This window comes from Ornithorhynchus anatinus, chromosome 12, assembly GCF_004115215.2.
Source record: "Ornithorhynchus anatinus isolate Pmale09 chromosome 12, mOrnAna1.pri.v4, whole genome shotgun sequence".
Classification (NCBI taxonomy): domain Eukaryota; kingdom Metazoa; phylum Chordata; class Mammalia; order Monotremata; family Ornithorhynchidae; genus Ornithorhynchus; species Ornithorhynchus anatinus.
The window spans coordinates 16,730,909-17,001,770 of NC_041739.1; the positions used below are offsets into that span (position 1 = coordinate 16,730,909).

At 42.3% G+C, this 270,862-nt stretch overlaps 5 protein-coding genes, 1 long non-coding RNA gene and 1 other non-coding gene across 11 annotated transcripts; 2 read left to right on the plus strand and 5 right to left on the minus strand.

The window, feature by feature from the left end:
• The first annotated feature begins 6,760 nt into the window (after window positions 1–6,760).
• On the plus strand, window positions 6,761–20,636 carry PPID (peptidylprolyl isomerase D). The gene is made up of 10 exons (XM_029077143.2): window positions 6,761–6,958; window positions 11,302–11,442; window positions 12,209–12,315; window positions 12,801–12,989; window positions 15,348–15,470; window positions 16,051–16,157; window positions 19,000–19,135; window positions 19,794–19,880; window positions 19,966–20,008; window positions 20,372–20,636. Exons 1-10 carry the CDS (start codon window positions 6,874–6,876, stop codon window positions 20,458–20,460), a joined length of 1,107 nt encoding a protein of 368 aa, XP_028932976.1. The 5' UTR covers window positions 6,761–6,873; the 3' UTR covers window positions 20,461–20,636.
• Window positions 19,882–46,763, minus strand: ETFDH (electron transfer flavoprotein dehydrogenase). The gene is made up of 13 exons (XM_029077142.2): window positions 46,562–46,763; window positions 38,182–38,328; window positions 37,399–37,628; window positions 35,949–36,030; window positions 35,491–35,609; window positions 35,235–35,312; window positions 32,141–32,287; window positions 31,173–31,313; window positions 30,157–30,300; window positions 28,555–28,723; window positions 24,435–24,617; window positions 22,368–22,589; window positions 19,882–21,610 (listed from the first exon to the last, which is right to left on the minus strand). Exons 1-13 carry the CDS (start codon window positions 46,593–46,595, stop codon window positions 21,447–21,449), a joined length of 1,860 nt encoding a protein of 619 aa, XP_028932975.1. The 5' UTR covers window positions 46,596–46,763; the 3' UTR covers window positions 19,882–21,446.
• Window positions 46,764–49,736: 2,973 nt separating this feature from the next.
• Window positions 49,737–53,522, plus strand: C12H4orf46 (chromosome 12 C4orf46 homolog). Its single transcript, XM_029077095.1, has 3 exons — window positions 49,737–49,745; window positions 49,842–49,961; window positions 52,145–53,522. The coding sequence occupies exons 1-3, from the start codon at window positions 49,737–49,739 to the stop codon at window positions 52,298–52,300; spliced, it is 285 nt and encodes a 94-aa protein (XP_028932928.1). The 3' UTR covers window positions 52,301–53,522.
• A 1,916-nt stretch (window positions 53,523–55,438) lies between these two features.
• RXFP1 (relaxin family peptide receptor 1) lies at window positions 55,439–128,251 on the minus strand. Of its 2 annotated transcripts, XM_029076347.2 has the most exons (18): window positions 127,847–128,251; window positions 107,031–107,168; window positions 83,420–83,518; window positions 80,787–80,892; window positions 77,820–77,891; window positions 76,107–76,178; window positions 75,709–75,780; window positions 75,550–75,621; window positions 71,958–72,032; window positions 69,580–69,651; window positions 68,878–68,949; window positions 67,133–67,204; window positions 65,269–65,340; window positions 62,943–63,014; window positions 61,271–61,500; window positions 60,170–60,580; window positions 57,745–57,963; window positions 55,439–56,544 (listed from the first exon to the last, which is right to left on the minus strand). In XM_029076347.2, the coding sequence occupies exons 1-18, from the start codon at window positions 127,893–127,895 to the stop codon at window positions 56,243–56,245; spliced, it is 2,277 nt and encodes a 758-aa protein (XP_028932180.1). In that variant the 5' UTR covers window positions 127,896–128,251; the 3' UTR covers window positions 55,439–56,242. The 2 variants fall into 2 exon arrangements, with proteins under 2 accessions (XP_028932180.1, XP_028932182.1); XM_029076349.1 differs by lacking the exons at window positions 107,031–107,168; window positions 127,847–128,251 and adding an exon at window positions 102,666–102,744.
• LOC114815857 lies at window positions 104,825–104,962 on the minus strand. The gene has a single exon (XR_003763659.1). It is a non-coding gene; the product is annotated as a small nucleolar RNA SNORA7 (small nucleolar RNA).
• Window positions 128,252–186,089: 57,838 nt separating the features above from the next.
• Window positions 186,090–218,298, minus strand: LOC114815417. The gene is made up of 3 exons (XR_003763177.2): window positions 218,124–218,298; window positions 200,666–200,797; window positions 186,090–186,432 (listed from the first exon to the last, which is right to left on the minus strand). It is a non-coding gene; the product is annotated as an uncharacterized LOC114815417 (long non-coding RNA).
• A 10,109-nt stretch (window positions 218,299–228,407) lies between these two features.
• On the minus strand, window positions 228,408–264,080 carry TMEM144 (transmembrane protein 144). Of its 4 annotated transcripts, none has more exons than XM_029077138.2 (12): window positions 263,635–264,080; window positions 258,819–258,968; window positions 256,369–256,491; window positions 252,472–252,571; window positions 251,836–251,916; window positions 249,516–249,597; window positions 246,571–246,647; window positions 245,093–245,211; window positions 240,722–240,766; window positions 239,769–239,866; window positions 234,908–234,961; window positions 228,408–229,440 (listed from the first exon to the last, which is right to left on the minus strand). In XM_029077138.2, the coding sequence occupies exons 2-12, from the start codon at window positions 258,958–258,960 to the stop codon at window positions 229,357–229,359; spliced, it is 1,005 nt and encodes a 334-aa protein (XP_028932971.1). In that variant the 5' UTR covers window positions 258,961–258,968; window positions 263,635–264,080; the 3' UTR covers window positions 228,408–229,356. The 4 variants fall into 4 exon arrangements, with proteins under 4 accessions (XP_028932971.1, XP_007671243.2, XP_028932970.1 ...); XM_007673053.4 differs by having other exon boundaries at window positions 240,722–240,841; XM_029077137.2 differs by lacking the exon at window positions 263,635–264,080 and adding an exon at window positions 261,293–261,311 and having other exon boundaries at window positions 240,722–240,841.
• Between the last annotated feature and the right edge of the window lie 6,782 nt (window positions 264,081–270,862).

Sequence of the window (270,862 nt, forward strand, 5' to 3'; positions counted from 1 at the left end):
CAACAAGAGTTAGCAGACATGTTACCTGCCCATAACATTAACAGTATATTTATAGTAATGCTAATAATAGTATTTGTTAAGCGTTTACTATATGCAAGCGCTGTACTAAGCTCTGGAGTAAATACGAGTTAATCAGGTCCCACAAGGGTTGATAGCCTAAGTAGGAGGGAGAGCAGGTATTGAACCTCCATTTTGCAAATGAGGGAATTGAGGCACAGAGAAGTTAAGTGGCTTGCTCCAGGTTGAGAAGCAGCGTGGCTCAGTGGAAAGAGTCTGGTCTTAGGAGTCAGAGGTCATGTCTTCTAATCCCGGCCCTGCCACCTGTCAGCTGTGTGACTTAGGGCAAGTCACTTGACTTCTCGGTACCTCAGTTACCTCATCTGTAAAATGGGTATTAAGACCATGAGCTTCACATGGGACAACCTGATTCCCCTGTATCTACCCCAACGCTTAGAACGGTGCTCAGCACATAGTAAGTGCTTAACAAATACCAACTTTATTATTATTATTAAATACGCAAAAGAGCTGGAATTAGAACCCAAGAGCTCTAACTCCCAGGCCTGTACTCTTTCCACTAGGCCACTCTGTTTTCTAATGTAAAATAGATGTGTCTCTTGCTTGCCTCATTTTTTGCTTTTACCAATCAATCATTGGTATTTATTGAACACTGACTGCGTGGATACAGCATAGGCCTAGGAGTCAGAGAAACTTGGATTCTAGTCTCAGCTCTGCCACTTGTCTACCGTACGACCTTGGGCAAATCACTTCACTTCCCTCTGCCTCAGAGCCTGTTCTCACTCTGAACAGGGGACAGGATCATCACCATTATCTCCTGACCCGAAAAGCAGCAAGGTCAATTGCTGCCTAAAACTCTACGCCAAACTTCCAAAGATGGAGACTTAGTTTCATCAGAGTTTTAGGCCTGAAATGTTTAAAACACTGAAATTATGCTTTCAGTTGACCAATATTTTGGGGAAGCAGTGTGTCCTAAAGGAAAGGGCACGGACCTGGGATCTAATCCAGGCTCCGTCACTTGTCTACTGTGTGATCTTGGGCAAGTTACTTAACTTCTCCGTGCCTCCGTTACCTCATCTGTAAAATGGGGATTAAGACAGTGAATCCCATGTGGGTCATGGACTGTGTCACACCTTATATGTACCCCAGTGTTTAGTACAATGCCTGGTATATAGTAAGCGTTAACAAATACCATTAAAAAAAGAGAGAAGAAAATTCACAACCAGGAATCAAATTCAACGCTGGTGAATAGCTTCTAGCCAAATATTCAGGCCTTCCAAAGCTTTCTCTGCTTCTTATCTAACTGTCTCTCTTGAACCTCTGGAATTTAGTGTTGTTTGTTTTCTCACCTTCATTTGTGCTCCATAAACAAACACATTCCTGCTTCGACTGAGCCCAGAGATCAGAGTAGGGGATGTGATGGGAGACTCCTAATCTTAGTCACACCATCTAAGAGGATAGTGTTTCCAGGACTTTTAGTTTTAAAAAAGTCAGTCAATCAATCAATCAAATGTATTGAGCACTGTATTAAGCTTTTGGGAGCATATAGAGTTGGTAGAGGCCTTCCCTGCCCACAAGAAGCTGCCAGTTTAGAGGGGGCTACCCACATTAATATAAATATAATGGATTTGTACATAAAGGCTGTGGGGCTGAGGGAGGGGTGAGTAAGGGGTACAAAATCCAAGTGCAAGGATGGTATACAGAAGGCAGAGGAAGTAGGGGAAATGAGGGCTTAGGTGAAATGAAGGCCTCTTGGAGATGTGCTTTCAATAAGGCTTTGAAGGTGGGGATAGTGGTGGTCGGTCAGATATGAAGGGGGAGGGAGTTCCAGACCAGAGGGAGGTCGCGGAGAAGAGGGCAACGATGAGACGGATGAGACTGAGGTAGGGTGAGGAGGTTGGCATTAGAGGAACAAAGTGAGCAGGCTGGGTTGTAGTAGGAAATCAGCGAGGAAAGACAGGACAGGGAAAGCTGAGTGAGAGCTTTTAAAGCCCATGTAAGGATACTTAAGAAAGCATACGCCTACTCTGGAAATTAATTGGGTAAAGGGTCTATTGCTGATATGTTGTAATTCCTAGTTCTCCCAGTCTGGAAAATATGTAGTTTTTGGTGGCTTTAGGGCCATGTGAAGGACTGCTCCAACTAGCAAATCGGCTCTGATATACCATCACATAATAATCCTGTCACCACCAACCGCTTAACAATGGTATTTTTTGTGAACTAAGCCAAGACTGTAAGATCCTGGAGAGCAGGCTTTTTTGTTTTTGTTTTTTGTTCAGTGCTATGTGTCTAGCACTGCTAAATGCAGGGGTAGATACAAACAAGATAATCAGGTCCGATAAAATCCCTGTCCCAGCGGGCTCTAGGTCGAAGTCGGAAGGTGAACAAGTATTAAATGTTCATTTTGCAGATGAGGGTACTGAAGTAATTTACCCGAGGTCACTCACATGAATGAATGAACAAATGAATGAATGAATGAACATTTGTTGAGCCCAGGAAATGACCTCCCCAAATTACCAGAAGTCTATACATTCGTTCGGTCGTATTTACCGTGAGTCGTGGGTTTAATCCCCTCCGCCACTGGTCGGCTGTGTGACCTTGGGCAAGTCGCTTTACATCTCTGGGCCTCTGTTCTCTCATCTGTAAAATAGGAATTGATAATAATAATGTTAATGTTGGTATTTGTTAAGTGCTATGTGCCAATGGGGCTCACGGTCTTCATCCCCATTTTACAGATGAGGTAACTGAGGCACAGAGAAGTGAAGTGACTTGTCCATGGTCACACAGCTGACAAGCAGTGGAGTCGGGATTAGAGCCCATGACCTCTGGCTCCCAAGCCCGAGCTTTTTCCACTAAGCCACGCTGATTAAGAATGTGAGCCCAATGAAGGACAGGGACTGTTTCCAAACTAAATATCTTGTGTCAGCTCCATTGCTTAGAACAGTGCCTGGCACAGAGTAAGTGCTTAACAAATGCCATTATTATTATTATTATTATTATTATTATTAATAATAATAATAAAAAGCAAGAAATTGGTCTCCGAGCAGTTGGTTCACAGCTGCTTCTTAGTAACTTTGGCCTTGATGCCTGTCTACTTGTTTTGTTGTCTGTCTCCCCCTTCTAGACTGCGAGCCCGTTGTTGGGTAGGGAGAGAATCAGCGTGGCTGTGGGGATGGGAAGGGAGAGGTGGAGGAGCAGAGGGAAAAGGGGAAAATGAGGCTTTAGCTGCGGAGAGGTAAAGGGGGGATGGCAGAGGGAGTAGAGGGGGAAGAGGAGCTCAGTCTGGGAAGGCCTCTTGGAGGAGGTGATTTTTAAGTAAGGTTTTGAAGAGGGAAAGAGAATCAGTTTGGCGGAGGTGAGGAGGGAGGGCGTTCCAGGACCGCGGGAGGACGTGACCCGGGGGTCGACGGCGGGATAGGCGAGACCGAGGGACGGCGAGGAGGTGGGCGGCAGAGGAGCGGAGCGTGCGGGGTGGGCGGTAGAAAGAGAGAAGGGAGGAGAGGTAGGAAGGGGCAAGGTGATGGAGAGCCTTGAAGCCTAGAGTGAGGAGTTTTTGTTTGGAGCGGAGGTCGATAGGCAACCACTGGAGTTGTTTAAGAAGGGGAGTGACATGCCCAGATCGTTTCTGCGGGAAGATGAGCCGGGCAGCGCAGTGAAGAATAGACCGGAGCGGGGCGAGAGAGGAGGAAGGGAGGTCAGAGAGAAGGCTGACACAGTAGTCTAGCCGGGATATAACGAGAGCCCGCAATAGTAAGGTAGCCGTTTGGGTGGAGAGGAAAGGGCGGATCTTGGCGATATTGTAGAGGTGAAACCGGCAGGTCTCGGTAACGGATAGGATGTGTGGGGTGAACGAGAGGGACGAGTCAAGGATGACACCGAGATTGCGGGCCTGCGGGACGGGAAGGATGGTCGTGCCATCCACGGTGATGGAGAAGTCTGGGAGCGGACCGGGCTTGGGAGGGAAGATGAGGAGCTCAGTCTTGCTCATGTTGAGTTTTAGGTGGCGGGCCGACATCCAGGTGGAGACGTCCCGGAGGCAGGAGGAGATGCGAGCCTGAAGGGAGGGGGAGAGGACAGGGGCGGAGATGTAGATCTGCGTGTCATCTGCGTAGAGATGGTAGTCAAAGTTGTGAGAGCGGATGAGTTCACCGAGGGAGTGAGTGTAAATGGAGAACAGAAGAGGGCCAAGAACTGACCCTTGAGGAACTCCAACAGTTAAAGGATGGAAGGGGGAGGAGGCTCCAGCGTAGGAGACCGAGAATGATCGGCCAGAGAGGTAAGAGGAGAACCAGGAGAGGACAGAGTCCGTGAAGCCAAGGTGAGATAAGGTATGGAGGAGGAGGGGATGGTCGACAGTGTCAAAGGCAGCAGAGAGGTCAAGGAGGATCAGAATGGAGTAGGAGCCATTGGATTTGGCAAGAAGGAGGTCATGGGTGACCTTAGAGAGAGCAGTCTCGGTAGAGTGGAGGGGACGGAAGCCAGATTGGAGGGGGTCTAGGAGAGAATGGGAGTTAAGGAATTCTAGGCATCGATTGTAGACGACTCGTTCTAGGATTTTGGAAAGGAAGGGTAGTAGGGAGATAGGACGATAACTGGAGGGGGAAGTGGGGTCAAGAGCGGGTTTTTTTAGGATGGGGGAGACGTGGGCGTGTTTGAAGGCAGAGGGGAAGGAGCCCTTGGAGATCGAGTGGTTAAAAATAGAAGTTAAGGAAGGGAGGAGGGCAGGGGCGATGGTTTTAAGAAGGTGAGAGGGAATGGGGTCCGAGGCGCAGGTGGAGGGGGTGGCACTTGCGAGGAGGGAGGAGATCTCCTCTGAGGATACTGCAAGGAAGGATGGGAAAGTAGGGGAGGGGGTTGTTGGGGGGGAGGGGAGAGGCGGAGGGGTGACTTTGGGGAGCTCAGACCTGATCGTGTTGATTTTCGTGAGGAAATAGGTGGCCAGATCATTAGGGGTGAGAGATGGGGGAGGGGGAGGAACAGGGGGCCTAAGGAGAGAGTTAAAGGTCCGGAACAATCGGCGGGGGTGACGGGCATGGGTGTCGATGAGGGAGGAGAAGAAGCTTTGCCTGGCGGAGGAGAGGGCAGAGTTAAGGCAGGAAAGGATAAATTTGAAGTGTGTGAGGTCGGCTTGGTGCTTGGACTTTCGCCAGCAGCGCTCAGCAGCTCGAGCATAGGAGCGTAGGAGGCGGACGGAGGAGGTGATCCAGGGCTGTGGGTTAGTGGCGCGAGAGCGGCGGAGGGAAAGGGGGGCGAGAGAGTCGAGATGAGTAGAGAGGGTGGAGTTGAGAGCGGAGACCTGATCGTCGAGAGTGGGAAGAGAGGACAGGGCGGCAAGGTGAGGCGAGATGCTATTGGAAAGACGGATGGGATCGAGAGAGCGGAGGTCTCTGTGGGGCAGTAGCGAAGATTTGCAGGGGGAGGGAGTGTGAGAGATGAGGCAGGTGAGAAGGTTATGGTCAGAGAGAGGGATTTCAGAGTTGGTGAGGGAGGAGATAGTGCAGCGGTAGGAGATGATGAGATCGAAGGTGTGACCGAGTCGGTGAGTGGGCGCGGTATGGTGGAGGAGGAGGTCGGCAGAGTCGAGGAGGGATAGCAGGCGGGCGGCAGAGGAGTTGTCGGGTACCACAGTCACACAGCTGACAAGTGGCAGAGGGGGGATTTGAACCCATGACCTCTGACTCCTAAGCCAGCCCTCTTTCCACTGAGCCACGCTGCTTCTCTTAGTCCAGTGCTCTGCACATAGTAAGCGCTCAGTAAGTACTACTGAATGAATGAATGAATGCATGCATGAATGAATGAATGAATGAATGAACGAACTAACTTGCTTGAAGACTCCGACGCGTCCACCAGGGGGAGCTCGTGGGCCCTGCAGCCGAAGTGGTTATACGGGCGGCCCCGCCCCCTGGCAGGGCGGGGCCTAACGGCTCGGGGGCGGGGCCTGGGGTCTCGGGGGGCGGGGCCTGGGGTCTAGGGGGGTGGGGCCTAGGGGATCGGAGTTGAGTGATTAGGGGACGGGGCCTGGGGGGTCAGGGGGCATGGCCTAGTAGATGGGATCTGATTGGTCAGAGGGCGTGGCTCAGGAGATCGGAGGCGAGGCCTGGGAGACCGGGGGCGGGGCCTGGAGGTCAGAGGGCGGGGCCTAGGATATGGGAGCTGATTGGTCAGGGGCGTGGCTTGGGAGATCGGAGTTGAGAGACCAGGGGGTGTGGTCTGGGGCCAGGAGGCGTGGCCTTGGAGGTGGGAGCCGATTGGTCAAGGGGCGTGGCTTAGGCAAATCGGGGGCGGGACCTAGGACACCGAGCTGATGGTCAGGGGCGTGGCTTAAGAGAGCGGAGTTGAGTGACTAGGGGGCGTGGCCTAGGAGGTGGTATCTGATTGGACGAGGGGCGTGGTTTAGGAGGTCGGGGGCGGGGCCTAGGGAATCAGAGCTGATGGTCAGGGGCGTGTCTTAAGGGAGAGGAGGCGTGGCCTGTCTGGCCGGGGGCGGGGCCTACGAGATGGGAGCCGATTGGCCAGGGGGCGTGGCTTAGGAGAGCGAAGTTGAGTGACCGGGGGCGTGGCCTAGTAGGTGGGAGCTGATAGGATGAGGGGCGTGGCTTAGGAGGTCAGGGGCGGGGCCTAGGGAATCAGAGCTGATGGTCAGGGGCGTGGCTTAAGGGAGAGGAGGCGTGGCCTGTCTGGTCGGGGGCGGGGCCTACGAGACGGGAGCCGATTGGTCAGGGGCGTGGCTTAGGGGTCGGGGGCGGGGCCTGCGCGGGAGCCGCCTCCGCCGCAGGCCGTCGTCGTGCGCTGTCCGAGAGGCCGTCGGTGCCGCGGCGCTCCCGTCTCCTCCTGTCTCGTCTCGTCCCGTGGACCGCCATGTCGCAGCCGTCCCCTCGCGCCAAGCCCTCCAACCCCAGCAACCCCAGGGTCTTCTTCGATGTGGACGTCGGCGGGGAGCGAGGTAGGTGAGCCCGAGGCCGGCGGGGGGCGGGGGGACCGGACCGGACCGGACCGGACCGGGGCGGCCCGGGGACCGGCTGTGCACGCAGCTCGGGGCGGGCCGCGGAGCGGGCCCGTTTCTGCACGGTCCACCCATCCCGGCCGCTTGTGCGCTGGAGCTCCCATCCGGTCCGGTTGTGCCCGGAGCTCCGATCGGGTGGCGGTTGTGCCCGGAGGTCGGGTCGGGTCCGGTCCGGTTGTGCCCGGAGCTCCCATCCTGTCCGGTTGTGCACCGGAGCTCGGATCGGGTGCAGGTCGTGGCCGTTTCTCGGGCCTAACCGTCGGTGCGGGCCCCGCTCCCCGCCCGCCGCCCGGACGTTGCAGCCGCGGCCCGACGAAGTTTCTGGCAATTTCTGGCTTGTTCCCCGGGCTGGGCTCGGCGAGCCGCCTCCTCCCCCCCGCCCCCGACCTCCCCACCAGGCGGGGCGGGCGCCACAGGACCATAAGGACCATTAATGACAATAATAATAATAGTAATGATCACGTTGAGATCTGGTAAGCGTTTACTAGGTGCCGAGCACTGTTCTAAGCGCTGGGGGGGGAGATAGAAGGGAATGAGGTTGTCCCACGTGGGGCCCCCAATCTTCATCCCCATTTTAATCATCATCATGATAATGATAATAATGTTGGTATTTGTTAAGCGCTTACTAGGTGCCGAGCGCTCTTCTAAGCGCTGGGGGGGAGATACAAGGGAATGAGGTTGTCCCACGTGGGGCCCACAGTCTTCATCCTCATTTTAATAATAATCATCATAATAATGTTGATATTAAGCACTTACTAGGTGCCGAGCACAATTCTAAGAGCTGGGGGAGATACAAGGGAATGAGGTTGTCCCACGTGGGGCCCCCAGTCTTCATCCCCACTTTAATACTAATGATAATAGTAATAATGATAATAATGTTGATATTTGTTAAACGCTTACTAGGTGCCGAGCACAGTTCTAAGCGCAGGGGGAGATAGAAGGGAATGAGGTTGTCCCACGTGGGGCCCACAGTCTTCATCCCCATTTTAATAATAATAATATTGGTATTTGTAAGCACTTACAATGTGCAGAGCACTGTTCTAAGCGCTGGGGAAGATAACAGGGTAACCAATGAACCATTTTACAGATGAGGGAAGCGAGGCACAGAAAAGTGAAGTGACTTGCCCACAGTCACACAGCTGACAAGTGGCAGAGCCGGGATTAGAACCCACAACCTCCGACTCCCAAGCCCGGCCTCTTTCCATTGAGCCACGATGGAAGCACTTCCTTCCCGTTTGGGGTCCAGGGGCCCAGCCCCGGGGGAGAGGACAGGACCGGACAGAACAGGACAGGATGGTCACATTGGGCACAGGCCCTGGTCCACGTGGCTCCCAGGCCGGGGTGGGGGCCTGAAAATGCAGCTTCAGCCCCCATTTTATCCTTGAGGAAACTGAGGCACAGAGAAGGCACTGGACCCAGTGGCCAGAGCACGGGCCCGGGAGTCCACTGGGCTGGACTGCCGGGTGACCTTAGGCAAGTCACCTAACTCCTCTGTGCTCCAGTTACCTCATCCCTGAGATAATCAGCAAGCGTGGCTCAGTGGAAAGAGCCCGGGCTTGGGAGTCAGAGATCATGAGTTTGAAACCTGAATCTGCCATTTGTCAGCTGTGTGACTGTGGGCAAGTTACTTCACTTCTCTGTGCTTCGGTTCCCTCATCTGTAAAATGGGGTTAAGACTGTGAGCCTCACGTGGGACAACCTGATTACCCTGTATCTACCCCAGCCCTTAGAACAGTGCTCTGCACATAGCGCTTAACAAATACCAACATGATGATGATGATTATTATTATTATGTTGATATTTGTTCATTCAGTAGTATTTATTGAGTGCTTACTATGTGCAGAGCACTGTACTAAGCGCTTGGAATGTACAGTTCGGCAACAGATAGAGACAATCCCTGCCCAATGACGGGCTCACAGCCTAATCGGGGGAGTTAAATGCTTACTTTGTGCCGAGCACTGTTCTAAGCGCTGGGGTAGATACAGGGTCATCAGGCTGTCCCACGCGGGGCTCCCAGTCTTCACCCCCATTTTACAGATGAGGTGACTGAGGCCCCAAGAAGTCAAGTGACCTGCCCAAAGGCACAGAGCTGACAGGTGGCGGAGCCGGGATTAGAACCCATGACCCCTGACTCCTAAGCCCGGGCTCTTTCCATTGAGCCACGCTGCGATTGAGACTGGGAGCCCCGTATGGGACAGGGACTGGGGCCGACCTGATTAGCTTGCATTCACCCCAGTGCTTAGCGCAATGCCCGGCACATGGTAAACTCTTAATAAATACCGTAAAACACACACGCACCCGTACCACAGACAAGTGGCAGAGCTGAGAACCTGAGTCAATCAGGTAATTAGTTAATTCAGTCGTATTAAGCACTTACTGTGCCCAGAGCACTGTACTACACGCTTGGGAAAGTATAATACAGCCATAAAGAGCGACAGTTCATTCGGTGAACAATCCCTGCCCAGTCTAGTGATCGGGAGAGTGATAGAAGAATCACAGTACTTCCAGTTCTCATTATCTTTCGTAGGACGCGTACGTACCCGGCTGTGATGGAGAGCGTTCCTTTAATTTATATATTAGAGATGCTTTGCCAGGTCCAGCGAAGGAGGTTCAGAAGTCCAGTCTAAAGGGGCAGACCGGTTGAAGGGGGAATCTCGTTCGCCCACTCCTTAGAACTCACTGCCGTCCCTGGAGTCAGATCTGCCGCGTTGTAGCAGAAGCTTCTTAACTCGATGTAAAAACCTGCCTGGGTGGCTTTTGTCCCAGCTCTGAAGGATGATATAATTCCACCCGGTACATAGGGGAGCCACTGAGCGTTAGCCTTCAGTGCTTTATTATAAGCCCCCCAACTAGCTTCACCCTAAGTATATGCAGAAAGGTGGAGCTTTTGTCAGTGTTCTGAGCGGTGTGATTTCAACCTGGGTCTAGGGGGAATCAGAATTAAAAAGAAGTTTTGTTAAGTAACGTTGATTTTTGAAAGCGTTGTCGACCCGCCCTAATGTGTTACAAATGCCCACAAAACACAGCCTCTACCCTTCAGCAGCCTACATCCTAAAGTAGTAGGAGTACTTGTAGGAGTTGTTATTTATTTATAACAAATATTTATTGGTTATTGGGCGCCCACTTCATACAGTGCATTATACTAGGCACCGAGGAAATTCAGAATAAACAAGTGACACATTCCCTACCAACAAGAAAATTACCATTAGGGGAGAGTATGGTCTACAGGGGTAGATGGACTTACAGATATTTATACCTGGAGTAGTCCAACTAAATAATCAAGTATATAATTGAATAAACTTTTGTACATGAATATTACGGTTGGGTAGAAAGAAGTCTGTAAGTGGTAGAGATGTCCGACGGGTTTCCACTAATACGGTTCCTGGGAAATTAAGAGCGGAAGGCTTATTAGCGGAGGTGGGATTTTACGAGGACTTGAAATGTCGGGAGAGCTTTGATCTGTCGGGACCTCGAGCAGAGGGATGGAGGTGGGAGACTTGGGTGAGGTTCATTCATTCAATAGTATTTATTGAGCGCTTACTATGTGCAGAGCACTGTACTAAGCGCTTGGGATGAACAAGTCGGCAACAGATAGAGACAGTCCCTGCCGTTTGACGGGCTTACGGTCTAATCGGGGGAGACGGACAGACAAGAACAATGGCACTAAACAGCGTCAAGGGGAAGAACATCTCGTAAAAACAATGGCAACTAAAAAGCAGCTAGAAAGCTGGCCTGGGAGAAACGGAGAAGTAAGTTGGGGAATGGTGGACAAGAACTGATGGCGGAGACACTTGAAGCCAATTTGGAGAAGGCTTTGGGGAGGAGAGGCACAGAAAGAGGGGAGACGGGGGCCGGGCCGTGTTTCGACAAGGTGTTCCATGTAGCAGTATGGTAGAATGGATTTGGAGCAGGGAGAGGTCGGAGGTAAATTGGCGTTGGCCGGAGAGGAGAATGAGGCGACACTTGACTGCCATAGTGTTGTGACCAGAGCCGGTACCCAGGAATGGCAGTCGGATGGAGAGGAAAGGACCGCTCCAGGAGATGGCGTGCAGAAAGGACCCGCAGTGTTAGATTGAAATTGAAATCGGAATTGGGAGTTGAGCGATAGCAGAGAGTCAAGGACGACAGCAATGTTGCGGATTTCTGGGACAGGGAGGATAGTCGTGTTGTCGAATCGAGGTGAGAACGTTAGGAGGAGTGGGACTAGGGGATAAACGATAAATAAGGATAATCTCATATCGTTTTCGCTGTCTGAATCGTGCCCAATGTCTTCTGCCTTTCAGTCGGTCGGATCGTCTTCGAACTATTTGCAGATATCGTGCCCAAAACAGCGGAAAATTTCCGCGCCTTGTGTACAGGAGAGAAAGGCATCGGGCCCACAACCGGGAAACCTCTCCATTTCAAAGGATGCCCATTTCATCGAAGTAAGTGTCGGCCGCCTCCATCTTCATCGGGGATCAGTTAGCGTTGTAGCCTTGCTTTGAAACGGCTCACTGCTCCCGGGGCGTAAGTGAATCGCCATCACATTGACCTCAGGGACGCCCATTCGTTCTTTCAGGCCAATGTGAGACCACTTTGGTTACTAGGGCTGCAGCTCTGCAATGGCACTCTTATTTTCCCGAACGAATCAAAGCGTCTAACTTCCTGGGAATAGTTTGCGCAGTGGCTAATTGACTCGGTGCCAGCGAGAAGGGTAGGAGGCAAGATTACCAGATTCTTCTCTTGCTTTGTGTAACTGGGAAAAGAATCCTGCCCTATTGACATTTTTCCTCCACTCAGGACTAGGTGTGGATGGAGAAGGGGAAAGCTTTATCCATTGGGTTCAAGAAGAAGTCCTCGCCCAGGCACTGGGGAGAGAATTGTGGCTACAGCGGGAAAATGGCTTCAACTGCTATCGCTTGGTGGCATTGATCCAGTTCTTCCAAGGCCAGAACCAGTAATAATTGTATTTCTTAAGCACTTACTGTGTGCAGGGCACTGTACTGAGTGCCGATGTGTTGCGTTCCCAGTAGTAATGTGGCCAGCATGTTTTTCTAAGGGCATTTAGCCTGACAAAGGGTATCTTAGACACTGAGAGATTCAGGCCCGTCTGTGATGAATTTGAACTGCCAACTGGGACCACGGGAAATTAAGATGTTGTCTAATCGTTTTCTAAGATTCCACCTCTAAATGCCATTTCTTTCTTTATAGTTATTAAGAAATTCATGATTCAGGGTGGAGACTTCTCAAATCAGAATGGGACAGGTGGAGAGAGTATTTATGGAGAAAAATTTGAAGATGAAAATTTTCATTATAAGGTAAAGTAGATGTAAATGCTGAGCGGGACTAGCTTTTGAGTTAGTCAACAGCTATTTATTGAGCCCTCACAAGGTGCTCGATAGTGTACTAGGCATTCGGGGCTGCCTTTATGCTGATGGGAAAGAAGATTCTAGTTTATGTCCTGCTTGGGATAGGCAGGCCTCAGTTGCAGTGGGCTTCTTCCTGCCTGACTGCAGGTCTTCAGGAGAGAATAGGAGCTTTTTTTATTGAAAAAAATAATCTGGTATTCAGAACTTGTTGCGCAGTTAGTCTGCTGTCTCCCAGATTGAAAACATCGATTTAAACTGTAACTGTGCTCTTCGAGCGATGTCGTAGTCTGAACAGTAGTGTAAAGAGTCTTTGAGCTAAACGGCATTCATATGGGCATAATTTCTTCCAGTCTTCTGGTGCAGCCGGGTGGGTCCTATGGCCTCCTGAACAGGGCACTGGGTAGTGACACTATCAAATGGGATTTCTCCGACAGCACGATCAGGAGGGCTTGCTGAGCATGGCTAATGCCGGCCGGGACACCAACGGTTCCCAGTTCTTCATCACCACCGTGCCAACTCCTCATCTGGACCAGAAGCACGTGGTGTTCGGCCAAGTGATGAAAGGAATGGGCGTGACGAAAATTCTGGAGAATGTTGAAGTTAAAGGTGAAAATCCCGAAAAAGTAAGTGTGAGATGAGTTCAAGGGAAAATCATCTGCTCGGTGAGGGAGCGGATTGGAGAGGGACTGGATTTCCTCTCTGTTAAAATGAGGGATTTTCCCCAGGTCCCTGCTGGCTTGGCATTTCTGCATTGACTGCTTAAGGTGGGTTAGAAAACAAACAAAAAACCCCAAGACAAATTACATTTCAAAAAAAAAAAAAAGGAAGGAAAATACCTTGAAATACATTTTTTTAAATATGACATGGATTTACTGCTGATTGGATTGAATGACGTGCAAGTGAAAGTTCCATTTATGAGGTGCAGTGTTTCAGTGAATGGAGGCCAGAAATTGTTCTCCCCACAAGTAAATTTAGAAAAAGAGAAAAGCAGCAAACAACTTTATCTATAATCAATCAGTTGTTCTTACTGAGCACTTACTGTGTACAGAGCACTATACTAAGCGCTTGGGGGAGTGCAAGACAACAAAGTAACAGACACATTCCCTGCCCGCAACAAGCTTAGCATACAGTCAAAGCTATGATTAGGTATGAGGAGAGCACACCCAATTGAACTTAAACATTAAATCCACTTTCCTGTACCTTTCCCAGATCCCCATTCCTTGTCCCTAAAACCGTTTTTAACCGTTTTCACCAAATCTCAAAACCGATTTACGTTTCCTTTTCCTGTGTTTTGGCCTCATCTTCTAGTCAAGGTCCTACAGAACAATGCGGTGGCCAAAAGGCAGGCAGCCAGAGTGGGAAGAGGAACCCTTAACTTGACACCTATTTTTGAATAATTCAAAGTTTACCACATAGTTTAAAAAAAACCTGTACCCATCAAACCAGTAATACCATATGTTGGAAGAAAACAGGTCATAAAATTAAAAATGTCCTATTTCACTTGCAAGTAGAACTTCTCTGTGCCTCATTTACCTCATCTGTAAAATGGGGATTAACTGTGAGCCTCACGTGAGACAACCTGATTACCCTGTATCTACCCCAGCGCTTAGAACAGTGCTCTGCACATAGTAAGCACTTAACAAATGCCAACATTATTATTATAAGCAAGCGGATATTCCATAGTGAAAGGACTCTGAGCTAAGGTCACGGAGTTGCTTCTTCTGACAAAGAAGAATCAGTCATGTGAGCTGACTCAGTTACAATATGCTTTCCTTGACTTTTGTGTTGGCAATGATTCTGTGTTACTTTTAGGCATCCAATTTTGGCTGAAGGTCACAGTCTCTTTTGCTACTCGAGAGTTTTTGTGATATGTTTTCCAGCGCTGTTTTTCTCAGAGTTTAGACACTCTTTGCCTTTTCCACTGATTATGGTGAAATGAGGGCCAAAGTAATGAAAGCAAATGAGGTCGTGGCCTAATAAATACCAATTAAATAGAATGACTGCATATAGGGAATACTAATGTTGGAGTCGGCAACTTTTTCTGTGGAATTAACTGGGAAAAGTCTTCCTGGTGAAAAAGAGAATTTAAAGCAGTCGTATATATTGAGTGCTTACTGTGTGCAGAGCACTAGTACTAAGCGCTCGGTGGCTAGAAGAGCATTAGCACAGTTGGGAGGTGTGTTTCCTGCCCACAACAAGCTTACAGTCTAGAGAGCCATGAAATACGAAACTAAATTTGTTCCACTAACCGTAGAACGTGAGTACTAACATCCTTTCAGGTCTCTCCTCTGCCTCCGTCCTGCTCTGGGACTTGCACAAGTCACTCATAATTTCTCTTTGTGGGCTAATTAATGTATGCCTTTCTTACCTTATAGGGATGTCGGAAGAATAATATGAGATAGGTGATGGTAAACCCTGGGAATACCCAGTTTAAAAATTAGCCACTTTAGTATTTGCCCTGAGCAGCTGTCTGCTAGATACAGTTGGATCTCTTGGGACACAAGAAAGAAAAAAAAAATTATTTTAAAAATGGTGGTATTTATTAGTTACTATGTGCCAAGTGATAAAATAGATACGAGATTAGTAGATCAGACACCATTCCTGTCCCACACGTCTAAGGTAGAGATGGGGAGAACAGATATTTTGTCCATATTTAACAGAAAAGGGACCCGAGACCCAAATAAGACAGTTACTTGCCCAAGGTAAGTCATGCAAGTCCATCTGCCAAGTCATGGAGCTGGGATCAGAACCCAGGTTTCCTGATTCTCAGACCGTGCTCAGTGAGATGTGGGCGTGGGTGGTGGTTGATGTTGTATCAGGCACCAGAGTCAACACATGACATAAAATAGGTGCTTCTTTAAAGTTGTGGTTTGAGAAGCAACTTCTATGGCCATGGCAGTGCACCTTTTTCAACTAGAAATGAAGTCGAATAGTTTCTGGCAGTGCAGTTTTGACAACGGTGGGTTTTGTTTTTTTTACAGTTGTGTGTGATTGCAGAATGTGGAGAGTTGCAAGAAGGGGATGACTGGGGAATTTCCCCAATGGATGGCTCAGGGGATACTTATCCAGACTTCCCTGAAGATTCAGATATTAACTTAAAAGAGGTAAGTACTTTTACATGAGCAGGTTCAATATTTTCCTAATATTTTACAAAAGATTTGTGATTTTTGCTTGGGATTCTGTTTTGTATTTAATTCATTCCTAATAAGTCAGAGAAAGTTGGGTGATTTTTTTTTTAAGGTCGCTTCATAGCAATCCCTCCCATCTATATTTAAATACTTGGCTAGATCCAATGAATTCTATTGAACATTTCTTCACTCTCATTTATTCCATTATTGATTTCAACTTTCCAGCGATGGGTATGATTTCAGAGCTTTTAAATCCAGGATAATCTGACTTAGTTACAAAATGTTACACTACAGTTGTCTTCAAATGATTTGAAGGGAAATATTGTAAGAGTTGAATTTTAAATAACCTTCGATCTAAAAGCCAAAACGGAGGCCAAATTCCCACCTCCCATCAAGCCATTTAGTAGACATCCTGATGTTAAACAGTCTGGTATTCCTCTAAAACGGTAAATTAAACCTAATAACCTCTGAGTGTTATGATGAACCTCATTTAGCATTCATTTTCATTTAGTACTTAGATCAAGAATCCAATATTTTTATCCCCTCTCTGTTACAGGTAGACAAAATTCTGACTGTAGCCGAAGACATAAAGAATATTGGAAACACATTCTTCAAGTCCCAGAACTGGGAGTTAGCTATTAAAAAATATTCAAAGGTTTTAAGGTAATGCAAGTTCACAGTTTCAACGACTTAAAAAAGTATCGTTAAAGGGTAAAATGGTTAAATTTGTATGGCATGTGGGTTTTTGCAGATGTGAATAAACGACTTTGGCTGTTAACTGTAAATATTGGGGGTGCTGAAATGGGACATTAGTCAATGATTTTGTGTGTCTCCCGAGTGTAAACACTCTACTGAGTGCTTGGGAGAATAAAACATAAGCAAGACAAAGGTGTCCTGCCTTCAAGGATCTTAGAATCTAGCGGGGGGAGACGGACAAAAATTATGTACAAATCTAGCAGGAGGAAGGACGATGATGTAACCAGAAGTAGTGCAGATATGCCTGCTCAATAACTGTGTATTCATTAAGTACTGAGGATAAAAGTGAAGGACAGATATGCATAGGGAGCACTGTGGTGTTTTGGATTTGGCAGAAGGGGCCAAGAGGGAGAATGTTCTGGGTTGGGGAAACAGCTTGAGTGAAGAGTGAAGGACAGGACAATTGAACCAGGATCATCGTCGTCAGTGGTATTTGTGTGCAGAGCACTGTACTAAGTGCTTCGAGAGTACAGTTAAGAGACGGGGAGTGACAGTCAGTAAGACCTTTTGGGAAGCTCTGCGACCCAGTGGAAAGCGCTGCAAGAAGAGCATGGGATTGGGAGTCAGGGACCTGGGTTCTAATGCTGGTTCTGCCATTTGTCTGCTGTGTAACCCTGGGCAGGTCACTTAACTTCTATCAACTATAAAATGAGAATTCAATACCTGTTCTCACTCCTACTTAGATTGTGGGCCCAAGTGGGACAGGGATTGTGTCCAACCAGATTAATTTGTATATGGCCCAGTGCTAGAACAATGCTCGACATATAGTAAGGGCTTTATAAATGCCGTCATTATCATAGTAAGCACTTAGTAAATGCCATTTAAAAAGTAAAGAGGAAGCTGGCAAGCCGACGGAAAAGAGTTTCAGCTTGATATGCCCTTAATGTGGCAAGAATTTATATTTTCTTGTTCATTGTGTATTTTAAGTGGGCTCTCTGGTAGATGAAATCTTTCATTAAAAATTTAACTCCAAGCCCTTAATACGTTTCTCTGCACACCAGTGTTCAATAAACACCAATAAGGTAACCAGTACATTCACTGTTTACGTTTTATGTAAGACATTGGTAAATGAATTTACCTGCCTGTGGAGCTGTGGTTTGTTAATAGATTTCCTTCAGATTGTGAGAGCTGAGGGTGCCACTTAGCCCTGAGGCTGGTGTCACTGTGGGCCACATTAGCAGCAGTCTAGTAGAAGCATGGACTTGGGAGGCAGAGGATCTGGGTTCTAATCCTGGCTTGGCTGCTTGCCTGCGGTGTGACCTTGGGCAAGTCGCTTCACTTCTTTGTGCCTTAGTTATCTCATCTGAAAAATGTGAGCCCCATGTGGGACATGAACTTTATACAACCTGATTAGCTTGTAACAACCCCAGCACTTAAATATAGTGCCTGGCACATAGTAAGCGTTTAACGGGTACCATTGAAAAAACAAAACAAAGAAACCCAACTTCTCTGTGCTTCAGTTTTTTCATCTGTTAAAAGGATTCAGTCTATTCTTCTCTGACTTAAGTTGTAAACCCTGTGTGAGACAGGGACTGTTTTTGATGTCATTATCTCGGATCTTCCCCAGCGATGAAATAGGAAGTAATATCTCCCACACGATAATACCCTTGGTAGCCTTCTCTATCCAGATCTTACTCTCTGGGCTTTCTCTCTCTGTTATATTGTACTTTCCCAGGCACATAGTGTAGGGCTCTGCACACAGTAAGTGCTCTATAAATGCAAATGATTGATTAATTTTAGGTATTTATGTCCTCTTCAATCCACAGTGACTCGAGGGATTTTCAGAACCCTCATTCCATTGCTCCCTGGTTTAGGTCATTGCAGCTTGTCATCTTGGAGATTACACTTGATTGGAGGGAGGGTTGTATGTACCTGGGTTTTTTCTGTGGAATTTTCTGGAGGAAAAATAAACATTGGTGGATCACAAACATGGAATTTTGGGTCTCAGCCTGAAAGATGTTGTAATTTCTAAAACTAGCACAAGGTTCTGGTTAGTTTTAAATCTAAATCAATCAATGGAATTTGAGTGCTTTACTGTTTGCAGTGTGCTGTCTAAGCGCTTGGGAGAGTACAGTAGCATTGGTAGACAGGTTCCCTGCCCAGTGAGCTTAGAGTCTTGAAGGGAAGATAATCAGGTCCCATATAGTGCTCCCAGGGAGAACAGGTAGTGAATCCCCATTTTTCAGATGAGGAAACGGAGGCACAGAGAAGTTAAGGGATTTGCCCAAGGTCACCCAGCAGGCAAGCGGAAAAGCTGCGATTAGAAATCAGGTCCGCTGACTCTCGGACCGGCGCTTTTTACACTAGGCTGTGCTGTTTCTCTACATCTGAAGTTACACAGAGGTTATTAGTCCTAAATCCAGTCCTCTTCTTGAACAGTTGCAGAAGTGATTTTACTCATAGGTGAGCTGATAACCTGTGAAAAGCACGAATACAAAGTGTTATTTGGAATTTGTCATAATGTATATAGCAACGTAAATTAGGGTCATTTAAAACACTTTTGGAAAATCACTTTCCCCAATTTGGCAGTTGGTTAGGAATTAAGTGGTCTGAACTTCTGTGTTTGCAGGGTGTTTATTATACCACCAGCTTCTGTTAATCTTTTTTTAATTGGCCATAATTTGCATTTAAACCTAGAATTGCAGAACACCTTTTCCAGGAAAGCCAGTTTAGGACCAAATATGGTTTTGAGTTTAAACTACTTTGGATTTCATACAATTTATAAAATTCTGTTCATATTTTTGAGCAGATACGTAGAATCTTCAAAGGCTGCCGCTGAGGATACGTCAAACCTGAACCCAGTAGCTCTAAGCTGTATCCTAAATATTGCTGCTTGTAAACTGAAGATGTCAAATTGGCAGGGAGCCATTGAAAGCTGTATTGAGGTAGGTGTATTTGGGGGCTGATCTTTGAAGAGCAAGATATTCCCATTTATCTCTTCACATCAGTGAGAAAAAAACTTCCCTTTAAAAAATTAGTGTGAAGTAGTAGAATTTTTACTCCTGGAGGCAAAGCATGCGCTTTTTGTATGGTTTCTTTTTTTTTTTAGATCATTCAGGATCTAGTAAGTACCTTGCAGACAAATCAGGATTTAAACAACAGATCCAAGAATAAAATCTGTATTTGATTGACTCTTCCCCCTCCTTCCTAAAATGGGATTGTTAAGATTAAACTGTCAAGGAAGCCAGTGGGGGAAGGTGCTGTCATTAGGAAAACACATAAAAAGAGAAAGGCCACTTAAAGCCTATTGAGGCTGACAAGTTTACTAAAACTGATTTGTAGTATTTGTCCAACAGCAGGTTTTGAATTTGAAGGAACTTAATTTGTCGCTTGTTAGATCTTGATTAAAAAAATGAATACTTAGAACACTAAATCAGAAAGCAAGAATAGGTAATCTTCAGGTCTTTAAACTGCTTACAAATCTTACATTGCCAGTGCCCCAAACAGGTATGTCCTTAATGTCCGCAGTTTAGACTTCAAGGGAAAATGACAGGAGACAAATACTCTTCTTAAACCCTGAATAAGTATTGGTTGTTTTTTCAGGCTTTAGCAATAGACCCATCGAACACCAAAGCACTTTATCGCCGGGCCCAAGGATGGCAGGGAATAAAGGAATACGACCAGGCATTGGTAATATTTTCTTTTAATTTAATTTTTTAAAAAACATTTTCAAAGCACACATTTAACTTGATTTTTTTTTCCTCCCCACTTGAAGGCTGATCTTAAGAAGGCACAAGATATTACCCCTGAAGACAAAGGTAGGTTAAACATGGTAGAAATGAGATTATCAGTATTAACCCCCAGAACCCATTAGTCCTTGTTATCTATGGTAGTCTTCATCCGGATGAAATATTGCAGTGTCTTACTACCATTCCTCACGCTCAGTACAGTGCTCTGAACACAGCGGATGCCCAATCAATACTGATGACAGCAATAGCTCTTGTTTCTGAACCCCTAGGCAAGTGGCAGCCAGACATCTGCCTGGAAGAGAAACGTTGATTGCTCTGTCTAGCTGAGCTTTAGGGCCTGCGATAGATCATTTTGGCTTGAGTACTGAAGAAAGGGAGCACCTGAGATGTTCCCGTTCTCCATGCTGATTCTGTTATTTTTTTTTTAAACAGCTATCCAGGCAGAGACACTGAGAGTCAAACAGAAGATTAAGGCACAAAAGGAAAAAGAAAAAGCAGCTTATGCCAAAATGTTTGCTTAAGAAATTTTTAGTTTCAAGTATGCACTGATTGTGAACCCATCAACTATGAAGATTTAAAGGCAGTATGGGATGGAGGCGTTCCAGACTGCGATGAATACTGAATCCATGTTCCCTCTTGTTTACTGGTAGGAGATTCAGATAGCCATTACCGTAAATAAAAAAGTGTGGAAACCTGACTTTAGCAGCTTCTTCACTTTCCTGAGTTTGCAAACTTGTCTCACTCTGTACTGTTAGCTAGAAGTTCCCAATAATACACAAGTCAGATTGCCTGGGTTTATATGAACTTGTTCTAAAATAGCTGTTTACACTCTAGCCCAATGCTTCGCGTGTTTAATCCTGGGGAGCCTTCCTTTGCTAAATAAAAAGTGAATTTCTACCCACTGCTTGGCTCATTTCACAAATCTGTGGCAAATTGGGAGAGGGGAAGTAGGTGCCAGGGGGGATGATGACGGATATTAATAATCTTTGTTGCAACAGCCATAGAACGCCCCTGCCATCTTCAGTTTGAAAATCTTTTGAGCTAGAGTTTGGTGGTAGAAAGAACAAGTTCACTTCAACTGGGGCAAAATTATAATCGCCAACTAAAGGGAGCATCAGCACCAGTTTGGCAAACTCAAAATAAATGGTTTCAAGGCCATTCTACAGCTAGAAGATCAAATCAGATTAAAAATCCATAAACCAAATTTTGTGGAGTCAATGATGCACTTACCCTGTTGGCGGGGCAGTTTGGAGAACGGAAAACGATTGAACAGAGATCTCGTAATTCGTTACTGAATAGAAACAATTATCCCCAAGACTTTTATGATGAAGGAAAAGAACTTTCCCTTTTTGTTTCACTGCAAGTAAGGGCTTGTTACCTTATAAACATTTTAATTAATGCTGATACAGGATACTTGAGTGCTTTTCAAAAATAATTTAAAACAGTCCATTTACCATAAAATTATATAAGTTCCTGTCATTTGCAACTGAAATCAGTTGATTTAGCTTTACATTCCATTATAAGCAGGTCCTCCACCACCTTCAGGAACCACCCAATTAATATTCTGGCTCGGATCTTTTATATCACATGTTTTGCAGTGGACACAGTTCTGAGCATTTATCTGTAACCGAAATCCATCTCCCTTCTCCACAGGGACAAACTCATAAACTCCTGACAAAAAATAAAATGAAGGGTTAGTGAGCTTTTGGCTTTTATTGGGAATGAATAACCTCTTCATTTCAGAGACAAATCAACCAATTTTTCAGGATACAGGTGAGCATCTCATTCACACTGGAGAATAAAAAGATTTGGAAGGCATATGAAGCTGCTAAGTAAAATGTTGGGGTATAAAGCTAGGGTCAGGCCCCGTGACAGGTAGAAAATATTTGCCAAGCACTGCTGAACTAATGGGTTGCACAAAGACAGTAAGGCGGGCCATCTGAGAAAAGGAAGCTTAATCCCTAAAAAAAGAGGATCCACACAAAAGGGAATGAGACCTGGATTTTAGATGTGACCAAACTACAGTATCTCTGAATTGAGGGCGGTAAATAGTACCCCACTCAGGGTTGGAATCCAGCCACCAAATCATTGGGCCTCATAAGCTTCATAAGTGACTTCACAGGACACTGAGAAGGGACAGCTGGAAGCCAGATGCTCTTCTCCATTACTGTTTACAACCAGGCAGAGGCCTGGGCTTTAGGAGAGTATTTCAAGCCAGTCTGACAAGTACTTGCCCTTCAGAGTTCATTGATTCAACTGTACTTATCGAGTGCTTACAGTTTGCAAATCACTATACTAAGTGCTTGGGAGAGTACAATATAACAGTAAACAGACACATTCTCTGCCCACAATGAGCTGATTATCCTTTACCCCATGCACCGAGAAAGCACTTACTACCACAGTTATAATGGAAAGACAAATTCCTTACCTGCAGGGCAGAATCGTCCTTCTGGCCCATCATATATTTCTAAATTTTTATTCACAGGGACACTGTCATCCTTCAGAGTCAAGTGTGCAGGTTGGTCATGTTCATGATTGGTACCACTTAGAGCCACTGACGAAAGAAGGTCAAAACTAATCTGCCCATCAGGTTTCGGATACTCGATTGGCGTGCATTCTTTGGCTGGCTTCAGCTGGTCCGAGTCGGCCCCTAAGATTGTTTTAAAACCCTCTTAGCATTAATGTGAACCAGCAGTGTGAATTTCAAAATGATTTTCAAAGGGAGGCCTTGTTGCTGAACAGTTTCGTATGGTATGGTATGGCAAACATCAAAACTGGTCATGGGAGGTGGGCTGACCCCCAACCGAGGTTCTAAGGTACGACGAGCTGAGACCCGAAGGCTGCCCTTCTACCTGCGGCCCTCCCAACCCTGGCCCCAACAGAGCCTTCTACCTGATGGGCAAGAAAGGATGTCTCCTTCGACTTGGCTCTTTTTCTTTGATCTAGCACAATCCCTCTCTCCCCATCAGTGGTGAGAGAATAGAACATGGACTCCCCAAAACATTTTGGATTAGGGCGGTGGCCAAGTTCTCACTGAAGCCTGGGTAAACAATGAGGGAGGCCCCAAGGGCCAGGGAGGCACTTGGCTTCAGAATGGCTTTTACTGTTTGAAATGCATCACTCGCTGCTAGCAGGACAATGATATCCTCTTGTCTACGTGTTTTAACTCTCAATTTTTCCTTGCCGCTTTCTTGTATTTTCCCTAACACCCTGTCCTGGCACATTGTAAGGCACAAATATTAGGATGGGAATTGTATTCCCCATTCTAAAGAATAAGGATAACATACTAATTTCTCCAAATATGGGGGAACTCAGCCCCCAAACCAACCATTTATTTTTAAAAAGCAAAACCAAGTGCCCCCTTTGTGCAGAACATGATATTGGGAACATAAAATAAAATGATTGAGGGTCATTCCCCTCAAGAAGATGACAATCTAATGAGGGGCAGAGCTGAAGCAGCATGGCCTAGTGGAAAGAGTGCAGGACTGAGGGCCGGGACACCAGTGTTCTAATCCCAGCTCTGCCACTTGCCTGCTGCGTGACCCTGGCTGTGCCACTTAACTTCTTGATGCCTCCAATTCCTCATCTGGACAATGGCGTTCCAGCACCTGTCCTCCCTCTCCCTTAGACTGAGTCCACGTGGGACAGGGAGAGTGTCAGGCATGATTATCCCTGTTTCTAATCCAGTGCTAAGCACAGTGCTACCCACACAGTAAGCACTTACCTTCTCCGATGACTATTATCAAATAGGCAGACAAAAAATGTGAATAGGCTCCCGGCCCAGGATAAAAGCAGAATACTATCAGTAAAGACAGAAAGAGGCAGTGTAGTAGCCCCTCTGAAGGAGACAGGAAGAGGGAGATGGGGGGATGGCAAGTGCAGGGGGGATTTGGAGGTCTAGAATAGTAGGGTTTTGCAGCAAGGGAGTCAATAAGAGAGGCATAAAATGACTGCGAAGTAAAAGAAGGGTTGCCCGGAGTTTTCAATTTACACCGGTGTTGCTTAGTTGTGCAAATGCAGGAGCAGAGGAAACTGACTGTGAAGGTAAGCCAGGGCCGGGAGGTTGGCAACAACAGTGACAGGGATAAAAGAGCTGAGTTTAGAAGAGAGGCTGACATAGAAGGCAAATATGGAACTGTGCATGAAGGGAGGGGAGGTGTGTTATCCAGGAGAGAATTATATTCTATTTGTTTGGGAGAGGTGCAAGGTCCAGAGACCAGATGTTTCCTTGAAATCAGAGGACAATCTCAAAGGAGTAGGGGATGTGTGATATGTGAAGATCCTAGCATTTATCATGAAAACGGGATCACGTACTACAGTACTGAGTCAGCAACTGCGTATTGAATGTCTACAGGATGCATCACATAGGTGCATGATACAACCCTATTTCAACTCCTCAACGACACCCCTTGCTCTCACCTGATTAGCTAGGCATCCAAAATAATTTTCAGAAATATGACTTTGAAAGCCCACAGAATGTCTGCATTTGAGTTACCTTTGTGTTTTAAGGTCCAGGGTTCCATTCCTCTGAATATCCAGTAAAATATACCAGTGTAAATCATTCCTCCATATAAACCCAGCATACTATGGCAGGAAGGCCTGATATTTCTGACAGCATAAAGTTCTTTCCACACCCACGAGTTCTTCAAATTTTCTTCATACTCAGGCACATGGAGACCTAGTTATATGAGGTTTAATAATACAGAGACAGTCGAATTAAAAACTGGTTTAACAAAAACTGAGAGCAATGTCCAGAATGAAATCTAGGAAACATGCATAAATATACAAGTAACATTCTCCAACTTTATTTTAATCTTGAAAAAAAATAACAGCGTCTTTTGACGATGAAAAATATTTCATGCCTGAAAGTATATCTGATGCTAAAACTCTGTGACTATAAGCTTGATTTTTCCCATACTTCTAAAGGTATGTGAAATTCAACACTCTGGGGAATATAATAGCCTGAGTCTCCCGACTCCCACTCCATTAGGCCACACTGCCGCTGCGGGGCAGGAAAACCCAGACCTCTCAACTGCAGTTCCAGTGTTTCAAGGAGTTCTTGGTCAATCAAGGCCCATCTCCCATTATGTCAACCACTTCACACATGACACACTCTGGGCAGAAAACCATCTGTCCTCCACTTTCCTTCTTATTCATTCAGTAGTATTTATTGAGTGCTTACTATGTGCAGAGCACTGTACTAAGCGTTTGGAATGCACAATTCGGCAACAGATAGACAATCTCTGCCCACTGATGGGCTTACAGTCTAATCGGGGGAGACAGGTGGACAAAAAACAAGACAACTTAATCACGATAAATAGAATCAAGGGGATGTACACCTCATTAACAAAATAGATAGGGTAATAAAATATATACAAATGAGCACAGTGCGGAGGGGAAGGGAGAAGGGGAGGAGCAGAGGGAAAGGGGGTCATCTAATCAATTGTACTTAATGAGCATTTATCGAGTGCAAAGCCCTGTACTAAACACTTAGGAGAGTGCCACAGAAACAAGACACATGGTCCCTGTGTAAAGGAGCTTATGATCTAATGAGGAGAGACAAAAATGATTTACAAATATTGGGAGTGGGAAGATGAACATGGTTTAGCATATGTACGCTAAACCTAGTTCTAGCACACACATCAGCATCAAATAGGTGAATGTACAAATAAACCTACTTGTGATGAGGATCAGGATTAAGTACATGCTAAGGCTTGCTGCCAGTTTGACAAGACTAGACTGTAAACCTGTTGTGGGCAGGGAACTTGTCTACCAACTCTCTTGTGCTGGACTTTCCCAAGCGTTTAGTATAGTGCTCTGGACACAGTAAGTATTCAAATTCAATTGCTTGACTGATTGATGACACGACCAAAGTATCGTGAATTAGTATGAGAAGGCTTCCCGGAGGAAGTGCGCTGTATTTTCACCCCACCCCCACACCATTTACATATATATCCATCTATAGTTTGCTTTAATGTCTGTCTTGCCCTGTAGTCTGTAAGCTCCTTGTGGGTAGGGATTGGGTCAACTACTCCATTGAACTGTACTCTTCCAAGTGCTTACTATAGTGCCCAACACACAGTAAGTGCTCAATAAATACCAAACGTAAAACTACCTCTTTTTCATTCATTTATTCCATTGTATTTATTGAGCGCTTATTGGGTGCAGAGTACGGTACTAAGCGCTTGGAAAGTACAGTTTTTCAATGTCCATCTCCATTGGCCCTTTTACCTTATGGAAATGATGGATTTGTCATCCCTTCATAATAGAGAATTAATTTAGATAAACACCCTCTACTCTCCTCATTCCACTATCCCATCCAAATTTCTAGTCTATTCGGATGGGAGGGACTTTCTAAACTCTTGTTTCTCTTCAGTACAACAGTCACCCGTATCTATTCGGTTTCCCAGTCTCATTTGCTTATTTTACTAGCCCTAATTTCAACTCATTTACAATTCCCAAACTTCTCTTGTCCTGGCCAGATTTCTCATAATATTAGTGGTATTTGTTAAGCACTTACTATGTGCCAAGCACTGTCCTAAGCACTGGGCTAGATACAAGGTAATCAGGTTGTCCGCCATGGGGCTCACAGACTTAATCCCCATTTTACAGATGGGGTAACTGAGGCACAGAGAAGTGACTTGCCCAAAGTCACACAGCTGATAAGTGGGGGAGCCGGGATTAGAACCCACGGCCTCTGACTCCCAAGACTGGGTTCTTTCCACTACACCATGATCCCAGGGTTTTCATCCTCTTCTGGATTTCACATAGACACTGGGTATAAGTGAGAGTGTGTCAGTCACTACATATTATCTGGAGAGGCAGTGTGACAATACAGTAATGTTTTTATATATGAATGTCTCGGCAGCTCCTCGACCAGGTAGGCCCAGAAATTTCCCTTTTCACTTCCCTTTTGAGCCCTATGTGAGACAGGGACTATATCTGATTATCCTGTATCTATTGCAGCGCTTGGCAAATAGTACTTTAAACAAATCACAATTATTAGTATTTTACTGCTATGGACAGAGGTATGGCGGAAGGCACTGAAAGACTAATAGGAAGTGGTAACAACGGGATGGCTCCCACCATCATCAATTTACTTGCGAAACAAGGGCTTGAGTTTTTAGTAAAAACTCATCACGGGCTACTGAACTTTTCAATTCAGTAACCGCCAGCGATGAGCACACCCACTTTCTCTTCAAATTCAGTTTTTCTAACTTCTAAGATAATTTTTTTTTTCACTTCGGATTCCTATGACAATCCAATTTCAACCAGGGCTTGCCTATGCTTGCTCTTTTTCTGAGAACCGTGGCACATAGATAAGGATAACTGACATAGATTATAAAAGGCAGGTCAGATTTGCCTACCTCTCTGTAAAGTGAAATGATCAAAATGACGGATTGCTAATGTGATATCTGGTTCTCTGGAAACACACCTGCTGTTGTCTTGTAACCTTGCCGGTCTCACCTTCACAACATGGCCAAGATCCACCCTTTCCTCTCCATCCAAACCGCTACAACATTAATAGAATCACTCATCATATTCCGACGATTACTGCATCAGCATCCTTTCTGATCTCCCAACATCCTGTCTCTCCCCATTTCAGTCTATACTTCACTCTGCTGTCCTAATAATCTTTCTACAGAAACGTTTTGGGCATGTCACCCCCTCCTCAAAAATCTCCAGTGGTTGCCTATCAACCTTCATATCAAGCAAAAACTCCTCACTATTGGCTTCAAAGTTCTCCATCCCCTTGCCCTTCTTACCTCCCCTTTCTTCTCTCCTTCTAGATCCCAGCCCGCACACTCCGCTCCTCTGTTGCTAATCTTCTCATTGTGCCTCATTCTCGCCTCTCCCACCGTCGACCCCTGGCCCACATCCCACCTCTGGCCCAGAATGCCCTCCCTCCTCAAATCTGCCAAATTAGCACACTTCCCCCCTTCAAAGCCCTACTGAAAGCTCACCTCCTCCAGGAGGCCTTCCAAGACTAAGACGCCCCCTTTCCTCTGCTCCCACTCCCCATCGCCCTGATTTGCTCCCTTTGCTCTACATATTTATAATTATAATTCTATTTTTATTAATGATATGAATATATCTATAATTCTACTAATCTATAATAATGCTACCGATGGCTGTTTACTCGTTCTGATGTCTGTCTCCCCGCTTCTAGACTGCGAGTCCATTGTGGGCACGGATCGTCTCTGTTTGTTTCTTAAGTGTACCTCCCAAGTGCGCACAGTAACTGCTCAATAAATACAAGTGATTGATTGATTGTAATAAGACGCCAAGAACCAGACTGATACAAAACCCTGCTTCAGTCTCAATTTACATTCTTTGCTCCAGGGCTTTGAGCTGCCATTTGTGATTAAAGATTCTCACACATTTTTGGCAATTTCCACATGAAGGTTCATGGGATGGGAATGTTTCAACCAAAAAAGAGGTCTAATAGAAACAATGAACTGCAACAATTAGTTAATTAGAGGTACTTGCTTTTCAAATTGTTCTGAATCCAACCACCGGGCCCAAACTTTTTACGTTTGGTTAAATTGCCTTTTTTAATTTCAGTTTCCACTGAGCTACTAACCAAGTTTAGAAGTTAAACAGGGAGTTCTTACCTAATGTCTTTGACTGGAGATTCTCAGTAGTTAGTTGGTTGAAGATGGCGTCTGCTGCCAAGATGCCACTTTTCATTGCAGTATGGGTGCCTTTGATTTTCGGGACATTCATGAAACCAGGACTACAACCAATTAGCACCCCACCAGGGAAGGTGAGTTTTGGTATAGACTGAGGGAAAAAGAATAAAGATGGAAGCCTCAACGGTTCAAGATTAGAATTAGGCAGCTAGAAATGGAGTAAGCAATATAGTCTAAAATACACCAAATAATGGGATACAGCTTTAGCCTCAGGTATTGAAGAACATTATATGTGTGTATATTACCCACAGAAGGTTATTTTGCAAATGAAACAGATATATATGCCTTGAAGGGCCCGTTGAGTTGGAAGGAAATGGAGAGAAGGAAAATGCTATGACCAACTGTCTTCACAGGAAGGCAGGGTTAATTAAAGTGGCTTTCAGCCACTTTCCTGCTAGGGTTCAATCTCTCTGGGCTCTTAAGTCGCAGAAGAGTTTTGCTGTACAATTCACCTTAGTCTTTTCTAAATTAGCCCGAGTTTTGATTTACAGCAAATGATCGAAAGGTCTGGTTCAATCTTACTTAAGGTTCCAGATTTTTGGGGGGAGTGGCGGGGAGGGAGAAAAGGATTAACAGAGATAGTAAGCTTGGGACATGTTTTCAACTCAAAAATGGGGTGCAGGAAACTCTGGTTTGGGCACAGGACTGTTCAGTTCTGTTCTCAACAGCATAAAAATCAACCTGAAGGTTAGCTAAAAAGAATTACCGTTTCCCTCTAAAACTGCAAAATCAGGGAACAACAGGTAGGATCAAAGTTCAAAGGGGTGCCATGACCATCATCTAATAATAATTGTGGTACTTGTTAAGCGCTTACTATGGGCCAAGCACTGTACTAAGTGCTGGGGTGAATACATGCAAATCAGGTTGGACACAGTCTTTGTCCCACATGGGGCTCACAGTCTTAATCCCCATTTTACAGATGAGGTAACTGAGGCCCAGAGAAGTGATGTGACTTGCCCAAGGCCACATAGCAGACAAGTGGCGGAGCCGGGATTAGAACCCATGACCTTCTGACTCCCAGGCCCATGCTCTATCCGTTATGCCATCATAGGAGGATTAGAAAAGGAACCTAGACATATATTTTGTACTGTGGAAAACAGGCTGTATATAGCTGTAAGGAACTTCTGAGAAACACAACCCAAACTCCCAAACACTTCAGGATCTGCAAGTTGAGAGAGCTTGAGATAACTGAGATAGCTAATATGGAATGAACATATAAACTGAAACCCTAATTATTCTGACATTCACAAATTGTTACTGGTCAATCTGAGTACTTCACTAAATTGCTATATAATAACTTTAAGGATTCACTTCATTTCAGTGAGGACAAACCTTTCATCTCAGTGAGGACAAATCTTTTTCTATCCAGGAATTCCTTTAACTTTCAATGTTCAATTTTTAAAAGTTGCTAATTATAACATATCCTACATATGCTAATTGTAACATATCCTAAGAATCCGTTTCTTTTAAATTGGCATGGGGAATTAAAGAAAAACAGGCTATTTAGATAAACATTAAAATTACCTGGAAGCCACCTTCATTGAGAGCCCTGGCTCCATATGCAATCCTTTTCCCACCCTCCAAAGTTGGACGAACACTGGGATGGTGTTTCCACCTCTGGAATTCTCTAAATGGACTCAAGTACGGATTTTGGTAATCTAAGCCTACCTATTAAGAAACGAAAGCGAATTTAAACATCAATTATTTATACAAGTAAATATGCTCCAACAGCCTATTTTTTATGCCATCAAAGGATTTAAATACATGATCTTTATACACACAAAAATGTAGGAGACATATCACAGAAGTTGGGGGATATCTGTAAACGTATGGAATTTACAGTGATCAATCAATCAATGGTATTTATTGAGCACTTACTAGGTGCAAAGCACTGTATTAAGCGCTTGGGAGAGTACAACAGAATGAGTGGACACATTCCCTGCCCATAACGGGCAATTCGATTAAGGGGACTGAAGAAGTTGTTAGTGGATAATTGCATGTAAAATGCTTTGCTGATCAATGCTAAATGAAATTGTATCTATATATTTAAGGAATCATATATCAGGTGGTCAGCCAAACTTCTAAATATAAAAGCAATGTAACTGTTCTGTGAATAATTCTCCAGTTTGGTGAAGCAATACTGTGAAGCATGCAACTATAATATAATTGGCTGTTGTCACTGATTTAATGAGAATGTAAATTTTTGACAGTTGATATGTTCAAAAACTCAACTTGTCTCTCAAGGTTGGTTTTTGAACGGAATGGAATAGAACAGGAAAATTGAGGAGAGGGATTGTCCTTGGAGAGTGGATGGGTTGGAAGGGGGCTCCTGCTTCCCAAGGTTGGTACACGAGGATCGGGGGCGGAAAAACCGGGAGCAGACGCCGGTCAGAGCCACCCCATCTCTGACCTTCCAGTCATAGGGAGAAAAGAAGATCCCCAACCTGCCTTCTTCCACTCCTACGGATGACATCTCTAGTGGGAAGATGGGGAGGTGGAGGGAGGGGAGGAGAGAGTGAGGAGGTGTAAAAAGTACTTACCACAAAACCAAGAGCCACCAGGGGTTCACCCTCGTTCAAATGGTAGAGGAAAGATCCTCCATAAGTGTGTCTGTCCAAGGGCCAACCCACGCTATGTTCCACTCTGCCTGGTTTCCAGTTTTTCTCATCAATAATCCACAGCTGCAAATTAACAGACACACTATTTCACATGATAGATTTATTATAACCCAAACAAGTTGCCTAATAAGCCAAGAATCTACTTTGAAAGAGGTAGGAAAGGAAGTGAAGTATGAAAAACATTCCCTTTATTTCAAAAGATAATTAAAGGCAGAAAATCAAAATCGGAGTGGAAAAGATCCAGAAGGTATATTTTCCAGAAGTACCTCAAAAACTTAGGTCTTGGATTCACTCTCTCTTAAAACTACAATTAGGCTGAAAGAAAGTTCAAATGGCTACCTTCTTTCTCTCTCCAAATTTTATTTTTCGAAGTTTTAATCAATGTTACAAAAAACAAGAATAAACATTTTGGTTCTGTTCAAATAACACACACAATCCAAAATTGGAATTATAAGCACTATAAAGAAAAATGCTTAAGTATGCATGAAATTTAGATTTCAATTGTCAATCCTGAAACAAAATCCTGAAGGTCATGAGAAGATCAACATATTAATGACTCTCTAGTTTAGGAAGCTCATGGTAGCTTTGTGAAAGAATTCAGAATGAGCCAGACTTGAATAAACTTTACGCAGATCCATGTTAGGCATGAAAATTAATAGTCAGCAAGTGAAACAAAAAGTTTAGACTAAACAGTTAAGATATACACAACAGTTCATTTAAAGCTCAGCTCAACTTGTTATACACTTTCTAGTTTCTTAAAAAGCTCAAGGCTTTCAGGTTGAAGCAAAATTAACAGAATATAAAAGGATATTTTGCAACTAGAAAAATGAAATTAAGTTTTATCATTTATCACTAAACTGTAAAAACATGCAAATATAAGGTAGGGGTACCTCCTTCAATCCAATGCCATAGCTCTGGGGTTCACAATTGGACCGTAAATCAAACCTTTTGTACAGTTGTTTGGCAAGATGCCCATGACAACCTTCTCCAAAAACCGTGACTTTGGCATGAAGCTCTAATCCTCTTTCAAATGTAGCCTGTAAAAGCAGAAAAGGTTATTTCATTCATTCATTCATTCAATAGTATTTATTGAGTGCTTACTATGTGCAGAGCACTGTACTAAGCGCTTGGGATGAACAAGTCGGCAACAGATAGAGACAGTCCCTGCCGTTTGACGGGCTTACAGTCTAATCGGGGGAGACGGACAGACAAGAACAATGGCACTAAACAGCGTCAAGGGGAAGAACGTCTCGTAAAAACAATGGCAACTAAATAGAATCGAGGCGATGTACAATTCATTAACAAAATAAATAGGGTAACGAAAATATATACAGTTGAGCGGACGAGTACAGTGCTGTGGGGATGGGAAGGGAGAGGTGGAGGAGCAGAGGGAAAGGGGGAAAAAGAGGGTTTAGCTGCGGAGAGGTAAAGGGGGGATGGCAGAGGGAGTAGAGGGAGAAGAGGAGCTCAGTCTGGGAAGGCCTCTTGGAGGAGGTGAGTTTTAAGTAGGGTTTTGAAGAGGGAAAGAGAATCAGTTTGGCGGAGGTGAGGAGGGAGGGCGTTCCAAGACCGCGGGAGGACGTGACCCGGGGGTCGACGGCGGGATAGGCGAGACCGAGGGACGGTGAGGAGGTGGGCGGCAGAGGAGCGGAGCGTGCGGGGTGGGTGGTAGAAAGAGAGAAGGGAGGAGAGGTAGGAAGGGGCAAGGTGATGGAGAGCCTTGAAGCCTAGAGTGAGGAGTTTCTGTTTGGAGCGGAGGTTGATAGGCAACCACTGGAGTTGTTTAAGAAGGGGAGTGACAGGCCCAGATCGTTTCTGCAGGAAGATGAGCCGGGCAGCGGAGTGAAGAATAGACCGGAGCGGGGCGAGAGAGGAGGAAGGGAGGTCAGAGAGAAGGCTGATACAGTAGTCTAGCCAGGATATAACGAGAGCCCGTAACAGTAAGGTAGCCGTTTGGGTGGAGAGGAAAGGGCGGATCTTGGCGATATTGTAGAGGTGAAACCGGCAGGTCTTGGTAACGGATAGGATGTGTGGGGTGAACGAGAGAGACTAGTCAAGGATGACACCGAGATTGCGGGCCGAGAGACGGGAAGGATGGTCGTGCCATCGACGGTGATAGAGAAGTCTGGGAGAGGACCGGGTTTGGGAGGGAAGATGTGGAGCTCAGTCTTGCTCATGTTGAGTTTTAGGTGGCGGGCCGACATCCAGGTGGAGACGTCCTGGAGGCAGGAGGAGATGCGAGCCCAAAGGGAGGGGGAGAGGACAGGGGCGGAGATGTAGATCTGCGTGTCATCTGCATAGAGATGGTAGTCAAAGCCGTGAGAGCGGATGAGTTCACCGAGGGAGTGAGTGTAAATGGAGAACAGAAGAGGGCCGAGAACTGACCCTTGAGGAACCCCAACAGTTAAAGGATGGGAGGGGGAGGAGGCTCCAGCGAAGGAGACCGAGAATGACCGGCCAGAGAGGTAAGAGGAGAACCAGGAGAGGACAGAGTCCGTGAAGCCAAGGTGAGATAAGGTATGGAGGAGGAGGGGATGGTCGACAGTGTCAAAGGCAGCAGAGAGGTCAAGGAGGATTAGAATGGAGTAGGAGCCATTGGATTTATTTACTGACGGGGATTATTCTGACCAAGAAGGCAAAGTTAAATTGTTTTGGGTTGCCAGTTGCCACTTTAAGAAGGGCAAAACTTGAAATATTTGGGATTGAGAATATCCAAAGTGCTCTATATGGGCTCTGTACTGCAAACAGAACAAAATATAAAAGCTATTTTCTATTTCCCTGTAGACTGTAAGCTCCCTGTGGGCAAGGTTCACATTCATTCATTCAATTGTATTTATTGAGCACTTACCATGTGCTCACATCTACCCTTTAATGAATTGCACTTTCCCAATTACGTGGTACAGTGCTCTACACACCGTAAGTGCTCAATAAATACCATAAACGCACGGACGGATTACAATTTGAGACTCTTAGAAGAGTTTTCACCAAAATCTTGAAAACAGATGGTTTAAAAAAAATAGCTCCTGTTTGCTTAGTTCTTGCAAAAGATCTCCAGCTTAAAAGTCCTGCAAGTGTGATTCTTTTATTGACCTAGTACTGAAAAAGTTGGGGTGTGTCGTTTTTCAAACCAGGTTTGTTTCCAAAATCAGGGGTTTCATTTTAAGCTGTTCACATGTAACGCAACCTAAACAAGACCGGCCAACTTCTCAGCTACCTGTTGTCTTTCAGAGCAAGGTCAAGGCGACCTTGCTGCTTACTGAAGGCAGTGGATTCCGACGCCCATCTAAATCTTAACATCTCAATTTCGTTTTTAGGGGAGGACTCTGTATTGAACGGGAAAAATGATGGCATTCAAGATACAATACACAAAAATTGATCAAGGTGCCAATTACCCAAGGGAACTCCCAACTCTACAAAGCAGGAGGGAGGGAAGGAAGATAAAAGAAATCCTTCAGAAAAACAAGATATTTGACAAATCCAAAATATATATTCTTTTTAACTGATGACAGTTGGGGCTCTTCATAAAATATACTAAAATTAACTTCAGATGATTGTGGTAGAATTGAGATGGATTTGTAAATCGGTTATGTCCATTTTGACAAGGAAAGAATCGAGGACACCATTAAACCATCAGCTCTTAGAACAGTGCCTGACATAGTAAGGGCTTAACAAATACCACAATATATACGTGTAACATATGTATATATGCGTGTGTCTATGTGTGTTTATGTATAATATGTATAACGTATATGTATTACGAAAGTATCGAGGACACCCTTAAACCATCAGCTCTTAGAACAGTGCCTGACATAGTAAGGGCTTAACAAATACCACAATATATACGTGTAACATATGTATATATGCATGTGTGTCTGTGTATATGTATAATAGATCAGACAATAATTTTACTGGCTCTATAATCCTCACTAATCTGCTCTGCCTACTGGTTCCCACCATCGCCTTTTTAATGTGGTCACACTTTACCTTTGGGGCCCCATCCTTTTGTATGCCCACGTCGTTAGTAGCGATCCCCTTTACACTGCCATCTTCATGGAACAGGACCTGAATTTTTTCAACAAAAAACATCATCAAAACTTCTAAAACAAAGGATCATCTTTTCTGTGCTAACCAAACTTTACCTGAAATCTCCCCCACCTTTTTAGAGTTAATTAAGCATGACAATTCACTAAGAAAAGGGAGTTTCTTTCCAGCAAGTGAGTCAGAGAAGTTTTACAGGTACCTCGGCAGCTGCGTAACCCGGATACACCTCCACACCCAGGGCTTCAGCTTGCTCTCCCATCCAATTCACTAAATGGCCCAGGCGCACAATGTAGTTTCCATGGTTATTCATCGGAAGGCCTACAAAAAGTCAACACTTGAGTTCAGTTGAAGGACACCTCTTACTGATCAGATTTTCACCAACGTCAGTATGGACAGGGAATGTATTAACCAACTCTGATGGATTGCATTCTCCCATGTTTTTAGTTCAGTGCTCTCTGCACATGGTAAGTGCTAAATAAATACTACTGACTGATTGAGCATATCTACTACGACTTAATTATCTGTACATGTGCTCATTAATTACAATGAAAGTAAAATTAGTCACAAATTGTGTCATTTTGATACAATGTAATTAGAGTGCAGCTGAACCGTCCTTATTCGCCTAATACTCAGCTTACTACATTTCTTATTCTTTACCTGGAAGAATTGGCACAGGGATTCTGGATTTTTCTGTTAAAATTCCAAATCTGTCTTCTGTCACAGGTGTGTGCAGAGGAGCCTAGATGTCAGAAAAAATGGAACCACTTTTTTCACTCAATAGATGTATCCATTTAACTGTTAATCAAGGAATAAAATTTCTTTACTTTTGAAAAACACTTTTGTCATATCAGAATTTACTTTTTTGTTATTTTAAGAGGTACGGCAAGCTTGATGTTCTACGTACATGCACATATAACGTGGTAGCAAATGGCTCCTATAAAGTTTCCTTTGAATAGTGTGACATCATGGATCTGAACACTCTGATGTTGAATGGAAAATGATTTTTTTTTCATGCTTGTGGGTGGAGAACGTGGTTATTTCTGTTGTGCTTTTCCCCACGTGTTTACATCAGTGCACTATGCCCAGGGGTTGTCAATCAATTTAACCACATGTTTAAATTGTAGTTAAATGAGGATGAAAGCCAAAGAGATAGAAGCATGGATTTTATATTTTGGACAAGGTGTGAAGAATGTATTCTAGGTTCAGCTAGGTAATGGATATGAAGTCAAATCACTGGGAGTTGCCCGTTCATTATTTCCCACCTTGGGAAGCTCAGCATTCCAAGATAAAGTACTTCTAAACAGCATTCCACATAATAAAAAATAAAGTTGCCAAGTAGAAAGAGTGAAAGTTTCAGACAGATGTAATAGAGCCCTTACCATAAACACAGTACAGACAGGACAGAAGCAGTGTGGCTTAACGGACAGAAGCATGGGCCTGATAGAAGACCTGGGTTCTAATCCTTAACTTCTCAGTGCCTCAGTTACCCCATCTGTTAAATGGGGATTAAAATTGGGCGTCCTATGTGGGTCAGGGACTGTGTTCAACCTTATTAGCTTGCATCTATCCCAGTGCCTAGTATAGTGCCTGGTACATAGTGCTTAAGTACCATTAAAAAACCAAAACAAGAAACAAAATAACAGAACTAGGAATCAGGAGCTCTGGGTTCTAATTTCAGCTATTGCCTGTGCTGTGTGACCTATAGCAAGTCATTCAACTTCTCCATTTCCTCATCTGTAAAATGGGGATCAACTTTACTCCCCACGGCTTAGACTGTGATACCAAGTCTAAGGGACTGGATCTGATCTGATTGTATTGCATCTACCCCAGTGTTTAACCTACTTGCAGTGCTTGGCGCATTGCAAACATTCAACAAATACCAAAATTAAACTTGGTAAGAACGTAGACCATTAATCAGTAAAATTAAAGCCTAACATTCGAAAAAGGGACTAAGACTGATCTAAGACTAAGCCATTTTTAACTTTTTTCCACTTAAAAAAACCCTCTCTGTTCTCCCACGAGAGTTTCATGTTTACTGAAAAGACATTTTTAAATATTATTTCAAAGAAGAATTCAGCCGATTCGTATAACGAACAGTGATTCATACCCCTTTCTCCTTCCAGTCGGGAAAGAGTTCTTCAAAAGAACGCGGCTCCAGACAAGCCCCTGAGAGAGTATGTCCTCCGATCTGAGCGGCCTTCTCCACCAGACAAACCCGGATTTCCTTCTCGTGCTTGGCAGCCAGCTGCTTCAGGCGAATGGCCGCGGAGAGGCCCGCGGGGCCGGCACCAACGATCACCACGTCGGCCTCTTCGGCAAATCTCTCCATGTTCACCCCTGAAAAAATAAAAAGACAGTCAAATCACAAAAATTAAGTGGGCCTTGATTTCCCTTCTAGACTGTAAGCTCCTTATGGGAAGGTAACGTGGCTATCGAATCTGTTACACTGCACTCTCCCAAGCACTTGGTGTAATGTTCTTCACACAGTAAGCGCTCAGTAAACTCGATTGATTGCCACTACACTTCACATATCCTTGGAGATGCAGGTAATGGTTTTGATGTCTTTGAAAATTCTCGCTTACGGTTTTCTTGAAGGAGGAACCATTTAGATTTCACTTCATCTCCAATAAGAACTGAAGCATATAACAATACATGTGGAAGTTCACTACAATCTGAATGCACTATAAAATGTCACTAGAACTTTCAGATGTCTTGGAAAAAACACTTGGCTTGTCATTCTGCCAAATGACAAAGTCATTCCATTCTGTTCCTCTTTGCCTAGGAAAGCTCGGCTTCGTCCACGCAGGAAGAGAATGTGTCTATTGTACTGTATTCTCCTGGGCACTTAGTACGGTGCCCAATAAACACCACTGTTTGACTGACGACTCACCTTCCCATCGCTTGTCTTTGTCCCGAGGATGGATGGTGTAGTGTGTGGTGATGCGGGGTACCACAGCAGTCGAAGTCCATCGTGCACTCCGCAAAGACGACGGACAGTTCTTCTTCACCCTCCTAAAGGCCCGGAAACACTGATGTGCTAGATCAGAACAAAACCCAACCCTTTTACCATTTCTTTGTATCCAAAGTGTACCTAGCCATGAATACTAATTTTAGTAGGGATAGTACCCAAGAATTAAAAATGAGTTATACAAGTGAAATCACCTCCTACAATGCCAACCAGGCCATCAACAGAAGTATCCAGGGGTGGTAAATCCCTTCCTTCCTTCCCGAACCCCACTCCAAGAATGTGGGGCTCCAACTCCAGAGAACCAGGTGACAAACTGGCTAGATTGTCAGTTTGTTGCGGGCAGGGAATGTGTCTGCCAATTCTGTTACACTATCCTCTCCCAACAGTTTAGTTGGCAAAACTGGCCAAGCATTTAGTACAGTGCCCCTCACACAGTAAGCGCTCAGTAAATACAGTTGAATGATTGATAGTTGGCTTTACTTTCTCCTCTTGTAGCAGAAAATGGTACAACAACAATGGTTTGGGTGAACTGGGAGAAGCCTGAGAAACTTTCTCCCTGCCTCCCACTTCTTCCTTGCCCAACACCAGGAAGTCATCAATGGATGGTTAAACTTTGAACTACTTTCCTCCTCCACTGCATTCAATAGCTACCCATTTCTTCTCACATCAAACTAAAGTCCTAACTAGTGGGGTTCAAGGTTTTCCAATGGTCTTCCTGCTAGTTTTCTTCTCCCACTCCACCTCATCTTTCACTCTCCATGCCCCCCACCCCCAAGCTAACCACTTTCCGGTGTTCAGCCCATTGTTGATGCCTTCTCCCATCCCTGAGCACTCATATACATGTTTTTCTACCAATTTAATTCTGTACTTTTTCTCTGTCATTTGAAAGGCTGATCTTACACTGCTGTATTTGGCATTTAAGGCATTATTTAGCCCATTAAAAGTATTTATTATTATCTCCTGCTGCCCTAATCACTTGCACAGAATTACTGTACTGAATTAGTAAACCTGTTCCCTGAATTTAATCTTACAATCCACCAGGGATTTACCAGTGATGAGGTAAATCACTGGTGAAAGGAGACAGTAGAACATAAAGATACACATATAAGTATATAGGTACATAAGTACTACAAGGAGGGAAGAAGTTAGTATCCAAATGCTTCAATTATGGGGAAGATCTCCTGGAGATGATAAGATTTCACCGTATTAAACCCTTGGAAAGTACAAAACATGCAAGAGATATATTCCCTGCCCACCATGAGCCTTTTCATGGAGGAAGACAAGCATAAAAGTATTTATGAACAGGGCAATCAAAATAAGTAGCTTCTACAAGGTGTGATGAACAAGTCCTTTAATATAACTATAGTTGCAATGTTCTGTACACGATAAGTGCTTGATGGACAAAAACACTGCTAATGTCTAGTTGACAAATACACTAGGACTTTAATAAGATGGATTTGATATCTGTGACAGAAGAAAAATGAAGTGCAAGATTGGTGGTTGTTGGATTGATAGGACCTTGGAAGGAAGAGATTAAGTGAAGGAAGTGAATTTTCAGGAGAACTTTGAAAATGGCAAAGCTGTGCTTTGGAGAACTTGAAGGAAGAGGGATTTTCTGGCAGGAGAAAGGATGGAAGAAAATGGTCACAGTCCGAAGAATTGACAGTGAGGCACGGTGGGATAGTTATCTTGGGAAGCGAGCAAAGCGTGTGCTACGATGAAAAAGAAGAAGCCTTTGGAGTTTCTGCTTAACGTAGCGTTAATAAAATAATAATAATATTGGTATTTGTTAAGCACTTACTATGTGCAGAGCACTGTTCTAAGCACTGGGGTAGATACAGGGTAAGCAGGTTGTCCCACGTGAGGCTTAGAGTTAATCCCCATTTTACAGATGAGGTCACTGAGGCCCAGAGAAGTTAAGTGACTTGCCCACAGTCACACAGCTGACAAGTGGCAGAGCCGGGAGTTGAACCCATGACCTCTGACTTCCCAGCCTGGGCTCTTTCCACTGAGCCACACAACTACTAGAGGGTCAGGAATAGATAGATATGCCCCAATTTTAGAAATATACTGATACAACAGAAAGTAAAGCACAGTAAAAATTGAGAAGGCATGTGGCTCAGTGGAAAGAGCACAGGCTTGGGAGTCAGAGGTCGTGAGTTCTAATCGGTGCTCCGCCGCTTGTCAGCTGTGTGACTTTGGGCAAGTCACTTCACTTCTCTGTGCTTCAGTTACCTAATCTGCAAAATGGGGACTGAGACTGTGAGCCCCACATGGGACAACCTGATTACCCTGTATCTACCCCAGTGCTTAGAACAGTGCTTGGCACATGATAAGCGCTTAACAAATACCATCATTAATAATTAATAATTAAAGATGATCAGTCAATCAGAAGTTCTTGGGAGACGATCAATTAATTGTATTCATTAAGCACTGTGTGCAAAACATTGTTTAAGCACTTGGAGAGTTGGTAGGCAACTTCTCTGCCTATAAAGAGCCTATAGTCTAGAAGGACAAGAATCCTCTATTACTCAACATGATCCCCGCCTTCAAAAAACTTTCAATCTAGCAGGGAAGACAGACACAACAATAATTTAGACAGACGGAAGGCAGAGGAGATATGCTTGAGTTAGTGTTTAATAAGGTACAAAAGATATGTACAAAATGGAGACCAGATTTATACATTAAATGAAATGGCAAGTTTCTCAGCCAGCACAGTGGACACTTGGAAGAGAGGACTTTGTTAGGGGGGAGGAGTGCAAGAGAAGAGTTAAGTTGAAGACACGTCAATGTGGCCTAGGGGATAGTGCCGGGGAATCAGAAGCCTGGGTTCTAATCCTGGCTTCACCACTTGTCTTCTGTGTGGCCTTGGGCAAGTCACTTTACTTCTCTGTGCCTCAGTTACCCTCATCTGCAAAATGGGGATTAATACTCTATCCACCCCAGAACTTTGCACAGTGCCTGGCACATAGCACAAATGCCATAAAAAATATATATACCTATATTTAGACTGCGAACAGGCAACTGCGTCCAACCTGACGTACCTGTATCGACCCTCGAGCTCAGAACGGCGCTTGACACCGAGTAAGCGCTTAACTACCATAAATAAATAAATAATGACTGTAAATTTAAGATGCCAGTCAGACATCTGTTTGGAGATGTGCAAGACTGTGAGTAGTTGGGACTATGCAGACAGAAGCGGGAGTTACATTCTGCAAATGGATGAGCTGCCTGTGCGAGTAAATAAAGACAAGACCAGTGGAACCAGAACAGAGCCCAGGGGTGGGAGGGCAAAGCCATGGATCCATAGGCTGATTTTAATAAGTGGAAGACGGCTACTACAACACTTAGCATGGATATTTGGGCTTTTTTTCCCCCAAGAACTCTCTATGGATACACATACCCTCCCTTCCTTCCCTTCCTTCCTCCCTTCCTTAACTTCTATTTTTAACCACTCAATCTCCAAGGGCTCCTTCCCCTCTGCCTTCAAACACGCCCACGTCTCCCCCATCCTAAAAAAACCTGCTCTTGACCCCACTTCCCCCTCCAGTTATCGTCCTATCTCCCTACTACCCTTCCTTTCCAAAATCTTAGAACGAGTCGTCTACAATCGATGCCTAGAATTCCTTAACTCCCATTCTCTCCTAGACCCCCTCCAATCTGGCTTCCGTCCCCTCCACTCTACCGAGACTGCTCTCTCTAAGGTCACCCATGACCTCCTTCTTGCCAAATCCAATGGCTCCTACTCCATTCTGATCCTCCTTGACCTCTCTGCTGCCTTTGACACTGTCGACCATCCCCTCCTCCTCCATACCTTATCTCACCTTGGCTTCACGGACTCTGTCCTCTCCTGGTTCTCCTCTTACCTCTCTGGCCGATCATTCTCGGTCTCCTACGCTGGAGCCTCCTCCCCCTCCCATCCTTTAACTGTTGGAGTTCCTCAAGGGTCAGTTCTTGGCCCTCTTCTGTTCTCCATTTACACTCACTCCCTCGGTGAACTCATCCGCTCTCACGGCTTTGACTACCATCTCTACGCAGATGACACGCAGATCTACATCTCCGCCCCTGTCCTCTCCCCCTCCCTTCAGGCTCGCATCTCCTCCTGCCTCCGGGACGTCTCCACCTGGATGTCGGCCCGCCACCTAAAACTCAACATGAGCAAGACTGAGCTCCTCATCTTCCCTCCCAAACCCGGTCCTCTCCCAGACTTCTCTATCACCGTCGATGGCACGACCATCCTTCCCGTCTCGCGGGCCCGCAATCTCGGTGTCATCCTTGACTCGTCTCTCTCGTTCACCCCACACATCCTATCCGTTACCGAGACCTGCCGGTTTCACCTCTACAATATCGCCAAGATCCGCCCTTTCCTCTCCACCCAAATGGCTACCTTACTGTTACGGGCTCTCGTTATATCCCGGCTAGACTACTATGTCAGCCTTCTCTCTGACCTCCCTTCCTCCTCTCTCGCCCCGCTCCAGTCTATTCTTCACTCCGCTGCCCGGCTCATCTTCCTGCAGAAATGATCTGGGCATGTCACTCCCCTTCTTAAACAACTCCAGTGGTTGCCTATCAACCTCCACTCCAAACAAAAACTCCTCACTCTAGGCTTCAAGGCTCTCCATCACCTTGCCCCTTCCTACCTCTCCTCCCTTCTCTCTTTCTACCGCCCACCCCGCACGCTCCGCTCCTCCGCCGCCCACCTCCTCACCGTCCCTCGGTCTCGCCTATCCCGCCGTCGACCCCCAGGTCACGTCCTCCCGCGGTCCTGGAACGCCCTCCCTCCTCACCTCCGCCAAACTGATTCTCTTTCCCTCTTCAAAACCTTACTTAAAAATCACCTCCTCCAAGAGGCCTTCCCAGACTGAGCTCCTCTTCCCCCTCTACTCCCTCTGCCATCCCCCCTTTACCTCTCCGCAGCTAAAGCCTCATTTTCCCCTTTTCCCTCTGCTCCTCCACCTCTCCCTTCCCATCCCCACAGCACTGTACCCGTCCGCTCAACTGTATATATTTTCGTTACCCTATTTATTTTGTTAATGAATTGTACATCGCCTTGATTCTATTTAGTTGCCATTGTTTTTACGAGATGTTATTCCCCTTGACGCTGTTTAGTGCCATTGTTCTTGTCTGTCCGTCTCCCCCGATTAGACTGTAAGCCCGTCAAACGGCAGGGACTGTCTCTATCTGTTGCCGACTTGTTCATCCCAAGCGCTTAGTACAGTGCTCTGCACATAGTAAGCGCTCAATAAATACTATTGAATGAATGAATGAATACCAGAATGACTTTATGACAGAAGATGGGATGTTCTGAAGAAGGTGTGTCCACGGAGTCTCTATGGGTCAGAAATGACTCAATGGCATCTGAAGAATAAATAAGTCACCGCACACTGTAAGCTCGTTGTGGGCAGGGGCCATGTCTACCAACTCTGTTTTATTGTTTGTTGTACTGTACTCTCCCAAATGCTTAGCACAGTGCTTTGCACATAGAAAACACTCAATAAGCTCAGCTGGTTAATTCAAGTCAGCAAGGTCAAACAAATGACCTGAAGGCCCCAGTTCCAAATCACTGATTTGAAGTGTAGGAAAAAAATGTTGGCATGTTTTAAGAGAGGTTTTTTAGAATGCATGAAAGTATCTGAAAAATCTTCAATTTCCAAATTAATTTGATTGTCGGCATGGAGAATAAAATTTTCCTTCCACTAAAATTAAAGGATGAAGTGGGCAGGAAGCCTGTCTACCAAGTCTCTTGTATTGCACTCTCCCAAGCGCTTAGCACAGTACAATATAATAGAGTTGGTAGAGGCCCTGTCCATGAGCTTTTAGTCTAGAAGAGAAGAAAGCTAAAAGTGGAACAACCTTCAATAATGGAGACTAAGGGGCCACAAATCTGCACTTGGACCTCATTTATTTATTTATATTAATCATAACCAAATTAATCACTAATAATTAATCAATCACGATGATTATATTGTCCCGCCTTCTAGACTGTAAATTCACTGTGGGCAGGGAATGTGTCGGTTACTGTACTGTACTCTCCCAAGCACTTAGCGCAGTGCTCGGCACACAGTGAGCGCCCAATAAATACAATTGAGTGAATGAACCAACTGAGCTTCAACGGTTCATATAATCCAAACCTGAGGAACAAGGGAAGTGAAACGCCAAGAGAAAACAAGCACTACCAGTTAACTGCATTCTCAGTTGGGTAGAGCTTCCTTCAAATAAGTTCAAACTTGTCTCTAGGTAATTTGGGACAGAACTGATTTCTCAAACTCTTCATGGGCTGATTCAGAATTCCTCTAACCCAATTTTTCAAAAAACCCAGAGGTATTTTTTTTTTAATCAAAAAAGCCATTTTAGAGTTACTGTTTTCCATTCAACAGTGGCTCGGGGACTGGCCAGACTATATCTTGTAGAAGTCGGGTGACAGTGAATTACTTTCCTCTTCTGTCACTTACTCTCTTGTCTGATAATTCCATCTCTTCTCTTTCGGCCGTCCTTGGTCTTGGCAAAAATCGGTGAAGTAAAAATTCTGGCCAATTGGCAACTACTATATCCCAGTTACTCATCTCTATATGGGGCCGGTGTTCTAATAATGTCAAAATCGTGAAGGTTCACAGTGATCAAATGTCATTCACCAGGTACTTGGAACTTTCTTTCCACATGGCAAAGTCCCAAAGTTCAAGGAGCTTAAGATTTAGGGCTCTCTTGGCCATGAAGCTATTATTACCTACCAATAAGATCTTTTTTAAAGAAAACCCGGGCAGAAACCAGCGACTTTTCCCTAAGGAAACATACGTCCTCCATTTGCACTTTGTATACACGCCCAGGAGACCAAAGACCAGAATATAATACTGATAATCGTAGTATTTGTTAAGTGCTTACTATGTGCCAGACACTATACGAAGTGCCGGCGTGAATACGAGCAAATCGAGTTAGACACAGTTCCTGTTCCCTTTGGGGCTCACAGTCTCAGCGCCCATTTTCCAGACAAGGTGACCGAGGCCCAGAGAAGTGACTTGTCCAAGGTCACATAGGGGACAAGTGGCAGAGTGGGAATTAGAACCCATGACCTTCTGACTTCCAGCCCTGTGCTCTAGCCCCTACCCCATGATGCTTCTCTAAATACATAACAGTGTCATGCGTTGAAGAGTATTGGCCCATTTTCCTTTGACTTTGAAGGATTTCCCCCGGCCAAAGACAATCATTTCCCTCCCACAAGGTCCTGATGGAAGCTACACTGTGAAATCATTAGAGAAACAGCATAACAGAGTGGATAGAGCATGGGCCTGGGAGGCAGAAGGTCATGAGTTCTAATCCCAGCTCCGCCACTTGTCCGCCGTGTGGCCTTGGGCAAGTCACTTCACTTCTCTGTACCTCAGTGACCTCATCTGTAAAATGGGGATTAAGACTGGGAGCCCCACGTGGGACCACCTCATCACCTTGTATCTACCCCAGTGCTCAGAACTGTGCTTGGCACAAAATAAGCGCTTCACAAATACCATCATCATCATAGAGAGACGGCAGCGTGGCTCAGGGGAAAGAGCACAGGCTTAGGAGTCAGAGGTCATGGGTTCTAATCCCGGCTCCGCCACCTGTCAGCTGTCTGACTTTGGGCAAATCACTTAATTTCTCGGTGCCTCAGCTACCTCATCTGTAAAATGGGGACTAAGACTGTGACTGTTTACCCTGTATCTCCCCCAGCGCTTAGAACAGGGCTCTGCACATAGTCAGCGCTGAACAAATACCAACATTATGAATAATAACTTAAGTTGTCCCACGTGGGGCTCACAGTCTTAATCCCCATTTTACAGACGAGGTAACTGAGGCCCAGAGAAGTGAAGTGACTTGCCCACAGTCACACAGCTGACAAGTGTGACTTGTCGGGATTCGAACCCATGATCTCTGACTGCAAAGCCCGTGCTCTTTCCACGGAGCCACGCTGCTGCTTCTTCTGCCGCCCCCCGGCAGCGCTTAGAAGAGTGCTTTGCACCTAGCACAAGGGCTAGCGTTATTATTATGACGACGTTGAGGATATCGATTAGCGGAGGGGGCTCAGAGGGACCCGGGGGGGGGGGGGGCGGGGGTTGCCTAGGCCTCGCGGGTCCTTCCCCTTCACCTTTGACCGACCTATCTGGGGCCGCGCGCGCCGCCCCCCCCCCCCGCCGCGCGCTGCCCGCGCGCCCCTCCCCCGCCCCAGCCGCGCGCTGCCCGCGCGCCCCTCCCCCTCCCGCCGCGCGCCGCCCGCGCGCCGCCACCTTTGCCCTAGTTGGGGGGGTGGGGGGAGGGACGGGCCGGAGCCGCTCACTTGGGCCCGGCAGCTTCGCCAGGAGGACCAGCATGGCCGACGGACGCCGGGGCCCGGACCCGAGGCCCAGCCGGAGCGGGACGGTGGCTTCGCTCGCCGCCGGGGAGGAGGTCTAGACGGCGGAGGGCGCCATGCCCGGCTCCGGCGACGACTCCCTCGGGGGCCCTCGCGAGCTCTCCGACCGGGCCCGCCCCCTTCCGGGAGCTGGAGTTTGCCCCAACGCTTCGAGCGGAGGCGGGGGGAGAGGGGGACGGACGGACGGGGGACGGGACGGACTACAACTCCCATCACGCCTCACGGCTGAGGGAGGACTCCAACTTCCATCGTCCCTCACGGCTGAGGAGAGGACTCCAACTCCCATCGTCCCTCACGGCTGAGGAGAGGACTCCAACTCCCATCGTCCCTCACGGCCGAGGAGAGGACTCCAACTCCCATCGTCCCTCAGGGCTGAGAGAGGACTCCAACTCCCATCGTCCTTCACGGCCGAGGAAAGACCGGCCCTGTTGTCTCCCCCGTGTAGACCGGAAGCCTGTTGCTGGGCAGGGATTGTCTCTATCGGTTGTCCAGTTGTCCATTCCAAGCGCACAGTACAGCGCTCTGCACATAGTAAGCGCTCGATAAATAGGGTTGAATGAATGACCGACCGGTTCCCTCCTCGGGGACTCCTGAGGGGAGGACTCCAACTCCCATCGTCCCTCACGGCTGAGGAACGATCACTCTATTTTCTTAACGATGTGTATAGATCTATGATTCTATTTATCTTGATATTGATGCCAGGCTTCATGTTGGGTTGTCTGTCTCCCCCGTTTAGACTGTGAGCCCGTTGCTGGGAAGGGGTTGTCTGTTGCCGAATTGTTTATTCCAAGCGCTTAGTACAGAGCGCTGCATATAGTAAGCGCTCAATAAATACGATTGAATGAATGAGTGAATGAAAGACGCACCCCCCTTCCTTGGGGACTCCAAGTCCCATCATTCCTCACTCCCATCGTCCCTCACGGCTGAGGACAGACCGGCCCCCTCTTCGGGGACTCCAACTCCCATCATCCCTCACGGCCGAGGAGAGGACTCCAACTCCCATCGTCCCTCACGGCTGAGGACAGACCGGCCCCCTCTTCGGGGACTCCAACTCCCATCATCCCTCACGGCTGAGGAGAGGACTCCAACTCCCATCGTCCCTCACGGCTGAGGACAGACAGGCCCCCCTCCTCGGGGACTCCAACTCCCATCATCCCTCACGGCTGAAGGAAGACTGGCCCCCTCCTCCCATCATTCATTCAATAGTATTTATTGAGCGCTTACTATGTGCAGAGCACTGTACTAAGCGCTTGGAATGTACAAATCGGTAACAGAGACAGTCTAATCGGGGATGACGGACAGACCATGAGAAGCAGCGTGGCTCAGTGGAAAGAGCACGGGCTTTGGAGTCAGAGGTCATGGGTTCGAATCCCGACTCGGCCACTTGTCAGCTGTGTGGCTTTGGGCAAGTCACTTCACTTCTCGGTGCCTCAGTTCCCTCATCTGTAAAATGGGGATGAAGACTGTGAGCCCCACGTGGGACAATCTGATTCCCCTCTGTCTCCCCCAGCGCTTAGAACAGTGCTCGGCACATAGTAAGCGCTTCACAAATACCCACATTATTATTATTATTAGACCAGAACAATCGCAATAAATAGAATCATCAATTGAGCCCGCGCAGGCCATAATCGCTCATCCTCACCTCCTCTTGCTCCCTCCTCGGATGCTAACCTTCTCACTAAGCCTCCGTGTCCCCTGTCACCGTCCTGCCTCTGTCCTGGAACGACCTTCCCCCTCACATCCGACAGTTACTTTCCCTCCTGCCCTTCAAAGGCTCATTCATGCATTCATTCATGCATGCATTCATTCATTCATTCACATTTATCCCAGCTCTGCCCCTTGTCAGCTGTGTGACTGTGGGCAAGTCACTTAACTTCTCTGGGCCTCAGTTCCCTTATCTGTCAAATGGGGATTAACTGGGAACCTCACGTGGGACAACCTGATGACCCTGTATCTACCCCAGCGCTTAGAACAGTGCTCTGCACATAGTAAGCGCTTAACTAATACCAACATTATCTCGATTAGACTGTGAGCCCGTCAGAGGGCAGGGACTGTCTCTATCTGTTATCGATTTGTCCATTCCAAGCGCTTAGTCCAGTGCTCTGCACATAGTAAGCGCTCAATAAATACTATTGAATGAATTATTGAACACTTACTTATCGAAGGCTCATCTCCTGCAAGAAGCCTTCCCAGACTAAGCCCGTCCTTCCCGCTCCCGTCTGCGTCACCCCGACTTGCTCCCTTGCCTCTTGCCCCTCCCCAGCCTCACAGCCCTTCCCTATTGATCTGTAATTGCATTTATTTGTATTGATGCCTAGCTTCTCCCCCCCCACCCCGCCCCCAGTTCGTTGTGGGCAGGGTCGGTCTCTATTTGTGGCGGAGTTGAACTCCCCAAGCGCTTGATAGGGGGCTCCCCTTAGGTCGATAGATACGACTGGATGAAGGAAGGAAGAAAGGAGGGAAGGAGGGAGGGAGGGAGGGAGGGAGGGAGGGAGGGAGGAGGGGCTGCTGCGGGGCGGGGCCGGGAGGAGGGAGGAGGAGGAGGAGGAGCAGGCGTGAGGGGGGCGGGGCCAGAAAAGGGGAGGAGGTACTAGGGGGCTGGGCCAGGAGGAGGGGGAGGAGGTGCTAGGAGGAGGAGGAGGAGGGTGGGGCTGTGAGGAGGGGGAGGAGGTGCTAGGAGGAGGAGGAGGAGGTGCTAGGAGGAGGGTGGGGCTATGAGGAGGGGGAGGAGGTGCTAGGAGAGGGCGGAGGGCGGGGCCGGGAAGGGGGAGGAGGTGCTAGGAGGGGAAGGAGGGCGGGGCCACGAGGAGGGGGAGGAGGTGCTAGGAGGACGAGGGGGAGGAGGTGCTAGGGGGCGGGGCCGGGAAGGGGGAGAAGAAGCCAGGAGGAGGGGGAGCCAGGCGGTCGGAGGGCGGGGCTCCCGCCTTTGGGCGCGCGCGGTTGAAAGTCGGTTGGAGGCTGGGGGTTCCCGCCGCCCGCGCGCCCCTCCGGCCCTCCGCGCGCCGCCCCCCCGCCCGCGCGCCCCTCCGGCCTGCCCCCCGCCCGCGCGCCCCTCCGGCCTGCCCTCCGTCCGTCCGTCCGTCCGTCCCTCGGCGCGCCCATGGCGGAGGCCGGCCCAGCCTGGGCCCCTCCGCCGCCCCCGCCGCCCCCGCCGCCCCCCTCGCCCCCCTCGGCCGCTGCCCCCGGGGCCCCGGCGGGGGACAAGAGGCCCCGCAGCCGCAGCCGGAGCCGCAGCCGCAGCCGGAGCCGCAGCGGCGGGCGGCCCCTGGAGCAGCTGACCGACCCGCAGGAGATGCTGGAGGAGGTGGAGCTGCAGATCGACCACGTGAGTCCGGCCCTGCCCGACATCTCCCCCCCACCCCACCGCCCCTTTTTAGCGGAGGATGTTTCTTAAGCGCTTACCGTCTGCCGACAACTTTAATCGTCATCATGCAGCAGCAGCAGAGAGAACAGCCCGGGCCTGGGAGTCGGAGGTCGTGGGTTCAAATCCCGACCCTGCCCCTTGGCAGCTACTACTACTACTACTACTAATGTTGGTATCTGTTAAGCGCTTACTATGTGCAGAGCGCTGTTCTAAGCGCTGGGGGAGACGCAGGGGAATCAAGTCGTCCCACGTGGGGCTCACAGTCTTCATCCCCAGTTTACAGATGAGGTCACTGAGGCCCAGAGACGTTAAGTGACCGGCCCCAAGTCACACAGAAATGTCTTGCCCCAGGCCACGCAGCAGACAGGTGGCGGAGGCGGGATTAGAACCCAGATCCTTCTGACGCCCGGGCCTGGGCTCTTTCCACTAAGCCACGCTGCTTACTAAATACTGGTTGATCGTAGAAGATCATTAGCCTGGACAGTCTCTGTCGTGCTCTCCCAAGCTCTTACTACAGTGCTGTGCACACACTAAGTGCTCAGTAAATATGATCGATTGATTGAATAGGTCGATTATGCCTTTATTTAAATCGGAGGCAGGAGGTGAACTAATGACTTCATTTGTGACACGATCCCTAGATCCAGACAGAGTTTAATTGTATTCAAGCACATACTATCCACCAAATATCATTGAGCGCTAAGGGAGATGCAAGATAATCACTGGATGCGGTTCCCGTCCCACAGCGGGATCGCAGTCTAAGAGGGAGAACAGAAATGGATTCCCCATTTTATAGATAAGAAGACTGAGGTACAGAGATGTTAAATGACTTGCCCAGGGTCACAGAGCAGGCAAGTGGCAGAGCCTCGCTACAACCCATCCTTCCTCTCCATCCAAACCGCTCTCACGTTAATACAATCACTCATCCTGTCCCGCCTGGATTACTGTATCAACCTCCTCGCCGACCTCCCAGCCTCCTGTCTCTCCTCACTCCGGTCCATACTGCTGCCCCGATCCTTTTTCTATAAAAACGTTCAGGACGTGTCAGTCCCCTCCTCAAAACACTCCAGTAGTTGCCCATCCACCTCCGTATCAAACAGAAACTCCTCACCATTGGCTTTAAAGCACCCCACCACCGTCCCCCCTCCTATTCCCCTAGAGAAGCAGCGTGGCTCAGTGGAAAGAGCCTGGGCTTGGGAGTCAGAGGTCATGGGTTCGAATCCCAGCTCTGCCGCTTGCCAGCTGTGTGACTTTGGGCAAGTCACTTCACTTCTCTGTGCCTCAGTTACTCATCTGTAAAATGGGGATTAAAACTGTGAGCCCCACCTGGGACACCCTGTTCACCTTGTATCCCCCCAGCGCTTAGAACTGTGCTTTGCACATAGTAAGCGCTTAACGAATACCACTATTATTATTATTATCTCACCTTGCTTCTCTGCTTCTCCAACCCAGCCCTAGTACTAACCTCCTCACTGTGTCTCCATCTTGCCTGCTTTGCCATCGACTCCCAGCCCAAGTCCTGCCTCTGCCCTGGAACGCCCTCCCTCCTCAAATCCAATAGACAATTATTCCCCTCCCCCCAAAGCCTTATTGAAGGCACACCTCCTCCAAGAGGCCTTCCCAGACTAAGCCCCCCCATTTCCTCACCTCCCACTCCCTTTCTGTGTCACCCTGACTTGCTCTTTTTGCTCTCCCCCTCCCTAGCCCCATAGCACTTATCATGTACATATCTGTAATTTTATTTGTCTTCAATAGTATTTATTGAGTGCTTACTATGTGCAGAGCACTGTACTAAGCACTTGGAATGTACAATTCGGCAACAGATAGAGACCATCCCTGCTCAATGACGGGCTCACAGTCTAAACCGGGGAGACAGACAGCAAAGCAAAACAGAACAAAACATTGACATCTGTCTCCCCGCCTCAAGACTGTAAGCACCTTGTGGGCAGGGAATGTCCCTGCTTATTGTTGAATTGTACTTTTCTAAGCACGTAGTACAGTGCTCTGCCCATAGAAGGCACTCAGTAAACACGATTTGGTATATACGATCCCTTCCCTCAAGGAGTTTACAGTCTAGCGGAGTGATTGTGAAGTAGAGCAAGGGGGAAAAATATTATTTGACCTAACAGAAAAAATTTGTTTTACAGGCAGCGTTTTCATTAACTAAACTTCTTGAGGCCGCGTCCGCTATATCAGTCCAAGTGGAAGAGCTGGCATCCAAATGTACAGAAAACGCCCGTTTCCTTAAGACCTGGCGGGACCTCCTCAAAGAAGGCTACGATTCCTTGAAGCCCGACAACTGATGGAACAGGAGAAGTGACAATAATGATCTACCTTAGGAAACTGAGAGCAAGATTTCTTTCTAGATGATCTTACGTGCAACACCGTAGACGATATCAGTCGACATATTGTATGCATTGGATTTAAACAGCAATAATTCTGGATCTACTGCCGCTAATATACTTTTTGAGACAGTATGTTCTTGCTGTAAGAGAAATACTGAATTTTGGCTGGACCTGGTCCTTACCTTTTTTTCCTGTTACTCTGTGCCTATCAAACTTTAACAGAGGTAGAGAGTGTCTGAAGTTTCGTTTTTATATAAGGCTACTTAAAAGATGGCACACCTTTAACCTCATTCTTCTGCTGGTGACAGCCTGGACAGACATAGTTTACTGCTATGACAGAAGAAGCTGTAGTGTACATGCTTAAAAATGTCATCTTTTGTTGACGTGATTTTGACATAAGTAAAGGGTATATTATTTCCTACTCTTCGCTTCAGATATATTTTTCAAATGGAATTATTGGGTATTCTTTTCTATGTGTAATCTAAACCATTCTTGAGGTGGAGAAACATCCCTTTTCTCAGAGATATAATGTATTTTCAGTTTTATCCTATGATCTGTAGTGTGGGAGCCTACCATTTAAGTAATCTGATCGCCTACAAAGTGTCCTCTTGTATTATTTTGTATGTTGAACTGTATTTTTTGCTAATTATAAACATTTTTGCATTTAATACTTTTATACATTTGTATTTAAAGTGCCTTATTCCTTGCACAGTTCTCCATTATTGGCCCACAGAGGTATTTCAATTCTCTAGGGTTATATAGGAATTTGAAAAGAATGTGATTATTTATATTTGTTGAACTGAGATCTGTGTTGTGCATCGTAAGGTTTCTCCTGTTACAGCAGTATGTTTTACTCATTTTTTATCAGTCCTCTGTCTTGATGGTACTGTTGCTGTCTCACCCCTCGGCCTACAAGTGCAGTGATTTCTGGTTTTGAGGTCACCAGAAAATGCTAGGGAAGTGAAACGGAGAAACAGTTGCTCTAAAAACACAATGATACAGCACACAGTAAGTGTTCAATAAATGTCACTGATTGATTAAGAAAGGTAATAATAGAGACAGTGCCAGACTCTGCTGCCCTTTTCCCCCCTTTTTGAAAATATTTTCCAGAAAAGAGGTAACTGCTTGAGAAAGGTGATTTTCTTTTACAAGAAGAATAAACATGCTGATTTTTCTAAAATAAGTCTTCAAGTTTGTTCATTTTTACCGGATCCAGTCAGGGTCGGAGCAAAATGAGGACTCATCCTCTAGGCCAACAATTAACTAATTAAAATAATATTTTGAAAAGATGCCATTATTAAAATACATTACTATTAATATTTACTTCTATTTAATGCTAGAGTGATGAATAAAAATCCACCCTTGGGCTGGAGGAGGGTATTCTGGGAAAGTGATGTTCTCGGTTTCAGCTGAAGTCTTTCTTCAGAAAGATAGCACAGTAATTAGTGACACATTAAGGAGTTTTGGTGGTAAAAATGAGTCGTCACTGCTGCATACATTGTATATGCCTAGCTGCAATACAGTCCAGTTCCCTGTGGACTGAAAAAGTTAACGTTCCCTCCCATCTCTAATTGGCCATGAGGATATTACTAAGTCCTTTTGGGAAAACTGGGCTCAATCATTTTTGTCATACACCTCTCCTTGGGCCACTAATTCTCTTAGTAGATCTAATGTGGGCTTTGAATTTTTCCAGTTAGATGACACTGTCAGTGTTACATATGGTTGAGAACAAGAGACAAGTCCAGATCGTGAGATTTCAGTATCTAGAACCCATGTGAAAGGAATGGATTAGCGTGATGGAGCTTCACCTGGTGTACTTTCTCGTCCCTGTTGCATACTCTGCTAGGAAGTGAGGCCCAATGACCAGCTTAAGTAGGTAGGGGTGCAGCACATTGCTTACCGCTTGCAAAGCTTGGTGTTTTTTTAAGTGCTGGACTCATTTACGGCTGAGGAGACTTCAATCCGTGGCCGAGGTACCCGCAAAGTCTTCCTGTTGTTCACAAGTTGATTTTCCCACGTTCCTGCCGGACCTGTCCACCTCACAGAAATTTCTACATGGTTCTTTGTTTAGAAACCGTCAGTGCTACCGGCATAGCCCCAGCAGGCATTCTCTTCATGTCCTGGATGAATAGCAGTAAACAGATGTGAATGTGGAATACAAGTGAATCCAATTTTACTTTACTTGAGAAGCAGCATGGCTCAGTGGAAAGAGCACGGGCTTTGGGGTCAGAGATCATGAGTTTGAATCTCTGCTCTGCCACTTGTCAGCTGTGTGACTGTGGGCAAGTCACTTAACTTCTCTGTGTCTCAGTGACCTCATCTGTAAAATGGGGATTAAGACTGTGAGCCCCACGTGGGAAAACCTGATTCCCCGTGTCTACCCCAGCGCTTAGAACAGTGCTCTGCACATAGTAAGCACTTAACAAATACCAACATTATTATTACTTTAGAAAAACATGCTGTTTTGACAGTCTCAAAGATTGCCTCACCTGACCTTCAGTTTATTCATTCAACTTTGTCTTCAGAAATTGACCTCAATGTAAAATAAGACCTATTTTTGAGATCCCTCCCACTTTTCTTGGGCCCTTTGGAAACAGTCAACTTACAAGTTCTACTGTTTCTAGGAAGTCCTTTTGATTATCTTATTCTTCCCCAGGATGGCTGCATTTCTAATGTTACATTTTTAATGAAAATATGTGTTATAAAAATAGCCCTTTTAATTTTATGTAATTGAAAACCACTCAACCCATTCTTTTTTTAAAATAAAAAGTCAGATTAAGAATGATAACTTTATTTTCAAAAGAAATATATACAATATATTCAACACCTTAGTCTACATGTCATTCTATGCTATTTAAGAAGTTTGTAAATATGGCACTTACAAATTTTTTTGAGCACAAAACTGAAAACATCGTTCAGTTATGAAAGGGGGCTGGAAAATTGTCAATGCAGAAGGCAGCTGAGACCAAATTTATGCACAAAGCAATTACACTGATAGGCCATGCAGATAGCTGGGTGCCTACACTGCGAGTCAAGCATTCTTCTTTCAGGGCATGTCCTCTGCTTCCCCTCCTGTTCCGCACAAGCAGACGGGACGTTCTGCAGCCTGACTTGCACTCCATCACCCCCTCCCACCTACTTGTGGGAGAGCAGCAGGTGAGTACAGGACTTCTCTTTGGACAGCTGATAAGAATGCCGACTATCTGCCCACAACCCTTGACCAATATGCCTGTTCTCAAAGGTTCAAGGGTATATGACCTGACATAGGAACTATATCCACAGCAGTGAGGGTGAAGGGAAAGGAGCAAAGGGGCCTTTTACAGAATGATCATCTCTGTATGGCAGGCAGCAACTTCTCTGGAGTCATTTTTAAGCCACAGTGCACTTTAAAGAACATTTAGGAAACTTTGGGAAATAGATCAATATACTTGACTCAACTGCATGGCAGCTAGAAGTCTTGGTTTAACGAGCAATCTCTCCAAAGGCATTTTGATATCCTGGCTGAATTAGTCGGGTGAAGATTCTGTCCTTGTGCAGATTGAAAAGTGATTTTTTTTCAAATCCTACTTTTATATTCCTATCTGAAAGGTTTTGTTTTAGTTTTTAGTTCCCAGATAAAGAGTGTACATGTGGGTGTAGATAGAGTGAGAGATATCTCTCTCGGCCTCACTCTCTATATAGGTCGCCATCATTCTATATAATCTGCCCCACTCTGTCAGTCATTACAATTGTTTTTTCCAGAACGACCAATACTCTGAGGTCCCTATTATCTGATGTCACGACAACTTTCCAAATAAATCTATAGTCCTCTCATTCACTGTTACAGTATATTAAAAAAATTAAATTTACTATGAAGCACACTGAAAAATTCACATGAGAAGATTCCACTTTCAGAATTAGTTATGTGTAGGAATTGAATCTTGTGGACGGAGTGGTTAAAGATGTGTCAGAGGACTCTGTAAAATGAATGGGCTTCATTAACTCAGGTGGGATCTCCTGCATGGGCCACATTTCCACCCAAATAAATGATGGTGTATACATTTTCTGACTGCTTTGGCTTCTGATCGATCTTCTCTGTTTGTAATTGTACCAAACTTGATGAATCATTTCTTTGAATGGCCTTGTGGTTAGAGTATAGAGGATAGGGTTCAAAGCACTATTGATAGGCAGGATAAATATCACCACCCAGGATGTTATAGTACCTGGAAAAAAAGAGGGGGGGGAAATGTGTTACCTTTATAATTTAGCACTAGCAACCTAAAAAACAAAATAGTTTTGGGCTTTTTTTTTTTTCTTTCTGAAGTCAACTGATTGAACTGTGCCATATATACTTGGCGGGTATCTCTCCAGATAGTAGGGAAATAAATGTTAGTGTTTCATAGGAATAGAGTAATGCTCTACGAAGACTGCAGAATGATTCCCTTAGGTTGAAATAGCTTCAGTAGGATCATGCATGACCACGATTACTGAAGCAAGTAGACATGCAGAAATAACAATACTAATTATTGATTGCACTTCAGTTTCAAAATTCTCATTTCCTAAGCACTTATTTTCCTCCCAGCACCCATCCCCTGCACTTAGGTCTATATCTCTAAATTCTGTTGCTTCTCCCCATCTGTAGTTTGTTTTAATCTGTCTTCTCCACTGGACTGTAAATCCTATGAGGGCAGGGATTGTGTCTACTCATTCTATTTCAGTCTAAGATCTTTGTACAGTGCTCTGCAGAGAGTAAGTGTTCAATTAATACCTTTCATCAGGTGAAAGCCTTTAATCAGTAACTGGCTAATCCACATAATGTCATTTAAGGACGTGGCGAGATAAACCCTATTAATCCAAAATTGAAAATAACTAGAACCTCTGTTAAAATGAACTGGAAACACTGAAATCTGCCCAGCTGAACATTGGGAAGCGTTTATCTCCTCCAAATACGGAAAAGGTAACTGTAGCAGACAGAGGGAGAGGAAATGACTCAAGGATTTACATCAAAATCAGGTAGAGCCAGGACCTGACCTTTATCCCCATTCTACTCCTGGTTACACTGATACTTAAATCTCCTAGATATCTCCAGCCATGGGATCCAATATAAAATTGATAATAAAAGCTTTGGGTTGAACTTACTACAAAGTCACTGCTCCTGGATTTTAAAGAAATTGAAGTTATATATTCACGAAGACAATTTCATATAATTATTCAGAGAATATGCCTACTGCCTGTTTGTACCCTCCCAAGCACTTGGCACAGTACTCTACACACAAAAAATGCTCAATAAATGCCATTGATTGATTCATTCTAATAAATCCGAGGCTGCTTTTCATTCATGAAGTGAACTTTAAAATAAGTTTTATGAAACAGTTCTTTGTTCTCTTTGTCAGTCATAAAGAACTTAGAAAAAGATGTCATACCTGGTATTTCTACCTGAAGCAGAGAAAGGAATTTCAATATAAAAATGGGTATCCAGCATAACGCATCAGTAAATACAATGAAGAAAAAACGTTTAGCAAGGGTCATCTCCTTTTTCACGTGATTCCGGATCTCTGTAGCAGTAATGGCAGTTTGGTGAACACTGTAAAACATACTTCCATAGGAAAACACTATGATGATAAAGGCTGCCAGATTTATACCTGTTAGAAGATAAGGGACATTATTACAACATGGCAAATACATGGCTACATTAAAACAAGATAGGCTATAATATGAGCTTATGTTCTCATTCATAATTTATCTGTTAGAATTCTAGTTACGTTTCTGAGCAGAATGGAATACAAGATTTCTAATTTCTTGAAGTGACATTAAAACAAACAGAAGATGCTTCACAAGCATCTCAGAGACATTCAGCTTTCCAGCAATAAGTGTTATTTGCTTTCAATAGTTCCAACTACCGGTTGAGCCTATACAAGGCAAAAAGATATGCACATTTGGGGAAAAAAATTCTCCACTCACAAATTTCTTCATCGTGCAAATAGAAACTGCCCAATTACCACTCAAAAGAAACGTCTGCAGTTAGTTCAGAGTTCATTCACTGTATTTTAATAAATCAAATGAAAGCTGGGATAGGGGGCTGCTGATAGGCCTCCAAGTTTTGGATTAGGAGGCATATGTGACATCACGTGTCGCACCACACACGTAGAGCAATGTGGCGACAACCCACGTGCCACACTACTCACTGTACCTCGATCTCATCTATCTCGCAGCCAATCTCTAGCCCACATCCCGCCTCTGGCCTGGAATGCCTCCCTCTTCATATCCGACAGACAATGACACTGCCCCCCTTCATAGCCTTACTGAAGGCATCTCTCCACCAAGATGCCTGCTCTAAGCCCTCATTTCCTCTTTTCCCATTCCCTTCTTATCCTGACTTGCTTCCTTTATTCACCACCCCCGCCCCCAGCCCCACAGCACTTATGTACATATATTCACTTATTAACATCTGGCTCCCCCTCAAGACCGTAAGCTCACTGTGGACAGGGAATGTAACTGTCATATTGTTATATCGTACCCTCCCAAGGGCTTAGTACAGTGGTCTAAACACCCTAAATGCTCAATAGATATGATCGATGGATTGAGCTGCCATTTTGTGTAAGTATCCTGAGCTCTGCTAATCCTAGAGCATTTCTCTGAGGGGGATCTCTGGCCCCACAGATACTCCAGAACTCTCACCTTCTCCTCCCAGGTCCTTATGAAAAATCTAGCACCGCTTGGGAGCCGCAAAACTCAGCAGCACAAACTGATGGAAGAAGACTTGGCCTAAACACCATGGCCTAGTGGAAAGAGCTCAGGCCAGGGCGTCAGAGGGTCTGGGTTCTAATTCCAGATCTGTCTCTTGCCCGCTTGTGTGTCCTAGGCAAATCACTTAACTTCTCTGTCCTTCAATTTCCTCATCTGTAAAATGGGGATTCAATATCTGTTTTCCCTCCTACTCTTACTTTGAGCCTCATGTGGGATAGGAACTGTGGTGGATCTGACAGGACGGTTTCCACCCCAGTACTTAGAGTGCTCTGCACACAGTAAGTGCTTAACACCACAGTTACTATTACTTAAGTGTACGGGATGTATCAGAACCAGCCAGGGTCCAGGCCCTCTAGAAACCAGGCTGCCTGAAAAATAACCAGTTGACTGGACACTCTATTACTCCAGGAAGTTTGAGGGTGTGAATAGAGGCAAAAAGCTTAAATTTGTGTCCAGGTTTCCCAGGGCCTCATCCAGTCACCTCCATGTTTGGCTCTTCATAACCTCAGCAGCATTATTACCCTTGGAAATATTGACAATTTGCTATGCATTAAGTCTCATATCATGTAACATTACAGAATCTCTTGAGCCCTGGCACTTTGTATTGCAAGTGAAGAAAAACAAAATTGTCTTTGCACAGAACAATTCTGCAGATGTTTGTTTCTGAGGGTTTGTTTTGCCCTGCACAGATTTCTGCCAAACCCAAATCTTTTCACTTAAAAGAATCCTTCTAGCAGGACTATTGGTGCAACTATTAGTAAAGATTTTTTATTTTAAAATAATTGGTTTCAAAGTTGCTATGTTTTTCTGAAGAAAACTGACATACTCCATCAGTGTATTCAGTTCATAGATGCCAAAAAACAAAAAAAAGCACCTTCAGGTTGGAATTTACAAAAATGTTAGACAGCACTTAATACAAATACAAATTAATTGCATTTATGCTTTTTTATGTTGATGATTGCTCTAGTCATCAACCTGGTACGGAGGCATCAAGTTTACATTTCCCCAACAAATAAGCCAGTAAGGAATCTAGAGAGTCGGTTTTACAAGTGGGTCATTCCATCAAATAAATGAAAGGAAAGAAAAAAATGGTTTCCTTACCAAGGAAAATTGCTACTGAATAAATCTGTGCTCCTGTACTTTCTGCCTGTTCTGAATGAAGAGGAAAACAGACTCCATTGGTGCCATAGTAGTTTCTGAAAAATTCCTTGTTGCTCAAAGGAACAAAAGCCACTACAAACCCAATAATCCATATGAGAATCAGGATGGTAATTGTCCTGCATTTTCCGGGTTTCAGACATCTAAAGGGATACACTATGCAGATATATTTTTCCAAAGTCAGAAAAGTTAAAAGTAAAACTGACACTTCTGTGGACAGTATGGCCAAAGATCCCACCAGCTGACAATGGGTACTGTCCATCCATAACTGGGCGTGCTTATTGTACTCCCCACGGTACTTTAGGTCAAAGGCTCCAATCACAAATAAGTATATTCCCATTAGGCAGTCAGCACCTACAGGGATCAGAAAATTTAATAACAAATTTAGAAACATAAAAATGGTGTCCTGAGGTTATTCAATTTTGCAACAAACAATATTATTTCCCAAGTCAGCAAAAGATGGAATGGAAAGGGTTTTTTTTCTGTTTGTTTTTAATTAGGATGCCAAAATATTTAGGATGCTTTCTGGTTATATGGGACCTTCCAGGTATTCCTCAAATCTTCAGGGCCTGCCCGTTAGATTCTAATGGCAATTCAACTAAGAAAACACCCCCTAGTTGGTGTCTTGAAGTCTTTGAAGTATCAATCTGATATGCATTACCAATATTAAAATCAGAAAAAGTGTCCCCAAGATATCCCCTAATTACCAGGATGGCACTTTAGCAGTTAGCTTGACAAAGAAAAAATGATTTCCTGGAAATAACCCAGGATCATTTCCCCAAAAAATGATGAGTGGAGTTTCTAAATGGACTGAGGAAAAAATGAAGTAGAGTAGGGCTTGATCCGAAAGCATGCGGATAAAACTGTCTTTTTGAGATACCTCCCAACCTCTGGGCTTTTATGATTTGAGGATGTATAAAATAATTGATGAGAGTGACATAAATGATTCACATCAAACGTTTTCAGATGCTCTGCCTTAACCCTATGTTCTCAGTTGTTTGTTTTTGTATCATTAGGAATGCTTAACACTGGGGGAATACTCACAGCAGAGAGAAATTATTGACATGGCATGGAGCTTATTCTCAGATCTGATATAAGGTCGCATACAGATAACAAAGATGTTTCCAAAGCACGTAACTGTAGATACAACCCAGACGAACACTCTCTGAATAATGCTTGCTAAGAGATTCTCAAAGGATGAAATCCCATCAGTGTTTGGTTTACAGCTGCGTACATGAGGGGCATATCCACAGTACTGGAATTTCTTAAAGTATCTGGTGGACAAAAGCAAGTAAAATGAAACTTTTCCTACGTCGATCCAAGAGTTCATAGAGTCATTTCACTATGCTATACTTTCCCCCTGACAGGATCGTACGTGAAATATACCTAAATGAAATCTATTCTACACAGGGCAAAAGTCTGCGCTCTTAACCTAAGTATCATTTTTACTGGTTTGATTTCCATGCAGGAGTGTGTGTATCAGTGGTATTTTTTGAGCACTCTTACTATGTGCAGAGCACGGTACTAAGAATTTAGGAGACTACAATGCAACAGAGTTGGTAGACATGAACCTGCCCACAGAGCCCGAAATTGTAGTTTCGTTTTCAGACCGGATTTTAAATAGTTGGTAAATTACAGGAAAATAGTTGAGAAACCCAAGCATTTCTTGAATTCTTATGCAGCTAGATTGCAAAGCATTTCAAGGAATTACATATTTACATAGTGGGCTTGTTGATAAAGATGTTCCCTGAGGAGCTGTCAGGATTAACAAAAATACTCCCTGGAACAATGTGCCATCTATCTCCCTGCAACCTAATCCTTGTCACTCATTTAGTTATGTATGTAATTGGTGGCAAGGAAGGCAGAGAGGGAAGTGAAAAGCGATGAAAGTCATTCCACTTTAACATCATACAAGTTCTTCCACCACTCCAGCAGTCTCTTTGCTAACAAAGCATAACCAATGCACATTTTGGGATTTTCAAAAAGTAGCAAGACACCCATGATTGATAAGAGCATTGGCTATTTATGCCCCACAGTTAGCTAGAGGCACGCCAATTCAAATGATTGGTAAAGATTTCTCCTAAACCCTCTATGCTGATAAATACATTTGTCAGCCATGTAAATTACTTATGTGCTCAAAAGATATTTGGCTGATGGGTTAGGGCAGCTATAGCTGTCACGCAATGGCCACTTGTCCAATGGATGATTCAGAATCGCAACTGAAGCAGCGTGGCTTAGTGGAAAGAGCACGGACTTGGGAGTCAGAGGACGTGGGTTCTAATTCCGGCTCCACAACTGGTCTGCTGGGTGACCCTGGGCAAGCCACTTAGCTTATCTACACCTAGGTTGCCTCATCTGTAAAATGGGGAATAAGACTATAAGCCCCCCGTGGGACAATGTGATTATCTTGTATCTACCCCAGTGCTTGGAACAGTGCTTGGCACATAGTAAGCACTTGAATACCATAATTATTATTATTATAACAACTGATTCTTTAGGATTCATGTACTTCCTATGGACTGAGAGAGGAGCTTGTCTGTCCTGCTTCTGAACTGGAGCAAGTGCCATATCGACCTCTGGAAGGTGGCATTAGTTCAAAAATCATGTCACGTTATATTATTCCACAAGCAGTTGGAGTTGATTGTCTCCAGACTACTCACAGTTGAGAGTATGTAACAAATAAAATGCAAGGTGAAAGCTAGAATGCTCTACTTACATGTGAGAGAGATCTCTAAGCGGTCTAAACATTCTTCTTTGGATATTTGCAATTTCAATGCCTTCCAGGCCACTACAAGCAATATTAAATTGACAATCAAACAAAATAAATCAAACCTCCAGGATAAGTTAGCTTTACTAGTATGATAAATATACATCTACTTCTCAAATAAAGGTGTTTCCCATATTAATTCAGTCGTATTTATTGAGAGCATACTGTGCGCAGAGCACTGTACTAAGTGCTTATAATTGTAATATTTGTTAAGTGCTTATTTTGTGCCAGGCACTGTACTAACTGCTGGGATGAATACAACAAATTGGGTTGGATGTAGTCTCTGTCCTACATGGAGCTCACAGCCTTAATCACCATTTTACAGATGAAGTAACTGAGGCCAAGAGAAGTTAATTCACTTGCCCAGGGTCACCCAGCAGCCATAGCAGAGCCTGAGATTAGAATCCAGGTCCTTCTGATTCCCATGCCTAGGCTCTATCCATTAATAATGTTGGTATTTGTTAAGCGCTTACTATGTGCCGAGCACTGTCCTAAGCGCTGAGGTAGATACAGGGTAATCAGGTTGTCCCACGTGAGGGTCACAGTCTTCATCCCCATTTTACAGATGAGGTAACTGAGGCACAGAGAAGTTAAGTGACTTGCCCATGGTCACACAGTTGACAAGTGGCAGAGCTGGGATTGGCCAAACTGCTTCTGTGAATTGCTGATTTTTCTCAATTTCATAGTCTAAAAATCACTGAATTGAAGAAAATCTGAAAATAAACTAAGTGTCTAATTTACTTTGGTTATTCTAAAAGCACAACAGAGATTTTGGGATGTTCTCTGTACTGTAAGATAGAATTTTTGCTATCTAAACAAAGTATGCCCCCATTAATCCTTTCACACTGGCAAAATAGCTCTCAAAAGGAGACTTCTATTCCATTTTCTTACATCATACAACTCTCCTATTAAATATAAAAGCAAAAACTAACCAGTCCTGTGACACAAAAGGCCAAAGTTAATTCCTCTCACTACCATATTTACTTCTGTAATCTTAATTTCCTGGAGACAAGTCTGAGTGGCTGAGGAGCTCAAAACCAACCCAATTCAGTGGAAAGTTGCTAAATCTGGATAATTTTGTAGATGTACAGAGGAGCTCTTGGCTGCAGAAATTACCATGGCTGGATCAAAGTTTTTGGCCTGGAAAAAATCTCTCTTTTTTTAAATCTCTCTATCATCCATAATTTATGCCTTTTAGGCTTGAAGATGCTACTGCTGAGGATGAGATTTCTACATTTGTGTATAGGTGCAGCTAGTAAGACCATTGCTTATCTGAAAATCCCACTTTATGTGAGGGCAAAAAAAGAACTGCCCACTTCTGTACTATTGCAACAAACAGTGCCTGACATGTTTTTTATTTCTCCTTGTGATCAGGATCGCCAAAGCCCTTGTTTCAAAGCAGTCACTTCATTTCAGATTGTTCTACACAGATGTAGCATCTGTTTTAAATTCAAGTTGCACAGAGATGAGAGTTTGAACATTTCCATGGCTCCAAAGAATTTTATTTTGGTCTGAACCTTGATACCATATTGATGCCATACTCTGACAGTTTTTGAAAGCACACACTAATTTTCTCGACTAGGATTTCTATCTTACTTTTTTAATCCATAATCACTGGAGAGGATGCTGCCTACTCAATACAATGCCTAGCTTAGAGAATGCAGTGACAGCCTCTAAGTGGGGCTGGGACATATTTGATCTTGGTCTTACTCAGACCGTCAGATTCTGAGAAATTCTGTGGAGAAGATTCAAATGAATCCTCATTTATATAGGTGAGGTATTTCCTCCTGGAAGCACTTACAGGGAGAAAACTATCTCAATTATAGCATCATAGAATCTTTAAACTGGAAGGGAAGTGGATAAATCATTTAGTCCAAACCCCCAAAAGTGATGGGTTCGTATTCTTTTCTTAAAGCAAATAGTCCTAATTCCCTGTCATAATTACCATGAACCTGCATCTCTCATTCCTCGGAAGTGAGTGGTGGTAAAATATCTGAAATGCCATGCTCAGTTTGTGAGCTTTATATTGGATCATGATTACAGTGGCTCATTCAATAACTACATGAATTATTTTGATAGAGTTGGCAGATGGAAACTTGATTGCTAGTATCTATATAATTTATGATTCAGTGTATAATATAGAGTTCTACTCAACTGATTTTCTGACAATTCAATTCATATTCATATGAACAAAAAGAAACACTCTAAAATGAATAGAACTATTAATGTTTTCAAAGTAATTGTACACAAATCAATTGTAAAGGTGAATACTTACAGAGATTTGAGTTTAACTAAGTTATCAAACTGGCCTGCTTGTATTTTCTGGATTGGGTTATAGGAAAGATTCCTGTAAAAATCAACATAGGCAGTTAATTGGAAAAAAAGCATACATTCATTTTTTTAACCTCCCCAAATATTTACTTATGAATTTTTAGGCATCATCTTGAAAGGTAAATCACGATCCCTGAAGTTAGCTAATGAATGAATAATGCAGAAGTGTCAAAGATGTAAAAAAAATATTAAAAGGGAATCATAATTACTTGAAAAGAGTAGAGTTTAAGGAGTTACGTATGAACAATCTAATAAAGAATTGTTTCAAATTGTAACTTTGTGACAGACCTTTTGCACAGGTAGATGACATAGTATTCTACTTCTTAGGGGAATATGGTAAATTAAGTTAAAGGAAGGAAAATTCAGTTTGAATTAGTAGAAAAACATTATTGAAAATGAGAACTATTGAATTAAAATAAGTTTTTCCAATGAGAGGGGTGTTAAAGAGGCTCTTGAAACAGGCTTTATTTTTTGTTCATTTCAAAAAACATTGCATTTTACCGGCCTAATTAAAAGTATTAATATGATCTTCGGGAAACATTTTTAGTTTTAAGAGCGTTTTCTTGAATAGCCAGTTTTTTCCATTTGATCTACTTTGGTTATTGTTCTCATTCTGGAATAATTTCCCAAATACCCATATAAAGAACCAATCCCATGCAAAATGGAATGCTCAGAGATATCAGTGGCTTCTTTCTTTCTTTCTTTCTTTCTTTCTTTCTTTCTTTCTTTCTTTCTTTCTTTCTTTCTTTCTTTCTTTCTTTCTTTCTTTCTTTCTTTCTTTCTTTCTTTCTTTCTTTCTTTCTTTCTTTCTTTCTTTCTTTCCCAGCAACATGAGAGCCATTGATAAGCCCATGTTTCCAGAGACATCCAGAATTGGTGTGCAAGTTTTAAAAACAAATGTATTAATTTATTATTAATTTAACTAATTATATAATTAATTATACATCACATGCATATTATATAATTAATTATATAATTAATGAATATAATTAATTTATTATTAATTTAACAGTGTATTCCTCAATTACTTGATTCTACAATTCGCTTTGTAGGCCACGAGCTCTAATAATAGTAGAAGGAAATGCACCTTTTCAAATGGGTCTATTTAAAATGTAAACTAGATGGCTTATCTCCTCCATGGAATATAAAATATGAAACAATCAGGGGCATGTATCAGTGAACTATCCTGGGCTTCTGAGATATTGTGAATGCTGGCTTTGGTTTTCCACATAATTTACTGTGCATGTGTTTTCAGTCCTGCAACACTTCCTACTGGAGAGAATGGACATGGGGGAGGAGAAGCCCTGGACCACTGAGCCCATTGAGCTCCTCCCACTACCAGAGCCTCTAGAAAATCAAGGAGGATGGTGAGGAGCCAAGCAAGTGTCTTAAAAGTCTCAGGGATAGAACAAGTTCCATGATTTCTTCTTTTTTTTTTCTTTTTGTGTGGCTGAATTCAGTTGAAATCACTTTAGAGAAATAAATGGAAGCAGCGTGGCCTAGCAGAAAGCAAATCATCCTAGGAATCACAGGACTTGAGCTCTAATCCCAGCTCGGCTGTGTGACCTGGAACAAGCCACTTAACTTCTCTGTGCCTCGATTTCCTCATCTGTAAAATGAGGATTAATTCCCTTCTACTTAAACTGTGAGCCCCACATGGGACAATCTGTTTATCTTTTATATACCTCAATATTGAGTAGAGATTGATTGTTAGTAAGCACTTAACGAGAAAGGTAATAATACTCATGATGATAATGCTATTATTAATAAGAATAGTGTAAAAGTGAAAAATAACTATTGGACCTTACAGTTGGGAGAGCTCCTTCAGGTCTTTAAATAGGTATGGAGGTAGAACTTCAATCTTGTTGTTCGCTAAATCTCTAAGGAAGCAACCCCAAACAGTGAGTGTTCAATAAATACTATAAATTCATTATAATGAAAATCTTTATCAAATTGTCCATTTTGTGAGCTTCAGACAAAGTGGAAAATATTTAAGGAAAAGCAACAAAATCAAAACATGAGAAGTGATAGAAAGTGGAAAAGATTTACAATTCAGGGACTTTCATGTGTTAAATTTGATTTCTAATTCTCTTTGCTATTTTATATGCTTTCTAATTGGGACACTCCAGTGCAAATCCATGGGGACATAATGTACTAGAGGTTCGCTACTGTATTAGTTCCATGGACAATCTTTTGAGGAATTTGCCAGACAAGAAGGCTTGCTGTTCAAAAAGTCACAGTGGCTTCATGGTACCATAATCTAGTGTTAATTATCCTGAGGTATTCAGAGTGGCCTCTAGACTGAAAACTTGTTGTAGGCAGGAAATATTTCTACCAACTCTGTTGTACTGTAACCTCCCAAGCACTTAATACAGTAGGTGCTCAATAAAAATAATTGATTGACTTCAATAAAGTGAACTAAACACTCAATAGCATATTATGAAACCAAATGAATTGAATGAAAAACTGGGGCAGGGAAACAAGCCTTCTTTGAACCTGTTTTAAGTGATTTTTTCTATTATTAAATTCCCTAATGTGACATCGAAGCTTTGCACCTCTAGAGTCGATGGAGAAGGCGGAGAAGGGAGAGCAGCTTTTGTAAATATTTTGAATGTTGGCTGTTTCTGGGACTGGGATGGGGTAGGGAAGGTTTAGTTTTAGTTTTGATATGTAAAAGTTGGTTATTTATCTGTATTTGCTTTCCCTCATAAATTCTGAGGTCCTTATAGGAAAAGACTGTCTTCAATTTATATGCTTTTTTGTATTTTCCCAAGCACCTATTACAGTGTGATTTAGAAATAGTAGTAATAATAATAACAGTTAAATACTGCAAGTTAAAAGTTGAAGTTAAAAATCTATAAGTTATTTTAAAATTAAAACTAATGAACCAATAAATGATTGACTACTTTGCCTCTAGAATGTAAGCTCCCTCTAGACTGCATGATCATTGTGGGCAGGGAATACGTCTGTTTATCGTTAATTGTACTCTCCCAAGCACTTAGTACAGTGCTCTGCACACAGTAAGAGCTCAATAAATATGAGTGACTAACTGACTTTGGAATGAGAATAGAGAATGGCAGGGACTCCCTTTCTCTGACTGCGTTTTAAATTTAAAAGCTCATTTAGTGTATCTATGTTTTTTAACCTTTTTATATAATATAAACGTAAGATGCCTTCTTTCATATACTGAATCTAGAGGTTCAAGGATTACATTAAATGAAAAAAAAAATCAATTTTAGAGTGCAATGATTTGGGAATAAAGGTCTTTGCTCTCATTCACTTAGAGTAAATTAAATCACAAAATTATTTTTATATAAATTAGTTTATTGTCAGCTCCTTGTGGTCAGAGATTGTGCTGTACTCTCCCAAGTGCTTACTGCTATGCTTTGAACACAGTATATGGTCAATAAATACTACTGATGTTAAATGTGGAAATTGATTCATTTTTTGGATTGCATAAATTCAAAGCATATATTACATAAGAAAAGAGTCTGAACAATTTATTAGGAAAAATATTCACCTCAAATGAAAAAATAATTTAAATAAAACTTACAGTTCATCCAATCTTTGGAGAGGTGAAAAGCTATTTTCATTTACGTGGTTGATTTTGTTTTTTCTCATTACCCTGAAAGGATAAGGAAAGATATGCCATAACATAAAAACATCACCAGTGTTTGCATTAAGATTATTTCATATTTATTTTACAATAATGTGTTTCTTAAAAATAAATCATTTTTTAAAATTTCTAATCTTTAATTCCAGGCCCCACCCTACTTCTCTGAGCACATTAGAGACACAGAGGCTCTTAGCATTTTGAGTATTTAGATGTATTTTTTTTGTGTGTGCTACAGCTAACTTCAGTGTGGTTGAGAAGCAGGGTGGCTCAGTGGAAAAAGCCCGGGCTTGGGAGTCAGAGGTCATGGGTTCGAATCCCGGCTCTGCCACTCGTTAGCTGTGTGATTGTGGGCAAGTCACTTAAATTCTCTGTGCCTCAGTTACCTCATCTGTAAAATGGGGATTAACTGTGAGCCTCAAGTGGGACAAACTGATTACCCTGTATCTACCCCAGTACTTAGAACAGTGCTCTGCACATAGTAAGTGCTTAACAAATACTAACATTATTATTAAGTCATCTGTCTTTGTATAAAAGTTATCCTAATTGTGAAGAAACACGGCTCACAATTACTGTGCAAATATTCCATTGATTATTTACAGTAAACATGGTTATTATGATCAACAAAATTACATTACTTACAGGACAGTTAAAGTATTGCAGGAGACGAAAGTGACATTTCTTAACTTATTGATATGATTGCCCTCAAAGTCCCTAAAAGATAAAACATTACCAATAAAAATAAATTTTGTTTTAGGTTTTGTGGTTATTTCCTCCCCACCCCCAAATCCTATGTTTCTACAAACAATGCCTCTCAAAGCCCCATGCATCTTCTGTTCTTGAATGATGGGAGAATACGTATTTTTATCATTATTATATTAACTACAACAACAGTGATGCTCTCCCAGACATTTATTTTCTCCCCAGACTGCACTCTTAACATTTATACAGCGTATTTCCTAGAAATGGAGAGAAATACTGGGATGGAAAGAGTCATTCATTGCCCTGCCTGGATATCAGGGGTCCCATCAGATGAGCTTTCAAGGTTTCCTTCAAAGCTATGGGCCTATGATTATGCTGTTAGAATTAAACTGAAAAATCCAGTGGTTGTTTTTCATTATGTGAATTCAAAAGTCTGTCATTTATGTGGGGAATTGTCTTACAGGCATTTGCCCAGAATTAGAGACTACATTTTCCTGTAAGCTATTTCCATGACAAAGTGATACTTTTGGACAGGAGGCATGGTTCCAAACCAGCCTGGGCAGCACGAAGCTTCTTAGAAATATATGTGGAGAAGTGGACTTTTGAACTACAGTGGCTGGTGGCCCTAGGTCTCAAAGCTGACTGCAACTAGGCCTCAATCAGCATGGCTTAATGGATAGAGCATGGGCCTGGGAGTCAGAAGGTCACGCAAGGGTTCTAATCCTGACTCTACCACATGTCTGCTGTGTGACCATGGGCAAATCACGTCACTTCTCTGTACCTCAGTTACCTCCTCTGTAAAATGGGGATTAAGACTGTGAGCCCTCTGTGGGACAGGGACTAAGTCCAACCTAACATATCTACCCCAGCACTTAGAACAGTGCTTAGCACATAGCAAGCACTTAAGTACCATAATTATTATTATGAACTTGGGCCACACTTTCAATATCTCTGCCCTTGGCAATGTAACTCAAGGTCTGGATTCAAAATTCTGATGGCTTGATGTGGCCAGTTGGACAGAGTTCACCCAGCTGGCCTAAAGGGAGATCACTGGCCTAGACAGACAGTCAGACATACGGCAGGCTCTGAGTTCTAAACCCAACTCTGACACCAGCTTTCATTGGCTGCCTCCTCATCGGTAGGAGAGACAGCACAGAGTAGAGGAAGAGTCCAGACCTGGAAGCCAAAGGACTCAGGTTCGAGTCTGAGCTCCATCACCAGTCTGCTCTGTGACCTTGGGCAGGCCACTCCTCTCTGTACCTCAGCTTCCTCATCCACAAATGGCAATAATAATACCTGCTTTTCTCCAAATTTCAGAGGGTTGTTGTGAGGGCACAAATCAGGTAAGCAATGAATAGTGTTTTGGGAATAAAAGCACTATACCAAATCAAGTTTAAAACAGGGTTATCAATTTCTGGGGTTGTTTGGACGGATTAAAGTCAAAGCGCTAATCAAGATTATTCTCTTCACATTTTAAAAAAATCAGGTTGTCAAAAGGCTCGAATGGACTTGTAGGTGCTATTATGGGTCCCACCATTCAGGGACTGAAGAAGCACATCCCCTCCCCAAGTACAGGTGTAATGTTCTTCATAGCAGTAATTAAACTACACATGGCCAGAAGAAGGCTTGGTTCTCAGCACTTTGGAGATGGGTCACAAAGAGACTCCTCAGTGACATGGGACATCCCTATTTGTTTGCTCAATTTTACAAAAGCAGTCTAATTTCTGTGAAGAGCTGTTAAAAGCAAAACTAGTTTAAAAAGTGAATAATACTAATTAATAATTATGGTATTTGTTAAATGCTTACTATGTGTTAACAGCTGGGTAAACACAGTATGATCATAGCAGACAGTCCCTGTCCCATCTGGGGCTCACAGTCTAAGGGGGAGGGAGAGTACATATTTAATGCCCATTTTACAGATGAAGAAACTGAGGTTCAGAGAAGTGATGTGACTTGCCTAAGTGGTGGAGCTGGGAGTGCAGAGACCACATCGCCTAACTATTGGTCCTGCACTCTTTCTGTTAGACCACACTGCTTCTGCCAAGGGGAATTCTAATCAAGTGTTTGGCTTTGAACTATAAGCTTATTGATACTTCTGTGAGCTCCTGATCTGTAAAAGCAATTTTAAAAAGTTTTAAGTTGCCTTCCCAGCTATATATATTGAAGCAAATGGAATTTGCGAATATTGCCATGCAATCTGAAATTTGGGCAAAATTAAGAACTCACAACATACTTTGCTAAGAAGCCATGTGAATAAAAATACAATTAAGCCAAAGAGAAAAAAAGGTGCTTTCTTATAATCTGAGATGGATACTTACAGCCAGTGCAGTTTAGGCATGTACTGACAAAGAGGTTTATCTGGCAATCGAGCAAGAGAATTATTCATCAGGGCTCTGGGAAAAGAAAATAAATAAAATGTGCATATCTTCTGCAAAATTACATATGTTTATAACAGGACAAGTTATTTAATGAGTTTTTTTCTTATCTTTTAATATTTTTGTTCTAGGTCTTGTGTTAAAACTAATTAAAGTCAGTTTAATTTTTCCTATTCAATGTTTCCTCTTAAAATTTTGAGAAGCTCAAATGAATATTAATGTATAAGTCCCATCATTAATAATTTCTTAGAACTCATGGATATCTCTGTAGCACCAATAATTATATGTTTCTTCAATTTGTTTGCTTTCCTATACATTTTCTATACTCTTATCTCTTGCCCAAAATTGTGCCTCTTCATATTTGTATATCTTTGTTGGTCTTGTTTCTCCCTGTAGGATTATAAGCTATTTATCTTCTGCTTCCAATCTGGCTTCTTCCCTTCATTCTATGGACACTGTCCTCTCTAAGGTCACCAATGACCACCTTCTTGCTAAATACAATGGCCTCTATTCCATTTAACCCTACTCAACCCTTTAGTTCCATACAGTGGACTGCCCCCTTCTAATGAAAACATTATCTAACTTTGGCTTCACTGAGACTCTCCTCTTCTGGTTCTCCTTCTATCCCTCTGGCCGCTCACTGTCACTCTCTTTTGCAGTCCTCCTCTGACTCCCATCTAACTGTGGGTGTCCCTCAAGGTTCAGTTCTGTGTTCTCTTCTATTTTCCATCTACACCCACTCCCTTGGAGAACTCATTTGCTCCCAAGGCTTCAACTACCATCTCTATGTGGATGGTGCCCAGATGTATCTTTGCATTTCCTCTTGCCTTTAGGACAACTCCACTTGGCCATCCCACCAAAATGTCAAATTTAATATGTCCAAAATAGAAGTCATCTTGCTGTCTTTTCTATCATTGTGGACACCACCAGTATTCTCCCTGTCTCAAGTCTATACCTTGGCAGAATCTTGTCTCATCTCTCTCATTCAATTCACATATTCAGTCTGTCATCAAATCCTGCTGATTCGACCTTCATAAGTTCACTAAAATCTCCCCTTTCTTCTCCATCCAAACTGTTATTTATGCTGATCCAAGCACTTATCACATCCTGCCTTCACCACTGCATCAGCTTCTTCACTGACTTCCTGCCTCTTTTTCCTCACAACTCCAATTCCTACTTCACTCAACTGCACAGATGATTTTTCTAAAAAACATTCAGTTCACGTCTCCTCTCCTTGAAAACCTCCAATGGTTGCCCAACCGCCTTACCTTCCCACCACCTACTTTAAAATATTCAATCAGCTCATCCCCTTCTCTATTTTACTTCACGGACTTCCTGCTACAATGCAGGCTGAACACTTCACTCCTCTAACACCAACTTCAATCTTGCCTATTTTGCCCCACATCACTTGCCAGTGTTCTCCCTCTGGCCTGGAACTCCCTTCTCTTTCATCGATCCATCATATTTTTGAAGCTTTACTGTACCAAGGACTTGGGAGAGGATAACATAGAGTCGGTAAAGAGGTTCCCTACCCACAGTGATCTTACAATCCAAAGGGAGGAGACAGACATTAATATAAATAAATTACAGATATATGGTGTGGGGTTAGGGGGGTGGGTGAATCAAGGGAGCAAATCCAAGTGCAAGGGCAAAGCAGAGGGGAGTGGGAGAAGAGGAAGTGAGGGATTAGACAGGGAAGGCGTTTTGAAGACGTGCCTTCCATGTCTATTCTCAAGGTGGGAAGAGTATCCATCTGGTGGATATGAAGAGTGAGGGCATTCCAGGCCAGAGGCGTGACATGGGCAAGAGGTTGGTGGCAAGATAGACAAGGAATGAAGTGTGCAGTCTGGGGAGCTGTGAGGTGAGGTAGGATGGGGCAAGATGATTGAGTGCTTTCAGGATGTTGGTAAGGGGTTTTTGTTTGATGTCTTCAGACATGACAGATCACCAGTCTCACCCCCTACAAAGCCTTATTAAAATCACATCTCCTCTAAGACGCCTTCTCTGACCAAGACCTCTTTTCCCCTACTCTCTCACCCTCCTGAATATTCATTTGGACCTGGCCCCTTTAAGCACTTGATACTTACCCCACTTTTATCCTTGCAGCACTTATGTACTTATTCATCATTTATTTTGATGCCTGTCTTCCCCTCTAAACTCCCAGTGGGCAGGGAATGTGTCTATCAACTCCGTTGTGTTATAAATCTCCCAAGTGCTTAATTCCATGCTTTGTGCAAAGTAACCATTCAATAAATACAATTGATTGATTCTTTTTTGAGCCTTCACAGTGTGCCAAGTAGAAAGAATGATGGACACAATGAGACTGGGTTATTGGAAAATATATGATCATCCATGACTGATATTCAAGAGCTTGAATTTTAATACAGAGTATTTTGTAAAATCCTGATTCACTTCCAATCCATAGGATCATCTTCGGGACCCTTTTGCTTTCTGGACTTTTACAGACATTTCACTACAATTCAAACACTGGTCTTCATTCAACTGGCAGATCCCGTTCCTTCTACCATCTCCAACCTTTGAGATAGAGGCCGAAATATCTTTGAAAAAAATATTTTAAAATGAACCAACATGATTACCAGTTATCAAAACCACTGGCAGAGTTTATAAATCGGAAATATTCAGGTCTCTATTTGAGACAGAATTGTAATCTCACATAGGATTGAAAGACTGTAAGATCTTCCATTTCTGGAAACTCCATATCCCAGGATCCTAAAGGGGATGAATTTTCCTGAACACTTTGAGAGGCTGGAACCTTCTAGTAGGAGATGAGATGTCCCTATCCTTCCCTCTCTGTATCTGTCTCTCTCTCTCTCTCTCTTCCTCCTCTTTGTCTTTTCCCATGCCTCTTTCCTGAGAACTCTAACATGATGTTGGCTTCTTCCATATGTTTAACTGAGTATAGCTGAACCTGGGCTCAGGTTCAAGGAAGCTATTTTGTTCATTGTAGTTGATGATGCATTTATCTTTTTGCTCTCTCTTTGTATTAAAATGAACATCTGAAGCAATACTGATTTTTCCCCCCTTTAGTTTTTTCCACCATCAACATTGATTGAATAATAATGTTGGTATTTGTTAAGCACTTACTATGTGCCGAGCACTGTTCTAAGCGCTGGGGTAGACACAGGGGAATCAGGTTGTCCCACATGGGGCTCACAGTCTTAATCCCCATTTTACAGATGAGGGAACTCAGGCACAGAGAAGTTAAGTGACTTGCCCACAGTCACACAGCTGACAAGTGGCAGAGCTGGGATTCGAACTCATGAACCCTGACTCCAAAGCCTGTGCTCTTTCCACTGAGCCACGCTGCTTCTCAAATAGTTTTCACAAATCCCAACAAAGACACCCTGTGATCCAGTGATGTGTGGGAGGACCCTTGATAAGAGAGATCTTGAAAACCCTAAACAGCCTCTGTGAATCCATAGTCAATAAGTCACAAGTCCATAAACGAAATGCACTTGGTTCTTGCATTGCCTTTGCATTGAAATCTTCCCTTATTTAATATTTAATTACTTACAAAAGAATAAGAGAGCTGAGTCCATAAAATGTAACTGGGGAAATTCGACTGAGCTGGTTATCTTCAATTATCCTGCCAACCAATAAAAACATTTTTATAGAAAACCTCAAATTACTAGAATGTGAAACAGACTAAAGATCCTCTCAAAATAAAACATACAGCCATTCCAGTTGGTGAAGTTCTTCAAAGACACCAGGCTTTAAAAAGGTTATTCTGTTATGACTCAGATACCTGAAAAAGATAATTGAATACAATAAACTCTACTTTCCAGAAAGGGTGGGGGGGGGGGATCTGTTAGCAGTAAAAGTTAGAAGAGAGGTCTCCAAAGGGATGTTTATAAAATAATATGAAAGTTGTAAATTACAGGATGTCATATCTACATTCTTATCTGTTCAGGGGCGAACATGTTATCTGTACTATAACTTCAGAAACACTGACTTGATTTCTGACCATGTGCAGGCCAACTGCCAAGATTTTGTACTATTTTACTCTCCACACTATCCTAGGTGACATTAAACCTGCCCCGAGAGAAAAAGTGTGGTGGAAAGGATACTTACAGCTTAGTCAGATTGTGCAGTCCCCTGAAAGCATGCAAGGCTACTGATCTAATTTTATTATTTTGCAGGTACCTAAGAAGAAAAGTATAAAAAGTGGGGAAACAAAGAATGTAGATCAGAGCATCAACTGGCCTTTAACTAAAATATTCAAAAAATCTCTTTTTAAAAATTAGACAGTCTTGAAACAATCAATTCAGAAAATGCAGAAGTTACTTATTTTTTCGGCATGGTGTTTGTACTTCTACACATTTAAATGAGTGGCCATACGGTGGTGCTGCAGAACATGGAATTCTTTCAAAATTTGTTTCCCAGAATATTTCCAGGTTTCACATATTTTAAGACTTATTTTAAAGCTCTATTTTCTGTCAAAGGCAAGCTTCAGCCATTGCCTCCAAATTTTTTTTTAATTGCATTTTTCATTTTCAGATATAATCCTGAGCCCAATTCTCTCCTCACTGATAAGGTTAGTGAAGGCAAGGGGTTTTGGGTGGAGTGAATGTAAAATAATCGATAAATACAGTTTATAAAAAGGAAATGATTATTTGAGAGTGGCTTTGCATTTTGCCCCCTAAAATACCATAAAACTATTTTGCATTTCTTGCAAAATAGGGTACAAACTGGACAATGAACACAAGTTACACTTTCCAGTATCAATCTTATTTATTTGGTGCTTACTGTGTGAAGAGCACTGTACTAAGCATTTGGGAGAGTACTATACAACAGAGTTGTTCGATAAGTTCCCTGTCCATGATGAGTTACAGTCAAAAGATAGGTTCATGTTCTTTTGCTATGTGATGAACTATTAAAATATATTTTTTAAATTTGCAAGTTAGAAAGCTGAAAATTTCAGGCACAGTTTTTCTAGCAGAAGCCCCCCGCCCCCACAAAAAACCTGAAAGAATGCAAACAAAATCAGGGAAGTCAAATTTTGAAGAGAAGAAGGGAAGTTAATGCCAACTCTGATGCAAATTAACTAGCTACCGGTTAAATTTTTCATTTTAGGCAGACGTTGAGGCAGAATTGTTCTTAAATTTCACACTGTGCTATACAATACAATGCCATTTACTTTTGGATATTTTAGAATGGTACTTTTTAAAAGTGGGGGTTGAGGAGAATGGTGAGTAGATACTAGCAGTATGTAAAAAGCAGTGTGGCCTAGTGGAAAGATCACAGGCCTGGGAGTCAGAGGACCTGGGTTCCAATAATCTTAGCTCTTCCACTTGTCTGCTGTGTGACCTTGGACAAGCCACTTAACTTCTCTGCTCCTCAGTTCCCTCATCTGCAAAATGAGGGTTCAAAACCTGTTCTCCCTCCTACTTAGGTTGGGAGCCCCATGTGGGACTTATGTTGTTTCCACCCCCAGTAGTTAGTACAGTGCTTGGCACATAGTAAGAGTACTTAACAAATGCTATTATTATAATATCCGGGAGTAATTCTCACACATTATTCTCCCCTTCAGCACTCTCTCCTTCTTCATTCAGCTCATCTCCTCCAACCCTCTCCCAAGGAGGAACATGCAGGCCACCTTCAATTTATGTCTCTGTTCCTGCTTCGTCTCCTATTTTCCTCTCAGGGAGACTCTGGATCACCTGCTGTAGGCTTCTTATTTATGTGGAGCAGAAAGGTGGCAGGAGTCGCCAGAAACTAAGGGAAAAACTTGAGAAGGGGCTGAGATTAAGTTTCTATGGAAAGTTAAAGGAAATCATTTCTTACAGATGTTTAAGGTCCTCATACTTCTTGAACCCATCAGTAGGAAGTTTCCTTAGCAGGTTCCATTGTAATGACCTGTAATTAGTGTAAATTAACTGGGATTATTATAAAGACACAAAGTCTTTTATAAACCTGAAAATCTGAATTTTTATAAATTGTGTATGTCTTGCTAGACAATCTGACATCAGGATTCTACTGTGTCCTTAAATCACCATGACATTAAAAATAACTTCTAATAATAATAATAAAAAATTGTGATATTTGTTAAGCACTTACTATGTGCTAATCCTGTTCTAAGTGCTGGGGTAGATACTAGGTAATGAGGCTGGACACAGTCCCTGTCTTACATGAGGCTCACAGTCTTAATCCCCATTTTACAGATGAGGTAACTGAGGCACAAGGAAATTAAGTGACTTGCCCAAGATCATACAGCAGATGTGTGGCAGATCAGGGATTAGAACTCATGTTCTCTGACTTCCAGGCCTGTGATCTTTCCATTAGGCCACACTGCTTCTGAGTTCAATGCTACTGATTTTGAAGTTGTTCTTTCAGAGAGGACATGCTTCCTTTCCTTAGATTTAGGACAAGTAAAAAATACAATTAGAAAATTCTGGCATTCTTGAAATTTCAAGCAAGTTAATTTATTTCCAAATAATTCATATGATATGCCTTGTTATGGAGATAGCAAGTATTCTAGGTAACAACCATTTGACTTTACATTTTAATGGCTCTAATGATTACAATTTGTACTATAACATTTAATGGACTTTTTTTTTCCCGTGAACCACAATGTGGCTGTTGTATTGTTGAAACAGACTGTTACTGTGAATGAATGTTTTAGGTCTTCAAAAAGAGGGTCTCTCCCTTGTCTACCTATGATGTGATTCTGACAATGGCTCTCTGTCATCTTTGTCTTTGCTACTAGGTCATAGAAAGCCCTTCTACTGATGCACTGGGAAAAGCAATATGGCCTAATGGATAGAGCACAGGCCTGGGAGTCAGAGGAACTGAGTTCCAATTCCAGCTCTACCACTTGTCTTGTGTGTGACACTGGGCAAGTCATTTAACTTCCCTTTGCCACACTCAGTTTCCTCATCCGTAAAATGGCAATTAAGACTGTGAGCCCCACATGGGACAGCCTGATTATTTTGTATCCCCCCAGTGCTTAGAACAGTGCTTTGCACATAGTAAGTGCTCAACAAATGCCATCATTATTATTATTAAATGGGGAGTAAATGACTGTTTTTGGTTCCCCTTAGACTATTAGCCCCATGTGGGGCATAGACTCTGTCTGACCTGATTATCTCGTATCTATTTAGCACATAGTAAGCACTTAAATACCAAAGTTATTATTATTAGATTTACATCGAAATCCTTAGTATGGCCTCAAATTCTTCTAAAAGTATCATTGCTCAAGCAAAATAGAGTTATCAAAAGCAGTGTTTAACTTTACATTATATAATGGGACTATAAAGCAGACCTTTTCCAGAACTAGCCTGAGCCATAGATAAATAAATATTTCTTAGTTATTGCTATGTCAACATTAAATGGTTTGACCTCATCAACTTTCATCCACATAATAGCCATTACCCACTTTTATTTATGAATTTGTTGTTAGAACTACATGGACAGATTGAGAAAAACACCAAATTTAAGTTCAATATATTAAAAATAAAAATGCATCACTAATAGAATATTTGGATTTAAGTCCCTGCATACAGGGCCAATAAAACATTAAAGACAATGTTAATTGCTTAGAACCCAGAAAATCAAATAAAAATGACATTAAAATTGGGCTGGGCAAGAGGTGGAAACTTTTTTTTTTTAAAATGAAAGAGAGCAGGGTGCTCTTGGAAAAAGAGTTTTTCTTGAGGAGCTTTTCATGAAGCTTAAGGGTCCTGAACAATGTTTGTCATTCTGTGGATGACATAACCAAAAGAAATTGACTTAAAGGGCAACATTTTGGTTGCCTGTAAGAGTTTCTTGACCAGTTGGAACCTAAATCCTGGAATGAGCTCTGAAGGGAGAATGTGCTGTGTCTCTCTGATGGCCTGTCTGGCTGTCTTCCTGCAATTGTTGCAGGGAGGGCGGTAAGGGAAGCCAGGAGAGTCTCTCTCTGGTGTCCCGTCCTGAAGGAAGTGCAGATATTTAGCTGGACAATCAGAAAAAAAGACTCAGGGAGAAAGAAGGGGGGCCTGCTAGATAGAAAGGGAGATCTGTGGCCATCTTGGAGGCATGAGGGGGGGTGGTGAGCCATGGGCCTGGGAAAGCGGGACACAGAAGGGACTCATGATGTGACTCTGGACAGACACAGTGTACAGGATGGGATCCGAAAGGATCCCAGATTAAGGCTAGAATACTCCGCACTTTCGGATTCTAAGACATTGGGAAATTGAAGCTCCGGCTCCTGATGGGGAGAAAGGATACCCTGTGTCTGAAGGATTCGGAGAGGGCGAGACTGGAACCTGGTATGCCCCAAAACAAGGGGGACAAAACAAATAAATGTGAGTCCTGGGATGTCTACCAGGAATTACAGAGGGTCCTGGGGGAAAAACATTAGCTCTCAGGAAAGGATGTATGAAACAAATTTTCATTGTCACCCAATTAAGAAGCCACTAAATGTTCCTGAGATGTCGGATCTTGGTGTCCGTCTGTGGTAGGGCTAGAGAGAAGCTCTAGGGGTTGGGGAGACACGTGGCCCTAGAAAACTAGAGGAGGGGGATGATGGAGAACTTTTTCTGTGAGCTCTCTGTATCTAGTCTTAGGAGGAAGGAAGGAATTGTGTCTATCAACTCTACTGTACCAAATGTTCCCAAGTGCTTAGTACAGGTCTCTGCTCAATAAATACCACTGATAATTGATTCATCAGAAGAGTCCCATTGGCCAACTGAGGCTGTAATTATGGTGTAGCTTTTGATGTTGCTCAACAAGGCTGGGCGGATCAGGCAGCTGATTGTCCGCTCTACTTACATCATGGTCACATTTGAAGAGACCGAAGGGATAGCTCGTAAGTTGGCTTCATCACAGTCAAGTTCTAGGCCCCGGCACAGACACATCACCGGCACAGAGTCAACCACTGAATGAAGAAGTAGTGTGCAGCGGCAGAAGGTCAGGGATGAGAGGGTAGATGAAAGTGATGATGAAAAGAGAGAAGAGAGAGGCTAGAAGAAAATCATCGATATAATAGCATATCAACTCTCATTAAGAACAAATGGTAATGCTTTAAATTAAGGTTCCAAAGTCACCTATTTTATAAGAAATTAGATAATACTAAGAATAGTTTGTCCAGCTGCAAAATACATTGGTGTCATTTATTATATATAAGTACAATAGAAGGCAGCATAAGCCTCCCAAAAGACTGGGCTTCTACTCAGGGCTCCACTATTTGTCTACTATATGACCTTATCCAATTCACTTCTCTATGTTTATGTTTCCTCATCTGTAAAATGGGGATAAAATTCTTCTTTTTACTTCTCATCTTTCCTTAGGGAGGCACACTGGTAGTATCACTCTGTATGTAAGTTATTTCTGGAATTTAAATTTCTGTGTGTCATAAGAAATTTATCAGAGCTTTCTAGGGCACAGGAACTAGCCCCTAAACAGAAAGATGGAACATTCTGATTATGGAAGTAAATATGAACAGAATTATGAGACCACTTAGAATTTGAAACCTTGCCAAGTCATTTTAAAATTTACCAATACCTTGAAATTTTAAATGTGAGCAAATTTGTACAGATATAAGACATTTGACACACATTTATTTTCAAGAATTCAAACTGGTAAAGCATTCCACTGGAAGACAAGAGAATTTGAATTATAGTAGCTTCACTAAAATACCTGTGCAAATAATATCATAAACTAATGGGTTTTTCTATTTTTTCCTTTCATGTACATTATTACTTTCATTTCCTGGTAGGAGTCACTTTGTTGAATTTTTCTAATAAAACTGTCAAACTTCACAGGAAGTGCCAAAGTGTCTTTCTACCTGCAACTTGCTCAAAGGAGAAGCTGGAAGCGGCATTTAATATAGTGGACAAATTGGGGATTTTGAAGGCATATTTCATGATGGGATACATAAATAGAACATATCAGACAAGAAACCACTTTTAATTTAAACTTTAAGATTTCTTCCTAATATTTAGCTGAGATGTGACGACAAGACTGGGAAAACACCTTATGTGTAAACTAGGCATAATCAAATATGAGGCATAATAATAACGTTTGGTATTTGTTAAGCAATTACTACGTGCCAAGCACTGTTCTAAGTGGTGGGTAGAGACAAGGTAAACAGGTTGTCCCACATGGGGCTCACAGTCTTAATCCCCATTTTCCAGATGAGGCAACTAAGTGACTTGCCCAAAGTCACAGAGCTGATGTGGCGGAGTCATCATTTGAACCCACAACCTCTGACTCCCAAGCCCGTGCTCTTTCCACTGAGCCACACTGCTTCTCTAAGTGTAGGAACCTTAATTTAGCTTCTTCCTAGAGGTTTTGCACCTTATTTTCCATTACATTTTTCATTAATACAGTCGTAATACTTAGGTACATGATTAAGTAAAAATAAATCAATATCTAAATGAAAAACAGGCAACTCAAAACAGATGGAACCACAATTATCTCAGAATTCCATGCTAGTTAATATCAGCTTGCTTCTTACTTGCCCAAACTGGTGAAAATGGTTTTCACATTGGTTATTCATTGAGGGTTTTTTTCCACCAGTTATTTTCCCCCCATTTTGATATCCACCATGATTCTGTGTGAATCCCAGTGTTGGCAACTGGTTACTGGTAATGAGATAAGCTACTTGCCTCTCCACACTATTAAGAGAACTGATAATGCAAATAAAATGAATTTTTATTGTTATGAAAGAGAAACACCTCCACAACTTTGAAATACTGAACACCAAGGCTACAGATGCTGCCCATCTGTAGTTACTAGCACTGAAAAGATTAGTAACAGACAAAACAAATCATTCCTCATCTCTAACTTTAGGAAGTGCTCATCTTCAAAGCTCTTATTCCAAACAGCATTCTGATACCCTTAAAGCAGAGCAGGTTTTGAATAGCAAGACTGCAGGAACTCAAAAAGATGACTGCACCTATGGTTGACTTGTCACTTGGCTGAACATTAAAAGCTAAATATCATTCTCATTCCTTGGGCTCTGCTCACATCAGAGTTCACGGAAGTGCAGGAATGCAAATGTGAGCCATGACCAAGCAGCACATTTCATGGCTGACCGATTAACATTATTATTAATCGTATATTATTCATAAATAATCATAACACTATTAGGATGAATTATTTATACAATAGAAGTTTCCATGAATTCAAACAAAATAACTCTAAATTAAGACTTGTTTTAGAAGTGCTTAGTACAGGGCACTCCATCCTATGGGTGCTCAGTAAATGTTATTACTACTGGCAAAGTTTCAGCTTTTGCTTTGGTTTTCAATTATACAATTCACTGCATTTCATTTATTGCTTTAGTAGTTACTTGGATACTTTTACTTTGTATAAATGGATTTCTTATACTTGAGTTCACCACAGATGCAGATTCATCAGTAAAATGGTGATATTGTCAACTGATTCCTGTGTCTACTTACAGCATTCAGATGTCTGTGTCTCAAAGGAATATGGGGAAATCATTTTATAGTAATTTGCAAAATATTTATCAAACTGCTGAGACCATCCATTGTTGTCATCTAAGAAGAAACCAGATAGGACAAAAGTTCAAGAAAACATTAAAAATATTTCCTTTAGTTATAATGCCTGGTGAAAAGAGAAGCTTTCTTAAATTCTGACTGTGGCATGTCTAATATTATGCTTAAAAAAGTTCATGAAGTTTTTCAATTGCTAAGAAATACAAAATATGACAGAAATGGTAGTTAGCTATTGATCTGGGTTACTGAGGCTATGAAATCTCTCCAGATGTTGCTAAGAACAGGAAAGATACCCATTTGATTGGGATAGTTTCAGTATGATAAATACGATCTATTGATTCTTCCTGAAGGCAGGGGATCGATTAGATGACCTCTTAATAATCCTTCTAACTCAAAGATTACAGATGAGCCTTCTCTTCTCTGAAAAACAATTTGGATGAACGATTTCTGGCTCCTGAAAAATAAAGTAGGAGGAGAAGTAGTACTGAAAAGAGAAAAGAGGAGTGCCGTGCCTGGGCTTTTTGCACCGCTCTCTGTAACTCTTCCCTTTGCTCTCCCTAGAGAGCTACTCTGATTTCCTCTGGCAGTGTCAGGAATCCTGGAGGGAGGTACTGATGGGGGTGAACACTCAAACTTCCTTAATGTACATGGCTTCTACACTGGAAGCTCACTGTGGACAGGGAATGTGTCTACCAACTCTATTATATTGTATTCTCCCAAGTGTTTAGTGCAGAGCTCTGCACACTGAAAACTCTCAATAAATATGAATCATTTATTAATGCCTTTCCCACCAGGTACTCATCTCCCTGAAGGAATCTGACTTGATAAGTTTCAGGTCAGCTCCTCTTCTTCCTTCCAAGAAGGATATACCTTAGAGGGGGTGTAGGAATGAGACCTGCTTTTGGGGGTTTCTAGGCCCTAGAATTTTGGGACACGTAGCCCCCCAAAATACTGTCCAGGAAGCAATGTTCCTGAATTTACAAATTTCAGAGCCCTGATCAAGTTATATAAGTGCCTGCTCTGAGAGTATGTGAATTGCTAGCTGTTACCACCACATTTTTGGGTCACGGTGAAGTGGCATAGCTCCTGCATCCAGTTAGGGAACAATCCAAAAATTTAGGGTCCCTGGCAGCACCTCTGGTCATCCAATGCCTGGCCTGGGTTCTGTGTTTAGTATTAATTAATTCATTCAATAGTATTTATTGAGCGCTTACTATATGCAGAGCACTGTACTAAGCACTTGGAATGTACAAAGCGGCAACAGATAGAGACAGTCCCTGCCCTTTGACGGGCTTACAGTCTAATCGGGGGAGACGGACAATAACAATAGTACTTATTGAGCATTTCTGAGGATCTCCACAGGCAGTGTCAGGAATGCCAGGAGGGAGGTACTGATGGGGGTGAACATTCAGACTTACTTAATGTACATGGCTTCGACTGTAAGCTACTTTTGGACAGGGAATATATCTACCAATTCTGTTATACTGTATAAATGTTAGGGGAGTGCAAAGAGCTGGTAAACATAATCTCTCACTTTAAGGAGTTTACTATCTATAGCACTTATTCTGCACATAGTAGGTGTTCAAGAAATACTATTAATACAGTGCTTTCTATAGAATAGGCATCCGATTAATATTATTGACTGATTTATTGATTGCTAGTTGGGGGCGCATGCGACATTTGGAAGCATAAATTCACTGTGTGTTCTCTCTCTCCCTCTCTCTTTCCCCCAAGGAAAGCTTTTATGGTGAATCAGGTTGCAAGACCTGGCAGATGGGAAAAGATCTAGCTCTCTCTCTCAAATTCCGCTTTCCTACTCCATTTTCCCATAAAACCCCCGGGGGCAGCTGGTGATTGCACAGAGGAAGTGACAGTGGTTGGAATGGATAGTCTCCCACATAGTTAGAGAACATAATCATTCATTCATTCAAATCGTATTTATTCATTCAATAGTATTTATTGAGCGCTTACTATGTGCAGAGCACTGTACTAAGCGCTTGGGATGAACAAGTCGGCAACAGATAGAGACAGTCCCTGCCGTTTGACGGGCTTACAGTCTAATCGGGGGAGACGGACAGACAAGAACGATGGCACTAAACAGCGTCAAGGGGAAGAACATCTCGTAAAAACCGATGGCAACTAAATAGAATCAAGGCGATGTACAATTCATTAACAAAATAAATAGGGTAACGAAAATATATACAGTTGCGCGGACGAGTACGGTGCTGTGGGGATGGGAAGGGAGAGGGGGAGGAGCAGAGGGAAAAGGGGAAAATGAGGCTTTAGCTGCGGAGAGGTAAAGGGGGGATGGCAGAGGGAGTAGAGGGGAAAGAGGAGCTCAGTCTGGGAACGCCTCTTGGAAGAGGTGAGTTTTAAGTAGGGTTTTGAAGAGGGGAAGAGAATCAGTTTGGCGGAGGTGAGGAGGGAGGGCGTTCCAGGACCGCGGGAGGACGTGACCCGGGGGTCGACGGCGGGATGGGCGAGACCGAGGGACGGCGAGGAGGTGGGCGGCAGAGGAGCGGAGCGTGCGGGGTGGGCGGTAGAAAGAGAGAGGGGAGGAGAGGTAGGAAGGGGCAAGGTGATGTAGACCCTTGAAGCCTAGAGTGAGGAGTTTTTGTTTGGAGCGGAGGTTGATAGGCAACCACCGGAGTTGTTTAAGAAGGGGAGTGACAGGCCCAGATCGTTTCTGCAGGAAGATGAGCCGGGCAGCGGAGTGAAGAATAGACCGGAGCGGGGCGAGAGAGGAGGAAGGGAGGTCAGAGAGAAGGCTGATACAGTAGTCTAGCCAGGATATAACGAGAGCCCGTAACAGTAAGGTAGCCGTTTGGGTGGAGAGGAAAGGGCGGATCTTGGCGATATTGTAGAGGTGAAACCGGCAGGTCTTGGTAACGGATAGGATGTGTGGGGTGAACGAGAGAGACGAGTCAAGGATGACACCGAGATTGCGGGCCGAGAGACGGGAAGGATGGTCGTGCCATCGACGGTGATAGAGAAGTCTGGGAGAGGACCGGGTTTGGGAGGGAAGATGTGGAGCTCAGTCTTGCTCATGTTGAGTTTTAGGTGGCGGGCCGACATCCAGGTGGAGACGTCCCGGAGGCAGGAGGAGATGCGAGCCTGAAGGGAGGGGGAGAGGACGGGGGCGGAGATGTAGATCTGCGTGTCATCTGCGTAGAGATGGTAGTCAAAGCCGTGAGAGCGGATGATTTATTGATCACTTACTGTGTGCAGAGCACTGTACTAAGCGCTTGGAAATTACAATTCAGCAGCCAATAGAGAATCTCTGCCCAACACATTTCTCCCCATCATCTCCCATTACTTTCTGCCTATAGCTACTGGATATGGCTGAATCTTGGGCACTTTAGTCCCACACAGGATTGAGTTAGAAGTGGCTCTATCCCAACGAGAGGGCAGATACTGGGGACAATCCTTCTTACTTCTGTAAACACTTGGTATCTGGTAGGTCCAACTGATACTCTCCTTCTTAAAAAGAAGTGGGGGAGGTTAAGGGTGCCATTGTTCCAATCAATATCTATCCCTACTGAGAATATCCTGTAAAATGAGGTTGCCTACAAACCACAGAACCTTCAGGAAATAGAGGCAACTCCTTTGTGGGGCTGAAATGAATATGCAAGTAAAAGAGGTCCCAACCTAAACAAGCAAATACATTTGACAGAGGGTTGGTATAACCCTGAAATAACTTGGTCCTCTCCTGACTCTTCTCTCTAAGGGAGAAGATGGGATAAATTAGGGCCACTAGTCTGATAGCTTAACAAAGTTAAGTACCTTGGAAACTCCTGGGGGAGTTAAGTACCTTGGAAACTCCTGGGGGAATTCTATTTCCACTTTACTGGAAGCTTATCTCCTTAAGAAGCTTTTGGCCCTGCAAAATCGTATATCTACTGTAAAGCTTAGCAAAACAGAGGAGATTATCCTAGAAAGTGCATTTCAACTAGGAACAATATTAGGCACAAATCCAGATCAAGAACTTTATCCCTTAAAACCAAAATCTCATAGAATAGAAAAACAACAATGTCAAAAATCGAGGTTTTAGCAACAAAATTAGAGTTGGCTCATCAACCTACCTCTGTCACCAGGCTAGATCGCCCTACCATTACAAATCAGACCACAGATTTCTTCATCTTCAAAGTTCTTCTGAAATAATATCTCCTCCAGGAGGCTTCCCTAGATTCATTTATATTTTCCCCAGGTTATTTTCTCCTCAACTGCTACCTCAGTTCTCCTAGGCCAATTGTACAGTGGGGTATTCACAATAATCTATAACACTTCTGTACGTATCTTAGATACTTTTCTACTTAAACACCATCTCACTTTCCCTTCATCCTCCTAGCTGTACATTATTTGAATATCTGTATTTTTTTTATGGTATTTGTTAAGTGCTTAGTAGGTTCCAGGCCCTGTACTAAGCTCTGAGGTAGATACAAGCTAATTAGGTTGGACACAGTTCATGTCCCATACTGGACTCACAGTCTTAATTTCCATTTTACAGATGAAGTAACTGAGGCACAAAGAAGTTAAGTGACTTGCCAAAGGTCACACAGCAGACAAGTGGCAGTGCTGAGATTAGAACCTTGTAAGCCTCTTGAGGACAGAGATTGTACTTTCCAGGCATTTACTAAAGTGCTCTCTACACAAAGGATACTAAATAAATACTAGTGGTTGATTGATTAATCAATTTCTCTTTCGGGTTAGGTGATAGGATGAAGATTCCAAAATTGGCTTTAGTGATTTTTGGCATGTTGCTTATTAATCATTTGGTGATTGGATGCATTGATCTATCACTCTGCTGCCCAGATGATCTTTCTACAGAAACACTCTGGGCAGGTCACCCCGCCCCCTCAAAAATCTCCAGTGGTTGCCTATCAACCCCCATATCAAGCAAAAACTCCTCACTATTGGCTTCAAAGCTCTCCATCACCTTGCCCCCTCCTACCTCACCTCCCTTCTCTTCTTCTACAGCCCAGTCCGATCAGCCGGCTCCTCTGGTGCTAACCTCCTCCCTGTGACTCATTCTCACCTATCCTGCCGTTGACCCTTGGCCCACACCCTACCTCTGGCCTGGAATGCCCTCCCTCCTCACATCTGCTAAACTAGCACACTTCCTCCCTTCAAAGCCCTACTGAGACCGCACCTCCTCCAGGAGACCTTACCAGACTGAGCCCCCCTTTCCTTCTGCTCCTCCTCCCCTCCCATCCCCCCTGTTCTACCCGCACACCCCACAGAATTAATTATTCTATTTTATTAATGATGTGTATATATCTATAATTCTATTTATTTATATTGACACTATTGATGCCTGTCTACTCGTTCTGTTGACTGTCTCCTCCCTTCTAGACGGTGAGCCCATTGTTGAGTAGGGATTGTCTCTATTTGTTCCCAAATTGTACTTTCCAAGCTTTAAGTACAGTGGTCTGCACACAGTAAGTGCTCAATAAATACAACTGAATGAATGAGGACCCTTTAATTTCTGATGATTTATCATAGCCAGTTCCAGGAAGATACCTCTAGGCCCATCTCATAGCCTTCCTGAGATTTAATAATGTTGGTATTTGTTAAGCGCTTACTATGTGCAGAGCACTGTTCTAAGCGCTGGGGTAGACACAAGGGAATCAGGTTGTCCCACGTGGGGTTCACAGTCTTAATCCCCATTTTACAGATGAGGTAACTGAGGCACAGAGAAGTTAAGTGACTTGCCCACAGTCACACATCTGACAAGTGGCAGAGCCAGGATTCGAACCCATGACCTCTGACTCCAAAGCCCATGCTCAGGAATCACTGCATTTCTCTGATGGTATAAAAGGCTGGAAATGCAGACTGTCAAGAAGGATGGAAAGAAAGTGGTATTTTGACATTTTCTGACTCAGAATTTTGTGGTAATGAATTCCTTAGGTTTACTATCTGCTGTGAGAAGAAATTGTAAATATTTTCTTAATCTTGACCCTACCACCTTGAAACTTTAGGAGGGGGGGCCTCAGATACTACTGATTGTGTGAGATTTGGTGAACAACATTTCTGGTCATTTACTTTATGACTTTAATTAAAGTATTTATTTATTTAGAGAAGGAGCATGGCCTAGTGGAATGAGCATGAGCTGAAGAGTCAGGAGACCTGAGTTCTAACCTCAGCTCTGCCAACAGCCTGACCTTGGGCAAATTACTTAATTCTCTGCCCCTCAGTTTCCAAATCTGGGAAATGGCAATAAGATGTCCCTTCTCCCTCCCCCTTAGACTGTGAGCTCCATGCAGGACAGTGACTGTATTCGACCTGATTATCCTATATCCATTCTAGTGCTTAGTACAGTCCTTGGCACCTAGTAAGAATTTAAATACCACAATTATTATTATTTTGTACTCTGTATGTATCTCCACTCCTGGACCTTCATTCAGGGTCAGTCTCAATAAAAAAAAATGAGATGGTGAGGTCTAGAAAGGGGTTATATTGAGTTAAACCTGAGATTTTTCAATTTTCACTTATTCATGCTGTTACCTTTCCATCATCTTTGCCATGGAAATTTGATTCCTTAGACAAAACTTCATTAGAACAAAAAGATTTATAGTGAAAATTTCATTGTAGTGAGAGAAATACAGGAATACATAATTATAGAATTATCCCTCTATAAAATGAATATTGATTAAATAGATATTCTTTGGAATTTAATAAGTTTTTCTCCATCAAGATTTCAAAAACAGTGAATAAATTAGCAAGAATCACTAGCTGGGCTAATGGTACCTTGGTGCTAGTAGAAGGATTTGGGGGGCTCCTGTGATATCTTTGCCAGGGGTAAGAGGAGAGCCCAACAACCCACCTCTATCCTCTTATTATCAACAATAATATTGATAATAATAATAGTAATATTTAAGGGATTACTACGTGTCTAACTTTTCATTAACGAATGGGGTAGACACAATGCAATCAGACCAGACACGGTCCCTGTCCTGCAAGAAGCTCACAGTCTAAGGGGGAGGGAGACCAGCTATTTAATCCCCATATTACACGACAGAACCGAGGCATGAAAAAGTTAAGTGACTTGTCCAAGGTTGAACAGCAGGCAAGTAGCAGAGCTGGGTTTACAAACCAAGCCTCTAAACAGTAAACTCAGTGTGAGCAGGGGATCTATCTACCAACTCTGTTGCATTGTCCTCTCCCAAGGGCTCAGTACAGTGCTCCTCACACAGTAAACATTAAGTAGTGGATAGAGCATGGGCCTGGGGAGTCAGAAGGTCATGGGTTCTAATCCCAGCTCTGCCACTTGTCTATGTGACCTTGGGAAAGTCACTTCACTTCTCTGTGCCTCAGTTATCTCACCTGTAAAATGGGGATTGAGACTCTGAGCCCCATGTGGGACAGGGACTGGGTCCAACATGAATTGCTTATATCCACCCCAGTGCTTAGTACAGTGCCTGGCACAAAGTGTTTAACAAATTTCAGAATTATTATTAATAATAATAATCCTGAGGATGATGAAGTCTCCTGGCTCCCAGGCTTGTACTCTTTCCACTAGGCCCTGTTGCTTCTTATTTACATGCCCTACATGATGAAGTCTCCTGGCTCCCAGGCTTGTACTCTTTCCACTAGGCCCTGTTGCTTCTTATTTACATGCCCTACTAGGGTATCTTTCCCTACTATCCCTAGGTATCCCTTTCCCTAGGTATCTTTCCCTAGGTACTTTCCCTAGGTATCTCCCCTACTTTCCCATCCTTCCCTGCAGTATCCTCAGAGGAGATCTCCTCCCTCCTCGCAAGTGCCACCCCCTCCACCTGCGCCTCGGACCCCATTCCCTCTCACCTTCTTAAAACCATCGCCCCTGCCCTCCTCCCTTCCTTAACTTCTATTTTTAACCACTCAATCTCCAAGGGCTCCTTCCCCTCTGCCTTCAAACATGCCCACGTCTCCCCCATCCTAAAAAAACCCGCTCTTGACCCCACTTCCCCCTCCAGTTATCGTCCTATCTCCCTACTACCCTTCCTTTCCAAAATCCTAGAACGAGTCGTCTACAATCGATGCCTAGAATTCCTTAACTCCCATTCTCTCCTAGACCCCCTCCAATCTGGCTTCCGTCCCCTCCACTCTACCGAGACTGCTCTCTCTAAGGTCACCCATGACCTCCTTCTTGCCAAATCCAATGGCTCCTACTCCATTCTGATCCTCCTTGACCTCTCTGCTGCCTTTGACACTGTCGACCATCCCCTCCTCCTCCGTACCTTATCTCACCTTGGCTTCACGGACTCTGTCCTCTCCTGGTTCTCCTCTTACCTCTCTGGCCGATCATTCTCGGTCTCCTACGCTGGAGCCTCCTCCCCCTCCCATCCTTTAACTGTTGGAGTTCCTCAAGGGTCAGTTCTTGGCCCTCTTCTGTTCTCCATTTACACTCACTCCCTCGGTGAACTCATCCGCTCTCACGGCTTTGACTACCATCTCTACGCAGATGACACGCAGATCTACATCTCCGCCCCCGTCCTCTCCCCCTCCCTTCAGGCTCGCATCTCCTCCTGCCTCCGGGACGTCTCCACCTGGATGTCGGCCCGCCACCTAAAACTCAACATGAGCAAGACTGAGCTCCTCATCTTCCCTCCCAAGCCCGGTCCTCTCCCAGACTTCTCCATCACCGTGGATGGCACGACCATCCTTCCCGTCCCGCAGGCCCGCAATCTCGGTGTCATCCTTGACTCGTCCCTCTCGTTCACCCCACACATCCTATCCGTTACCAAGACCTGCCGGTTTCACCTCTACAATATCGCCAAGATCCGCCCTTTCCTCTCCACCCAAACGGCTACCTTACTATTACGGGCTCTCGTTATATCCCGGCTAGACTACTGTGTCAGCCTTCTCTCTGACCTCCCTTCCTCCTCTCTCGCCCCGCTCCGGTCTATTCTTCACTCTGCTGTCCGGCTCATCTTCCCGCAGAAACGATCTGGGCCTGTCACTCCCCTTCTTAAACAACTCCAGTGGTTGCCTATCGACCTCCGCTCCAAACAAAAACTCCTCACTCTAGGCTTCAAGGCTCTCCATCACCTTGCCCCTTCCTACCTCTCCTCCCTTCTCTCTTTCTACCGCCCACCCCGCACGCTCCGCTCCTCTGCCGCCCACCTCCTCGCCGTCCCTCGGTCTCGCCTATCCCGCCGTCGACCCCCGGGTCACGTCCACCCTCGGTCCCGGAACGCCCTCCCTCCTCACCTCCGCCAAACTGATTCTCTTTCCCTCTTCAAAACCTTACTTAAAAATCACCTCCTCCAAGAGGCGTTCTCAGACTGAGCTCCTCTTCCCCCTCTACTCCCTCTGCCATCCCCCCTTTACCTCTCCGCAGCTAAAGCTTCATTTTCCCCTTTTCCCTCTGCTCCTCCACCTCTCCCTTCCCATCCCCACAGCACTGTACTCGTCCGCTCAACTGTATATATTTTCGTTACCCTATTTATTTTGTTAATGAATTGTACATCGCCTTGATTCTATTTAGTTGCCATTGTTTTTACGAGATGTTCTTCCCCTTGACGCGGTTTAGTGCCATTGTTCTTGTCTGTCCGTCTCCCCCGATTAGACTGTAAGCCCGTCAAACGGCAGGGACTGTCTCTATCTGTTGCCAACTTGTTCATCCCAAGCGCTTAGTACAGTGCTCTGCACATAGTAAGCGCTCAATAAATACTATTGAATGAATCTTTGCTGTGCTACCCAACTGGCATCATCTAACACTAAAAATACCTCTGTGGAAATACCTCTCAGCTGGACCTCCAGAGGCTGTACGCCTTGGGGCAGCTGAACAGGCAACACCAATTGGCTCCAACCCTGGCAAGAGCAGAAGGACGGAGCCAAAACTGCCTCCCAGCCTGTGCTGAGATTTACTAAGGGGTAGCGAGTGAAACATGAGTTTTAAAATTGGGGAATAAGGAACAAGCATTTCCAACACTATTATTTCAATGATTATTTAAATACAGGCTATCTGCCAAAAAAAAAGCAATTTTGCCAGATTACAAGTAGGATTGGCCAGAAGCCCTGTTGCTTCATACTGAGAAGATTGATGTTCTCACTGCCACTCAGACCACTCCATGCTATCAAACTCTTCTCAGTTAATAAAAATGTCTCAAGTGGGAAAATAAAGCCATTTTCAAGTTCTAGTTGGGGCTTCTGCTCAATTCTGTCAAATGCCACCTTCTAAATCTTGTGGACATTTAAGAGCAAGGGGTCTTGGTGGCTGCCGCTTCCCAGGGGTAAGGGACAGTGTGAACCCATATTTTGGTTGTCTGGGGTCTGGTCTTATGGTTTGTGCCTTAGCCATGGCCTGGGCTGTTTTGAGACCACTCCTGCTCTTTGCTTTTTGGCCATTCATTCAAATAGTATTTATTGAGCACTTACTATGTGCAGAGCACTGTACTAAGCGCTTGGAATGTACAATTCAGCAACAGATAGAGACAATCCCTGCCCAATGACGGGCTCACCGCCTGCTTCTCTCTCCAATGGATGGAGTTTAGGTGCATCTGGAGGGACAAGGAAACACCTTCAGTTGGATAACAACAGCACTGGCAACCTCGTCTGGAGGGAGAGTGGATTAAAGTGGATAACTAAAATGGGTTTCGGATCATTTGGATTTTAACTCTCCCTGTCCCCCATTACACTGGAGAAGCAGCATAGCCTAGGGGCTAGAGCTTGGGTCTAGGAGCCAGAAGGACCTGGAGTCTAATCTGGCTCCATCATTTGTTTACTGTATCACCTGGGCCAAGTCACTTGAATTCTCTATGCCTCACTTACCTCATCTGTAAAATGGATGTTTAAGACTGCCCCATGTAGAACCTGATTCCCTGGTATCTAGCCTAACGCTTAGTAACCGCTTAACAAATAACATAAAAAAAAGAGCCTGGCTATATTTGAAGGGAATATATTTGGTTGGGGGGAGAGGAGGAGAAATCAATCAATGATACTGAGGGCTTACTGTGGGCAGCACACCATACTAGGCCCTTGGGAGAGTATAATAATAATGTTGGTAGACATGAACCCTGCCCACAAAGAGCTTATAGTCTAGATGAAGAGTCACAAGAAATGTTGTCTTTATTTTAACTATGGTATGGTTCTTGTACAACATATCGCAATTTTGATTCCAAAGAATTCTCTTGGACACAAGGGTGAAAGTAAAAAAAAAAGAAAAAACTTGCCTGGGTACCCATAACATCACACCTATTAATCTAGACTTACCATGGAATATGGTGAAGCCAAGGGCTCACACTTGTTCACTCGGGGGAAAAAAAAAGATGGAAGGACAGTGCTAAGGATGGTAGAGATGTTCCCTGACCAGAAGAAGAGTACAGTCTAGACTCTGACAACGGTCTTATGAACACAAGGATCATCAGTTAGATGTACAAAGACTCCGGTAATGTACTTTTCACCGATTTGGAGGTTGGGGAAATCCCTTCTTTGGAAAAACTCTCTTTGTATTGCTTATATTACTATAAAGTTGGGGGTCCTACAAAAATATCTAAAGTTTACTTCATATTTTGGAAGCATTAATGCATTTTTGGCTTCAGAAAAAACTTTTTTCGCACATCGGCTGAACTAAACCGCTGCCCATAGATCAGTGAGTTTAAACTCTAAGACAAAGGCTTCTACGTCAGTTAGAATCTGGTGAAATATAGCAAGTTTCAAAAATCAATTTTACTTAAGGTTCAATGTGACATAATCCAAGCTTACCCAAGATTTGTGATTTTTCACCTCATACAATACTACGCTCCCTGTTTTACACTTCTGCAGTTTCAATCGGGGGTCAATTTTAGACCACTTGAAAAAAAAAAAGATGATAAATCAGGGCTGGGTTCCTACCTAAATGGAGAGGCAGCAGGGGTTAGTGGAAAATGCACTGGGTTGGGAGTCAGCAGGCCCTGTTACCTACTTATCCTCTCTGAGCCTCAGTTTCCTCATCTGTAAAATGGAGAAAATAATAACAGCCTCTCCCTACCTCACAGGACTGTTGTGAGGATAAAATGGGATAACTGTGTGAAAAAATAAAAGCTCCATACAGGAGAAAAAAAAGGAATTTTGACAATACTTTCCCAGTTTGAAATTTGACTGGTGATTGACTATAACTGTAAAAAACTAAAATAACTAAATAACTGCTAATAGTATGAATAATTGTGATATTATCAACATGATAGTGATTTCCTTGTGGGCAGGGAATGTGTCTACCAACTCTGCTGTATTGTACTCTCCCCAGCTGTTAATACAGTGTTCTGCACACAGTAAATGCTCAATAAATACCATTAATTGATTTGCTGAATAACTAAGTTTAAAAAGCGTTACTTGTATTATACCCTAATTCTCCCAGCATGAGCAAAATAATATTTTAAGGTGAAAAATACAAATATTTTTGTCTGTTCTAGTCACATCAACTGCTGTATTGTAGTTTGTTCTGTAATTTGCAATCTACTAGGGATGTAATACCAGTATAATAAAATTCTTTTCCTCTACCTTTCTTTTCTCATTTCTCAAAAATAAGTTGATTTAAATGCAAATACCTATGTTACAATATTGGAAAAACTGCATAATTTAACACAAAAAGTTGATACATTGCATAAACAAGTTAAAGTACCAAATTCAAAGTTATACTGTAGACAATTCAGGGTTATTTCTGGTTACAGAAATACTTTAATGTTTTTGTCAGTGTGTTTAACAAAGTGCTGAGGATTTAAAAAAGAGCTTTAGAGAAAGCATCTTGAAATTCTTTTGTTCGCCACATCTTTCTTAAGTGAATGTCTTTTTCTACAATATCATTTTGATGAAGGACTTCACTGTTGGATATTTGATTTCTGACTGGCTCGTTCCATAAATTCCTTGGGGAAGTTTACTTCATTTAGTGTATAGAAAAAATCCATAGGTTTCTTTAAATCAGTAACAGAGGAACCAAACATTCATTTATTGAAATGGCTCCCACCTCTATCTCTTGTCTTCCTAATATTTTCACGTCAGCCAGTGAAATGCCGGAAAAGGTTTTAAACAAAGTAATGAGTACAGAGTCAGCGGAGGGAGAATTGTTGAGCTGTCAGATGGGCAAGGAATAAACATCTTGCTTCTGCTGAACCTTTCAAGAGCTTAGTAAAGTTCATTGTTCCCAGTGGACAAAATAAATAACATTGCTACTGCTAGAATGGGTCATTCTAGGGCTACAGTATTGAATCTATTCTTGATTTGTTTTGTATTTTATGGGTTTTTTTTATTTTTGAGTGCACCTTTTAGACTTTGTGATAAAAAAAAATTAATGTAATTTGTGACGCTATGCTTTCAATCACCTTAGAGATTAAACAGTCATTTAGTGATGCTTCACATTATAGTTTAGCTTCTGCTAAGGAACTGCACATTATATTTGCAGAAGTCTGGAACAGTTCCATTTTATAACACGTAGGCCTATGGGAAAATGCACTCCACAGTACAGTCATTCATGATACATGCACATCTTTAACGAACATAACCAGGCTGTTTCATGAGGTGTGATCATAGAGTCCAAAGGGAATCAAGCATGACATTTCAACCCAATGTACCCTACTAGTGAAAGAACAACATGTATGAATATCTCATATACTATAAAAGTTTTTTGAATACTTACTATTAGTTCTTTATTTTCTGGAAACCTTCCAACCTTCCCTTACCCAAATTTTGCCACCAGAGACTGGGGTCCATAGGACCTTGAGGATAATCTAACACATAATGATAATGATGATAATTATAATAATAATAATTGTGTTAAGCATTTACTATGTGCCAAGCACTGTACTAAATCCTGGAGGTATACATAAGATGAGGTGGTCCAACCAGGGACTCACAGTCTAATTACATCCCTATTTTGCAAGTGAGGGAACTGAGGCACGGAGAAATTACGTGACTTGCCCAAGATCACAAAAGCAGGTAAATTGTGAGCCAGAATTAGGACCCAGTCCTCTGACATCCAAACCCATGTTCTTTCTATTAACTACCCTACTTTTCACTGAGAAAAATGTTCCCTGCATACTGGATTTAATCCAGTGGAGCTGTAACTATTTTTGCGTCTTGGGATGTCTTCGTATTTCTGTCTTTCCCTTTCAAAATATAATTATTTTGTTATCCCCTTTGTCATCCCTGGGTTTCAATTTTTCTAGAACTTTCTTATTTACTTTAAGAATTGCTGGAGCCTATGAGAAATCAGAAAACAGACATGCTATGGTAGGGTCAGTTTCCTCCTTTGTACATCCTGTGTTTATAATAATGCAAGCTCATCGTGGCCAGGGAATCTGTCTACCAGCCCTGTTGCATTGTATTCTTAGCACTTAGTACAGTGTTCTGCACATGGTAAGCGCTCAGTAGATACCACTGATTGATATAATTGGGGTATTTGTTAAATGCGTACCATGTGCTTTGCTCCATATTAAGCAATGGAATGTACGAGATAGGTCAGCTAGTCTCCCTGTCCCACACAGAGCTCACAGTCGAAGAGGGAGGGAGAAGAGGTATTGTATTCCTAATTTACAGATGAGGAAACTGAAGTACAGAGAAGTTAAGTGATTTGCCCAAGGTCACACAGCATGCAAGTGGCATATCAGGGAATAGAACCCAGGTCTTCTGATTCCCCAAGCCTGTGCTGTTTCCACTAGCCATACCAGTATTCCTGTGTGTGTGTTTGTGTGTATGTGTATGTATACACATGATAAACCCCCCTCACCTTTTCACTTTGCTTTACATAGCTCTGTGTACCCTTGGAGTAGTCCACTTAGGGCGAATTGAATTGGAAAAAAATATTAGATGGTGCTGTGAACTATTTCTGCATCAAGAAACAATCTGAAACAGTCATGGAAGGATTAATCTTTAATCCCACTGACAGAAAATTAGAGATCATGCATGTTAAAAATGAGCACAATCTAGATGGATTTTCTTTACAGTAAAGAGTAAACTATTTTACTCCCTTTTACTATATAGGGGACTCCAAAGTCCCAGGATTAATTTTCTATCTACAGCAAGTGCCTCTAGTGGGATTGTATTTTGGGTATATATGTAATGAAATTACATTTGTGTCTCTAAGGATGCATAATTTACTACATTTATTATCAATGAGAGCAACTGCAAATAACTCTTGTCCCAAAAGCTTTCAACAGTGTCACAATTCTCCAAAAAATAATTTTTCCCTTCTTATTTTACAATCAGAAAGTTATCATCCTTAATGGCTTCTCTCTCCAGACATCATACGTTGCAATCACGTCCAATTTTATGGCAGAAGATTGCATGAGTACATACAAAACCAAAACATTTTTGTTGTCATCTGTTTAGTTTCCAATTTCAGACACAGGCACCAGCCACCTAGTTTGACTGGGCAGTTCTAAAGGGTCCTGGAAAAGTGGGCAGATTATGTTCAGAATTCAAGGATAGAGCTATGGCCACAGACTAGTCACTGTTATGGGACTTCTGTCCATTGCCACCTGAGCCTCTCTTCTGGACTCATGGTGGTTTTGCTAATAATAATTATGGTATTTGTTAAGTGCTTACTATGTGACAGGCACTGTATTAAGCACTGGGGTGGATACCAGGTAATTGGGCTGGACACAGTCCCTGACCCACACAGGGCTGAATCCCCATTTTACAGATGAGGTAACAGGTTCAGAAATGTGAAGTGACTTGCCCAGGGTCACACAGCAGATAGGTGTCAGAGCTGGGATTGGAACCCAGGTCCTTCTGACTCTCAGGGCCATGCCCTATCCACTAGACCTTGTTGCTCCTGCTGTTACCTAAGCAGAGGGGGAAGGGAGAAAGGAGAGTGGAGAGAAGTTTGGGAGAGCTGAGGTGGGACTCTGCAATGGTGGTGTTCCAGAGAGTGATGATAGAGTAAAAGCCACTTCTTGGCACGTGATGTAGAATATGCCAACTGTTCCGGAGTTGCCAAAAACTGGTCTGCTATATTATCTTTGTCCTGATATGAAAGGAGAATCAGTGTGGCCTAGTGAAGGGAGCATTGGCCGCGGAGTCTGAAGACTTGAGTTCTAATCCCCGCTCTCCTCTTATCTGCTATGTGACCTTGGCCAAGTCATTAACCTCTGTAAAATGGAGAGGTTTTGAGACTTTGAGACCCACGAGGGACATGGACTATGTTCAACCTGATTATCTTGTTTGTGTCTGCCCCAGTGCTTAGTACAGTGCCTGGCACGAAGTAAGCATTTAAATTCCATTAAAAAACAAAATTTGTAAGCAGATTTTTATTTCCATTATTTAACTCAATCTGGTAAAAGTGGTAGTTATAGTTGAGAAAGAACTTACATAGTAACTCAGTAATTAATGCTGTGCTGCTGATACATTCTTTCAGAATTCGAATGATTTTTGTATCATTTTTATCCATGGAGTTAATGTTGACACTGCAGTTTATAAAACTATCTACCCAAACCCATTTGTCAAAATAAACTGATTTGACTTGAGAAATTTATTATTCATGTGGGGAAATTGCTCTGATCTGTAGAAGTGAAGATACAGAGATTGATTCTTGGAGAGATATAAATCTTGGTCCATCCACACAGCCACAACCGAAGAGACAGATGTGAAAATGATCGGCCGTAAAAATCTTACATTTCAGGAAAAGGATGCGTTTATTTTTCCTCTCTCCAGAAATTGGGACTGCTGCTTTTTGAATCTGGACTCACTTTTCACATGGGAGGTATCCTTCAGAGTACTTTAGCACATCACAATCTGCTGAAGGACAGTCTAGTTAGAAGGGGTGGTGGTGGTAATTTGGCTGTAGCCACTGACTGAATGATGCTGTTTGTCCAAGAACAGAAATCTCATATTAATTTAGAGACTTTCCACTCTGACTGGTGAGTTAGGTTTCAATCAAGTTTTTGCCCTTCAGTGTGTCTGTTCAGACCACCTAAGGAAAGCAGGTCAGGCTTGGATATTTACTGGGTTGACTAATTTTCCTGCTAAATTCCAAGCCATCCCATGTGTATACTTCCAATGCCCCATATTTCGGTGAGCAGAAGGGGTTGCTTCTGGTGGATAATTCAAGTTTTAAATACTAAAGATTTTAAAACAGAAAGTATCTACACTTTTTTCAATTTTGCAATTTTTGCCCTATGAAAGTGTCTGAGCTTAGTGCAATCGCATACAGGAGAAGCTGGGAGGCCTCGTGGAAAGCAGACTGGCCTAGTGGGCCTGGGAGTTGGAAGGACCCGGGCTCTAATCCCAGCTCTGCCACTTGTCTGTTGTGTGGCCTTGAGCAAGTGAGTTAACTTCTCTGTGCCTCAGTTATCTCATCTGTAAAATGGAGATTAATACTTTGAGCTCATGTAGCTTGTATCTACTCTAGCACTTCTACTAGTACAATGACTGGCAGGCACATAGTAAGCACTTAAATACCATTTTTTTTTTCAAAGTACAGAATGTGTTGGGATTCCATGTATGGCTATGATGGACTGAAGTTACTTCTCAAGTGGCAGGGCTTGTTTACAGCTTATGAAAAAAAGTGATAGAAGAAAAAAGTTTAGTGAAAAATATTAAAGTAGCTAATGATAAAAGCAATAGAAAAAGATGCGACAATTGTCATTAGGCTAATCTGACATTAACCTCTGTTCTGAAAGGAAGGTTAAAGTGTTGTGCTGTGTAAATTCACATAATTTGAAGTTTGGTCTAGCAGAAAGAATACAAGTCAAATCTTTTTTTAATTTAAGGAAAACTGATTATATCCTTATGGAGAAATGAGTTCAGAAAAAAGGAAGGTGGAATGAATACTTCAAACCTGACTCCTGCATTTATAGAACTTGCAAGGTCAGCTGTGATCAATATAGAACAGAATGGAGGATCATTTCTCGGAAAGCTCATTCATTTGGAAGAAAGGAGCCTCAGGCTGTTATATTAGAATCCCATGAAGTAAACTACACAGAGTAATCAGAACAGCTGGACAATGTGCACTGGAATTTAAATTGCACATGCCCTGGATAGGGAGTTGCTAGAACTATTTTTCCTAACACAAACTTCTATCGGTTGATACTTTCAGAGGTAACTCTTATCAAAATATAGAAAGAGGTTCTTGGAATTTTTAGGAGGAGATGAAAGCCTCCAGAATCCCCTAGTCAACCGATCAAAGCTGTCCCAAGGGTAAAATATCTCTGAAAAACCAACTGAAACCCACAAATATTTTTGAGACTTCATCATTACAATTTTCTCTTCTCTAGGCAACTCTTTCCCCCCAATGGCTGTCATGCTTCCCAAACCCCTTGTACCTCCTCATCTCAGATTTCCTGACCTGACGGGGATCCTCAGTGATTGGCAAAGAATGGCAAGTTTCTCGAGGGCAGGGATCATGCCTTCCAACTCTTTTGCATCCCCCTGCAAGCACTTAGTACAGTACTGTGCACACAGTAGGTGCTCAATAAATGCTATTGAAAATGAAATATAGAACTGAGTCGAGAAACCTGCATCCTTTCGAATTATATATTATTGGTATTGGTATTTGTATTTGTTAAGCGCTTACTATGTGCCAAGCACTGTTCTAAGCGCTGGGGTAGACACAGGGGAATGAGGTTGTCCCATGTGGAACTCACAGTCTTAATCCCCATTTTACAGATGAGGGAACTGAGGCACAGAGAAGTTAAGTGACTCGCCCACAGTCACACAGCTGACAAGTGGCAGAGCTGGGATTCGAACAAATGAGCCCTGACTCCAAAGCCCGTGCTCTTTCCACTGAGCCACGCTGCTTCTCCAATTTAGAACCCAGAAAAAGATACAGGTTATCTTTAGACAGAATTCTGACATATCTGTAAGTCAGGACCACCATAGTTAACTTGTATACAGAGGTATCATAGGCAGATATTAATCTAAACACTCCAACATGGATTCCACTGAGAAAGTTGAAAAGGTTCCAGAGGACAAGACTAAGCTACAGACAAAAATCAGACCAAAGAAACAAACAGAACTTAAATTTTGAACATGAGAAAAACAAACCCAGAACACTGATGGAAGGGCTCACAAGTTAATGATATGCAACTCCTGAAAGATTTTAGGATTGATTAACTATACTACCCAGCTGGAAATAAGCCCTAATGAGACAGCCACATGGATTGAGGACTGAGTTGCTTGAGATAGTCCTAAAAACTTGGTTTTAAACTGTAATGATCCATCAACCATGCCTATAACCTACACCAACTTTCTCACTTTATCCCAAATATATTTTGAAGAAAAAACAATATCTTACCCCATGTAATGAATTGAATCTGGGATTTCCCAGAAGAGAAATCAAAGCCTCCTATTTCATCACCAGCTCCTAGTACAGGAAGCTGAAAAGCTCTTACTCTCTCCCCTCCAGTTAACTCCACCCCTGAAATCAGAGTGGGGTATGTGGGTGGATGGGCATTTCATCCTATTGGCTCAAGAGCCATGTCCTCTCCAGATTATTCCAAACACCTGGAGCAGGGAGTGGGACGAGGATTTTACCAATCTAATGGCCACCTATTGCTTGCCTAACTCCCTTAACAAATCAATTAAAAAATGTATTTTTTTAAATCCCAGCTCTGCTACTTGCCTGCAATGATACCTTGAGCAAGTCACTTTACTTCTCCAAGCCTCAGTTTTCTCATCTTTATAATGGGGATTAAATCCCTATTCTCCCTTTCCCTTATACTGTGAACTCCATGTGAGACAAGGACTGTGTTTGATTAGATTACCTTCTAGACTGTAAATTTCTCTTCTCCTTCTGGGTGGTGGACCATTTCTAGCAACTCGGTTTTATTGTACTCTCCCAAGTGCTTAGTTCATTTCACTCAATCTTTCAATTGTATTCATTGAATGATTACGGTTTTCAGGGAACTGTACTAAGTGCTTGGGAGAGTGTAATAACAGACTCATTCCCTGTCCACAATGAGCTTACAGTGCAGTGCTCTGAACATGGCAAATGCTGAATAAATAACACTGATTGATTGATCCATTACCTTGCATCTACCTCAGCATTTGGCCCAGATTAAGTGCTTAAAATCCACAATTATTATTAACTCTTTTCCCCATATATAGGGATTTCTAGGAGGCAGTCATTAGGGCAGGTCCTTGAAAATGGCTTAAACCTTCTGAACATGTCACAAGCTCTATTGTTAGAGAAGGAATTACAGTAGCCAAGATGTTTCCTGGCTATTTTAGAAATGATGGAAGTGAAACTAAAAATGAACACGATATGTCATAGCAGACAATACATGATTAAATGTTTTCAACCCATTTTCACTTTGTTTTTTCTTGTTTGTTTAGAATAGATGAGAAAACATCCCTATTATGTTGGAATGTTCCAATAGGAGGAAAACTATGGTCAACCCCAGGAAACCTGTAATTCCCACCACTGCAATAGTTGCAGAAGAAGCTGCACTTGTCAGTAGCTGAAATTATCCCCACATTTATGAAAGTTGGGTGAAAGGGCCTCTGAAAGATTGAGAACACTAGCATCTCTCTGCTCCTCTCTGACAGTCTCTCCAGACCCCATCTCCAACCAACTCTTCAATTCTGCAAATAGTTTTTGAGATTTAAATTAGAAGTGTCATGCAATCCTCTTTTTCAGGCAGCAGCAGCTGTTTTAAAAGGCTGATCAATCCTTCCCCTAATGTCCAGCATTTTGAAGGGTGTTTGCATAGTATCTTTCTACCAACATGCATTATGCAGTTTTAAAATGAAATTATATTACTGCACTCTTGACTGAATCATATAAAAGATAAAAATATGCTCCACAAAATATTTCATTTCTAGTGTATAATCTATATGGAATTATTCAGATTTGCACCAATGACCTCACTGTATTTCCATTTTCTTACCACACTGCAAAAAGTACTTAATATTTATTTGGTGTTTATAATGTGCAGTGCACTGTACTCTCCTAAGCACTTAGTAGAGTGCCCTGCAAATAGTAAGAACTCAATAAATATAACTGATTCATTTGATAACTTGATGGCATACAAGAGATGAACCAATTTGGGGAAATCAACTTTACACTGCATTTTTCATTTATCTTGAGGTTAAGATCATTAGAATAAATTCCAGAAGTTATTTCTGTACCAACAAATGATAAAATGCTAAAGCTCAGAGCAATCACCTATCTTAACTCACGGATTTCCCACTAAAACCCAATCGAAACATTCCTCCAACCTACTCTCTGTCTTGTCTTACGTTGTCGAGTTGTCTCCGACCCACAGCCACACCATGGACATATCACTTCCGGAAGGCCCCACTTCCATCTGCAATCATTCTGGTAGTATATCCATAGAGTTTTCTTGGTAAAAATAAGGAAGTGGTTTACCATTGCCTCCTTCGCACAGTAAACGTGAGTCTCTGCCCTCGACTCTCTCCCGTGCCGCTGCTGCCCAGCACAGATGAGTTTTGACTTGTAGCAGATTGCCTTCCACTCACTAGCTACTGCCCAAGCTAGTAATGGAATGGATATGCCTCTGCTTGACTCTCCCTCCCATAGTCAAAACTGGTAGAGTACTGGAAACTCTACAGGTGTGACCCTAAAAGGGGAAGTACCATAGTACTAATGAAAATATTCTTATACTCTACTGTTTCCCATATTCATAATCTATTTTAATGTCTGTCTCCCCTTATAGACTTTAAACTCTTTGTGGGCAGGGATTGAATCTACCGACTCCATCGTATCATACTTTCACAAGCACTTAGCACAGTGCTCTGAAAGCAACGAATTTTCAATACATTCCATTGACTGACTAGTTGATTGATTGATTGTCTTGCCCTGTGAGGGTTATTGGCTTAAGAGATTTTCATCCGTTTATTTTCAATATCTGTTACATTGCCTACTTTCAGTTGTGGAGCTTTAGATGAGTTTCTCTAGAACCTTTTCCTCTTTATTTTCCTGCTTGATCATGCCATTAAAATACTGTACATAAAATGCTCATATGACTGGCCTTTGGACTCTTAAATATGTATGGCTTCATTAACCATAATTCAATTCTAATTTGTGATTGGAAGTCAAATTTACATTATAAAGAAATATGTTATGATGATTTCTTCGTTTATACTAGTCACTACTCAAAAGTAGGAGGAGTAACAAAAGTATAGGGTTAGAAGTTAGCACAATTAATTTTATTCTACATGAAAATACTGGTTATTAAATTTCATTAGCATGTGAAAGGGATTTCTTTATCCAAAAAAAGTACTAAAATATTCCTGTCAGGCCTCATGCTGATTCATTAACTTATAAAAAAAGGCTTCTATTGCCAGATCATCTACTATAATCCTCTTCAAGATAAAAGAAAAATGCAGAGGAAAGTTGATTATCCAAACATTACTTTTTTTGGTTTTTCCAACTAGCTTCCTGAACCAAGTTTGGAAAGCAAAAGAAAATGAACCTCCATCTCATTCCAATCCATATTCCCTTCTATCTATTTACATCTGAATATTCTGATTATTTTTTATATTCTCCTTGGAGTTTGATAGGTAGAACATAGAGTTGAATGAAACAATGGTCTTGTCTTATCATCATCTTCTTTTATTTATCTTGCATTAATTAATCATCTATTCATTATCATTCTTTTAAATATATATATGAATATTTTCAACACTAAATCTTTTTTTATTTGGTGTCTAAACTAGGCAAGCTTGTCACATTGTCGCAAGTGTCTTTTTTCTCAGTCCTATGGGCATCATAGTCTCTGCAGCCCAAGAGACATGGACACTGCTGTACCTGTCTCCATGGCCCAAGTGGTTCTGGTCTGTTGGCATGACAGCTCCTTTGGAAGCTTTTAGCCAACAGCTTAGATTTAAGCCTGCCTAGATTGTTGACAACAGAAATTATCAACCAAAACCGGGGAAATTTCCATTTCCATTTACAGCCTGACATCTCCTAATGGGCAAGTCTGGTGTCTGGGGCCAAACCCACACTCAAGGTCCTTGGATAGAACAATCTAAACCTCCTCATCGCACAGATCCTTGACTGTCTCCCCAGCCTACCTAACTTCAGAGCCCTGGAACCATTCATCTGGGAAGAATACAATTTCCTGTCAGAAACCTGGCTGGGATGGTAATATTGTGTTTTAAGTTAAAACCATGTTAGATGAAAGATCAATTTCCTCTCTTTGGAAAATGGAGATAAAGTTTTAACTGAAAAAGTTCTTTGGGATACAGCTGGGGAAAAAAATTAGATTTTCAATATTCATTCATTCGACTTGGGCCTTGTGTGTCTTCTCTGAGAATAAACTGTCCCTATGTGCTTTATAAAGCATTTAAAGGATTTAGTAATCACAATTAACTCTGACTCATACTCCTAAAGCTGCTGCTTGTAAATTTTGTCTTTACCAGATTTCTTGTATCCCCCTAGAATTCTCAGTCTCTTAGAAGTGTGCCACTGTTACATATCACACTGACAGTAACACTGCTATTACAAGCCCAGCACCAAATGTGGATAAGGAAAGTGGTAAATTGGAGCTTTCTGGGGAGTAACAACTTGAAAAGAATTGTATTAAACAACTAAATATACATTCAGCTGGGAAGAGAGATGTTAAAGTGGGGTTAAGAGTGTTAAAATGGTGAAATAGAAGGGAAGGGAATCATTGAGTGATTGATTGTTACCTACCACAGTCGTCTTCATCAGCATTATTTCCACAGTCATTCACCCCATTACAATGGAGTCCTTGAGGCAAGCACTTTGTCAGATTTCCACAGGGGAAATGTCCAATAGGACACGGGGTGGCCTGTCCTGCACTGTGAACAACTTTGAACAAAAGAGCAGAGAAAATATATTTATGTTTATTAGAAGATGGAAAATCAAATGACAAAGAGTGTCGGTAACTCACTGGTAATGAGAAAATTTTTCATTCATTCAATCATATTTATTAAGTGCTTATGGCATTCAGAGTATTGTATTATGCACTTGGGAAAGTATAATACAAAAATAATCAATGAAAATTCCTGCCCACAACGAGCTCACAATCTAGAAAGGGGGAGACAGACATCAGTACAAATAAACAGACATCAATATAGGTTTCATCTGATATGCAGCAAAGCGTTTTCAGCCAATTGTGGACCAGGCTTCCAAAGTAGCCGGGAGAGGTCCACTGACTGAGATCATTCAAACTACCCTCTAAAGGAGAATTTCAAATTTAACAAATCTAAGAACTGGATTATCTTGGCTCTGGAAGACATATTAGATTTCAAATTCCAGTTCTGATCTGTAGAGTTCACTAGGGTTTTTGGGTAGTAATTCTGATTAGATTCCTAATCCTTACTCCACTCATGAGACTTTTTGACTTCTTAGAGGGAACATTGTCTATGAAAAAGCAGAATGTTTGAAAAGCCAAAATATTAGTCCACTTTAGCACACTTGGTCATAGTTATGATGACATCTAGCTTCTTCCTTTATGAACAGTTTTTTTTGAATAGTGATGTATTTAGTAAGTGCTTACTATGTGCCTAGCTCTGAATAAATGAATATCATCCTAATTATTCTTCAATCTTTTAATATGAAACCAAAAGAAACACATTTTGAAGGTTATAAATCATCATAACCCAAGACTTATATAGCTAGAGTTTCAGTCCACATATAAATAAGTTGAGTTGTGTTGAGACCCGCTTCTTTTTCTTACTTTTTTAAAAGAACAACCTCCAATCTAAAGGTACTCAAAATAATTCGCTAAAGATGTTCCTTTGTGGGCAGGATTTCATTCAGTTATTCAATCAATCATATTTATTAAGTGCTTACTATGTGCAGAGTTCTATACTAAGCACTTGGAAAGTACAATGCAGCAATAAATATGCTTACCAACTCTGTTTTAGTAGTGGAACTAATAACAGTAATAGTATTTATTAAACATTTACTATGTGCAGAACACTATACTCTCCTAAGCTCCTAATATAGTGCTTTGCAAATAGTAAGCACTCAAAATATATCACTGATTTATCTGATGACTTAGTTGGATAAAACAGACAACTGTTGATAGGAAATCACTGTAAGCTCTGTGTGGGCATGGAAAGTTTCTACTAATCTGTTGTATTGCACTCTCCCAAGTGCTTAGTACTTTGCACATAGTAAGCACTAAAATTTCATTGATTGATTAAATCAACTTTTTTCTGCCTTTTTATTTTATTTTGAGGATAAGATCATAAGGAAACCTCCCCTCCCCCTGAGAAACTGTTTCTGTACCTACAAATATTAAAACTCAGAGTAACCTCCTACCTTAACACACTATTGCTAAATTGGTGAATTCCCCTAATCTCACAAGTGCTGAAATGAGCAGGCCAGAAGCATGCTGAGTGAAATGCAGCTGCAAAAATTGGTCTTCTCTTCCCTCTTTTTAATGGTTTGCTCCCTTATTTTAATATTTGTCTTGGAAATCCAAGTATTTTTGTGGGGTGTTAAAAAAGGAAATTCTAAGCAGGGTGAGCAGCTTGAGCAAGGAAATGGAGTCAAGAGAGGAGCGAGCTAAGAGGTATATTTTAAAGTGGTCACTGACCGGTGACATTGCTCATCTTTGGGCCACTAGTCTCCATCACGTGGCTTTAGGCAGGGAAGAACTAGCTGAAATTCAGCCTAGCCAGAGGGGAGGGGATAGGACCCTTGGGATTTGTCTTCTGAAGAGTCAGCGGGGAGAAGGTCAAAGTAAGAGGAAAAATCTGGACTGGATTTCTCCTGGGTCAAAGTGCATTAATTTCCCTGGGACCCCCTGAGAAATGAGAAAATCCATAAACTTTTAAATTGACTATTTTTATCTGTCGGCTTCCTCTAAATATCTTCTCTATTCCTACACTTCCTCTCACTTGGGAGCCAGGCATATTGATACAGGAAAAGATTAGAAAAATCGGAAAGGCTTTTAAAAATGCTTTGACCAAATGCCATGCACTCTGTGTTCTTTCATGTTTATTCATTACCTCCTTTAGATTGGATGGCATTTTGGGTAGAGGCAAGACTTTGTGCGGTCATAATGTTCCATCTATATGCTTTTAGTGAATGGTTATTTATTTCTATATCTGTAGAGCAAAATGATCCTGGGCGGCAATGTCTACTTTTGGGAGGTTGTCTGCTTTTCAGATCTTTTTGCCTGGTACTTTGACAAAGTCTTCTGGAGTGGAACATATCCTTTACCCATTTGTAAATCAGTTTTCCAGTGCACTGATTTAATAATAATAATAATAATAATGTTGGTATTTGTTAAGCGCTTACTATGTGCCGAGCACTGTTCTAAGCGCTGGGGTAGACATAGGGGAATCAGGTTGTCCCACGTGGGGCTCACAGTCTTAATCCCCATTTTACAGATGAGGGAACTGAGGCACAGAGAAGTTAAGTGACTTGCCCACAGTCACACAGCCGACAAGTGGCAGAGCTGGGATTCGAACTCATGAGCCCTGACTCCAAAGCCCATGCTCTTTCCACTGAGCCACGCTGCTTCTCCAGATTTATAAATTAGGCAGGGAAGGATTTATAAAGGATTTAGGATTTATAAAACCCTAGACCACTGAGTAAATATTCTGATTATTTTTGCCAATTATCCCTTCTCCTTCTCTATCCTGGATACTCTGGGGAGCCTCACTGGTCATCTTTTGAAGGGAGGGAAAGCTCCCTGAAATTCAGGTACATAATGAGGGATGCCTGGACATGTTAAGGCAATGAGGGGGTAAAACCCCAATGAGCTGTTGCTTTGTTTTGTAGCAGCCGCAAACAGCTTTCTAGTGCAAACCTGGCAGCAGCCCAAGCTGGTGCTTTGCTGGTGGCTGCCGGCAGGATGACGATTCTTCTCTAGGACCCTGATTTGGAGGGACATTCCAAGATGAATTAAGGGGGTTCAGACACTTGCCAGTTCAGAGGTTTTCAAGAGGCAAACCGATTAGGAACTTCCAGCCTCTTGGAGGCTGACCTAAATGAATGGTCCTACCTGCATGCTTGCATTTTAGTATTCATAGGGAATAGATGACTGCTGTGGGAATGAGTGTTCTTTTGACTCTCTTGACCATACTTTTTTTTTATGGTATCTACCAAGCACTTACTTTGCACCAGGCATGATACTCATCCGCTGCAGTAAACACAAGCTAATCAGATTGGACCCAGTTGATGTCTCAATGGTGCTTACAGCCTTAATCCACATTTTACAGATGTGATAAATGAGCCACAGAGAGGTTAAGTGACTTTCCCGAGATCACTAAGCAGATAGGTGGGCAGCAGGGTTCAGAACCTAGCTCCTTCTGACTCCCAGGACCATGCTTTTCCCACTAGGCTACAGAGCTTCCCTACACTTCTTAATCGAGTGATAACTCTTGACTTTTCCAGAAGAAAATGCGGACCAGGGAAAATAATTTATACACCATTTTCAAAAACCAATGAATTTTGTAATCATGTGTTTTACTCTGGGGGTTTTGTGGATTTTGGTGGCACTGACCTTCAAAAAGTATGTAAATCCCAAGTCTAAAGGGAGGTGGTTTTCAAATATCTGTCATGTGTCTGCAGGTTACTGTGAACTGTATTGACCTGATGAATTCATTCTAAGATAAATTTATTATAAGATAAAAAACCCTGTTATTCTGCTCATTACTTTTAGACCCTAATATGCACTGGATGGAAAAGATGCATTCTCCATCTTTTGGGAGACTCAGCAGAGAGCAATTGACATTAGCCGAGAGGTACAGCTAATCACACCAGCAGGGGATATGCAACCCTAATTGGAAAGAAAATGCTGAATTTATCTTGGAAAAATCCAATAGAGGCATTATGGAAATTACTTTTCCCTAGAGTGAGATCATAGCTACCTGGGAAATGATATTTTTGATTGATTTTTTTAAAGAACTTTCCATATTCACAGTTTTGATTGAAAATAACAGGGAAATTGGTCTCAAGAGGCTTTTAAGAAATGTTAGATATTATAATTATCATGTGCAGCAGTTTCTGAGAGATTGTAAAGTTTTCCTATTTTGATTACGCTTCTTCCGAAATGGTATAATTTTGCATGCTCAAATAGAAAATCCTTGTATTTTACTTAGTGGCCAGTTATCTTACATTCATTCGGGAAACTTTTCTTTTGTGAATTACACAAGGATGATGTGGAATTATCTGGGATGGAGCCTGGTTGCTGCCTGAGAAAGAGAAGAGAGGATCAAGTAAGGGAAATTGAGGAGCATCTTATGATGTGATTATGGAAGAGGAGGAGATTGTATGGAACTTGAGAAAGGGGTAGGGAAGAAGGGAGCAGAAAAGCAGCAGTGTGAGAAGCTGTGTGGCCTGCTGGAAAGACCATGGGCCCGGAAATCAGAGGACTTGGGTTCTAAATCCAGCTCTATCAACTGCCTGCTATGTGACCTTGGGCAAGTCATTTCACTTCTCAGTGCCTCAGTTGCCTCCTCTGTAAAATAAGGGTTGAAAACCTGTTCTTCCTATTTGGAGTTGAGCACTGTAGGGTTTAGGGACTTTCCCACTTGATTGACTTTTGTATCTTGTACCCCACTGCTTAGAACAGTACTTGATATACTGTAACTGCTTAACAAATACAGAAAAAAAGGTAAGGACTAGGGATGGGATTCAAGTGATTGCACAGTGTTAAGTTAAAGTTCATAATGATTTGAAATTTGCAATAGTATTGTCATTGTTACTATCAATGCCAGTAGTTGCTAGGACTATGAAGGACAAAATGTCTCCCTGGTCTGTGGCGTTTAGGTTCCCTAATGTCACTGGAGGAGAGAATAAGGTCTAAGAGAAGCAAACAGCCTCTACAGAGGATGGGAGCAAACCATTCAAGGACTGTCATCTAGGAGATTCAAAAAGAATAATAATGACTGTGGTATTGCTGGTACAATCTCTCATAATATCCCAACTGGATTATGGCATCAGCTCCTCTCTGAACTCCCATCCTCCTGTCTCTCCCCGCTTCAGTCTCTATATTTCACTCCGCTGCCTGGATTATCTTTCTACAGAAACGCTCTGGCCATGTCACTCCCCTCCTCAAAAACCTCCAGTGGTTGCTTATCAACCTTCGCATGAGGCAAAAACTCCTCAGTATTGGCTTCAAAGCTCTCCATCACTATGCCCCCTCCTACCTCACCTCCCTTCTCTCCTTCTACAGCCCTCCTTGTACACTCTGATCCTCTGCCGCTAACCTCACAGTGCCTCGTTCTTGCCTGTCCCGCCGTCGACCCTGGCCCACGTCCTATCACTGACCTAGAATGCCCTTCCTCCTCATAGCTGCCAAACTAACTCTCTTCCCCTCTTCAAAGCCCTACTGAGAGCTCACCTCCTCCAGTCTGAGCCCTCCCTTTCCCTCTGCCCTTCCTCCCCTTCCCACTGCCCCTACTCCCTCCCTCTGCTCTGCCCCCTTCCCCTCCCCACAGCACTTGTGTATATTTGTATATATTATTTATTATTCTATTTTATTAATTATGTGTATATATCTATGATTCTATTTATCTATTTTGATGGTATTGATGCTTGTCTACTTGTTTTGTTTTGCTGTGCGTCTCCCCCTTTTAGACTGTGAGCCAGTTGTTGGGCAGGGATTGTCTCTGCTGCTGAATTGTACATTCCAAGCGCTTAGAACAGTGCTCTGCACACAGTAAGTGCTCAATAAATATGACTGAATGAATGAATGAGAAAAACTCTGAAAGAAACTACATGGTCCACCCCGCCCCCCCTCACAGTATTTCACTGAAATGTTTAGGCCTTGGTACAATGAATGCATAGGTTCAGGAGGAACATACATGCATACAAGTGACACAGATGATAAAGTTAAAAATATTTGAGGGACTAGAATGGGGTGGTCAAACTTAAATACTGGAGAATCCGTTGATTTGAAAATCCAAAAAAAGCACTTCTGATATCCAATTGACAATAGCAGATTTAGGATTGCTAAATGTTTCAAATGTCGAAGATGAGCTCTCAGTCACTGTTTTGCTCCTTTTCGGCAGAAAAGTCTAATGGGAAGGGATTAATATTTGTTCTTTGTTTGAGTGACACAAACTCTGTATCTCTGTAGGAGCAAACTGACTCTGAACTGTGGTTGGTGTTCCATAATATCAAAACTAAATAGGCCACGTCTCTAGATTGTAAGCTCTTTGTGGGCAAGGAACATGTCTAACAACTCTTTGTATTGTACTCTCCCATGTGCAAGAACAATGCTCTATTCACAGTAAGCAGCATGGTACAATGGAAAGAGCTTGGGCCTGGGAGTCAGAAGGATCTGGGTTCTAATCCTGCCTCTGCCACTTGCCTGCTGTGTGTCTGTGGGGAAGTCACTTCACTTCTTTGTGCTTCAATTAACTCATCTCTAAAATGATTTTAGTTTGTATTAATTTGTATTCAATATAAGGCAAATGTGGTACCTGACTTTCATGTGAATAGGGTCCTCTGACAACAATTTTTGTGTGATGGTGTGCTTGCCTAGTGGGAGGGTAGCTTGTCTGTACAAGCCCAGATAGAGAAAAATCAGGAGAAAGATAATACTGTATTTATGGATCTCAGTTACAGAGACTGCCTAACTAAAGATGCTGATTATGTTATATTCTCCTCAATCAGGGGTCTAGACAGTTCACTTGTTAACTTCTCAGTATAGTTTAACATAGAAATTCATTTTTTTAAATACCATATGATTTCGGATCTGAAGTCATTAAAATGCACTTTCTCTAGCACAATCTATGGCAATTGTTCTCAGTTAGAAACATCGGTGATATTATCTTAAATTGGAGTTTAAAGGACTGGAAATGAGGATTTTGAGGGGAGAATTTGTGATTTTGTTCCTCTGGCTTAAAAAGTCTAAACTTTTGGCGACATAATTTCAGGCTCATTAGCTTATCAAACCTCTCTCAGGGTCGCAAGTGGAGAGTTTCCAGTCCTCTACCAGTCTTGACTACAGGAGGGAGAGTCAAACAGAGGTATATCCATTCCATTCTTAGCTTGGGCAGTGGTTAGCCAGTGGAAGGCAATCTACTGCAAGTCAAAAGTCACCTGTGCTGGGCAGTAGCGGCATGGGAGAGAGTCGTGGGTGGAGACTCAAATTTACTGCGTGGAAGGAGGCAATGGTAAACCACTTCCCTGTCGTTACCAAGAAAACTCTAAGGATACACTACCAGAACGATTGCAGATGGAGATGGGGCATTCTGGGAGAGATACGTCCATGGCGTCGCTAAGGGTCGGCGATGACGTGGCGGCATAAGACAAGACAAACTTAGCAACACACTCCTCTAGCCCACTCCCCCCACCTAACATCCCCACTTCTCCCCAATCCTCCAAATCATTTCCGCATCAAGATCTAAAGAGTGTAAACCTGTTGCTTTTATGGGGCATAATTTTAAGCTGGTAAAATTTTTTTGCCCCATCAATATAGTGAGTACCTGACTTTCAAATCTCAAATATTTAATTCAAGTGCTTTTCATTATGGAGATTGCTATTTTTCTACTTTTCTCTATCCCCGGTACTTGACCTGGCCACCTACTTTCAACATGACTGCAGAGTTAACTTTTAATATAAATAAATTCTGGCAGAAAGAAAGTAAAAAAAAATGAAAAGCCAATAATAGCAGCAGCTGCACTGATGAGGTGCTTCATCCTTCCCATCTAAGTGATGGAGTGGCGCTTTGTGATTCTTAACAGTTGTCCTTTGACATAACGATGTCTTGAGAAGCATGAACTGGGTGTTTCTAGCACATACTCCAGGTTGAAAGTGTTGTAGAACTTACATAACAGAGTCACATGGCAGTCTGTCTCCAGGGAAGAAACTATAGTGATTAGTCTTCCGAAGGACAGCATTGAGAAGCAGCTTGACCTAGTGGATTCGAGCTTGAAAGTCAGAAGGACCTGGTTTCTAATCCCAGCTCTGCCACTTGTCTGCTTTGTGACCTTGAGCAAGTCACTTCACTTCTCTGTGCCTCAGTTACCTCATCTGGAAAATGGAGATTAAGTCTGTGAGCCCTATGTGAGACAGGGACAGTGTCCAACCCAATTACCTTGTATCTACCCCAGCGCTTAGTACAGTGCCTGGCATCTAGCAAGCACTAAACAAATACCACAATTATTATCTAAGGACTTTTCTTTAGAATGGGAGGGGAAGGACTGTTCACAAACTTTAAGTCCATCTTTACATACTATAACTCTGACCTCTTTTCCAGTTCAGCAAGGAGATAACAATGATTACGGGCCTGGAAGTTTATTTGTAGGCTCTGGGAGATATGCCTGGAGTCAACAATGGATTCATCAGTAGTTGTATGGTCAAGACTACTCATTAATAGTAATAATAATTTTTTTAGCACTCATGATGTACCAGAGTGAAACACAAGATGGGACCAGCACCAGAGTGAAATATGGACTGTAGTGGGTAGAGACAGGAGGCAGGGAAGTCAGCAAGGAGGCTAATGACAGCAATTGAGGCAGGATAGAATAAATACTTGGATTAACATAGTAGCAGGTCAAATGGAGAGGAATGGGTTGATTTTAGCAATGATGTGAAGGTGGGACCGACAGGATTTAGTGGTTGATTGAATCTGTGGATTGAATAGGAGGAGTCAAGAACAATGCCAAGGCTATGACCTTGTGAGTCAGGAAAGCTAGTGGTGGGATGATGGAAAGTCAGGGGAGAGTATTTATTGAGCACCTGCCATGTGCAGAGCACTGTATAAATAGAATTGGAAGACACAATCACTGCTCTAAGGGAGTTTATAATTTAAAGGAGGAGGCAGATTCTAAAATAAAGCACAAATGGGAAGAAGAAGGAAAGAGGGATATGTACATAGATTAATGCTTAGGTAACAGTGTGAGTAAGGTAAGTATAGAAGAGCTATGAGAAGTTGAAAGTACTTAAGGGCTGAAATGGCCTTTGGAGGCACATAAACTGGGGTGATAATACATTAATTGGGGAAGGTCTCGATCAATCAGTCAATCGATCAGTGGTATTTATGAGAGGTTACTGTTTATGGCACTGTACTAAGTGAGACGTGATTTCCAAAAGATGTTGAAGATGGAGAGATCTGGGTCTGCCGTAAATGAAGAGGGAAGAAATTCCAGATTGGGGAAGAGAATGAACAAGTTGGTGATGCAGAATTTTCTCCCCTCTTCCCTCTTTCCTCTTCCCCTACCTCTGCAGACGTAACTGCCATGACTGGAATCTCTTCAGACTCCTAGACTTCTCTAGTTTCACTTAAGAAGGCAGATGATAGGGAACAGCTCCAGGCTCTGTTTTTACCTTAGATCTTCTCTAAGCCTTGGTGATATCTCATCCTTATCAACCCCCACATCTAACATGGATTAGCCTGGTCACTTCCCTCAGTTACAGAAGATAGGATTAATTGTCCCTAACCAATTCCCTTTGTACACCATCTTAAAGACAGTAAAACAAAGCCTCAGACAAAACTACACCCTAACTGAAGCCTGGCAGTCTACCATAATGATTATATTTGTTAAGTATTTATTATGTGCCAAACACTGTGCTAAACCCTAGGGTAGATAGGGACATTCAGATTAGAGACAGTCCCTCTCTCATGTGAAGCTCACAGTCTAAGGGGGAGGGAGAACAGATGTTTAATTCTGATTTAACAGATGAGGCACAGAGAAGATAAGTGACTCGACCAAGGTCCCACAGCAGGCAAGGTGGAACTGGAACTGGAACATAGGTCTCAACTCCCGGTACTGTGCTCTTTTCACTAAGCACTTGTGTTGCTTTTCAAGATGGCATACTGCCGACAAGAAAGGGGTGGCACTCTTTGAGTGAAAGATTTATGAGGAATTGTAGACAGGATGGTAAGCACTTAGTACAGTGTTTTGCACACAGTAAGCACTCAATAACTACAAGTGAATGAACAAAAGAGGAAATAGTTCAACAGTTCAAACAAAAAGGGACACACCATATCGCCTTGACTATATCCCACATTGGCCTTTTCGGCCACACGTGCACTCACTGGGGAATTTCACCATCAGTGGTGAGGTCTTCGAATATCGAGGTCAACTGCACACACACCATTTTCAAGATGGCTGATACTGCAAGCCAAATGACATCTTGAACTTCAAGAAAAAAGGGAAGCTGTGCTCATTGTAGAAGGATTCGGTGAAGAGGGACAGGTCACTCAATCAAAGGTATTTATTGAGTGCTTACTGTGTGCATAGCACTGTACTAAGCCCTTGAGGAAGTATAATACGACAGGGTTGGTAGACATGTTCCCTGCCCACAAGGAGCTTATAGTCTAGAGGGTGAGATAGACATTAATCTAAATAAATTATGGATATGTACATAAGTGCGGTAGGGCTGAGGGTGGGGTGAATATCAAGTGCTTAAAGGGTACAAATCCAAGTGCCAGGGTGAAGCAGAAAGTAAAGGGAGTAGGGGAAATGAGTTTTAGGTGGCAAGGCCTCTTGGAGAAGATATTTTAATAGAGAAGCAGTGTGGCTCAGTGGAAAGAGCACGGGCTTTGGAGTCAGAGATCATGGGTTCGAATCCCAGATCTGCCACTTGTCAGCTGACTGTGGGCAAGTCACTTAACTTCTCTGTGCCTCAGTTACCTCATCTGTAAAATGGGGATTAAGACTGTGAGCCCCATGTGGGACAACCTGATTCCCTTGTGTCTACCCCGGCACTTAGAACAGTGCCCTGCACATAGTAAACACTTAACAAATACCAACATTATTATTATTATTATAAAGCTTCAAACGTGGGGAGAGTGGTGGTCTAGCCAAAGTGCTTGACTGTTGTGAACTTTATCTTGCCAAAGGTTCTCTGCAAATCACAACTACACCTTCATGAGCTTAAGCAACTTGAAGAGTTTAACAAACATGAGAAGATCATTATTACCTAAGCTTATTTGTGTGTATTCACAAATAGGGGATGCTGTGTTGAAAGATAATGCCAAAATAGAAAGAAATAGCAAAAAATGAGATGCAATTTAAAATGGACCCTCTTTGGGGAATATTTAAAGAGGAAGATGTTTACAATAGTTTGGATTTTGAGGGGATAAAATTACCTGGAAGAACTCTTTCTGGTCCCTGCCAAACTAATGAGTCCCAAATTTTCCATTTCATTGGCTTTATCAGATTGTACTCTGAAGAGAAAAGGTGCTGCAGAAATGTACAGTAAACAAATTAAATTGGTCTTCCCAGGAAAAAGAAAACATAGCAACCTTTTCATGTTTTGAATAAAATCTATTATGCTCCTTTTGTGGTCTTGCCTTTATACCACAGCTGCTTGTCTTTAATGCTACGTCTAGTGACGGCCAGTCTGAAAGAAAGGAGCAAAATCAAAAAGAGAACCTATAGAAGGGCAATAAAAATGAGTCAAGGAGAGAGAGAGAGAGATAGAGAAAGAGAAACAGAGAAGGAGACTGTGTATGTGAAAGAAGCAGAAAATAGGGTTGTTTTAAGGGGGTTAAATGGAGAAGTGAGAAAATGAGGTTCTATGTCTATGGAGGCAGAGTTGTTATATGGATTCATTCATTCATTCATTCAATCATATTTATTGAGGGCTTACTGTGTACAAAGAACTGTACTAAGCACTTGGGAGAGTACAATAGAACAATAAACAATTGTTCGTAAACAATGAACAATGGATGTGATGACCAAAGGGCCTTGGTGCTGGTGATGAAGGAGGCTGCTGGAAGGATCCCCTCCAAAACCTGGATCCCATCTTTCCTTGACCACTGCATCCCCTAGCTTCCTGAAGCCCTCCACCCCCTGGTTGGTGGGGGGTTGTCCTGAGCTGGACCCCACCCTTCCTCATACAGAGATGAGTAAAAGATACTGGGCTCCATGAGCCCAGAGACGGCACTTTTGAAGGGAAGCCAAGAGCGGCCGTGGAGGTCGAGTCCCAGCCAGAGCTCTCCATGGCAGGTTGGTACAGACTCTGACCACTTTTCTGGAGACCCTTGGATTCGTCCAGCACCCAAATCTTGAATCCAGCGGAAGTATACACCAAAAAATGTGGAATCAGCTGATTTGAATGATCTTTCCAGCTCTGCAAGTTAGTCCTTAATTCTGGTGAATTTTGATGTGCAGGTGAATTCTGATCTGTTGGGGAAGACCAACGTCACCCTGAATCCCCAGCCACCAGCTTGGGCTGCTGTGGGAGCTCCCTGCCTATGCCCCACTGGTCCAATCATCAAGTGTCTGTAAAACATGGGAACATTGGGAAGGTGGACACAGTTTGGTTAAAGGACCAATCCCAGAGGCAATACATTATTGCCTCTGGGAACATACTACTGGATTTATTGTATTTTGGTCTTGAACAGATCCAGTTGGATGTGTTTCTGAGTATATGTTACCTAGTATCAGCTTTTATCCACTCACAGACTGGTAAGTCAGGAATGTGTCTCAATCAGCCTCCTTATATTTTTTTCCAGGATTTAGTACAGTGTTTCAAACATTCAAAGCACCTGGCAAATGCCACTTAAACTACTGATCAATAGTATTTATTGAATAGTTTCTCTTGCAGAAACTAACTGTACAACTATCTACTACTGCTGTGGGTCTCTGTTTACAAAATGAAGTTGAAACTTTATTGTTCTGAGAAGTGATTTTAAAACATTCAGAAAAAAGATTCTCATGTACAAGGAAGCTCCTCATTATTGGACATTAATATAATGCCAGATGTTGACTGGACTTTATTTATACCAAACTGATTTTAAAGATAAGTCTTGGATAATCACGTAAGGCAGTTTAGAAACTTAACTGAGATCTTCTATTCCCTATTCCACACAGCCTGACACTCTGTAAACCTACTTCTAGTACTGTTAAATACCAACATTATTATTACTATGACTACTACTTCTAATAATGATAATTGTGGTAATCAATCAATCATACTTATTGAGCACTTACTCAATTGCAGTGCACTATACTAAGAGCTTGGGAGAGTGCAAAAAAGTACTTGTTAGGCACTGTATTAAGTGCTGGAGTAGATTCAGGATAATTTGGTCAGACATAGTCCCTGTCACATGTGGGGTTCACTGTCTGAGGAGGAAGAACAGGTATTGAAAACCATTTTACAGATGAGGAAACTAAGGTACAGAGAAGTTAAGTGACATGCCCAAGTTCCCACAGCAGGCAGGTCGCAGAGAAAGGATTGGAACCCAGTTCTCTGACTCTAGGCCTAGAGTTCTCTGACTCTAGACTCTACCTGGCCACGCTGTTTCCAGACCTGAATTACAGAGAGTACTGACAAGATTGACTGTTAAATTTCCTCTTAAAGTTCTTGTTTTATTAAACTACCAACAAAATCGAAAAAATCGCCTATGTCCACATGAGTCTTAGTGGATAGATCACGGGCCTGGGAGTCAGAAGGACCTTGTTCAAATCCTGGCTCTGCCTTTTGTGTTCTGTGTGACCTTGGGCAAGTCACTTCATTTCTCTGGGCCTCAGTTACCTCATCTGTAAAATGGAGATTAAGAGTGTGAGCCCGATGTGGGACAGGGACTGTAACTGAGATCATTAACTTGTATCTACCCCAGTGCTTAGAACAGTGCTTGGCACATAGTAAATGCTTAACAAGTACCATAATTATTAATTACTCTCAGTGCTTAGAGCAGTGATTACCTTCAGATTTTGTATAGTTTCTTATCTGGCATCCAGTGATACTAAATAGAATATTTGAAATGATCATCATAAACATAAAATCTGTTTCTCAAGACATTTAGTGTATCCATAGTCTTAGACAATATTAGAACAACATGGCTTAAAATTAAACACATTTTCTTGGCAAGACAAGTGAAAAATCAAGATTGAATAAGTAGGAAATCCTATGTAGAAAGCACATAGATCTGAAAAGTTGCAACCAAATCTGACTTGAAAAACCTTTTTTCATTGGATTCCTGGTGTTGATATGAGATGGGTGGGTTTGAGAGTATTTCAGATGACTGTGGGTTGGATTTTGGTTTTACTTCATCCCTTCTCAGCATCCTACAATTTCCTTTTTTAAACTGGGGGAGAATGGCTAGCTGGATGTTTGAAATGTTTTCCCCCCACACTCCAGCTCTCTCAACATTCTTCCAGATTTGGAGCCCCATACTGAATTAAGCGAGAAGACCTATGCATATATTGGGCTAGGTTTACACAATTTAGAAAAATCACTTCTTGGAAGAACCAACCTGAAAATAAGAAAGAGACAGATAGGTCCCCTTAACGCTTCCCTGGCTTCACTGGAGAAAGGAGCCTCTATTTAGCATTTTAGCAAAGAAAGGAATTAGCCCCAAAACTGAGTTTATCAGATTCCAACCATCAGGACCAGACAGGGAGCTGTGAAAATACTGCAGCATGATTCTATTAAATTTACAGCTTGAGCAAGCCTTCCCCAAAATAGTCTATTGTTTCCAGCAAAGAGACACAGACTATCACCTCCCACCTTCCCACTTTGCCTCTGAATGTGGTATTGGCAAATAAGATGGTTGGTTATCAGAAACTCCTGCACAAACACCAATCAATTCACATCCTTCTCTATCCCCAGAAACATCCGCCCAAAGGGGATTCAATATCTTTTCTCTGTCCTCATTAGATTGTGAGCCCTGTGTGGTACCTGGACTGTGTCTGACCTGATTATCTTGTACCTGTCCCAGAATATCGTATAGTACATGGCATATAATAATAATAATAATCATAACTGTGGTACTTGTTAAGTGCTTACTACGTGCCAAGCACTGTTCTAAGCACTGGGGTAGATACAAGTTAATCAGGTTGGACACAGTCCATCCCAAATGAGGTTAATAGTCTCGATCCCCATTTTACAGATGTGGTAACTGAGGCCCAGAGAAGTGAAATGACTTGCCCAAGGTCACACAGCAGACATGTGGCAGAGCCACTTCCGGGGCCCGTGCTCTATCCACTAGCCACGCTGCTAGTAAGCACTTCACAAATACCATAATATTAATGACTGTAATTATAATAAAATAAAAATAATAATTGCTATTGTTCTTATTGTTAAAGGCAGAAGGGCTTTGTGGAGAGCTGGTGGAATTAGGCTCCCACTCTCTTCCTGAGTCTCCTGTCCTCTCCAAACTCCCTAGTGCTGACTGAACCTTTGTGGTTCACCACCTGCCAACTTGATCTTGGTGGCCAGCAAGGTCTCTCGTCTTATGCCCCTGGTGACCTCTGCTCATTCATTCATTCAATAGTATTTATTGAGCACTTACTATGTGCAGAGCACTGTACTAAGCACTTGGAATGTACAATTCGGCAACAGATAGAGACAATCCCTCCCCAATGACGGGCTCAGCTCCTGTTCTACGACTGTTCTCCCCCCACACTTCTGCTCCCCCCTTACTCAATGCCACCATACCTGGTCTAAAGATGGCAAACTCTCCATATTTTCACCTGCCCCCCACCCCAGGAATCTGTACCTCTATTATTAACAACACCATCATTATTATTATTATCAGTATTACCATTTGTATTAGCAGTGGTGATAGTATTAATTAGGTACTTGCTGTGGGTCAGTCAATTAGTGGTATTTACTGAGAGCTTACTGTGTACAGAGCACGTTACCAAGCGCTTGGGAAAGTACTATACAACAATAAACAGTGACATTCCCTGCCCACAATGAGCTCAAGTATATGAAGCGCTCACTATGTGTCAACGCTGTACCAGCACTGGGATAGATACAAGATAATCAAGTTGGACACAGTCCCTGTTTCACCTGGGCTCTGCCACTTGCCTGATGGGGAAGTCAATTAACTTCTCTGGGCCTCAGTCACCTCATCCGCAAAATGGAAATTAAATACCTCTTCTCATTCCTGCTTTGACTGTGAGCACTGTGTGGGATTGTATCTACTCTAGGACATGGCACAATACTGGTAAATACTCCAATTATGATAATCATTTATGGTTGTCAATGTCATTTGATGCATTCCTGTGTCCTTTTTAAGTAACTGAACTAAATTGCTGAGATATGAACGTAACTTGTGGTCCACTATCTGCTGTGATCCTGCTATGTGTTTTGGGTGCTAAGCCTGAATTTCTCCCTTTAATTTGTGGATGTTTTTCTTCCTCCTTAGAGTAGCATCCTAGAGCTTACTGTTTTATTTATTTATCCATTATATATTGCTGTCATCTCTGCAAGTCTCAATTTTATACCATACTAATACATTTAATGAACATACTCCTCTTCTGGCTGGTTTAATGAAATTGTTAAATAAGAGCAAACCCTGCAGAATCCCACTACTACCTTTCTGTAACATTTAAATTTCAGTCTTTCAGATGGGCCCTACTAGCAGTTATGCAGTGTGATTACAGGTACCCACTATGATACCAACTTTATTTAATTTATGGAGGAAACTTGAGTAGAGGATGAATTAGAAGCCTACTGAACATTAAGATATACCAGCCTTTCACTTGTTCTGGGGGATTCGACTAGTTTGAAGTAATTCCAGTTTATAAAGATTTGTCCTTTTTTCTCTCAATAACCTTAATAAGAAACGTTAAAGCAAAAACAATCCATAATCTTGTATGTGCTCATAAACAGTTCTGGAGGTATTATTTAGTCAGAAAATATCCTTCTTGATGCAGAAGTTAAAGTGATGCATGTCCTTCATCCCTGTCATTTCCATCTCTGACATTTTAGCCACCTCAGTTGATTGACCAATCAATCAATTTATTGAGCACTTTCTGTGAGCAGAGCACTGTACCAAATGCTTGGGAGAGTACAATATAACAGAGTTGGTAGACCCACTCCCTACATATAGTAAACTCTACGAATCATTGCTAATGCTCTGCCATGATTTCAGCTCTGAGATTATGACTCTGGGGCCAACAGATTGAAAGATAACTAGTGTAATTAAGTCATCTTTTCCTAGAACCTTCTGAATTTTCATTTGGCTTGCTGCTTTCTTCTGGACCCCACTTGTTAATTTGAAATGAAAAATGTAGAGACATTTTAAAAAGAGAATGGAGAAGAACCGATTAGAAACAGGAAGGGACAAAGTGAGGTAGAGACTGGCTGTGCATTAGATACATTTAGATAAGTGTTTTTAATTAGAGGGAAGGTATTCTGTGGAACAATCTGCTGAAGTCTGAAAGGTACAAGACAAGTATTTGGGAGGAAATACCCTGGACTAGATGTTTAATTGATACAAATAATACATAAAATTCCTCTTCATATATAGGAAAGCAGCATGGTCTAGTGGCTAGAGCATGGGCCCGGAAGTCAGAAGAACCCTAGTTCTGATCTCGTCTCTACCACTTATCTGCTGATTGACCTTGGGCAAGTCATTTTTCTTCTCTGTGCCTTAGTTACCTCATCTGCAAAATGGGGATTACTACTGGGAGTTCCATGTGGGGCAAGGACTATGTCCAACCTGATTAGCTTGTATGTACCTACCCCAGCTCTTAGAACAGTGCTTAACACATAGTGAGTGCTTAACAAATGCCAACATTATTAACAAATACCTACAGCTGTGCCCAAATTACTGTAAATTGCCACCACTGCATATCCTTTTGATTTCCTACACTGCAGGAAATTATGTCTTAGAAGTTTTTTTAACTTCATAAATATAAAATACTTCATTTGTAATAAAATTCTCAGGAAAGAAAATGTTATTGAGATTTCCCCCCTCTTTGGTATCATTCATTCATTCATTCATTCATTCATTCAATCATATTTATTGAGTGCTTACTGTGTACACAGCACTGTACTAAGCGCTTGGAAAATACAATTCAGCAATAGAGACAATCCCTGCCCACAACAGGCTTACAGTCTAGAAGGGGGGAGACAGACATCCAAACAAGTAAACAGGCATCAATAGCATCAGTATAAATAAATAAAATTATAGATATATAAACATATATAAAAATTCTATAAATAAATAAATAAATAAAACTGGAAGCTCTAGGATGCTACTCTAAGGAGGAAGAAAAACATCCACAAATTATAGATATATACACATCAAAACAAGTATCGAGAAGGAGACTGCGTCTCCTCTGAATGGAATACTTGAGTTGTGCTACAATTCACTAGTAAACTTCCTGCTAGAAGCTTAAATGGGCAATGCTTGTCCCTTTTCCCACAAGCTTCCTTATGGGATCAAGCCACTTCCTCTCGGCCCTCCTGCCTGACCTATGTATGATCCTGCAGTGCCTCCAAAGCAAGTCCTGAGCTTCCAAGGCTCCCAACATTCTCCCTTGTTGCCTCTGTGAATGCTGGAACATAATAGCCCAGTCACCTCCCTCAGAGGGAGCTAAGAATCAGGCTCATTGAGGTGGTTTGAAAGAAAAATGAAATTACTCGCTGAGTAGCAGCATGATATTTAGGATAAGATTAAGTTTAACAAATTACTCCTCGCATGGACCTCAGTGAGATTTTTTATTGAATCCTGGGAGTGATAATTGCACTAACTTCAAAGGCTAATCTTCCTGACGCTCACCGCCCCCCACCCCCCAACACACACAAACAACTTGCTTTCTGAAATCAGCTAATCAATCAATCAATCCATCAGCGGAATTTATTGAGTGCTTACTAGGTGACGAGAAGTGTACTAAGCACTTGGAAAATTATAATGTAATAGAGTTGTTACACGATCCTTGCCCCAAGCAGCAAGGGAAGGACAGACATTGAAATAAATTACAGGAAGGGGAATTAGTAAAATATAAGGTTATTTACGTAAATACTATGGGACTGGGGTGTAATTCTTTCAGACAGCTATGAAAAAATTTTATGCCTTATTCGTCTCTAAGCATCCTATTTACTCCAGGGAATGATTTAGGCTCTGGGGAGAGTAGCATATAGTTCAATTCTATGCAGAATACCATAAATTCCTAATATGATGACAAACCCCAAATTATAAAACTTTTTATTGCTAAGAGTCTAAAATCTTATTTTAAGTTTTTATTTTAGCGGTACCTAATTAATTCCCTTATTGCTAAATTTTAAGACAGCACTTACGTTTATTGCTTAACAAAAAGATAAGTGATGCGTGGTATTTCTTTTTGCTGAAAATGATTGCTATTCTATGAGTAACTGGCTTTTCCAAGTACTTGCTTTTAAGAAACCTGATCTGCTTACAAGCCTTTGTTAGAAGTGAACTATTTTCTGTACCGATTAATCATTTGGCTGGAAATGTTTGTCACAGAGAAATGAAAAAGGAATGATTATATTAGCGATTTATGAAAACAACTGTTGATAATTAGCACCAAACAGTGCATGCTAAAGGTAAACTGATCCCTGGGCTACAACGCTTGCCCACTGAAGACAAAATAAATATTATTGATTGACATTGATAGTATTTGTAGAAGTATTAATAGTGATACTAGAAGGATTAGTAGTATGTTTATTGAGGGAACATGGTATTAAACACTTGGGAAATGCAGAATAAAAAAAGACACATTCTCGGCTCACAAGGAATTTGCCTTCTAATATGGGAGACAAGCTTAAAAATACTTAAAGTGGTCATTGATTAATCAGAAGTACTCAGTCTTTAGTGTTGATGTTTTAAGTGTGGTTAAATCTCATCATTTGTGCCTTAGTTTCTCCATGAACCACCTGGGCATGACAAAGCTTCTCTCCTCCATAGGCTGTATGAAGGTACATCAGTGCGGGATTGGAAATTGGACTAATTGGGCTAATCGGAATTGGACTTATCTACGAGAAAAATAATTTACATGCTGTATATATTTTTTAAAATTATATATGAAAGGTAAGAACTTTTTTTCATTTTCTTGCAGTACAAGCAATCTCGGATGCTGTAAGGGCAAGGAGAAACTCGCCGCTTCTTTGACTTCTTCCTTCCCTAACATGTTGCATTGTACTATGCACTAGCTAAGGCATTAACGAAACCTAACAGTTCCATTCAGTGCAGATAGCTTGCATGAAGTAAACCTTAAGGCTGAAAACAAGATGTTTCCCTTAAATTGAAAATAATTTCCCCAAAGTAAACTTCAATTAAGACACCGCATAATCGAGAATGTGAAAGATAAAACAAAATGACCATTTTGAGAAAAGTAGAAAGTCAGTCATGGGGTTAAGTTACTCATGTGAGTAAATGAAGTATGCAAAACCTTGATTTGTAATGCAAGAAGTACATAGATATACCTTGCCTACAATAATCATTAGCATAATTAGAGATATTAAAATGTCCATGAACTGGATACAAAAAATTTAAAGAAGACCCTAGGTTTTGATAGGACAGTTATACAGATTTACTAAAATGTGTGTCATCAGTAACATTCTTTACAGTCAACTCTCCAAGGACCTGCTCTCTAAAAATTAAAACATTTCTCCCCTAATTATTATTAATAATTGAGTTCGTGTAAAGCCCCACCTTAGACAAAATATCAGCCTTGATTACAGCTGTTAATTTTGACAGCTGTTACTAACAGGTTATTTAAACACCAGGTATGCATTAATATCACAGATCATTACAAAGCTGCTGCAAGAAAAATAGTATTAATCTCTTCAGCATCATTAATACCAAGTGCTATTTCAGAACATTCTTAAGAATACACACATAGAATACTAAGCATACTTACAGTCCTTTCCAAAAATCAACATGTAGAAGAAGAAGCAGCCAGATTTCATATCTGTCTCTTAGTAGTTAACAAAAGTAAAGACAATTTTGTATCAGCTTCCAAAAATCACAGGCAGCTTGCAGTGGTTATTTTGTAGCCTATTTCTGCCTGCAGTCTTAGCAGTCACCAAGCAATCTTCTTTCCATGTCTCTCTCACATTTCCTCCTCTCACTCTCTTTTTTTTCTTCTCTCCGCCTCTCTCCCCTTCATACACGGGTATTGGCATACACAACCAGATTCGTGCACACAAGTGCGCACACACACATTTCCTCTCTGTCTCTCCCTCTCCCTCTCTCTTTCTCTTCCAAGCTAAGATAGGTGGAAAAGTTTCAGACAGGGAACATCCAATCTTTCAGGGTTCTAAAGGTCTCGTTCCTATATCCTGTGAGTCCTCTGACAGAATAAGAATAGTGTGTGTGTATGTGTGTGTGCACTAACAAAAATCTGGGCAGATCAAAGCAAAGCTGCTCCAGTGGAGCAGACACGAATTACCAATAGAGTACAGTTTTTTTAAAGTGACCCAGACACAGGAAGTATTAGACTGTTTTAATTTAAATTAAACTAGGCAAAACCACACTGCTAAGGTGGGAAATTGGATCGACAGGGAAGGGATTAGTATAAAATAAAAGCTTTCACATTTATGAGAAAGTGATTAAAGTCTAGACATTTGAATGAGAGGCTCAATGAAAACTTTCAAATAAATTATTTTCATGAACATTTAAATTTTTATTCATTAGAACTGGTGCTAGGATTCTAAACATTCTTTCCACCACAAGCGTACTGGGCTCCCTGCTGACAGACTATATTCTCATTTCCCATCTTAATACTAATTTACTCCTCTCGTTTTTATTTTTCCTTTTATTTCCACATCCAAACATTCACCTCTGCATCAGAAGCCTGTAAGATGAACCACTTCATGATAATAGTGTGTACAAGAAGCCAACCAAACTGAATTATTCTATCCCCACTTTTTTCCCTTCTCCTTCACTTGTCTACATGGTGAGAATTTAAACTAAGGAAGGTAGCCTTGAAATAGCTTTCTTTTTTGTGTTACTCAAAAGATACACTGATGGCCCCATTAGGCTCTTGCTCTGACATCAATCAATTAATGAATCAATCAATGAATCAATTAATCAATGGTACTTACTGAGCACTTGCATTGTGCAGAGCACTGTACTAAGCACTTGGGATAGAACAATGCAACAGAGTTGAGAGATACCTTCCCTGCCCACAGTGAGCTAACAGTCTAGAGGAAAAGCTTCAAAAAGTCTTACCTAGAGACTCCACAACTGTTCTTTTTAACAGTAAATCTTATCTCTGGGTCAAGAGGGGCCTGGACTTGATCCAGGAATTGATAAGCACTTAATACAGTGGTTTGCACAAGCGCTCCATAAATATGATTGAATGAATGAACAGTGTTTCCAGTATTTCTGAGTAGTCCTCAGTCTATCACTTTATTTATCTTATCGCTTGGTTCTTCGACACATAGCAGCAATCCAGTTAGAAATCTTCAAACATTTCATGTCATTGAACTAGGGATAAGTGACTGGTGAACGTCAAACACCATTTGCTTGAGTTTCTCACCAATTAACAGCATTTGCAAAGTTCAGGATGGCATCGATTCTGCCTTTCTAGACATATGCTACTTCCTCATTTAAGCTGAAGCTCTCTCTTAATAATTGTGGTATTTGTTAAGTGTTCATTTCTGGGTCTTCATTTATTCCCCATCTATACCCACTCCCTTGGAGAACTCATTTGCTCCCATGGCTTCAACTACCATCTCCCTCCCTGATCTCTCTCCTTCTCTGGAGTCTCGGATTTCCTCCTGCCTTCAGGACATCTCTATTTGGATGCCCTGCCGACACCTCCAGCGTCACATGTTCAGAACAGAAATCCTCATAATTCCCACCCCAGGCTCTGTCCTCCCCCATATTTCCCATCACTGTAGACGGCACCACCACCTTGGCATTGTTCTGGACCTGTCCCTCTCATTCATCCTACTTATTCAATCTGTCACCAAATCCTATCAGTTCTACCTTCACAGCAGTATTAAAATTTGCCCTTTCCTCTTCATCCAAATGGCTTCCGCATAAGTCTAAGTATTCATCCTATGCTTGACTACTGCATCAGCCTCCTTTCTGAGCTCCCTGCCTCCCGTTTTTCCCCAGACCAATCCTCACTTCCCTCTGCTGCCCATATCATTTTTTAAAAAAAGATTCAGTCCCTGTTTTCCCATACTTCAAGAACCTCCAGTGGTCGTCCATCCACTTCCGCATCAAACATAAACTCCTCACCATTGGTTTTAAACCACTCAATCCCCTTGCCTCTTTCTCTCTTACCCCACTGATTCCCTCCTACAACTCAGTGCATTAACTTCACTCCTCTAACATCAAACTAATCACTGGACCTCGATCTCCAGGGCCTTGCTGCCGGCCCCTTGGTCATATCCTACCTCTGGCCTGGAATACCCCTCCCATTCATTTCCGACAAACAATCACTCTCCCCAACTTCAAAACCTTATTAAAATCACACCTTCTCCAAGAGGCCTTTCCTGACCAAGACCTCATTTCCCATACTCTGTCTCCCTCCAGGTTCACTCTTGAATCTGGATTTTTGCCATTATTCACCCCACCCTCAGCCCTACTGTACTTATGTACATAACCATAATTTATTTCAATGTCTGGCTTCCCTCTAAACTGTAAGCTCCTTGTGGGCAGGGAACGTGTTTACCAGCTCTGTTATATTGTACTCTCCCAAGTGCTTAGTACAGTGCTCTATGCACAATAAGTCCTCCATAAATATGATTTATTGATTGATTACTACATGCAAAGCACAATACTCAAAGCTGACAATTTTTAACAGTATTTGTTATGTACTTATTATGAGCCAGGAATTGTACAGAGAGAAGCAGTATTTCCTTGTGGGTAGAGCATGGGCCTGGAAGTCAGTATGGCCTGGTTTCTAATCCCAGCTCCCTCACGTTCCTGCTGTGTGACCCTGAGCAAGTCACTTCACTGTGCCTCAGTTACCTCATTTATAAAATGGGGATTAAGACAGTGAGCCCAGTGTGAGACATGGACTGTGTCCAACCTGATTAGCTAGTATCTAGCCCAGAATTTAGTACAGTTATGGCAGACCTTAACAAATCCAATAAAAAAATACTCTTCTAGCTATAAAGTGTGATTTCTTAAATTATTTCCCATTATTATTTTAATGTTTGTTAAACACTTACTAACAGTCAAGAACTTGTTCTAAACTCTGGGGTAGATACAAGTTTAACAGGTCAAATATAGTCCCTGTCCCACATGGGGCTCTGAATCTAAATAGGAGGGAGAGTATGTATTGAATCCCCATTTTACAGATGAGGAAACCGAGGCATAGAGAAGCTAAGTTGCTTGCCCAGGGTTGCACAGCAGGCAAGTGGCAGAGTAAGGATCATTCATTCATTCAATAGTATTTATTGAGTGCTTACTATGTGCAGAGCACTGTACTAAGCGCTTGGGATGAACAAGTCGGCAACAGATAGAGACAGTCCCTGCCATTTGACGGGCTTACAGTCGAATCGGGGGAGACGGACAGACAAGAACGATGGCAATAAATAGAGTCAAGGGGAAGAACATCTCGTAAAAACAATGGCAACTAAATAGAATCAAGGCGATGTACAATTCATTAACAAAATAAATAGGGTAATGGAAATATATACAGTTGAGCGGACGAGTACAGTGCTGTGGGGATGGGAAAGGAGAGGTGGAGGAGCAGAGGGAAAAGGGGAAAAAGAGGGTTTAGCTGCGGAGAGGTAAAGGGGGGGTGGCAGAGGGAGTAGAGGGAGAAGAGGAGCTCAGTCTGGGAAGGCCTCTTGGAGGAGGTGAGTTTTAAGTAGGGTTTTGAAGAGGGGAAGAGAATCAGTTTGGCGGAGGTGAGAAGGGAGGGCGTTCCAGGACCGCGGGAGGACGTGACCCAGGGGTCGACGGCAGGATAGGCGAGACCGAGGGACGGTGAGGAGGTGGGCGGCAGAGGAGCGGAGCGTGCGGGGTGGGCGGTAGAAAGAGAGAAGGGAGGAGAGGTAGGAAGGGGCAAGGTGATGGAGAGCCTTGAAGCCTAGAGTGAGGAGTTTTTGTTTGGAGCGGAGGTCGATAGGCAACCACTGGAGTTGTTTAAGAAGGGGAGTGACATGCCCAGATCGTTTCTGCGGGAAGATGAGCCGGACAGCAGAGTGAAGAATAGACTGGAGCAGGGCGAGAGAGGAGGAAGGGAGGTCAGAGAGAAGGCTGACACAGTAGTCTAGCCGGGATATAACGAGAGCCTGTAGCAGTAAGATATCCGTTTGGGTGGAGAGGAAAGGGCGGATCTTGGCGATATTGTAGAGGTGAAACCGGCAGGTCTTGGTAACGGATAGGATGTGTGGGGTGAACGAGAGAGACGAGTCAAGGATGACACCGAGATTGCGGGCCCGCGAGACGGGAAGGATGGTCGTGCCATCCACGGTGATAGAGAAGTCTGGGAGCGGACCGGGTTTGGGAGGGAAGATGAGGAGCTCAGTCTTGCTCATGTTGAGTTTTAGGTGGCGGGCCGACATCCAGGTGGAGACGTCCCGGAGGCAGGAGGAGATGCGAGCCTGAAGGGAGGGGGAGAGGACGGGGGCGGAGATGTAGATCGGCGTGTCATCTGCGTAGAGATGGTAGTCAAAGCCGTGAGAGCGAATGAGTTCACCGAGGGAGTGAGTGCAAATGGAGAACAGAAGAGGGCCAAGAACTGACCCTTGAGGAACTCCAACAGTTAAAGGATGGGAGGGGGAGGAGGCGCCAGCGAAGGAGACCGAGAATGACCGGCCAGAGAGGTAAGAGGAGAACCAGGAGAAGACGGAGTCCGTGAAGCCAAGGTGAGATAAGGTATGGAGGAGGAGGGGATGGTCGACAGTGTCAAAGGCAGCAGAGAGGTCAAGGAGGATCAGAATGGAGTAGGAGCCATTGGATTTGGCAAGAAGGAGGTCATGGGTGACCTTAGAGAGAGCAGTCTCGGTAGAGTGGAGGGGACGGAAGCCAGATTGGAGGGGGTCTAGGAGAGAATGGGAGTTAAGGAATTCTAAGCATCGATTGTAGACGACTCGTTCTAGGATTTTGGAAAGGAAGGGTAGTAGGGAGATAGGGCGATAACTGGAGGGGGAAGTGGGGTCAAGAGCGGGTTTTTTTAGGATGGGGGAGACGTGGGCATGTTTGAAGGCAGCGGGGAAGGAGCCATTGGAGATTGAGTGGTTAAAAATAGAAGTTAAGGAAGGGAGGAGGGCAGGGGCGATGTTTTTAATAAGGTGAGAGGGAATGGGGTCCGAGGTGCCGGTGGAGGGGGTGGCACTTGCGAGGAGGAAGAAGATCTCCTCTGAGGATACTGCAGGGAAGGATGGCCCAGATCCTCTGACTCCCAGGTCCATGCTCTCTACACAAGGCCATACTACTTCTCATGTTTCACTGATGTATTCTAGTGGAAAGAGTACAACCCTGGGAGTCAGAAGACCTGGGTTCTAATCCCAGCTCTGCCACTTATCTACCGTGTGCCTCATTTCCCTCATCTGCTTTCACTCCTCTGTGACTCACTTTCCTCATCTGCCTTCACTTCTCTGTGCCTCATTTTCCTCATCTGCCTTCACTTCTCTGTGCCTCATTTTTCTCATCTGCCTTCACTTCTCTGGGCCTCATTTTTCTCCTCTGAAAATGAGAATTCAATACCTGTTCTCCCTCCTATTCAGATTTTGCCCTACCTAATTATCTTGTTTCTTCTTCAGTGCTTAATCCAGTGCTTGGCCCATAGTAAACACAAAACAGTGTTACTATTACTATTATTTTTATTATTATTATGAGATTGTCAGTATCAATGCAGAACCTTCTTGTACTGACAACTTGTAACCTCCATGAGCTCTGGCTTCAGGAATCTGGGTGCACTTGGGCAGGCTGTTCTATATGACATCAATCTCACCACTTTCTTTAGGTGCTGGGGATCCCTGCCGTCCACCCACTGTGCTTCAGAGCCATCATGTTCTCCTCCCACTTTGTTCGTCTCACCTCCCTGTTTACAAGGCCCACTTTCAATTTAGGTGAATGGAAGCTAAGCGGTTTCACATTTTTAACTATGGCCACCTTCTATTGAGATCGCACCCTGAGGCAGTCACCTCTATCACTTATCTCTGAAAGGAGCCTCAGCCATCTTTCACCTAGGCTCTGTTCTCCTTCAAGCAGGAGCAAAAGGTGGAAATTGTGACAGCCATTTTAGACTTGCTCCAGCTCAGAGATGGAGGGAAGAATTTAAAAGTTTCTGGAATAGTATCTCCTTCCAAAGGGAGAAAGTTTCTAATAATAATAATAATGTTGGTATTTGTTAAGCACTTACTATGTGCAGAGCACTGTTCTAAGTGCTGGGGTAGACACAGGGGAATCAGGTTGTCCCACGTGGGGCTCACAGTCTTCATCCCCATTTTACAGATGAGGTAACTGAGGCACAGAGAAGTTAAGTGACTTGCCCACAGTCACACAGCTGACAAGAGGCAGAGCCGGGATTCGAACTCCTGACCTCTGACTCCAAAGCCCGTGCTCTTTCCACTGAACCACGCTGCTTCTCTAATAGTATCTCATTTCAATGAGAAAACTGGCCTGCATAATTGCCAGTCACTTGTGTGGTGGCTATATCTGGGGTGTGGTCAATCACAAAGGAGGAAAGGAAGTAGGGAGGAGGACTAGGTAACTGGAGAAAAGCCCCACAGTCATTCTAAGAATTGAGTTGGGGAAGAAGATCCAGAGTCTTCCAGAGAGAGGTTTTGCGGGGGGGTGTTGCTAGATACAGAACTATCTCTGGCTGAGAAACCTGAAGTAAGCCTGCAAAATGGTGTCTCGAGAAACTGGAATTCTCCAAGGGAGCTTTGTTTCAGCATGGAGAATTTCTGGGAAGATCTATGGACACGGTGGACCACAGAGGACCCATTATGGGGAATTGCAGTGGTTTGTGGGGAGGCTTAACTCTGGGGAAAATATGGTAGTTTTATGGAGATGCATTTTAAAACTGGATTTTGGTTATACTGGTTGTTGAATTAAGGGTGATATTGCTAAATTTCTTTTAACATTCAAATTGTATGTTTGGATTTCTACCCAAGTGTCTGTGGGGCCACTGTAAGAAGATTCGTGGAATGGAGGTCTGCGACCACCAAGTAGGTTGCAGGATTCAGAAAATAGCCAAAATCTTCAAGCATTAGAGATCAGCCTAAGGAACCAGGACTGGTTAGTAACAATTACTTAATCTGGTATTTATTGAGTGTTTACTCTGTGCAGAGCACTGTAGTAAATATTTCAATATAATAGAGTTGGTCAACATAATACCTACCCTTAATAGTAACTGTGATATTTAAGTGCTTACTACATGTCAAGCACTGTATTAAGTGCTGGGACAAATACAAGATAATCAGGTCCTACATGGGGCTCACATTCTAAATAGGAGGGAAGCGTGAGTGTTGAATCTCCACTTTGCAGATGAGGGAACTGAGGCACAGAGAAGTTGTGACATATCTAAGGTCAAAGAGCAGGTAAGTAGTGGAGCCAGGATTAGAACGCAGCTGCTCTGACTCCCAGACCCGTGCTCTTTCCACTAGACTACTCGGCTTCCTTAAGATGCTTACAGTCTAGTGGGAGCACTCCAGTTATCTCTGGTCATTTGGAGTGCACTTCTGAACCAAATGCTGTCCCCGGGCATTACGGAAATGATAGGTGCTCTTCCCTTTCTGGTAATAAATTTGAGAGGCTGCACAGTCATTAATTCCCAATAGTTTCTAGATGTTTAAGGGAATAGAATCTGGACTTTGGTCATGGAGAGAACCATAAAACAGATTCAATAGAGGAGTTGGTGATGGAAAAATGGACATGATTGAACTGTTCAGGAGGGAAGCAGTCGATAAGAGTATTTAAGGAGGCCGTATTGAAAAGAAACACCATTAACCTGAGAATTGCATTTGAAATTGTTTACTACTGATGGAGGAATCGAAGCACTTATCCTCTGAAGGCATTTCACATCTACGACCGTACAGAGATGATGAAGCTAGCTCATAATGGCATTTGGAGTTCTCGTATTTTCCCATTTTTTCACTTTGAACTTTTAGGTCAACGGAGCTCCCAGGATTCTTGAAAATAAGAAATACAATCTTGTCACCTTGTTCTCCCGCCTACTTAGACCATGAACCCCCTGTGGGACAGGGACTACTGTTGACCTGATTATCCTGCTAGTGCTTAGTACCGTGGTTATCACATAATAAGCACTTAACAAATATTATTATTATCAATATCATTATTAATATCATCATTATGTCATATGTAATGTGCGTGGGAAGGACTGGCAACCTTAGAGGATGTGTAGAGACCAAGAATCAGTAAGGGATAGATGGGGACCTGTTTCAGTAGAATGACTTGTTCCGACAGACTGGGCTGATTCGGGACTGGTTTGGTTTGTGGCTCTTGGGTTCGTGAGAATTGGCCACCACTGACATAGAACATGACAGTTAAATGAAAAGAGAAAAGAGATTTATTTTTACAGCATCTCCATAGCTGGGTCCCTGGTAACTCAGTTGTGATTAGAGTCAATCAGCGGCTTCTTTATTCAGAATTGGAAACTTTAGTACATCCTTCAGATGAGGAACTTTGCAGCTAGCAAGATTTAACTACTATAGAGCATCTCATTGGTTTAACAATAAGAAATACAGTTAGCTCGTGACCTTTACAAAATAAGGTAGAATATAAATACGTGGATCTGATTTTATTATTTTAATCCTTAATGTAATTTAAGTCTCTGGTTAAACAAGACTTTTGAATCCAATGTGATTCATTACATTAGCCCATAAATGCTAACATAATTACTATCAAGAATGGACATTTGTAAAACGCAGCCTGAGGTAACAGATAATCAGGGATGCCCAGACCTACTGTAGTGTGTGAATTTGGGGAAATTAAATTTGTGCCTGAAGGTTTGATTAAAAAACTTCTAAGATTATATTCAGCCCTTGTTCAACTTACCCATTTGCTAAATTTCCTTTATGACCATAAAATGTTTAATGTCTCGATTTATTATAATTTCTGAGTGAGTTGAGAATTCATTCAATTTATTCGATCGTTTTTATTGAGCACTTACTGTGTACAGAGCACTGTACTAAGTGCTTGGAAAGTACAATTTGGAGAATCCAAATACATATATGTTTGGGGAAAATAATCCACTAACTAAAAAGAAAAAAATTATAATTTTGCTCATACAGTTAAAGTACAAAAGAAAATATTAATTAAGAAAAAATATTTTACAAGTCAGAGCACCAGCCTAAAATGTAAAAAAAAAAGTTTTCTTTTGAAGATTCTTCTGGAGGCCACTTATGAGTAAGCGCGGCTTCACCATCACCTATAAATTACTTTTACTTGGTTGGCTATGTCTCCTGTTTTAAAAACCGGTTACACTTTCACGGTTGTTTTTATGGAATTCATTCATCATCTACCTGCTTGGAATGCCAAGATAGATGAGAAATGGGCCTTTGATGCCCATTGTGTTGTGACAAGATAACACAGGACAAGCCAGACTCTACTGGCCACAGCAGTTATGTAATGTCTTGTAATGTAATGTCTGCCTCCCCCTCTAGACTGTAAGCTCGTTGCGGGCAGGGAACGTCTGCTAATTCTGTTAAATTGTGCTCTCCCAAGTGCTTAGTACAATGCTCCGTACATAGTGAGGGCTCAATAAATACCACTGATTGATCGATAGTTTCCAGCCAAACAACACTTCTGGCCCTCTCCCAGGGTGGTGACAGGAGGTAAGCTGGCCTGAAAGCGCCACTTTAGGCATCCATCTGGACAGCTACAGCTCGCTTCTTATTGTCCTTCGGACAAGTGAATCCACTTGCAAAAGCAGCATTCAACAAAGCCCAGTGACTGCACAAAACAAATATGTCTTTCTGGGAACCGATGTCAACATACCACCTAATGGCTTTTCTAGCTTTTCCACCCCCAGTCCTGTCCTCTCCCCCTCCAGTCCAGCTTCCTCCCGGATGACATCGGTGTTTAGGCAGGTGGTTGTAGGGAATCCAGCTTGTTGTGAACAGGGTATATGTCTGTTGTTGCATTGTACTCTAACAAGTGGTTAGTACAGTGCTTTGCACATAGTAAGTGCTCAATAAATGCGATTGAGTGATTGAATGAATGACTGAACCTCTGGTGTGCTGTAGATGGAGGTGTCTGAGGACCATCTATCCCGACGGAAATTGGAGATAAGCTGGAGGGTGCAATGGAGTGACCAAAAAAACCTGTCCAAACAAACTCACTTCAACAATCTCAGTCCAGTTGGGTTAAATTGTCACTAAAACCAACACCTTTAAGCTAGTTAATGATTCACATCCTCTTAAAGCTCTCCTAAGAGCCAGGTGAATTTCTGACCACGATTTTCAACTTGCTGTTAGGTTTGCCCTTGAAGATACAGCCTCTGAATATGAAAACTGAGCTCTCCTTGGCAAAGCCATAGTGCCTGCCTGATTCAGGAACGGTTTTTTTTAGTGATTTAGAGCACATAATAATTTATGCCCTGCAGTATGAAAAAGTGCCCATTGTTTAATGCTGTCCTACAAAATTTAGCAGCCCCAGGACTTTTCTTAATAGTCTGGGCTCTCCATCAGTAGGTACACAAATAGTAAAATCGATTAAATCAATGTTCATTCTTGTTTCTCCAGAAGAAAGGATAACTACGGCTACATACAGGGCTGATCTCATCCTTTTATTTAACCAACTTCAGCTAGGCCTATTTTGCCATTTGTCCTTGATCATTCCGAAGTGGGTTCTCTACTGCAGTTTTGTTTTTTCTTCCTTTTCAATGATCCACCTTCTGGTCAGGTGCTGAAGCCCTTTAACAATCTCATCAGAGAGTTGGGGTGGCAAGTGAAAGGATGAGAAGAGGGAAAGATGAAATTTCATAGTTCAGTACTCAGAGGAAGGACAGGCTGTAGAGAGGTTGAACCCAGTTGCTGAAATGAGATTGGGTTATGGTTCCATGGGCACAAATTGTTAGAAGTGTTTACAGAGAATTCATATTATTATTATTATTAATATTATTGTTGCTAAGTGCTTACTATGTGCCAAGCACTATTCTAAGCACTAGAATAGATACAAGGTTTTCAGGTTGGAAGCAGACCCTGTCCTGCATGGGACTCACATTCTAGGTGGGTAGGAATAGGATTTAATCCCCATTTTATGGATGAGGAAACTGAGGCACAGAGAAGTTAAGTGACTTCCCCAATGTCACACAGCAGACAAGTGGCAGAGTTGGGATTAGAACCCAGATCCTCTGACTCCCAGGTCCGTGCTCTCTCCACTAGGCCATCATCATCATCGTCATCATCATCGTCACTGGAAGCCAGTGTTTATTAAACCCTATGGATGCTTATTGAGTGTTTACTGTATGCAGGGCACTATGCTAAGCACTTCAGGTATTTATGAAGCTCTGCTAATGCCTTCAGAGTTGGTGAACTGTAGCTAAACAAGTTAAATGGAACGAGTACTTTTCATCTGTTCCCAGAAACAAAACTTCAAATTTAAGGGGAGGAAAAAAAAGAACCAAGTCAGTATTTCTCATTTTCAAGATTCCAGTGACTGAAAGTAAATAACATAAAAGACATCTTCAAAGATCCATCTCACAATTGAGTTTCTCGTTTATAGAGAAGGCTGACTCCCACTCTAGACTATAAGCTCACTGTGGGCAGGGAATATATCTGTTATATTGCTATGTTGTACTCTCCCAAGTATTTAGTACAGTGCACTGCACAGCGTAAGTGCTCAATGAATGTGACTGATTGATTCATTCATTGTGATGACAGCTCCTTTGGAAGGTTTTAATCATGCCTATCTCACCGCTGACCTCTTACCCATGTCCTGCCTCTTGCCTGGCACACCCACCCCTCTTTATATTCTACAGATGATCACTATATCCACCTTATTACTACTTTGTATTTGTTAAGAACTTACCATGTGCCAGGCACTCTACTAAGCACTGGGATAGATATAAGATAATCAGGTTGGACACAGTCCATGTCCCACCTGGGGCTTACAGTCTTAATCCCCATTTTACAGATGAGGTAACTGAGGCACAGAGAAGCAAAGTGATTTGCCCGAGGTCACACAACAGACGTATGGTAGAGCTGGGGTTAGAATCTAGGTCCTTCTGACTTTCAGGCCTGTGCTCTATCCACCAGACAACACTACTTATCTTCCCCCAGAGGTGTTCATTTCCCCACTTCTTTCTGCACTGGTTTAAAAAGCAACATAGTCTGAAAGACACTGGAGGGAATTAACTACTTGCCTTAATTTTAAAACTGGGAATAGGCTGGTTGGCCACGCAGAGGTTTTAAGAGACAATGACTAAGTGATGAAATTATAATATAATAATATGATGCATTGAATAAGGACTTTCCTCCACACAGGGGAAATAGGCATTTGTTTGCCCACAAGCAGTCATACTATAATCACATCACCTTCAAGAAACCTTCCCTGACTAATCTTTCATCTTTTCACCCCACTGCCTCCCTATTGCATGACCTGTGGATCTGAGCCCTTACCCTCCTAGAATTTAGGTATTTTTAAGCCCTCCCCTCACATCCCTTATTTATTACCTTTCGATTTGGTTTTTTCCCCTACCTGTAATTGGTAATTTAGTGTCTGACTCCCTGCTAGATTGTAAGAGGCTTGTGGGCAGGGACTGTGTCTATTAACTCTATTGTACTCTCTAAGTGCTTAGTGGAGTGCTCTGCACAGAGTAAGAGCTCAATAAATACTATCAGTTGATTGATCTCGTTGTCAACAGGTCTGATAGAGCACGGACCATATAGTCAGATTCCATTTTACATCTTCCTGGATTTGGGGTTTTCATTTTATTCTTTTTCATTTTTATTGAGTTTGCTATGGACCAAATACATTAAAGTTGCCAATCAAGGCAAATATTTTTCCCTAAGCTTTAAAAGAATCAGACTGAAGCTTAAATTTCTTTAGGATGAACTGGGGCAGTGGAATGCAGAAGCTGGAATCTGCAGGAGAATTAGAATCTAATTCTAATAATAATAATAGTATTTGTTAAGTGCTTACTATGTAATAATAATAATAATAATGTTGGTATTTGTTAAGCGCTTACTATGTGCCGAGCACTGTTCTAAGCGCTGGGGTAGACATAGGGGAATCAGGTTGTCCCACGTGGGGCTCACAGTTTTCATCCCCATTTTACAGATGAGGGAACTGAGGCGCAGAGAAGTTAAGTGACTTGCCCACAGTCACACAGCCGACAAGTGGCAGAGCTGGGATTCGAACTCATGAGCCCTGACTCCAAAGCCCGTGCTCTTTCCACTGAGTGTCAAACGCTGTTCTAGGTGTTGGGGTAGATACAAGCTGATCAGTTTGGACACAGTCCTTGCCCCACATGGGGCTCATAGCCTTAATTCCAATTTTACATATGAGGTAACTGAGGCACAGAGAAATGATTTGCCCAAGGTCACATAGTACAAGTGGCAGAGTAAGGATTAGATCCCAGGTCCTTCTAACTTCCAGACTGGTGCTCTAAGTGATGCATCATCGGTCTACTGGTCCATCTGTCAGGTAGTGACCTAAAATATATTGAGGTACTGCGGGATGCAGAATGTATCACTAGATGATAGCCCAGAGAGCTTGGAGGCTTTTTAGAGTGCTACTGTTACACTCAGCAAGAAGGCAGACCTTCTTCCTCAGTGCCAGAATCTTAAATGGCTGCTTTAAAAGGTTTTGTTGAAGGCATGGATCTTCTCACCTTAGTTGAGGCAAAGAAGATTCAGTGAGATTAAACAGGCAAATTCAATAATTATGAAGGGGCAAAGGATACTCGACTGGTTACAGAGGTGGACACAGCATCTGCCCTTTCATGTGAAACCAGTGGGTGCTGGGGGGAGAAAGGTAAAAGAGAAACAGGAAGAAGAGTTTCCCTAAGGGAGGCACCCAGAGAGGAGAACAACATCAGAACCCTATTGATACTTATAAAAATTCGCTCTGGGATGCACCTAGAGCAGAAATCACAGCCAGAAAAGGCCCACGGCCAGAGCCAGAGATCCAGAGAGTGATGGACCACAGAGACATATAACTGGATAGGAGATAAAAGAGAGAAAGTCCCAGAGATGAGCAAAGAGAACAAAGAAAGGAGAGACAGATTGAAAGAAGCAGAGGCTGAGAAAAAGAGCAGCACAAGATTACGAGTCTTGTTGTTATTCTATTTGCTAAGTGCTTACTATGTATCAAGCACTGTTTTAAAAAATAGGAGAGATACAATTTAATCAGGTTGAACACGGTCCCCGTCCAACTTGGGGCTCACAGCTAAGTAAGGGGAAGAACAGCTACTGAATCCCCATTTTATGCCTGAGGAAATGAGGCACAGATAAATTGTCATGTGCCCTAGGTCACCTAGCAAGCAAACTGGCAGAGCTGGGATTAGAACCCAGGCTTTTCTCTAAATCCAGGCCTGTGCTCTTTTCACTATGTCATGCTGCTTCAGATCTCCATTTAGGGCCAGAGATAAGGATAGAGGCAAGGAAAAATATGACTCACTTAGTCTTCTTCCTCAGATCCTCAGATGAAGGAAGTGCCAAGGCAGAATATCTGGCTCCGGCTTAGAGCTAAACTGGTCTCCCTGAGGCCCTGTTTGTGGGGAGGAGAATGAGATGACCGGTAATATTAATAATAATGATGATGGTATTTGTTAAGCACTTACTATTGCCAAGCCCTGTTCTAAGCACTGGGGTAGATACAAGATTATCAAATGTCCCACGTGGGGCTTACAGTCTTCATCCCCATTTTACAGATGAGGGAACTGAGGCCAGAGAAGTAAAGTGACCGGCCCAAAGTCACACAGCTGCCAAGTGGCAGAGGCGGGATTAGAACCCATGACCTCTGACTCCTAAGCCCGGGCTCTTTCTACTAAGCCATGCTGCTTCTCTGAGTGCAGGGAATGTTGGAAGATGGAGGGGATGGAAACAGGTCTCCTGTGGACCTGGGGAGGGGGAGACAGATTTAGCAGTCAGCCCTAGCCTAGGGGTTGGTTGGGTGAAGAGGGTTAATGAGATAGTACTACTAAGGCCTTGGGGAGGCTGAGTTGAACCGACCCACGGCAGTTGAGATGGGAGGGATGGGATAGTTTTGCTTTGGACCAGCCCTGTAGGGCAACAAGGACTTTCTTTTTACAGGGGAGAAGGGATAACGGGCACTGTGGCCTGGACCAGCAGACAGCCCACCTGCAGGCCAGCCGAAGGCATGGGATTAGGTGTACTGTTGGTTCAGCAGAAAGAGCATTACTCTGGCATTTAGGAAATCTGGATTCTTGTTTCAGTTCTGGCTGAAGAGGGCTACAGTGGGTGGAATGAGCACGTGCACCAGACAATATGTGGTATCCTTGACAACCAGCATGCCTGATGCAATCTGGGTCCCGGAGGGTGGCGGGAGGACGACGACAGCGTAACTGGCGGTGATGGGAGAACAGGTGAGTGCTCTCCTTTGGAGGACCAGGGCCTGCACTCTCCCACAGACCCAGAAACAGAGCAGATCCTGACATTTCAGGACTGTTTTGCCTAAATTGACACTTTGTAGTTTGTAGATAATGATCTATCATGTAGAGTGCAGATCTTATCATAGTAGGTACAAATGGAAGAGAGAGATTAATCAGGAAGTCAAGTTTAGGATGAAAAAGTGCTGAACCATCTGCAAACAAGTTGGGGGCACAGAGTATCCTCCAGCAGGCAAATAGAGAAGTGGTGTGGTCTAGTGGAAAGCCACAATACTGGGAGTCATGGGACCTGGGTTCTAATTATGGCTCTGCCCCCGTCTGCCTCAACTTGGGTAAATGACTTGACTTTTCTGTACCTCAGTTTCTTCGCCTGTAAAATAGGGCTTAAATGCCTGTTCTCCTTCACCCATAGTCTGTGAGCCCTAGGTGGGAGTGGGAATGAACCCAATCTGATTATCCTGGTTCCATCCCAGTGTTTAGCCCAGTGCTCAAACATAGCCTTTTCTGCATCAATAATGCATTTGCTTCTGCACCTCGAAGCAATTTGAGGCTCATCCCAGTACCACAGTATTTACGTAAACATTCTTATACTCTGGTATTTCCCCTTTTCCTAATTGTCAGTATCACTGTAAGCTCCTTATGGTCAGGGAGCCTTTCTACCAACATTATTGTATTGTGCTCTCGCAAGTGCTTATTACAGGGCTCTGCACATGCTAAGCACTCAGCGAGTACCACTGACTGATATCATTCATCAAGCCTCTATAGTCATGTTTCTCTGCACTAAAAATCTACTTTTGAAAGCAGGTTTTATCATAAGAAAAGCTTCCCCCTCTACATCGTAAGCTTGTTGTGGCTAGGGAATGTGTCTATCCTCTGTTATATTGCACTCCCAAGTAGAGAAGCAGCATGGCTCAGTGGGAAGACCCCGGGCTTGGGAATCAGTGGTCTTGGGTTCGAATCCCACTCCGCCGCTTGCCAGTTGTGTGACTTTGGGCAAGTCATTTAACTTCTCTGTGCCTCATCTGTAAAATGGGGATTAAAAACTGTGAGCTCCACGTGGGAAAACCTGATCACCTTGTATCCCCCCAGCGCTTAGAACAGTGCTTTGCACATAGTAAGCACTTAACAAATACCACATTATTATTATTATTTGGTATAGTGCTCTGTAGCCAAAAATCATTCAGTGAATATGATTGATTGACTGATAAGTGCAACTTGTGGAGTGAAGTTTCTGAAGCTGTGGGAGGTTCTCAAGATTGGGGAGGGGAGTGGAGGAGGAGGTTCATTCATTCATTGTCATATTTATTGAGTGCTTACTGTGTGCAGAGCACTGTACTAAGTGCTTGGATTGTACAGTTCAGTTTGAAGGGAGGCTTCTTTTCTTTCTGTGCCAAAGGAGCATACTACTGATAATCAATCAAGCTGACCCAAAAGGGAGAATTGAGCTGAGTTATAATAATCCATGATGCAGTTCTTATAAGGAATGAATGCTAAGCCAATCATGGTACATGATCCTGGCTTGAGTCATTGTATTTACTGAGGCTAATGTATTTTTGCTTTAAAGCTACAAGATGCTTTTTACTCCTTTGAGGGTGGATGACTTAGAATGTAAAAACTGTATGATTGCTTATTAGTTCTTCCTGGTTTTTAGTTTTGTTAGTTCTCAATAATGGAATTGGCATGCTATCCATGACTCTAAAGGACATCATCATGGGAAGAGTTTAATATCACTTAATCAAATGATGAATAGTTTTATGATCCTGTGAAAAGGGAAATGTTAAATGTCAATTTGTCTCAGGGGTCATTTCTTCATGATTTACAGCAGGCTTGAGGCAAGTAAAAATGACTTTTTACTATACACCAAAAATGTATAAAATTAAAGTGTTACTTCTTAAAGTAACTTCTATTTTTAACCACTCAATCTCCAAGGGCTCCTTCCCCGCTGCCTTCAAACATGCCCACGTCTCCCCCATCCTAAAAAAACCCGCTCTTGACCCCACTTCCCCCTCCAGTTATCGCCCTATCTCCCTACTACCCTTCCTTTCCAAAATCCTAGAACGAGTCGTCTACAATCGATGCTTAGAATTCCTTAACTCCCATTCTCTCCTAGCCCCCTCCAATCTGGCTTCCGTCCCCTCCACTCTACCGAGACTGCTCTCTCTAAGGTCACCCATGACCTCCTTCTTGCCAAATCCAATGGCTCCTACTCCATTCTGATCCTCCTTGACCTCTCTGCTGCCTTTGACACTGTCGACCATCCCCTCCTCCTCCATACCTTATCTCACCTTGGCTTCACGGACTCCGTCTTCTCCTGGTTCTCCTCTTACCTCTCTGGCCGGTCATTCTCGGTCTCCTACGCTGGCGCCTCCTCCCCCTCCCATCCTTTAACTGTTGGAGTTCCTCAAGGGTCAGTTCTTGGCCCTCTTCTGTTCTCCATTTGCACTCACTCCCTCGGTGAACTCATTCGCTCTCACGGCTTTGACTACCATCTCTACGCAGATGACACGCAGATCTACATCTCCGCCCCTGTCCTCTCCCCCTCCCTTCAGGCTCGCATCTCCTCCTGCCTCCGGGACGTCTCCACCTGGATGTCGGCCCGCCACCTAAAACTCAACATGAGCAAGACTGAGCTCCTCATCTTCCCTCCCAAACCCGGTCCTCTCCCAGACTTCTCTATCACCGTGGATGGCACGACCATCCTTCCCGTCTCGCGGGCCCGCAATCTCGGTGTCATCCTTGACTCGTCTCTCTCGTTCACCCCACACATCCTATCCGTTACCAAGACCTGCCGGTTTCACCTCTACAATATCGCCAAGATCCGCCCTTTCCTCTCCACCCAAATGGCTACCTTACTGTTACGGGCTCTCATTATATCCCGGCTAGACTACTGTGTCAGCCTTCTCTCTGACCTCCCTTCCTCCTCTCTCGCCCCGCTCCAGTCTATTCTTCACTCCGCTGCCCGGCTCATCTTCCCGCAGAAACGATCTGGGCATGTCACTCCCCTTCTTAAACAACTCCAGTGGTTGCCTATCAACCTCCGCTCCAAACAAAAACTCCTCACTCTAGGCTTCAAGGCTCTCCATCACCTTGCCCCTTCCTACCTCTTCTCCCTTCTCTCTTTCTACCGCCCACCCCGCACGCTCCGCTCCTCTGCCGCCCACCTCCTCACCGTCCCTCGGTCTCGCCTATCCCGCCGTCGACCCCCGGGTCACGTCCTCCCGTGGTCCTGGAACGCCCTCCCTCCTCACCTCCGCCAAACTGATTCTCTTTCCCTCTTCAAAACCCTACTTAAAACTCACCTCCTCCAAGAGGCGTTCCCAGACTGAGCTCTTCTTCTCCCTCTACTCCCTCTGCCATCCCCCCTTTACCTCTCCGCAGCTTAACCCTCTTTTTCCTCTTTTCCCTCTGCTCCTCCACCTCTCCCTTCCCATCCCCACAGCACTGTACTCGTCCGCTCAACTGTATATATTTTCGTTACCCTATTTATTTTGTTAATGAATTGTACATCACCTTGATTCTATTTAGTTGCCATTGTTTTTACGAGATGTTCTTCCCCTTGACTCTATTTATTGCCATTGTTCTTGTCTGTCCATCTCCCCCGATTAGACTGTAAGCCCGTCAAACGGCAGGGACTGTCTCTATCTGTTGCCGACTTGTTCATCCCAAGCACTTAGTACAGTGCTCTGCACATAGTAAGCGCTCAATAAATACTATTGAATGAATGAATGAATGAAAGTATTTTTAAAAAAGGAAATATGTTCATTTAATATCTTTAGTTTTCAATGCTGAAATTGTTGAAATACATGATAGGCCATGGTGGCATGGTGACTGCCATATGCGAAGTTGGAATGGCCTTTAATTTTATAACTTCATTTGGCCAGCTAAGTAATTCTTTCTTTTCCCCAGTAAACACAATGAGGCTGAATGCCCTGGGACATTGTGTTCAACAGCATTTGGCTTTTAACTGAGCTTCTTCGATTGTACAATTAGTTGGACTGCACCAGAAACTGATGAAGCTGCTGTGCTTTCCCCCCCGCCCACATACACCCCCACCCCTCTACCTGCCATTTCTACAATTACAGTTTATGGACAACATTAAACTAAAGATTAAAGGACATAAATAATTCAGATTTTTATTATGGTCCAATGAAATTCATTCTAGATATTAATGAACTCTTGACAGCTTTAAATTTTTTGAGTGTGCTATTGTTCTTCAGTTTCAAAATCATTCTGCTAAGCTCATTACTTCCTTGGTGACCAATCAAGTGTTACAGAATCAAAATCTGGTGCGAGCCCAGGCTGAGGTGGAAAGGATCATGGCTCTGCTAAGGAATCAATAATTGAAGCGGTAGGTTCTTTCTGCCACAGCTTCTGAGTTCCTGGGCAGCCAGGTAGATGCTGCAGCAGCACAGTTCTCAAGAGGCTATGTTGCCAGGGGTTGAGAGTTCTCAAGTCCTTGAATGGGTGAAAGTGCCCCAGGAACTCAACCTTATCCGAGATTCAGTGTGACTGAGGGAAAGGTTGGCCTTCCACTTGCAGAATCTAACCAGAGTCTCTTCTCCACCCCATTGGAAGCCTACAGCAGGGTAAAAGTCATGACCCTAGCCATCAGGGAAATTACAGTTTTTTGTACGTTTGTTCCCCTGTTCTGAGGTACCTGCAATCATTCAAACAATTGATCAATCAGTCATATTTATTGAGCATTTATTATGTACAGAGCACTAAGGAGAGTACAATATAACCGAAATGGAACAATTCTGGGCCCCAGGAACCTTTTTATCCATTTATGTGTTGGTGACCTCAGGGGGTCTGCCATTCAGAGAGCTCCTCCAAGAACACCTGAACTCAGTGTTTCCCTAGTATCCCAGAGCAATCTTGGATCTCAGTAAGGCCTGACCCTTTCATCCTTAGCATGCTTTATGATGGCCTGGTAATAATAATAATTGTGGTATTTCTTAAGCACTTACTATGTGCCAGGCACTGTTCTAAGCCCTGGGGTGGATACAAGCAAATCGGGTTGGACACGGTCCCTGTCCCACATTGGGCTCACAGTCAATCTCCATTTTACTTATGAGGGAACTGAGGCATAGAGAAGCCCAAAATTCATTAAATAGAATTTATTGAGCGCTTACTATGTGCAGAGCACTGCATTAAGCACTTGGAATGACAATTCGGCAACAGATAGAGACAATCCCTGCCCAGTGACAGGCTCACAGTCTAAAGACAAAATCACCAAGCAGACAAGTGGCAGAGCCGAGCTTAGAACCCAGGTCCTTCTGACTCCCAGGTCTGTGCTCTTTCCACTAAGGCATGCTGTTCCTGAATAGCTTGTCTTGTATTGTGGATTGGCATCCAAGGGGCCTAAGCAACTACCGTGTCCCTGGCTCTTCCATTTCCCACACCAACATTGCAATGGGGACTCTTTGGGCTGATTGGAACTGCACTCATGTGTGGGTAGTATGTCCTGAGCAAGGTTTGGAGGCAGGAGGGATCCTCTTCTTGTCATCTCCACATTCTTTTGGAAGGGAGCCTCCTCAGGATTGGGAGCTGAGGGTGAGACCAGGGCCCCCAACTTTGCACTAGAATTTCTTGTTTTACAAATCTTTCATCATAAATTAATATTTATCCGAATGTTTGGGAATGGAGAGACTTTACGGATAAAATTACTAGAAAGATCCCTGTCCTTAAATTGTTTTCCCTAGGAGACAAGAGAGAGGCATCAGATCAAATTGTGATCAAATTGTGGAGTCTTTTAGACAAAATTCATTCATTCAATAGTATTTATTGAGCGCTTACTATGTGCAGAGCACTGTACTAAGCACTTGGAATGAACAAGTCAGCAACAGATAGAGACAGTCCCTGCCCTTTGACGGGCTTACAGTCTAATCGGAGGAGACAGACAGACAAGAACAATGGCAATAAATAGAGTCAAGGGGAAGAACATCTCGTAAAAACAATGGCAACTAAATAGAATCAAGGCGATGTACATTTCATTAACAAATAAATAGGGTAATGTAAATGTATACAGTTGACCAGAGCAGTGCTGAGGCGATGGGGAGGGAGAGGGGGAGGAGCAGAGGGAGATGGGGGGAAAAGAGGGTTAAGCTGCGGAGAGGTGAAGGGGGGGCGGTAGAGGGAGTAGGGGGAGAAGGGGAGCTCAGTCTAGTACAGTGCTAAGCGCTTAGTACAGTGCTCTGCACATAGTAAGCGCTCAATAAATACTATTGAATGAATTTTCTGCTCTCCTTCTAATTGCAGTACATTTCCTAATATTGTCCCTTACCTATCACCGTGGATGTCACCGTGGATGGCACGACATCCTTCCCGTCTCTCAGGCCCGCAATCTCGGTGTCATTCTTGACTCGTCTCTCTCGTTCACCCCACACATCCTATCCGTTACCGAGACCTGCCGGTTTCACCTCTACAATATCGCCAAGATCCACCCTTTCCTCTCCACCCAAACGGCTACCTTACTGTGACGGGCTCTCGTTATATCCCGGCTAGACTACTGTGTCAGCCTTCTCTCTGACCTCCCTTCCTCCTCTCTCGCCCCGCTCCAGACTATTCTTCACTCCACTGCCCGGCTCATCTTCCTGCAGAAACGATCTGGGCATGTCACTCCCCTTCTTAAACAACTCCAGTGGTTGCCTATCGACCTCCGCTCCAAACAAAAACTCCTCACTCTAGGCTTCAAGGCTCTCCATCACCTTGCCCCTTCCTACCTCTCCTCCCTTCTCTCTTTCTACCACCCACCCTGCACGCTCCGCTCCTCTGCCGCCCACCTCCTCACCGTCCCTCGGTCTCGCCCATCCCGCCATCAACCCCTGGGCCACGTCGACCCCTGGGCCACGTCCTCCTGCGGTCCTGGAATGCCCACCCTCCTCACCTCCGCCAAACTGATTCTCTTCACCTCTTCAAAACCCTACTTAAAACTCACCTCCTCCAAGAGACCTTCCCAGACTGAGCTCCTCTTCTCCCTCTACTCCCTCTGCCACCCCCCCTTTACCTCTCCGCAGCTAAACCCTCTTTTTCCCCTTTTCCCTCTGCTCCTCCACCTCTCCCTTCCCATCCCCACAGCACTGTACTCGTCCGCTCCACTGTATATATTTCCATTATCCTATTTATTTTGTTAATGAATTGTACATCGCCTTGATTCTATTTAGTTGCCATTGTTTTTACGAGATGTTTTCCCCCTTGACTCTATTTATTGCCATTGTTCTTGTCTGTCCATCTCCCCCAAGTAGACTGTAAGCCCGTCAAATGGCAGGGACTGTCTCTATCTGTTGCCGACTTGTTCATCCCAAGCGCTTAGTATAGTACTCTGCACATAGTAAGCGCTCAATAAATACTATAGAATGAATGAATGAATGAATGGAAGGCCTCTTGGAGGAGGTGAGTTTTAAGTAGGGTTTTGAAGAGGGAAAGAGAATTAGCCTGGTGGAGGTGAGAAGGGAGGGCATTCCAGGACCGCGGGAGGACGTGGCCCAGGGGTTGACGGCGGGATAGGCGAGACCGAGGGATGGTGAAGAGGTGGGCGGCAGAGGAGCGGAGCGTGCGGGGTGGGCAGTAGAAAGAGAGAAGGGAGGAGAGGTAGGAAGGGGCAAGGTGATGGAGAGCCTTGAAGCCTAGAGTGAGGAATTTTTGTTTGGAGCTGAGGTTGATAGGCAACCACTGGAGTTGTTTAAGAAGGGGAGTGACATGCCCAGAGCGATCTACACATAAATACATGACAAGTTCTAAATGACATCAACCTGGAAATTCTTAAGGAACCTGGAGAAGAGCTGCACTTCTCTTGGAAAGAGAACATATTCTATTGTTGTGAATGAAACAAACACTGTTCTCAAGAACTGGTAGATTACCAGTGCAATCCAATTTTTAATAAAGGTTTTAGAAGATATAATATTGTAATCATATTTACTAAGTGCTTACTGTGTGCAGAGCACTGAATTTACCACTGGGAAGAAATACTCAGGTGGGAATTAGGCATGGCTTCAGTTCCTTGGGGCCTCACCATTTAGCCATATGCTGGGCCCTATAGACTGTAAGCTCCATGTGGGCCGGGAACATGTGTACCAACTCTGTTATACCCTTTGAAGGGCTCAGTACAGTGTTCTGCCCACAGTAAGTGCTCAAAAAATGTCATTGATTGATTTATTGATTGATTAGGAATTAGAGACCAGTCTCATTTTCATACCTAGATTATGGGAAAATCTATAAGAAATTTAAAATTAATAATTACTTAGAAAAAGTATTATTATTATACTATTATACTATTATTAATAATATTTATTAATAGAAAAAGTCACTGGGCAGAGATTGTCTCTATCTGTTGCCGAAATGTACATTCCACACACTTAGTACAGTGCTCTGCACATGGTAAGTGCTCAATAAATACTATTGAATGAATGAATGGTTTCTTCATAGGGAAGTTTTCTCTCTCAAATCTACTGGAGTTCTCTGAGAGTCAAAAAGCATGAGGAGATGAATGAGGAAACTTTTAAAAAAATCTTTACTGTTTCTAGAGACAGAAGAGTGAGAAGACTTACCCTGAGTTATAAAGCGTTTGGAAATGATGTTTTGGCTGGGAAGATTTTTATTGAGCTGCACGAGAGTGCTGATAAGACCGATGAGTGACCTATGACTCCCTTCACCAAATGCATGAGAAGTTGGTCCTTTATTACCCGGCTGTGTTTGTCACCCTCAATGCTCAGAGCTCCAGAAATGACATCATTTTACAGTATTAATTTATAACAACTTTATGTGAGCACATTGCCTCTGCACATCCATCCAGTGCAAGCTTATTTGAAAGAACAGCTTAATAATAATGACGACAACATTTATTGAGCTCTTACTCTCTACCAAGCATTGTGGTAGATACAATATCATCAGCTCAGACCCACTCCTCATGCCATATGAAGCTCACAGTCTAAGCTGGAGGAGGACAAACGTCTGATTGCCATTTCACTGATGAAGAAACTTAGGCACAGAGCAGTTAAGTGACTTGCTTGAGGTCACATAGCAGGAAAGTGGAGTAGAAGGGAATACAGTCCCCAGCTCCTAGGCTTCTTCTCTTTCCAATAGGCTTTACTGCCTTTTGTGCTTAAGTTCAACGTGGCCTTCTTTGGCAGATATGGATCTCACAGTCATTTAAGAAGGTTGGACACCCCTGTTAGCCCAGACCCTTTGCACTCTGGCTATGAGCCCCAAGAGGCCTGAGACTGAGACGGTCCAGGCTTGAGGAAATAGTTTTGGTGGATCTTTCTACCGATAACAGAGGGGTTCACTTTCTTAGCATTTGATTCCATTTTCCAGAAAGATCTCCCATATTCCCCCAAAGCCCGAATATGTCTCTGTATGTGCATTAGAGAGGCAAAGAGAAAAGAATAATAGATCGTCACTAGCTGTTCACCACAAGATTTTTTTCTTTCCTTTCAGGAACAACAGAGATGCACAAAATCCTACATGTGAGACCAATTAAAATGGGTTCTTTTGAATCGTGCCTTGTTAAAAATGTTTTATTTTTATGTTCTCTCAAAAGCTAAGTACGTGAAATGTTATTACAATTTTATATCCTATAAGTCAAAATAAATATTCTTACAATTTATTTCCCAGAAGAACGTCCACCCTTAATCATGACAGTAAATTATTTTTTATAAGTGCATTTCTTGATTGGTTTCCAAAGATCTAGTTTCTTTTGATTTTTCCCACCCATTTCCCCCAGTACATTGGATTTTACCCAAGTGTTTTACACAGGCTGTAGATTTTTAAATGGCTGCTCTGTATTTGACAAAGAGGATTTTTTTCTCAGACCACCAACTCTAGCTTGTCTTTCAATGAACTGCTCATTTGATTTACAGATACACTCATAGTTCACCTATGTTGGAAAACAGGGCTTATCTATCAACGTACGGATCATTTTATTAATATGTGCTGCTTATGCATGATGCATCTCAATTTCACTCATTTGCAACCCCAGTAGAGCATGCATGAGAATGAAGAAGATGAATACTAACAGTATACCTAAATAGAAGTTGTAGAAATGGCCTTACTGAGTTCCTAATGGGAGCATTGCACTCTCCAAAGAACTTGGGAAGTTCAAAACAAGCCAGACATACTCTTAATCCCTCCTGCTAAAACTGCATGCCCCATGTGGGACAGGAACTGGGTGCGATCTGATCATCTTGTATCTACCCCAGAGCTTAGTATAGTGCACAGTACTTCTTATGCACTTAACAAGTATCGTAATTATTATCATTATGATTTCCTGCCCACAAGGAGCTTACACTTTAATGCTACCCTACTAATCTTTGAAAGATCATGTACCTGGGGGTCAGAGGACCTGGATTCTAATCCTAGCTCTGTCCCTTCCCTGCTGTGTGACTTTGGACAAGTCATTTGACTTGTCTCTGTGCCTCAGTTCCCTCATCTGTAAAATGGGGATTCAATACCTGTTTTCCCTCCTAGTTAAACTGAGAACCTCAGGTGGGGCAGGGGCTGTGTCCAATCTGCTCATCCTGTACCCATCCCGAGGTTTAATACAGAGCTTGGCTCATAGTTCAGTGCTTAAAAAATACTACTATTACTACCATTTCACTAATATTATTGTAGTCAGGTTTGTTCCTTCAGAGAAACAGGCCTTGGTTGGTGGAAACCTCCTGCATTTCATCAAGCTGTTGAGCAAAGGGAATGTTTGCATGACCACCATCTTCTACCCCTGGGTGCCCTAGGAAATTGCTCATATCATAGCCTCCTTGTGACAACTCGGACTGGAGCTATACTGTCCCTATTATCCTTATTATTTTTCTCTCTATCTCCCATTAAGTCACCACCAGCAGCACCGGCCCCTCATATGCTCTGATCAAGGAACATATTCCAGTGGGAATCCAATTCCCCTTATTAGATTGGCAGAACAGAGTGCCAGCTATTATACATTTGATCTTTTCAGTAAAATTATATTTTCCTCATTTAAATGACCATATTTTCAGGTCATTATAGCTAATCATTTCAACTGCGTTAGCACTTTATGAATTAATGCACGACAGATTACCGCGAATAATGATTTTAGACTGTGAGCATCCTTGCCAAGAAAAGTTGTAGGTTTTTCTACTGCTATCCATGTGCTTGAACTCCCTGGAATATTCAGTTCCAGGGCTGTTTCTAATCCAGTGTAGGAGGAGGTGGAGTCCAGTTGAGTTACATGGTGGTGCTGTTGGGATGGTCACAGTTGGAAAGAGTGGGTATCTAAAAGGATTTAACGGGAGGCAATAGCCCCTTGGTCAATGTCCAAAACAGCTCTGCTCTCTGGCATAGTTAGATTTAGATTGGGTGTGAAACTGAATTATCTCCTTCCCTCCCTATTGCCCCCAAAATCCATCCGAGGACTATCCAGATAATGCTGGATTGGGGGCCTGATTACTAGACATGGAACAGGAATTATGTCCAATCTGATTATCTTTATCGAGCCCAATGCTTGGCAATATAAGTGCTTTACAAATACCATCAGTATTCTAATATCAATCAATGGTATTGATTGATCGCTTTCTGTGAATGTATCTATTATATTGTTGTTTGTACTCTCCCATCACTAAGTGTCTCACACACAGTAAGTGCTCAATAAATACGATTGATTGTGTGCACAGCACTGTGCCAAGCACAAAATAATACATGCTAGTAATAGCGGTATTTGTTAGGCACTTACTATGTGCTAAGCACTGTACCAAGTACTATGGTAAATACATATTAATCAGATCAGATACAGTCCCTGTCCCACATGAGGCTCACAATCTAAGAGGGAGGGAGAACAGGTATCGAATCCCCATTCTGCAGTTGAAGAAACTGAAACAAAGAGAGGTTTATGTGACTTGTCCAAGAACACAGGGCAAGCAAGTGGCAGAGCTGGGCTTAAAACCCAGTTTCTCTGACTTCCAGGACCATGGTCTTTCCACTAGACCGTGCTGCTTCTATAGAGGGCACATCTGTAGAAAGTCAAATCCGCAGTCAAATTTCTCAGAAGTCAGAGTTTGGGAGAGGTATGGGAGAATGAGGGCATAAGGTGTGGATAGATCCCAGCTTCAGCTCTTGTGGGTTTGCTTCTTTGACTGAAGAAGGAAATACCCCTACCTCCTGTTAATTAGCTCTTTTTGGAGTTGGGGCATGTCCAAGCATACTGGAACTGAGGACAAACATGGAAACCACCAGGGGAAGAGAACATTTGTTCATAATGTAAGCTCTCTTTGGGCAGGGAATGTTTCTACCAACTCTGCTATGTTGTATTCTCCCAAGCACTTAATACAGTTCTCTGCACACAGTAATTGCTTAATAAATACCATTGATTGATTGACTGATTAATTGATTCATGCTTCATGCTTGTAGAGCGAGTGAAAATGTGGGCCATTGTACTAAATCAAAACTGCTGGTTACTTTTCAATCTGTGCCCATGTAGACTTATATGCCATTTAGCAGGAATTTTTGAGTCCTGCCTTCAAGTACTATCATAATCATTAGACGAGAACCCTGGGAAAGCAAGAACTTATATTGCTCAGTTGCTACAGTCCAGCTTCCTGTTTGGGCTGAAGGAAGTTTAATAAATATTTTCTTCATACGGTGGGTGGCAAGCAGATGAGATGCATTATGCCAGGAAGTTGTGAGGGCAGAAAATATCCATTGATTCAAGGAAGATTTAAATAAATTCAGACAAGAATTCATTGTGGATTATTAGAGGAAAAAGTTAGGCATGTTAGAGGACAGAGTTAGGAATGTTAGAAGGCACAAGAAAGGTTAAATAGATTTATGGACAATTTGCACATTCACATATATTTAGAAAGACAGAGAAAGATGTCTTTTGTATTTGAAAAGATAACACTGTCATACGTGTCATGAAAGGACAGCCCAAATATTAAACATAACAACACAATAGAGATTGGTCATTTCGTATAGCCTTTGCTACCTAGAGTTCTAGCTAATATTGTGCACACAAATGGCTGCCCCTTGTTCTATTGTTCTGTTAAATGTTTGCAATGCCTGGTGCTGTTTTCTTTTTCACTTCCTTGTCCCGTTCCTTATGAAACTTTCCCTTGAAAAGAGCCACTCCTTTCTTGGCAGCTGGAAGTCATGCTGGACAATTGACTCCCAATTTCCATTTGGAATGCAACACTGTCTGAGATTGGATGAAAAGCTGATGTTGAGTACCTAGCTAATCCAGTGATCCACACAGAGAAATAAAAAATAGACAACCAGGTCCAGATGGCCAGCATGTCTTTTGGGATATTGGTAGAGTTTTCATCAGTGGGTCACCACCCTCATGGCCTACTGGAGTTCTGCAAAGCCGTGGTGCTGTCCAGCTTTTGATATGGTGGTAAGATATGGCCTGGGCGAAGATCCAGATTCTTAGGCAATTTAATTAATTGTACCTTGGAGTCATAAATAATATGAAATGGCAGTTGTTTTTGTCATTTAATCAATGGTATTTATTAAGCACTTGGGGAGTATAATACAACAGAGTTGGTAGACATGTTCCCTGCCCACAGTGAGTTTACAAGTCGAGTATTTGTTAAGCACTTGTTAAGCACTTAAAGCACTTAGGAGAAGCAGCGTGGCCTAGTGGGTAGAGAATGGGCTGGGGAGTCAGATGGACCTGGGTTCTATTCCCGGCTCTGCCACTTGTCTGCTGTGTGACCTTGGGCAAGCCACTTAACTTCTCTGTGCCTCAGTTCCCTCATCTGTAAAATGGGGATTAAGACTGTAAATTCCATGTGGGACAACCTGATTACCTTGTATCTATCCTAGCGCTTAGAATAGTGCCAGGCACATAGTAAGCACTTAGAAAAATACCCTAAAAAATAGAGTTGGTAGATATGTTCTCTCCCCCAACTAGCTTATAAGTCTAGACTGTTTGTTAAGCACTTACTGTGTTCCAAGTGCTGGAGTGGACATGATTCAATTCCCCTCTAGACTCTGAACTCATTGTGGGCAGTGAATGTGCCTGCTAATTTTGTTGTATTCTTATTTTATTGTACTGTGTGTACTCTTCTAAGCTTTGCACACAGTAAGTGCTCAATAAATACCACCAATGATGATAAGATCAGTCACAGTTTCTGTCACATATGGGGCTCACAGACTAAGTGGGAAGAACAGACATTTAATCTCCATTTCACATATGAGGGTACTAAGGAATTGAGTAGTTGTGACTGGCCCAAAGTCAAACGACCAGAGTTAGAACCCAGGACTTCTGACTTCCAGGTCTGTGGTCTTTCCCTTAGACTGCATTGCTTCTTCTCTAGCACTGAAGCAAAGTTCATTAGAGCTTTTCTTGGAGAGACTTGTGAGGAGAATGGGTGGATAGTAAAATACAAAGTAGTTGTGGTGAACTGAAATTCGGTATATGCAGAACAGGGGAGTCCAAATAGATGGTTTAAATGCAAAGTGAAACACAGTCTCAAACCACAGTCTCTAAAACACTGGGAGGGATGGCTGCCAATAATAATATTGATAATGATAATAATAATAATGGTATATAAGTGCTTACTATGTGCCAGGCACTGTTCTAAGAGCTGGGATAGATAAAAGGTAATCAGGTTGTCCCACATGGGGCTCATAGTCTTAATCCTCATTTTACAAATGAGGGAACTGAGGGACAGAGAAGTTAAGAGATTGCCCAAGGTCACACAGCAAACAAGTCGAAGAGCCAGGATTAGAACCCAGGTGCTCCTGACTCCCAGTCCTATGCTATATCCTGTAGGCCATGTTGTTTCTAATGACATGACCATCCAGGGATAAAATCTCTATGAGCAGCACCATCTTGGACCGTGAAGGACAGACAACATAAACATACCAACAAACACCTGGTGAGCTGTGTGGTGCACTGATTTCCACAGGATTATCAGGATTGGTGTGAGTTTATTAGATTTTCCAGTGGTCTCATTAGTCCCAGTGATGGCCTTGGGATGAAGATCCAGGTCTCCCGATCCCTTGGCCTTGGGTTTTCAGAATTCCAGTAATCGGCCACCTGCGTCATGGCTCATTTTCTAAGACACAAACAATTTATCACTGGGCATTTGTACTAGCAAATGATTTTTACCAGAAGACTGTTTTTAAATCCCTTCAGAAAGAAATGGAGGCAAACTTGTAGGTTCTTTGAAGCTTAAGGCTTCTGGAATGGATGGTAGGATTTCATGGGTTGTTTTTTTTAATTCTAAAGACTCAGAGGTGGATGCAAAATCATTCATCCGTAACATGAAAGCAAAGAATATTTCTGTCCAATAAGCTGAAGACATTACTCAAGGATAATTTATGTTCATGTTATGTTCATAAGATGTAGTTTTCCAATGACTGCCTCAATAAGCCATCTGCTTGGTCTGGTATAAGACCAATTGCCCAATCAAGCACCTGCTTTTTCCAAAAATGGCTCAAATTTTCTGCCCATAATTTAGTTTGTTGGCTTGGTCTTATGAATTAGCTCTAGGAGGAGCATTAAAAGATGTGGGGACTGATCTGGGAAGATCTATTCTGCCTGGCTGTTCTCTCCAGTTTAAAGGGGAGGGAGTTCCAGGCTAGAAGCACGACGTTGGTGAGGAGTTGGTGGTGAGATAGACAAGAGTAAGGAACAGTGAGTAAATTGGTGTTAGAGGAGTGAAGTGAGTGGGCTGGGTTGTAGTAGAAGAGCAGTTAGGTAAGATTGGAGGGAGTAAGGTGATTGAGTGCTTTGAGTTTCTGTTTGATGCAGAGATGGGCAACCACTGGAGATTCTTGAGGAATGAGGAGATATGAATTGAACTTTTTTTAAGAAAAAATATTCCAAAAAGGACTGAAGTGGGGAGAGATAGGAGGCAGGGAGTTTAGCAAGCAGGCCGATGCAGTAGTCAAAACCAGATAGGATATGTGCTGAAGTTAATAGATGCTGGGGGCTCTAATGTGCTTTCATGGAAATCTCACAGCACTGTGGGGAATAATTCCAACCTTTTTTCTCCTCACAAGGAGGAGAATCCAACTCAGAAAAGAAAGACTGTAAGAACTATTTTTAATGGTACAATATCTGGCTGCAGTACTCCCGAGTACATCTGGATTTGATTACATTCGCCTGTGTTGTTTCTTCTAATGGGGAAATCTTCAGCCAACAAATTAAAGCAAAATCATTTTATGCACTGGGAAATGTATGTTTACCAGGCTCTTAGGCCTCATCCAGACCATTAGAACCAATGTTTCAAAGGATCTTTGTGCCCCTGTCACAGAAAAACTGAAGACATATTAAGAGCTTAGTAAAAAAAGCTGCAACTAGAGAGTTATAGGCCATAACAACTTGGAAGCATAAGATTTATTCACTGTTTGCAAGATGCTCTGTAAATGAAGGGAAAACATAGGGAACTCAAAATCACAGCATTTCTAGGTGTTTGGCTGACTGGTTTTGAGTTGACAATCTGAATATTTTTCCTTAGAGGATCTTAGCATGGTGTAACATTAGAGAAGCAGCGTGGCTCAATGGAAAGAGCACGGGCTTGGGAGTCAGAGGTCATGGGTTTGAATCCTGGCTCTGCCACTTGTCAGCTGTGTGAGTGTGGGCAAGTCACTTAACTTCTCTGTGCCTCAGTTCCCTCATCCGTAAAATGGAGATGAAGACTTTGAGCCCCACGTGGACAACCTGATTACCCTGTATCCACCGCAGCCCCTAGAACAGTGCTCTGCACGTAGTAAGCGCTTAGCAAATACTAACATTATTATTATTATTAAGGGTAGAAAAAAATGATAAAATAGCTCGACCTGGCTTCTTTAGGTAGTTACAGTGGGAATAAATGGTTTGGAGTCTGTTATTATTACACTGATAATATAAAGGGAGAGACTTTTGCTCCATATAATTTAAAGTGGCTCCTCCATTGGTTAGAACTTGGCCAGTCTGGTTTCAATTCTGATTCCACTGCTTTTGAATATTTTTATGCCTGTCTTTCCCATTAGAGTGTAAACTTACTGTGGACAGGGAATGTGTCTTGGGTTTTTGTGGCACTTTCCAAGCACTTAACATATCATACTGCATTCAGTAGAAGCTCAATAAATACGATTATTACTACTACAAATTAAATCTGGGGAGATTTGAAGTACAATAGAGGGAGAGTAAAGCCATTTTCCAGGTAATGGCGAAAAATAATGGAGCTTAGGAATGAGTGAAAAGAGAGATGTAAGGAATATGTTTACTTCATCAGGAACTGTGTTGTTCTCTGCTAGAGATATTGTCTACCTTTATGTCCTAGAATGGCTGATATAAGCACCATTAGCTTTTTTCCTATTCCTTATCCTCTGGGATCTTTAGACACAATAAATATGAGGGTAAAAAGAGATTACAAAACTTGAATGTGATCTTCTCTTAGATCTAGATAGCCTAGCGGATAGAGCACAAGCTTGGTAGTCAGAAGAACCTAGGCTCTAATCCCACTCTGGGACTTGCCTGCTATGTAGCCTCGGGCAAGTCATTTAAGTTCTCTATGCCTCAGTTATCTCATCTGTAAAATGGGGATAAATACTGTATGCAGTATGAGGGACATGGACAGTCTCCAACTTGATTAGCCGGTATCTGCCCCAGTGCTTAGTATGGTGCCTGGCACACGATAAGTGCTTAACAAATACCATTAAAAAAATGACAGCAATTATCCTGAAAGCGCCAGCGATCGTATCTTTGCTTGACATGGTCATTCATAAAGGGTTTGGAGGGCCAGAAGTCATTAATTATCTCATTTAGATATTGTGATTCTGGCTTCTGCCTTCAGTTTGAAGGAAGGCAGACAGTCTTGGAATCATATTGTGCTAAAGAGGGGAAAGGCAGGAAGATAAACTTCCTATATCTACCCTGTATCCTTGTATCTACCCTATATCTATCTTACGCTGTATCTACCCCAGCACTTAGAACAGTTCTCTGCACATATTAAGCGCTTAACTAATACCAACATTATTATTATACATTTGTTGACTGGGTTCCAAAGCAGGACAGGCAACCAATTAAGCTACAAGAGCTTTTTGATAAAAACCTCAACCATGATCTGAATGCAGGGCCTCCATGGTACACCTGAAAGTTGACATCTGTGAGTGGCACTGCCCAGGTGTTTCATAGAATCTGATACCGGTGGGTATTCAGGTCATTGCTTGAGTCAATGAGAAGTGGCATGGTCCAATTTTGATCTATGCAGATTTGTCCACAGAGCACAGAACAGAAGCAGCACGGCCTAGTGTACAGAGCACAGATTTGGAAGTCAGAAGGACCTGGGTTCTTATCCCGGCTCCGCCACTTGACTGCTCTGTGACCTAGGGCAAGTCACTTCACTTCTCTGCCTCAGGGACCTCATCTGTAAAATGGGGATTAAGACTGTGAACCCCAAGTGGGACAGGGACTGTGTCCAACCTGATAAACTTATATCCACCCCAGTACTTAGAACAATGTTTGGCACATAGTAAGTGCTTAATAAGTACCATAATTATTATCTACTCCAGCACTTAGTACAGTGCCTAGCACATAGAGCAAAAACAAATACCATAAAAAAATCAGTTTATGGAAAGTGTTTGCCACACTGATTTGGCTCAGACTGACAGTCAACTTGAGAGTAGTGACTGTGGCTAGTGAGCCTCCACAGAGTGATAAGGGCTGAAAACTGCAGCTAAAAACATAGCCAACAGATCGCCTGTCTTAGTCAATCAACCAGAACTCCTCACCAGTGAACTACCTTTGATTTTAGCCAGGTTTGTACTCCATTCATTAAATCATATTTATTGAGCACTTACTGTATTAAAATTGAATATTGGTATGTCACAAATATTGATCAGTTTGTATATTCAGAATTTGATTAGAGCATTCATACTAAGCATTCAATAAATACCACTGATTTGTTGACTGATAGGTTATCTAGTTAATGTTTACATTAAGATCACCTATGATTGTAGTATCTATTGGCTCAGATAGAAATATTTCAGTAAAAGACTATTGGGGTAATGCATGAAATTAATCCTAGAGTTACAAAGATAAATACCTGGCTGATAAATTTTTCAATTGATTTATTTTAGTGTTTGTTTCCCCAGATAGATTAGAAGATCCTTGAGAGCAGGAATCATGTCTATGAAGAATATTGTATTTCCCCAAGGGATTAATACAGAACACTGATCAGAGTAAGTGCTTAATAAATGTGATTGGTTAATATTGTTAATTATACTGTGACTTTATTTCCTCACCCTATCTACCTTTCCTTCTGCATCATTTATACACTTGGGTCTGTATCTCTTAGTACTTTTATATTCACCCCACCCCTAGCCCCACAGCACTTATATACAATTCGTTATACTCTGTCGCCTCCCCTAGCTGTAATTTATTTTGCCATCTTCCCCTTGACTGTAAACTCCTTGAGACCAGGGATTTTGTCTACCACTATTCCACTATTATACTATGTGTTTAGTAAAGTCATAAGCACACAGAAACCTTCAGTAAATATTATTGATTGATTAATTTTAAGGAACTTAAATTAATAAAAATAATTATGTTGGTATTTGTTAAGCACTTACTATGTGCAGAGCACTGTTCTAAATGCTGGGGGAGATACAGAGTTTAAGAAATATATCAGTTTCCCTTTCCCCCAGTTTTGCCAGTTGGATATATTTTCATTGACTTTTCTCCCTCAGTGTCATGCGGAGCATGAAGAAGTAAATACGGTGAGCCTGTGATTAACACTGTCAATTTTATCAAAGTGCTCAACAACTGATTTCGTTTCAAGGTAATGCAATTTCTCTCAAGGCCATGATAATTTTTCAGGCTCATGCTAGTTAGTTCAGGCATGATAATTTTGTAGGCTGGTACTACTGAGTTCAGTATCTCTCACAAGAGTTCTTCTGCTGCCAGCCTAATTTGCATGCCCTGAAGTTCCTTCTGGAGACTATACAGGTGAGATCAACATTGGCTGGGGAAGGGATGATCTGTGAGCTAGAGAGTCCGAGAGAGGTTCCAAGAAAGCCCCCCAGCTGTCAACCTCTGCAGCAAATTATAAAACCAGCCTCTGAAGAGAGAAAATCCTATTTGCCTTCTACACAATTTTGCTTTCCTATAACCATCATCCTTATCTTAAATGATTAAGCCAAATCCAGCTTGCCTTCATTCATGTCAGCAATTAATGAGAAAAATCATAAAGTTGGGCTGCCCATAACTTTTTCTCTAAATTATGAAGAGACAGTGTGTTTTAATCATTTTCTCTCTCCCGTTTCCTCTCCCTTCAGCCCTCCACCAATTCAAAATCTTCCTAGAACAGTTTGAACCGTTGTTGAGGGATAATCTAGACATCTGTCGATTTGTCATTGGAGTTGTGGATCGAAATAGCATAGAGCAAGGTAGTCTTGTGCTATTCCCTTGTTCTTCTGTAGAATGTAAATAAGGGAATATGTTCACAGGCAAAATTCCTGTCATAAGTTCATTACCATGAAGAGTCACTTCTAATTGACACAGAGAAAATAGTAAATTCAAAACACATTCAGGTTTTTTTTCTTTTGTCTCCTTTGGAAATTTCAGGCTCTAAGATGCCATGTGAGTGAAAAATGATTTAGATGTTGGAAGGCCCCAACAATCCTTCCCGATGTCCCTTCAACTTTGAAAAATATTTATGTGCTGGTCCTTGGGTGGAAGTCCAAAATTTACAGCAAAAATCCAGAGTTTTCACTTGGCAATCTCCCTTCAGACCCGCTTCTTGCTCTTTGAAGGGAGCTCTGAATCACTGGGGTCATAGACAAACCACTTTTACTCTGTTACTCACTGAGCGGGGGATCAGACTCCCATGCTTGAAGGCAGATTTCCTCTAGGTCTAGGCTTTTGATGCATGGTTTTGGGGCTGCACTGGTCTAGATCTGACCTGCAAGGTATAGCCTGGAGTCAGATCAGGGAAAGGTGGTTGATCCCTCTTCACCTCCCCAGCTAATTTGGGAGTATTTGAGTTGAAGAGGGGAATCATTGTAGCCCCAGATCCAGCAGAAAATAGAGCTCATATTTGGTGACCAGGCTGCTACGTCAACTGTTTCCTTCCACCTCTGGAAATTACTTCCGACCAGCCAGTGGTTGGGTGAGGTTCAGGTCTCATGGTCCTAGACCTGGACTTGGCCTGGGGGTTGGTGGTGTTGGGATGTGCCCCAAATCTTCCGCTTAGTACAGGTTCACTGACCAATACTGTATTAAAGAATACATAGACACAGTTTGAATTAACTGGCACCTCCTCAAACCCATTTCACCTGCAAGCCGAAGAGTTACTGTTTAGCAAAAATAGGAGACTCGCTGTTGAAGTGGAGTTGAGGGATTCTTGAAAAGTGAAAGAGCAGTGATCCCATCCTGCTGATGTGCTGTGCTGTGGCTCCCAGAGTCCATAGAGAAGCTGTCTATATAGAGTTGGATTGCCTCTCATCTAGAGTAGTCATCTGTCTGGTTTTAGACCAAACTGTCCTATTTTCATCTGGTCCATCCCCTTTCTGGTATAGATACAGCACCGAACACCTTTACATCTGCTGCTTTTGTTTTTACAATGTTATGTCTGTGCTGCTGTTATCGTGCGAGCAATTGTCCTCTTTTCAGTTTCAAAGCACAAAACTTATGAATGTTTCCAGGAACAGGCAGAAGTACAAACACTAGTTGTTCCCAGAAATAAGTAGGCACTGTTTTCTAGTTTTGCCATTTTCCATGGTTATTATTTAAGTAAACATGTGGAGGGGTTGACAAAGGTGTTGGCAGGTCTTTGTTGGAAGCTGGAGGGAAAGTGTCAATTCCATGTGTGACTCTAGTGACCAAGTTCTCTGGCTTTTCCCTGAGTGGCAACTTTTCTCATTTCCTAGACTAAATCTTTGTACATGCTGTTAAGCACTGTTTGGTTGTCTACTTTCAATACTTAAATCGGGACTAAAATGGTCTCTGAAGTTTTGAAACTGTCTTTGGTTCTTTCAGGATGAATGATGTCACATTATCAGCCCATATTTTACTTGCCTAGTAATGAAGTATGTTTTAAAATGCATAACCAGACTTAGCTCATAATTAGGCTTTATATTCTTATTCAATGTGCTTGTAATGCAGCATGAAAGAGCATGTCAAATTAATCTAATGAACCTAATTATCATTTAGAAGAGGAAATAAATGGAAATAGGAGCCAGTGAATTGGCATCATGAAAAGTATCTGGGACATCTTCAGCAGTGTGACTTAACAGTCTTTTGATAGGAAATTGCCGGAACTGGGTCATTAACTGATATTTACTCATTACCCTCATTAAATATTCCTTGTGTCAATGCTGAACAGAGTTCCTTCCATCTCTTCATTAAAATAGGAAATGCCATTCCAGGAGCCTCTTCCCACCACTTTTTCTGCTGTGAACCCATCTTCACACCCAGGAAGAAATATAGCTCAGCTGGGAGACAAATAAACCAGACCCAAAATACTGATAATAAGCCCTGGATCACAGTATGTTATGTAAGAAGAGAAATAACTCACGGAACATAATAATAATAACAACAATAATAGTAATAATGATTCATGGAATGGAAAAAAATCACAGGCCAAGAAGGATCCTACTGACTTCACCTCAGCTTTAAAGTTGTGAACATAGCCTAAATTTAAAGATAATCATGAAAGATCCCTTGAAAATGGAGTTTAAACCTGACAAGTGAGAAATATTGTTTACAGGTTAACTTTGAGTGTTCAGTGTTTACCTGAACTTTAACAAAGTTACAGGTTAACTTTGAGTGTTCAGTGTTTAGGAGCATTTATCATCTGGAAGTTCTTTAACTTTCTATTATGTCACACACAATTGGTCCACACTTCGTGGTTCACTTACAATTACCTTCACAGGTGGTAGGACATACCGTTTGGGAGAGTGGTTTGGCCAGGAAAACTGCCTTATTTTCAACTGTACAGATCAGCATAGCTGATCTCTGCTCCATTAACCCCCTCCCCAGAGACTCTCGATATAGAGGGATCATAAATTCCTTCATTATATTGGTCGATACATCACAAAATGAACATATCATTATACATGTGGGTACTTTTTATGGTATTTGTTAAGAGCTTACTATATATCAAACACTGTTCTAAGCTTTGGGATAGATACATGTTAATTAGGTTGGACACAGTCCCTGTCCCACATAGAGCTCAGAATCTAGTAGGAGATAGAACAGGAGAACTGAGGCATAAAGAAGTGACTTGCCCAGGATCACACAGCAAGCATTTGGTAGAGCCAGGATTAGAACCCAGGTCCTCTAACTCCCAGGCCCACGCTCTTTTCATTAGACCATGCTGCTTCTCACAACACTTCCGTGAAAAGTCATTATATATTTATCGAGAACCCAAAGAGTGGATAAAACTGGACCCCTAGTTACTAGTGGTTACTTAGGATTATATTATATATATAATCCTATTATAAGTTCCTGTAGCTTATTTAATACCTAAAAAAGAAAAAAAAATTGGAAAGGTATCTTCTCTGATTTCATGACATAATCCATCAAACAATGAATTTGGGAAATAGGATAATAATTTCCTTTGGAAGTTGGTGATTTTGTTTTGTTTGATCTATTTCATTGCATGGGCTTTTTAAATTCAGTAGAATTCTCTGAAGCTATTTTAGAAGCTCCACAGTAGTCATTTGATTAATAGCATGAGCCCAATTCACGGAAACATCTGGGTCCTTCTGTAACAAAATAAAATGAACACTTGGTAATTCATTTAGAAAAAATGAGTTTTGGGTGGTAAATCAGATCACTGAATTTTCACTTCTTTTGGAGCCTTTTAAGAGCCAGCACAGTACAATGAATTGAATGGTATTTTAAATTCTCAAATCCTACACAATTCCACATGGTAGTGAATTTCTGTACATTTACATATAAAACCAACTTTTGACTCTTCCAAGCACTTAGGACAGTGCTCTGCACATAGTAAGTACTCAATAAATACCACTGAATGAAGCACTATACTTCCTAGAATTTCCACATTGAACTATTGTCTCCACATAATGAAGGGAAGGTTTTCCTTTAACTTTCTATTAATATCTAATATATTTTATTATTATTATTTTGTTACTGTATTTTTTAAGCATTTACTATGTGCCCAACACTATTCTAAGCACTAAGGTGGATACAAGGTGATTACCTTGTATTAGGTTGTCCCACATGGCTCATAGTTTTAATCCCCATTTTACAGATCAGGTAACAGGAACAGAGAAGTGAAGCAACTTGCCCAAGGTCACACAGCAGACAAGTGGCAAAACTGGGATTAGAACCCACATCCTCTGACTCCCAAGCCCATCCTCTTGCCTCTAGGCCATGTTTCTTCTCCCCATTTAACATTTTAATAATGTTTAGCTATTTTCCTTATGCCTCTTTCAAGATGCTCCTTATTTTTCCTTTTTCTTTTCCTACAAGCACTTGCTCTTTTTTAGTTATCCCTCCTCATGCTTGTCGCTGTCTCACAAACCAAAAATAAGAGTATGAAAAAATTAGATTTAGGATATTCAGATGGGTTAGAAAGGGAGAAAACTCCAGTGGACCTAAACTGAGTACAAATGCATAGGAAAATAAAATTACAGTGAACAAAAATAATAGGCATTTTACAAAAAGATTAATGAATCTGTTCAGTCTGCTTGGGCGTAATTTTCTTTGCCACCCTTTCAAGCCAATAATTTGTGGATTTCAAGTCCCCTAGACACACAGTTGGTGTTTTTTTTGTTCATCATGATTGTGAAGCCTGGCCAGGAACAGCAAAGCCTCTTCCACTCCTTCTTCCGAGAACATCTGGCTAATGTTCCGGGGATCATCCCCTTCTTTACACTGCATTATATCTGCAAATGATGCAGTAAAATTAGATGAAAAAGTGTAAGGGCACAGATATGTTCTCACACAAAGTTGGGCACAGCAACTATTGTCCTGAAGGAGCTATTCATGTGAGCAGTGAAGAAAACAAAGAAGTGGAAAGCTACCTTCATCTTGGTCAGAAAATGAACAAGGTCAATATCTTAACAATGGAAGCATTCAATAGTATTTATTGAGTGCTTGCTCTGTGCAAAGCACTGTACTAAGTGGTTGGAATGTACAATTCGGCAACAGAGACAAGCCCTTGCCCATTGACGGCCTTACAGTCTAATCTGGGGAATGGTGAGAGCAGAATGCATCCATTTGTAAAAGATCAGAATGTCAACATTGGATAGTCAATCATTCAGGTAGAGATATTAAAAAATGCCATAACTCCAGTGTCTCACTACAGTAACGAGGATAAGGATGCTGCTCAACAGCATTCTGGGAGGAGAAGATGGCAACAACCCAAAGAGCAATAGAGCAGCATAGGTGCTAAACTTCACTTTGAGAACATATTTCAAGTTGGGTAGGAATTATTCCTCTTAGTTGCCAATTGGTACTTTCCAAGTGCTTAGTATAGTGCTCTGCACTACTCATCTCGACTCTCTCGCCCCCCTTTCCCTCCGCCGCTCTCGCGCCACTAACCCACAGCCCTGGATCACCTCCTCCGTCCGCCTCCTACGCTCCTATGCTCGAGCTGCTGAGCGCTGCTGGCGAAAGTCCAAGCACCAAGCCGACCTCACACACTTCAAATTTATCCTTTCCTGCCTTAACTCTGCCCTCTCCTCCGCCAGGCAAAGCTTCTTCTCCTCCCTCATCGACACCCATGCCCGTCACCCCCGCCGATTGTTCCGGACCTTTAACTCTCTCCTTAGGCCCCCTGTTCCTCCCCCTCCCCCATCTCTCACCCCTAATGATCTGGCCACCTATTTCCTCACGAAAATCAACACGATCAGGTCTGAGCTCCCCAAAGTCACCCCTCCGCCTCTCCCCTCCCCCCCAACAACCCCCTCCCCTACCTTCCCATCCTTCCCTGCAGTATCCTCAGAGGAGATCTCCTCCCTCCTCGCAAGTGCCACCCCCTCCACCTGCGCCTCGGACCCCATTCCCTCTCACCTTCTTAAAACCATCGCCCCTGCCCTCCTCCCTTCCTTAACTTCTATTTTTAACCACTCAATCTCCAAGGGCTCCTTCCCCTCTGCCTTCAAACACGCCCACGTCTCCCCCATCCTAAAAAAACCCGCTCTTGACCCCACTTCCCCCTCCAGTTATCGTCCTATCTCCCTACTACCCTTCCTTTCCAAAATCTTAGAACGAGTCGTCTACAATCGATGCCTAGAATTCCTTAACTCCCATTCTCTCCTAGACCCCCTCCAATCTGGCTTCCGTCCCCTCCACTCTACCGAGACTGCTCTCTCTAAGGTCACCCATGACCTCCTTCTTGCCAAATCCAATGGCTCCTACTCCATTCTGATCCTCCTTGACCTCTCTGCTGCCTTTGACACTGTCGACCATCCCCTCCTCCTCCATCCCTTATCTCACCTTGGCTTCACGGACTCTGTCCTCTCCTGGTTCTCCTCTTACCTCTCTGGCCGATCATTCTCGGTCTCCTACGCTGGAGCCTCCTCCCCCTCCCATCCTTTAACTGTTGGAGTTCCTCAAGGGTCAGTTCTTGTCCCTCTTCTGTTCTCCATTTACACTCTCTCCCTCGGTGAACTCATCCGCTCTCACGGCTTTGACTACCATCTCTACGCAGATGACACGCAGATCTACATCTCCGCCCCTGTCCTCTCCCCCTCCCTTCAGGCTCGCATCTCCGCCTGCCTCCGGGACGTCTCCACCTGGATGTCGGCCCGCCACCTAAAACTCAACATGAGCAAGACTGAGCTCCTCATCTTCCCTCCCAAGCCCGGTCCGCTCCCAGACTTCTCCATCACCGTGGATGGCACGACCATCCTTCCCGTCCCGCAGGCCTGCAATCTCGGTGTCATCCTTGACTCGTCCCTCTCGTTCACCCCACACATCCTATCCGTTACCAAGACCTGCCGGTTTCACCTCTACAATATCGCCAAGATCCGCCCTTTCCTCTCCACCCAAACGGCTACCTTACTATTACGGGCTCTCGTTATATCCCGGCTAGACTACTGTGTCAGCCTTCTCTCTGACCTCCCTTCCTCCTCTCTCGCCCCGCTCCGGTCTATTCTTCACTCCGCTGCCCAGCTCATCTTCCTGCAGAAACGATCTGGGCATGTCACTCCCCTTCTTAAACAACTCCAGTGGTTGCCTATCGACCTCCGCTCCAAACAAAAACTCCTCACTCTAGGCTTCAAGGCTCTCCATCACCTTGCCCCTTCCTACCTCTCCTCCCTTCTCTCTTTCTACCGCCCACCCCGCACGCTCCGCTCCTCTGCCGCCCACCTCCTCGCCGTCCCTCGGTCTCGCCTATCCCGCCGTCGACCCCTGGGTCACGTCCTCCCGCGGTCCTGGAACGCCCTCCCTCCTCACCTCCGCCAAACTGATTCTCTTTCCCTCTTCAAAACCTTACTTAAAAATCACCTCCTCCAAGAGGCGTTCCCAGACTGAGCTCCTCTTCCCCCTCTACTCCCTCTGCCATTCCCCCTTTACCTCTCCGCAGCTAAAGCCTCATTTTCCCCTTTTCCCTCTGCTCCTCCACCTCTCCCTTCCCATCCCCACAGCACTGTACCCGTCCGCTCAACTGTATATATTTTCGTTACCCTATTTATTTTGTTAATGAATTGTACATCGCCTTGATTCTATTTAGTTGCCATTGTTTTTATGAGATGTTCTTCCCCTTGACGCTGTTTAGTGCCATTGTTCTTGTCTGTCCGTCTCCCCCGATTAGACTGTAAGCCCGTCTAACGGCAGGGACTGTCTCTATCTGTTGCCGACTTGTTCATCCCAAGCGCTTAGTACAGTGCTCTGCACATAGTAAGCGCTCAATAAATACTATTGAATGAATGAATGAATGAATAAGCCCTCAATAAATTTGACTGAATGAATGAAGTGAAAAAATTCAAAAGTTCACTAAAGGGAAAGTCGTATGTAGCAAGATGAATACCAAACAAAATAATAATGATTAAGGAATTTATTAAGCACTTGGTGCCAAAACATTATGCTGAATCCTGTGATATATGCAAGTTAATCCAGTCAGGCATCATGTTTCCCCTACGTAGGGATTTTAATCCAAGTGGCAGGCAGAGAAGACACCGTATCAACAATTTACAGGTAAGAAAACTGAGGCACAGAGTGGTTCAGTCACAAAGTCCAAAGTCCAAAGTGTCAGATCGGATCAGTGGCACTAAAGTGGTCCATATAGCTCAGAAGCAGGGCCACAGATAGACTTTTCACCCAGTAGATTGGTCACAATGAAACAGAATATGTTTAAGCAAAGAATTAAAAAAACTCTCTAGGTATTTCCTAAGAAAGAACATTTTAGTTAGAAATGGATGCAAGAATTGGAAGACCAAATCAGGACAAGTTACAGCTTTTAATTATCTGAGTAAATGGAGCAGAAGAAACCACTGACATGGATAGTCCAAAAAGGTTCAGCAACAAACTTCCTCTCACATGGTAACTGTCGGCAGCTTCCCTGCATCTCACTGGTCACAAGCTGCTTCTGCCTCTCTAAAGCTGTACGCAGCACCTGTCCCATTCTCCCACTGCTCTCAGGTCCTTAGTTTCCTCTGTTCCTTGCCATGTTCCAAGGTAGTGACCTTAGCCCCTCTTTCATCTACACATAACTAGAAACATCCGATAGGTTGGATGGGGTGGGCATTTTCTGGGCTCCAGTGGAAGCTACTTGGGGTCCAGACTGCTTGGTGGGATATGTGGGGTGTGGTAGGGAGAGTGGCGACCACTGTCCTGGAACATGTTCTGAAAGGGGAAGCAAGAGAGAAAGAGATAAACAGCCCCCTGACAGGGGGATAGAAAGTTATTTGAATCCACAGTGGCCAAGGTACGAAATTGTTCCGAGAGCCAATAAGTAATTCCCACACAAGGAATATAAATGCTTTGCCTCTCTTTTTCTCTTTCTGTCTCTGTTTTTCTTTCTCTTCTTCAACTGACTCTTTCTCTGTCAGTTTGTCTCTGTCTCTCCACCCATTTCTGTTTCTCATCTGCTGGGATCACAACAGCCTCAAATCTTTTTTGCTCAGCTCTGGCTCCCTTTAAATAAATGAATAATAACTTTTCAGAAGGCAGAACTGAACGCAACAATCAGGATAACATCCTCCTCTTTTCCAGCCAGTTTGGGTTCCTCTTTTTCTGTCTGACTGCCTTACTCCATCTACAGAAAGGATGCTGCCCATTAATGCTTCTCCAGCCCAAGGGTTTTCTGTGACTCAAAGAATGCTCCTTCAGTGCTGGGCTGTTCCCCCACCAACACTTTGTTTTTATAAATTTGCTTTGATGATATCACTGTATAAAAAGCCTATTTTCTGCCTAGATGTATTTGGAATTCGAGATTGAGCTGAGAACTGGGATTCAGATCAGAAACTGGCATTGTTCACATCAGGCTAGAGTTTGGTTTACTCTTTGACCACTCTTCCTCTTTCTCTCATCTCACTCAATCAATCATATTTACTGAGTGCTTACTGTGTACAGAGCACTGTACTAAGCACTTGAAAGAGTTCCAAACAACAATATAACAGACATTTTATCTGCCCACAATAAGCTTACAGTCAAGAGAAGGAGATAGACATTAATATAAATAAATGAATCACAGATATGGCGCTGGGAAGGGGGATAAATAAGGGAGAAAGTCAGGGCAGTGCAGAAGGGAGTGGAATAAAAGGAAAAGAGGGCTTACTTAGTCAGGGAAGTCTTTTTAGAGGAAGTGTGCCTTCAATAATGCTTTGAAGTTTGAATTGTCTGTAGGATATGAAGAGGGAGGGTGTTCCAGGCCAGTTGGAGGATGTGGGCGAAAGGTTGGCCGCGATCTAGTCAGCTAGAAGGTCGGCATTAGAGGAGTGAACTGTATGCCTTTGGTTGTAGTAGAAGAGTTGCAAGGAGAGGTAGGAGGGGGTAAGGTGATTGAGGGCTTTAAAGCCGATGATAAGGAGTTTCTGTTTGATGTGGAGGCAGACGGGCAACCACTGAGGTCCTTGAGGAGTGGGGAAACAAGGACTGAACATTTTTGTAGAAAAATGATCTGGGCAGCAGAGTGAAATACGGACTGAGGTAGGGAGAGACAGGAGACAGGGAAGTCAGCAAGGAGGTTTATACAGTAATCAAAGTAGGATAGGATAAGTGCTTTACATGATAGCAGTGTGGATGGAAAGGAAAGAGTTCTAGCTTTGTTGTGGAGATTGAATTGATAGGATTTAATGATAGATTGAATATATGTGTTGAATGAGAGAGAGAGAGAGGTGTCTTCTCTCCAAGATAAAGAGCAAATGATCTATATAGACAGTTTGCCTTGGTAAATTTACATGTCATATTAATCTAAGTCCACCTCCAATATAGTTTAAGTTACTGTGATGTAATGGGAAGTTAGGACCCTATTTATTATATTAACAATCTCAAATTCTTTTGAAATGTGACATAATTTACCTCTGTAATGGGGATGGTTTCTTGCTGGCTGGGTGAATAGTCTATCAATCAATAGCACTGCCTGAAAGCTTACTGTGAGCAGATAGTCCATTAAGAGCTTGGCAGATTCCAATATTATTAATAAATGTTAATATACTGTACATGTAGTGGATATAGATGCACATGAATACACAATATAGTAGTGTGAGTGGAGACAGACATTTAAAAATAAATGATCGAGGAGCCTAATATGTGGAGTCTGGTCCAGGGAATCAGAAGGATCTGGGTTCTAATCCCAGCTCTGCCACTTATCTTTGTAACTTTGAGCAAGTCACTTAACTGCTCTGACCCTCGGTTTCCTCATTTGTAAAATGAGCATCAAGACTGTGAGACTCACATGAGACAGTGACCGTGTCCAACCTGATTAGCTTGCATATATTCCAGCACTTAATATTAGTATACTATTAGTATAATGTATGCTTAGCATACTATTGCAGAAAGCTGAGGTTTGGGACACTTAAAGTGGTTAACAACTTTTTTCGATGGTTACTTGAGGAAAGACTTAAGGGGTTAAGGAACGACTGAAATGGAAGCATGAAGATGAGATACAGAAAAAGAGTGCTGCTTCTGATGCTTCCTGTGGAAGAGCAAGGACAAAAGACAAATATTACAACGTTGAAAAGATTCATTCAGTTTCCTTAGGACACCTTGAATAATAATAATAATGTTGGTATTTGTTAAGCGCTTACTATGTGCCGAGCACTGTTCTAAGCGCTGGGGTAGACACAGGGGAATCAGGTTGTCCCACGTGGGGCTCACAGTCTTAATCCCCATTTTACAGATGAGGGAACTGAGGCACAGAGAAGTTAAGTGACTTGCCCACAGTCACACAGCCGACAAGTGGCAGAGCTGGGATTTAGTCAAGATAAAAGTATAACACAATAGTCAAGATAAAAGTATAGGTATATATCTGTAATTTGTTTATTTATTTATATTAATGTCTGTGTACCCCTCTAAGATGGTGAGCTCATTATGGGCAGGAATGTGTCTTGTTCGTTGCTATATTGTATTTCCCCCAAGTACTTAGTACAGTGCTTTGCACATAGTAAGTGCTCAATAAATACAATTGAATGAATGAATGAATAAATAAAAGTGGGAAAACTTTAAAGTGGGTAGGGGTTGAAGGAGATTTGATGTGAATTACCACAAATCAAAATCTTACAAAAAACAATAAAACTGAAGAACATAAATTTTAATAAATGGGAAGCCCGTTGTTGGGTAGGGATTTTCTCTGTTGCCAATTGTACTTTCCAAGAGCTTAGTATAGTGCTCTGCACACAATAAGTGCTCAATAAATATGATTGAATGACTGAATGAAATAAGAAAGTTTTGTAAAAATAATTATTCAGGGTGGCAAAGTAGGGATAGTCCTGGATTTTTGTAGGCTCCTTGTCAGTTTTGGGAAGCTATACAAATATTCTGACAAAACTATTCTGTGTAACTTCTGATACCTGTTTCTCTAGCACTTTAAATGTTTAGACTTAGGTGATAGGGCTGGGGAATGGTCAATACAAGGACAATTTAAGGCCCTTGGCATTCTGGGATTTGTAGTGCAGATGTCCCCGAATGCCATAAACTCCCCATTGCCTCCTCCCTCCTCCCTCCTGTGCTTGCTAAGAGGCAGGAGGAGTTATGTAAACTGTGGGAGGTGTCCTGAGATTCATTTTCAGCACAAATAATATAATAGTTTGAGTATACATGGGTTGCCCAATTGCCTTCCAGAAACAGTTCAAAGAACTATCGTCTCTGCTTTTCTTTTTTGTAATTTTCCTCTGGTGAGGAAGTTAAGTAAATCTTGCTTTCTGGGAATGAATCTTTCCTTTTTGCCCTATGTCACAGAAGAATTATGATACTTCTTTTGCAGTTGCCTAATTCTTAGTGCTTTGTCAGGAGGGTGAGCTAGGAATGAGAGAACGATTTCACAGGTCAGATAAGGGCTGTGAGGTTTTGCTCCAAGAGAGATTTCATTTTTTCATAAAAGACAGGTCATAACAGGATCCCGTCAACCTTGATCAAGTCCCTATTAGAGCTGTGTAAAGTGGTTCCAGGTTTCTGGGGAGATTTTCACTTCAAGTGATATTTTCCCAGCAATCTGTGAGTTCCATCCGCAGCAAAATACCCTCATTTCTGCAGACACAAACACATTTTGTTTCCATTAAAAATATACACACACACAAACCAAGGTATTGGAGAAGAGGCTTGTTAATTTCTGAGAATTGAATTAATCAGTAAAGGCACCTTTTCTATGGGGAAGATATTCCCTCTCTTAGTACAAGTGTTCTGCACATAGTAAGCACTCGAACTTCATTCATGGATTGATTGAGGAGGAAACAGATTTACAAGGTGTTTTTACTTTTGTCTTTTCAGTGCAATGTAATATCTTGTACGGTGATAAATATCAGTCATATTTGACATCTGAAATAATTCTTTGTTTCAATATTTCTGGGGTTCACTTAAAAACACAGGGATTGTATTGTTTAGCATCTTGGTGCTTGATCTCAGATTTAAAATCTGATTTTAATGTCAATTTCTGTGATTTGAATCTTTGCTTTTGAATTTCAGTTTTACAGCAGGTTTATAAAATGCAAAACTCTTGAAAGTGCAAGCTGATTTGATGATTCCCTAAAAGCAGAGTAACTGGGAGCAATATCTAATAGTCATGACTCTCTAGAAGCTCTGATGTGGATTTTTGTCACAAGAATTACAATTTGCCTAAAATTGGATATTCTCAGATGAAAATGGTCAATATTTGTGAGCTGTAGGTTGCTACCTTTAACTTATTATTGTCATTATTAATATTATTACTAATTCTTTAATTCTGACCAAAATGGAAAATGGATGGCAAGGCTCTCCCAGCATTTCAAAACACAAGACATGGTATTGAGCTCTGGCGGGTGTCAGGATGGTAAGCTCATCTCTAGGATGAAAGTTCTTTGAGGGCAGGGTTCATGTCTATTAACTGGTATACTGTATTCTCACAAGCTCTAAGTACAGTGGTCTCCACACAGCAAGTGCTCAAAAATGCAATTAATTGATTGGAAGGGTAGAAAGTCTTTCAGACACAACATACTGCCCTTTCCCAACATCCCACGACTGCACAGATCCTGGTTGATGCCATTTTCGGCAAGAGGAGGAATAGAAGCACAAAAGAGCCTTCCAGAACCTCTGAAAACAGCCCACGTGGCTTCTTTTATCTGTAGAGAAACATTCCCAGGCTTCATTCTGACAGCAGACCTGACTTCTGGGGACACTTTCTGGGTTCCCCCAAATTGACACTGGCAAGGTGAGAAGGTGTGATCAGATTCATTCTACTCATAGGGAACTTCATATTTAAACAAGAGGCTTCTCAGTTTGGGGGTTCTCTTTCCAACTGATGGCACTTATTATAAAAGAACATTAATTGTCCTTATAAGCAAAGGAGGTTTAATTATCTCTGTGTGTGTGACATCACTTTCAGAGAGGAGAGTGTGCTGCATAAAGCTGAGATTATTGGCAAATCGAGATTCCTTCTTGAAATCAATATGGTACTTAAGGCTTGATAGTCTGGGAAAAAAGCAGGCCCAGACAAAACCTACCAGCCTCAATTAGCAATTATTTTGGCTTAAAAACTGGGATTCAAAACTCCAAATGCCAAAGTCTGAAGAGATCTAATTAAAGGACCAAGAGTGGTATCTCAATAGCTAACATGTCTAGATGATAAAAAGAAACATTTTGGCTGAGAATAAATGAATGCATACAGTTGTGGGTTACTGTGTTAAGCATAAATGCCCTTATAAAGTGTTGAGTGATAGTATTTTACCAAAACTATTTTTTTAATTTTAAAGGGTGTCCTGTAGAGGGTCAATGGGTGCTATTTTCATGATCTTTCTCGAGTTGAAGGTGGAATCTTTCAAGTCAGAACTACAAGCTGCAGGAATAACCCGTTCTGACCCCATGGCCTCAGATATAGTTGGAGTCGTCTATCAAGGAGGTCCTAAGGCTACTGAAAATTTCATATTGGACAGGAATGCCTATGACAACTTTCCGATTACCAGTTTCTGGAATCCAAGTAGCATCCCCCTAAACAACTTGGCTCCAAATATTCCCTCTTCAAATTCTTTGCTAGTTACTTGGCTGCTAGACAGACAAGTGCAAGCAGGAAGAAAATGTTTTCTGCCCAATATCAAAGCACAGCTAGAAATACTTCAGTGGTGTAGGTATAAGAATCCTTCTGGTACAACATGAATATGCCACTGGAATTATAATATGACATATACTAAGGAGGGAATGTCATAAAGCTTGGTAGTAAAAGAAATTGAACTACAGACTTACTCCAAGCAATGTGATTGTCGACTCTGGCCTCTAGCATTGCACCAGGTTGTCTAGAATGGTTTGCCTGCTTGTGCAAAATTACCCTAATCTTTATTAGCACAGGACACTTGATGTTTAGATCTTCAACTGAGAGGTTAAGAAAAAAGGCCATCTTTCGAGAGGAAGAGTGAAGTTCTTGGCCAGCTAATGGATGGGTGGTGGTTGAAAATGGTTCAAAAAATTTCATTAACTCAAATTGTTGAAGGGGTCAAAAGGCTAGAGAAAACATAAAATGAGAAGTTTTATGAAGAATACCATTGGGAAATGACTTTGGAAAAAGAGCAGAGCATTACCCTTCGAGCTAAGAGTCTTCCCTTAAGGAAAGACTTTTAAGCTCCAAGGTTAAGTTCTGCTAAAATTTACTTTCCCCCTCAAGACTGCAAGATTCCTGTTGCCTGACAACATGTCTACCAACTCTGTTACATTGTACTCTCTTGTACTCTTCCAAAAGCTTAATACAGTGCCTTACATGCAGTAAGCGCTCAGTAAATGCGATTGATTGATTGACTATTCCTTTGAGTTGATTTTCCAATGCAAGTTCATTCTTGGATATCTACTTTGTGTTTATCTCAGGAACCACAGTACTTACTTAAGCAGTGTGGCTTAGTGGAAAGAGCACGGGCTTGGGATTCAGAGGTCGTGGGCTCTAATCCCGACTCCACCACTTATCAGCTATGTGACTTTGGGCAAGTCACTTAAAGTCTCTGTGCCTCAGTTACCTCATCTGTAAAATGGGGATGAAGATTGTGAGCCCCATATGGGACAACCTGATTACCTTATATCTACCCAGTGCTTAGAACAGTGCTTGGCACATAATAAGTGCTTAACAAATGCCATGATTATTATTATTAGGTTCACTGTAGGATAAAATTCCTTAAAGGTTACTGGTGGTAGTGATAGAATCAATCAATGGTATTTACTGAGCCCTGATTTACTGAGCAATTACTCTGAGTGGAACACTATACTCAGCATTTGGGAGAGTACAGTATAGTAAAAATGGTAGTCAAGTTTCTTGCCCGGGGAGCTTACATCTATAGTAAGAATAAGAAAAATAAGTTGAATAAGAAAAAAGGTAGTGATGAATCCAATTTTCCTTTACTCTCTGTGGTCTTTCTCACCTTCTATCAGTGGCCTCCATAAAAAAGATACAAGTTGCCAGATTTTAGTTTTGTGAAAAAGTTACTCCAGTTGCAGAATAGCTTAATCTGTCCTCCTCTTTTACTGAGAAAAGGGGCTTGAGACACTCAAATACTGGACAATTATATGTGTTCTGCTAATTTACCTTTCTAGGCAAACTGGGAAATAAAATCTAATAAAGAATAATTCCCATATAGATGAGGTGACCAGATAACCTAAATACAAGCATCTGACATGCTGTGAGATCCAGTTCAAATTAAACTCTGTAGAAAAATAGTCTGATAGAAATTCCATTAATAATTGATATTTATACAGAAAAGGAAAGGAAGTCATATTTCAGGCATACCTTTGAAGTTCAAACATTTAATAATGATAAATAGATGTGGAAATTAAAAGTTAATAGAAAATATGCCCTAACCTTTCATAAGCCTAAATGTAAGTCCATCATTTGCGTCTAATGGAGATTCATCCTTATACAGTGAGAGAATATAAGCAAGCCATTTAGATAAAAATCACATAAAAAGTACCCTGGTCTTGACTTGGGTGGCTTGGGATGCAAATGAGTGATTAGAATTCTTTCATCTGTACACCTTACTAGCCTTTAGACAGTATTTTAAATTTGTTTTCCATCCTGTAGGTCATGAATGTGGACATTTAAAGTAGTACTTAGCAAATACCCATTTTAATTTTTATAAGAAAAAATGCACGGACAGATTTGTGGAGCAGCAACAGCGCAAGTTGCACATTTTTGTGAGAACTGGGATTTTAGATAATTACGGCACATTAAAAGTTGAAGATAACTTGTATGAGTGAGGCTTTAAAATACTGTTTTGCAGTTAAAAAATGAGCTGGAGGGAAAAAAGAGGTGGGAAAAGAGAGGTTAAAGGACATTAAATAGTCTAGAGAATGGTTGCTTTATTATTTGCATTAGAGCTCAGAACAGCCAAAAATTGATTTTCTGCACTGCAGTTAGACTTGGGAAAACACGGTACAACAGAGCAGGTAAACAGGTTCTTTGTCCACAAAGCCCTTACCATCTAGAGGAGGAGACAGGTATTGTACAAAATTTTCATAAGTGCTGCGGGGCTGAGAGTAAAGTAATTTTAAAATATCTCTAGATGAAAATAAGGATTAATGAACTAGGGTATTTGTTAAGCACCTACCATGTGCCAAGCACTGTACTAAGCATGAAGGTAGACACTAGAATCATCATTACCAGCATTTATTGAGTGCTTACTCTGTACTTATTGAGTATGGAACACTGTACTAAGTGCCTGGGACCAAACAATACAGAGTTGGGAGACATGTTCTCTGCCCTAATAATAACAATAATGATAATTATAACAATAGTAATAATAATTATGTGCTTTCTCTGTGCCAAGCACTGCATTAAATGCTAAAGTAGATAAAAGATAATGAGGTTAGACATAGTCCTTATTTCATATGGGACTCACTGTCTAAGTAAGAGAGAGAACAGGTATTGAATACCCGTTTTACAGATGAGGGAACAGACAAAGAGAGGTTAAGTGACTTGGTCAAGGTCACACAGCAGGGAAATGGCAAAGCTGGAATTAGAACCCAGGTTTTCTGACTCCCAGGACTGTCCTCTTACTAACAGGCCATGCTGCTTCTCTAAAAGAAGATTCTGGCAGGTGGCTCAGATGTGTATGTCGGGTATTTAGAAACGTGACAGAGTTCTCAAAAGGAGGGAATGAAAGTGATTCCTAAGTATCCCGAATCGCACAAGAAGAGCTAGTAGAGAGAGTTGTGAGACCGAAGTTACAATTTGCTAGGAAACAAAAGTATGAATTACTCATTAGCAATCCTGTCCACGGTTACTCTTGTTCAAAACAAAATCTACCAGAACAAACAGATCTCAGGTAACATCTGGGTGAAATTGGAAACATTAATCTTCCTGGTTTGTTCTTTGAAGTGATCAAAGCCCATAATGCAGTATATGATGTTTGCCAATCGTACTGATAAATACCAGAGACCCTGAGCTCTATGTAGGGCATCATGCAACTTCTAGCTTTGACCAGAAGGCAGTAAGAACATTATTGATTAAAGAGACATTTAATCACAGCAGACTTTGAAGAAGGTAATTACGAGCAAATCAATTTTGAGTTTAGGCTACAGTAATACTGTGAATCCCAAGGCACTTCGCAAGGACTAACACTTACTATAATGGTCTAGACCTCCTAGTAAGCTGTGAGGGAGCATAAACTCCTACCTATATCTGGGGGTGGGGGTCTAGATGCACAGGGGCAATTGATCCTGGTAAACACATGACAGAGAATTGATCTAAAAACGCTGAAACTTGCACATGTATTGAGAAGAGTGTATTCCCTCTTCTGAATTACGTGCTACTCAACAAAAAATTATTTTTAATTACCTCTTAGGTGCTTTAATTAAATGTTAAGTGCTTACTATGTGCCAGGCACTGTTCTAAATTCTGGGATAGATACAAGCTAATCAGATTGGACACAGTCCCTGTCCCACATGGGGTTCAAAGTCTTAATCCCCATTTTATAGATAAGGTAACAGAGGCCCAGAGAAATTAAGTGACTTGCCCAAGGTCACACAGCAGACACGTGGAGGAGGCGGAATTAGCACTCAGGTCCTTATGATTCCCAGGCCCAGGCTCTCTCCACTAGGCCACACCTCTTCACTTGAGTTATTATAAGTCGTGAGATCCCTGAGTGTCATTGCAGCAGTTCAGCAGGTAGAGGTAGAATATTCTGGCCCTGAAAGACAAGTCCCGGCCGTTTCGCTCCGGTTCCGAGTCCCTTGGCCAAGTGCTTGACAATTTAGCGCATGTGATTTCATGAGAATTTTCTCTGATGGTTGGCTACTCAGCATTCAGGATGGTTGGCTACCCTCTGCTGCAGCCCTCAACTCAGTCCGCTGAACTCTGGAAGTAGCCTGGGCCCTTTTCATGGCTCCGGGCTGACTCCAGGCAGCAGGGCTTAGTGGATAGAGCAAGGACCAGGGATTCAGAAGAACCTGGGTTCTAAACTCAGTTCTGCCACTTTTCTGTGTGTGATCTTGGGCAAGTCACTTAGCTTCTCTGTGCCTCAGTTACCTTATCTATAGAATGGGGATTAAGATTGTGAGTCCAATGTGGAACGTGGACTGTGTCCAACTTGAATATCCTATATCTAACCCAGTGCTTAGAACAGATTAAGCGCTTAGTACAGTGCTCTGCACACAGTAAGTGCTCAATGAATACAATTGAATTAATTGAATGAATGAGGAAAATGAGGTGCAAATAAGTTAAATGACTTGGCCAAGGTTTCATTACAGACAAGTGGAGAGATGGGCTAAGAACTAATTACCAATTCAACCTCTTCAAAATTGGTGCTGCTTCTCAATGGAGGAAAGAAACTGCTTTCAAGTGGGTAGTAGTAGATTATTTTATTTTCTTTGGTGAAATTGATTTTTTCGCTTAGAGTTTCACCTCAGTAGGAACTAGTAACACTTCTTGTGACCTAATAGAGCCAGCCCTTTGTCACTACCTGTTTTGTTTTGTTGTCTGTCTTCCCTGTTTAGACTGTGACCCCAATATTGGGCAGGGATTGTCTCTATCTGTTGCCAAATTGTACATTCCAAGTACAATTAGTACTTGGAATACTTGGAATACTTGTAAGTACTTGTAAGCCCGTCAATGGGCAGGGATTGTGTCTATCTGTTCCCGAATTGTACATTTCAAGTGCTTAGTACAGTGCTCTGCACATAGTAAGCGCTCAATAAATACTATTAAATGAATGAACAGTATGCACCCTTTGTTCCTTCTACATTCAAAACATAAACCTGTTTTTTAGCCCAAGGTTTGATATTCATAGCAACAACTACATGCAGGTAAAGCTAAGAAAAACTATTAGGAAGCAAGTTAAGTGGGTGAGCAAGAAGGATCCTTCAATAGCTAGAATTTTACAACCATACTTGTCCAACCATGTTCTAACTGCTAGGCCATGCCTATTGTCTAATACCGAATGTGGCTATATTAGTTGGGTCCTTTGGAAATCGAAGAGTAGGGTAATGTGTATTTGTATTTTAAACAACTTCCACTACTGATGCATTTGGTCTTACATTTTTGTTTTTATTTTCTTTGGTGAAATTGATTTTTTCGCTTAGAGTTTCACCTCAGTAGGAACTAGTAACACTTCTTGTGACCTAATAGAGCCAGCCCTTTGTCACTACCTGTTTTGTTTTGTTGTCTGTCTTCCCTGTTTAGACTGTGACCCCATTGTTGGGCAGGGATTGTCTCTATCTGTTGCCAAATTGTATATTCCAAGTTCTTAGTACAGTGCTCTGCACATAGTAAGTGCTCAATAAATACGATTGAATGAACGAAAGAAGAAAACACAAATTGCCAAAAAACGTCAAAAGCAACAAATGATAAAAATAAAAGTAGACAAATAGAGAAGCTGCATGGCCTAGTGGATAAAGCACAGCCCTGGGAGTCAGAAGGACCATGGTTCTAATCCTAGCTCTACCCCTTATTTGCTGTGTGACCTTGGGCAAGTCACAAAACTTCTCTATGCAGTTATCTTACCTGTAAAATGCAGATTAAGATAGTGAGTCCCTTGTGGGACATGGATTGTGTCCCACCTTAGTATCTTGCATTAACCCAACATTAAATACAGAGCCTGGCACATAATAAGTGCTTAAAAAGCTTAACAAAAAAAAAATCCTCCCCCATGCAGTGTGTTCCTGCTGTTATCAGCTGCAACAGGAGCAGCATTCCAGTGAGGTCACTTAACTTCTCTGTGCCTCAGTTCCTGCATCTGCAAAATGGGGATTCAATACGCATTCTCCCTCCTACTTAAACTGTGAGCTCCAGCTGGGACATGGACTGTGTCCAACCTGATTAACTTGTACCTACTTCAGTGCTTAGTATAGTGCCTGGAACATAGTAAATGCTTATCAAAAACTACAAAAAATAAATGAATGAACAAATAGACCAAAAGTCAGTGTAGAAAAGGTTTAGATCATCCACTGGTCTCATAGTAAAAATGCTCAGAAAATGACAATGTCAACATTATGACCAATGGTGTTCACAACTCATTGGGAAATTGCTTACCCAGAGACCCACACATAATATGGGGTCCAGGAAGATGGGTGCAGTTGTAATGAGGGGCAGACTGGAAGGTCAATTGGTAGTTAGTACAACCTAAAGTGACCTACTTGGTCATCTGCCCTCACTGACGACATCCTTCCAAAGCGCTGGAATCATAATGGAGTGGGTAGTTGCACAACTGTAAATTTCGGACATTTGAATCTGGCAGGAGTTCTGCATAGAATACTGCACACTGTAGTTTAATTCTTACCAAATTAAAGTAAATTAAAGTTGCTGCTTTAAGCCCAGGTGGAGGTGCAAGGACAGGGATAGCAGCAGCCCAATGGAGAAGGGCAGGAAGGCAATGGCAAATCAGTGAGGAGCTATGATACCATTCATTGATTCATTCATTCAATCGTATTTACTGAGCACTTACTGTGTTCAGAGCACTGTATTAAGCGCTTGGGAGAGTACAGTTTAACAACAGACACATTCCTGCCCACAAAGATCTCACAGTGTAGAGGTGGAGACAGACATTGATATAAATAAGTAGGTTAAATAAATACATAAATTACAGCTATATACAGATATACACATGTGTGCTGTGGGGATGAGAGGGAGGATGAATGGAAGGAGCAAGTAAGAGTGGTGCAGAAGGGAGTGGGAGAAGAGGAGAGGCGGAATTAGTCAGGGAAGGCTGCTTGGAGGAGATACAACTGACCGGAGCAGGTAAGAGGAAGTTGCAGTGATGTGCAGCCCCTCCATCGTCCCCCTGTGGCTATCTTCCCACTGGTCCCCTGCTATGGCCGCTTCCACTTTCTCTTTCATTTCTGTTTGGACTGGGGAGCAGCTCGGAGCCACCACAGAAATGGCAGTGAAGATGGAAGTAGCCACAGCAGGGAGCCAGAGGGTGGCTTTTTGCCTGTTGCTCCAGGGAGCTTCCTGTATTCCTCCCTGCTGCTACTGCAGCCTCTTCTCTGCCCGCCACGCTTTTGTTGCTGCCTGTTACCTGGGATCCTACCCCTCTTCTCTGGGCAGCCACCTGAAGAGGAGAGGAGAAGCAGCAGGGAACTCACCAGCAGCATGATGTACTCTCCCAAGCACTTAGTACAGTGCTCTGCACACAGGAAGTGCAGACAAGAGATACGGTGGCACGGGGCACTGGAAGTCATCACCTGCCTCGCAGGGCATCATCCTGTGTGTGCCCATGTGTTGGTTGGAATTTGTGGTGTAGGCATCTGCAGCTCTGTTCTCCCTCCCACCAAAGACCCTGAGCCTCATGTGGAACAGGGTCTATGTCTGACCTAATTGACTTGTACCCACCCCAGAGCTTAGAACAGTGTTTGACACAAAGTGCTTAACAAGTACCATCAAACAAACATCTTTCTATCAGCTCTCCCTGCCTGTTTCTGTTACCTTTACCTTGACCCTATGTCTGTCTCTCTTCCCTCCTGCCATTTACCCTGTGTTCCTTGAGGTCCCACTCCTAAACCATTTTGGGCTTTCCAAAACATGTCATTTTACTTCTCCAGAGTTGGTCTTTCTCCAAAAATACAGATTCTCTGAAGAGGTATCCGGACTTGCGTCCCTTGCCATGGTTCACTGATGAGCTTGTTTGCCTGCCCTGTGGAGTAGGATCCAACTGCAATTGTCATTGCCTGACTCGAAGGAGAGAAAAAACACCTTCTAGTGAGCAGAGATTTTAACCTTCTTGTTTGTAATTATCTCAGGCCTGAAGGCCAAAATGTCCTTCTAGCCACACACAATGTGCCATCGCACCTTCAATTCCTTTTTTCCACTCAAAACAGAGTTATTTTTGGGTCCTGCAGATCCTGTCAAATAATAGGAAGTTGCTTCAGGAGGTTGAAAGGGAGCATCCCAGTTGGGCAGCATGGATTTATGAGGGAATTACTAAAATAACAACCACTGTTTTGTTCAAAGTAGTTTTGTTATTCCTGGTGCACTCTTGAAAGGATGACTTTGAGTGAAAAAGTCCCGACTTCACAATACCTGTGGGGAAAAATGAATACAGCTAGGATTTTGGCACATAGTTTTGGGACAAATGAAAGTTTCTTCCACTTTTCAATTGGGCATTTATTTTGCCCAGAGCATTTGGCTCTGGATGACACTTCCCATCTTGGAAGAGCATATTATCTGAGTCAGGGTAAACACACAAGGAACAATCTCCAGTGAATAGCTGATGATTAGTACACTGGGTTTCAATATAATACCAGCTAGTTTCATTATACCCAGGGAGTGATAGTGGCATTGTCCAACAGTAAATGAATGGTAGAATCAGAGCCCAAATTGATTAACTGACTCCTGGTCCTTTATTTCGCTCATGAAGCACAATGATGCCTCACAAATTGTTCAAATTAGGCTCTGATGGTTCTAGTCCCTGAGATTTAATTTCTATGAGAATGTAGGAAGAATGCTAAACCCCTACCCAAATCAAATTGTCCTATCATCTTAGTCAACAACAAACCACATAAATACTATTCCCACATTTTCAAAGCCTGAAATGGCTGAGGTGCTAAGACTGCAAGCATATTTTAAATGCATTCAGTAATAATTATGGTGCTTGTTGAGTGTTTCTTCTGTGCCAAGCACTGCTCTGGGGACTGGGGTAGATAAAAGCGAATCAGCCTGGTCACGGTCCCTGTCCCACATGGGGCTCACATTGCAAGTAGTAAGGATTAGAATTTAACCCCTGTTTTACACGAGGTAATTGAGGCACAGAGAAGTGACGTGACTTGTCCAGCGTCAACAGCAGACAAGTGGCAGAGCCGGGATTAGAATCCTGGTCCTCTGACTCCCAGGCTTGTGCTCTTTCCACTAGGACACACTGCTTCTCAATACCCCAAAACTTTTGTGACATTAAAGGCCAGCTTGTTATAAGTCACAGCAATTTCCTACTTGTATTGACATAATAATTGTAGAATTAGTTAAGCACATAGTATGTGCCAGCACTGTTTTAAGAGCTGAGCACTCTCACTTTGGCTCATCTACTAGGGTAGAGTTATGGCGGGGGTAATCAGTCTCTAGAGCTCAGCATTTTGATGAGAAAACAAATGGATGATTCCCCCTCCCATTTTCAACATGCTAGCCGTTATCGAAAGCAACACTTTCGGGCAGGGAGGAAATTACAGTAGCTAAAGAGCAAAGTCCCAATACACTGATCAAAGCTCTGAAGGGTTGAGAATCCCATACTCTAAGCAGTTTGTGGACTTGCACAGTCTTCTGTTGTGCTCCAGATAATAATAATAATAACGTTGGTATTTGTTAAGCGCTTACTATGTGCCGAGCACTGTTCTAAGTGCTGGGGTAGACATAGGGGAATCAGGTTGTCCCACGTGGGGCTCACAGTCTTAATCCCCATTTTACAGATGAGGGAACTGAGGCACAGAGAAGTTAAGTGACTCGCCCACAGTCACACAGCCGACAAGTGGCAGAGCTGGGATTCGAACTCATGAGCCCTGACTCCAAAGCCCGTGCTCTTTCCACTGAGCCACGCTGCTTCTCCAGATGGTTTGCGTGGGATGGATAGTTCTATATTGTACTCTCCCAAGCACTTAGTTTAGTGCTCTGCACACAGTAAATGCTCAATAAATACCACTGATTGACTGACTGTATACCCCTTCCCCCCTTTGGCTTTTATTATGACATTTATTAGGTGTACATTCACTTAAGTTATGAATCCTTATTAAGTCACTACTCTATGTAGGACACGGTACTATTCCCTTTGGAGAGAGCACAGTGGAATTAATAAACAAGATCACTGCCCTGAAGGAGTTTATAATCTTAGTTGGGAAGACAATCACTAAATAATTTACAGATAGGAAGAATAAGGGAGAAGGAAAAGGGGTTGCTTACCTGAATTAATGTTTATACAATATAGTATTTTTTCAGCTCCTTTGACCACGTCTCCTCTATGAGGCCTTCTCCAATTAATTTTTTATCTCCCAGCTTCCCAAATCAGCACTTTTGTGCCAACTAAGTATACATAACCCCATGTAGCAGTTAGGAACATAACATATATTCTCTTACTTTTTCTTAACGGAAAACTTTTCTTCAGTATTTATCTCCTTCCCACCTGCAAAAGTGTAAGGTCTTTGAGGGAAAGGGTCATGTCTTCTAACTTTCTTGGACTTTTCCAAACATTTAGTTCAGTGCCCTTCAACTACATAGTAGATGCTCAATAAGTATTCTTTTCCTTAAGATATTCATGTGATTTGGGAGGTAATGAGTATCTCAGGGTGAAAGTGGTTGAAGCCTGTGAAAGCAGCTGTTGAGGGGTAAAGCTTGAGGAGACTAGAAGTTAATCAGTGGAGGTCTAGAAGAAATATGATTTCAGGAGTTCTTTAAGATAGGGAGATCTGTGGTCTGTCAAATTTGAAGATGGAGGGAATTCCAATCAGGGTCTGCAATAGACTAGAATGAAGCAAGGGAAGAAGCTCCAGAGCAGAGCCTTGAGGATGACTCATGATTAAGTGGTGGGAAACGGAAGCAGAACTGATGAAATAGATCAAAAAGGATTGTCCAGAAAGGTGAGAGGAGCCAAGGTTAAAGAGTACTTCTGGAGAAGAGAGTGGTCCACACTGTCAAAAACAGCTGAGAGAATGAGGTGGATTTGGATAGATTAGAAAAAAGGGAAAAAGTGAGTGTAAAAGTAGAAGGAACAAGTGGGTGAAAATGTTTTATATTCAAATGAATAAGGCTCTTAACTTCTCTGGCACTATGTTTCCTCATCTGTGAAAAGGGAATTAACTACCTGTTCCACTACTTAGCCTATTTAGAGTTCCAAATAGCACATAAACTACATATACTGGATCTACCCTAGCACTAAATATAGTGGCTAGCATATAGTAAGTGCTTAACAAATATGATTATTCTTATTATTATAAATTCCCTCAGCTGACAGGGAGGGGCTTTTGATGTTTAGGTAAGCAATAATAGCAACAAATAATAATAGAAAAATATCTAAAATGAATTCAGCAGAGACACAGAATATTCCCTCTCTAGACTGTAAGCTCACTGTGGGCTGGGAATAACAGAATATACCAATTCTGTTATATTGTACTCTCCCAAGTGCTTACTACAGTGTTTGCCAACAGCAAATGCTCAATAAATATGATTGATCGATTCACAATCAATCAGCAAATTAATGGAATTTACTGAGCACTCGTGTGCAGAGCATTGTAAAAGCTCTTGGTAGAGTAACAGAAATTTCTACAAAATGTTTTGCTACAAAAACTTTTAGGCTATGTTTTCCCATTCCTTAAGAACCTCCAGTGGTTGCTTATCCACCTCTATAAACAGAAACTCCTCACCACTGGCTTTAAAGCACTTTTATCACTTTGCCCCCTCCTTCCTCACCTCGCTACTCTGCTACAACAATCCAGCTCTCAATTTTTTCTCATCTAATGCTACTCTTCTCACTGTACATCGATCTCATCTATCTCAGCTCAGACCTCTCGCAGGAAAGAGCCCGGGCTTGGGAGTTAGAGGTCATGGGTTCGAATCCCGACTCTGCCACTTATCAGCTTTGTGACTGTGGGCAAGTCACTTAATTGCTCTGTGCCTCAGTTTCCTCATCTGTAAAATGGGGACTAAGACTGTGAGCCTCATGTGGGACAACCTGATTACCCTGTATCTACCCCAGCTCTTAGAACAGTGCTCTGCACATAGTAAGCGCTTAGCAAATACAAACATTATTATGTCCTGACTCTGCCTGGAACATCCTTCCTCCTCATATCTTACAATTATTTTTCCCCCTTTTGAAGCCTTACTGAAGGCACATCTTGACCAAGAGACCTTACCTGACTAAGGTGTCTTTTCCTTTTCTTCCACTCCTTCTATATTACCCTGACTTGCTCCCTTTATTCATCCCCAGTCCCATCCCCACAGCTCTTATGTACATGTCGGCAATTTGTTTTTTTAATGTCTATCTCCCCCTCTAGACTGTAAGCTCATTGAAGGCAGGGAATGAGTCTTTATTGTATTGTACTTTGCCAACTGCTAGGTATAGTGTTCTGCACACAGTAAGTGTCAAATAAATGTGATCGACTGATAGAAATGATGCCTTTACTCAAGGAGTTTACAATCCAGCAGTAGTGACAGGCATTAAAATTACAGGTAGGGAATGCAACAGAGCGTAACAAAATGTCCATTAAGATGTGGAGGTGGGTTGAGTATTCAATGCTTCTCGGGTATGAACTCAAGTGCGTAGGTTATTCAGAAGGAAGGGAAAATAGGGAGGGAGGTGGGAGATTATTCCTGAGGAAACAATTTTCTGCCTAGAATTTCTGACAAGAACATATCATTTGCAGGTCAAGTCATTGTTTTCTCAGTTTAACACTTTCATAAAACAGTTGGTTTTATGAAAAACAGATAATTCAGTTACCACAATTTTTTCCCTCACTTTTTTGCATCAATTTAGCTTCATTTAATTGTGATGACTTGGACATACAGTCAAAATATACCTTTCTTCAAAATATTAACCATTTAAATTATTAGTATATAACATGTTCCAGCCTCTTTCTTTGGTGCTGATAATCATTGTGATTATGATGCCTCTAGTCATTGTAAAAATAATTACATTCAAAATTGCAGTTTCTTTCCTGCATAAAGACTTGACTGTTGATTATATAGTCATTTCCATTGTTCCAAATACACCAGTTGTTATTCTATCACATAATTTTGCTTTGATATATACCAGGAAATTTGAGATGATAGTAAGAATAGCATGCACATTATTCAGCCAATACAAAGGAGAAAATAGTGAAACCAATTCTGTGTGAGATTGCCAATAAAGTCCATGAATCTACCTAAGTATAAATTCAAGTCCAGGTGGATCTCAAGAATACAATCTCCTCTCTGTAAATATTCTCATTAAGTAACTGAGAGGAATCAATAGAATTTGCTGAAGAATGAATGCCTAATTCATTGGAAAGGTACGTATGAAAGATTGTTTCATTTCAGAAACAGTTTCCTCATCTTTCCAGAAGAAAATGGAGACCTTTTACCCTTCAAAGGTTAGAACCTGGTATAATAATTATTATTTATAACCATGTACTTTGCATCCACAGTATAACTACTAAAGCCACAATTACTTGAAGAAAGGCCTTGAGAAAAATGACTTGAATTTTATATTGGAAAAAATAACAAGTGTTTTTTTTTTTTAAGAGAGCTCTTATTTAGTGCTGCTGTGACATCCATAAAGATATTTCTGTCATAGGGCCGAGGAATGTTGATAATTTATTAGCCATAATATGTGTATAAGTATAACCTAGATTAGAAGGGTCTAGGGCTTTGCAAAGTATACTTTCTTTTGGTATCCTAAATGGATCATTAAAGATCTTAACACTAAAAGAAACATTAACATGAATTTGTGTGACCCAATCACTTTCCAGATTATTTTTACTAAAATAACCATTTTCTTTGGACCTCATTGGACTACTTATTAAGATGTTGCATTTTTACATTGGAAAATGAAGAGGGTGTCAACGCAGCCAGATTTAGACCGTGAGTCTGTTGTTGGGCAGGGATTGTCTCCATCTGTTGCTGAATTGTACATTCCAAGCGCTTAGTACAGTGCTCTGCACATAAGTGCTCAATCAATACAATGAATGAGTATGAAACTCTACCTGAGCTACATTTCAGACACTATTTTCTTCCATTGCTTTTTATACTGTGAAGGTTCAAAGAGGCAGTAAGGTTATTCAGAGAAAAATCCAACAATCCCTCAAACATGATTTCATAATACTGGACAGGGTTGCTTTCTCAAGTGGGCTGTGAATTTCAGCCCTGGAATTACCAGTAGTTCTCCTGTCATGTCTGAAGCAACATTATTAGCAGTTTCAAAAACATTAATAGATTCTGCCTGTCCAGACCACTAATGGGATGAGTCAGAACTAATGACAGGGAGATTAACTACTGGAAATTTCCTTCACAGCTCAGCTTTATAGTCCTGGAAAGAGCTCCACTGCACTTGTATTTTGGGTACCAAGTTGCCTCTTTAGTTCCATCTTCTGATTGGTCTAGGTGATTGCCCAGTAAGCCCCTGTTGTCCATTGCACTGGAACCTCAGCACTTTACCCTCCATTCTGCTGGGCAGTGCTGACAGGTGGAATCAATCCATCACATTTACTGAGTGTTTATTTGGGAGAATACAATATAATGGAGTTGACAGACATGTTTCCTGCCCATAGCAAGTGGGGAAAAAGGGTGTCCTTCAGTCAGGCAATCAATCCGACATCATGTTTTAGAGAGAGAAAGAGGCAAGACTGGTGGCTGATTAGTAATTTATTTAATCTCAACACCCATCCCAACAACACTTGCTTCCTCATCGAATAATTGGAACAACTAATGCATTACACTTGGACATTTAGCAAATATAATACTTTGGGCAGAAAGCAGACCTTCACTCGGAAAGTTATACCTCTGTTTGCTACTTTCCTTTTTCCAGATCTGCCCCCCGCCCGTCAATACCTAGTGTCCTCAAAGACACTCAGTACTGTTTACTTTTTCTCTAATTCCCAGCCTTCATTTCCACACCTCTCGCACACCCACAGGTAGCCTATCCCCAAGTCACTAGTATTTCTGCCAGCAATGCACGAGCAGTCAGAGAAGCTATTAGTTGGTTCTGAGGCACGCCGAGTGAAGTTTTTCAAATGTCAACCAAAGCATAACACATTTGTGTTTCCTTCATGCCTCATGGGGCTTTTGGGTCTCAATCTTTTCCTACTCATTGCATTGAGCAATACACCTTTTAATATTTAGTAAGAGTGTGAGAAACCTTTTTCCTGAAAAAATGCCTCACAATTTCCAAATATACATTCCCTTTTGGCCGGAATTAGTTACCTTTGAAAGCCCAGATAGCTGCTAGTCATTCTGAGAATGTTACATGAATACAAATTGACTTCTCAAATGGAAAAGGGACCTACATTCCACTATTCCGTATTCCTGCTGTTTTCCACCCTTTGCTTCGGTAGCTCGGTTAGTTTCAAAAGTGCTAAAAGATGTCTGGCTTCAGATGTGTGTTCCTCTCTGATTCTAGGGTGACTGCTTCCCTACTGGTCATATGGACCCAATCAGGCCCCCGTGGAGGGAGAAAATGGATGTGGCCTCTCAGGTCTGTGTGGAGGTAGATGCCTTGGCAGAATTAGTGTATGGGTGGGGATGACACATAGCTCTTTGAAGGAAGGTTGCTCTCCTCTTTTCTGCTCTCAGGGATCTATTTCAGCACCCTCCAAATTAGAATAGCATTTATTACTTATAAGAAGGGCCAAAGTCTTTTGAAAAACATTGATTAGTCAATCATTTTATTTATTGAGCGCTATATGCAGACCATTGTACTAAGCACTTGGGAGAGTTTTAGGAAAAATAGATTGGATTGATTAGATTTGATAGGAAGTCATGATGACCTAAGAGAGAGTGGTCTCAGTGGAGCAGAGCTGGCAGAAGCAGCTTGCAGTGGGGCAAGAAGGGACTGCCTTCCTTCCATTTACTAAATCTGTGGGTGGAACAGTTTAAATTGTAATTCTTACATTACTGCTGCCTCATTTCTTTTGGGCTCGGCCTAATATCTACAGGCCCAGAGCTTGTGAGCTTTTCCCCATCTGTGGGGCCTAGTCAGAGCGATCTTTTTAGCTTGATTTTTTAGTTTGGATTGTTTTAAGAATATGTGGAATTTTGGAGAATTGAAGAAAGGTAGTCCAATCTCTGCTAATCATCATCCAAAGTTAAATGGTGCATAACTCATCCCAATAAACCACCTGGCCAAAAGATTGTGTTAAAACAACTTCCATGCAGGGACAAGGAGTCCCAGTTCTCTATCAGCAAAGAATAAAGAAGCATTGTTGTGGTGTCCTTTTGACTTGAGTTATCAGAGCATTTGCCCGTTTTTTCCTCTAATGATTAGGTCACTAAATACCTGTTACTTACAGGTCCTCAAGAGATGACATAACTAGGGCGAGATCACCAGGGCAGCTGCCTCGGGTGCAGTTCACAAAGGAGACAGAGCCTCAAGTGCTGAACCAAAGCCTTTTTTTGGTTGCTGTATTTTCAGTCCCACCAGCTGAGTTTGTGCCTGAACCAAATGTACAATAGCCCAGTGGGAAGAGCTCAATGAGGGCTCAGTGTGGAAAGTTGAAGAAAACTAATATGCAAAGGGGCATACAGTCCCTTCAGTGGGGATCAACAGATTGGGAGCACTGCATTGGGGTGTTTGTTAAATGCTTACCTTAGTAAAGCGCTGTATTAAGAGCTAGGCTAGATACAAGTTAATCAGATCAGATATAGTCACAGCTTAAAGAGGAGGGAGATCAGGCACTGAATCCCCATTTCACAGATGAGGAAACTGAGCCACAGAGAAGTTTAGTGAGTTGCCCAAGATTACCTAGCAGGCAAGAGGCAGAGCCAGGATCAGAAATCCAGTTCACCTGACTCCCAGGCCCAAACTCTTTCCACTAGGCCATCCTGTTTCATTTGGTCCTTCACTTTCAGGAGAGGAGAGGGAGGGAAGACAGGGCAGTCAACAACAATTTTCCCCTACTAGAGCACCTGTCAGCAACAAGCAGCCCCCCCAGAGCCCTCCACCAAGTAGCTTGAGTGGTCTCCAACTCCTCCCCTTCTACCCCAGGAGGTCTTAGATCTGTGTCCCCTTACTGGGGGCCCCTGGTAAGTCACTCAGTGCCAGCCCACTTGAATGTTGTAGTGGTGCCATGAGTATCTGGTGCTAAGTGCACTGAGAAGCAGCATGACCTAGTGGAGAAAACACAGGCCTGGAAGTCAGAAGGACATTGGTTCTAATCCCAGCTCTGCTACTTGTCGGCTGTGTGACCTAGTGCAAGTGATTTAATTTTACTGTGTCTCAGTTACCTCATCTGTGTAAAGGGGAGTATTCATTCATTCATTGAATCATATTTATTAAGCACTTACTGTGTCCAGAGCACTGTACTAAGCACTTGGGAAGTACAATGCAACAATAAGCAGTAAAACTGAGCTGAGCTCACTCAATAATAATAATAATGCTGGTATTTGTTAAGCGCTTACTATGTGCAGAGCACTGTTCTAAGCGCTGAGGTAGATACAGGGTAATACTAGCCCACTGTGCTTCCCTATCCATTCCCCTGCTCTCCCCTTTCATCTCCTCCTCTTCTCTTTATCCCCCTATTCTGATCTCCCTCCCACTCATCTCCTGGGCTTCGGAGTCAGAGGTCATGAGTTCAACTCCCCCCTCTGCCACTTGTCAGCTGTGTGACTGTGGGCAAGTCACTTCACTTCTCTGTGCCTCAGTTCCCTCATCTGTCAAATGGGGATAAACTGTGAGCCTCACGTGGGACAACCTGATTACCCTGTATCTCCCCCAGTGCTTAGGACAGTGCTCGGCACATAGTAAGCGCTTAACAAATACCAACATTATTACTCTCCCTTTTCTCTTCTTTCTTCTACCCTCTTCAATACTCTCCCCTTCTGTTCCTTCACCTTTCCCCTCCTTTTTCCCAATCTTCTCTGTCTTTTTGTCTCTGCTTTCCCATGCCTGCTGGCCAGTTGCTTTTAAACAGTCACACAATACAAAGACACTTTCACATTGCAGCTCGCTCGGTGTGATATAATGAACGTCACGTGCCATATAAGGGACTATAAATTGTATGGATCTTTGTGCAGCCACTGCTGCAAGGTTTCATTTTATTTGACTTCTTTGAAAACATATAGTGGCCAAACCTATTTTAGAAGGTCACATCTGTTGTTTTTTTAAATGGCTTTTGTTGAGTGCTGTGTGCTAGGCACCATATTAAGCAATGGGGTAGATGCAAGATAATCAGATCGGACACAGCCAATGTCCCACATGAGGCTCAATCTTACTCCCCATTACAAAGATGAGGTAACTGAGGCATAGTAAAGTTAAATCACTCGCCCAAGGTCACACAGCAGACATGGCAGAGCTGGCATTAGAATCCAAGTCCTTCTGTCTCCCAGGCCTGTGTTTTATCCACTAGGTCAAGCTGCTTCTCTGTGCAGTTAGTACCCAGATCCTCACAGCACCACAACATTCATGTGCAAATCCGTACACTGGAGTTGTTTCCCCTACCTTCACCTTACCCTTGTGCTGCCTGTAAATTATTTAACTTCCCTGCTAGATTGTGAACTTGAAGGCAGGGAACTACAACTCTATTATACTCCTCAGAGTGCTTCATCAAGCTCTATGTATTTGTTCTATTATGTTTTGGCTTATTCTATATCTTTGTAGGATCAGTAAGAATCTGCCCAAAAGGTTCATTGAAAATTTTGGGTCTAGATCATTTTCTAGATGACCAGAGAAGCAGCGTGGCTCAGTGGAAAGAGCGTGGGCTTTGGAGTCAGAGGTCATGAGTTCGAATCCCAGCTCTGCCACTTGTCGGCTGTGTGACTGTGGGCGAGTCACTTCACTTCTCTGTGCCTCAGTTCCCTCATCTGTAAAATGGGGATGAAGACTGTGAGCCCCACGTGGGACAATCTCATTCCCCTGTGTCTACCCCAGCGCTTAGAACAGTGCTCTGCACATAGTAAGCACTTAACAAATACCAACATTATTATTATTATTATTTCCAAGAAAAATTGTCTCAAAATGGTGTCGGTGGATTTATTTAGGATTCTCTTATAAAGTTTGTTTTAACTCTCTGGAAACTTCCTGTTTTAAAGGTTATTTCTATATTTGAGGACTCAATATTACTTTCCCCATTAGCTAATTTTATCAAAATGCTGTAATTGGCCAAAGAAGGGTAAATAATGTCTCTTGTTAGAAGAAACTTTGAAGTGTGGCAATTCCAGTCAGTAACTTGTTAATGGCCCATTTTGATCATTTCACTGAATATATTGCCAAAAGGAGAATTTATTTTAATGCTCACTTTTCTATTAATATCCTGCAAACCTCCCCATTAGCCTGCGAGCCTAGTTTCTGTCTACACATGTAGAGCAGTTTTTTTTTTCATATCTGCTTGGTCAAGCAAGATAAGATATTTTAATTAAGGAGAAATGTTTGCTACTTGGAGTCTAAAGATGCACACTTTTTCTTTTTCTTTAGAAAAATAAGTGCACACAAAGTAAGGAAACCTCTTTTTATCTGGTGCCAACTGAATTTTCTTCTAATATTCAAACTGACTACTCAGCAAAGAAGACTAGAAAAGGACTAAGCTTCAAAGTTCACCTTGGAAATAAAATACAGAAATTCTCAGACAAGAGAATAAAGTTTTGTTTCTGACTTAAGGATGAGGTTTGGTTATGGGACTCAATTTGCTAGAATTCTCACATATTTGTAAATAATAACAACAATAATAATTATAATAATATTTGCTAAACATTTACTATGTATCAAACATTGTACCAAGCACTGAGGTAAATATAAGATATTCAGGTTGGACACAGTTCTTCTCATACCTGGGGCTCAGGGGAAAGAGAACAGGTATTTAATCTCCATTTGGAAATGAGGAGACAGAGGCATGGAGTAGTTAAGTTATTTACCTAAGGTCATACAATAGTCAAGTGACAGGGCTAGGAATAGAACCATATCCCTTGACTCACAGGCTCTTTCCACTAGTCAAGGCTGCTTAGTGGGTATCGTACTCTTCCAAGCACTTAAAAGGGTGATCTGCAGAGAGTGAGCAATCAATAAATGTGATTGATTGATTGAATGAATTGATTTTGGGGAAAGAAATTATCTAATAGGTTGTGGCAGGGTACCAAACACACTTTTGGGACTGCAGATTGAAACTTTTGCTAAATATAGACAGGAACAGGAGATACCCACCACTGTCCATGAATTGGCTTATGAGAGCTCAGAGAAGGCTCCTCCCTGCCCATGAGCTAAACAGGAATTCTGAGGAATGTCTTGCAGACCCAAAGCATTATTCATTTATTCAATCGTATTTATTGAGTGCTTACCAAGTGCAGACTACTGTACTAAGCACTTGCAATGTACAAATTCAGCAACAGATAGAGATAATCCCTGCCCAACAATGGGATCAGAGTCTAAACTGGGGAGACAGACAACGAAACAAAGCAAAACAAGTAGTCCCATGGGTTGAAGGCAAACCAGGTTGGATTTCTTCAGACCCCAAAATATTCCTCATCATGAAAAATGTCTAATTCTTTAAAAATGAGAAAACCCACTACATTTTACATTGTGAATTTTTAAGATTTTGTCCCCAAATGATGTTTGCTTCCCATGTATGTTATCATCACTTCATTGTAAAAAATATCAAATTTACATAATCACTGTAAAAACTATTAGTGTTTGACAAATACCTAACTCTTCTAGATGACCAAATTTGAGTACTGCACTTTGCCTCCACATAAGGTCTCATAGAGTTGATCTATGAACTTACCATGAGAAGAGTTCATGGGGCCCTATTCTCCTCACCACACCATCCTCCTCCATTTCCTCAAGGCTGCCCAGTGGTTAAAATACTCTTGTCCTGGACTAGTGAAGTCACAAGCACTTTCCATCATCCCTTGTCATACCAGGACAGTACAATTCCCTTTTCCCTGTACCTGAATGGATTATCATACCTGGATTCTTGGGAGCCAAACACTTGGGTCAGCAACCCAATACTTCCTGAATTCCACTATCAGTGAGAACATGGCTTTTATAGGCAGGTTGCCATTTCAGGGCCCAGGATTCACAAATTCTATCAACCCTAGCCCTCACCTCTTGTTTTTACGAGATGTTCTTCCCCTTGACTCTATTTACTGCCATTGTTCTTGTCTGTCCATCTCCCCCGATTAGACTGTAAGCCCGTCAAACGGCAGGGACTGTCTCTGTTGCTGACTTGTTCATCCCAAGTGCTTAGTACAGTGCTCTGCACATAGTAAGCACTCAATAAATACTACTGAATGAATGAACCTCTCCTTGCTTTGAAGAGTTTATAGACTCTCTATCAGGTCATCAGTCACTGATTGATCTTATCTATCTAGCTCTATCAATAAGTGTATTGTTTGAGGGAACTCACTGTGCACAGAGCACTGTACACATTCCCTGAAGTCGAACATTTGATCTACTCTAATAGCTAGAGCATTTCACCTTGGGACAATGTGAGAATGTTAGCAAGGCTGCCTTTAGTGCAACGTTTCTGGGGATCCTCATTCTACTTTCAGAGCTTCATGGGTAGAACTTATACTTTTGCCTTCTTCTGGCATTTACAAGGATTGGCAAAAGTTCTATTTTCTTTTTTTTCCATGAAAACAGCCCAATTTTTAGGAGAAAGTAAGACTGCAACATCCTCTAGACTGTAAGCTCATTGTGGACAGGGATTGTGTCTGCCAACTCGTTTGTATTGTACTCTGCCAAGCGCTTAGTACAGTGTACTGCACACAGTAAGCACTCAGTAAATATGGCTGAGTGATTAAGAGAAGCATTGATCTATAAACTTCACTCATCTTGCAACAGTAGATAATGACCATGATGGATGGGGAAGACTTAAGATCTAATGACAGTTTCACATACAGAGGGCTAAAAGCTCTATAATCTATGTCACTTGTACCCAATCCATATCAAATGGAGAGTGCTCCTTTCATCGTTTTTGCCTCACATACAGATAATTTCTCAAAGCTATTCTTCATGTGCTGCAAAGGCATTTGAGTCTAAAATTCTTCCTCAGGAGGTATATTTCCAAAATCTATGGAGCATCAGGTCATAAAAACATGAAATAGCAACAATTATCACCACAGAGATGATTCAGTGTCTTTTAAAGAGTTTATGATCAAGCCTACACTATTTGAAATACAAATGAAGGAATCATATACATGAATTGTAAGCTAAAATTATATCAATCTTAATATTCGTGCATTAGACATGTGGATTAATGCTACAGTTTTATGGCTAGGTATACATTGCTGCAGAGAACCAGACATGGGAATGAAATTTACAGTTGGAACATTTTGCCCTAGTTATTCCAGATGATGGAACGACCAAAGTTACTGAAACAATTATCTAGATCAGCTGCAGGAAACAGTTTGAACCCCAAAATTCTGAAGATACGGGCAATGTGTAATCTCATATTTGGTGACAGTAGACTACATTACCAAGTATTCTAGCACGGAAACCAACTCCCTCAGGCACAGTGAATACTAAGTTATGATTTTTAGCATACAGTTAAAAGTATAGCACTTATAGAAAGTATGTTCTTCCTGTACGTGGCACTGTTTGTTCAAAGGCTATTTAAGTGCTTTGTAGAACAATTGGGTAGAAATGAAAATAACTCACCTTTAAGTTTCCATCCTGATGAAAGCATTTCATTGCTGTCCTTCACATATTCTGTCTTCTACAAGTTGTCTGTAAGGTATTCGCGTGCAAGAAATCCACAGGGCTTTGAGTTTGAGTTGAGGTTTCAATAGGCTGAACCAAATTAAAGAGACACAGGCCTATGTTACATCTATAACACTGACTCGGGCTGAGGTTGCATATCAGGATATATGGTAACTAGCCCTGACTTCTTTGGACCTCATTTTCTATCTTGTCAAACAGGGCTGACATACTGGTTTCTGGATTTTGAAAGGAGGAATGAACACTTTTAAAATGGCTATGCAAAATAGACCCACTTGGTGATGTTTTCCCCAGGTTCCCTCCTCCATGAGAATACTCTGGTATTTGTTAAGTGCTTACTATGTGCCAGGCACCATACTAAGCACTGGGGTGTATACAAGATAATCAGAATGGACACAGTCCCTATATCACATAGGACTCCCATTCTCAATCCTCATTTTACAAATGAGATAACTGAGGCACTGAGAAGTTAAGTGACTTGCCCAAGGTCACACAGCAGACAAGTGGTGGAGTCAGAATTAGAACCCAGGTCTGACTCCCGGGCCCATACTCTATCCACTAGGCCACGCTGACCTCTCTAAGTATCTGAACAAATCACTGGAATAAGTGCCAATTTACTTCAGAACTGCCAGGTATAGAAAAAGAGGTATAATTATACTGGGAATGAAAAATGATTGCACAGATACTTTGAAAAGAGTTACTTTGAGCCTGACAATTTTTCACTTTTACCTTTGAGAGAGAGGTCAGCTGGAATACTGAACTCCCAGACTTTTTCGAGTGAAATGTTTTGCGAGGGTGAAGTCACAACAGAGAGAGGACTTGGCTTTTCACATGTATGGCTTATGTGCCTCCTTCGGATTTGGAATGACTCACCAAAACATAAAAATGCAACTCCAACCTAATTTTTTTTTTGAAAACCTGACTACATATAATGAAAGAGCTTGTTTAATAAAATAACATTTTGTGAAACAGTCAAAATCTGTGAGATTAAATTAATCTTAATGGAGTAATTACAGTGCTGATGGTTTGAATAACTTTGAATATATATTTTAATCTTTTAAATTTTACATCTACAAATGATGTTCCTTCTTTCACATTGATTTGGTACAAATGAACAAGGTCTTCTTGAATTTGCACCTTAAGATTGATCTGAAGATTTATATTTTTAAAAAAACTTCCCCAGGTCTATCTTCTGTAAGAGGGAAAGTTTATTTCCTCAGCCCTCTCAAGCTGAGGACAAATCTCTGCTTCGCCACTTGCCTGTTGTGTGACCTTGGGCAAACCACTGGGCCTTAGTTACCTCACTTGTGAAGTGGGGATTAAGATTGTGAGCCCCATGTGAGACATGGACTGCATCCAATCTAATTATCTTGTACCTACTCCAGCTCTTAGAACAATGCCTGACACATGATAAGCACTTCATGAATACCATAAAAAAAGAAAAAGAAGAAAAGGTCTCTTTCTTCTAAGAGCCTGACTATCCTGAAATAACGTTTACAGTGAAATGTTCAGTTTGAACCAGTCTGAAGTGTCATCTGAAGGTTTCCTACTGATTCATTGCCAGTTCAGTGTTTTACGCTGGAACTACCAGTGTAAGCACCATAATGGGGAAGATGGTTGTTGCTTCCTGTGTGCCCAAAGCCTGCCGTTATTCCAGAATCAGCTCAGAACTGGCAGGTTCAATCTTCTCTAGAGGTGAAACATGACAGTCAGTGAAAGAGAAGAAACATTGGTAATTTATCAAAGACTCAGAAAGTGATAAGGAGGAGGGTGGGGAAAAGCATCAAACTGAATCAGATTCTCAGTTGTTTTCAATTTAATTCCTACAGGGTGCATTTTCTCCCTCCCTCCCCCAATCATTAATGCACACACACAAACTCGCCACCCCTCTTCATTGCTTCACTTTCCTTTAATTTTTTCCTCACTTCTTACCAAACTGTGTCTGATCGGAGAGCAATGAAGATCCTAGTTGTGATACTCTGAGCTGTTAGACACATCCATAGGAAAGTTGGATATTTGCTTAATTTATTACCATTTTAAAATAGGCCATATAAATAAGTAATGTTTTGTTGACCGTATTTTCTCCTTTATCCAGAAGATTTTCTGTATACTGAGGGTCTTGGAGTGACTCATTTAAATGATAGAATATCTATGTCTGGGCTAGTCATTTTTGGAAGCTGCTCAGTCTAGGTACCAAAGGATTCTAGAGAACTCTTTTCTTACTCCTCCCTTCACACTCATTATTGCTTGTTAGGAAGTGGAGGCATTCTGGCTTTGTATGATGCCTCAGTGTCCTAGTTTTGAACAGCCTAATCAAAATGGAGTAGAAAAAGATGTCATGGGAAAAATAACTCTGTGGACTTGGAAAGTCATGTCTGTGCTGACTTAGTTTCCATCCATTTTCTATCCAGTCCAGCCCCCCTCTAGTCTGTGAGCTTGTTACGGGCAGGGATTGTCACTGTCACTGCATTGTGCTTTCCCAACGGCTTAGTACAGTGTTCTGCACACAGTAAGGGCTTAATTAATACAATTAAATGAATGGATGGGAGTGCAAATAAATGTTAGTAGTCATAGTGTTTATTAAATGCTTACTATATGCAGAACACTGAACACTTGGAGAGAATATATATGTGGGAATTTGATAGGATCCCTGTCCCTTAGACAATAATTTTTCTGTTTTTTTAATTCAGTTGCATTTAAAATTAGACACTCAAAATCAAAACAGTTTCTAGGTAAGGAGAAAGCTCCTTTGATTTGGAAATGGATTCAGATTCATTCAATGACCTATGGTTGTGCATTTGCTAAAGAAATTAGGGCTCAGCCTTATTTCTGAGGGAAAGGAAGAAGTCAACTGATGCTCTCCTCCACTCTTTCCTGGCACCACCTGGAGCCTTCCTATGCACTTGTCAGGGGTGGGTGGAGGGAGGAGAGGGAGAGAGGAAGTAAGATGGGCAAAAAGGGTGAGGGAACCATCTCTTCCCTTGTTCATAAAGAGCCCGGCATGAATTAACACCCTCCACTCGCCTAGTCTAGAAAGAGAATGAATCTTGCAGTGCATTTTAAAGGAACAGAAGGAACAGAATTATAAACCTTTTTAGTTTTCCAACCTAGTGAAACCAGTTTGAAGTAAAGATGCATGGAAAATCTCTGAAACAAATGAAAAGGTTGGGAATAGAAAATCCCAAGGTCCTATTCAGTAGTAAAGGAAAGGGAATTCTGAAAAATGAATCAAACTATCACAGAGAGTTAAATATTTTCATCATTGCCATTGTTATCTGGACTTTCTGTGCAGCACAATTTATTCCCTCTGACATTTCAGAGAAGTCACATAAGTGCCTAACTTTGCTGTCTAGACTTCTCAGGTTTATTACTAAAGTGATCAAAAAAGATTAAGATGACATCTCTCTCTCTCCTAATGAAAATTTATTTAATGCTGAACAACATAATAGGGAAACATTACCATGTAAATATATCAGTATTTTTTGCCTCACAAGAAAAAGGCAATTAATGGTACTTAGAGAATCAGCATGGTGTAGTGGATAGAGCATGGGCCTGGGAATCAAAGGTTTGTGGGTTCTAATCCCAGCTCGACCCCCTGTCTGCTGTGTGACCTTGGGTACATCATTCACTACTCTTTGCCTCAGTTTCCTCATCTGTAAAATGGGGATTGAGTCTGTGAGCCCCATGTGGAACAGGGACTGTGTCTAGTCCAAATTGCTTATAACCACCCCAGTGTTGTGTTCCAGTGCCTGGAAAACAGTAAGCACTTACTAAACACCATAATAGTAATAATGGTCATTATTATTATTCTTAAATGGCATCAAATGATTAGTTATATCCTTTTAATAATTTCACCCCCTGCTTTTCTTCAATGTACAAAATCTGGGGGTGTCCTCAGTAGTGACAATGACTACAATGGAATCTAAATATCTCCCTCAACTCTTCTACTCCTTTAGACTAGGATAAGTGAAATGGGATATTTTTGCATCTCCAGGTGGTGAGTCTTGCAAAAGAAATCACTTAATGGTATTTATTGAATGCTTACAGCATGCAGAGCACTGTATTAAATACTTGGGAAAGTACTCTACAACAGAATTGATAGACACATTCCCTTGCCTACAATCTGGGGAGCAGATGCTTGTAAACAAACAAAAATGAAACCCTGGACAATCTTGCAAGTCTCACAGTGATGATGATGATGCTATTTGTTAAGCACTTACTATGTGATAGCACTGTTCTAAGCCGCTAGGGTAGGTACAAGCTAATCAGGTTGGACACAGTCCCTGTCCCACATGGGGCTTAAGATCTTAATCCCCATTTTACAGATGTGGTAACTGAAGCACAGAGAAGTGCAGCGACTTGCCCAAAGTCACACAGCAGACAAGTAGTAGAGCCGGAATTAGAACCCTGGTCCTTTGGACTTCCAGGCCCGTGCACTATCCATAAGCCATGCTGCTTCCCAGTGGAGCAGCAGAACCATTTTGTAGAGTTCTCTGCACCATGTCAGTACTCAGCAAGCAGATTCTTGTTTTTCAAAACCACTCTGATCACAAGGGCAGTTCTTCAAAGAAGGCATCCAGGCAATGTAACTCTGAAATTTTCCTGGGGCTAGGGAGAAGCCAACAGAAGCAATACCAATAGAAACAAATCCCATCACCCAGATTGGTAGGGATTAGACAATTTTAAAACCCATTTTCTAAAACCAGATGTGCCTCAGAAGCAGGAAATGCTGAAGCAATTCATCTGGAATTAATTCCTCACCTACCTGAGGTAGTTTGTCTTCTAATATATCAAAATAAGCAATAGATTAAAGAGCTAGGCAGAGTCTAGGGGATCTTGATAAAAGTTTTAATGCCTAAGGACATTTTTCAGTTAATTACATTCAGAAGGATTTGAAGATGACATCTTTGAAAGGATATCAAAAATGACAGTCACTAAAAGTTCTTGATTTCACCCTGAAACAGGAGCTGGGAGAATGTATCCAAATGAGCTCCAATCAGATAGCAGAGACAGTGACAGTAGGCTTCCTCCTAGAATATGCTGAACAATAAGAAGAATGCAGTAAATCAGATTTTTTCCATTTTCTCATATTTACATTTTAATGGAAAATTCTGTGAAAGGTCATATCTGCACCAGCCTTTTAAATGGCAATATATTTTCAGCACTAACATTTTCAATAGTTTGGTTTTTAGTATTGCTTATGCACCACAGGGCAGTAACAGAAAAACAGTGAAACTATTATTTATATCTTGTAAATTATAAATATTTTTCAGAGACCTATCCCAAGGGAAATGAAACTTCTTTGTACATTTTTAAATATCACACAAAATAAAATTATGGTGAACTGAGTTTCTGCTGGGCGAATAGGCTGATACAGACTTCAACTAAAGCTGGGAGGGTTTGAATGTGGACTGAATGTGTGCTTGATGCATCGAGGGCTTGCTACAATCTCTACCAACATTCTGTAAGCTGTAGCAAATTCCTTAAGATTCAGCTAGAAAAGAGAAGAACTAATTCTATTCACAGAGATGATATTTACCATATCAGGGTGAAATGAAGCATGTGAGGATTATTTGATGAATATGTTCAAAATAATAATAATGATGATAGTGGTATTTGCTAAGCACTTTCTCTGTGCCAGGAACTATACTAAGTGCTTGGATATATAGAAGATAATCAGGTTGGACCCAGTCTCTCTCCCACGTGGGGCTCACAGATGGGGAAACTGAGGCACAGAGAAGTTAAGTGGCTTGCCTGAAGTCACACAGCTGATAACACTGACAGTGTAGACATTTCCCCCATTGCAGGGGGTGTGGGGATTTAATTACTTTCCCTCATTTCTCTCTTTAGATTTATCTGGGTAGGAACCAACAGAATGAAAGATCCATTACAAAATCAGTGTACCTCTTTCTCCAGAAAATAATCAGCCTCTTTGACCTTGAAATGAAAGGTCATTGCTAGGCTGGGGCAACAGAGGCGGAAGGTGTCCGAAGAAAGGCAGCAGCAGTTCCACCTTTTTCTTGAAGAGTTGAAATGGCTCCAAGATTTATAGACACATCTAGGGTGATGTTGGCCATAGTGTTTATGAATATTTTCATCTTCTCCCATTATATTTTCAGTACATAATAATAGTAATGACATTGGTATTTGTTAGGCGCTTACGATGTGCAGAGCCCTGTTCTAAGCACTGGGGTAGATACAGGGTAATCGGGTTGTCCCACATGGGGCTCACAGTCTTAATCCCCATTTTCCAGATGAGGTAAGTGAGGCATGGAGAAGTGAAGTGACTTGCCCAAAGTCACACAGCTGACAAGTGGCAGAGCCAGGATTCGAACCCATGACCTCTGACTCCCAAGCCCGTGCTCTTTCCGCTGAGCCACGCTGCTTCTCTGAAACATGATATTGATACATGATATTCATGTATCATATTCAATACATGATATTGAAGTCTTCCCCAGCCAATCCTCAAAAAGATAGTAGCTAAGAGATGAACAAGTTGTTCAAACATTGTCATTTAGTGTGCTTTATGAATCAAAAATAGTTTTATAATAACTTTTGTGATTTTATGAAATACCAGTGGTACTGATTATCTGCCAGGGCAGACTTTTAGAATTATCTTGATCTTGAAATAATATCAACCCTTATGCCTTTAAATGGGGCTAAAACATATGTACCCTTATTTAATGAGTTATCTTGAGGCTAGAGGCTTTATGCCTGTCATTAAACTTTGTTGTTATTTGTTACTACTCTCACAAGGTTTTCTGTCTTAATATGAATCTCTTTTTCAACCTTAATAGGAGTTTGCCTGTGCTACCTAAATATACAGTATTTCATGTTGTAATCTCCAGAATAAAAAAAAAAATATCCATGGTCTAAACCAATTTCACTAAGATGGAAAATGATTGAAACATTTTACTCTTACTGTTTCTGGCTCACCTGCAAATTAGAATCTTTAGAAATAGGAAGGTACCTTATGTCTAGAATTATCCATGACTCCTTGCTTTCTTTCAGCTCTCAGCATTCATTCTATCACTAAAGCCTGTCCATTTTTCCTTGTAATCATTTCCAAAATCTGCCCCTTACTCTACATTTTAAAAAGTCACCACCCTGGTGGTCTGTGCTTCCAGTCTCTTCCCTTTAAACTCCACATATCACTCTGATGCCTAGAACTTCATTCAGTACACACATCTCTTCACGCCTCAAAAGACTCCAGTGTTTGCCTATTCTTCTCTGTATGATACAGAATTCTCTGATCATTGGCTTTAAGAAACACTATCAGCTCTCTTTCTCTTAACTAGTCCCCCTCTACTCCTATAACCCAGCTCATCTTCACACTCTTCCTTGTCTTGAATCTCCTGTTCCTAACTCCCAGCTCCTGATAATCAGTCATCCATAGAATGATCATGGCCTTCGTCTGTCTGAAATTCTCTCTCCCTTCAAATCTGCCAAACTTCAGTTCATCCCCATCTTCAAGGGCCCTACTGAAATCACTGCTTTTATTGCTTTCTTCTATTTGGATGACATTTATTCAGTCAGATTCGTATAAAGCAAATATTTATGAAGAACAATAAACTGACATACTAGTTAATAAAATATTTGTAGGTTGAGACCACTGAACTTTAAGTCACAGAGAGGCTGTTACAAAATTATGTTTCTAAAACAGCCATAAATCTATCTGTTAAACACTGGACACAATTTTCTTTCTTTTAACAGTATGAGTAATTTTCTTCTCTGGGTGCTACAGGTTCTTTAGCCAGAGTAATTTCATATAAAGTAAGAAACATTAGAAGGGGTTTCCAGGAGTACTTGTGGTATTTGTGAAGCACTTACTCTTTGCTAAGTGCTGGGGTACTACTCTAAGCTCACTGTGGGCAGGAAACCTGTCTAACAACTCTCTTGGATTGTACTCTTCCAAGGATGTAGTACAGTTAGTTCTCTGTAAGCGCTCAATTAAATGCCATTTCTTGATTGATTATTACAAGACAATCAGGTTGAACAGGGTCCTTATCCGACGAGAGGCTCACAGACTATGAGGGATAAAAGGGGTTTATCCCCTCTTCCTCCTACCATCCCTATCTTACTATTCCTACCATTCCTACTCCATTCATTCAATCATATTTACTGAGTGTTTACTGTACTAAGCACTTGGGAGAGTACAATATAACAATAGACACATTATCTGCCCATCCGACAGCCACTTGATTAGACTTTCTGACCCACTCATAGAGAATTGTCTTAAAAAAAGTAATAACATTCTAATATCTCATGAATCAGCTTTCCTATTAAGTCATTAGGAAATTATACTGGCTTCTATCTTCATATGCTGCTTCAAAAGTTTAACACTTTCTTCAGTTGTAATAATTACTCCCACATTAGTGAAGCTATTTTATTTTACAAATAGCCTCAATAAAAACTAACTACCTTTTGGGCAGTTAATTTAATTTCCTTAGCACTGAAAGAAGGTGTTGATTGATTCCTTCCACCTACTTATACCAAGAGATTTCATTAAATTTTCAATGCCCAAGTTCTTAATAGGAAAAAATGGAAAATGTTGATAAGATACTTCAGTTTATTTGGGTTTATTTATGCTAATCATAAAAAATTTTCAATTAAAAGTAATGAGGCAGATTATAGTATTTGAACTACTTCCTGAATGCTTAGTTAACTCTGGAAGGCCATTTACTCTTTGAAGACAGTTGGCTGCTGTTTCCTAAATTTAAAGAACTAACCCCAAAAGATCCTTCCAAAGATGCTTGACTCACTTCTAGGGAGAAGCTCAAACATTAACAGTAACCCAGTATTCTTTTAGGAGGAGATAAATCAGAGTAGGAAATTAAAGGAATGTAGTGGCTATGTCTACTAAGCATTTTATTTCCAAACAAACTGTAGTCACAATTCCATACAGAGCAAATCTGAGTTCTTCCCCTGAAATGGTTTTCAGACTGTTTGGGTTCTGTAGAAGAGTAATTTTGCCTGCAAGCCTATCCCAGGAAATCTCCCCAGTCCCTACCTACCTAAACACACATACACATACTCTCTCTCTCTCTCTCTCATGTGCTCTCTCTGTCTCTCTCACTATGGAGAATCTCTGATTTTTCTACCAAACCCCCCGCTCTTCCCATTTCTGTCCTTCCTCACTGCTGCCAGATTGGATGAATCATGTCTAGCTACTCAAACATATTATACTCTCCTAAATGCTTATTACAGTGCTTTACATACAGTAAGCACTGATTGAAATGATTGATTTAGGCTAGTCCCCAGAGTCCAGTTAGTTCCCCAGGGCCTAAGCAAAGCAGTAAGGAGGTGATGGTGGGTTGAAAAGTTGGAAGCTGTGAGGAATAGCCCCAGTAGCATTTTGAGAATCTTCAAGCAGCTGTCCTCCTGGATTAATTGAATCCATCTGGGTGATACAAATGCCTTCCCCTACTTCCCACTGCCAAACTCTTGGGAAAATAAAAAAAAGTCATGTAACCTTAAGGCACGATTGCCATTATCATATGATTATAATCAGGACTGTAATGAGCAAGGGCTACACAAAAGACCATTTGTCTCACCTCCCCAGGTCCAAATTAATATTTTTCCACATGAACTGTGCTAGATTTTGACAATACAAGAGCAGGTTATTAATCTCCCTTCCATTAGATTAGAAATTAGTCTGGGACTGCAGTGGTAAGCAGCAGACAATACCTGAATATGGCTGTTCAGGACATCAGTCAATCATATTTATTGAGCATTTATTATGTGCACAGCACTGAACTAAGCATTTGGGAGAGTATAATATAATAAAATTGGTGGACATGTTCCCTGACCACAGTGAGCTGCATGTTGAGCAAGTAATTATTATTGAAACAAAAGAAGATAAAAAGGAGAAACTCCTTGTGGGCAGGGAATGTGCTTTTCAACTCTGTTATAATGTCATCTCTTTATAAACTTAGTACATGTTTGGCACACAGTAGTGTTCAGTTAATACCACTGGTAGATTGATTAAGAGGCAAACAGGCTAGAAGTATGGGGGCATTGACTGTAAATCACAGAAAAGACAAGAATACATTCAGGTAATTGAAGAAAAGGGCACAATCAAAGGAGTGTGTTTAACCCAATTCACTGTATTTTCTCCAGCACTTAGAACACTGTTTGACACTTAACAAGTGCTTAACAAATACCACAAAAAAGAGAGCAGTGACCCGAAACTAAAGATGGTACACTGAAGGGATAGTAAAACTCTTCTGCTGTGAAAGACCTGTAGACAATAAAATAATTTCAGGAGGAAAGCCTGGGTTTATCGTCACGAGGCTCCATCGTCTACACCTCTAGGACTTGAAGCTCACTGTGGGCAGGGAATGTGTCTGCTAACTGTTGTATCATACTCTACAAAGCATTTAGTAAAGTGCTCAGCACATGGTAAGTGCTCAATAAATGACATTAATTGAATGATGATTAATAGGAAAATTAGGAAACCTAGGATGAAATCTCTTGATTGAAATTTAAAGTATTTTGCTGAAACTAAGGACCTGAAGAACATTTCTTATAAAGACCATTTTTAAATGTAAGATACACAGCAGAAGTAATGGGACCAAGTGTCCAGTGGAAAAGATTATAAATAGCAGAATGGAAAGTAGCTAAATTTCCTGTCAGAGATGATCACATTGTCTATTTCTCATCTCCTCTCATAAAGCTGTAAAATCTAAATATGTCCCAATCTTCCTCCCTCAGATCTGGGAGGTGCAGGGGCTTGGTGAAAGGTTAGAGATAATGACCATCTCTTAGGCAGAGAAAAAGTCCATTTTTGTTTGCTCGTCCTCATGGCTTCCCATCTCCTCTTTCAGGGAATTCAGTCACCTTTTTTCACACTTCCCTTATCCTGTAGCTGGACCTCCATAAAGTCCAGTTCAAATTTATGGTGATCGCGGCTCTGCCACTGCGTGCCATGTGACCATGGGCCAATCACTTAGCTTCTCTGTGCCTGTTTCCTCATCTGCAAAATGAGGACTCAATATCTGTTCTCCCTCCTACTGAAACCGTGAGCCCCACAAGGGAAAGAGACTGTGTCCAACCTGATTATCTTGGGTCTATCCTGTTGCTCAGTACTGTTTGGCACATAGCAGCACTTGAGAAATGGCACAGTTATTAAAGACTCATGCCTGCCTCTCCCTCTAGGCTGTAAGCTTGTTGTGGGCAGGGAATTTGTCTACCAACTCAGCTGTTTTGTACTCTTCTAAGCACTTAGCACACAGTAAGAACTCAATAAATACGATCGACCAGTTGATCTACTTCCCTGCTCCTTACTTCTGACCCATTTCAGTGCCCCCTTTCCCTCTCCTGTTTTTCCCACTGCCGCATTGTTTTTTAAATTGATAATATTTTGGTTTCTTCATATAGCTCTGTAAAATTTTAACAAATATAGAATGGAAAAAAATCATAAAGTAGGGGATGAATTTTTACTTAAGATGAAAGAGTCATTTTAAATTCATTATAGAATTCTGTAGATCTTTCATTTTCATTTCCATTACACACCACAATGTTTACTTTCTGCTCACATGGATTCTCGTCAAACACAGAGACAAACTCTAAACAGGATCCCACTGCCAGAAGCCAGAACCAACCATTAAAATGATCCACACTTTGCCTGCTATTGACACATCCCTAATGATAAAATCTTTCCATCTGTGCACGTGGCACAAGGGACTGAAGAAGGGAAGAGTTAGGAACCTTCTTCTATCCAAGTTCTCTATGAGATGACCCAGGTTTCCCCCACCTTCATGCAATTCCAATACGCAGGACATTTACAGAGGAAACCTAATGGCATAGCAGAAACTATTTATTCCATTTAACAATAATGCTATGTATTGGGTGGAAGCAGATGTTCAAGGAATAGCCTGGACATTTGATCCTAGCAATCATTAATCGTATTTATTAAGCATTTACTGAATGCAGAGCACTATATTAGAGAAGCAGGGTGGCTCAGTGGAAAGAGCCCGGGCTAGGGAGTCAGAGATCATGGGTTTGAATCCCAGCTCTGCCATTTGTCAGCTGGGTGACTGGGGGCAAGTCACTTCACTTCTCTGTGCCTCAGTTACCTCCTCTGTAAAATGGGGATGAAGACTGAGTCCCACATGGGACAACCTGATTACCCTGTATCTACCCCCGCGCTTAGAACAGTGCTCTGCACATAGTAAGCGCTTAACAAATACCAACATTATTATTATTAAGCACTTGGGCGAGTACAATATAACAAAGTTCATGGACATATTGCCTTCTCATAACAAGCTCACAGTCCAGAGGGAGGAGAGTGTAACCTAAAAAGTCTTGAGAAAGAGGAGAATTCTTAGACTTAGGAGCCATTATGGCCCTTGAACCTTCTGTGTATCAACAATTTTGACATTGGTTCATGACAACTGTGATTCCTCCTATGCCTTTCCTTGCCATCACTTTTTACCTTGACACTACAGAGTTCCTGAAGATGGAAAGTAGGTTTCCGTACCTCCCAAACCAACACTCGGCCGCTGAATAAACACCTTATTCTTTCAGCCTCTTTGTCGAAATTCTCAAAGTTAATACATTTCTTAGTCTGAAAATGTGGCGTTACGTGTTACGAGAATAATGTAAGTCCCTAAAAGGAGACAGTCAGTGAAATCTCAATATTAGAAATAAAAAGAAAATGAGGAACTAGTAAACCCTATTTTACAGAGGTGTGTTCTGAGTTAAAAAAAAAAATCTTGAGGAAATAACTAAGGACCAAATTCCCAAGGGAGAATGGCAGAAAAGTAAAAGTAATTCCAGGATAAACCTTTAATGTCACGCTGAATGAATGGGTCTGGTTAATAAATCTGCACTGGCCTCTGGTGGTCAGACTTGATTACTTAATAATAGTTTAAACATTTTCTTTCCTTACTCATGCCTTTTCTTTATGTCACTGTGGTTGAAGTGTAGCTCATTATATTGCCATTTTCTAAGCACATGCAGCATCTTCTGCTTCCAGCTGAAAATTGTCCTCTACAAATGTCTCCTGTTTATAAAATACTCTAGAGGTGGCTGGGTTAGTCAGCCCCTCATGCAACTCTTCAGGGGGTTGAATGCAATTGCCGTGAGTTAGCTGCTGTGTATTTTGCTTCCATCCTCTGGGCTTATCAATTAATGACTTTGGGAGCATTTATGGAGCCTAAGCCTAACTGCTTGGGGGAGCACAATATTAATCTATAATATTTATTGAGCGCTTATGCAAGGAGAAGCAATGTGGCTCAGTGAAAAGCGCCCAGGCTTGGGAGTCAGAGGTCATGGGTTTGAATCCCGACTCTGCCATTTGGCAGCTGACTGTGGGCAAGTCACTTAACTTCTCTGTGCCTTAGTTACCTCATCTGTAAAATGGGGATTAACTATGAGCCTCACGTGGGACAACCTGATTAACCTGTATCTACCCCAGCGCTTAGAACAGTGCTCTGCACATAGTAAGTGCTTAACGAATACCAACATTATTATTATTATGCACTCCCTCCTACTTAAACTGGGATCCCCATGAGGGGCAGGGACTGTGTACAACCTAATTAACTTAGACCACCCAGAACAGTGCTTAGAACCGTGTTTGACACATAATAATCTCTTCACAAATAGTGTTAAAAAAAGCACTTGGGAAACTCCGAGTCCTCAAAAAGCTTATAATCTACCTGGGGAAAGACAATAATTTACAGATAGGAGGAAGAGGGAAAAGTGTTATAATAATAATTTTGGTATTTAAGCGCTTACTATGTGCAGAGCACTGTTCTAAGCTCTGGGGTAGATACAGGGTAATTAGGTTGTCCCACATGAGGCTCACAGTCTTAATCCCCATTTTACAGATGAGGTAACTGAGGCACAGAGAAGTTAAGTGATTTTCCAATAGTCACACAGCTGACAAGCGGCGGAGCAGGGATTCAAACCCATGACCTCCGACTCCCAAGCCCACACTCTTTCCACTGAGTCAACATGACCTAGTGGAAAGAGTAAGGGCTTCGGAGTCAGAAGATCTGGTTTTAATCCCGACTCCATCAGTTGCCTGCTCTGCGTGACCATGAGCTAGTCACTTAACTTCTCTATGCCTCAGTTTCCTCATCTGTAAAATGGGCATTCAATATTTGTTCTCCCTTCTAGATTGGGAGCTACTTAGATTTGGATGGGGACTGTGCTGGACCTGATTATCTTGCATCTACCCCAGGGCTTAGGACAGTGCTTGACACATAGTAACCATTAACAAATACTATTATTACAATGAAGTCTGCCAGACATGTAGATCAGTGTTATGGGTGACTGTGAGTACAAAAGAGTGTAATTGATACAGAAATTCAGAGCTAGTAGTTGAGGGATAGAAATTGACAAGAAGAGAGTTGTATCTGGGAAGGCCTCTTATAGGAGCTATGATGTATAAAGGGCTTTGAAGATATGACTGTAAACTCGCTGTGGACAGGGAACATATCTACAACCCTGTTATACTGTACTCTGCACACAGTAAGTGCTTAATAAATGTAACTGATGGATTGAGAGCTGTACCCAGTAATATTTGAAGGGGGAGGGAGTTCCAAGTAGGAGAAGACCAAATGGTTAGAGGTAAGAGAGATGGGAATGAGGCATAGTGAATAGGTGATCTGGAGAGGAATGAAGAAAGCAAGTCAGGGTGAAATTAGAGAAGAGAGTGGAAAAGTAGGAGGAGAGAGAGCTCACTGGAGCCAAGCTGGAGTTTCAACTTGGTATGGAGAGAAATGGGTGGGCATTGAAAATGTCTGAGAAGTGGGTGAGGCAAAAAGCACAGTCATACACTTTACATATGAGGTATCTGATAAGGTAAGTGACTTGCTCCAGGTCACACAGCAAAGTGGTAGAGTTGGGATTAGAACCCAGGTCCTTCTGACTCCCAGGCCCATTTTCTATCCTCTAGGTCAAGCTGCTTTTCTCTAATATTCAAAGCCTTTGAATGGGTGTATTGTTTCTGCTGTATTTTCCCAGGTGCTTACTGAGTGCAAGGCACTGTTCTATGTGCTCAATAAATGAATATTTATGTCCAGCTTTACTAAAAAAAAATCCTTCCCCACTTTGGATCAATCAGTGGTATTTATTGAGCTCTTACTACATGCAGAGCACTGTATTAAGTGCTTAGGGGAGTAGGGAGACATGTTTCCTACACAAAATAAACTTATGGTCAAGTGATCCTTTCAACATCAGTCAGTTCACATAGAGGGAAAGAATGAAACTCATTATTTTTGTTTTTTTACTCATTTTACAGTAAGTCAATTTTTGGGACATTCTTTAAACTCTGAAAGGTGCCAAGAAAACAGCAACACCCCCCCCCCTTTTTTTTTTAGATAAATGGTACATTGTTCATTAGTATAGGTGTAAATCTTTTTTGTGGCTTCATTTTCCTGAACTACATGATCCAACAACTTACTGAACTGAGTGTAAGTTACCATAAAGAAGCTGTTTCTCATTTAGGAACAGAATTGATAAATAATACCTAAGAGATTTAAAACTTGTATGACATTGATAATTCATATAATGACAATGATATTTATTAAAGGCTTATTACATGTCAAGCACTGTGTTAAGCACTGTGGCAGATATAAGATAATCAGATTGGGCTAAGTCCCTTTCCCAAATGGAACTCAGAGTCAAAGAGGGCAGGGAAAGAGTTATTTTACCTGCATTTTGCAGATGAGAAAATTGAAGCACAGAAAAGTTAAGTGATTTACTGAAGGTGACACAGCACACAAGTGGCAGAGCAAGGACTAGAACCTGGAATTCCTGGATCTCAGTCCCACACCCTTGCCATTAAACCACACTGCTTTGAAACCTAACTGCTCTTCCTTAGAATATATTATTTCTGTATTTATTCTGAATTGTTGTATTCATTTTACTTTCTTATATATGTAATTTGTTTATGAATAAAATTCTGTTGTATTTTTTCATATTTTCCAGGCAAATGATAACAAAGAACAGTGGGGCATATATTGAAATTAAATTAATGAGACAAATAACTCTATAGTAGAGAAAATGGTTACAGATAGTGTGGGGAGGTGCTCAATATCTTTCATGCTGGCTTATTGAAACAATCCCTTTATGTCCCTTAGGTTAGATTCAGTTTTATCCCATTGAAGACCTCTCTGGAAATTCAATACACAAAGTCATTCCATTTCAGGCAGGCAGTATAAATAAAAGAAAAATAATTAAAAACTATTTCACTGCAGACTCAGACATCTTGAATGTGCCACAAAGTGAATAAATACTAAATTTTCTTCCTTACCCTAAAACTCCCCAAGCATGAAATATGAAAGCTCAACATTTGTCTTTTTTATGTCAGTGCAATGCTTAAAGATTGCAGTCACATATTTAAATCCCTATCATAGTTGTGAATTGACGGTCAATTTTAGATTATATTGTCCTTGAGCTTTTCCATTCAACTCAACCAAGGTATGTGGTGGCTTTTCTAGGAAGGCAGCCTATAAAAACATCTTACAGTCATTATCCCTCCATCAATATTGCCTTCATTTTAAAGAACCTCAACATTTCAAAGAAAACTTTCAAAGCATCAGCAAGCTTTTAAGGCAGTAATTAGTGATCCAAACTCATTTTCCCCTTTGCCTAAACCAGCACTGAAACTAGCAATCTGTTCAATTCCTGAGGTGTTTTCTGAATCCCTATCAGAGTAACTATAGAGACAATTCGTTTTTCTAGTTCTAGGAAAAAAGAGCCATTCATATCCAAAAAAGTACTAAGTCATAAAATCGTATTTGGCAGTTTTACACTATTAAACTGACAAGAATTGAAACCTGATATTTCTAAAATTCCAATTTTAGGCCTACATTAGTCACCCACTCTATTTCATAATACATGAGGTCACAAAACACTGTGAATTATGACTTTATAGCACTTTCATGCATGTAGATCTGAGTTAAGCAATTACATGACTAGTACATTCCATAATTGGTTCTAATAAATACTTAGTAATTATTTGAAACTTAAGTAAAATGTTCAGTTGAATTACTCAAGGAAGGTCTCCTACATTACAGCCAGAGAGAGTGTCCAAGAAGGAATTTATTGAGCATTTACTGTGGGCAAACTATTATACTGAGTACTTGGGAGAGCACGGTAGAGTTGAAACTCTGTCTTGACTTACATCCACAGAAAGTAACTGCTACAACTGATGACCAATAATGAAGAGCGATAGCACATTATCTCTGAAGAAAAACAATGTCTTCTCTCAGGCAAGGAGCAATCCCTGAAGAAGTGGCTAAAAGATTTCTTCAGAACACTTCTACCAGCATGTCAAAACTTAGAACTATTCCTCATAATTGAAAAAGTCACCATTAAGAGTTAAAGTCACTATTAAGAGTCAGAGACCTGAAATGTGGCAAACTCCCTGGCCTTGGTCACATACCTGCTGAGATCTACAAGAATAAAGAGCATCCACCTGCTTTCATAAGCTTTTTCTCAACAAGTGGACCACCAAAGAGATGCAATAGAATCTCAAAAATCCCACAATCATCACCATCTTCAGGAAGAAAATTGAGGAACCACTCGTGCCAAAGATTGAAACAGCTTCATTGCTGGCAACGTCCTAGCTAATCAGAGTTCTTCTGGACAGACTTTTAAAGAATATTATTAATCACCCATTACCTGAATCACAGTGTGGCTCCAGGCTGGAAAGGCATCAGATGTGATTCTGAGTTCACTCACTGGAGTTTGGTTGACTGGAAGGGAGCTGAGAACACACAAACATACCAGGCGATGAGAAGCATCTGATATCATTTGTGTCATGCTGGGCTGTGATTACCTGATTTAGGGATATGGGTAGGAAAACAGTCTCCCTTAGAGCCGTGAATTGGTTAAGGTTAATTCTTAAATGAGGCTCGTTGGAGGTAAAAACACAAGGCACCTGACCAGAATAGCTTCTTTTGGGTTGCCTAGCTACCCCTCCAACAATCAATTCTGGTGAGGAGAGAAGCTGTCTGGAGACAAAAAAGAGCCAACAAAAGAGGACTTGGTTGAAGGGTGTGGTTACAACACAGAAAAGAAATACAAACAAGAGAGGGATTGCAGAATCTGAGTCCACTGGTTTCAGTTAGAGGATTCAGAGTGTTATACTTTTCCATGCACTTTGAACAGTGCCCTACACTCAGTAAATGTTCAATAAATATCATCGATTGATTGATAGGAGTGTTATTCTTTTAAATTAAGCCATTCCTTACCTATCACCTCTTTTGTAAAGGTGAGAAAATGAGCAGGACTCAAGGCCCTGCGAGTCATGTTATCAGAGATGAGAAAGTAAGGAAAGAGAAAGGTCTTTCCCAATTAAAACTTCAGTGCTGGGAGTTACCCAGAGAACAGAGCTCTTCTCTTAATGATAATAATTGTAGTATTTGTTCATTCATTCATTCAATAGTATTAATTGAGCACTTACTATGTGCAGAGCACTGTACTAAGCGCTTGGTATGTACAATTTGGCAACAGATAGAGGCCCAATGCCCAATGACGGGCTCACAGTTAAGCCCTTACTATGTACCGAGCACTGTTCTAAGCACTGGGGTAGATCCAACCTGATCAGGTTGGACACAGTCCCTGTCCCACATGGGGCTCATAGTTTGAATACCCATTTTACAGATGAGGTAACAGCCACAGAGAAGTTAAGTGACCTGCCCAAGGTTACACAGCAGACAAATGGCAGAGCCATGAAGGAATACAGGACAAGAACCAGCTCCTTCTGAATCCCAGGCCTATGCTCTATCCACTAGGCCATGATGCTTTCCTTGACCCACTTGCCTGGGACCAGGGGCATTACTTAAATTGACTGGTGGTGTCAGCCCCAAAAGGTACAGATCTTGGTGGGTTTGGAACCTGGGACTTGCCAGGGCAGCCCAAGAGTCCTGGGGCAGTGTCCGTGGTCCCAGGTGTGTACCACGGGGCCCTTCAGGAGGCTATGGCCTAAGGAGATGCTGGCAGCCACATAGGCACACAACATAACGTGATGACCTCATTTATACAACTTTGCAGAAGCGCTTGGTGTTTGTCTAGGCCCAAGGCGTTTCCCTGGCGGCGTTGAATGACGCCACCCCTTCCTTGTTCCAGGGCTTCTATGTTCAGATCCCTGGTCTGGGTGAATGTCGGAGCCATTTCTGGGCCATGGAACTTGGCAATAGGAGCAGCAGCGGAGGGAGGCCAGGGACTAAAAATACAAATATTGCACATAAAAGCAGCCAGTGCCATATCTGTACCAGACAGGAAACAGGCTAACAGGCTAAAAAAACACTGTCGGATATAAAAACGGATGGCTGGCCACACTAATCCTGCCTTCCTCCCGACACACACACGTACACACCCTTTCTCCCATAAGCATTCTCTCACCCAAACCTACCTTCCCAACATTCACCAAGAAGCAACAGTCACCAAGAAGCAGCATGGCCTAGTTGAGACAGCTCCGAACTGGGAGTCAGAAGAACCTGGGTTCTAGTCCCGGCTTCTCCACTTGTCTGCTGTGTGATCTTGGGCAAGTCACTTAACTTCTCTGTGCCTCAGTTACTCAACTGTAAAATGGGGATTAAGACTTCGAGCCCCATATGGGACTTGGACGGTGTCCAACCTGAGTAGCTTGTATTTACCGCAGCACTTAGTACAGTGCCTGACAGTAAGAGCTTAAGAAATACCATTAAATAAAAAGAAGCCCGTCAGTTTGAGCTGCAAAAAGGACATTCAGTCCATCGCCTACTCCTCCCTGCTGCTGCCTTCTTTATTTAAATTTCTACTTGCTATTGTATAGGTCAGCTTTTGGACTGGGGCTCTATTAACCAGTTCTTAGCCCTCTGATGTTCCTATCCAACCTAGGATGAGAATTTAATTGTCACAGTCACAGTCCCTCGACAGAGATTTAAGCGTCACACTCTTTATGGTGACTAAAGAAGCTGAACTTGTGCTACACAAGCTCCGGGGCCAAGTGGTCAAGTGGTAGGAAACTGGAATTAGGTCACTGAAAATACAGACCTAGGCAAACTGTCTCAGCAAGAGGAGAAAACTAGCACTTTGAGATGCATTTTTTTTACCTTTGAAATTCGTCCCTGTGATGAAAAAAAACCCCACAACACTGCTCCTTTCTTCTTGTGATTACTGTGCTTTTTATTGTTTCTGTAGTAGCTTTTTTAAAATTCGGTGACAATCTACAGGCTTCTAAATGACAAATTTATTACCATTCTGTCCAAATACCATTGTAGATTTCATTTCTGGAATTTATCTTCTCTATTTCCTTCTACAAATAGAACTTCAGCAAGTTGCCTTTTTCTGATTATGCAGTGTACTGAGTTAGAATTTACACAAGATGAAAAACCTTTGTATAGTACCAGATTACAGTTTATCTGAGTTCCTTAGGGAAATCCTTTTGAAGTCAGCAGGAGTTATTGAAGTCCAGAACTGACAGCAAAAGCCATCCATTTCAGAAACTCCTCAAGATGTGGAAAAAATGAGATTCTGTTTTTGTAATAAGTATCTCTTTTTAATGGCATTTGTTAAGCACTTATTACATGCCAGGTACTTTACTAAGTGCTGGGGTAGATATAAGATAATTAGGTTGGAGATAATTCATGTCCCACACGGGACTCACGGTTTTAATCCCCATTTTACAGGTGAGGTAACTGAAACACAAAGAGGTTAAGTGACTTGCCCAAGGTCACACAGCAGACATGGCAGAGCTGGGATTAGAACCCAGGTCCTCTGATTTCTAGGCCCATTCTCTATCCACTACTGCTTCATTGACAATGCAGCTCTGGGGCATTTGATCATGGCATAAGACAATAAATCTGGTTAGATCAAAGTTCTATGGCAGCCGGCTCCAGGATGCTCTTTCCACTAGGTCACACTGCTTCCCTTGTCTATTTAATTCCAGAGCATCAACCATTAGCATCCCACTGTTCATGGATAACTTTCTGAAAGACTTGTCATGTATGGCTGAAATAGCTTTCTACCAGTTTGGTCCCTGGCTGCACCTGCAAGCATGAGGACAAAGGAGAGATTAAAAGTGTAACACCTGTCTCCTCCATTCATATAAATACAGTATAGGTATAAGCTCCTTGAGGGTGCAGACCCTGTCTATTAACTTTATTGTGTTGTCCTCTCCCAAGCTTTTAGTAGGGTGCTCTGTACTCAGTAAACAATAAATACCATTAATTGATTAATTGATTATCTGCTCTCTGGCATAGGGTTGTTTTACTGTGCAACCAAAGAGCCCTACTATATCAAAAGAACATGAGTACGAGAAGTGCTTTAGGTCCTGAGAATAGCTACTGATGATGACAAACACAACGAACCACCAAGTAGCAGATTGTTTTAAAATAATCCAACAAACTACATCGACCAACAGATTCCTGGCCAAGTGAAGACAAGGTGGTTCACATTTTGACATTTGCTAGAGTTGGCTAGGTCCCCTTTGACCAATCCCTCTTCCACTACTGTCCAACTGCACACTTGAGAGTGTTAAATACAAAAAAAATTTGGGGGAAAATAAAAGTCACTCTGGGCAAGTCACTTTACTTCTCTGTGCCTAAATTACCTCATCTGTAAAATGGGAATTAAGACTGTGAGCCCCTTGTTGAACATGGATTGTGTCCAACCTGGTTGGCTTGTATTTATCCCAGTGCTTAGTACAATGTCAGGCACATAGTAAGTACTTAACAAATACCATAAAAAGGAAGAAAAAAGAAAATCAATTCCACATTTGGAGACCAGTAAATAGTGGATGTGATTTTCTGGGGGAAGAGGTAATCTATACTCAATTGTAGTTAGTGTGAGCCCCAGGTGAGATGGGGCCAGATCTGATCTGATTATCCTCTATCTTCCCCAGCACTTAGCACAGTGCTTAACACATAGTATGCATTTAACAAATACAACAGTTATTTTTTTTAGTGTTATTATTAAGAATGAAATTAATTAAAGGAAGGACGAGGTGTTCTGGAAAGCAGTTACCAATGGCCTTACTTTTCCAGTAAATCCTGACTGTTCAGAGTTACTGCTTCACTGCCTTTTGGGACAAATAAATGATCAAGTTCATATTTAGTACACATAAAATAATTCTGTTGTAGGCCTTATGGTGTAAGAATCATTTCTGGAATTGTCTCTAAATTTTATATTGTTGAAACTAATTCCCAAACTTTTCCATCTGGTCACACACACCCTCCCCACCACAAAAAAAACCAGTCTCCCTTATTCCATTTTTAGTCCTCATTCTGTCGGCAGGTCTTCCCATTCCCCCGATCACCAATATATGTGTGCCTCCTCTTCCCTCTGCCCCCCAAAACAAACAAAACAAAATCCCAAATCATCCAAAATTAGTTTATCTCCTCAGCATTAGAGCTACCTTAAACACAGATAGGGAGAAAATGGGAATAGTTTGGAGCGTGGAAGAGGTAGGCTCTTCCTGGTCTCCCAATGTGCCTTTTGCTGCTGCTTCTGCTAATGTGGCCATTTCCATCACAGCTCTATTCTGTGTTCAGAACTTCGTAGCTCCAACTTCTACAACTTCCAGGTTTTTCCCCACTTGGAGATACCCTAATTCAGTTGGAAGTGCCTTCTGCACAATCCATTTGTTATTGTTACCTCTTCTACCCATTTGAAAATATCAAGAACTGCACTTGCTATTATGTATTTTCAGAAAATAATAAAGTTTCTAAGGGGAAAAATACCCAATTCAAGCGAGCCCTGGTGTTTCTTATCTTGGCTGTGTGATATCCTGACTAAAAGGCTAAGGGTTGATTTAAATCAAGGGAGCACAATCATAAATCTTGGCCTGGAAAAACACATTTTTCATGGATTTCCCAGGAACTGGCTTCCCAGCCCGCTCCACCCCATATATTTCAGATGACAACTCGGAAGTTTTACACGAGGGGTTGAAGATAAACAGTCATTCATTTTCTAGATCTGAAGTTTAATCAGATTCGGGAGAGAACAGAGCCTGGGAGAGAAGAAGTTATTTTGAACACACTCTGACACCATGATGCAAACAATTTCTGGGTTTTAGCAGTCACATTTATTAAGCCCTTACTGTGGGCCAAGCATTGTACTGAGCCTTGGGAAGGAATACAGGCTGAGAATTAGACATGGGTCTATACAACACCTGGCTGGTAGAGCACAAAGATGTGCTAGACCACCCAGTAACCACACAGCTGGACCACATATTTTTCATTTGACTTGACTCATGCGTACACACCGAAAGCACATATGCACTAGGAGTTGCATGATGGGTATTTTAGCTTGGCTGACCCTAACTTGACCCTATCTCAAACTGAGACGTGCACAGTTAATGTCACTTCTGAAACTGCCTGGAAACTCTGGCTTCAGCACATCCAGAAGGCTCAAGATGAGTGGAACACTGAGATAACAAACCAAAGCTGGGGATGGGGTAGTGGGGGAGGGGAAGGAGACAACTGCAAGATGGGCAACTCTCGGAGTCAGGAAATTCCCTCCAGATCATCCCCTCCTGCCCCCTTTCCCCAGACTCAGCAGAAATGTGTGGCGTATGTGTGTGTGTGTGTGTATCTTGCCACATTTTATCATCTGGACTTGGAAGAAAGAACTCTAGCTGCTGGGAATTCACGAATTCAAGATGGTTTTCCACTGCATTCTGTTGAGTGTGTCAGTGACCCACCTCTGTGGGTTGCTCATTTTAATGAGGAAGTCAACCAGTGGGAGTGAAACAAACCAACTCTTCAGTTTGACTAACCTGTACTGTTTTCAGAGCTGGAATCAGTTCAGTGTAAAATTTAATGTGAATGATCATAATGAGGGCTTTTTTCTAGTCTGAATTCAGCTTACCTCACAAAGGCACAAAATCTTCCTAATTGAAATACTAGGCTTCAAGGGACAGAGTTTGAGCTTAGTGGGATCCACGGTTTCCTTGGAAAGGTAGACAAAGACCATCTTTAACCTTTGAGGAGAAAACAATCTGGCTGCTACCCATCCCTGGGGAGAGGGTAAAGAGCAAAGCTCTTTCTAAGCTTGAAACAAATCTTTTTGAGAAAGGGATCAGACTGAAACCTCACTGTTATGGGAAGAAGGAGTGAACATATCTGTCTAATGGAAAGTGAGGAAGTTCTAGGACAGTTCAATTAAGGGTTTCATGATGGCTAAACAGAAGTCAAATCAACTGGCCAACCTAACAGCAGCATACTAAGGGTCCCCGAAGAATGCTCAAATGCTAAATGTGGGCTCTGATTTGTCCTACATTTCAGTCAGAAAAGGCAAAAAAACCCCTTTCCAAATCTTGATTGGGTTTGATTTCATCAGTGCTTCATGTGGAGGATGATCCTTCTGAGCTTCCAGAGACTTATTCTAGGATTAAAATTTAGAGTCACTAGCTGACTATCTTTGCTGATGATGAGCTCACCCGTGAGGAAAATTAAATAGCCGCAAGACGTTTGATGTGGCTCTGCTTCGTCCAGCTACAGTCGGGGCCAGGCAGAGGTGAACATAAAAACTGACTCATGCTGGAATGAGGGACAGGGCCAGAGAAATTAAAGAGACCTCCACTGCAATAGCAGCTGTCACTTCTTGGGATGCCTGGCTAATCCAAGAAAACTGGGTTTGGCCTGGTGGATATCCATCAGTTTGTTTGGAACACTGTAGTTTGGGCCCCACACCATGGCTTGTGGCGGAGGGGGGGGGGCGGGGGGGGGTGCAGCAGCCATGGGATTAAGCCCACTCCTTGGCACACAAGACAGAAAGAGGCATTCCAACTCCTGCCTCATCATGGACCCTCCCCCAACCACTCCATCCATGGAGCTGGATCCTCTCTGAAATGATTCAAACTTCCCCTTTATATCTAAAAGACCATCATCCTCTCCCTCTTTAAAGCCTTTTAAAAGCACATCTTCTCCAAGAGGCCTTCCCCGACTAACCCTTCATTTCCTCTACTTCCACTCCTTTCTGTGTCATCCTTGCAGTTGGATTTGTATCCTTTATTCACCCACCTCAGCCTCACATTTATGTACATATCCATGATTTAATGTCTGTCTCCCGGTCTAGACTGTAAGCTCCTTGTGGGCTGAGAATATATCTGTCAACTGTATTATACTGTACTCTGTCAAGTGCTTAGTACAGTAGTCTGCACTCATTTGTGGTCAATAAATACAACTGATTGATTTATTGGCAGAAACTCTAAAACGCTTCTTCTTCCAGTGTCCTGTTAGGGAGGCATCTGGCAGACTTCCACTCTATGGCCCAGTATCTAGGAAGCAAGGACTCTAGAGAAGCCAACTGGATTAGACCCATGATTGTCTCCATTATAATATCTCTACCGTTTCTTTTGTTAGATGTTAACTGTGTGCCAGAAACTGTACTAAGTGCTGGGGTAGATGAAAGATAATCAGCTTAGACACAGTCCATGTCCCCCATGGGGCTTCCAAAAAATTCTCATTTTACAGATGAAGTAACTGAGGCACAGAGAAGTGAAGTGACTCTTCCAAAGTCTCACAAAATGCAAGTGGTAGAGCCGGGATTAGATCCCAAGTCCCTCTGACTCCAAGGCCTGTGATCTATCCACTAGGCCAAGCTGCTTCTATTTTCAACTGTTCTCCCTCTATCCCAAGATAAAAATAGGAGCATCTAGTGAATGCTGCTTCCCTCTTTCCTGGCTTCCAGGCGGGTTCAGTGTACAGATTGTGGGTATTTTACTTTTTCCATCCTGTTCCTTCACTCTCTGCAAGGATCAGTTCCCTTTTGTACCTCCTTTCATAGAGTGACAGTGTGTGACAGTGTGAATCCATCTCTCGGATTCACTTTATGGACAGGCCAAGTGTGGAGCTGACCTCTCAGCACTGGATGAGACTTGAGGGACTGAGGAAGAGTGCCTCATCCTGACAGGATTTGAATGCACCTCAGTCTTTCCTCAGTAGAGCCATAGTGAGTGAGGGTGGATCAGTCTTTCTGAATCTTCCCAAGGGGTAGAAATCAGATGACACTGTCCTGCCCCCTCAAAAAAAACACACTTGCCCCACAGGCCTTACTTTCATCTTCCTGTTATTTTCTGGCTCTGGCCTAATTGTATGGAGGACAATTGTGTATTGTTGTTTGGGGGGGTGTGTGTTGGGGGGGTGGTGTTCTTTATGCTTTTCTCTTGGTTTTCATAAGAAAGTAGAAAAGACCACCTTCCCCAACAAAACCCTTAATAAATATTATAAGATTGTAATCAATAATGGCTTACCAATGGGTTGAAATCACAATGATGTCTGCTCCCACTGAGGTCTCAGAGCTATTCTGCTCGGTGACCACTTACTGCACCCATCCTTTCTACCTGTCAGCTCACACTGAGCACTAGGAAACTGAGCCAAGGGATGTCTCAGTGCTAAGCAACATCTATATTTTCGAAAACAACCCAAAAGCATGCCTGCTGGAGGTAGGACAGACCTATCCCCTTGGAACCATCAGTGTCTGAGTAATGCTTGCCCCACTGGCAAGCATACACCTCTATTTTCATGGACATTGTCTAAGACACCCATTCGACAAAGGCATAAAATAATCTGTTTACCATTTTAATTTTTGTCCTTTTGGTAACAGAAGGAAGAGTGGGCTTTTAACCATTTTTAATCTGATTAATGTGACATCACCTGAAAAGAGTTAATGGTGCCCAAGAAACAGCTCTGCATTTTGGTTGCTTATCTTTTAGTCTTTGTGTAAATATTTTTAAATGTCTCCCATACTGAAATGTAAGCTTCTTGTGGGCAGGGATTTTGCCTTAGGCTTCTGTTTTACTCTCACAAGCCTTTGGCACAGAGCACTCAGAGAGTGTTGTGCACCATAAGTACTGTCACCATTCCCACTACTATTAACATTTCACATACTGACCAGGAGATCTGAGGAAATGAGAGATTTTGCTGAAGTTGTTTCTTTTCTTCCTGAGGATTAATTTTTTAATTTCTTTTTTAGTGAAATGCACATCAAGAAAAAGGGAGTTGCAATGACTTGGAAGTTCCATGCTCAGGAAAAAGTATGGTTTGCTAACATTGTCAAATTTTGAAATTTCGGTCTCTACTGAGCATGCATCCAAGCTCAAGCCTCATGATCCTGTCATTGAAAGCAAGAATATGTAGAATTAACATTTTTCCATCACCAATTCCCCCACTTTATGTTTTTTCTTCCATCTTTCAAAGAGAGGGAGAGAGGGAGAAGAGGGAGAAAGGGAGAGAAATCTACGTATCTTCCCTGTTTCTTACTGAGAGTGTATTTATATGGGGGGGAGCATACATGATTTTGGGGGGTGGGGGAGGCTGCAGCCAGCAAAGAGTGTGGCTATATTCTCCTTGGGGACATTGAAATCTGAGGCTTGGGAATTGGTGTCATTTTGTTTTTCAAAAGACCTGTTAGGACTGTACTCTTCTAATGTATATTTGGAGCATTTCCCTTTATTTTAAAGTTTTGTTGGTGCTTCAATTTTTACTCAAGATTTTTTGATACCAAAGAAGAGCACCTTTACAGAGGAAAATAACAGGCCAAACTTGGCATCCATAAATGTCCAGGAAGAATAATGCTGCAGAAGTTATGAGTGACTTGAAAAATAAAAATGATGTTGATTGTATATTCACACTGGAATGCTACAACAGCAATATAAGCTTTCATTCAAATAATGCCACTTAAACTGCCCACTATGCAATTAGAAAACAAGAAAAAAAAATATTTTTGAACACAAAACTCAAGTCAGTGTAAGTTTTATTATATTACAAGTTTGGGAAAATGGACAATTTACAAAATATAAAAAATGAGGTAAGCAATGCATTTCATTCAAGTTAATCTCTGTAAAGCAGTAGTGTGTCCCTTTTTTCTTCACAATTAGGGGAGGAAATCAAGCTTGAATTCCTAATATTTCATATCCTGAATTGTGTAGGAAACATAAGGTTACAAAGGAAAAGCTAAAAGAAAGCAGTGCCTGTCACATCTCGGAAGAGAGCAATAAGTTAAAAACAAGAGTCCTTTATCGCTACTAATGTCTCATCGCGAAGTGATATTCAACTACCAGCACTGACATTTTCTTAGCTCACTAACAACATAAGCTCAGGAATTGACCTCCAACGCTGTGGGATTTGAGGAAAGTCAGTCTACCTGGGCATTTTAAAGAAATAAATTGAGCAGTCTCTCTCAGAAGGCAAAAGCCACCAACTATTGTCAACCATTCTGGACTGGGCAGCCTACAGGTTAACATTCTGTTCTGAACAGTCTTTAAAAGCAACGATGAGATCCTCTTTCCATACATCCTTTAGAAAGAGGATGAAGCCCGGAGCACTTTAGTATAGTGGTCCTAGTGTCCGATTTAAGGAAATCAAAGAGGTTGTAGAATATCATAACCAAGAAGAGACTGCCAATGGTTTGAACTGATTCAATAAGTTCCTAGCTATACCCTCCATAGCCGTTACAGCCATCCAATTTACTTTCACTTGTTAGAACCAAGGTTTCATTCCTTTACCATGTGTCTGAAATAAGTTAAAAAAATCACTCTGGTTATTACACACAAATTGGGTGTTATTTCCTCTGGTCTTGTGAAAATTATTTCTTCCTTTCTTTCTTGTCAAGATCTCCTTCTCCTGGCTAGCAAGAGAGTAGGGTTTGTTAATCACGACCGCCATCTCCTGGTGCTAGTGAGTCTGTTATAGTTTCGAAAAAGCAGTGGAGAGCGCTCCAGCCAGAATGATGCAAAATGCCAGGGTCAATAAGAGGTAGTTTTTTCTACCCTGTTGAGGAAAGAGAGAAGAAAATCACAAACCAGGTTGAGTCAAATACAAAAAAAATGCAGTTATATTCAACATCTAAAAGAAACCATAGGAACTCAGGATTACCTGCTCTGATACCTGTTCTTCCTCCTCCTTCGATTTTGAGCCCCATGTGGGACAGGGATTGATCTGCTTATGCTGTATCCATCCCAGAGCTTAGTAATAATAATAATAATGGTATTTAAGTGCTTACTAAGTGCAGAGTGCTGTTCTAAGCGCTGGGGTAGATATAGGGTCAGGTTGTCCCATGTGAGGTTCACAGTCTTAAATCCCCATTTTACAGATGAGGTAACTGAGGCACAGAGACATTAGGTGACTTGCCTACAGTCACACACCTGACAAGCAGCAGAGCCGGGATTAGAACCCATGACCTCTGACTCCCAAGCTCGGGCTCTTTCCAATGAGCCATGCTGCTTCTCTTAGTACATAGCGAGTGCTTGACACACAGTCAAGCTTAATAAATCCCACAATTATTAACCTTATTAGACTTGCACCCCCAGTCTTAATACACAATTTTGTATACATACATATATAAAATTGATTTCATCTTGAAAAGGTATCAAAGCTTCAGTCTTCCAAGTATTTCTGAGATGTATAGCCTTCCCAGGGTTTAAACCTATGATGCTAAGCATCTGTTTTCTGGCCTTTGGGCAATGTTTTCTCCCTTTCAAGACTGGGCAGCTTGTAAATTAGATTGTAAGCTACTTGAAGCCAGAAATCATATCAGGACTGTCTCTTTTACCGATTTGTACATTTCAAGCGCTTAGTACAGTGCTCTGCACCTAGTAAGCGCTCAATAAATACTACTGAATGAATGAATAACACCAGTGTAGTTTACCAAGTAACTATTCCCTTACACAATGCTCTGCACAGGGCTCAATAACTTCTAATCAATTGATTGAGCTAAGATGATAAGAGAATTTAGGGACTGCCCAAATGAAACAGCCTGAAGGGTCCCCAGACAAGAGACATAAAAGCACAAAGGTGCATTTGGCCAAATGAAACCTGCCTAAGGATCTTGGGGGAAAGTAAAGTAATTCTCCAGGTATTTGTTGAGTACTTAGAACAGTGCCTGGCACATAGTAACTGCTAGGGTAGACATGATAATCAGGTTGGACACAGCTTATATCCCATGTGCAGCTCACAGTCGTAATCCCTATTTTACAGACGAGATAACTGAGGCACAGAGCAGTTAAGTGCCCAAATTCTCCCAGCAGATAAGTGGCTGAGCCGGGATTAGAAACCTAGGTCCTTGAAGCAGAATGCTAGAAACTTTCATGGGTAGTTGCTCTTCCCTACTTATTTATGGTATTTGTTAAGCACTTACTATGTGCCAGGCACTGTACTCACCCCTGGGGTAGACGCAAGCTAAAGAGGTTGGACCCAGTCCATATCCCACATGGGGCCCACAGTCTTAATCCCCCTTTTACAGACAAGATAACTGAGGCACAGAGAAGTGAAGTGCCTTATCCAAGGTTACACAGCAGACAAGTGTCAGGGTCTGAATAAGAACCCATATCGAATAAGAACCCAGAGAAGCAGCGTGGCTCAGTGGAAAGAGCCTGGGCTTGGGAGGCAGAGGTCATGGGTTCAAATCCTGGCTCTGCCACTTGTCAGCTGTGTGACTGTGGGCAAGTCACTTAACTTCTCTGTGCTTCAGTTACCTCATCTGCAAAATGGGGATGAAGACTGTGAGCCTCACGTGGGACATCCTGATTACCCTGTATCTACCCCAGCGCTTAAAACAATGCTCTGCACATAATAAGCGCTTAACAAATACCAACATTATTATATCCTTCTCAGTCCCAAGCCTCTGCTCTATCTACTACACCAGGTTGCTTCTCTATCTTCTTCTTGGAGGACATTTGTGATAGCATCAGAGAGCTTCAAGTGCACGATCTGGGCATCTCCAATGGCTTTGTTACTGCTTTGTGGCTAAAACCACAATGGAGCCTGCTTGCATATTTCTAATAATTACGACAATGATGAAATTTAACCGCTTACTATATGCCAAACACTGTACTAAGCACAGGGGGTGATAAAGGATAATTAAATCAGGCATAGGTCCTATCCCACATGGGACTCACAGTCTGAAGGGAGAATAGGTATTTAATTCCTATTTTATAGATGAGAAAACCGAGGCGCAGAAAAGAAGTGAATTGACCAATATCACACAGCTAGGCAAATGGTAGAGCGAGGATTAGAACCTGAATCTCCCGACTCCCAGTCCTGTGCTCTTTCGCCTGAGCCACACTGCTTCTACTTCTCCTCACTTAACTCAAAGTACCTTGATGAAAAAATATTTCTAAAAGCCCAACTTACACTGAGGTAAAAATACTGTCCAATACAAGTTTCCTAAGTAAATATCCTGGGATGAAAACAAATAACCAAATATTACGCATGGCAACAGAATCACATCTCAGTGAGCAGGAGAATCGGGTCATGATAACAAACAGTGGTACTGAGAGCTTAATAAATGCTTAAAGGGGCAAAAGTACTCCAACCTGGTCTCCAGGAGTGACCTGGGCTGTTAATAATAATAATAATAATGTTGGTACTTGTTAAGCGCTTACTATGTGCACAGCACTGTTCTAATCGCTGGGGTAGATACAGGGTAATCAGGTTGTCCCACGTGAGGCTCACAGTCTTAATCCCATCTTACAGATGGGGTAAGTGAAGCACAGAGAAGTTAAGTGACTTGCCCACAGTCACAAAATTGACAAGTGGCAGAGCTGGGATTCGAATCCATGACCTCCGATTCCCAAGCCCAGGCTCTTTCCACTGAGCCACGCTGTTACCAACCTGATTAGCTTGTACCTGCCCCAGTGCTTAGTACAGTGCCTGGCACATAGTAAGTGCTCAACAAATATAAAAAAAAGATATAATAAGGAGTTGCTTACACTATGGCACATTAGCTTGGAGTATTTCTGATGTAAAGATTCCCTTGAAGGGAGTGGCTGGAGCAGATCAGACCCAATTTCTCTTGGGCTCACTTAAAGCTGTCTCCAAGTCCACTACTGGTCACTGAGTGGAACCAAGACAGCAGCTGCCACAGGCAACTGGCTCCTCTCCCTGACCTGGATGGAGGCCCAGAGGAAGGGGAGAAAGGGGGCTTGGTGGTCTGGACGCTCTTTGTCATTGCACACTTGAGAAATCCCTGATCTACGGTGGAGGGGAAATCCATCCGTCTGATATTACGAAAGTTTATCAGTTGGCCTTACATCCCCAATAAGTTATGCTTCCTTTCTCATGGTTCTCCAAGACTTTTAGCACTTGCTCATTGCTATCATGCTTATTAAATAGAAACCCTTGTGATGTAGGTGCTTGCTTTCCATGAAGCTTTGCAGCTTGTTTGGGACATTGAGTGATTCTATAGGGTAAATAGCCTTAATGGAGAAATGGGAAACATGTGTGAGAAAACTCAGATAATCTAATAAACTGTAAATTTTTTTAAAAAAGGAGGGGTGAAGGAAGAAAATACTATTTTTCAGATTGTGTTCTTAAAAGTTGCTAAACAATACATTTCCCTGGATATTTAACTTCAGGAATCTCATTTTAGACTAAGTGTATGATTTGTTAAAATACATTTTCTCATTAAGCAGGAATGAAAAGATTTTTCTATCTTGGAATGATTTATCATTTGAGGATCAGCCAGATATACAAGCTCCTTTTATAGTTCCCAGAACCTAGTGATAGCACTGAGTCTTATTAGAAACAGGCTTGGCTTGCTCATTCAGCTGCATATGAAAAAGGAAAATATTGTGGCTTCGTCTCCTAGTTTCAGGATCTCTGCATTCACATTGCTTCCAATAAATTTATTGTGGAAAAGGACATTTATCCAGTAAATCTACTTTGGAAAAGGAACCAGGTAGTAAAAAGTTGGAAGAGAAGTGTTTTTTGTGGGGTGGGGGAAAGGCAGAAACAGTTATTTATGGGGAGAACCCTCCTCTAGACAGTAAGTTCGTTATGGGAAGGGAATGTGTCTGCTAATTCTGTTGTGTATGGTACTCTCCCACGTGCTCAGTATAGTGCTCTGCAGAAAGTAAGCACTCATAATCAAACTGATTGAACATAAGTCATGTTTTCAATTCTGCTTATTCTCTTGTTCCTTGTATTGGGGGAAAAATGGCTGACCCGAGCTGGCTTCTCTAAAGACCTAGCAATAGGGAAGTTGGCAGAAACTCTGGCCAGTGAGTTCCTCTTAGTATAGTAATAATAATAATGGTGGTATTTGTTAAGTGCTTACTATGTGCAAAGCACTGTTCTAAGTGCTGGAGGGATACAAGGTGATCAGGTTGTCCCATTTGGGGCTCACAGTTTTAATCCCCATTTTACAGATGAGGGAACTGAGGCACAGAGAAGTGAAATGACTTGCCCAAAGTGACACAGCTGACAAGCGGCGGAGCCGGGAGTAGAACCCATGACCTCTGACTCCCAAGCCCGGGCTATTTCCACTGAGCCATGCTGCTTCTCTGCATATTGTACTAGCCTATCTGTAGAGAGACATCAGCTTGTCCCATGACATATTTCTGTTCTCTAAAAGCCAAGATAATCCTCTTCCAATATGACCAAAATTCAAACACTTATGAAATTTATTTTTTCTTAAAGTATTTAGATCCACAAACATCTCAGAGCTTCTAAACACATTTGTCCCCTTAAAAAAAAAAGAAGAAAATATTAACAACTGTAGCTCCAGCTACAGTTCCTCAGTTTGGTAGTGTAAAGTAGAAGGTACTGGAAAAAAAAATACAGCCTGGAGTATTCTACATTTGATATAATAATAGTGGTAGTTATTAAGGGCTTATTATTATGTGTCAAGCTCTATTATCAGAGCTGGGGCAGATTCAGGTTAATAAGGTTGGACACAGTCCCTGTCCCACATAGCAGTCACAATTTAAGTAAGGTGGAGAACAGGTATTGAATCCTCATTTTACAGATGAGGAAACTGAGTTACAGAGGAGTTAAGCACATGGTCAAGGTCACACAGCAGGCAAGTGGCAGAGCCGGGGTTAGATCCCAGGTCTGCTGATTCTCCGGGCTGTGCTCTTTCCACCAGGCCAAGCTGCTTCCCAATCTGTGGTCTGCTGGGGGGCACTGTGATCTACAGAGCATGGGACCGGGAGTCAGAAGACCTGGTGGGATCTAATCCCAGCTCTGTCACTGGCTTGCTGTGTTTTCACAAACAAGCCCCTGACTGAACCTGTCTAAACTTCAATTTCTTCACAAGTAAAATCCCCAGCTCACAGGGATGTTGTGAGGACAAAAATGAAGTACTTTAAAAGCCCTTTGGACAAATATAAGAGCTTAAATTACAGTATTTATATTCATATTTTCAATATTATGGAGAATTAGAAGAGGCAGAAGCACCCAATTACATCCTATTTTAACTCTTCAGGGTTTTCCTAGGCTTACCCTTCATTTCACTTACCGTTATTTCTTTAAACACCAGAACTCCCCACATTGCAGCTATTAGGCCAGGACCCTATAAGAAAAATTCAATAACATTTTAAAATCTCTTTACACTGTTCTACATTTTTCCTATTACATGGGTCAATTTAGCTTATTTTGTGGGTTGAAGATTTCAGAGGATTCCTCTCACAGTTAGTTTCCCCTCTACTTGTAGAACTGCCTACAAAGTTGGACCAGAAAATGTCAAAAGCCTGCTCAATCAATCACATTTATTGAACAGTTACTATGTGCAGAGCACTGTAATAAACACTTGGGAAAGTAATAATGTTGGTATTTGTTAAGCGCTTACTATGTGCCGAGCACTGTTCTAAGCGCTGGGGTAGACATAGGGGAATCAGGTTGTCCCACGTGGGGCTCACAGTCTTAATCCCCATTTTACAGATGAGGGAACTGAGGCACAGAGAAGTTAAGTGACTTGCACACAGTCACACAGCCGACAAGTGGCAGAGCTGGGATTCGAACTCATGAGCCCTGACTCCAAAGCCCGTGCTCTTTCCACTGAGCCATGCTGCTTCTCTACAGAAGGGCTGGTAGACATGATCCCTGCCCTCAATAAGTTTACAGTCTAGGGGAATCTTTGCCTCATTTCAGGCAAAGGGCAGATTTGTATCATACAATGATTGTAAATCATGGAGAAGTCTTGGGTATGACTTTAAGCCTTTAAATTACCAGAGGAAATTCATTCATTCAATCATATTTATTGAGCGCTTACTGTGTTCAGAGCATTGTACTAAGCACTTGGAAAGTACAATTAAGCAACAGAGACAATCTCTGCCCACAGTGGGCTCACATTCTAGCGAACGGGGTCACAGTTTAAAAGTCTTGAAAAGATCAGTTCATTCAAAAAGGGTTTGGAAAGACTTAGGAAAGTCCATAGGAGGAAAAAAGGCAGGGATGTCAGATATTTCACATAGAAACATTAAGATCACACTGTCCTTCCAAACATTCCGTTGCCATTGTCTAAGACAGAAAACTGGGTCAGATGGACTATAGTACCAGGGAGGAGGAAGAGGTGGAGAGACCTATTGCAATTTCAGAACTTAAGCTCCAATCAAGCCCCAAACCCTAATTCAAAGCTGAGGCCTGAAGGCACCTGATTTTCACCCTTATTTAAAGCTGAGGAAAGGATATGCTTTACTGCACTTGATTTAGCTCTGGCTCTACTCAATAGGGCAGCCATTTCACTATGGCATAATGCAGGACTTGGGCTGAAAAGACCCCGATTGAGGTATTTAAAGCCACAGGGCTGGCAGGCATTGTGGAGTACCGTGGCTTTCTCTGTCACCTAATGATGATGGGGGAGCCCCAAAAGATTCCAAGCTGGGCTGGGGGCCAGGACATGCTGGCTGAAAGGGCTGGAGGGCTCCTCCAAGTGTTTAGTACAGTACTAGACACACAGTAAGTGCTCAGTAAGTATGATTAATTGAGAAGTCAGGGCCCACTCCAGAGTAGTCCTATGTCCTGCCCAAAGCCTCCATAGGCTCAGTGCAGGAGCAGATGGGGCTGACTGGCTGCCTGGCACATAGCAGCATAGCCTAGCATGAGCCTGGCAGTCAGAGGACTTGGGTTCTAATCCCAGATCAGTCCATTGCCTGCTATGTGACCCTGAGCTAGTCACTTAACTTCTCTGTTCCTCAGTGTCATCTGTTATTGGTTATATGGGTCCTCCTACTTAGACTATGTGCCCAATTTGGGACAGGGACTTTGTCCAACTGATTTGCTTCTATCTACTCTAGTGCTTAGAACTATGCTCAAAACATAGTAAATGCTTAACAAATCATCATCACCATTATTGGCATCAGAATTTACTGAACATTTGCTGTGTGCAGAGTGCTGTACTAAGCACAATACAAATATAATAATAAACTGCAGCTCAAGCCCTGAGCTGCTAGCCATGCACAAAGAAAAAAAAATCCATGTATAAACAATTTATACCAGAATACCTGCAATGGCATTTTATTTTATTTTTTATTTTACCAGTACACTCTTCTGGAGCATCTGACACTCTCCTAACAACTAATCAAATTATCTACATTCCTTTACTTTTCAAAAGGAAAGAGAAGGAAAGCATAACAGCTGGGTTGATCACAGCCCTTGGGGAGAAGGGTGAATCATTATAAGCTCCCTAAGGTTTTCAGTTCAAACATCACATAAGCCCTGGCAGCTTCTGTAATAAAAATAATCACTCAGAGTTTTTTCTTCTCCTGTAACTACAAGTGATTAATTAACAAGTTGAATTAATAAGGAGTTTGACTCCTTTTCTGGCATTCAAATAAAGGAAGGCAAATGCGTCTATTTGTCAGATGATCAGGTCAGGAGAACCACCCATCATCAATGAATTGATACTACCTGAACCAGAAATCTACTTCAAATTAATCAATCATATTTACTAAGCACTTACTGTGTGCACAGCACTGTATTAAGTGCTTGGGAGAATACAATATAAAAGAATTGATAGACATACACACAGTATCAGGCAAGTACCATACATAAACCACCTGGAAGGTTTTTTTTCCCCCCTTTTTAATCTGTTTATGGCATTTGCATTCTGAGGTACAAATGAGTGACAGAGAGCAACATGATCTGGAGAAGAGTCTTTCCAAGCATTTTCTGGAAGAGTAACTCCTCCTCTAGATGTCAACTCTTTTGGGGCAGGGAAAGTGCTTATTAACTGTGTTGTATTGTACTCTTCCAAATGATTAGCACAGTGGTCTGCACACAATAAGCACTCAATAAATACCATTGATTAATATACAGCGATCCAACAAAACTCAAAATTTCTAAGCAGCACTTAAATGGAGCCTTACATCTTTTTCAAGAAACTTCCTGACTGCTCAACCCACTTTCCAGTCTACCAGCACAGCCATTTAGCCATACTTCTGTGAAATAACTCTTTTGACAAGGGATTATATAATCTGATGGCTGTCTTTTTTCTTCCATCCAATTGAGGTTTGCAAGGGCAGGGGTTTGAGGTTAGAGATGATGTCCCTTTCTTAACCTAGATCATTAATAAAGGTCTATTACTATTTTGGGGCCCGTGTGAGTACTTCAGTAAATATTTGACTAACGATATTGATATTTAAAAAGCAATTATATGGACATTTTAGCCACAAAGGACTTTAAGTAGCAAGAACCTGATTAAAAAGATCTGCCCTTATCAGGTCACATTCCAGCCTTACTGCCTTGGTAGGTCTTAGCTGAATCCAGGTCAAAACTCTCCAATAGTCTAGTGCAGGACAATTGAACGAGGTCTCTTATCTTACAGATAAGGTCAAGAACATTGGAGGAATTTCTAGTAATGTCAAAGATTAGGTGCAGATAAGCCTCACCTTTTAAGGTTCCCATAGCAGAAGGGTGTCAAGGGGTTATTTATTAAAATGCTCTTTGAACTCTTCCTCTGCATATATTTCCTAAGAGCAATTTCCTCCACATCCTGCTGCCTCACTCATCTTTGAAACATGGCTCAGTATACATATTTTCATCCCTCAAAATCTTCAAAGTTACCCATTTCCCTCCAATTTCAAACAACATTTCTTACCCTGACTTCACTGCTCTCCACCAGTGTGGCCTGGTAGAAAGAGCACAGACCTGGGAGCCAGAGGGTCTGGGATCTAATCCCAGGTCTGCCAACTCTCTGCTGTCTGACCTTGGACAAGTCACTTGTCTGTATCTTAATTGGCTTGTTTGTAAAATGTGGATTCATTACCTACTCTCTCTCTTCCAAAGACTGTCACAGTCCTTGCCCCACATGAGACTCTCAATCTGATTACACTGCACCTGCCGAGCACTTAGGACAGTGATTAATTTTACCATTATTTATATACACTCTCTTCACCCAGTACTTCACAGTTCACACTCTTCACAGTTCACACAGCTCACCTTAACTATCCTCTACTCTCATCTTGCTCACCTCTAACCCCCTTTCTCTTATTGCTCTACTGACCTGGAAGTCCCTCCCCAAAGCAAAATCAATCAATGAATGGTATTTCTTGTGTGCTTACTCATTAATGGTATTCATTAAGTGCTTACTATGTCTAGAGCACTCTACTAAGTCTTGGGAGTGTTCAACACAACAGATTTGACAGATATGTTCACTGCCCAGAGTGAGTATACTGTCTAAAGGGCCTTCAAGTCCCTCCTAAAATTCCACCTCCTCCAGGAAGACTTCAACTAATTTTCAATCCCCAAACTGTAACAATCCAACATCCATCTCTAGCATTTGTGTATTCAGTCATACCCATCTTCATCATGGGTGCCTAGATCAATATCCCAATATTTGTTCGGATTCCACTGTTCATAAACAATTTTTGTGTCTGTCTTCCCCAGTGAAAAGTAAGGTTATTGGGGACAGAGAAGATGTTTGGTGCTTCTGTGGTACTTTCCAAGGTATTCAGTACAATGCATTGAACTCAGTGGAGTAACTATCCTACCACTTCTTCTACTATCAGGAAGTCCTTCAAGACACCAAAGAGTGAGCTGACTGTCTGAGGCTTATCCCTTCTCCCATGTCAAACTTATCCATTTATAAATCCCTTGCAAAAACTATGAACAAATGACCCAACTGGGTAAGAGCATGAAAGATGGGTAATGGCTCCCAAGAAGTTCAGGGCCTTGATGAGATGCAGAACAACTTGACCAAATATTCCTACATGTCAAAGGGAGATAAGCATGAAAGCCACAGTGATCAGTGTTAGGGCTTAAAAACTGATGCCTGTGGGACCGTTTTAAGCTCAAGCTCCATCATCTTCAATGGCTATCGAGAAATCACATACCGAATAGAGGAACAAAAATTGATCACTAAAAAAAATTCTACTACTTACTGCAGTGATTAATGGAAAGCTGACCACAGCACTTAGAGTGCTATTAGCTATGAACCAGCAACAAGTGGCTACTGCCCAGAGAATTCCAGAAATAAAACCTGAAACACAAAAGAGAGTAGAGATATTTAGAGAAGCGGGTGACTTAATGGAAAGCACATAGGCCTAAGAACTAGGGGCTCCTTACCATTGGCTTTAAACCATTCATTCACCTTGCTCCCTATCTTACCTAGCTGATTTCCTTTTACAATTGTACTTTTCCAAGCACTTAGTACATGCTCTGTACACAGTAAGCACTTAATAAATACAACTGAATGAATGAATGAACCCAGCACGCTTACTTCACTCCTCTAATATCACCTCCTCACTCTACCTTAATCTCATCTATTTCACCCCGAATCCCTCGCTCACGTCCTGCCTCTGGACTGGAACTCCCTCCCTCGTCATATCCGACAGACAACCCCTCTCCCCAACCTTCAAAGTCTTATTAAAATCGCATCTCTTCCAAGAGGCCTTCCTTGACTAAACCCTCATCTCTTCTCCCTCTCCCTTTTGCATCACTTTTGCACTTGAATTTTTACCCTTTATTCTCCCCACCTTCAGCCTCATAGCACTTATGTACATATCTGAAGTTAATTTTAAATGTCTGCCTCCTTCTCTAGAGTGTAACCTCCTTGTGTGACTGGAACATGTCTACCACATGAGGGGCTTCACTTTCTCTTATGCAATAGAAGTAACTGACTCTGTAAACCACAGTTCCATAGCTTCCTTTTCCCTTCTGGACAAAGAATTGGGTCTGCTTATGCCTACTTTGAAGAGGCATTAGAAACACATCAATAAAATGTATTTTCAGAAGAAACAATGCTTTCAAATGGGTTGCCTGGCTTAGTAATACTAGAGCTCCAAGATGCCAGCTAATAAATGACCCCATTAGTTATTATGTTAAATATCCATACCTGGTATTATTGCTTCAGGGTACACTTTGGGATTATTTTTCATGGCTGCGCAATAGACCAGAAAGTAGGTAGTACTTGTTAAAAAAATGCCACTGAAGTGTGCAAAAACATAGTCCAAGTCTGAAAATAGATATTATAGACATAATTAACATTCTATTCTGACCTTTAAAAGTATTAAAACTCCATTAATAGAAGAATTACACTGGGATGTAAAAAGAATGCCATTTACAAAGAAACTGTGCTTTGCTAGAAAACCAATATAGCCCCGGGGAAGACAGAATGAAATTATTTTTCCACTTTCACCTCTCCCCACACCCCCAAAATCACCTCAAAATCACTGCTTTGGCCAGTCCTCCTTTTTTGAAACTTGCCCCCTTTTCAGCAATCAGCGTAGAAGGTGGCTTCAAGCTCATCTTAAGGAGGTGTCAGAAATTGAGTCGGAAAGAAACAGATGAAGAGCCTACAGAGAGGCAGGACCCAGATATAAAGAGACTGGGTGGCAAGAAGAGAAGACATACACACACACACACACACACACACACACACACACACTCTTGGAAGAGTTTTTTTTTTTTTTTAAAAAAGCCCAAAGCCTCTTCTATTGCACTAAACATCTCCTAGAACTGGAACTCTGCCTTCTCTTCAGAAATTAATTGTGAGAAAAAAGGGAGACGAGTAGGAAAATCTTTGATGTCCTGATGCTGGGCATGGAACCAGGGCAGGGGAAGAGGGAGAAGGGTGAAGTTGTTCAGTACTTAACACTCAGAAAGAATGACAGGGAGGAAGAGAGTGGACAGGATGAGAGAAGAAAGGAAAAGGAAATGCTTCAGCTCCCAGGACATGGTTTGCAAAGGTATCTACATGCAGCTCATTACGTACAGATTTGATTCTGGTTCACAGAATTAAACTTAGCAAAAAACGAAACCAAACCAAAGCCCCTTCAAGATATTATTCCCACATTAAAAGCTGCAATTAGAATTTCCCACTTCTGGGGGTTGTGGGCTTATTTTAAATGAACGTTTAGTTTTAAAATACAGTAGGATCTCTCCTCTGATGAATCAAGTAATAAACCATGGAGTCAAAGGCTCACCCCTAGAATTAAGTCAGGATGCCAGACTACTGTTGGGAAATTATCAGGGGTTATAATGGCTTGTTCACTTTCTCTTCTAGTAGTAGTAGTAGTAATAATAATGATGATGGCATTTGTTGAGCACTTACTATGTGCAAAGCACCATTCTAAGCGCTGTGGGGGGGAATACAAGGTAATCAGGTTATCCCATATGGGGCTCACATCTTTAATCCCCATTTTACAGATGAGGTAACTGAGGCACAGAGAAGTTAAGTGACTTGCCCAAAGTCACACAGCTGACAGTAGCAGGACCAGTAGCATGTACTGTATGCCCTCTCGCTGCCGGGCACTATGATAGGCGGTTGGAAAATACAAAGTGACACATTCCCTGACCACAGAGAGTTTATGGTCATTCTGACTCAATGTAAAATCAATCTGCCACTGCCATGACAGAGGATGGGAGCTGCTCAGATCAAGTATCGCCTGTGAGCTGATCAATGATTTAAAAGCATGGAATATACTTTGAATGTTCCTTGGAAAGCACAGAGTCATTTTCCAGAAGGTAAAGGAAGTCCACCACCAAAGAAGCCCCATCAGTATTCAGAGGTGAGAATGGCAAATAAACTAAGGTAATTAATCTTCTTAGAAAAAAGGGAAACAGTCAGCTGGAGATGTCGACTGTAAGCAATCTTGGCACTCCTCTGACTCTTCCAATGCAGTCTGCAAAATTTAGTTTTTATTATGACCCGCTACTAAAGCACAGTCTGACACGTCAGGCTCTGAGGACGGTTACTTGATTTTTAGATACAACTCACTACTCAGCCTCTTCAAAAAAAGATGAGGAACAGAAGTGGTTTCTCAAAAAGCATCCATACAGAGACAATGTCTAATCATGAGCCAAATCAGCTTCAATACTGAAGGACTGATGAGAAACTCACATTAGAACAAAGGTTCATTTTGTTTATATCTTAAAAAAAATGGCGTCCATAGGGAACACACTACTCTTTTTTACTTCATTGTCCTTCATAATAATAATAATAATAATGTTCGTATTTGTTAAGTGCTTACTATGCGCAGAGCTCTGTTCTAAGCGCTGGGGTAATCAGGTTGTCCCACGTGAGGCTCACAGTTAATCCCCATTTTACAAATGAGGTAACTGAGGCACAGAGAAGTTAAGTGACTTGCCCACAGTCACACAGCTGACAAGTGGAAGAGCCAGGATTCGAACCCATGACCTCCGACTCCCAAGCGGGCTCTTTCCACTGAGCCATGCTGCTTCTCTACTCTCAAGTCTTACCCAAATAATGTGTTTCATGACTATTAGAGTCCCAGTTTCAGGTGCTGAGGACAAATATTATGAAGCCACCATAAGAGGGAGAGCTTGGTTTTGGGATTTCTAATTGGTTCATTTTAGAATTAATCCCTTAGTTATTTAAAATTAAGTGTTCATTTTAAAAAAATCCACCAGGGACTACTACTACTATTACAGAATCAGAGAGACTGGGAATTTTCAGGGTTGAGGAGTTGGGGGATCCCAACGTTTTTCCCCTTGCTGTACCTGGACTGTCTGGCCAGTGGATAGAGCATGGGCCTGGAATCAGAAGGACCCGGGTTCTAATCCTGGCTCCACCAAATGTCTACTGTGTGATCTTGGGCAAGTCAGCTAACTTATCTGTGCCTTCGTTACCTCATCTGTGAAATGGGGATTAAGAGTGAGCGCCCCATGTGGGTCAGGGATTGTGTCCAATACATTAGCTTGTATATAACCCAACACTCAGAACAGTACTTGACATATAGTAAGTGCTTAGTAAATACCATCATCATTATAATTAAATCCATCCTCTTCTGGTCAGATCACTCTAGCCACAAACACAGGGGTCTCTGAGAGGAGCTGGTGTCCACCTACAGGTTCCATAACACAAATTAAATCCTAGAGCAAAGGACGTGGATTCGCTGACTGTGGGCAAGTCACTTAACTTCTCTGTGCCTCAGTTCCCTCATCTGTAAAATGGGGATTAAGACTGTGAGCCCCACGTGGGACAACCTGATTCCCCTGTGTCTCCCCCAGCGCTTAGAACACTGCTCTGCACATAGTAAGCGCTTAACAAATACCAACATTATTATTATTATTCTTGTGAAAACCTACTAAAATAATTCAGTTTTTCCTCATATCCTGGGGATTCATTCACTCAATCAATTAATGATATTTATTGAGCACTTACTATGTGCAAAGCACTGTACTAAGCACCTGGGAGAGTACAATATAACAATGAATAGACACATTCCCTGATCACAATGAGCGTACAGTCTAGAGGGAATAATAACTGTTGTATTTGTTAAGCGCTTACTGTGTGTCAGGCACTGTACACAACACAGGGGTGGATGCAAGCAAATTGGATTGGACACAGTCCCTGTCCCACATTGGACTCACAGTCTCATTCCCCATTTTACAGATGAGGTTACTGAGGCCCAGAGAAGTGAAGTGACTTCCCCAAGGTCACATATCAGTAGACAAGTGGCTGAGTAGGAATTGGAATCCACTGACTCCCAGGACTGTGCTCTATCCATTATGTTGTTTTTTTTTAAAGGAAAAACAAAGAAACCAAATGTGATTTTCTAACCCTGAAGTTTCTGATGTTTCTTTTGGCTTCTATGCTGAAAGAACAAACAAACTTGGCATTGGTGCTTACTAGAATCAAATTTCTAAATTAGGTATTTTGTAGAATTCCATATGTGACTCAAAAACACCTTAGCCAAGTTTCAGTGTTCTATTGTTCCACATTGTCTAGGCTGCCTATAGAATGCCTCTAACAAGCAGACACCCCACCTCTCAATACAGATGATTTTGGTTGGTAGTCCTGCCTGAAGAGGGTTGAAACTATGGGACTCTAAAGAAAAGCATCCTTCTAAATAGGAAGCGAATTTGTCCAGGGAAACAATGCAATAACAAATATTCACATCATTTACTTTGAGCAACTCCAAATTATCTGTGGGAACAAGCTGACATTGGTGATTAAAATCTAAAGCTAGACAAACGCTTTTTAAAGCATTAGTCTCAAATCATTTAACCAAATGCCCAACCCTGTATGGAACAAAAATGGTGGTTGGTTTCTAGTTGAGCCAAGGGTCCTGAACTTCGCACCACTAGAAAATAAAGTTGGGATTCATTATTTTCCAATTACCCGCAAAGAAATGACCAAAGGTTTGAAGTGAGAAAAGTCATATGAGATTAAATATTCTGATTTTTCTACTTTGGTAGCAAGATTGGATGAAATAAAACAGAACAGCTCATTTTCTCTCACCATATTGACTAGCTCCTGTATACTGAGTTTCATTTCTTCTGCCATGATCCTTGATATAAATTATTGGAACAAAACTGGTTCCATAGAGAACTCCAGATACTGCAGCAAGACTACAGCCACTTAAAAGAAAAAAACAAATCAATGTTGAATCACTACTGCACCATACTGAATGCTTGAGGCATGTAGGGATAGAATAATATGGGAAGCAATATGCATATCAAAGGCAATTCTATGGAAATGACACCACCTGCTAAAGCTCTATAAAAGAATTACTTGGCAGGATGAAAACTGCGACATTTTGGCCATTCAATAGAACTTCCTCCCTATATTACAAAGACTAAAGTATCATTTCTAGAAACCTATCATACTTATTGAGTGCTTACTATGTGCAGAGCACTGTAATAAGTGCTTGGGAGAATACAACGTAACAGAGTTGGTAGACAAGTTTACAGACTAGGAGAGTGCACAGTTTCTCCAAATCTTCAGTGTCTTGTTAAAATTGAAGCAATTTTAGTGGAGAAAGCACTGCCCGGGGATTCTAATCCCAGCACCACCATGTATCTGCTGTGTGACCTTGGGCAAGTCATTTAATTTATCTGTGCCTCAGTTCCCACATCTGCAAAATGGGGATTCAATACTGGATCTCCCTCCTTCTTAGACTGTGAGCCACATGTGGAATCTGATTATCTTGTAGCTACTCCAGCATTTACTCCAGTGCTTGGTACATAGCAAAAGCTTAACATCATCATTATTGTTATTAATGACAATTGTAAAATACTTTGCAGTATACATTCTCAATCATTTGTGTACTTTTCCCCAATTTGAGACAGAAAGGTCAAACTTATCTCTGATCCCCAGCCCTATTTTATTTATGAGAGCCCTCTGCTCTCAAGAAGTGTGCAGAACATGTTGAGAAACTAGGACAAACATTACCAAGACAAACATGAAGCACAAAAGGCCATTCATCATGGAAAAAATAGGTCCTTTCTCAATTCATTCATTCAATTGTATTTAATGAGCCCTTACTGTGTGCAGAGCACTGTACTAAGTGCTTAGCACTGTATTAAGCGCTTTCTGTGGGTCAGTAATAATTGTGGTATTTGTTAAGTGCTTACTGTGTGCCAGGTGCTGTACCAAGCGCTGGAGTAGAAACAAGATGATTGGGTTGGACACAGTCCCTGCCTGACATAGAACTCACAGTCTTAATCCCCATTTCACAGATGAGGAAACTGAAGCACGGAGAAGTTAAGTGACTTGCCCAAGGTCACACAGCAGACCCCAAGTGGCAGAGCTGGGGTTAGAACCCCGGTCCGTCTGACTCCTAGGGCCATCCTCTATCTACTAGGCCATGCTGCTTCTCTAGTTCAATTAAAAAAAAAACTCTCCAGGTTCTCCATTCCTGAGTTCATCTGTGATTTCTACCAGTGAGGGCAGAAATACTCAACAGGTTTTTAAACTGAATAAAGCAACTCCCTTACATGAGACGGTTCTGTAGTGGAGAAAGTCTATCCACCCATGATTCATCCGAGTAGGAACTCTCAACCTCGTTGATCGCCTGTTAAAAACATTGGCACAAAAACCATTTTTGAAAACATCCACTTGAAACACATGGTTCTAAATAACACCGAATAACCTTTTTCCTTTCATGTATGCACGCACACTCTCTCTCTCTTTCTTTCTATTACACTCTTGAAAAACCTTCCATGAGAACTCAGACAAATATTAGGATGGGCATGTTTCTTATTACTGTATTCTGGCTGGATGGATCCAACTCTGGTCATCAATTCCTATTACTTTGTTTTATTATTTCTGAACTTTGTTCCATTTCCTTCACTGTCTCATTGGCTACAGTGTATCTCTGGGGTACTCTTGGATTTAGACTGGTTTGAGAGTTTGCTTAGTTCTACATCTAAATATCCCTAATTTTTATTGCTATTTTGACTACCAAGCTAATGAAACCTTATGACCTAGTGGAAAGAATGCAAGGTTGGAGGCTGGAGACTTGATTTCTAATTGGCTCTGCCAGTGACCCACTGCGGGACCTTGGGAGAATTGCTTAAATCACTCGACGTCTCCATTTCCTCCAGTGTAAAATGAAAATTCTAATGCCTGCCTCTTCCTACTTGCCAGGGATTTTGTAAGAATTATAAGAAGAGCACTGATGCAAAAACGTTTGGATAAATGAAAAATCTTTATCAGTCCCAGCTATCTTAGTAGCATCATCACACAGGAGTGGGGAGGACAGACTCCCTTTGAAGATTATGCCAGTCAGTCAATTAAATTTATTGAATGCATACTGTGTGCAGAACAATATACTGAACGTTTGGGAGAGTAAAATATAAACAGACACATTCCCTGCCCACAACAAACTTACAGCCCAACAAGCTTACAGCTTAGACAGGGAGACAGATGTTCATATAAACTTACAGATATGTATACAAGTGCTATGGGGCTGGGATTAAAGGGAACAAGTCATGGTGAAGCAGAAGGGAGTGGGAGAAAGGGAAAGGAGGGCTTAGATAGGGAAGGCCTCTTGAAGGAGATGTGCTTTTAGTAAGCCTTTGAAGGTGGGGAGAGTAATTGTCGTATATGAGGAGGGAGCGCATCCCAGGCCAGAGGCAGGATATGGGCGAGAGGTCGGCAGCGAGAGAGAGACGAGATCTAGGTATAGTGAGAAAGTTAGCATTAGAAGAGCTAAGTGTGTGGGCTGGACTGTGGTAGGAAAGTAGCGAGGTGAAGTAGCAGGGGGCAAAGTGATTGAATGCTTTAAAGCCAATGGTGAGGAGTTTTTGTTTAATGTGGAGGTGGATGGGCGACCACTGGAGGTTCCTGAGGAATAGGGAAATGTGACTTGAGCATTTTTGTAGAATAATATTCTGGACAGCAGAGTGAATTATGGAATGGAAAGAGAGAGGAGGAAGGGATGTCAGCAAGGAGTCTGAGACAGTAATTAAAGTGGGATATGATAAGTGCTTGGGTTAATGTAGTAGCAGTTTGGAAGAAGAGGAAAGAGTGGATTTTAGTGATGTTGTGAAGGTTTAACTGACAGGAATTAGTGAAGATTGAATATGTGGGTTGAATGAGTGAGAGAAGTCAGGGATAATGCCAAGGTTATGGTCTTGAGACAGGAAGGATGGGGGTACTGTCTACATTGATGGGAAAGCCTGACATTTCTCCTTCAGCATGAATATTGATCCCAAAGTCTGTGAATTTACTGTACCTTTGCCAGAGGAAGCATAGCAAAATTACCTCAGTGTTCAGCCTATTTGGGAAAAGAAACATTTAAACCTTCTAGGAGGGTTGCAATTGTTTAACTTAGAAGGGTCTTTCTGGCAGAGGTGAGGAGGTTAGACTATTCTCTCCCCATCAGTCAAACAATGGTATGTATTGAGTGCTTACTCTATGCAAAGCACTCTACTAAACATTTGGGGGAAGTAGAACAGCTTTAATTTTGTAATTGTTGTCATTCTCTTGCTCTGTTTACCGGGTATTTCTTTCTCTGTTTGCTTTCAGTTTTACCTAACTCCTTCACTTCCTTTTTTCAGATTGTGATGCCCTGTGGATCGGGACCTGGGTCTGAATTAATATCCTGGTATCTTCCCCAGCACTCACAATAAATCAATAGTAAGTATCTAGTGCTCACTGCATGTAGAGTACCAGATGCCTGAGAGAGCAGAATCAGTAGACATGATCTGCACTAAATGATGATAGCGGATGAGTCTCAATCCTGAGACATCGAGACAAAAATGGTGCAGAGGAATCGAACAGAGTGCTCTAAGTACAGCACCAGTCAGATACTCTCATCTATGCCAGTCATGTTCCTAAAAGAAGGAGTCCTTACCACAATTAATAACAATAAGGATGATAATCAGGATTGTTTATTGAGCTGAAGTTTTCCTGTCAGATTTTAAAAGGACATGATGAACACTCTGGAACCATGAATTCTGCTTTTAAATTCTGAGAGAGGGAAGAAGCCCAGTGGCCCACTCTGTTTTGCTTGGCTGCTATGACACCTGGGATCCAGGAAGAGCTGTGGCTAAAGCAAGCCTGTCTCCACATTATCAGCCAATGTGTTCCCAGGGCAGTTCAGGCCCTTGCGACTGCAGACACACCCCTCAGAAGGGCCCACAGAGCTAGGCTTGCTCTCAGGAGCTGTGCACTTCCAGTTATAATAAAAAAGTTATGTAAAAAATATCCAAACAGAATTGAGGGAAAACTCCAAACCTCCCTTATAGCATACACCTGAACAGGCTACTCCGAAGTGACAAAAGCAAGAAACCTGCCAATATATATAGCGGCAGAGTAAAACACATACAAATCTAGCATGTTCTGCACATGGAAATGTCCCTTTAGCTAAATTTGCTTTTCATAGGCCAAGGGGCCCAGAATACCACTCCTAAATACCAAGCTACACCATACTCACAGGCTCTACCAATAATGGTGCTGTGTCCACTGAATTTGGGCCATTCTTAACATCACTTTTCACAAACAAGAATATGAGAGCACTGCAAAATAAAAATACTTCAGTAAGAATTTAATTTGTAAATAGGTGGACTTACGATTTTTGAATACTTAGGGTGGCACCCTTTCCAAATTGAGAATGAATAACGAGAAGGAGCGTGGCTTAGTGGAAAGAGTACAGGCCTGGGAATCAGAAGACCAGCCTTCTAAACCCAGCTCCATCATGTATCTGCTGTGTGACCTTGGGCAAGTAACTTAACTCTTCTGTGCCTCAGTTACCTTATCTGCAAAATGGGGATTCAATACCTGTTCTCCCTCCTACTTGGACTGTGAACCCCAAACTGGACTTGATGATCTTGTACCTACCACAGGACTTATTAGAGTGCTTGGCACAAAGTAAGCATCTAACAAATATCACAATAATTTATTATTACAAGGCTTAGACAAGGTATACACAAAGCATTTTGAAATAAAAAATTCAGCAAAGTAACTGACCAAACCTTGTATAAATTGCACTGCAGTCAAATTAACTGATGGAAAGTCCTCTATCGGCTACTATCAGCGATCATATTCAGTGAGTGCTTTCTATGTGCAGAGCACTGTGCTAAGCACTTGGGAGAGCATAGACATCGTGGAGTAGTCTTGAACCAGGTTCAATTTGGCGGGAGTTAAGCATGATACATAGGGTTCTGCATAGGCTGGGTTGGGCCTCTGAAATCCTACCCTGAGGACTGAGCGAGTTCCCCATCCCAATAAATTCTCCTATGAGCACATGCATTGATTTTAGATGTTGAAGATAATCTTGGCCCTGGTCGATCTGGACAGTATCTGCCAACATTTAGGGAGCGGGCCACCAAAATGCTGAACCGTACAATAGGACCACAGCGTTCCTCAGGAGTGAGGGACGGACCGTGTTTTCACTTTAACCTGAACTCATTTTGGGTCTTGCCCGGGGTGAACCATCCCTATAGTAAGGCCAACTGAAGCACTGCCTCAGATCCCGCATCTGAAGGGCCGCTATTAGGTGGGTCACTACTGGTGCTGAGTACATGGAGAACAGGTCCTCACCCAAGGGGGTGGGAGAGGGGTGGGAGCAATCACGTCTGGGTCGCTGCCTCCCCCCTCCCCCTAATCCTGGCTAGCTCTTCTCCCTCTGCCCAGCCCATAGTAGGGATTGTGTGTAAATGACCTAAATTGAAAAGTTCAGATAATAATAATGCTTGTTAAATGCTTACTATGTGCCAAGAAGTGTTCTAAGTGCTGGGGTAAATATAATCAGGTTGGACACAGTCCCTGTCCCACATTGGGCTCACAGTCTCAATCCCCATTTTGTAGATAAGATAACTGAGGCCCAGAGAAGTTAAGTGACTTGCCCAAGGTCACAGAAGACATATAATAATGTTGGTATTTGTTAAGCGCTTACTATGTGCAGAGCACTGTTCTAAGCGCTGGGGTAGATACAGGGTAATCAGGTTGTCCCACGAGAGGTTCACAGTTAATCCCCATTTTCCAGATGAGGTAACTGAGGCACAGAGAAGTTAAGTGACTTGCTCACGGTCACATAGCTGACAAGCAGCAGGGACGGAATTCGAACCCATGACCTCTGACTCCCAAGCCCGTGCTCTTTCCACTGAACCACGCTGCTTCTCCAGGTCCTTCTGACTCCCAGGCCTGGGCTCTATCGGCTAAGCAACACTGCCTAAGCCTTCATCTCCTCTTTTCCCACTCCCTTCTGTGTCACCCTGACTTGCTATCTTTACTCACCACTGCCCCCAGCCCCACAGCACTTATGTATACATCTGTAATTTATTCATTTATATTAATGTCTATCTGTCCCTCTTGACTGTAAGATCACTGTGGACAGGGAATGTGTCTTATGTTGTACTCTCCCAAGAGCTTAGCACAGTGCTCTGCACACAGTAAGCGCTCAATAAATATGTTTGATTGACTGATCTCCTCTGAGGATGTCGGAGACATCTTTTCAAAGCTAAGGTGCTAAAGTAATTGTAGAAAGTGCATAGAGATGCCTTAAGCCAAAAAGACATTTTGAAGAGCACAGCCTTGAGTAATTTATTCCATTAATTGCTTTGGTGTAAACAGAATCCTTCTGAAGCTATGAGGCAGGACCTGCATTGACTATTAAAAGCTCCATAAAACTGATTTTTCATTGCTTGTTTTTTGTGAATTCACTTATTCTAACAATAGTACAATTATTAACGGCTTTGATGTCCTAAAAAAGGGTAGACCGATAGTTATCCATCTGGAAACGGTTGTATGCAAACCTTAATGCGGAAAGTCCAGCTCCAATATAATTTAAAAATGGTCTTGCTACCTCTTCAGGATCCATTCCGAACCAGCCAAACCTGAAACACCCAGGGTTTAAAAGAAAATTAGACGCAATATGATTAAATTTTTAAAAGTAACAATGACAGTTGAGTATAAAACTTCTCTTGTGAGAAATAAAGCTCCCTGTGGGAGTATTTTCGCTTCATAATAAGTGTTAGGGCAAAGATCTATCAGTCAATCTTTAGTATTTACTGACTATGCACGGAGCTCTGCGTTGTGTAATATGTGTTTGGAAGAGTACAACTGAGTTAGCAGGCATGAACTCTGCCCTAGAGAAGCTTCCAATCTAGTGGGAAGAAACATAGCTCTAGATTCTGAGTTTGCTGTGGGCAGGAAGTGTCTGTTCATTTTTATATTATACTCTCTCAAGTGCTTTGTACAGTGCACACAGTCAGTAAATATGATGAAAAGAATGAAGCATAATTTCATTGCATACTAAAAGTGAGGACTGGTGAAATGATAAAAGCAAACATGATTACATCATTAATAGTCTCAGCACCAATGTGATGGAAAAAATGGCAGCATTTTCATCCAGTTGCTATATAGGTTCATTCAGCTTGGACTTGAGTTACCTTGAGCTGGCCCAGCCAGTTATTGAATTAAATGAGCCCCAGATTAAGAGTCCAAGCCCTAGGCCAATGGTCTTCACGATCGGGACGACTGTAATGTTCCCTGCAATGTGAAAAAGCACAGAAGAAAATGTTTGGTGATCCAGAAGGAATGGGAAATTAAATTTAAAATGGAGTTTGCCTTTCGATTTAGAAATCAAACAGAGAAGAGGGCCTGGACAACATCTGGTATTATGGTTCTGTTTCTCATTTGTTAATAAAGTAACTGCATTTCTTGGGTAAACATTCTCTATACATTCTTGCTTGTGAAATTAAGTCTAAAAGAAAAAGCCCTTAGGCAAGACATTATGCATTGAGCAGATTCTTTGGCCATTCTGGATAAAATGTTATTCACTCTTGGGCCTACTCTACCTTTAGAAGACACTGCCAATGCTGAAATAATTATTGCTTTTATGCAATAAAAGGGGAACAACATAATTTAAGCAGTGGCAAGCCAAGAAACCTAATTTTAAATCCTCTTTCCAGCACTTCATTGAATTCTGCCACAGAGTGAGGATCCTGCCAGTCACGTTCCATACCTAATCCAAAAGAATGTGATGAGCAAAACGATGAATCAGTTTGAAATTTGGCAAATAATTCAAGGTGACATCAGCAATAATTATGTCACTAGTAAGTTAAGCAAAAGGAGTATTCCCTTCTTCAGTTCAACCACTATTACAGTGGTGGTCAAGCACCACAATTCAGACATATTATGGTTGAGCACCGCTGATCCAAAAATCTCTGCTAAGCTCTCTTTTCCTCCTCAACTCCCTTCTGCGTTGCCCTAATTTGCTCCATGAATTCATTGCCCCATACCCCAGCCACACAACACTTATGTACCTATCTGAATTAATTTATATTAATGCCTGTTTTCCCCTCTGGACTGTAAGCTCATTTTGGGCATGGAATATGCCTGTTATATTGTACTCTCCCGAGCACTTAGTACAGTGCTCTGCACTCAGAAGGTACTCAATAAATACTATTGACTGACAAAGTATAGCAGACCTCAGATCACCACTGTGGTCACAAGTGAGCAACAAAATATATGTTTTTTAGGCTTTCACACAGCGAGAAACACAGAAAGTGGAAAACATCTGTACTTCAGCCATCTTTGAGCTTAGATTTGTCCAGCGTCCTAGGAAGCTGGAGAGGGTTGCAGAGACAATTGGTGACTGCCCTTAATTCCAAGGTGTGCTATTCCCCCGCCAACCCATGCTGTTGGGAAGAAGCAAAATCTCCCTTACCCATGCCCAATATCCATATTTTGTTGGACTGTGTCAGACCCTCAAGGCATGACCCCAAAAATCAATGGGGCAGCAGCTTTCTGCCAACAGGAAAAAACACTACAAACTGGCAGGCTGTTCCTCTCCAGGACTCACATTTTTTTTTAAAATGGTATTTATTAAGTGCTTACTATGTGTCAAACAATGTTCTAAGCACTGGGATAGGTACTAGTCATTTTGGTCAGATACAGTCACCATCCTGCACAGGGCTCACAGTCTAAGTAGGAGGGAGAATGGGTATCCCCATTTTACAGTTGAGGAAAGTGAGGCACAGAGAAGTGAAGTGACTTCCCCAAGATCACAAAGCAAGCAATTGGCAGAGTTGGGATTAGAACCCAGGTCCTTCTGACTTCCAGGCTGAAGCTCTCTCTACTAGGCCATACTGCTGTTACACCTTGTTAAGAGGTGCAATCTGAGCCTAGAGTAGGTTCCTTAAGGTAAAAGTGAGTTCCTTATCCACATTGTAATTGAGAAAGGGTTTTAAACTGTTGTAAGTTCAGCAGTAAATTACTAAGCCACATGGCTATAGGACGCTTGGCTTCCTTGAAAAAAGACAAAATCTTTGGATCATAAATTTTATATGAACTTGAGCTTGCAATATGGTTTCTAAATGATGAAATGCCTAAATTTTATAGGAAGTGCACAGGTCTGTGGCTTGCAATAAACCTGCCAGTAAGGGGGAGACCAGGAAGATTATAATGTGACATTCAGAGCCTTAACAAGAGAAAGGATCACCTATCAGGGTGGAATCAATGTTCTACTTCAGCTCTGAATCACAAAGTGAATGGAAGAATGCTACTTTGTTTTTCAGGACCCAGTTTCTCTCAAGTGAGTTCACTCAGAGAACAGGCTTAGAGGCTCAGAAGGAAAGGAACGAAGGTAAGCATAAAAGTCACTCTGATTCTCTTATGGAGTTCCCTATACTTCCTAGGGAATTTGATTTCTGAGATCAGTGTGGCTTACTGGATAGAGCACGGACCTGGAATTTGATTTCTGAGATCAGTGTGGCTTACTGGATAGAGCACGGACCTGGGCAGAAAGACCTGGTTCTAACCCCAGCTCTGCCATGTGTCTGCTGTATGATCTTGGGCAAGTCACTTATCCTTTCTGGACCTCAGTTATCTCATCTGTAAAATGGAGATTAGGAGTGTGAGCCCCAAGTGGGACATGAACCTGTATCTACCTCAGTACTTAGAACAGTGCTTGGCACTTAGTGAGAACTTAGGTACCATAATAATTACCATAATTAAGTCATATGGTCTCCATAGCTGGATATCTGGTCTCTTCTCTTCATCTTATTTCACCAGTGAATGCAGCTTTAAATTAGAGAACTGGACTCAATACAAATGCCACACCAGGCTCCTTGAGCAATCTATCAACATTACCTATGGCAACATAGACTGGCAAGGCCGGATCACAAATGCCAAAATCGGAAATGAAATGAACTCGCTAGCACTGAAGTTATGCTCACCTTGACACGAGTTGGATGGGTGGGTGAAGTATTGGATACCCATATTGCCAACAGTGTGGTGAACTAAAATGGGGTTACAGGAAATGTTTTAACTAGAAAGGGATAACCTTGGACAAGGCCCCATTGGAGTGGATAGCTGGTTGACAAAAGGTGATTGGCACACTGTGATCAGGAAAGAGTTGCACTTCACAAGCTAAAGCTCAAGAGGGTTGTAAGACAAAGCCAAAAATGAAATCAGTGTCAGGTGCAGTAAACCACAAGCATTTCCATACAACCAGGGAGAAAAAAGACAACTGCATGCACATATTAAAGATACTCTAGCTGCCTTTCATTTTTGAAGATGACCTCAGGATCTAGTCCATATCTACCAGTGCAGCTGAAGAGATAGCTAGGTATTCAATCCTCCTCCCCGCTTTGCCTGCACATTCATATACACAAGACTGCCTTATTCCAAAGGGGTTGTGTCTTTGTATAGTTTCAGGCTAAGGAAACCTCAGCTGTTGTAATGCCACATGCACCCAGAATCAACCTACACAAACCGCTTCTTCCAACACCGTGGTGCATGATATCCAAACAGAAACGTGTTGTCCGATAAACATCGCCTAATTCCCTATAAACGTTCTAGATAAAACTGGGTACAGAGCCTTGCTAGGCTAATGGGATTCATCCCCTTCAGGATCTTCATCCCCTTCAGGATCAGTCTCTGTTTTCAAGGCTGCCTCCAAACTAAATTCATTCATTTGCAGAAGCAGCGTGCTCGCCTGCCTTTAGCGTACCACCTGCTCACATTACTCTCAGTCACAGGGGGCACCTTTCAAGAAATGTTGCGGAGGTAGACCCTGTGATATAAACAGGGCTGCTGGAAGTACACAGCCCTAGCCCTTCCCCAAGCAACTCACATTTGCATTGGCTGCCACTGTTCTGATTTCAGGCAGGTTATCCAGGGAGGAAAGGGCAGAGAGGGAAAAAGACATTCTGTTGCCTTCAAACAGGAGGAGGGAATCAATTGGTGGGTTTTCACCAGCCCATTCTTCCTACTCCACAGGGAAAAAAATGGGTTCATTTCCTCCTACTTTGACTATAGGGTAGTCGGTCTTCTGAGTTTACCTGTAGCCCAAACACAACCCCCAACCATTGCAAGAGGCCAAAATCTGGGGCATTGCAGGATCAGATTGACCACGAGGGCAACAATCCAGATAGCAGCACAAAGAATCCACTGGAGAAACATTCCTGAAAACAAAATAAGAATTCTTATTAATGGTCACATGTTTTTATTAGCCTCATACATTAGGTTATTTCTATGGCTCCTTGCAAGCAGGGGCTGTGTCCTAAGCTTAATATGGGCAGGGAACATGCCTGCCATTTTGGTTGTATTTTCTCTCCCAAGCATTTAGTACAATGCCCTACACAGAGTAAGCACTTAACTAATCGTATCGATTGATCTTTCATTGTTCTCTCCCAAGCTATTAGTACAGTTCCCTGTTCAATAAATACTACTCAGGGATTTCTTGGGTCCTTCCTCTGCCTGATTATCCAAACAAAGCGGAAAGCTTTTCAATTTACTTGAAATTGGCTGAGTCTATTCTTCTCTTCTAAGTCCTAGGCTCAGCATTGTTCACTCCCCTAGAGGGATGTGGTCTTACATAAACAGATTGAAAGCAAGATGTTAAAATAAACTCAACCAGCTGGAGAATACTATCAACCAACCACCAGGACTGAGCCAGACCCTAAAAAGTAGCCAGGAGTAGTTGGTCCATTACAATTTAGGTCTGCACTTTCTAAATCCCGACAGTCTTTTAGAGGAAGCCTAGAAGATTCTTGCTGAGGCAGGGAAAGTGCATAGATTCCTTTGACTTCTGTAGGCACTTAGTACAGTGCTCTACACCGAGTAAGCACTCAATAATATACACTGATTGCACAACTGGGGCTTGGGAAATAGAAACATACACAAACCCCCAATCCAGGTTCTGATGCCTCTCCCTTGGGAGGGAGAGAATCCAGTTTTTTTCCCCTAGTGCCCACTAGATTATAAAATCCTTGAGAACAAGTACTGTGTCTAACTCTATACTCTATATTTTGGCTACTAACTCTAATGTCTAGTTCGTTCCCAAATGCTAAGGACAGTGTTTTGCACACAGCAAGTGCTCAATAAACACTACTGATTGATTGCATAAACCCTGCTGTGCCTTCTTCGCTTTGCCATCATGAGAAAGAAACTTGGTTGGGAGCTTGATTCCTTTTCTCAGAGCCCTAGAGATTTCACATCTTGTCCCATCCCCAGAGTTGATGGGAGAGAATAGCAGCATGGCTCAATGGATAGAACACAGGCCTGGGAGTCAGACGGACATGGGTTCTAACCCTGTATCCACCACCTGTCTGTGTGAGCTTGGGCAAGTCACTTAACTTCTCTGTGCCTCAATTTCCTCATCTGTAAAATGGGGATTAAGACTGTGAGCCCCATGTGGGACAACCTGATTACCTTGTATCTACCCCAGTGCTTAGCACATAGTAAGCGCTTAACAAATACCACATTATTATTTGGAAGGCAAGTTTACTATTTTCCTCCCTGATTCTAGATCACTCAAGCCCTTGAGCATCCCACCAGCTTCATTTATCAATCGTATCTATTGAGTGCTTACTTTGTGCACAGCCGTGTACTAAGAACTTAGCAGAGTACAATATAACAATAACCAACACATTCCCTGCCCACAACAGTGGCAAGACAGGACCCCAGACAGAATCACAACTGAAATTCTGGAACAAAAAGCCAGTTTCCAAGCAATGAAGAAATGTTAGGATGAGATATAAGAGGAAAATGAATGATAGCAGGGTACCCATACAGCTATTGGATGGTATGCTGAAGTTGGGAACAATCAATCAATGGAATTTGAGCGCTTAGTACGGTGCTCACTAAATACGACTGATTGAAGCTAAGAGAACCAGAGGAAACATTTTACGGGAACAGTAAAAGAAAGCCTCAGAAAATGCTGTATCCTTGTTGGAAGTTGTCAGTGGCCATAGACAGATCCACAGAGCCCTGTGCAGTAACAAAGGAACTGCTCTGTTTGAGCCCTAGCTTCATAAGGATCAGGAGATGAGGAGGCAAAATTAAAACAGAACAAGGTGCTGCAACATCATATAACCTGTCAGTCAGTCATTCAGTCAATCATATTTATTGAGTGCTTAGTGTGCACAGCAGTGTACTAAGTGCTTGGGAGAATACAACAACAGACACATTCCCTGCCCTCAACAAGCCTACAGTTTAGAGGGAGAGATGGGCATTAAATAAATAAATTACATGACGAGACAACAAAAAACAGCCTGTTTGTGTTCACAGTAGCCCGGGGGTGTGGGTTCCACATTGGCCTTTTCAGTCTCACACAGGCTCCCATACATGAGCATCATCAGTGACATCTTCCTCGGGTAAGGAAGACAACTATATACTCCCTTCCCAAGGGGCCATGCAGGAACAACAAAGTTTCATTACTATTTGTTTTCGAATGAAAAATGCCTGTTTGAAAGTAGTCTTAGGGGGAAAAGAAAGGAGGAATATTTACCATCACCAGTATCATACTTCTTAACTGGTACAAAGTTTGATCCAAACAAGAAGACTGCTACAGAAGAGGAGATAAAACCAATACTTAGATCCGTTCCACTGTTGGAAGAGGAACTGTTACTGCTAGGCTCCAAGCTTGTCATCTTAGCTCCTGAAATGAAAGACCAGAAAAGGAGTGAGGAAATTAAAGGATAATAATAATAATAATGATAATTTTGGTATCTGCTAAGGACTCATCACATGCCTGGTACTATGCTAAGCACTGTCATAGATACAATACAATCGATGACACAGTCCCTTACCCTCTAGGGGCTGACATTCTCAGGGGAAGAGAGAACAAGTATTTTATTCCCATTTTACAGAAAAGGAAACTGAGGCCTAGAGAAATTAAATGACTTGCCCAAGGCCACACAGCAATCGAGAAGCAGAGCTGGGAATATAACCCAGGTTTCCTGACCATGGCCTGTGCTCTTTTCACTAGGCCATGTTGTATCTCAAAAAGCCAAAAAATTTCTCTAGGTTATAAGCTCGACGTGGGCAGAGAACATGTCTACTAACTCTGCTCTATTCTAGTCTCCCAGATGCTTAGTATGGTGCTCTGCACACAGTGAACACTCAGTAAATACCACTGATTGATTGATCTGCCAATAAAATGAGATAAACTTGCTGGGCCACAGGCACAACTTAAGTCATATTTCTATTCCTCTCCCACAGAGCTAACGTCATCTGCCATGGAGAGTCATTCCAGAAACCACATGGCAGCATCAGAAAAATGGTAGCATTTCCTCAAGGTGGGGGGAAATCCTACACAAAAGCCTATGTTTCCCTCTTCCCTGTGTTTTTAATAGCAAAAAGTTTGTCACTGGTTCCTGGAGAAACACCACCCTTCTTTATCAACTCTAAGCACGTAGGAGAATGATATATGTGTGAAGACGGCTGCCCGCCAATATCAAAGGATGAGCCTTGGTTCAATCACAAAGACTTTGAGAACCTGAACAAAGAAATTGATTGCAGCACCAGTGATTTGGGCAATGCCAGTGGTTTGGGCAGGGCCACTTACCCTCTCTAGCCCCTGCCAGTCAAGTTCCTTCCAGGGCCCCGGGTATGCCGAGCAAGCAGGCATGCAAGGGTGCAGCAAGAAAAAAGTGCAAGAAGAAGGTATTCCTGAACTTGCTTCTGCCTGCTGAATGAAGGAATTCTTTCTAACAGAGCTCTGACTGCAGAATCAGTTACACTCTTGGGGAGAAAAGGGTCCTATGAACCTCGAAGATCTGACTGCGTTCTTGCAAGAGATTATAGCAGATCTAGGCTAAGGCATAGAAAGAACTTGTGTTGGTGAGTTACCTTGGACTCTGTAGTGCACTCACTCCCTTTTACTACCAAGGCTATTTTTAAGTCCCAAAGGTGGCCACAGCAAAAAACATGGAAAAAAGCAGTGTGGCCTAATGGAATGAGTCAGGAGACCTAGGTTCTAATCTTGGCTGCTGTGTGACCTTGGAAAGTCATGTCTATGGGCCCTAAATTCCTCAGGGAGATAAGATACCTGATCTCCCTCTGGCCCCCCACTGAGGAATAGAGACTATCTAATCTGTTTATTTTGTATCTTACCACAGCAATTAGTACACTGCCTGGCACACAGTAAGCACTTAACACATCCTACAATAATAATATAAACAGGATTAACTGCATCGCTACAGGAGTTTATCTTCATACTACCCCTCTCCACATTATTATCATTTTTGAAGTAGCACAGGAGACTCAGGGTGTCCTAGTAGAAAAAGCACAGGCCTGGGAGTCAAAGGACCTGGGTTCTAACCCAGATCTGCCAGTTGCCTGCTGAGTGACCTTGGGCAAGTCTTTTAATTTCTCTGTGTCTCTGTTTCCTCATCTGTAAAAGGGGCATTCAATCCCTTTTCTCCTTCCTATTTAGAGTGTGAGTCCCACGTGAGAGGGGAACTGTCTGACCTGATTAACTTGTCTCTACTCCAGTGCTTAGAACAGTGCTTGAAGCATATTAAATCTAACGATAATAATGAGTAGATGAGGAGGGGTGGTTTGAGGACAAATGATAGTAATAATAATAATCATGGTAGTTAATTGCTTACTATGCATCAAGCACTGCACTGAGCACTGGAGTAGATAAAAGATAATCAGGTCCCACATGGGACTCACAGTCTAAGAATGAGGGAGAACAGGTATTGAATCCCCATTTTGCAGATGAGGGAACTGAGGCACAGAGACGTTAAGTGACACCCAAGGTCATAGAGCAGACATGGAGCAGACTCAGACTCTGACTCTGTAATGGCCCAGTTAGTCCTATTTGTAACTTGGTACTGAGCTCTAGAAATCATTTAGGTGAAAATAAGGACAAGGTCCAGGGTTTAAGGCTTCAGATAGGAAAATGCCCTCTAGAAATCCAAGGTGCTCTGTCAAAGTCATGTTCCTTTAAGGAATAACCATTGCTTTAGACCTTACCTCCTATTGCCACATGAGTCCCTGAACCACCTCACTGAATAGGTGGAATTCTGGGGAGACTTCAAGCTAATAAAGGCTAAGAAGGACAGTTGCTATCAGGGAAGCAAGGGAGGCTCTTAATCACAGGGCTTGGGACACATGATGGAGTGATAATTGGTAAATTACAGACTGGTGGTAGTCTTTCTCCTGGAATGGCTCACACCTCCACTTTTCATACTTTTGCCTTTCTAATAGATGTGACTACATTCAGAACATGGGGTGTGGGGGGGGGGGAGGGGGGATGTAACTATTTTGACTAATAGGTTCAATTCATAAATTTTAATGAGATCTGAAGGCCACAAATACACAGACTGTAGTAGAAAAAAATGAGACCCCAAAAGATCACTCAAAATGTTTCTCAGGGAGGGAAGTCAGATTCATCTGAAATCTGAAGTATGCCCATGCTTCACCTAGATAATTTAAAAATAAGAATATAATATTTAATTTATAATTCATATCTGCAATGAATAGCAGTGTGGCCTATTTAGTAGAACACAGGCCTGGGAGTTAGCAGGACCTGGGTTCTAGAGGTTAGAAAAGTGCTCAGTGCTTAGAACAGTGCTTGGCAAATAGTAAGCACTTAATAAATGCCATTATTATTATTAATAATCCTGATTCCACCACTTGTCTAGTGTGTGACCTTGGGCAAGTCATCTAACTTCTCTGTATCTCAGTTACCTTGTCTGTAAAATGGGGATTATGACTCTGAGCCCCACGGGAGACAGGGACTGTGTCCAACCTGCTTACCTTTTATCTATATTAGAGCTTAGAACAGTGCCCAGCACATAGTAAGCACTCAACAAGTACCATTTAAAAAAAAGGATAGCAACCTTGCCTAGAGTTCTTATCCAGTATGAAAAGGATTATGATGTCAGCTAATTTCAATATGGAACACCAAGAGAACTGATGTCACTCCCAAGAAAAAACAAGTCCCTGTCCGTTCAGTTTTTAAATCAGATAGGGATGGTTTCTAGCCACTTGTCTGCTGTGTGGCATTGGGCAAGCCACTTAACTTCTCTGTGCCTGTTACCTTCTCTGTAAAATGGAGATTAAAACTGTGAGCCCCAAGTGGGACAACCTAATTACCTTGTATCTACGCCGGTGCTTAGAACAGTGCTTGGCACAGAGTAAGTGCTTAACAAATAACGGTATAATGTGTATATTTTTATAATAATGGTATAATGTATATATTATTATAAGAATGTAATGTAATGTATGTTAATATATCACATATATATCATAAATTTAGAGAGTTTTGATGAAAAAGATGAATATTTATTGGTCTTTACCTTGTACCATACTTTTCAAAATAATTCTTGGTACACCCCCTCCCACTTTTTTGATATTTGGTACTGACTTAGTCACAGGTTTGAACTGGCTTCACAGAATCACTCATTAAATGTAAGCTCTTCTTTGGTTGCCCTAACACTTTGCACTTGTAGTCATTAACACTGACTGAGTTTGAATTATTTCCCCCCCGCTGGCAAAACTTTCAAGCGGTTGTCTCAGCCTTTCGTTTTACTCCTTTCGATCAAAAACAAAACAAACCACACCGCTGCTTTAATTTTAACCAGCCTCCCCTTGTACTTTCGGATTCATTGATACCTCTCCACCTCCTGCAGTCTCACTGCTGAAAAGAACACTTACATTTCACCCTATAGATATCACAGATAGGTAGATATCTCTATTTTGCCTTGATATCTTTGTATTTTGCCTTCTGCCCGGGTTGTGCTAATAATAATTGTGGTGTTTTGTTAAGCACTTACTATGTGCCAAACACTGTTCTAAGCGCTGGGGTAGATATGAGGTAATCAGGTACTCCCACGTGGGGGTCAAAGTCTTAATCCTCATTTTGTAGAGGAGGTAACAGGCCCAGAGAAGTGAAGTGACTTGCCTCAGGTCACCCAGCAGACAAGGGGCAGAGCTGGGATTAGAACCCAGGTCCTCTGACTCCCAAGCCCTTGCTCTTTCCACTACACCACGCTGCTTGTTTTTGGTGGGGTTTTTTTCCCCCTAAGAGGGCTTTCATGCCTGCCTTCTCCCTCTGCTCCCAGTTGCAAAGCATTTGGTTTTTTGATCCTTTACTTAAGAGAAGTAAAGTGGCTGGCCCAAAGTCACCCATCAGACAAGGGGCAGAACTGGGATTAGAACCCATGTCCTCTGACTCCCAAGCCTGGGCTCTTTCCACTAAGCCACGCTGTTTGTTTTTTGTGGTTTTTTTTTTCCCCTATGAGGGCTTTCATGCCTGCCTTCTCCCTCTGCCCCCAGTTGCAAAGCGTTTGTTTTTTTGGTCCTTTACTTACAGCACCGCTGGCTCTTCGGGTCCTTCCTGGTCGGGTGCTTCCTCTGCCGCCTTCCCCCTGTGACACTCATGTGATCACCCTCCTCCTCCTCCTCCTCCTCCTGCTGCTGCTGCTCCTCCTTCCCTCCCTCTCTCCTTTTTCTCTTTTTTTCCTCTCTCCCTGCGACGGCGCTAAAAGCTTCGAGCCTCCCCAAGGAGCGTCTTAACCGCCCAACCTCTGGTCACATGACCCCACTGATCACCAGCTCCCACCCTGACAGATGCACCCTGCAGAGGAGACAGCCTGACCCCTCCAAGGGCGGGCTGTAAGAAGGCCTCTCTCACTCTGTAGTGGCCCAGGAGACAGGCACGACCCCGAGGAAGGTCCCAAAGTCACAGGGTATCATTTGTCCGGGGCAGATCCTCTCTCAGAGATTCCCCTGTTAATTCCCAGGCCTCCACTCCGTCCCCTCCCACACAACAGGCATGATTTTAGGTGCTAGTCGGCAAGCATTTTTGTGATGTCACAGTTTCCTTCAATCGTATTTATTGAGTGCTTACCAGGTGCAGAGCACCTCGCTGAGCGCCTGGAAAGTCCAATTCAGCAGCAGGTAGAGACAATCCCTGACTGACAACGGGCCCACAGTCTAGAAAATAGTGACGGTAGTTGTTAAGCGCTTACTATGTGCCAAGCATTCAATAGTATTTATTGAGCGCTTACTATGTGCAGAGCACTGTACTAAGCGCTTGGAATGTACAAATCAGTAACAAGCACTGTTCCGACCGCTGGGGTGGATTCAAGGTAATCAGGTTGCCCCACGTGGGGCTCACAGTCTTCATCCCCATTTGACAGATTAAGTCACTGAGGCACAGAGAAGTTAAGCGACTTGCCCAAAGACACACAGCTGACAAGTGGCAGAGCTGGGATTAGAACCCACGACTTCTGACTCCCAAGCCCGGGCTCTTTCCATTAAGCCACACTGTTTCTCTCTGCAGCGAATGCGTTGTCAGCAATTCGTCTTTAATACAGCCTTTGGCTGTGATGATGCAAGTGGGTGACTGATGGTGAGCAGAAATGGTGAGGGGAATAATAATAACGTTGGTATTTATTAAGCGCTTACATTGTGCCAAGCACTGTTTTAAGCACTGGGGTAGATACAAGATAATCAGGTTGTCCCATGTGGGGCTCACAGTCTTCATCCCCATTTTACAGATGAGGTAACTGAGGCACAGAGAGATTAAGTGACTTGCCCAAGGTCACACAGCCAATAAGTGGCGGAGCCGGAATTAGAACCCATGACCTCTGACTCCCAAGGCCGGGCTCTTTCCACTGAGCCACGCTGCTTCTCACTAAATATATAATATATATATTTATGAATATATATATATATAATATACAATGTATAAAATTGATAAAATTGAATATAAAAAAGCTAAGTAAAACAAGCAAAGCTGATTGTGGACAGGAAACGTGCCTACCAACTCTGTTATAGTGTAGTCTCCCAGGTGCTTAGTATGGTGTTCTGTACAGAGTAAATGCTCAATGAATATGATTGACCGATTGATGAAAAGAAGCAGTGTTGCCTAGGGTAAAGAGCATGGGCTTGCGAGTCAGTGAATCTGGGTTCTAAACTCAGCTTTGCCAGTTGCCTGCTGTATGACCTTAGGCAAGTCACTTAACTTCTCTGGGCCTCAGTTACCTCATCTGTAAAATGGGGATGAAGACTGTGAGCCCCACGTGGGACAAGCTGATTACCTTGTAATAATAATGTTGATATTTGTTAAGCGCTTACCGTGTGCAGAGCACTGTTCTAAGCGCTGGGGCAGATACAGGGTAATCAGGTTGTCCCATGTGAGGCTCACAGTCTTCATGCCCATTTTACAGATGAGGTAACTGAGGCCCAGAGAAGTTAAGTGATTTGCCCACAGTCAGCTGACAAGTGGAGGAGCTGGGATTCAAACCCATGACCTCTGACTCCCAAGCCCGGGCTCTTTCCACTGAGCCACACTGCTTCCCCTTGTATCTACCCCAGCTCTTAGAACAGTGCTTGGCACATAGTAAGTGCTTAACAAATACCGCGTGGCTTAGTGGAAAGTGCCCGGGCTTGGGAGTCAGAGGCCATGGGTTCGAATCCCTGCTCTGCCACTTGTCAGCTGTGTGACTATGGGCAAGTCACAACTTCTCTGTGCCTCAGTTACCTAATGTAAAATGGGCATTAACTGTGAGCCTCACGTGGGACAACCTGATTACCCTGTATCTACCCCAGCGGTAAGAACAGTGCTCTGCACATAGTAAGCGCTTAACAAATACCAACAGTATTGTTATTATTGATCATGATAATAATAATGGTATTTGTTAAGCACTCGCTGTGTGCCAAGTACTGAACTAAGAAGCATGGTCTGGGAGTCAGAGTATATGGGTTCTAATCCCGGCTCTGCCACATGTCTGCTATATGACCTTGGGCATATCACTTCTCTGTGTCTCAATTACCTCATCTGTAAAATGAGCATTGAGACTGTGAGTCCCATGTGTGACAGGTATTGTGTCCAACAGGATTACCTTGTATCTACTCCAGCGCTATCTACTTCAGCGCTTAGAACAGGGCTTGACACATAGTAAGCACTTAATAAATACCACAATTATTATTACTATTATTACTGGGGAAAGTACAAGATAATGAGATGGACACAGTCCTTATTCCATATGGGATTCACAGTCACTCCTTGCTTCTCCCAAGGTAACCTTCTAACTGAAGAACCTCACTCCAGACTTTCCCTGTTTTAGCCTCTGCTCACACCCATCAGGCCCATGAGGACTCAATTGCATCTCTCTGCATTTAATTGTCTATTCTTGCTTTTGTCCTTGTATCTATGTTCTAACTTTTTAATTTATTGTGTATTAGCAATTTGTATTCACTACCCCTCCTATTAGAGGCCAGAGCTGTGTTTTACTTCCATTGTACTTTCCCCAGGTCTGTGGTGTTCCAGGCACAGTAAGTTTAATAAGTCTCGGCACTTCTGTTGCTGTTGCTGAAGGAAGGTGATTTTATTTTGCCCAAAAGACTTGGAAAAAACCCTCTTTCCACAGACTCCTCTGACCTAGCAGGTTGGCTAGTATACTAAAAAGTGTCCTACTTCCCAATTAGATGGCTAGAGCCAGTAATGGCTTTAGAAGCAGTGATCTTCTTGCTTTTTCTGGCTCTTGTCCCGGACTCCCCTTAATGTTGAGATTTTGTTTCCTGCTCAGGCACTTCCTTATTAGCTGGACCAGTTGGACTTGTTTCTGGAGGAACCAATCATCCTAATAGAGTGTTTTTTTTTAAATCCTCCATTCTAACTGCCAGCTCATTAATACCACAGCTACTTTATGTTAAGTAGTTCAGTCCCTCAGATGCTTTAGTCCTCAAACCATATTGCTTTATCATCTCAGGCATTTGTGGGCTATTTTACTGAAGAGGATTGCTTGAATCCTGTCTGAGGTCCATGGTAGTCAGCTCTCTCTTTTCTTCTTCATTCCCTCCAGCCTAAATCGGGTCTCTAAATAGAGTAAGGATCCAAGAAGTTAGGCTGAACATTGATCAGTCAACCAATCAATCAATTGTATTTATTGAGTGTTTACTGTGTGCAGTGCACAGTACTAAGCACTTCAGAATGTACAACAGATTTGTCACTGTGACCCCTGTTCCCAAAGAAAGCTTATAAACTACAGGGTCTTATATCGCACAGTCCGGTTTTTGGCAGGCCTGTCGCTGTCTGATGCAAACTGGGACACAACCCTTTTATGTCTTTTGTTTTCGTTTTTGGTATTGATTAAGTGCTTACTATGTGTCAGGCACTGTACTAAGTGCTGGGGTAGGAACAAGAAAATCAGATTGGACACAGTCCATGTCTTACATGGGGCTCATAGTCTTAATCCTCTTTTTATAAATGAGGTTAAGGGAACTTGAATGACTTGCCCTAGGTCACACAGTAGTCAAGTGGCAAAAGTAGGATCAGATTAGCAAGCAGCGTGATCTAGTGGAAAGAGCACAGGCCTGGGAATCAAAGGATGTGGGTTCTAATCCCGGCTCTGCCACATGTATGCTGTTCATTCAATTGCATTTATTGAGCACTTACTATGTGCAGAGCACTATACCAAGCTCTCGGGAGAGTACAATATAACAATAAACAGACACACTCCCTGCCCACAACAAGTTGACAGTCTGTGTGACCTTAGACAATACCTAATTCCTGTGTGCCTCAGTTACCTCATCTGTAAAATGGGGATTGAAACTGTAAGCTCCATGTGGGATAGGGGCTGTGTCCAATCTGATTATCTTCTATCTACCCTAGTGCTTAGAACAGTGGTTGGCGCAGAATAAATGCTTAACAAATACCACAATTATTTTTATTAACCCAGACCCTTCTGAAGCCCAGGCCCGTGTTTTGTCCACTAAGCCACGCAGCTTCTCTGACACTTTTATGCTAAAGGCCTAGCTTCCCTCCCTCTGTGCATCTACTGCCAGATTCCAGGGTTCAGATCAGCACAGAGACTTGGGAGAGAAGCCCAATAGTTCTGGAACTTCTTTGAGCCTCAGTTCCCTCATTTGCAGAAGGGGGAGTCAGTACTTAGACTGCGAGACCCACATGGGACCTGATTACCTTGTATCTACCGCAGCACTTAGTACAGTTCTTGGCATATGATAAGAGCTTAACAAATAGCACAATAGTTGCTATTATTATTATTGTTATCCCCTTTTGTCCCCATTTCAGGGTGGCCCAGTGTCTGCAGCCCTTGGGGAATCTATTCTCCCTGCTGTCCAGTTATGTAGGCTGCTTTACTGCCCAAGTCTTCCCTTTGACCATGTGTAAGGGGTTGTCAGATCCCAAGTAGCCAACTCGTCACCCGAGATTATATCAGAGGGTCCGTGTGTTGGGGACATCGAGGGAATGATCACCGCAACTTAGAAACCAGGTACTTTAATATACCCCATGCATCAACAGAAAATCAAAGATTATAGCTAAAGAACACAACAGTACCCCACCCAACACAGACATAGAGTTGTCCTATTGTGAGGTGGTCAATCCCATTCCTATTCAGGTCTTTAATGAGCTGGACTGACATGGACATCTCCCGCCTCAGAGGTCTCTAGGCTCGGGCTCTCCCTGGCTGCCCTTCCGATGACAGTGAGCAATAACCTGGGTCTCGTTCCCCTCTCCTCTTATACTATTCTTGTTGACCATAACATCGAGGTTCCTCCGGGTATGTCCTAATCTATTACTACCAAATAGTTTGCCCAGTTTTTTGGCAATTTGGGATGACAGTCCAATTTCCTTTCTTCTCCAGTTTTCTTTCTTCTCCAATCCCTAAATCGGGGATCCCTCCACCTTGATGGGATGTGATAAGCAGAAGGCTGGGGGTCATGTTTGTTGGGACAGTTAGTTTAGGAAGTAGATTAGGGGTCGAGTTAATGTTAAAAAGAGTTAGTCTCAGGAAGTAGGTCCTGGGGTTGAGCCAGGGTCTTTAGCTTAGCCTATTTTTCTTCAGCACTCCACCCCGGCTACAGCTAGAGTGTGGCCTGGCTCACTTCCAGAGTACGGACTGGGGGTAGCCCTGTGTGTGTGTGTGTGTGTGTGTGTGTGTGTGTGTGTGTGTGTGTGTGTGTTGGGGGGGCTGGTGGGGGTGTGTGTGCCGCAAGCCTGGCATCCCTTACAGAGGAATAAACAACACAGTTTAGTAGGCGAATCAGTAGCCATAGAACTAGGAGGAATAAAACAATGCGTATTATCATTTGGTCTTTGCTTGGAGCCTTTCTGCGATCACAAGAAGCAATATGCCAAAGCGTAATAAGTTTAACACATTGTTTTACGCAAGGTGCAAACTGCACCCATCAGGGTGGAGCTAGAAGAAGGGAGAAGTGGATGGTGACATAAAGGCTAAAGATAATCGGGTTGAACACAATCCTGTTTCCACATAAGAGCTCACAGTTTTAATCCCCATCTGCAAAATGAGGCATAGAGAAGTGAAGTGACTTGCTCAAGATCACATAGAAGACAAGTGGAGAAGCTATGATTAGAATCCAAGGCCTCAGACTCCCAGGCCCGAACTCTTTCCACTAGGCAACGCTGCTGCTCGTCGCTTTTCATCCACTACAGTCACACTATCCCCTATTTTGCAACATTTCTGTTACATTCAATCTTTTTAGGTTGAGTTTGTGTGAACTTTTCAGAACTTCAAAATTGAGTTCTTATTAGGATACAAGGACATATAGCCCACAACAGTATTTTATGCCCTGGGATCAATAATAAGGTTTATTATAATTATAACAAGTAAATATTTATTTAACAATATATATTATTAAATAATGAATTATTATTGTCATATTTGTTAAGCACTTAATACATGTCAAGAGCTCTTTTAAGTGCTGGGAAAGGTAAAAATTAATCAGATCCAGCTCCAGTGCCTGTCCCACATGAGATTTACATGTAAGTAGAGAAGGGGAATAGGTATTGAATCTCCCTTTTACAGAAAAGGAAACGGAGACACAGATAAGTTAATTGTCTTGGCCAAAGTCACACTGGACAAATGGCAGAACCAGGACACAACCCAGGTCCTCTGACTCCTTGGGTCAAGCAGCCTAGCCTAGTAGAAAGAGCACAGGTCTGGGAGTCAGAGGAACTGGGTTCTAATCCCTGCTCCGGCACTTATATCCCTGCTTCGGCACTTATCCGCAGTGTGACCTAGGGAAGTCATTTAATGTTTCTGTGCCTCACTTCCCTCATCTGTGAAATGGGGAGTCAATACCTGTTCTCCCTCCTACTTGGCTATGAACCCCATGTGGGACCTGATTATTTTGTATCTACCGAAGTGCTTAGTACAGTACTTGGCACAGAGTTAACACTTAAATACCACTATTATTATTATTGTTATTTCCACTAGGCCACGCTGCTCCTCACAACAAAATTACCCACACTCCCCACAAGAAAAGTCTGTACCACATTCTCTTAAACTGGATATTCCACTGGGTAGGCTGTTAGTACTCACTCATGCTCTTCTTCACTGCAACTCTGGATCTCATTTTCTGCCATCACGTGGGGCATTTCTTTAAGGATAAATAGTCCCTGAAATGCCTAAAAAAGAACTATTGCCAGATGGCACTACAGATAACTGTAGTATTGGTCAAGTGCTTATTGTGTGGCAAGCACTGTGCTAACACTGGGGGATATGCAGTATAATCAGATCAGGCTCAGTCCCTGTTTCAAATGCTTCT

What these genes read in the sequence shown, in the direction of transcription:
- PPID (XM_029077143.2), top strand. Translation starts at nt 6,874, where the DNA reads ATGTCGCAGCCGTCCCCTCGCGCCAAGCCCTCCAACCCCAGCAACCCC. An exon ending in ATGAAAATTTTCATTATAAG is followed by an intron (nt 12,316 to 12,800) that starts GTAAAGTAGATG and finishes TTTCTCCGACAG; the next exon opens with CACGATCAGGAGGGCTTGCT. An exon ending in AAGGTGAAAATCCCGAAAAA is followed by an intron (nt 12,990 to 15,347) that starts GTAAGTGTGAGA and finishes TTTTTTTTACAG; the next exon opens with TTGTGTGTGATTGCAGAATG.
- ETFDH (XM_029077142.2), bottom strand. Translation starts at nt 46,595, where the DNA reads ATGCTGGTCCTCCTGGCGAAGCTGCCGGGCCCAA. An exon ending in TGGTGGCTCTTGGTTTTGTG is followed by an intron (nt 30,301 to 31,172) that starts GTAAGTACTTTT and finishes GTTTCTTAATAG; the next exon opens with GTAGGCTTAGATTACCAAAA. An exon ending in TCTCCAGTCAAAGACATTAG is followed by an intron (nt 24,618 to 28,554) that starts GTAAGAACTCCC and finishes TCATATAACTAG; the next exon opens with GTCTCCATGTGCCTGAGTAT.
- C12H4orf46 (XM_029077095.1), top strand. An exon ending in TGGAGCTGCAGATCGACCAC is followed by an intron (nt 49,962 to 52,144) that starts GTGAGTCCGGCC and finishes TTTGTTTTACAG; the next exon opens with GCAGCGTTTTCATTAACTAA.
- RXFP1 (XM_029076347.2), bottom strand. Translation starts at nt 127,895, where the DNA reads ATGAAATCTGGCTGCTTCTTCTTCTACATGTTGATTTTTGGAAAGGAC. An exon ending in TCTTCAAATGTGACCATGAT is followed by an intron (nt 77,892 to 80,786) that starts GTAAGTAGAGCG and finishes CACTAATTACAG; the next exon opens with GTCATTACAATGGAACCTGC. An exon ending in CTCCAAAGATTGGATGAACT is followed by an intron (nt 67,205 to 68,877) that starts GTAAGTTTTATT and finishes TTGCTTCCTTAG; the next exon opens with AGATTTAGCGAACAACAAGA.
- TMEM144 (XM_007673053.4), bottom strand. Translation starts at nt 258,960, where the DNA reads ATGACAAGCTTGGAGCCTAGCAGTAACAGTTCCTCTTCCAACAGTGGA. An exon ending in GGGTTGTGTTTGGGCTACAG is followed by an intron (nt 252,572 to 256,368) that starts GTAAACTCAGAA and finishes TTCACATTGCAG; the next exon opens with GGAACATTACAGTCGTCCCG. An exon ending in CCCTGAAGCAATAATACCAG is followed by an intron (nt 239,867 to 240,721) that starts GTATGGATATTT and finishes TTTGTGTTTCAG; the next exon opens with GTTTTATTTCTGGAATTCTC.